Here is a 211,572-nt window from a genome sequence, read left to right as displayed (position 1 = left end):
TATCCTCGCCTCTGTCTGCACACAACGACAATAATCTTTTCGCCAGCTTAAGGATTAACACCTTTTCCGGCACGAGCTGAAACCACGTCTTAACGTGGTTCGTACTAAAATTATGAATGATTTTCCAATTTAGTACAGCTTAGCTTCCTCCGGTTTAGGCTAGAGCCTCTGTCAGCTTTGTACTGTTAGAGGGCCAGAATTTGGCTTAGTGTTCATATCCCATAATATACTAGTACTTTGTAGATATTCTGGGAATGGATTCAAATCACCTTCAGTTGGCGAGTTCTCTGTTCTAACTTTTCGGGGGGGAGGGCGGTCCTCATGATACCAACCAGCCTAGGAAAACATTGTAAGACTGTTTCAGTCGCAAACATGACACGTGGGTGACTGATCAGTATGTATTGAACTTTAGGGCCCAGTGAATAGTTGCAGACCCTCCCCTCTTGAAGGCCTCTAGTAGTTATGTCATGAATTTGTTTTTGCGTATCTGTTAACCGACTTAATTAACTGATTATTAGCGAATTGCTGTGTCATGTCTGTCATCGTGTAGGCCTATTTGAAGTTTTGGACGGAACTTGGCTCAGTGATTTGGAACTAATTACCAGATAACCACCGCTTTTTAGACTACTCATTCTGACAGTTTATATCCATAGTTATTAATGTAGTGAACGATTAATCAAAAGATATGACGTATTCAGTACTTAGTGTGATTGGCTTTATGATTGAAGGTTACGCCCTAGAGTCTTTTTACTGCTTTGTAATTGGTTAGAGTTTTGAAAATGAATAAAGAGAGTTTGAGTTGGTCTTGGCGAATACTCCACGATAGACGCAGTCGAAAGTCGAGGGAGCAGTCGAGTCGAGAGTCCACTCCAGGGGCGAGCCTTGAGGCAGTCCAGTCTTGGGCGAGTCTTGGTTCAGCCTTGTGAGAGTCTTGGGGACTTTTCCCCAGGGCGCTGTGTCTTATAGAGTGCTCCAAAAGATCGACTAAGACGAGAGCTGAAACGTATTTCGTTGTGTGTGCCTTATTTGACTGTAAAGTATAAGTGACTTTCCCGATCCCGTACCTCAAGGGGACGCGATAGAGAGACGAGACGAGTTTCCCCCCTGACAAGTGTGGAGAACCCCAGAGAGAGAGAATTTCCCCCTGATAGTTACCTGCGGCCACACATGAAGGGATTCCATGATGACAAATTACAACAGGTTAATCTAGAACAAAAACTACCCAATAATATACAATAGAGTTTTTGTATATACCGGTAAATTCTTACAAACAAAACAGACAGATCAATAATATCCCAAAAAATGTGAATTTATGGAAAGAATTTATTTGAACCGAAATAAAGGAAACCGAGAACTAAAATTAAAAGAAATTAAAAACAGTCTATAGATAGATACATAACATTCCAGATTAAATGAGCTAGACTCTATAAAAAGAAATATTAATATACGAAATTTGGAATTAGCGACCATAATTTGGAAATACGAAAATATAGACACACAGAAAAAAGACTTTAGTAAAGACAGAATATGCCAAAATATAATGAAATTAAAACTTGATTGGGAACGAGGAACACTTTCTGATGACTTGTCAGAAATATAGTACTGAAAGAAAATATCCTTTAGAAAAATTAAAGTTCTATTACATGGCACATATATTTTGTGTTGACACTGATAGCACCAATTATAGGTCGACTTGTTGTACAAGCACGACATTTTCCATTTAATAACTCTTAACTCATGCGTTACAAGTAAACCTTAGAATGACCTGTGGTCATTATTTTAATTAATGCTTGTTCAGAGCAATATTTCTGGAACAACAAGGACAAGTACTCGTTTGACGACCAGATACAAGATGACTGAATGTCAATCATTTTAATGGTAAAAAACACCATAATCAAGCATCAACTTCTGGATTCATATCTCTGACATGTTTGTGTTCCAACTATATTACTATAAACAACACTATATATCTTAAATTTGATAATGGGTACTGTGCCATGCATGACTTGTTTTATTATGTATTAATCTTCATTTTCTTCGGATCCTGTAAGTGTGATTCTGGCGTGGTTCTTGTCCTGCATGTGAAAAGAGGTTGAATAGAGAGGACTATGTCCCGTTATCTCTGTCAGATTGTTCACTATACTGATTTTACATGTGTATTACACAATATGCCCATTATTAAACATTTTCCAATCGTAACTTGCACAGTATCATTAAGTAATGAAATATCACCACGAATGAATACTTTAGAATTAATACCTATTCATATTATATTGTAATATTATTACTTCTCAACTTAACTCGAATTTTATTATTATGAATGAATGAACTTTATTGTTCCCGTGTAAAAAAAAGAGTAGGTTACATAGGGTGTTTGCAACAATAAAGATTTTTTGTTAACAAGACAATATTTTGAAAATAACTAGAATGAATGTACTTAAAATTCGCAAATAAATAAATAAATATGTATAAAAAAATAACACAAATAAATTATTAAAGAAATCTAATTTTGGTCGCAGCTGAAATAAAGTTTGATATCTCTTGTTGAACTAATTTATCTTGATGTGAAAGTAAATATGTGAAACAAGAAATGTTATTGTCAGCCGGAACTTTAATTTTATGTAACAGTTGAGATCTCTGCTGTTCATATTTTTGACAATCTAAAAGGAAATGGATCTCATCTTCAATGCAGTTATTACAAAATTGACAAAGTCTGCTAACCCTGAATTTAGTGAACATTTTTCACCATTCAAATTAGGTAAATAAGGCTCCAAATTGTACTTTGTTTTAAATTTTGAATATGTTCTGAATTTAGAATTTTCATTTGATATAGCAGTTCTCCAATATTATTGTGTGATATCATGTATAACAACACTTAATATGGGAGAGTCCTAAACGATTGTAATATCTACATACATTTTACTTTATTTTAGTTTACTAAAGGCATCAACCTTTTAGGACAAATATATTTTAATATACCGGCGTGACATTTCCAGTGTGTCGAACTACAAAACACATTTCACCCAACTTTCCACTTTTTAATCGACGGTATTTTCAGACCGGAAATCGACTACATTATTATCGTTGTTTCCTCTCGCTCGCTCATTGAACAGGAGCGGATCTAGGATTCTGGAATGGGGGGGGGGGGATAAGTTGGCCTAAGGCAAAGTTCGCGAGCGCCGAAGCCCTGTGGGTTGTTAAAAATAGGGGGCGCGCCCCCCTCGGCCCCCATCTAAATCCGCCAATGTTGAAAACACCGTCCGCTCGCCCAAACACTGATCACTGGCACAGAAGTGGTCGAAATGGTGGTTTTAATGATACAGTTTGGGAATACAACGAGTATCAACTATTATTAAATTCTGAACGACTCTACAAATCTATACCAATTTGTATCGTTCGCGAACGCAACTTCATCTGTGTCCAATACTAGTATTAGAGCCGGTCCAATATTGTCTCAGCCATATCGCTATTGTATAAACGTACCTATTCTATTCTGGTTTGCACAAACGTTGAATAGCCGTCAACAATTCAAATATATTTAGTTTTAGCTATAATTATATGCACGCAATTTGACCCTTTGACCTAGATTTGATTGGGATGGAATATTTTATTTTAAACAATATTCTGACGTTACTTTTACTGTCCCAAAACGTTTCAACACAATTACGGCCATACCCCTGTTTAACTTTCACTGCCAGTGTTCATGGTTTGATTTATGCCAGTCATGAAGGAAATATTTCACAAAAGTCACTAACACTCTGTGTTGTAGAACAACCTAGAAATTTTCCATTTTCACTGATTTAGGAAATAAACAAAAATGTGTCTCTCTCAAAGTTAAAATGACTTACAGTATTCTTTACTTGAATATTAAAAGGCAGTCGTTATGCGTGATATATGGGTTTCATATGAACAAAGATTGTGACTTTGACCAACAAGTACAAACTGAGATGTTACCAAGTTTTAATTATGTATTTTTTTAATGGAAGGCATTGAAGGAGTCACTTGCAGTAATTAGTGTATGTCAAGCCCAGGTCAAAATTCATACTCATGATTTCATTAAAATAGCGTGTTGGATTATGGGAAAATCAAGGTTTATTAACACATAATGTTGCACATGATGATCACCATTCTTTAAAATAAACACAGTATAACAACATTTGCTAATTTTTTTGTACAACATTGATACTTCTATTTTCTTTAATATAATCAATTATTAAAAACGCATTACAATTTGTAGAACATAATGAAAATTTACTTATTATGGTATGTGTTACCGTACTGGTGAATATCCAACTCAATGAGGATATATATATATATTGTATATATGCTGGGGTAGGTATTATTAACAATTATCATTTTTATACTACATGTTATATATCAATATCAGTCCCTTATAGAATAACAAAACATAAATTGCATAAAAGTTCCTATATAGGATTTTGGTGGAAAATACACTTATGATACAATAATGATTTATATAAAAAAATGAAAACACATCTTGCTACTATACTAACTAACAGACATGGAGAGAATAGCTGATACATTGTATATATATATATGCTTGTTGCGGCAACAATGACAACAGATAAAATAAACAACCCTTCATGCACCTTTCATTCATCTAATGATACATGCATGGTAAAATAAAAAGTGTTTGTTATCTACATTGCATCTAATTACACTTGTGTTTGTTTTATTTCACCACTCAGAAACAGACATCTGTCACATTCTTCAATTATATACTACTCCGGCACACCAGACACACTTTCATCAATATCTCCCATGCTACATCAAACTTAAACTGCATGAATTGTATAATATGAGGTTATTATGAGGATACTGCAAAGTATGCACAAAGACAGTACAACGGAAGTATCGACCGACGTGCAGCAGAGGTCGATGCGATGGCGTACTGTCTGAGTGCATAGTTTGCGGTATCTTCGTAATAACCTTATTATTATACATCTTTTCCTTCCAAGGATACATCATAGAAATACCAAAATACGAAAAGATTAGAACAGTATCAACGAACTTCTTCGTTTGGAGTCCGGTCAAACCCTGGAGGCAGCCATGTTTGTTTTTATTATTAGAGGCTGTTTATGCACGTAATTATTCTATATTTGGGATTGTTTATGCACGTAATTATTCTATATTTGGGATTCCCATTTCCTTATATGGTAGGATGAAAATACCCTGTAAAATACCGCATAATTACGGCACGCTGTAACTTATGGTGTTACGGTGAAAGATGTATAATAATAATAATAATAATAATAATCTTTATTGCATAATCGTATCTTTATTTGGATATTGACTCAGAAAAAATAAAATTAAAATAAAGATACAAACTTAGGAAGTAACAAAACGGAAGTGTCGAAATAGAAAAATAAATAGCTGGTAGTTTTTTGAAATAATTTTCTATGGCACTGAAACAATTATAGATGTAGCTTGCTAGTCATTTGTTATTTTTTGGCTGTTATTGCTTGTTAGCATTGTAATCAATTTATTGGTATTTGTGTTGTTACAATGTATTAAATTTATTTCCTTCAACATTTCAGATCTCTCATTTTCATACAGCTTGCATTCAAGTATATCAGTATTGTATACATTGATTGATAATATTTCAGAGTAAAAGGAAAAACTGAACAAAAAGGTATGGCCATAAGAAAGTGTTAATGATGACAAGAACATCATAGCCCCAATACCTCACCACTTACGGGTAAAGTAAAAACAATCATAATCACCTCATCTGTATCTGTAAAACTAGTTGGTCCCTCTAGCAATGTTAGACCAATTAGTAAAATACTCTTTCAGCAGTTTTGTAAAAAATACACCAAAGCAGAGGCAGTAAACTAAACATGCTGCCCCCATGCCCCACAGGTTAGAAAGGTTCACATACTTTCCATATTATGTTTAAACACTGAATTGGCATGGCAATTTGTAAGAGAAGTGAGCAAGTATTAAAATAAGAAAAGTAAACCAGCTGATAAGAAATGGAGGAATATTTCCTCTGCAAGCAATTATAGGAAGAAAATGCATTCAAGATTGATCAGTGTTTTTTTTACTGCAAATTCAACTTATAACTATGAATAATGGCTAATGGAAACTGAAACATTTTTATCCTGAAATTTAAAAAATAATGTTTTTGAATCCCTTATTAATTTTCTGTACAGCGCAGAGACGTATCAGACTACAAATTTTTACATCACAAAGATTCAGTTGTCATGGAAACAATATATCTAGATAAAAAAAATTAATAGTATGAAATTACTCATTTAAATATTTACAATGATTGATGATATTTTTAAATATTAGTTTTAATTTTAATGTAATAGAGAGGTAGAAATAAAGTGAACACAAGTATAATAGTGTAATATCGTTGATAGAAGCTAGAACCGATAAATTGGGTACTATAATATGATACTGTTCAATTTCAGCTTCAAAGTATAAATTATTAACACTGATAACCTGTAACAGAGAGCCTTCATTCAGTTTCAGTACTGGTTACCTGTAACAGAGAATCTTCATTCAGTTCCAGTACTGGTTACCTGTAACAGTGAGTCTTCATGCAGGTTCAGTACTGGTTACCTGTAACAGTGAGTCTTCATGCAGGTTCAGTACTGGTTACCTGTAACAGAGAGCCTTCATTCAGTTTCAGTACTGGTTACCTGTAACAGTGAGTCTTCATGCAGGTTCAGTACTGGTTACCTGTAACAGAGAGCCTTCATTCAGTTCCAGTACTGGTTACCTGTAACAGTGAGTCTTCATTCAGTTTCAGTACTGGTTACCTGTAACAGTGAGTCTTCATGCAGGTTCAGTACTGGTCATTCAGTTCCAGTACTGGTTACCTGTAACAGTGAGTCTCCATGCAGGTTCAGTACTGGTTACCTGTAACAGAGAGCCTTCATTCAGTTCCAGTACTGGTTACCTGTAACAGTGAGTCTACCTGCAGGTCCAGTACTGGTTACCTGTAACAGACAACCTTTATTCAGTTCCAGTACTGGTGACCTGTAACAGAAAGCTTTCATTCAGGACCAGTACTGGTTACCTGTAACAGACAACCTTCATTCAGTTCCAGTACTGGTGACCTGTAACAGAGAGCCTTCATTCAGTTCCAGTACTGGTGACCTGTAACAGAGAGCCTTCATTCAGGTCCAGTACTGGTTACCTGTAACAGACAACCTTCATTCAGTTCCAGTACTGGTTACCAGTAACAGAGTTATCATTCAGGTGCAGTACTGGTTACCTGTAACAGAAAGCCTCCATTCAGGTCCAGTACTGGTTACCAGTAACAGAGTTATCATTCAGGTCCAGTACTGGTTACCTGTAACAGAGTTATCATTCAGGTCCAGTACTGGTTACCTGTAACAGACAACCTTCATTCAGTTCCAGTACTGGTGACCTGTAACAGAAAGCCTCCATTCAGGTCCAGTACTGGTTACCAGTAACAGAGTTATCATTCAGGTCCTGCAGGTCCAGTACTGGTAACCTGTAACAGACAACCTTCATTCAGTTCCAGTACTGGTGACCTGTAACAGAAAGCCTCCATTCAGGTCCAGTACTGGTTACCAGTAACAGAGTTATCATTCAGGTCCAGTACTGGTTACCTGTAACAGAGTTATCATTCAGGTCCAGTACTGGTTACCTGTAACAGAGTTATCATTCAGGTCCTGCAGGTCCAGTACTGGTAACCTGTAACAGACAACCTTCATTCAGTTCCAGTACTGGTGACCTGTAACAGAAAGCCTCCATTCAGGTCCAGTACTGGTTACCAGTAACAGAGTTATCATTCAGGTCCAGTACTGGTTACCTGTAACAGAGTTATCATTCAGGTCCAGTACCAGAGTTATCATTCAGGTCCTGCAGGTCCAGTACTGGTAACCTGTAACAGACAACCTTCATTCAGTTCCAGTACTGGTGACCTGTAACAGAGAGCCTTCATTCAGGTCCAGTACTGGTTACCTGTAACATACAACCTTCATTCAGTTTCAGTACTGGTTACCAGTAACAGAGTTATCATTCAGGTCCAGTACTGGTTACCTGTAACAGAGAGCCTTCATTCAGGTCCAGTACTGGTTACCTGTAACAGACATCCTTCATTCAGTTTCAGTACTGGTTACCTGTAACAGAGAGCCTCCATTCAGGTCCAGTACTAGTAACCTGTAACAGAGAGCCTCCATTCAGGTCCAGTACTAGTAATCTGTAACAGAGGGCCTCCATTCAGGTCCAGTACTGGTAACCTGTAACAGAGAGCTTTCATTCAGTTTCAGTACTGGTAACCTGTAACAGAGAGCCTTCATTCAGGCCCAGGTTACATGTAACAGAGAGCCTTCATTTTGGTCCTGTACTGGTTACCTGTAACAGAGAGCCTTCATTCAGGTCAGTACTGGTTACCTGCAACAGACAACCTTCATTCAGTTCCAGTACTGGTGACCTGTAACAAAGTTATCATTCAGATCCAGGGTTACCTGTAACAGAGCGCCTCCATTCAGGTCCAGTATTGGTTACCAGTAACAAAGTTATCATTCAGGTCCAGTACTGGTAACCTGTAACAGAGAGCCTCCATTCTGGTCTAGTACTTGTTACTTGTAACAGAGAGCATTCTTACAGTTCCAGTACTGGTTACCAGTAACAGAGAGCCTTCTTACAGTTCCAGTACTGGTAACCTGTAACAGAGAACCTCCACTCTGGTCCAATACTGGTGACCTGTAACAGAGAGTTATCATTCAGGTCCAGTACTGGTAACCTGTAACAGAGAGCCTCCATTCTGGTCTAGTACTTGTTACTTGTAACAGAGAGCATTCTTACAGTTCCAGTACTGGTTACCAGTAACAGAGAGCCTTCTTACAGTTCCAGTACTGGTAACCTGTAACAGAGAACCTCCACTCTGGTCCAATACTGGTGACCTGTAACAGAGAGTTATCATTCAGGTCCAGTACTGGTTACCTGTAACAAAGAGCCTCCATTCTGGTTTGGTACTTGCCTGTAACAGTGAGCCTCCACCTGCAAGTTAGTAATTCAAGTAAATCTTACCAAACCTGTGCAAATCATTAAATAATTTGGGAATTAAATCAAATGTTTTTACGTTCAGCGGTTTTGTATTCAAATATTTTTCTTTTTCTGAAATGGGACTCCAAGCGAAAAGACTCATCATAAGCAGATGCTCTCCAGTAAAGGAACATTGGGTGAAGGTTTAGAAGCCCTGTAACAAGTTGATGGATCACAATTTTAAATTATTGTACAAACCTTTGAAATTAGTGGTCATAACATGGTCATCACTCGAATGGGATTTCAAAAATGCTGTAAGGAAACTTTGTGAAATAAAGCAAGAAAGAAAAACACCTAGCGTACAATCTGTATTACATGCCACATCCCTAATAGAAGTTGCATCCATTTGTTTTTAAATAATTGAGAACCCAAAATTCATCATTTCTCATATGTGTACATGCTCTAATAGAAGACGCATCCCCTCTGTTGCATTGAGCCATTTTAATAGAAGCCGCGGCTTTTAAGGTAGAGATGCAGTTTACCTGACAGGTATTTTAATTAGTTAATTAGGAAACCAAGATGACCTCCCTTGTCCACAAAACTATATATTTTCGGAAAGCCTATTGTATAAATTTAAAAATCTTGTTAGTATTTCTTTTTTCATGGACACTGTAGTTTGAAATATGCACAAAAATGTGCTTTTTTGGTCAAAAGTGATTTAAAAAATTAGCTTCTAAACCATGCTCCTGTCAAAATTGGTTTATGGGTACATCTGTTTACTATGAAGAAAGTGCCATCTTGAAAACTGTCTACCAGTTGTCAATTTTACTGGGCAGCAGCTCAAATTTCAATACTTCAAGTTTATGCATAAATTAACACCCAGGCTAGTTGTCTGTACGCTTGTTGTGACACTGTTCAACCAAAAACAATGCCCCAACGGCGTTTTGAAGATAAACACAAAGTCAATCATTTGTGAAAATTTCAAAACAAAAGGTCAAAGCATCTAGGAGGTATTTTTGTTAAAGTTCTGGGATGTGCACTAAAAAGAAGCTGAGATATTTGCTAATTTGCATAACAATTCACTCAGTAAGAAGTTTACTAATGCTCATAATTAAAATGGCTGTAACAGTTCCAAATTGAAATGTATTATCGTATTGTTAAAAGTTAAATATAGTGCAAAATATGGAGATCCCGTCATTTCTTTTTTTCACCATGTTTCTTTTTTATTATTTATGTACAGCCTTGCTAAATCTTGCTAAGCATTCAAAGGAGAGAATGTTTGCACCTGTTATTTATATTTTAAAATCGTTTTTTGAGTATGTTTCACTATTCACAATTCTACAAAATGTTAACAGTCTATAGCCAAGACTGTTTGGATAATAAAAAGCAAAAAAAAAATTTCACTCCCAAGTGCCCACAAACCTGCATCTCTACCTTAATACAGACTTTACAGTACATATCTATCTTGCAATGATGATACAAAATCCTGTTTTATCCCATATTTTTATGCATTCTTTAAAGAAGCAAACACTAACAAATACTTTGTTAAAATCACAATTAATTTTATTTCATCTTCAAAAGCAAAACATTTACAAAACTACAAATACACTTAAATATATCATCTACCATGTGTTAAAGTTTGATCTATGAGGGCGCTGTTATAACTGTCAACATTTAACACTAGGTGGCGCAATTTCATGTTATCACAAAATTATTTTCAAAATTACATTACTGAAAATCAGTTATCCTGAAGTGGTAGTACAGCTGGCTAAACACTTGACAAAACTGTTTTGCTAATTTTAGTACAATAAATCTTCAATTATGAAGCAATTGAAGTGCAAGCAAACAGTGCAACAGCATTTGAATTTCAGGTTATATTTTTAAAGATGTACTCTGAAATATGACCCATAATGTCCATGATCTCACAAAAAATATATTTTAAGACAGTTCAAATATGTATGCATTTACCGGGTGTTCGATACGTATAAATGTCATTAGTTTCTAGCTTTCATCAAATTTGTACAAGAATTTATTAGAACAATCACGTATCATTGTTTGTGTCTGCACAAGATAATATTTGTCACCACGGTCAAAGTGGCAGTCACAATCTCTTCAATTAAAAGTTAATAAAATCATGTGGTTTCACACCATGAAACTGCAATACGTTTCCATATTATTGAAGTCTCTGTGACAATTACGAAGACAGAATGACCTACTTCCTATACCGAGAGGAATCCACATGGAATCCTCCATTTGTATAAATCGGGACCAGAAAAAAAACTAATTTAATCTAAATCTGAATTTCTGCCCAACCCTTTGAGCGCCAAATTCACCATTCACAAATTTCAAACCAATAACAATTTTTTATAATGTTCCAAAATTGTTATCAAGACTTGTTTGTAGCCAATGTCCATTTGTCAAAAATGTTTTTAGAAAATACATAAAAACAGACAAGTTGTTGCAATAAAAATGATGGCGCTCAAAGGTTGTATTGTCTACTATGTTAGTGAAATACTATAATAGATGATGTAACTAGGACCATGAACTAAATTGGGAAAAATGGTGGCAAAATGCTACCATTATTCATCTTTGGTAATTTAGCAAATATGTGTAATGGTCATAGATTGCTCGGATGCAGTGACATCTTTTCAAATATACCAATCTAAAAAGTAAAATACCAGACTGAATTATGTATGAATCAAAGGAAATGATGACATGCCACCTCATGGTATATGGGGCAAGTATGGGGCAAATCTCTGGATACCGATGTTCAGCGATGCCAGAAGGGGTCTGGAAATAATAATTTTGGGATAGGATGTACAACATTTTTGTGATATCCCATGAGATGGAACATATTATATTCATATTATATTTAACTGCTTCAGTGACTTTTTGGACACCACATATCCCAAGTATTACTTCTCGATCCAATCACGTATAGTGGACAATATACAAACATTTTCAGTAATCTACATTCCTATAAAATACACACACATTTTCGGGAAACGCATATATTAATTAATTTAAATATCTTGGAGAAAATGTTTCATGAAGATTAACAAAATCTGTATCCTTACAAAGTAATCAGTTTCCCTGAGTTTATTAAACCAGATAGAAAACATGTTCATTCCAAGGTAGCGTCACACTTCTGAAGTAAAATACACAATGGAACTGGTTACAATTATACTATATTAATAAATACTGATAGTTGGTTTGTTATTTACATTAATAAGTCATTTTAATGACAAAAATCATTAATTAATTATTAAATATTTTACAAAATGCTATACAAGATTAGTGTCTACATGTCTAAAAAAAAGGCTGCAAATACAGGAACATCCAAACTGCCATACATACTAGTATGTCTGACCAATGACTAAAAATAAATGGATTGTTTCAGTGTTGGCCAATCACAGTTGAGAATGCATTTGGGAGCATAGCGATTCTGAGCCATCAAAGATATGATTACCAGGCTAGTTCTGGCCCATCACAGATACAATGCAAATATACCGGGCTAGTTCTGGACCATTACAGATTAAGATAGTCAGACTAGTTCTGGGCCATCACATAAAGGGTACCAGACTAGTTCTGGATAATCACATATAAGGATACCAGGCTATATCTGGACCATCACAGATAAGGTTACGAGGCTATTTCAGGACCATCACTAATGAGGGTACTACCGGTAGGCTGGTTCTGGACCATCACTGATGCAAGGCTGGTTCTGGATGTTCAAAGATAAGGGTACCAGCCAGTACTGTACCGCCAAAAAGGTCCAGGCAAGTTCTGGACCATCACATAAGGATACCAGACTAGTTCTGGACCATCACATAAGGATTTCTGACTAGTTCTGGACCATCACTTAAGGATACCAGACTAGTTCTGGACCATCACATATAAGGGTTTCTGACGAGTTCTGGACCATCACATATAAGGGTTTCTGACTAGTTCTGGACCATCACATAAGGATACCAGACTAGTTCTGGACCATCACAGATAAGGATTTCTGACTAGTTCTGGACCATCACATATAAGGGTTTCTGACGAGTTCTGGACCATCACATAAGGATACCAGACTAGTTCTGGACCATCACATATAAGGGTTTCTGACTAGTTCTGGACCATCACATAAGGATACCAGACTAGTTCTGGACCATCACAGATAAGGATTTCTGACTAGTTCTGGACCATCACATAAGGATACCAGACTAGTTCTGGACCATCACATATAATGGTTTCTGACGAGTTCTGGACCATCACATAAGGATACCAGACTAGTTCTGGACCATCACATATAAGGATTTCTGACTAGTTCTGGACCATCACATAAGGATACCAGACTAGTTCTGGACCATCACAGATAAGGATTTCTGACTAGTTCTGGACCATCACATAAGGATACCAGACTAGTTCTGGACTATCACATATAAGGATTTCTGACTAGTTCTGGACCATCACATAAGGATACCAGACTAGTTCTGGACCATCACATATAAGGGTTTCTGACTAGTTCTGGACCATCACATAAGGATACCAGACTAGTTCTGGACCATCACATATAAGGATTTCTGACTAGTTCTGGACCATCACATATAAGGGTTTCTGACTAGTTCTGGACCATCACATAAGGATACCAGACTAGTTCTGGACCATCACAGATAAGGATTTCTGACTAGTTCTGGACCATCACATAAGGATACCAGACTAGTTCTGGACCATCACATATAAGGATTTCTGACTAGTTCTGGACCATCACATAAGGATATCAGACTAGTTCTGGACCATCACAGATAATGATTTCTGACTAGTTCTGGACCATCACATAAGGATACCAGACTAGTTCTGGTCCATCACAGATAAGGATTTCTGACTAGTTCTGGACCATCACAAAAGGATACCAGACTAGTTCTGGACCATCACATATAAGGATTTCTGACTAGTTCTGGACCATCACACAAGGATACCAGACTAGTTCTGGACCATCACATATAAGGGTTTCTGACTAGTTCTGGACCATCACATAAGGATACCAGACTAGTTCTGGTCCATCACAGATAAGGATTTCTGACTAGTTCTGGACCATCACAAAAGGATACCAGACTAGTTCTGGACTAACAGAGTGACCTAAATGTATTATAGAGACATAGTTTAATCCTAAGCAGACTGGCAAACCAGTATATAATGTAAGTTTCAAATAAGTTTGCTCTCAAAGTATTTGCAAGTTCAATTATAATGTATTTGACCTAAACAAAAATGTAATTAATCATTTATTAACCTGTAATCAAGACATAACTATTTAAACCCAAATATGATCAATACTTGTCAGAACTTTTCCATAGAGTTCTTCTTCAAACTTAGACAGCTGGCATAGAAAGCCTCGGTTTGGGGAAATGCACTGCCTACACTCTTTTAGATAGCGAAGAGCACCCTCTAGAGTCCAAGCATGGTATTTCATGAGGTAGGCGATAGTGACCGTGGAACTACGACTGGCACCAAGCACACAGTGAACAAACACCCGACCACCATTGGCAATCGACTCTGCAATGAAATCTGCTGCTGCTGACAGTTTTGTAAGAATCTTCGACGAGATTTCATCAGTGACTTGAATGTTGAAGTAGACAACATGTTCAGGAAAAGCATTTGGCACTTCAACGCTGATATTGACAACATGTGTGATTTTAAGATTGATGAACACCTCGTTATCAATAGCATGCTCTCCATTTCCTTGAAAGAGAAAATCATCAAAAACTATTGCTGGATAGTTTTTCAGAAGCCTTCGTCTATCTGGCTCTGTATTGATGATTTTATCTGTACAGAGGAAAGGAAACTTGCTGCTGAATTGCTGAATCCCACCAAGTAGAATCTCAACATCATGGCCCTGCTCTCGTATTTCTTTATAGGTCTTCATCAACTGTGAATTTTCCACATTAACACCACTGCCGTCATAGTCGTAAATTACAATAAAAGAATACGCATCCAATTTGCCTAAGTCAAGGAGGCATTCGAAAACAATGTGGATATCTGTGTGCATCCGAGCAGTGGCAATATGGCATTCTAAGTACTCACAGTTTGTTCTTGAATCCAGAATTAGGAGATATTGGTCATCAAGAATAAAAGGATAGCCAAGCTCACCATTCAAATAATTGTAGAATTCAACTGCAGTCACAAAGCCTGGTGGCGCGAGCACCTTCTTGGGAACAACAGGAATGAGGTAGCCATCTTTGTCTTTCTCTGGTTTGTGGAATTGTTTGGCATTCATGATGGGGGAGGGAAGATGACCTGTTGCCATGATTACCAAAAGTCACTTCACTGATGGTTCTGCAAGCAACAAAACTATTTCTTTCTAGTCTTGTGATCTCAGCCACCATAATCAATGGTCCTGCGAAGAAAACAATGTATTTAGTTCAATTCATGAAAAGTCACAGCAAAAGGACATAAAAAGGATCAGATGTACAGAACACAGGAAATTGTGAGATATTATAAAAACAACAATTTTTTTTGAAATAGTTATACAATAAAGTGATTCTATATTGTTAGGCTCAGGTTGTTTTTTTCAAGTACCAAAAAACCCATGCGTCTTTGCGGGGTTTCTACAATCCTTGACCGATTTACTGCCATGAACGAAAATAATAGATCCCATCAAATTTGTTCAAAGTGCTTGAAATTACAATGACTGATTTACTAGAATAAATTTAGATAAATGCAGGTACAAGAAGTACTATTATTGTCAAGTACAGAATGTTAAAATTGTAAAAGCAAGTCAGTGTCAAAGGACCTTTCCTTTCAAAGTTTACTGAACACTGACTGACCACTATACGATAAGTATTCATTTAAATATTTGTGCACCAAATCTAATATCTAAATCTAATAACATTTATCCCTTCACAGTCAAATCATTCCAATATGGGGAGGTGTCTAGGACACATATGATATGGGTCACATTTCACAGTTCACGGTTATGAGGGCATATCCTTATCACATTGATAGTGATAGTAGAGGGACTGTCTCCTAACCAAGAGCGTTATAAATGTCTGTGGTCACAGGGTCACATCTGAGTTTGACCCTTTAAACAAACATTTGGATTAAATCGAAAAAATTACATTGAACATCATCTTGCCAATGTATTGCAAAATAGACAAATTATCGTCATTATTAATCGTATGTCCAGTGTGTAAGCATCACTCGAAATATACAAGGGGAGCGTTCTTTCCCGAATTCGATCTGCGTTTGGGTGTCTGGTGTTCACGTAACCTGAACCCCTCCAGTTCCAGGGTTCCCGCAATACATTGTCTATAAGCGCAACGTCAGCAATTGCGTTATTATTTTAAAATGTATATGCACAAAAAATAACCACAAACCTGCCACGTATGTCACATATACGATCTCCAACCGGAAAATAGGCGACTTTGTTTCACCACTATGGACTCATTTCAGGTGCAGACGACCTTTGACCCCGATAATGCTTGGATGATTGCGCATGATCAGAAAGGTTCGTGATTCACTCTCACACTCGACCCCACAATCCCGCACATATTACATTCTTTCTTCCGCAATCCCGAGAACCGTTGTCGATAAAATCATATACTGATTTTCGAGGTAAGTTTTGTCGTCAGTGGTGGGAGCAATTTATTCTACATGATCTTACGTGACAAATGATAAGAGAATCATTATACTTCTTCCACTAATCGCCAAGTTACTTTGCTGTGACCACATCTCCGAACTAGCAATCCGGAAGCTCCGTTGATGTTTATTTAGGTCAATAGCACCCACAACATCTCCATACACGTACACACAAAAACCGCACCTACATGGTTTACAACTAACCATAATTATGCGAACACTCAAATACCTTATACAAAATGGCTGCACACAGTATTTATAGTACAATATTGTAATGTAAATATGGGCGGAGCCCTGTAACTAAACGTAATCTCATGTTCAAGGTTTAACCACAGTCCCTCTATCTATGATAGAGGGACTGTGGTTTAACTTACATAATCATATTTTGCACACTTCGCTATTTGTGATTTTAAAAACACAGCTTGATGAATTTGTGTCAGTATATAATAGTTGTGAACTCACTGTTCATGAATGAATGCCGGAAGTGTGGCTTATCTTGTATTTACAGTGTAAGTAAATAGTGACTATAATGTACATAGTAAACTACTACAAATGTTATTCATTCACAATGTTTAATTTCACAAATTTAAAATTTCAATTCAATTTAAAAGCAACAAAATAATGCAATTAGGTTTAAATCCTTCTGTATATCAGTGAAACATCAACAATTAGGATGGTGCTCTACTTATAATGGTGGGCATGGCTGAAGTGAAAATAAACAGGGAAGTACGGTGGAGTCCCCCCCCCCCCCCAAGATGTCCAATTCATTGTGAAAGTCACTGTCTTACACTGTCTAATAACATTGTCAAGACATCTTCTATGGTTTGGCTTGAACAACAAGAATAGAGCTATAAATGAAAAACCTGTTTGTTTTAAATGATTTTATTGTAAACATTGCATTGTGTGATTACCGGTAATTATTCATTATGTTGTTTGATTTAAACAAAAAATTGAGTAAACAAAACTAAAATAGCAACTTTAGCAGTGTTCTCACTGGACGAAATAAGCCGTTGTCACAACACCTTTTATTTGAGAACTTTGTTAAAATGTGTGTTTGAACAGAATATGCAGTTGTGTTGTCGGCGTTTTTGACACCGTCATAAAAGGGGTGGACCAGATCCTAAACACCGCTGTCACACCGGCTCTTGCACAACGCAATGTGCTGTGTGAACACAATACAACGCCCTCTATGTAGTATATGTAGTAAAAGGGCATGAAGTTAAATTTGTTGAACCTGTTTTAATGCTAATAGTGAATCATTTGCATGTTGTTTTCCCACCAGTTATTTCCGCGTTGTCAAGTCCAAATTGCTTGGGTTGCTGGGTCTATTGTTGCGTTATTCCATAGACGTACATCCATGGTTATTCATACACACGAATAGCGTGAACATGAACCAATCATTTCTCGGTCTTGTTCGACCTAACAAGTTGGCGATTACTTGCTCTTCGAAATCTCGATAAATCGTTTGTCATTGTCTTCTTCTTGAGCGTAAAAACACACGGAAAAACAGGAACAAAGCAAATGCGTTTACCAGAGGGGACGCCATTTCGTCAATTATTTTCACCGTAATAGAGATATTCCTTAAAACACAACAGTTGTCTATAAAATTAACTCTAAATTGTTTGAAAACATTAATAAAACGTGTAGGAAATAAAAGCAAACAGATATTTCTATTTATAATTTCTGAGGATACAAAACCTCAGATGAACAAAATGATTTTATTCCTAGGAAGTCCAACTGAACAAAACCTAGCTAAGGTGTTATTTGAACCAACATTTAATTATAATTTATCTACATCTATAATTGTTTGTGGTTGACAGGGACTATGCATTGACAATAACTGTTTTTTTTCAAAAAAAATTTATCAAAACTTGTAACCAATGTGAAATTGTGTCCATTTGGTTTCAAAATTAATTAAGAAATTATAAAAAATGCAAAAAAAATTGCAAAATGCTTTTCAAAAAACTTTTGTGAGAAAAAATATGGCATTCAAAGAGTTGGACTCCTTTGCAGGGGTGGACATTTATAATAATTACATTCAGCTATTCATTGTACTCATGACAACAACTCTTTGATATACTGCAATTACCCACCATAGACTCCGGTCAGTCAAAATGACTATTTTGAACTGTAGGCATTAATCAGCGATTCTGCCGGTGACGGAGAGATAGAATCTAGGTCAGGGGAAGCCCCATGACCTCAAGATTCTTTTACCCCTTACGTCACGAACCCACGTGACCGAGGCCACCTGGCAGCGCCACAGGTAGCCGTCCTTCACTCTTAATTTCTCTCCGCCTCGAGTGGAGATGAAATTTTGCGAGCTCTGCTGGATCGCCTGCTTTTTTTCCTGTCCGGATTTATAGCTTGGGTTGTTGCCGCTGCTCGGCATCCGACATGGTAGCTGGTAGGATAAGTTTTCCTTGTTTTTTTTACCCTCGTGTCGTTTTCCCCTTTGTGTGTAGTATTTTTCACAGCAAAAAAATCAAAATCCGGCGCCACTACGTAGTCACATGTTGATTTCATGGCGGCACCTTTTACAACTGTAATTCGTTTCCCTCATGCATGTCGTCTTTTATTTTTAATGTATTTAGCAATATATCAATGTAATGACAGCTCCAAGGCTCGCTGCCTTTTTCTTCCGGTCTCCTCATCTTTCGAGCCGACCGTACAGTGGTTTATTCAGGATCTACCAGCATAGAACCCGCATCCGAGATGCTTTGTCGTGGCTACGGGTGGGTTTCGGGGTTTTTTGCGTGAAAGCGTGTTTTATTCACTGGAGTTCTGAGGCCGGAGATTTTCTTTCAGAGCCATAAAAATCACTGACACTGACCGCGTCACAGCAACAAATCGGTTAAAGTGAGTTGCGTGTTTTGCATGAGTGGAAAGTCCTCACGCTCGGCTACCGGTACTTCATGTACCGGGACGTCGAGTAAGAGGCCCGACGGCGGAGGTACCGATATTTCCTTGGTTTCCCCCGCTGATCGGAGGGCATCCTCACAGTCTGTTTTTTCAGGCGGTGTTTTACCCGATTTTACCGGCTGCAGCGAGGCTGTGCCCCTGGAGGCTTTCCTCCTATGGGGCCCGTTGCGGGTCTCTTCGTGGACCCTTCTCCGCACGGCGCCGAGTTTGCCTCTGAGTTGAGTGCTTTGGTCGAAGGACTGTCGGGGCAATTGCGTCCCTGGCAGGCCGGGTAGATCAGAAGCAGTCCGAGCGAGCTGTCTCCACTGTGTCCCCTCGGTGGGCAAGCAGGAAGAGACACGAAAGCATGTTTGCATTCAAACACGTCTCTTCCGGGGAACCCCTGTTCCCAGGCACGGCTCTCCCACTATTTTGGGGGGTGACCGAGGCCCAGGCTAATTGCCCCGGTCCTTCTCGGGATCCTCGGGCACTGAATGCCAACGGGGTGCTGGCAGCCAAGTCTCCGATCTCGGGGCAGGGCTTTCAGGGCAGGGCACACGTTGACCCCCCCTACTTTCAGCCAGCTAGGGTTCGTCACGCGGTGACGGTACAATGGTAACGAGTTTTTCCTTGTGTCCGGTCCCCGCTGTGGGTTTTGACTCCTTTCTTACCGACCCACGGGCGTCCCCAAAGGGAACCGACCCTGTCATGAGACGCACAGTCGAACACGCTCCCTCTCACATATTAAAGTGAAAGGAGATGCAGTTCGCTCGCGTCGGATACAGCCGGTACTCCGGGCGTTCCCTCAGAGTCATCCATCTGTATGACTCGGTGAGCCACGCTTTTGGGGTGAGGCGGAGTATCATCGATTCCAGTGATATGATGTATATACCCCCACCCTTGATCCTAAAGCAACCACCTAAGGTTGCTTCAACGCTTATGGGATCACGGGCGTCGGGATCCAAAGCAACCCCGTTGGCAAGTCTCTCCCTGTCCGCCTGAGTGCAGAGTGGGGCGCAGAGCATGCAAACGGTGTTGATGGGCGGCGTTGGTCAGCCGTGGAGGATGTAATGCTTAAGGCCCCCGAGTGGGGATAACATAAGGCAACACTTCCCACTGGACCAAACGCTACCTGGTCGGTGTGGTTTCGGGATCAGACCCCATAGCGTGGGATGAGACCAAAACGCCCCCAACCAGATTCCAAGGCTCCTTCCCCAGACCCCGGTACCACGAATTTGGCAAACTGGGCAAAGGGAGATAGCCGCGTTCCATGGGTGTCCTTTCCAATTGAAGACGACCCATCTAGCCCTGAGGGCAGATTTGCTTGAGCACATTATGCGTGCCCAGCACTCTGGAGACCTTGGAGGCAGAACGCACCAGCCTCCTAGACCAGGCGACATTTTTACTGGTGGGCCACCGCACATCTACATGCGACACCCCCTAGTGTCGCCTGGCTCTCTTGGCCAGGGCCACTACCGTGCTACGAGACGCGACCTTAAATGCACGTGTTTTCGCCAACAAGCTGAGCCGGGGTACGTCCCCGCCTCAGTGACGCAGACTGGACTTCCTCCACCCTCTTTGTTCAGGGAATGGTGGGTACAGTCTCGGAGCTTTGGAGTGCAATGAACCGGAGGGTTCAGTTTGAATCCGCTAGCCAGTTGGTCCTACCATGGGCAATCGGAGGGCACCCCAAGCACAGAAAACACAACGCCCTAGGGCGTTGTCCGCTAGCTGGAGTCGGCCAGGAGGCAAGCGCTTATACCCTTCCATGGGAGGGGAGGGTAGTGGCGTGCCCCCAGGGAGGTAAGAGCCAGGTAGTGGCTCCTCACCCTCCCTGGGCGGACGTCTACCCGGCAGCAGGGGAGGCATGTTTGACGCTCACCTCTGCAACGGGGGGGGGGGACAGGCACGTGTTCGGTGAATGGCCAGGTCACAACTTAGTGACTACTTCAGGCCTTGGGGACTCACCTCATGGGGGAAGGAAGCACACACCCCCTCGCAACTGGCGAACACGTGGCCACATATCCCTGTCAACACAGATTGCGCCGGTGTAGTCTGGTTTGGAGACAACGGGTGACCGATCCCTGGACCTTTCCAGGTGGTAACATCAGTTTACGGGATACCGCTGAAATCTCCTTTTCCCCCCATCAGTGTCTCCCCTGTTGGGCACTGCCAGGGGACTCCCGCAAGGCGGAAGCAATCAGACAGGAAGTAGCAGTTTGCTGGGGCGCCATACACAGGGTACATCAGCCGGGGCTAAGGCCAGGCTTCTACCCAAATGGGTTTGTAGTACCAAATCTACAAATGGCAGGCGTCCAGTTTTGGACCTAGGCAGACTGAATCAGTACGTGCTCCTCGATCGGTTCCACGTGGAGACACCATTCAGGGTTCTTCTCTCCATCCACAGTTTTGACTGGCTAGCCCCGTTAGACTTAAGCGGGGCCTACCTGCACGTACCGATGCACCCAGCGAGTTGCCATCTCCTTCGAATCGCCCAGCTGGGCCAAGTATTCGAATCTCGAGTGTCTCCCCGTTCGGGTTAGGCACAGCGCCCTACGTGTTCACCAGAGTGATGAAACAGGTAGTGCTGCTGCTTCACCAGATGTCGGTACACCTCAATCCGTACCCAAACTTCCGGTTACCAACAACCCGGGCAAGGGGTAATAGCCGAACGTGTCAGGCTAACACAGGATTTACTTCACCAGTTGGGCTCATTGGTAAATCGACATGTCCCACCTCGACCCAACGTGCAGTTGGTGTCCCTGGGCATGGAGTTTTGACACAGAGGTATGCTTGGCTTAGCTATTTCAAGCGTATTGCTTAGCGCTAGGCAGCCTAGCCGAATGCCTAGTCAGCGTTCCCTCTGTGTCCCTCCGCGAACTAACACGGATCATCGAAATGATGACCTCGGTTCGAAGGGTCGTTCCCCAGGCCGCACTACGCAGCCGCCCGGTATAACACTTGTTATAGCGCCGAGCTCTCCTATGGGAACTAGATAGGTGGGTTTCGATCTCGGACCAAGTGAAGGAAGCCCTGCCCTGGTGGTCGTCACTGGCCAACCTCGGACAGAGGAGCCCCTTGGGCCCGCTCGCCGCAGGTATGACTCTGGTAACAGATACCTCCCCCTAGGGTTGGGGAGCGCATCTATTGGGCCAATAAGCCTGAGGATATGGCCCCGCATTAGTTTCGGGACTACCATATCAACCGGCTCGAACTGAGAGCAGTGTACTTAGCACTACCACGCTTTCTACCCGTAGTTCAAGACCACAGAGTCCTGCTCCGCACAGGCAACGCAGCGGTGGTCTCCTTCAAGAAGGAGGAGGGGAACGCGTTCCCCATCGTTGTCAGTCCCAGCGGAGCAAAATCCTCCTTTGGTACCTGGAATACAATGTGGAGCTAACCGCACACCACCTTCCAGGGGTGAGGAACAGTCTGGCGACGCCCTTTCAGGGCGGCTCCGTCTCCAGAACACGGAGTAGCTGATACCCCAGTGGGTAGCCTCTAGGCTGTTTTCGGCCGTGGGACGGCCCAAGGTTGGACCGTTTTGCCGCACTCCGGAACGCCAAGCTCCCGACGTACGTAACACTCCTGCTGACTCCAGGAGCCTGGGCCAGGGTCACTTTGCTAGCCCCGTGTAGTTGTGTACGCCTTTCCTCCCTTCCCCCTAGTTCACCGGGCACCGGAGAAAAGCTTCAACAGGTGCACACCCGCATATTATCATGGGTTGCACCCAATTGGCCAAGCAAGGCCTAGTTTCCACTTCTGTTGGGAAGGCTAGTCGAAGCGCCAGCAGTGCTTCCGGACTTACCGGACCTGCCGTCCCAACCAGACGGCGCACTACCAACGAGCCCAGCAGATATCACTTACACGCATAGAGGCTCTCAGTAGACCCGCACATATGAAAGCCTTATCTGAGCGGGTTGCCAACGTCCTGGCCAGGGCGAACAGGGATCCCACCTACGCGGCCTACATTTCTAGGCTGCAAGCATACACTGATTGGTGTAGCAGAAGGGAGATTGATCCATACCATCCCTCTATTGGCTAGGTAGCAGGCTCCTTCGTCCACCTGTTTGACGAAGCGGGTTTGTTCTACGCAGCGAGCATTGGCTACAGGTTGGTCTTGTCCCCCACCACTCGGAACATACGGGAACAAGACTAGCCGATTGTCTTATTTTTAGGAGACTATTTACTGCTTTCCAGACGCCAAGACCACATACAAGGGAGCCGCCCAACTGGGACTCGTCGGCTGTGTTGTCTGTTCTAAGCAGACTGCCTTTTGAGCCTCTCCAATCAGCACCACTCAATTTTTTGATGTGGAAAATAGTCTTCCTACTGGCCCTCGCCTCAGGTAGGCGCCGGTCAAAGCTAGGCGCGCACTATCCTTTGCGGACGGTTGTGCCGCTTTTATGGGCGATCAAGTTGTACTAAGACACGAATCGGGTTCTCGCCAAGAACCAAATCCCAGGACACGATCCTCAACCGATCGTCATCCCCCGGCTGGCAAATATTGTCAGTCCGGAGGATCAGAAGGAATTGCTTCTCTGCCCGGTCCGAGCGCTGAGTTGCTACGAGAACCGTACCAGGTTTTCTAGATGGGGAACCAAACACATGTTTTTGTGTTACGGCCCTGACAAGCGGGATAAGCCGGTTTCCCAGACTTCCATCCCCAGGTGGATTACTGCGACTGTACTGGAGGTCTATAATACACTATCCTCCTCAACACAGATCTTGCAGAGACACCAAGTACAAGAACATGAGGTCCGTGCGATTGCTAACTCACTAGCGCTAGCGTCAGGCGCCCCCCTCAAACACATTCTGAGGGCAGGCTTCTGGAGAACGCAGAACGTCTTCATCAACTACTACCTAGGAGACACCCAATCTATTGAGCAGGGTCTCTTCAGGTTAGGCCCCGTCGTAGCGGGTCAGGCCTTGTTTGCTGACCCAGCCCGAACGACTGCAGGGGCCTCTGCGCATAGGCGATAAGTCAGTCTCTGCATTTTTGCGGGCAGATTGTCTGTTCCACTAGCATTTCCTGGAAGCTCCCAGGTTTCGCTTCTGTCGACCTACGCCCTCATGCGAACTGTTTCGGTCCTACTTCAAGCTATCACCCCCGAGTTCGGCTTGGGTCTAGCTTTCTCGGGCACACCGAACCCTGTCACCACAGCAGCATTGGCTTCTTGCTTCTGGGACAGCACAGGCAAGGTAAGACACCACCCTTCTTGGGTCTTAACTTAGGTTTTTGGGTTTGTTTTTCATCCCGGACTGGGGGAAAGTCTTTCATCATTCTCCTTTTTTTTTCTGTTTGCTCGGAAAAACCCGCCACCTATCGGTGTCTGACTCTGCCTACAGTTCAAAATAGTCATTTTGACTGACCGGAGTCTATGGTGGGTAATTGAACGTAGTGAATTTAGGCGAGGGTTCTCCGAACCCGCCTATTCACATAGTTCATACCCACCATAGACTCCGGGTCCCCCCCAACCTCCCCACTCTTTCCGTCGCGTTGGTCTAAGTCCTCGAGGCGGAGAGAAAGGAACCAGAGTGAAGGATGGCTACCTGTGGCGCTGCCAGGTGGCCTCGGTCACGTGGGTTCGTGGCTTCCCCTGACCTAGATTCTATCTCTCCGTCACCGGCAGAATCGCTGATTAATGCCTACAGTTCAAAATAGTCATTTTGACTGACCGGAGTCTATGGTGGGTATGAACTATGTGAATAGGCGGGTTCGGAGAACCCTCGCCTAAATTCACAGTAACCATAGCAACAAAGTGTTTTAATCAAAACAAACAATCTGCAAAAATAGCGAGTTCTTGTTGATATAAAATATCAAAATAAAGATGTTTTGAGGTTATTTGGTTGTTAAAAGTGTTGTGAAAAATTTGTTGATGCTAAGAAATTACCTAGTTTATAAATCACCAGTGCTGACCTGAGACTGCAATTTGACATGTTATTGACACATACATACATGTACCTATCACACAGACATAAATAGTGAATTTTTTTCAGAAAATCATGCATAATGAAATAATGATCCATTTAATAATGGCCTAGAAATCAAACATCTGAAGCTCAATAAAAACAAAATGTACCATAACACTGCAAGGTACATGTATTCTTATAACTTATAAAAATACTGTAAATACATTAATTATTCACTGGGTTTTAATTTCACTATTTTCGCTAATAAAATCTGCTAAATGAAATCTACTGTACGTAAACATGTAAAATAACAATAAAATTCATTGTTTCCTTGACAATTTCATGAAAATAAAACACAGGGAATATGCTCAAAACATCAGAATAGTGAAAATAAATTTTCTCCTGAAATGTTTTTTCTGCATAACAAAATGCATGAAAAGTTTCTCAAAAGACAAAATTTCACTGAGAAACTACAATTGAATCTGAGAAAATTGAGCGAAAATAAGGCTTCGAGGGAACACTGGTTCTGATAACTACGGATTGGTTCATTTTGGCGAGCTATGTGGTTATTATCAAAATTGTTATTCTGTGCCTCAAAATAATGGGTTTAATTTAAATAATTCCATCGGCAAATTGCCACACAGTGTACGCAAGGCATTCGCATGAAATAGAACACCAAATTTGAATACAGGGTGCACGCAATGATATTCATTTGTATTTGTAATTCTTGTTACATGTATTACAACTTTCAACACTGTGCAAAAATGCATGTAATAGATATATGGCTTCTAGAAGCCACAAAAGAATGTTATTTTTATTAGATACATGTAGTATTTAGAAACACATCTCTAATGCATTTGCTCTGAACTGAATCATTAAAATAGCACTTATTTTTACCATACAAACACAAATAAAGCAAATACATTACATACAATTGTTTCTGTAAAATGGTTTTATTGTGTCTCGATCACCTCACTCGGTGCAATAGAGGTGTACGCACATGTCATGGGCACCCACTTATAAATAGACATGTGCTATTTTAGCAGTATACCAAACATATGTACACTGTACATGTAGTATTTGTTTCAGGATTTTTGTACTATCACACTTTTCACATTGTATACATGTATATGTATATTGACAGAGCCTCTTAAGAATCAAGGACAATGAGCTACCCTCCTTACGGCGGTGGTGGAGGCTATCCCCCACAAGGTGGTGGGTACCCTCCTGCTGGTGGTTACCCTCCCCAACAACAGCAGTATCCCATGGGGCAGCAGCCATACCCAGGAGGAGGAGCAGGAGGGTATCCACCAACCACAGGTTACCCGGTGAGTAGCTTTAAATGAATCCCAGTTATACATGTAGTACTGGATTTTAGGCTGTATTCTAGTAAATATATTTCCTAGTGTGTCAAGATGTTATTTTATATCCTCCTACATATACACTGTAATAACAAATCATATTAGCATTTTTTTTGAAGATATTTTATTGGGTATCCAGCAAAAAGTTGCATTGCATTTCTCTTCTATTGTTACACTTCTGCATTAAGATACCAAATGTACAGTGGTTATGATCAGAAACTATTTTTTCAATTGGAATTCAGATTTTTTGTTTTGTTCGTCAATAAAATTCTCACATTGATGTTGAACTGAACTCATTTTGCAAAAATTTAATGTGTTTTCTAAGTTGGCTAACAATGGTTCCTGTGGGTCTGAAATAATTCACACATTTTGTTTGGTGGTGATAGAACTTTAACTCATCCCAAAGGGCTACAGACTTTTTACAGTCATAGAATGCATAATAGGTGCTCTAGACATAATTTTCATACTGCAGATCTTGAGCACAGTGAAATTAACAATTTGATAACTCAAAAGATGCCAAAAAAAATGTTAATAATATGTTTCTTGAATTGTTTGCAGTTTTAGTATCCTTGCAAGTGTTAATATTTTGGGATGTTTCAGATATCTGCTAAAATGTTTTTTTTTACTCATTTACAGACTCAACCATTTCTAGTTCTCCCAACATTGACTTGATAGTTCATCTTCACCCCCCCCCCCTTTCCAATGTTCATTTCTTGTAGATCATGTACAAGTTGCTGACTGGATTCCTTCAATGTTAACTCATAGGCAATAATAAGTAAATAGGAGAAAACGACATGAATTGTTAAGTGAAAATTATACCAATGTGTCTATGAAATTATGTAATCTGTATTGTTTTCATCATTTATTGCAGCAAGCGCCAGCACCTGGAATGCCACAACCTTACCCTGGGGCAGGTGGTGGTGGTTATCCGGCACCTCAACCAGGATATGGTGTAAGTACATGCTGACAACATATTAACTGAGTAATAATAATACCGTATTTGCTCCAATAGAAACTCGTCTCAAAGAGACGTGTACATAAACCAAAAAATAGAGTTATTTTATGATGAATCATACTGATCATAGACTGTCATTTATGTAAGCACATGTGCTACTAATAGAACAAATATGGTCAAACTGATTTATTGGGGAAAATAGTTCTGTTCCACACAATCATAAAGTAAGCAATCACTGAATTTCTAGTTCTCATTTTAATGCTTGTATCACAAATTGTTGGCTGTGCATACATACATAGAGAAGTATAATACCTCTTCCAAAGTGTTGAGACATATTTACTATCGGTAACTTCCTGGGTTTGTTTCCAAAATGAATGGGTTTGATTTTGTGACCAGTGTTATGAGGTTATCGTATTAATGACTGGATTCTATTTCTATTGCACACCAAGGTAACCAAAGTGTTTTAATGAGATGACAATAACATGGAACGGATCTGGTGACATTTTTACGGAACAGCAAATTCAATTATTTTCAGTGCTAGATGTATAATAATTAAATAATAACACATGCTTGTGAGGGTAATATCATGATTTGTTGCCTACCCAAGGGATGGTGGTCATGACCATAATATTGATGCCAGAGCTGAAGCCAACAGCCCGAGGGCAGACAACAAATTGTGATATTGCCCGAATAACCAGGTGTTATTTATTTTATCACATCGAACAGACATCAACCATGCACAATCACATCTACCATACATCACTCACACCCGCTCTCCCACAAAATAATAACACTTATATTTGAAGTATACAATATTTTATTTTATCTATTATAACAAGTTTCACATTACTCAATAGCATACATACATTGTTTGCTGAAAAAAAAACTGTGAAATACACTCAGTAAATGTTACTCTTTTTAGTAACCGTGATTCATCAGCCTGAGTGTAAATCACTCAATTTATCGAGAATAACATTTTTGAAATGAATTGAGAAAGTTATTTGATCCATAATAATAAAAATGCTAGAGTGCCGTGGAAGTGACTGAAATTACTTTCGCACCAAAGTACCACACCTTCTACACACAGTCACACAGCTTTAGATCGTTTTCGGTTAGCATCGGTGTGGAATGCGTAGAAATGCTCACAGTGTAGAATGCGCTGAAGCGACCCGGCTGCGACGGCTTTGTCGTACATTTTTGCTTCATATAAAAATACCCTAAAAATCAAAACAGAGTATCTTACTTAATATTCATTTTGGTACGTTCGTTGTCTATTGTCTATGGATAAAGTTCCTTCAAAACCTTGAAAGCAACCCCGAAAACTACAGCGGCCGGGCAGCACCAATGCAGCAAACAACAATTTGTTATGCGCAGTATCGTTGCGCAGTAGTTTCAGTGACATCATCCATGTGATATACCCATGTAATATACCACGTAATATACCACGTGATATCCATTTTTATTCAATGTCATGTGACCAAGTCTCAACTAATCACAGCATGCGTAAGAGCAGTTAGATGTGATAATGCATTTTATATTACCTCTTGCAAAGATGTGTGGTGAAGGTGTGTAAATATGTGTATCATTGAGCAAAATATATGTGGATCCAGGGTTTAAACTACCAAAACCCAAAACTATTTTGTATACCAATTAGGTGACAGTCTGACCACAGCAAGAACACGATTGGCTGATTTAAATTCCACATGATATTGTAACCAAACCTGTCATGTGATGTATTTAATTCATGTCAATGAATGTGGTTATTTAGTCATTTTAATGTTATCTTTTGAAGAAAAAAAGTACAAAGTTGTAGTAGTTATTTTATTTTGTGAAGGAGCCATCTTTTCTCTTTACATAATTACATATCTTTTTGTTTTTCAATTTGATTCAAAAAGTTTTTACCCAATTACCGGTTTACATATATTCAGAACATACAATGTTTTTGTTGAGTTTCCATCAGCTATTTTCATTCTAAATAACTCAAAATCAGCCGCGTCTCACCAATATTTTTCATTGCAGGCTCCATCAGTCACACAGCCTCCTGCTTACGGGGGAATGCCGACACCAGAATCAGCTCAGGCTGCTGCTGCTGCCTCTTCTGCACCTGGTTATTCCAGTTATGGTGCTCCTGCCCCTGCTCCAGGTGGTTACCCATCAACTTACCCTAGCCAGCCACCAGTCCCTCCACCACAGGTGAGATATTTTTACTGCCAATTGTAGATTTATTGTTGCAGGCTTCATATAAAGGTCATGGTTATTACCATAGTTTAATGTTTATGAATATTCATGACTTCCTTTAGTTAATTTGTTGCTATTTTTATTTCCTCTATACAGCCTTCCATACCTGAGTAACTAGTGTACAGTGTAGTTGTCCTACATCATCTCAAATCAGTCAAATTTTTGGTTAAACAAGCTCTTTTCAGAAACCAACATGCAGATTACTTTGTATGTTGGTCTGCAGACACCTTTGGAGGAACTGTCACATTTGTTCTCACTAAACATATTTACATATCTTCTAATTAAAACTGGTCGGGAACTATTTCAATATCTTCTATACTGGTGAAATCACCACTTTTAGAAGCATGCATACAATCAATGTATGTACCATATTTGCTCTGTTAGAAGTGCACATAAACCAATAAAACCACTAACGGTTTGAATAAGTATATTTATATATCAAATAAAATATGCATTTTTACACACAATAAAAACAAAAAATTGGAATTGTCATGCAAGATTGAATAAAAACGGCAGTCTGAATGTAACAGTTGAAAAACGATTGAATTCTCTATGGAGTAAACGCAAGATCATGAATATTCATGAAGTAATAGAAAACAGCGAATGTCAATAATGCATGTGTCCACTTCTTCCCTGGATGACTTCTTTGGGCTGTTATACTCGTGTATAAATTCTTGATGTTAGTGACTGGTCGGGAATGCACCTCTAAGTCGCTCAACTCCCAAACGTCCTCAATAGGGTTCAAATCTCGAGACTGTGCAGGCCAATTCAAAGTGGTAAAGTTGCTGAAAAGATATTCATAGCCTTGTGGATTATTTAGAAAATCCTGTTGGAAATGGAAATTGGATTCAACGAGTCTTAGTGTCGACGGTATCATTCCGTTTTGCAGGATGTCCAAATATTTCCATCGATTCATGGTCATCAGTACATGGACTAGTGATCCTAAGCCGGTAGCCGAAAAACATTCCCACACCATGACGCTTCCACCACCAAATTTTATTGTAGGTTTAACTTGTACTCTTCACCTGGAGCCTTCAGAAATTCCCAGTCTTCTTGCTATTCCCCTGTTAGGAACTCCTTCTGTATACAGTGCTTCAATGTTCCCTTTGGTAAATTCTGACAATTCCCTAACTTTCGGCATGGCTCATTGTTTGTAAATAAAAATTACGTATCTGACACTATGACCTCCATAGGAATATTCATGAACTACAATTGACAGGTATTCCCTCCCAGAAGCACGTGTTGAAATAATTTCAGCTTCCTGGTTAGTTCAAATTTGCATGAGAAAGGATACAACTATCTCACATGTTTTATGGGACGAAATTTAATTAGATGCAAATGATATGCAAATGAGCGCGCTCCCATAGAGTTAACCATGGCGATTTTCGCCCACTGAAAAAACGTCTACATACATAAAACTAAACACAAATAAACCATTTTATTTTGCCTAAAATGCACTAGTTAAATTTAGTATATTTTAAAGACAACACATAATGTTACATAGAATTGTTATTTTTAATTACGAAAACTATCAAATGACAGGTGCGTAAATACTTTCTGGCGGTCTGTATATATATATATATAAATAAAATAAAATATATGTCATTTACCTAAGTGCCACTAGTAGAACAAATACAATATTAAAAAAAGTTGTTATACTTTTAAATACATGAATACATGTCCAATGCTGTGTAAATTTTATTTAGGTTTGAGTATCAATATTTTTATTCATTTCTGTTATTGCTTGGCCTAAAGAACTGGACTTTTACTGCACTGTGAGGAACAGACTATATCTGCTGCCCTCTATGTTGTCATAGTGACTGCTAGTTGTCAAATTCTTTTTTACACAAGTTAAAAAGTTTTAATTTTATACCTCCCATTTTTAGTATTCTTCTGGTCCCGGACAAAATATGCCCTACCCCAGCAATCCATCAATGCCTCCCAGTGTTGCAGGGGTAAGTCATGTGTGATCACTAACAGACAATGTGTAGTTCTCTGAGGTTGTCTATTCCGTATTTGTCCTCAAACGCTTTCTTTCAAAATACCGACCTTAGACGTAAAAGGCTGCTGAGGTCTTGTTGAGAGCGAGAATACAACAAGTTTTGTTCTTTTCTCTCACATCATCACTTTTAATGTTGCCATAGTTACATTGGTCCAGGGAATGTTGGACAGTAGGAGAAAATGGAACACATTTAAGGATCAGAAACAAGTCTCTCCCTCAATGAGATCTTGGCGGTCACTGCGTTTAAGGAATTGTTTTAATTTGACATATTGTTTTGAATATTGCTAGTCAAAGACAACTGGGAAATTTTGTAGCCATGATCATTTCACTGTGGTCATTAAGATGTGAAGTCACATTGATGAACATGCAATGGTTCACATTTTATCTTTTTGTTCCATTCTGGTTTTATCATTGACAAAAATTTAAGAATTTCTTGTTGTTGGTATGAAAGTGTTTGAAATTAAAAGCGAATACAATTTTAATTTGTTTGTCTAAAACAAAATTAATATGGTGTGTATAATTCACTAAATGTGTCTTGAAATATTATAGAAATACTAACAAATATTGCTCTGTGGATATATTGCATGTTACCATAGCAACTTGAATGTGTTAATTTGTTTGTTGTCACTTGGGTTCTTTTTTTCAAAATACTGTAAAAGCATTTTTCTTGTATTTTAATTATACATGTTTATGAAAAAGCTAGCAATGCACGCGTTAATTATGGAAAATCGCAAGGACTATGGGTTGGTTCGTGGAAAGGGCGCATCGATGCGCCAATGAATATACAATGGAACAGCACCGGTCTCAAAATACTTGGAGTATATATTGGAAACACCACAGCTTACAATAACCAAAACTGGGATGAAGCAGTGAGAATAGTGAAATCTAAAGTAGAATGGTGGGGCCGCTATGCACGTGCAATCTCCTATCAAGGACGCGTCATCATAGTAAATCAACTGGCAGCAACAAAACTTTTCCATCGTCTCTTCTGCTTCAGTCCTTCAGTTCATGTTATCAAAGAGATTGAAACGCTTTTTCTTAACTTCCTATGGCAAGGGCGGCACTGGAAATCGGAAACATTGGTATATGCGCCACTAAAATATGGTGGACAAGGATTGGTTCACATCACGAGTCGTATCAGGGCATTTCGCCTCCAATATATTCAAAGGTACCTGTACTCTCACTCAGATCACCCATGTTTTGCCTTCACAAACCATTTTCTGCAAGAAACCAATGATTTCAACTATGATAAACAACTCTTTGTTATAAATCTAACTTCGACTTGTTTGTACAGCAACCACGATTTCTATCGTGAGCTTCTTGTGACCTGGTCTGCAAACAAGACACTCAGAAAGGATAGACCCTCTTCAGTTGAATCTATTTTGATTGAACCACTTTTTAACAATAATTTGGTGTTACACTCTGTTCGCAAAGAGCCTTTCATTCTCACACATTTTGTAGAGGGTGGCATATCCACCATTGGTGATCTAGTCAACTTGGCCGAGAAACGCTGGTTCAACATAACAGAAATCAATGAAAAGGTGCCTATCTATTCTCTGCGCGTTCTAGAAAAAGCTTTCTCCATATTACACCAGTCAATTCCACTGCCACTTGTGGAAAAAGTCAACACATTTCTTGCAAGTGGTAATCCTGCACAATTACAGACATGGCAGTATTCATTGGAAATAGTTTTTGAAAAGGATGAAACAATTTTAAACTGTCCTTTGTACAAAATTGAAAAGGGCGCCATCTATAGGTTTCTTATACTGTCACAAATGTATGCAACCATTCCCAATTATGTTGATACAGTTTGGCGGGATTTACTCTCTCTCCCTGATACAATTAGACCAGTCTACAAATATTGCTACTTACCTCCTACTACTAAAAGAGAGGGAGATCTCCAATGGCGAATTTTGCATGGTGCATATCCAACTGGCGGTTTCCTGCATGCTGCCCGCTATCGCCCCAATTCTGAGTGTGTTTTTTGTCATGAAGAAGATGATCTCATGCATGTTTTTTTCCAATGCCCTCGACTCCCACCTTTGTTTGAGCTTATTGGAAAAATAAGTCACAAACTAATCAATGATGACTTTATTCTTCCACATTGGTGGTTTATTCTGGGTCCACCATCCTTCGGGGGAGCCCAGAAGAAGGCTTTAGCATTGTTTAACTATATTTTGATATCGGCAAAACTGGCCATTCAAATCACACGTCATAACGCCCTCAACGACGAAACACTTACTGATGTTGTGCAAGTATTCAAGACAAGACTGCGCTCAAGAATCCATGGAGAATACTACTTCTACAGTAGCACAGAATATGGAGTAAACAATTTTAACAAAATATGGAGTATTAACGAAGCCATCGCTATAGCAGAAAATGGTCAACTGTATATTTCAGATGAATTAAAGTGATTTTTAATGTAATTCTAAATAATTTTTTACTGTAATACTCATTTATGTATATATACTCAAAATTGTAAATATGAGTGACACACTATGTATTATGCTGTAAATGCCATATAATTTTAAATCGTAACTTTTATAGCAATTTCGTAACTTTTTAGAGCAAACCAGATTATAGTGTATTTAATTGTCTCAACTTGTAAAGTTGTTAATAAATGAGCATTCTAAAATCTTAAAAAGAAAAAAAAAAAAAAAAAAAAAAAAAAAAAAAAAAAAAAATTATACATGTACTATATCTATACTACCGGGGGGTAGTCTTATTCACTATTCTAATGTAATGACAGAACGTGCAGTTCCATTTTATTTTATATCATGTATACCATCGTCTTATAAAACTATTCAAAATAGTTAAATGTTTCGAGCAATGACTCTCTATCAAAAGCATTGAAGAAAATATATATGTATAGGTACACGCACAGCAACTATGAAATGTATACACGCACCAGGTAGTACAGGGGATAAGTTCAAGTTTGTTTCCTGTGTTTCTTCAATTCCAAGGTTCCAAGTTCCCTCTTGTTCAGCAACTGATCTCCAAGTTGAGAAAGATTCTATACCATTGTCACAATAATTTGTAATAATGAATTGAAATAATCCTCCTTTCTACTTTCTTGACTACCGGTATCTACATAATAGTATGTGATGTATTCCAATGTGAAATGTCTATCATTATCTAGAGCTTTGTCAATCCAGAAATTGCTAGTTTTCAGTTAGGCTGGTGGAAATTTATTTTTTCTGCATTAGTATAGACCCATACTACTGCACGATTCCAAATGTACAGTTTTTTTTTTGTAATAAAGTAGAGAGACTGACATCTATATTACTAATATTAAGCAACACTTGTATTCCATATTTGTTTTATGAGATATGTACATGTTCCAAAACGACTAACATCGTGCAGGCCAAGGTTCGTGCTTATCTGATAAAAGTAAAACAACTACTTCTATCTTAGGCATACTTGTACCTCTATTGAACATCTCTTCTAATACAACAAATATGGGTTATCTTTTGTTTTTACAACATTGTGTTTAAAATTGTAAAATTCCTCACAAGAATGTTGTGGTCCATCCTAATGTGCAAACTGTTTACTTATCCATTGTGCTTCCATTCATTGCAGACTGCTTATCAAACTCAGGCACCCTATGGAAGCCAGCCTTATGGAAATGTACCTCCACCTGCCTCAGTAAGTGCTCTTTTGCATCACATAATTAATATTGCACCATAAACTACTCATTTGTTAGGTACAGTATGGCTCTGCACAACCTGTTATTCATATCACATTGGGGTTGTGTATTCATCACATTGGTATTTATCCATATTGTGTCTCAGTGGTTTGCATACATGTAACATGTATTGATGTCACATATTTTAACCACTGGTGGAGTGATCTCAACATTGTATTATGGAATAAGTTCTAGGATTGCCCATGTCTATGAGTTATTCCTTTAAAGAAAATTAACAAGGCTGACCAAGTCTATTCGATTCAGAGTGTACTATGGTAAAATGTGTAATAAATGAATGTGCAAATATAATATAATGTGATAAATGTGTGATGCAAATGTGATAAATGTGTGATGCGATTGTGATAAATGTGTGATGCAAATGTGATAAATGTGTGATGCAAATGTGATAAATGTGTGGTGCAAATGTGATAAATGTGTGATGCAAATGTGATAAATGTGTGATGCAAATGTGATAAATGTGTGATGTAAATGTGATAAATGTGTGATGCAAATGTGATAAATGTGTGATGCGAATGTGACAAATGTGTGATGCGATTGTGAATATGTGATGTGATAAGTGAGTGATGCAAATGTGATTAATGTGTGATGCGATTGTGATGAATGTGTGATGTGATAAGTGAGTGATGCAAATGTGATAAATGTGCGATGCGAATGTGACAAATGTGTGATGCGATTGTGAATATGTGATGTGATAAGTGAGTGATGCAAATGTGATTAATGTGTGATGCGATTGTGATGAATGTGTGATGCGATTGTGATGAATGTGTGATGTGATAAGTGAGTGATGCAATTGTGATAAATGTGTGATGCAAATGTGATAAATGTGCAATGCGATAAATGTGCGATGTAAATGTGATAAATGTGTGATCCAAATGTGATAAATGTGCGATGCATTTGTGATAAATGTGTGATGCAAATGTGATAAATGTGTTATGCGATTGTGATAAATGTGCGATGCGAATTTTGATGAATGTGTGATGTGACAAATGTGCGATGCACTGTGACAAATGTGTGAATGTGATTGATGAATGTGTGATGCAAATGCGATAAATATGTGATGCAAATGTGCGATGCAAATGTGATAAATATGTGATGCGATTGTGATAAATGTGTGTTGCGATTGTGATAAATGTGTGTTGCGATTGTGCTAAATGTGTGGTGTGATAAGTGAGTGATGCAAATGTGATAAATGTGCGATGCAAATGTGATAAATGTGTGATGCAACTGTGATAAATGTGTGATGTGATTGTGATGAATGTGTGATGTGATAAGTGAGTGATGCAAATGTGATAAATGTGTGATGCAAATGTGATAAATGTGTGATGTGATTGTGATAAATGTGTGATGTGATTGTGATGAATGTGTGATGTGATAAGGGAGTGATGCGATTGTGATGTGATTGTGATAAATGTGTGATGTGATTGTGATGAATGTGTGATGTGATGTGATAAGTGAGTGATGCAAATGTGATAAATGTGTGATGCAATGTGATAAATGTGTGATGTGATTGTGATAAATGTGTGATGTGATTGTGATGAATGTGTGATGTGATAAGGGAGTGATGCGATTGTGATAAATGTGTGATGTGATTGTGATAAATGTGTGATGTGATTGTGATGAATGTGTGATGTGATAAGTGAGTGATGCAAATGTGATAAATGTGTGATGCAATGTGATAAATGTGTAATGTGATTGTGATAAATGTGTGATGTGATTGTGATGAATGTGTGATGTGATGTGATAAGTGAGTGATGCAAATGTGATAAATGTGTGATGCAATGTGATAAATGTGTGATGTGATTGTGATAAATGTGTGATGTGATTGTGATGAATGTGTGATGTGATAAGGGAGTGATGTGATTGTGATAAATGTGTGATGTGATTGTGATAAATGTGTGATGTGATTGTGATGAATGTGTGATGTGATAAGTGAGTGATGCAAATGTGATAAATGTGTGATGCAATGTGATAAATGTGTGATGTGATTGTGATAAATGTGTGATGTGATTGTGATGAATGTGTGATGTGATAAGGGAGTGATGCGATTGTGATAAATGTGTGATGTGATTGTGATAAATGTGTGATGTGATTGTGATAAATGTGTGATGTGATTGTGATGAATGTGTGATGTGTTAAGTGAGTGATGCAAATGTGACAAATGTGTGATGCGATAAGTGAGTGATGCAAATGTGATAAATGTGCGATGCGAATGTGTCAAATGTGTGATGCGATTGTGATAAATGTGTGATGTGATAAGTGAGTGATGCAAATGTGATAAATGTGTGATGCGAATGTGATAAATGTGCGATGCGAATGTGACAAATGTGTGTTGCAAAAGTGATAAATATGTCGTGTGATTGTGTGACAGGTTGGACAAGAGCCATACTATACCTCATAACATATTTCTGCTTTAGACATCTAAGTCTATTTCTAATACCGTAACCCATACAACTTACATGGTACATGGCACATACCATAATTCTTCTATTCATTCAACCCCCTATTATTACCAATAATTGTTGTTTTTCCTCTTTCAGTTCGGCCCCCCGCCAGGAAATGGAACGTTTAGATAACTATCATTCCCAGTAGTTTGTTTTTACATTCAATAGCAATAAAACATGTTTAATATGTTTGTCTTTTTGTGCTTTGTTCCTCACCCTACAAAACATTGACTGAATGAAGACAACCTTTGAATGAACAAAGACAACAAACTAATGTCATATGATTGGTTAAGACTTGATGATTTTTGTCATGTGCTAATCACCAACCCCTGTGATTGTTGATTGGTTAAGACTTGATGATTTTTGTCTTATGCTAATCACCAACCACTGTAATTGAGATTTTTGATTGGCTGGGACTCAATGATTTCTGACATGCTGACCAGGAAAAAAAGATAGTTAAACCAGGGGAGTGTCACCTGTGCATAAGGTAGACGGCGTGGGCGTAAGCGTGGGTTGTTTTCGGCCATTTGGACCCAATTAACACACGTACACAGGTGACATCTATTGTTCTTTGATCAGTCATGTAGCCATATTTCCCTGTGACTACAGCCCAGAGTAAAAATTGTATGAAGTGCTTTACCTGAAGATGGCAAATTAATATTGACCGGTTTACATGTATGACAATCTGACTGAAAACAATCAATTGTTTAGCTTGTCTGTCTTAAGACTTCACTCAAACCAAAATTACTGTGAAATAAAAACTGTTTAGTAGTGTCTGTCTGCCTGCAATGTTAACAGTATATGTATGCATTATGGTCTTGGGTTACTGTCTCAGACATGACGTTTATAGTAAATGGGAATATAACACTTTCAGGGCCAACAAATCATCCAAAAAAAGAATGTTTAGGTGAGTGTGAGTGTGCATTATTTTTTTAATTGCCAATCACAAACATTCCTATTTCAGCACACGCAGCAGTGTCAAGTTAAACTGATACATTGACAGACTTCTTTCTTACTAGGTGGTACATGGAGCACCATCATCACTTGAATAAACTTCTTGAAATCACTCTTAGATTTTGGTTTCCAATCCCGCAGTACGATTGCCAGAGTAGATTGACCACTTAAAATATCATTTCTGTTTTTCTGATAAATATATTTTCATGGTTGAATTAATAGAAGGATTATGGTAACATATTTCTACCCATTTGTACCCACTTTTACATATTTCTACAATAGACAACCCATTTGTACCCACTCATTCTACATAACATATTTTCTACCATAAACAACCCATTTGTGCCGACTCATTCTACATAACATATTTCTACCATAAACAACCCATTAGTGCCCACTCATTCTACATAACATATTTTCTACCATAAACAACCCATTTGTGCCCACTCATTCTACATAACATATTTCTACCATGAACAACCCATTTGTACCCAATCCTTTCTACATAACATATTTCTACCATAAACAACCCATTTGTATCCACTCATTGTATGTAACATATTTCTACCATAAACAACCCATTTGTATCCACTCATTGTATGTAACATATTTCTACCATAAACAACCCATTTGTACCCACTCATTGTACATAAAATATTCTACCATAAACAACCCATTTGTACCCACTCATTCTACATAACATATTTCTACCATAAACAACCCATTTGTACCCACTCATTGTACATAACATATTTCTACCATGAACAACACATTTGTATCCACTGACTCATTCTACATAACATATTTCTACCATAAACAACACATTTGTACTCACTCATTGTACATAAAATATTCTACCATAAACAACCCATTTGTACCCACTCATTGTACGCAACATATTTCTACAATAAACAACCCATTTGTGCCCACGCATTGTATGTAACATATTTCTACCATAAACAACCCATTTGTACCCACTCATTGTACGCAACATATTTCTACCATAAACAACCCATTTGTGCCGACTCATTCTACATAACATATTTCTACCATAAACAACCCATTAGTGCCCACTCATTCTACATAACATATTTTCTACCATAAACAACACATTTGTACTCACTCATTGTACGCAACATATTTCTACCATAAACAACCCATTTGTACCCACTCATTGTACATAACACATTTTCTCCATAAACTATTCTCTACACAATGTACCAACTCTTTTGTGCCACTATTCAAATCCACACAATATACCTAATACATTTCTGTTGTATTCAACAAATTTGTGCCATACACAACCTATTTGTACCCAATGTTCCTAACAAATTACAACTATACACAACCCATTTGTACCCAATGTTCTTAACAAATTTCAACCATACACAACCTATTAGTACCCAATGGTCTTAACAAATTTCAATCATACACAACCCATTTGTACCCAATGGTCCTAACAAATTTCAATCATACACAACCCATTTGTACCCAATGTTCCTAACAAATTTATACCATACACAACCCATTTGTACCCAGTGGTCCTAACAAATTTCAAACATACACAACCCATTTGTACAAATGGTCCTAACAAATTTCAACCATACACAACCCATTTGTACCCAATGTTCTTAACAAATTTCAATCATACACAACCCATTTGTACCCAGTGTTCCTAACAAATGTTTACCATATACAACCCATTTGTACCCAATGTTCTTAACAAATTTATACCATACACAACCCATTTGTACCCAGTGGTCTTAACAAATTTCAATCATACACAACCCATTTGTACCCAATGGTCCTAACAAATTTCAATCATACACAACCCATTTGTACCCAATGTTCCTGACAAATTTATACCATACACAACCCATTTGTACCCAGTGGTCCTAACAAATTTCAAACATACACAACCCATTTGTACAAATGGTCCTAACAAATTTCAACCATACACAACCTATTAGTACCCAATGGTCTTAACAATTTTCAATCATACACAACCCATTTGTACCCAATGTTCCTTACAAATTTATACCATACACATCCCATTTGTACCCAATGTTCTTAACAAATTTCAATCATACACAACCCATTTGTACCCAGTGTTCCCTAACGCATTCCAACCATACACAACCCATTTGTACCCAGTGTTCCCTAACACATTTCAACCATATACAACCTATTTGTACCCAGTGGTCCTAACACATTTCAAACATACACAACCCATTTGTACAAATGGTCCTAACAAATTTCAACCATACACAACCCATTTGTACCCAATGTTCCTAACAAATGTTTACCATATACAACCCATTTGTACCCAGTGGTCCTAACAAATTTCAAACATACACAACCCATTTGTACCCAATGTTCCTAACAAATGTTTACCATATACAACCCATTTGTATCCAAACAATGTACCTGTTTTTGTCAATACTCTTGTCAACGACTAAATTATGGCCATTTTTGTCATAGATGCATTTTTTTTTACTTGTAGTTAATATTATTGTATTGCTCATTCGAACATGTTGGATGTTCCAGTGAAACAATGAGTTCATTTTCATTCAAATTTTTTTTTTTTCCATTTGATATGAGAGATTCAGGTCATGCAAACCTCTCAGATGCATGAATTTATTCTGGTTCATTGTGTTTATGAGGCTCTTGTACAATAATTGTAACTGACATTGTATGCCCTTAGAACCTTGTTTTTATGCAGGAGTTGATATGACTCTGAAGTAGTGTGCATGAAAAACAAGTTTTGATCTTTACTGCATTTTACTTATTGAATACCTCTTGTAATATAGCAATAATTTTTATTTTTATGTTCATTCCTTGCAGTATGCTCCACCTCCAGGGGGGCATTCCCTCCCTCCACCGCAGGCTGCGCCACCCCGTACTTACAGCCCAGGTGGTCAGTACCCAGGTGCACAGTATCCGGCCGCTGCTGGTACAGCACAAATGACCTCACAGATGGGGCACATGTCACTCCAACAAAAGGTAAAGACATTTTTTTGAATTTGTATTTTTCTCATTTAACTTTGCATCGTAGGATGTGCTTCGTTTTTAGTGCAAGTTTGTTTCCTTGTGTTGTTTGAAGGAGGAGGTGTACCATTTTTTTTTTTTGAAAGTTACGTGCAGACATTCCTAAAATAGGTTATGTAACAATGCCAAAAGAGTCTGTATGCAACGAGGCCAATAAGTTCTAGAACTAGACAATTTATCAGATATTTCACTTTACCAGTGTCAACGTACATAAGAGTCATTTATATTCATATTTTGCATTTAATATTTCATTACTCATCCACAATTTCAACATTTTATCATATCTATAGTAACCAGAGACACAGATTTGCAAAGTGTGAATGCAACTTTAAATCATACTGTTATTTTCTGATTGTTTGCCACTGGGGGCGCTGTCCAAATTAAAACACAGTGGCTTGTTTAGGAACAGTTTTTGGATACCATGTTCACTAATAGCATCTTAATGTAGGACATTTGTGTACAATTCTGAGAAACATGCTTTTCTGAAAGTGTTAGCTTTTTGTGATCTGGTTAAAAATGTAATTTACAAAGTCAACTCAATAAATCACAAAAAACAGAAAGATGTCATACACTCAATGTGCAAGTTCTAATCTACCAGTTTGTGTATTAACAAAATCTGCTATGGGGGAGTGAACAATACATATAGCAAAATATTGACAAATTCAAGATATTGTACACAATTTTTGTTGCTATGACATTGTTATTCATCAGTTTATATAATACCAAACTAGTTTTTATTTTTTGTATTGGAAAAAAAAAAGTGATTTTGTCAATATTGATTGATAGTGGCCAATCTGATTATTTTTATATATATGTATATGCATTACAAAGGTTGAAGTATGGTTTGCAATTTTTGGTACAAATTCTTACATATTTCATTAGCTCATTTACATTTTTACTGAGTCATTTCCACTTCAAGTCATCTGATTCCAAAAACAAATTCTGATCTCAAATAGTTGAGGACAATTGCAAGATCTGGTTTTCGGGAGTGAATTCATGCATATTTAATTAGCTCATTTACATTTTTACTGAGTCATTTTCATTTCAAGTCAGCTGATTCAAAAGACATTCTGATCTCAAATAGTTTAGGACAATTGTAAACCCTGGTTTTGGTATGTGAGTTCATGTATGCATATTTGTTTACATAAATTACAAAGATATTTCTACAGTCAAATTTTAATGATTCAGTATACAACCAATGGGATTGTTGGTATATATGCACTTCTATTAAAGATGCACTTCTCAGGGATAGCCTTTGCATCTTAATTACAGTTTAATAGTAAATGTATGTCTGGTTTTACATTAGATTCTTTTATTCTTTGTATGTTCCAGTGTGACTTTATTTAGGCTATTGCTTTTTTGATGTTCAATCGCACATACTGGTAGCACTTAATCGCAGGAACTTCACCTTATAGGATCAAATCAACAACAAAAATAGGAAAAATGGGGTATTACTTAGAACCTCGTTATCAATTTTCACAAAATATACCCAAGACTTTTTTCCCGATTTTTTTTTTTTAGCAAAAAAATGTTAATCAATAATGTACCAATGAGAAATTAATTCTATTTTGTTCCAAATTTTTACTCAGAACTTACAGACATCATTTCAGATAGAGTTTAAAATATTAATAATGGGAATCATAAAAAAAAAATGATGTGTATATTTGGAATACTCCAATGTCAACAGAATTGATTAAACAAAATTGTTCATGTCTGCATTCTCTCAATGATTAATAAATTTTAATAATTAATCTTAATATTGCTAATAAATATTCATATTTTAAATAGCATGATTAACAGCTGTGCTATTTGCTGCAAAACATATCTCAGTAAATTTCCGTTGACCAGGAAACCAAATAATTCCCATAAAAGAAAGTTTAAAAGTTTTTTTGAAATTATTTCTGTAAAAAATGTAGTGCTTATATTTATCCAAATTTGAAAATAAAAAGAATGAAAAAATAATTTTTTTAAAAATGTCCTTCTATTATCATGCACAAAAATTATTTGTCTAATGACAGATTTTTAAAAATTGTTAAGGAAAAGGTTTTTAAGTGACCATTTCATTCATTGATCATGTGTTTTTAAATTATCTATATTCACAGCTCATTGAAGAAAATAACCTAAAAAGGTTTTCTATAAAGTAAACTAAAATAGGCATTCTCTGTGTTTATTGTTTAGGGTTTAAAAATGGTACAAAATGTTACGTCCAAGTTGAGCCATTATAAACGTAAATAAAATTGGTACTGGTATTTACTTGTGCTGTGTGTAGGGAAGCAGAACTTTGCTGCGCGTGTCACCACTCAAGTTTATAATGGCATAACCTGCCTATATACTATAAGAGGAGGCAATACACTATAATACCATAAATGTATATATGTTTGATTTAAAGAATTGCGGTCGTCATGCAGTGGGTGTTTGAATGTTATGTATTTTACATGTGTTGTGTACGTCGCTTTGATTCCCATATAAACACAGTGTGATGACCACTGCCCTTTAACTACTTGAGTGTGACGACCACTACCCTTTAACTACTTGAGTGCCATCATTTTTCCTTGCAAAAGTTTGACTTATACTTTTGCCTGCCTTTATATACTTTTCTAGAATTTTTTTAATAATTTTTGGTCAAGATGGACATAATTTTTTATTGGCTAAAAGTCTTGATCAATTTTTTTTTTTAAATGTGAAAAAATTGTGATGTTTTAAAATTTGAAAATGTTGACAAAAGTTGACATTGGTGCTAAAAGTGGTCAATGCTTTTCTTGTTTAAGAGTTTGTTGTATTATAGAGTGTATTACACAACTGAAATTGCCCCACCCACTTACTCAGGTCTACTACAAATGACATATAAATACCAAGGTTGGTGTGATTTTCTTTTGCTAGACAGTGCCATTTTATTACTTTCATTTTTTATTATTTATTTAAATTAAGTGTGTCTTTATTAACAGTTTGTGAACACTTTGAAAAATAAAAAAATAATAGAATGAAAATAGAAGTGTTGATTTGTTTATATTGATATGCAAATAGATTGTGACCTATGACCTGTAATTGACATGCCAGTTCCACCCTGAAAATTCTAGCAAATATTTGAAGACAAACAAAAATGGCAAGTAATTTTGATTTATTTTGTCAATATTGATAGTAATTAACATATGCGAGATTATATAAAGGTCCCAGATACGATAGAAATCCATATTTCTTATTACATGATTAATAAGTAGACACGCCCACTTTTCCTGCATGGGTAATTGGTGCAGCGACAGTTTTGATTTACCATTCAGAATGGCAACGTCTATGGAGGTAAGCTAGCAGCTATTTTCCACGATAACTGGCATTACCCCCGGTATATCGTTAGCGTTTTAACATTCAGTGGTGCTTTGTATCACAGCCATGCTGAATATTTGTTTACTTTCATTGTAAATTGAGGCAACTCTCTTGATCTATGTGTTTTTGTGTGCGACTAGAATTTCCTTCTTGAAATGAGGTCATTGCACTCAATTGCCATTTTCATTGCTTGCTACTTTGCATACCCTTTTGTGCTTTAAATGTTTGTTCTTACAAGGCTGAATTTTTATAAAAAGACATTTTGAACTAAATTTACAGCACATGAAATTTGTGACATGTATAGTAGTGAGAAACAGTCTCTGTTCTGTAAACACACTGTGTGTGAAGTGCATGTCATACTGACAGGTGGTAATGAACCACAATTAAACTCTAAAATTACTGATCTCCTCCCAGTTAATACACTCTACTAGATTTGAATTGCAGTATAATAGGATATTCTGTTCTTTACAAATCTAATTAGTATTATATGTATTGTAGATAGAATAGATTAGAGATATGTACTGACTTAAAACACAGTATATGTTGTAGGTATTAACAATGTATAAACTATTGTTTTAAAGTACTGGGCTACCATTACAATAGGTAATTGGATTTCTTTGTTTTTTCCAATGAAATTTAATGCTGCTGTTTGCAAAGCTCACATAAAAAATATGTGAAAGGAACTACATGTTCTTCATCCACAAACAAATTGGTAAAACATCCATGCAAATGGAGATTGCTGACTCCTTTACTATTATGGTACCGTAGTACCTACAGCAAAAAAGTCTCAAAATTTCTGTTACTTATAGCATGAAAATAGTCCCAGGGAAGTAACTGGTACCCATGCTGAAGTATAGCTTTTCAAAAAAGCCTCTAAACGCATACTTATTTTTGTGAAATTATACCCCTTTTCAAGTGCAGAAACGTAAAATAGATACCCTATATACCCAGTACATACTAAAATAGATACCCTATATACCCAGTACATACTAAAATAGATACCCTATATACCCAGTACATACTAAAATAGATACCCTATATACCCAGTACATACTAAAATAGATACCCTATATACCCAGTACATACTAAAATAGATACCCTATATACCCAGTACATACTAAAATCATACTGTTTCCAAGTTGAGGTAACATGAATTTTAATACTTTATTCTATGTTACATCCGGTACACACGTATATGCGTCAAATAACTGAATAATATTCCTTTTACACGTTTTTTTACTTCAGAAAACCTCTCCCTGGGAAAATAGTACAGTTATAAGATGAGTTCTTATGGTTGTTACAACTATCAGGAAATTCTGATAGTTCTTAATTATTTTTCATGAAGTACTAATATTGCTTTTACAATAAAACTCCCATATTTTGTATTTTTCTGGACAGTTTTTTCTCAAAATAAAATAATTTATGCTGTGTTTGAATCAATAATTATGTGACAATTATGATGCGAAAAATTGTTATATAACCTTAAAATGGGATTGAAATTATGCTGGTAATGATATCGTTTATAATGAGTACGTTATAGCATTCAAGCAGACATCTGTTCAGTATTATAAATATAATTAATTTTATAGTGTGCTATGATATACTTATCTGCTCTGTAATACTGTGTTAAGGTTAGCAACAGGTGTAAAAACATATTTAAAAATAGAACTATAATTCAGACATTCTCTAAAAGTTACTAAGCATTGTACTATAACAACCTATATATTTTTTTGTAAGTTTAGATATAGTCGAATATGGTAATGCATGTGCTGTACCAATGTTTGGCCTAAAGAGTAGACGACCAATTGCGTGATTGCGCTTTTTTTAGTATCCAGTCTATTGAAAACAAGTTTTTATTTTTTTTAACACTTTCAGCCATGCAAATGACATGTGGATTGCACATAATGTTCTGAACGTTATAGGCAAGATGGTTGCTTCTTGGTTTATTTGTTATATGCCTTTGTTTTCTAGCTACTGTAAATTGACTATTTTTCACTGGGTTTAAATTTCGCTGATTTACCGTTTCAGGCATATTCAGTGGGTTTCAAATTCACGGCTTTGTCATTTAGATAATGTGTTCTATAACAAATTTGATATGTTCACTGGGTCCACTGTGGTACCCTGATATATAGACCATAAAATGTTGAGATTTGGGATGATGGAAAACGAGAAATTAACTGCAGAATATGAATCTTGTAGATTTGTAAGCATTAACACTAACTTACGGGGCTTTGTCTGTTTTTGAAGGTCAGAGACATTTTAGGTATGTTTGTCTGAAAAATAAAAACCACCAGTAGAAGGCAAAGCAGGATGTCTTGGTATTTTAGCAAAAAACATCATTTTTTAAACATTTTATGTTCATAGTTCATGAATTACCTTTGGGTCATATAACATGTGGTGCTGATTTAACAACATTTGTCTTCTATACATGGCATAATCTGGTTGCATTTGTATTCCTTGTAAAACAAGTTACATTGGTTGAGTCATGGTTACAGTTTGTGATGTATTACTACATTCATATTCTTTGTAAAACAAGTTACATTGGTTGAGTCATGGTTACAGTTTGTGATGTATTACTACATTCATATTCTTTGTAAAACAAGTTACATTGGTTGAGTCATGGTTACAGTTTGTGATGCATTACTGCATTCATATTCCTTGTAAAACAAGTTACATTGGTTGAGTCATGGTTACAGTTTGTGATGTATTACTACATTCATATTCCTTGTAAAACAAGTTACATTGGTTGAGTCATAGTTACAGTTTGTGATGCATTACTACATTCATATTCCTTGTAAAACAAGTTACATTGGTTGAGTCATGGTTACAGTTTGTGATGCATTACTGCATTCATATTCCTTGTAAAACAAGTTACATTGTTTGAGTCAAGGTTACAGTTTGTGATGCATTACTGCATTCATATTCCTTGTAAAACAAGTTACATTGGTTGAGTCATGGTTACAGTTTGTGATGTATTACTACATTCATATTCCTTGTAAAACAAGTTACATTGGTTGAGTCATGGTTACAGTTTGTGATGTATTACTACATTCATATTCCTTGTAAAACAAGTTACATTGGTTGAATCATGGTTACAGTTTGTGATGTATTACTACATTCATATTCCTTGTAAAACAAGTTACATTGGTTGAGTCATGGTTACAGTTTGTGATGTATTACTACATTCATATTCCTTGTAAAACAAGTTACATTGGTTGAGTCATGGTTACAGTTTGTGATGTATTACTACATTCACATCCATGTAAAACAAGTTACATTGGTTGAGTCATGGTTACAGTTTGTGATGTATTACTGCATTCATATTCCTTGTAAAACAAGTTACATTGGTTGAGTCATGGTTACAGTTTGTGATGTATTACTACATTCATATTCCTTGTAAAACAAGTTACATTGGTTGAGTCATGGTTACAGTTTGTGATGCATTACTGCATTCATATTCCTTGTAAAACAAGTTACATTGGTTGAGTCATGGTTAGTTTGTGATGCATTACTACATTCATATTCCTTGTAAAACAAGTTTACATTGGTTGAGTCATGGTTACAGTTTGTGATGCATTACTGCATTCATATTCCTTGTAAAACAAGTTACATTGGTTGAGTCATGGTTACAGTTTGTGATGCATTACTGCATTCATATTCCTTGTAAAACAAGTTACATTGTTTGAGTCAAGGTTACAGTTTGTGATGCATTACTGCATTCATATTCCTTGTAAAACAAGTTACATTGGTTGAGTCATGGTTACAGTTTGTGATGTATTACTACATTCATATTCCTTGTAAAACAAGTTACATTGGTTGAATCATGGTTACAGTTTGTGATGTATTACTACATTCATATTCCTTGTAAAACAAGTTACATTGGTTGAGTCATGGTTACAGTTTGTGATGTATTACTACATTCATATTCCTTGTAAAACAAGTTACATTGGTTGAGTCATGGTTACAGTTTGTGATGTATTACTACATTCACATCCATGTAAAACAAGTTACATTGGTTGAGTCATGGTTACAGTTTGTGATGTATTACTGCATTCATATTCCTTGTAAAACAAGTTACATTGGTTGAGTCATGGTTACAGTTTGTGATGTATTACTACATTCATATTCCTTGTAAAACAAGTTACATTGGTTGAGTCATGGTTACAGTTTGTGATGTATTACTACATTCATATTCCTTGTAAAACAAGTTACATTGGTTGAGTCAAGGTTACAGTTTGTGATGTATTACTACATTCATATTCCTTGTAAAACAAGTTTACATTGGTTGAGTCATGGTTACAGTTTGTGATGCATTACTGCATTCATATTCCTTGTAAAACAAGTTACATTGGTTGAGTCATGGTTACAGTTTGTGATGTATTACTACATTCATATTCCTTGTAAAACAAGTTACATTGGTTGAGTCATGGTTACAGTTTGTGATGCATTACTGCATTCATATTCCTTGTAAAACAAGTTACATTGGTTGAGTCATGGTTACAGTTTGTGATGTATTACTACATTCATATTCCTTGTAAAACAAGTTACATTGGTTGAGTCATGGTTAGTTTGTGATGCATTACTACATTCATATTCCTTGTAAAACAAGTTTACATTGGTTGAGTCATGGTTACAGTTTGTGATGCATTACTGCATTCATATTCCTTGTAAAACAAGTTACATTGGTTGAGTCATGGTTACAGTTTGTGATGTATTACTACATTCATATTCCTTGTAAAACAAGTTACATTGGTTGAGTCATGGTTAGTTTGTGATGCATTACTACATTCATATTCCTTGTAAAACAAGTTTACATTGGTTGAGTCATGGTTACAGTTTGTGATGCATTACTGCATTCATATTCCTTGTAAAACAAGTTACATTGGTTGAGTCATGGTTACAGTTTGTGATGCATTACTGCATTCATATTCCTTGTAAAACAAGTTACATTGGTTGAGTCATGGTTAGTTTGTGATGCATTACTACATTCATATTCCTTGTAAAACAAGTTTACATTGGTTGAGTCATGGTTACAGTTTGTGATGCATTACTACATTCATATTCCTTGTAAAACAAGTTACATTGTTTGAGTCATGGTTACAGTTTGTGATGTATTACTACATTCATATTCCTTGTAAAACAAGTTACATTGGTTGAGTCAAGGTTACAGTTTGTGATGTATTACTACATTCATATTCCTTGTAAAACAAGTTACATTGGTTGAGTCATGGTTACAGTTTGTGATGTATTACTACATTCATATTCCTTGTAAAACAAGTTACATTGGTTGAGTCAAGGTTACAGTTTGTGATGCATTACTGCATTCATATTCCTTGTAAAACAAGTTACATTGGTTGGGTCATGGTTACAGTTTGTGATGTATTACTACATTCATATTCCTTGTAAAACAAGTTACATTGGTTGAGTCATGGTTACAGTTTGTGATGTATTACTACATTCATATTCCTTGTAAAACAAGTTACATTGGTTGAGTCATGGTTACAGTTTGTGATGTATTACTACATTCACATCCATGTAAAACAAGTTACATTGGTTGAGTCATGGTTACAGTTTGTGATGCATTACTGCATTCATATTCCTTGTAAAACAAGTTACATTGGTTGAGTCATGGTTACAGTTTGTGATGCATTACTACATTCATATTCCTTGTAAAACAAGTTACATTGGTTGAGTCAAGGTTACAGTTTGTGATGCATTACTGCATTCATATTCCTTGTAAAACAAGTTACATTGGTTGAGTCATGGTTACAGTTTGTGATGTATTACTGCATTCATATTCCTTGTAAAACAAGTTACATTGGTTGAATCAAGGTTACAGTTTGTGATGCATTACTGCATTCATATTCCTTGTAAAACAAGTTTACATTGGTTGAGTCAAGGTTACAGTTTGTGATGTATTACTGCATTCATATTCCTTGTAAAACAAGTTACATTGGTTGAGTCATGGTTACAGTTTGTGATGTATTACTACATTCATATTCCTTGTAAAACAAGTTACATTGGTTGAGTCATGGTTACAGTTTGTGATGTATTACTACATTCATATTCCTTGTAAAACAAGTTACATTGGTTGAGTCATGGTTACAGTTTGTGATGCATTACTACATTTATATTCCTTGTAAAACAAGTTACATTGGTTGAGTCATGGTTACAGTTTGTGATGCATTACTACATTCATATTCCTTGTAAAACAAGTTACATTGGTTGAGTCATGGTTACAGTTTGTGATGCATTACTGCATTCATATTCCTTGTAAAACAAGTTACATTGGTTGAGTCATGGTTACAGTTTGTGATGTATTACTACATTCATATTCCTTGTAAAACAAGTTACATTGGTTGAGTCATGGTTACAGTTTGTGATGCATTACTGCATTCATATTCCTTGTAAAACAAGTTACATTGGTTGAGTCATGGTTACAGTTTGTGATGCATTACTACATTCATATTCCTTGTAAAACAAGTTACATTGGTTGAGTCATGGTTACAGTTTGAGATACATTAGTATTTCTTGCTTTTCAGCAGAAATTTATGAAATCACAATATGTGCAATGTGTTGAAAATGAATTCTAGCTAAAATAATCAGATACAGAATTTGTCCATTAAATGCATGTTTACGTAAATATCAGAGGTGTATCTTTGGTTAAAATAAGTCTTAAATCTTCTATTGGAGATATGCTTCTAACAAATACAATACTGTAAATGTGAAGTAAAATGGTCAAACAAACTGAGTCTTAGTAAAGATTGGATTATAAGTTTGATGACAAGATGGCATGAATTGAGTTGTTGTATTTTAGGTGCAGTACAAGTAGAGTTAGCTTATATCGTCAGTGGACCACACCTTAACATGAGGTGTTAGTATTGGTTATATGCACATAGTTTTTGAAGCTGTTCGTCTCCTAAGCAACTAAGCTAATAGCATTGAAACAGCTAAATTATATATCAAAATTTTATTTTATTCGAATATGCATCTTTTATAGTGCTAACAAATTATTGTTTTTTTGTTTTTTTTTGTGCACCATAACTTGTCAAACGTTTTATTTGATAATTTTGAATCAGATGTACATGCCCAACGTTTAAAAAAAAATTATATATAAAAAAAGTAATTATGCAGTTTTTATTTTGTAAAAGGTAAAAAGTTGACTTTACCGTTAAGGTTGTTCCTATTATATGAAAGCAAAAAAAAATATCTTATTTTTTTTTTTTGAAAGTCATACATGTGTGTAGATTCAGCCTAGTTTTGTTTGCTATTTTACCCTGTGCAAAATATTTTTTAAAAGAAAAACTTTTTGAGAACTATTATCATAGGAATTCATGTTAAACAATTATTTCATAAAAATTAAATGGTATTTGTCAGAATTTCCAAATAATAACATTCTTTGGTTTGGTAAAGTAAATAGGAAAGAGGTCTTAAATTTTGTGGACAAATCTTACTTATGAATTTTTATAACTATTCTCTGTATAGAAAAAGAAGAAGAAAAAAGACAAGAAACATAGGTCATCTTCCTCCTCCTCCTCCTCATCATCATCTTCTTCTTCTTCTTCATCCTCATCCTCCTCTTCCTCACCAAAATCCTATAGAAAAGATAAAAAGAAAAAGCAAAAAAAACACAAAATAAAGGGGGACAAAGTCAAAATGGTTCATGCTGTTCCACTCATGTCTTCACCATCACAATACACTGTCACTTCATCTGGTGGCTCTCCATATACCGGTGCTGTTGCCGGGCAACCAGCTATGTACCCTTACTCCCATGATGTCTATGGTGGTGGAGGAGTGACCGCTAGTGGCTATACATCATATATTCAACAGGTACCACAGCCTTGAGTATTCAGTCTGTATTTCATGCAAACATTTTTTTTATTTGAATGTGTGCTTGGACAGTTTTTTTTTGTCCTATTCCATCTATCTAATTTTCATTTGTTCTTATAAACGCAAACCCAACAGATGTGATGTAAAGAGCAACCAGCCTGAAACAAATTTGCCTAGCTCCACTAGAATCTAGTTAATTTGCCTAACTTTTTTGATATTGCCTAACTTCACTCTAATCACCACTTAATTTGACCTGTTAGTTTGGCATGTCCTACTCTGCATACTAACAGAAACTAGAGGTTGCTATGTTCTTATCTCGTTGCCACTCTTTACATCTTTCTTTCAGTGTTTACACTTCTACGACACACAATTTAACTGATTTTGAAATATAATCTGTATTTCTCAGAAATAAAGAACAAAAATTCGTTTAACATATCAAAATTTCCCACCTGCTGTTATTTTGTCATTATTTGCATACACTGATTTTACTTTCAGTACATGTATTTTTCAATTTGTAAAACTTAAATTTGAAGAATATATTGAATTCATTTTAAAATAAAATAAAAAAGTACAATTTCTTATAAATTGTCAAGAATAAATTTTATTTAATATTTTTAATAGCGAGATAGTATTTTAATGAACTAAACTTGTGGAGGTCAACACTGATTTATTTGTGGGTGTAACAGTAATGGTGCTCTTTTCTTTTTATCCTAATATTAACACCTTTCATTTAATAATCCATATTTAAGTCCAGGCACACATTCTTTTTTTTTCTCTGCTAGCCCAAATAATTTTTTTTTGTTTTTGTTTTTTTAAATTATTGATATACATTTTTTGGCTGTACTTTTAAAAAAAACTGATTGTATTACAAGTTTGCAATTTTAGGCTTGCAGAATGCATGAAATGTGTGTCTGGATATTCACATGATTGTGGTATAGTTTAGAAATTCTTCTTGTACTTTTATTTTATTTGTATAGATTTATGGGTGTGGGAGTTGGCAGGCATGTGTTAACACATTTGTACTGACTCACAGAAGTGGCTGTCACATTATTGTGACTCAGCTCACTGAGGTCTAAGCATATTGCTTTATAATACAGTGTTATTGAATGATGACAATATCATTAGTGCTGATACAAGTGAAATAAAAGTAACAGAAAATTAGTTTCATGTTTTAATCATGTGATGCTAAAGTAAAAACAATAGTTATGAGTATTTTTGTAAAGTGAGGGCAGTATTTAAAAAGATTCTTATGTTCAATATGAGTGCCTCAATATTAGTATTTTTGATAGAGGGCAGTATTCAAGTTGTCACATTACTATGTATAAACAGTCTAAAAAACCAACTTCATATATCTTTTGTACAATAATGAAATATCGCTAAAATATGTTGATGTGATCTTTAAAAGATACCCCTGTCTTTTCTGTAATTACAATTATTCTTTCCAAGTCATATACGGTTTATTTGCATCATGTGTGGTACAACATATTCTGAGTATATTTCTTTCACTGCAGTGATATGATGATTATTAATGTGTTTTGAAAGGAAACAGCAGATATCTCTAACTGATAGGAATGCATTTACACATATTTGCGCTATTAGATGCATGTGTGCAATATATGCACATGTAAACCAATATGTGCTTGTATCATAAGTTGAATCATTAAAATATAGCTTATATTGCCCATAGACACACCTCTATCAGTTACACACTAGTCAGGGAATGTTTTACTATTAGAGCAAATACATGATTACTTGGACAAAACTCTGATTCTCTGCAGGGGTTACGTTTTGCAACCAAAACTCTGATTCTCTGCAGGGGTTACGTTTTGCAAACAAAACTCTGATTCTATGCAGGGGTTACGTTTTGCAACCAAAACTCTGATTCTCTGCAGGGGTTACGTTTTGCAACCAAAACTCTGATTCTCTGCAGGGATTACGTTTTGCAACCAAAACTCTGATTCTCTGCAGGGGTTACGTTTTGCAACCAAAACTCTGATTCTCTGCAGGGGTTACGTTTTGCAACCAAAACTCTGATTCTCTGCAGGGATTACGTTTTGCAACCAAAACTCTGATTCTCTGCAGGGGTTACGTTTTGCAACCAAAACTCTAATTCTCTGCAGGGGTTACGTTTTGCAACCAAAACTCTGATTCTCTGCAGGGGTTACGTTATGCAACCAAAACTCTGATTCTCTGCAGGGGTTACGTTTTGCAACCAAAACTCTGATTCTCTGCAGGGGTTACGTTTTGCAACCAAAACTCTGATTCTCTGCAGGGGTTACGTTATGCAACCAAAACTCTGATTCTCTGCAGGGGTTACGTTTTGCAACCAAAACTCTGATTCTCTGCAGGGGTTACGTTTTGCAACCAAAACTCTGATTCTCTGCAGGGGTTACGTTTTGCAACCAAAACTCTGATTCTCTGCAGGGGTTACGTTTTGCAACCAAAACTCTGATTCTCTGCAGGGATTACGTTTTGCAACCAAAACTCTGATTCTCTGCAGGGGTTACGTTTTGCAACCAAAACTCTAATTCTCTGCAGGGGTTACGTTTTGCAACCAAAACTCTGATTCTCTGCAGGGATTACGTTTTGCAACCAAAACTCTGATACTCTGCAGGGGTTACGTTATGCAACCAAAACTCTGATTCTCTGCAGGGGTTACGTTTTGCAACCAAAACTCTGATTCTCTGCAGGGGTTACGTTTTGCAACCAAAACTCTGATTCTCTGCAGGGGTTACGTTTTGCAACCAAAACTCTAATTCTCTGCAGGGGTTACGTTTTGCAACCAAAACTCTGATTCTCTGCAGGGGTTACGTTTTGCAACCAAAACTCTGATTCTCTGCAGGGGTTACGTTTTGCAACCAAAACTCTGATTCTCTGCAGGGGTTACGTTTTGCAACCAAAACTCTGATTCTCTGCAGGGGTTACGTTTTGCAACCAAAACTCTGATTCTCTGCAGGGGTTACGTTTTGCAACCAAAACTCTGATTCTCTGCAGGGGTTACGTTTTGCAACCAAAACTCTGATTCTCTGCAGGGGTCACGTTTTGCAACCAAACTCTGATTCTCTGCAGGGGTTACGTTTTGCAACCAAAACTCTGATTCTCTGCAGGGGTTACGTTTTGCAACCAAAACTCTGATTCTCTGCAGGGGTTACGTTTTGCAACCAAAACTCTGATTCTCTGCAGGGGTTACGTTTTGCAACCAAAACTCTGATTCTCTGCAGGGGTTACGTTTTGCAACCAAAACTCTGATTCTCTGCAGGGGTTACGTTTTGCAACCAAAACTCTGATTCTCTGCAGGGGTTACGTTTTGCAACCAAACTCTGATTCTCTGCAGGGGTTACGTTTTGCAACCAAAACTCTGATTCTCTGCAGGGGTTACGTTTTGCAACCAAAACTCTGATTCTCTGCAGGGGTTATGTTTTGCAACCAAAACTCTTTAGTTCAAGGCAATTTTGTAGCTGAGGAAATTTTGCTACGATTCTAGAACACAGTGTCAGTCACTTTTATGAAATTATTTTATCACAAATGCCATTTATCAGTTTACATTAGATTGTGATTGGGATAATTAGTCATGTAAATATGTGGCTGTCTTGTCACATGCTATAAAAATAATAATCCCATTATCTATACACGTGGATTTTAACTACACATACATGTATTCTGTGTGAAGTACATGTACATTACATTTTTATGATTTGTTGTCATTGGTTACAGTTCTATATCACACAAATGTGTCAACACATGCTTTGTAGATTTCCATAGGAAAATAATGTAGGTTTATAAATTATATAAATAGAATTTATGATTTCCTCTTCCAGGCAATAATATTTTTGTTTTTTTTCATTGACAGGAAGAAGGTACCATCAAGCCAAAGCCCAATTTCAATGGACAGAATGAGGCAGAAATCCTCAGAAAGGCTATGAAAGGGTTGGGTAAGCGAACACAGTGTATTTTACAAAACTTGTTTTTATAGATTTGTCCCAGGGTGAAATATTTGAAAGTATAAATTGTTCAAATTTCAATTCCTATTTGACTCTTTATTTGAATTTCATGCTTTTGGAAGCTCTTTTGTTTTGCATGAATTTACAACGATCTGTTTCTATTGGATAAACTACTTAGAAACTAAGATGAATCTGATTGTAAATTTAAACGTCATAGCTTTCACTATTGTACTGTAAAATGTACAGCAAAACCATTTAATTTTACCGGCATTTAATTTCACTATTTTGATGTTTTGACCAATTTCACTGAGTTTTAAGTTTGTGAACTTGGCACAAAAACTATGAGTTTTATTGTTATTTCACATGTTCATACATGGATTTAATTTAACGAATTTAACTTATAACAAAAATAGTGAAATTAAAACCAAGTGAATAATTAATGCACTTATAGGGCAGCGTGTGTACATCAACAGCACTTTGTCACTAGAGGGCGATATTTATCAGAAATGAGTAGTAACTCTTGTCGCTTTTACAAAATCAAAAGTCTGTATGATCTAAATATTTTATCAGAAATCTAAATAGTGAAATACATTTGTATACTGTCTTTTGAAAAGTATTGTATTTTCCTACATTGCAATGAGCATGTTGAGTAAAATGATTTGTATTTATTTTAGGTACGGATGAAAAAGCTATCATACATGTGGTAACATCATGCAGTAATGCACAACGCCAGCAGATATTATTGGACTACAAGACCATGTTTGGAAGAGTAGGTTTAGTAATCAATCACTTCCTTTTCATTAAATGATTCATTCTGTGATGGAGCATGTCTGAAAAAACTTCAGTGCATAGTGATAACATTTTGATTTTTGTGTGTTAGGATTTGGTGAAGGATTTCAAGAGTGAATTGGGTGGTAAGTTGGAGAAGATTGTACTTGCACTGATGGTACCAACCGCACTATTTGATGCAAAAGAATTAAAGAGGGCTATGAAGGTAATATGAAACTTTGTGTTTTTTCTCTAGCATGCATATTCAGCATCAAATGAACAAAACTCTGTAGAAGTAAAAATGTCTGTAATTAGACAGTGGGAATTATCTCAAGAAGATATAATAGCATTTGTGAGTCGCCAGCAGTAATTTATATCTACTGTATTGCGCCCTCAGTGATAACTTCTTTTGTTTTTATGTAAATGAAAAGGGTATTGGTACTGATGAGGAATGCTTGATTGAAATCATGTGTACGCGATCCAATGCAGAAATACAGGCTGCTAAAGTAGCCTACAAGAAAGGTGAGAAGCTTTTTATGTTTTTAATTGAAATACTGTACATTATATTGTTATGTCGTGTATTTGCATCTAATCACTATATGGGCATGTTCACTACAGGTCATTGTAAGCTGATTTGGTTATGTCAGTTAGTATGGGTGAGTGGTTAGCATGCAGTGTGGGGGCGCTATGCTCTGTGCTTCAGATTGAATCACTTTTTGCATGTTATGTAAATGTTTGCCTGCTGGTATTTGTCTAATTTACCATCTGCATGCAATCAAGTTCACACTCATCATTTTGAAATAATTTGATTTGTATGACAGTTTTACAGTTCCAAACAAAAGAACTTTCTCTTCATTGTCTTCAATTGTTCATTACACTGCTTTATTTTTGATAAATCTTCCAATAAATTGTCAAGATACCAACAGATGAGAGAATATCTCCCAACCAGGAGGCTGTAACCTATTTTTATCTTTATGAAAAAACAATGAAAGATTCATTTATTCATTTTTGAACATTGAAAACCAACCCACAAAGTGAATGAAGAATTTGATGTTGGACATTTGCAAATACGCACCAGCCTCATAAATTATGCATCTTTGGTTTGTCAAAAAAATTTCTATATCACGACTTGTCTCCGGGTCTGATCATGAACATGATTAAGAGTTGGTCATCACTTTGGGTTAAAGTGCCTCACTGTCTATGTGAGATTCCCACTATTATTCATACATGTTATGTGTTTTCCTCAGAATTTGGTAAAGATTTAGAGCATGATTTGCGACATGATACATCAGGTCATTTCCAGAGACTAATGATCTCTATGTCTGTTGGTGGACGTGATGAAAACCCTAACGTAGATCTCGCCAAAGCTCAAGCTGATGCCAGGGTACTGTACATTTCTTTTTACATTGCCGCATTAGTAAGACATTCATTTCAATGTTTTGAGATTTTTGAGTTTCGAGTATATATAAAATATTTTGTTCTTGTTACAGGCTTTGTATGATGCAGGTGAGAAAAAATGGGGCACAGACGAATCTCGTTTCAACGTCATTCTGTGCTCGCGTAGCTTCCCACAGCTACGAGCCACGTTTGACGAGTATGGTAAAATAGCAAAGCGAGACATTGAGAAGTCCATTAAAAGTGAAATGTCCGGTGATCTTGAAAGGGGAATGCTAACCATTGGTAAGTTAAATGGTCTTAAGTTTGTTAGTCCTCGTTCGGACGCAGTCCGAAAACGGGGACTTATGTTTTGCCCTGTGTGCGTCCGTTCGTCCGTCCGTCCGTCCGTCCGTTCGTCCGTGCGTCCGTGATCACCTGTATCTCGAACATGCATGGACCGATTAAGTTCAAACTTCACTCATACATCACACATTATATGGGACATATGCGCATGCATTTTTTTCATGATCCGATTAACGATAGCCGAATAGCGGCCATTTTAAGGCCGAAAATGCATCAAAATCGCACATTTTCACCATTCCGGACCCGGATCTCAGTTATGCATGGACGGATTTTGTTCAAATTTGGTACATACATTAAACATAATAGGACCTTGATGCACGTCTTTTTTTTTTTTGGATCGGGTTCGAAATGGCCGACTGGCGGCCATTTTGTTTTAAAGAATTCAGTTCTGGATCCGTATCTGAGACATGCTTGGATTGATCGAGTTCAAACTTCACACACACAAGGTACATCATGTCACAAATATGTATGTGCATTTGTTTCATGATCTCATTAACGATAGCGAAATGGCGGCCGCTTTAAGGCCGAAAATGCATTGAAATCGCACATTTTCACCATTCCGGACCCGGATCTCAGTTATGCATGGACGGATTTCATTCAAATTTGGTACTTACATTAAACATAATAGGACCTTGATGCACGTCATTTTTTTTTCGGATCAAGTTCGAAATAGCCGACTGGCGGCCATTTTGTTTTAAAGAATTCAGTTCTGGATCCGTATCCGAGACATGTCTGGATTGATCAAGTTCAAACTTCACACACACAAGGTACATCATGTCACAAATATATATGTGCATTTGTTTCATGATCTCATTAACGATAGCCAAATGGCGGCCGCTTTAAGGCCGAAAATGCATTGAAATCGCACATTTTCACCATTCCGGACCCGGATCTCAGTTATGCATGGACGGATTTCATTCAAATTTGGTACATACATTAAACATAATAGGACCTTGATGCACGTCATTTTTTTTTCGGATCAAGTTCGAAATAGCCGACTGGCGGCCATTTTGTTTTAAAGAATTCAGTTCTGGATCCGTATCCGAGACATGCTTGGATTGATCGAGTTCAAACTTCACACACACAAGGTACATCATGTCACAAATATGTATGTGCATTTGTTTCATGATCTCATTAACGCTAGCCAAATGGCGGCCGCTTTAAGGCCGAAAATGCATTGAAATCGCACATTTTCACCATTCCGGACCCGTATCTCAGTTATGCATGGATGGATTTTGTTCAAATTTGGTACATACATTAAACATAATAGGACCTTGATGCACGTCTTTTTTTTTTTCGGATCAAGTTCGAAATGGCTGACTGGCGGCCATTTTGTTAAAGAATTCAGTTCTGGATCCGTATCCAAGACATGTCTGGATTGATCAAGTTCAAACTTCACACACACATGGTACATCATGTCACAAATAGATATGTGCCTTTGTTTCATGATCTGCTTAACAATAGCGGAATGATGGCCATTTTAAGGCCGAAAATGCATCAAAATCACGTATTTTCACAATTCCAGAACTGGATCTCAGTCATGCATGGATGGATTTTGTTCAGATTTAGCACAATGTGTTGTACATATGCAGGTGCATTTCGGTCATGATCTGCTTTGAATGTATATGTCACTCAAATATGAACGGAACGGGGGCGTGTCATTGACAATGACTTGTTTTAACAGGACAGCTAGGGGTGCAAGTGAATACTGTACCCAATATATATATGTATATAGAAATTTATGATATAAACACCAATAAATCAAACCACAACACATTTATGAAAACTTGAATACATATAATAAACAAGCAGCCTCTCGGCTGAGATAGCTCCGCTGTTAGCAATGCACATTTCAATTAAAGAAGAGAAAGTATCATTAAAAAATGAACAATATGTATAGTATCAAAACAATCAGACTTGCGGTTTTCAACAAGATGTGGAAAATATCACTTTTTACCAAAAATTACAAAAATATTCATCAAAATTAGAGAATTAAAGATATCATCATGAAATGAACAAATCTGAGTTAGAACCACATGTAGTACCTTTATATGTAACATCAAAGCAATTGGACTTGAGGTTTTTAACAAGAAGTCGAAAATATCATTTTTTACCAAAAATTACAAAAATATCTACCAAAATTAGAGAATTGAAGATATCATCATGAAATGAACAAATCTGAGAGAGGTCTACCCAAGGTACATATACACTAAGTATCAAAGCATTCAGGCTTGTAGTTTTCAAGAAGAAGTCGAAAAAGTAAAACATTGACACGAACAATGACGGACAATCACTCATATGATAAGCTCCGCTCGACAAAGTCGACAGCGGAGCTAAAAAGGAAATGTGATTGCTTTTTTTGCACAAAAAACCTTGTTGAAATTATTACGTCTAAAAATCAACCTATTTTCACTATAATTTGCTCATTGCTTTTTCATTATTTCCTCATGCAGTGAAAGTTGTTCGTAACAAAGCACTTTATTTTGCTGAGCAGTTGTACAAATCTATGAAGGTAAGACATCATTCTTGATCTCTATAGATAACAAATATTTGTCAATTCATGGCGTGAGACAAAGTCTGAAAATGGGAATTTACAGATTGACATACATGTGGCCATTTATTCCCACCTGTATCTTTCATACATCTTGGGAGACATATGCACATCTGTTTATTTCTTGATCCAATTCAAGTTGGCCGATTGACGGCCATTTCATGCTTCAAACCTATTTGTGCAATTCTGGAACTAACAACTCTGTCATGTATGAATGGAATTCATTCAAACTTTGTACAAATATTGGGCATTATAGGACTTTGATGGATATCATTTTGTTTTTTCAGACCAAATTCAAAATTACCGACTTGCAGCCATTTTCTTTTAATGGATGCTGTTCAAAAGCCATATCCATGACTTCTTCGATCTTGTTCAAACTTTATGTATACAGCATATATCATGTCATATACATGCACATGCATGCATGCCACATTCCAATTCAAAATTGCCGAATGTCGACCATTTTATTGGTATAAATTCTATAATTATGTTATTCCACATTTGTAGTGAAATTGTTTTCCCAGGCATGACTGTGTTTAAAATTTCTCGTGTATAAAACTGAGTTTACTACAGTGAACAATAATCTATTTCTAATTACAGGGTCTTGGAACTGATGATCCGACATTGATCCGTGTGATGGTGTCTCGTTGTGAGAAAGATATGGTACAAATAAAGAACGAGTTCAAGCGAACATATCAGCAAGGTCTCGGCAAATACATTTCCGTAAGTTTCTTGAAAACTGATCAATAGTATGATAGTATGATAGCTCACCAAGTTGTATGGTCTTCTTCAAATAATTACACAAGCAGGTATCATAAGATTAACCTATAACATAAGGGGGGTTCAGTAAAAAGCAATTTTCATTCCAATGTGCACTTTGTGGAAATAATCTAAGAATAAAGTTAAACCTGTGTTAGTGTCCACCTCTATATAAAGACCACCTGACTGAAGTGACCTTCATTGGACAGTTAAACCTGTGTTAGTGTCCACCTCTATATAAAGACCACCTGACTGAAGTGACCTTCATTGGACAGTTAAACCTGTGTTAGTGTCCACCTCTATATAAAGACCACCTGACTGAAGTGACCTTCATTGGACAGTTAAACCTGTGTTAGTGTCCACCTCTATATAAAGACCACCTGACTGAAGTGACCTTCATTGGACAGTTAAACCTGTGTTAGTGTCCACCTCTATATAAAGACCACCTGACTGAAGTGACCTTCATTGGACAGTTAAACCTGTGTTAGTGTCCACCTCTATATAAAGACCACCTGACTGAAGTGACCTTCATTGGACAGTTAAACCTGTGTTAGTGTCCACCTCTATATAAAGACCACCTGACTGAAGTGACCTTCATTGGACAGTTAAACCTGTGTTAGTGTCCACCTCTATATAAAGACCACCTGACTGAAGTGACCATTTTTAGGCAGTCCCAAGGCATAATGTTTGAGCAGCTAATCTATGAAAGATCTTCCATCTTATATGACTACTCTTTATCAATAGTTTCCTCAATTAAAACTTGTTTGTTTTTATTTACTTTAATCAACTGAAATAAATGTGTTATGTTGCAATAGAACCATCTCATTACTTTGTAGACAAATAATATAATGTTAAATGTATTTGGCACGTTGGTGATCCCAAAAAAAATATTCCAACCTCAATATAAAGACCACCTGCCTATAAACACCAAGTCCCTTTGATGGTCGATATATACATTTTTGACTTTATTTTTTTCAAAACAAGGACAATTATTTGGTTTTGTTTATCTAATGCAATTTAGTTCAACCATGGGTTGGTGTTTAGTCATTGAATATTTTTGATGTGTTTTTTTAATAATTTTGTTTTGTTTCTTTATAGGGTGACACATCTGGAGACTACAAGAAAATACTTCTTGCAATTTGTGGTGGTGAAAACTAAGCTACTCACCCCTATTATATTGCTATAATGGTTTAACCAAGATATTTATACTACTAAGACTACTTCATTTTTTAAGCTCAATGGGTGTGTAGGCAGGCACAGTAATGTAGATATTTAGAAAACAATGTAAACTAGCTACATGCTCTCCTCAAATGTACTTCAGTACTTGGACTTAGACAAAATTTGCCCTTCTCACTATTTCATATCATTGTTGACCATCCTATGGTAATAGCTTAGACACACCTTTTGAATTTAAACATTCCTTGTCTAAGCAATGCAATCACTGATACCACTGTATTAGTCCTTATTGTCCATTTCAGGTGATGCACCAAATAATTACCATACATACTAATACATACTAATTAGTGGGAGACAAGTATCTGTAATGGACCCCGCAAGAGTTAGTAGGCTATTCCAAAAAAATTAAGTCAAATAAAAAAAAATTAATGGAGCCTGGGGGATTTTCTAAAACTTAAATTTATTTTCACTAATTATTAGTAGCAATACTTTTTGGATCAAAATTTGTGTTTCCTTGTCAACTGCACATATAAATGATTATTCATGAGAATTTTCATTATTATATAAATCTCACTGGTTTTATACTTATATATATATCTATTAATGTATTCTGCCTATTTAACTGCATCTGACACTTATCGTAGCCATCTTAGTACGACTCTATTTGATTCTTGAGGACTGGCTGTCTTATTTGGTTAAGATTCCCTGTTTGCGGTCCTCTTTGCATGTGCCTTCATGTAAAACATGATTACAATATTCCTAATTCAGAGCGGAAGTAATTCTGTACCATGGCTACACACTGTATATGTGATACCGGCACACACCTGATATCATTCATAACAGAATCATCATTTAAAGATAACAACTGGTACCATTCTAGCATGTACTGGTACCATTCTAGCATGTACTGGTACCATTCTAGCATGTACTGGTACCATTCTAGCATCTACCGGTACCATTCTAGCATCTACCGGTACCATTCTAGCATCTACCTGTACCATTCTAGCATCTACCGGTACTATTCTAGCATCTACCTGTACCATTCTAGCATCTACCTGTAACATTCTAGCATCTACCTGTACCATTCTAGCATCTACCTGTACCATTCTAGCATCTACCGGTACTATTCTAGCATCTACCTGTACCATTCTAGCATCTACCGGTACTATTCTAGCATCTACCTGTACCATTCTAGCATCTACCTGTACCATTCTAGCATCTACCTGTACCATTCTAGCATCTACCTGTACCATTCTAGCATCTACCTGTACCATTCTAGCATCTACCTGTACTATTCTAGCATCTACCTGTACCATTCTAGCATCTACCTGTACCATTCTAGCATCTACCGGTACCATTCTAGCATCTACCTGTACCATTCTAGCATCTACCGGTACCATTCTAGCATCTACCTGTACCATTCTAGCATCTACCGGTACTATTCTAGCATCTACCTGTACCATTCTAGCATCTACCGTACCATTCTAGCATCTATCTGTACCATTCTAGCATCTACCTGTACCATTCTAGCATCTACCTGTACCATTCTAGCATCTACCTGTACCATTCTAGCATCTACCTGTACCATTCTAGCATCTACCTGTACTATTCTAGCATCTACCTGTACCATTCTAGCATCTACCGGTACTATTCTAGCATCTACCGGTACTATTCTAGCATTTACCGGTACCATTTTAGTATCTACCGGTACCATTCTAGCATCTACCTGTACCATTCTAGCATCTACCGGTATCATTCTAGCATCTACCGGTACCTCCAATGTTATCAGCTTTCAATATAGCCAGGTTTTGATCTGACATTTGTACCATCAATTTATTAGTTACCATATTCCTGTTATCAGAAAAACACATGCTTCCCCAATTATAGATTTGACGTTTGATTGACAAAGTTATGAACACTGTCAATGTTTTGTACTGTGTGTCATCACAGAAATCCTCCCCACATGTGCACATTCCTGTTGTGTGGGACTCACCACTGGTATCCATGCAGTTATGGCAACACCATCTTCTCTATAAAATACTGTATCTGTAATACTTGAGTAGAAATGTACTTTTAATGGGAAATACGATATGGTGCAATCAATTTAAAATAATGAATATTACATCTGGAATCACACTTTGTAATCACTGTAACAAACGAACATAATAAATAAATTCAACTGAAAATAGTTTATGTTGTTTTTTTGTAGTAGACTGCTTTAATTTTGCAGAAGACAAATTGTCATGGGTCGGTAAAAATTATGAAATATTGTATCAGTCTGGTCCTACAACACAAAATCTAATTGAATATGACACTGCTACATTGTGTTTGCAAGTCGTTTGTATTGAATTGCATATTAAGCACATGCATGCATGCAGTGCTAAAAATTATTGCTGAAATAATCCAAATGTTCCTTGGATCAGCAGTTTTATAGTGACAACTGAGTCTTCTAATGAATTAAAAAAACAATGACAATCTTTGTAGACGATTCTAGCCCTTCAAAGCAAATTCCATAACTTTGCAAATTTTACAAGGTTACAGATACAACTTCCAAAGCAACTTTCCTGCCTTGCAAAGTAGCTTGTATGACTTTGTAGATTGCCGTAGTATTTTGCATCTCAATACAACTTTACAGATGAGTTTCTCACCTTTGCAACTTTACCAATTTTGCAGTTGACTTTTCTACCTTCCAAAGCAACTTTTCTGATTTTGTAGATTAGTTTTCTGCATTTCGAAGCAACTTTTCTGACTTTGTAGATTAGCTTTCTGCATTTCGAAGCAACTTTGCAGATAAATTGCTTGCCTTGCAAAGCAACTTTCCCAAATTTGCAGATGACTTTCTAGTTATTCAAACCAACTTTAGAGATGACATTCCTTTCTTCCAAAACAACTTTTGAATGCAATGAGTCTTTGCAGTCTGTGTGTCTGTTTGATGAAACTTGATGCATAAATGCCTTGAGGTACTGCGCAGATTTCATTGGGTTTTGGTTGAAATTCATGCACAGAATTACATAATGATGCTTTACTTCTTAGCTACTTTTCTTCAAGCAACTTTTTTAACTTTAGGATGTTTTTCAGGGCAACTCTTGTTACTTTGCTGTTGGATTATGTCGCATTCCAACGTAATTTATGTGCAGGTAGTTTTTCTGCATTCCAAAGTCATTTTCTCAACTTTGTAGATGAGTTCAGATGTAGATAATTTTTCAATTTTGGAGATGACTTTCTAGCCTTTCAAAATCTTTCATAACGAGCTACCAGTCCTCCAATACCATTTCCCCAGACTTCAGACTTCGGACTTTCAAACGAAATTACTAAAATCAGAGGTACATTACTTGGGGTTTGCAACTACGCTGACATGATACCAAGATCCCGTTTCAATCTCGCTCTCGCATAAGCGTTCCAACTCAGAAAAATGCTAATGCGCATGCCCAAGGTAACTAGGTTACCAGGTGGATCAAAATAGCTGCTCATGATATGACGGATTACGATAACTATATTTTCTTTACATTTTCAATGTATTATATTTATTCACTATGAATGTAGTAATACATGTTTTATTACAAACCGCCTATATCATGTCAGAAGGTCGTAGCATCAGTCTCGCTATCTACGAGATGAGCCTTGAATGGGATCTTGACATGATGTTACCGTACAGTACTATGCGAGTTGAAAACCCCAAGTAATGTACCTCTGCTACAATCTATAAGCAACTTTCCTTACTTTGTAGAATACTATAGCAGTTTGCAAAGCAATTTTGCAAACGATTTTTTTTCCAAAGCATCTATATTATCTTTAAAAACGAATATAAGACCTTCTGATGAAACCTTGCAGATGTTTTCCCACTTTTGAAACTTCTCAATTGTGTATGTAACTTGCAAACGACTGTCCTGTCTTTTAAAACAACTTTGCAGATGACTTTCCCGCCTTTCAATGCTTGTTCGATTTTATTGTGTGATTTTCTAATTCGACCGAATTTGAGGAATTGGTGGCTATTTTGTTTAAAACCTTAAATCATAGTTTATGAACATGTCCAGGGTCGTTTCTCAGAAATAAAGAGGGCGTATGAAGATCATGCATATCGAGTTACGGGTGTACGTCATTTTTTGAGATTTAAGAAAATGGCCGACTGTCCATGCTGATTCCTCACTAATATATTTCTGGTTCATTTGAAGTTTACATACAAGTACTGCATACTCTTAGATAATACAGTAGGCTGTGTTATTTTGTGATTTGACCAAATTTGTCGAGTTGATGGCCATTTTGTCTAAAAACGTTAAAGGGTGATGGTCGTCACAAAGTGGCTGTTCGAATGTCATTTAAACAAACAATTCATCTTACACGCGTTGTATATGTAGCTATTAGTTCCATAACAAACATTGCGCAGCGCGACGACCACTGCCCTTTAAATCGTTGTTAATTGATGGTGATTTTAAATTGTATATGAAACTTGATTAGATGAGTGAAAGCAGCATTTGATAAAGGAATATAAAGAACATAAAATTAACTAATACTATTTTGTGTGATACCGGTACGCTAAAAGTTCTGGAAGTGAAATATAATGCTCTAGAGTGGATTATAAAAGGAATAGATACAGGTATAGTTACTCGTAGTACTAAATCATTATAGAAGAAAGAAAAAAAACTCCTGAAAAGGCATTAAGCAGTAAAAAAATGACAAAGGTTCCCACTATTATTGTTACCAGTGCAGTCGAAAATCCCACCAATATGTACACTAAGGATCAATATGAAGATATGAAAAAAGATTGTAAAGGGAAAGCTACTAAATCCAACTACAAGGAGCCAGCTTCTAAAAGTACTGGTGATAGCAATATCTTGTTGGTCGGTGACTCATTAATTAAACACAATGAACCAGACAAACTAAGCAATCAGAGTGCTGTGATGAAATTGTTTACGCGTATCTGTTAATTGACTTAATTAGTTGATTACGAGTTAATAGCTGTGTTATGTCTGTCATCGTTTAGGCCTATGCAAGGTCCAGCACGGAAATTGGTTCAGTGATTTGGAACTAATTACGAGATAACTGTCGCTATTCGGTCTACTATTTCTGACAGTTAGTATTCGCAGTTATTAATATAGTGAACGATTAATCAAAAGATATGACGTATCCAGTACTTAGTGTGATTGGCTGTATGATTGAAAGTTACGCCCTAGAGTCTTTTTACTGCTTTGTAATTGGTTAAGGTTTTGAAAGTGAATAAAGAGTTTTTAGTTGGTCTTGGCGAGTACACGAAGAGAGACGCAGTCCTGGAGAGTCTTGGGGCGAGTCTTGACGCAGTCTTGAGAGAGAGTCTTGGGTCAGCCTTGCGATAGTCTTGGGGACTTTTCCCCAGGGCGCTGTCTCTTATAGAGTGTTTGACTGACTGACTAACACGAGAGTTGAAACGTATTTCGTTGTGTGTGTCTTATTTGACTGTAAAGTTAAAGTGACTTCCCAATCCTGTACCTCAAGGGGACGCGATAGAGAGACGAGACGAGATTCCCCCCCCCCCCTTACACGTGTGGAGAACCCTAGAGGAGAAGAATCCCTCCCTGATAGTGCCACGAAAGATCGATTATAACAGTAAACATTATCTACAGTTAGGGGTAAATCTAACTCCACAGAACTCAAAACTAAATTCAAACAAATTTACTGTAATAAAGTATGGTTGCCAGTTGTAATTAAAACATAAGAAAATAAACTACGTACTAAATGTAGCACCAACAAATACAACAATATACTAGTATACTAATTAAACGTTTCATTACGTTTTTCCTGATATTGACTAGATGACGTCAGGTGTTTTGAGGAATGGGAACATTCTAATCCTTATGTAGCAACTGACGTATATCATTCTGCGCCATAATAAACTCCATGGTTGGAAAGAGTGGGATATTGCTGAAAGTTTTTTGATAAATTTATAGTGACATTTCATGATTCTGTTTTTCAACCATGAATTGTATATGTTTTATGAAACCATACCCCAATACTATATCTCTCTAAGTATCACCGTTTGACAACTATTTACTGTAGCTTATTGGAAAATCGTCCTAATGCCGTTGGCTATGATAATCATGTAAATATTGAAGTTTCTATATTTAAATTCTCGAATACAGCGTGTCTGTTTGATTCGACATTCAGTCAGTCAAAACAAATTGTCATAAAAATACCAAAATATTCCCAGTATGATACATGTAGTCGATTTGAATTATTCTTGTTCACGCACGCCGGCAAAACAAGGGAGTTGCTATTCAATCATGGCGTCACGATTGCCAGCAAAAGCCAGGCCACCGCGCCAGTCGATGTTTTGCTAACGTACATAATCAGTCAAGATTTCTAGTAATGTTAAAGGACTCTAGTCGTCGCGCCACGCATGCGCGAGATATATGGGTCTCACATAAACAAAGATGGCGACTTTGACAGTACAAACTGAGACGGTACCAAGCTCTAATTAGGTATTTTTTAGGTGACTTGAAGGTATCGACTCACCGGCGGTAATCAGTGCAAGTTGCACCCAGGTCAAACATCATACTTGTGATTTCCATTAGATGAGCGCATTGGATTGTGGGAAAATCAATTATTATGAACACAGATGTCGCACATGCGTTACGCGACGACTATCGCCCTTTAAATGTAAAATACGTTCATATAAGTCGTTATAACAATTCACGATTAATTATTTATTTAATTTTTTGTTTTGCAAAAAAACCTGACTAAAGTTTGTTTAGATTACTGTATTTCATAACGATTTTTCAAAACCAGCACATAAAAATTACGTACTATTGTACGCTAATATAATGAGGATTTGGTAATTTGGCACTCGACCGTCAGCTACGAATGCCACAAGTGGAAGCGCGCGTAACTCATCGGTGGCGGCGCTGTTAAATATTTTTTTTACAACTCTCATGTGCGCCGCTGCTGATAACTTCCGGCTTTCTCAATTTATTCAATACGAGTCAAATTGGTAAGGAAATTAAATATAGATATAATGGCGCAGTATCTAGTTTGTGTGTATATTTAATATGCATATTATTCTACATGTATTAATTATCATTTTACTAATAGCTAGTTACCCTTGGAACCCGTGGCGTGTATCTTCGCTAGCCAAGGTATAAGTTCATTCGGCCAATAGGTCGAAGACACGGGACCTTGCGATCATAATTAGGACGATGGTGGCGGCGTGTAACTAGTACGTATACCCCTACATTACATTACATTATTCCATCAACCTTTCAAAGCAGAATGTATCATTGATCCAACACTTTTTCGTAACGACCTTGGTCACACAGCAGCGATTATTGAAGTTCGTGGATTTTACAGCAAACATTCGATATAGAGCCCAGATTAATGAATTCAAAAACCGAGATTTTATTCGGAATATTGACGTAAAAAAATGGGGCTCACCAGCCTAATTAACGAGAAAATGATGGTTGTATTTTAGTGGATGGTGGCCATTTTGCCAGTACTATGAGTGCATTAAGCATAGGTTTCTATGGCAGAGATATTATGCCATATCTCAAATTGTAGGCTGGTGACATAGGCTGAAAAAATATATACTAGTATTATGAATGATGGGGTACTTTTTGTTGTCCTCAATTATTTCAAAAATCTGGGTTTTATAAAGTGCCAAAAAACACAATTTGTATTTAATATTGTACTATATGGTATTGTTCTGAAAATAACCATTTTTGAAAAATATTAGGTAAGGTTTCTCAAAATACGTCACTAACACACAAACGAATGCTATTTTATGGTGCCATGAAACAATAGCTTCATGATTTTACATAATAAACCAGTGATCATTGTCATGCGATGTATGACCAACTTTCTCAAAAATTATGAGTAGGCTTCTACGTTAAAGCGGGGGAGTCGTCACCCGCGTGGCCATAGCGTGTCATTGTTTACAAACAAGCATCTACCCACTAGCCTTTACGTTTTTAGCGTGTGTTGTTATCGTTGCTTGGGACTCGCTTGCGCCGGTGACGACCCTCCCTATTTTAAAACACAGAAAATCACACACAGACGCACAACCTTTGTAAGAACGAAACTGATATACCACAAATTAATTATTGACCGCATTTGATAAGTCACTAACAATCGGACCGTATCCGAATTTTCTACCAGTGACCGACCATGTCCAGAGATCGAAGACTCGGTCTCACGTACAAACGGACGTTTCCCCTAAGTGAATGGAACGGTCCAAGTCATTTCCGGGGATATGGCGGAGGCAAGTTGATTACACGTTGAAGTTGCGACGTTATGTGTACGAAATTCACATACACAACCCGACTAGCAGTCTGTGATTTGACGATCAACTCATGCTGAAATAGGTAAGTACATTTGTCACATTTAATTCACAATGATGTTTATTTCCATGACTAAGTATACAGACGAGAGTGTGCATTACTCTTCGGTTGGATATTTCATTGATTTTTATCTTTTACTTGCATTTCTTGGAGTTAGAGTTCAACAGTGGCCGTGACGATTGCGGTTTTAACTCGCGATAGAGAGTTTATGGCTCAAACTCAAGTTGGATTCATTCTGTCATATGGTATGTCACAGTCAACATCATCAAAGAATGCCAAATAGTACTGAAGGCAGATTTTCTTTACTAAAATATTCTCTCGCCATCAACAATATGATTCAACGTAATGTATGTTGTAATGTAATGTAATGAAAGTGTAATTTGAGGAACAATTTTTATTGACTTGTCAGTATTATGATACTGAAGTAAACTCAAAATTAAAGACAGTAAAATAAAGACATTATTATGAATTTAACTGACTATACATGTATATGTACAACAGAGAGGCTCTCAAAATAATAATATTAATAATTTATTTTTATATTATTTTTAATGCATTGTGTATATATTGTAGCAATGTAGCACTCTCCCATTCTCTAGACCAAAGACATTAACTTGGTGGTAACAATAATAAACATGCTTTACATACAAATTTAAATAAATGCATGCAGCCAAGGGTAATTGAATTCAGTGTCAATGTAATGAATACATGTATGTACATGTGGTTTTGTTTAGATACATTGTATCTACATATTCAGTTCTGTCATAGAAGTGACTTAATGCATAATTCAACATTAACTCTTTTCATACAATTTCATTCAATCCAGTTTTAGACTTCTACATGTACTTGTATTGCCTTGTAACCATGAGAAACCTGATGAGCTAGTCGTGCAATAATTTTTCCGTATCATGCCCAGTTTGACCATAATTGGACAAACATGTTCCCTTTATAGATTTAGATTGGTGTTCACTTCTAACTAGTTTCAGCCATTTATGAGTACATAGCTTTGCTGCAGATGATTTTGTTGTTGTGTTGTGGGGCTTGCTTTTATAAAAAAGATGATCACATTAGCTACAACTGGCTGTCGAACACAGGTAGATATTTATGGCTGAAATTTTCGAATTACACGTTCTCATCAGGATTCAACAAATTTGTGAGTGTGATCGAATGTTAGATGGTTTGTGTGTCTTGTTGGCATTGTTACGTCAGTCACAGGAATATCACTCAATACTGTAAAAGTTTTAATAAATGTTAGAAATAAGATTAATAACGGAAATAAATGTAACACCAGCAGCCCAAAACAATTGCATTTACTTTTACAGGCTTCATGCAAACCTTAGCTGTTTGTCAGCTCGGTGGTGTTACCGCTATTATGACCTTGGTCCCGCTATTATGACCTTGGTCCGTAAAAGCAATAATCCAGTCTATAAATAATATTATGATAACTGGTCAGTGCTTGAGGTCAATGTATGAAAATACAAACAAAATTGTATGTGCGATTCGTCCATGTTCAATATTTTCTCACATTTTGTATGGACAGTTTAAACAACAAACCCTCAATAATTTGGTCAGCTTAAGAAATCCTGGTCATTATCATTTCCGAATTAACCTAATTGTGTTTTTTGCATGTCGCCTGCTCTGCAATTTCTATATGTAACTGAGATACAGGTGTTCACAACACACTAACCACACTGTCTATTTCTTTCTTTCAATTTTCCAGCAGTCCATGGTATTATAATTGAAATAAAGTACTTCATACTGCCCATTAGTGCATGGTAACCACTCTTAGAATTATAGTTTTAGGTAAACCTCTATTCACAAGAGAATTTATTTCACCAATGAATCTATAAGTTCTTCTCATCCAATATGGTTATATGATGGATTCATTATTGTGTCAATGTCTCACTTAAGTTATTGAAGACACTCCTTTTCTGCTTTGTTATCACACAACTATTTGTGTTGTGCTTTATTCCTCAAGTATTAGTCATAAAAGGCACTTTATAAGCTTTGTCGCAACCCCTTTCAGTTTGGTTTCAAAATATAAAAACCAGCTGTCAATATTGCCAGTCATCATGTAATAATCATTTTTCAACCATATTTTCTGATAGCAACTGATTTTAATCGGAGTGATTCTTTTCTATCTGTAAAAACAATTAATGAGCGTGATGATGTAACTGACAAATGTCTGTGTTTCACTCTGCTTTCATATAGGTGTCTATCTGTCTTTGAGTGGACCTCTGTCAGATTTGTTCAATTCATGACAGTATTAATTTTTTTGTATATTTGGCAAATATTATATTTTTGACTTCTTTTTGAAAACTGCTAGTCCTAATACTTGACAGATTTGTTTTTTTGGCGACAATAATCATGATTCTTTTTCTTTTTTAGCTGTGATTTTGAGCATATTTGTGTTGAAATATAGAAACACATGATATTAAAGTTATAATGATTTTAGTGTGGAAGTTAAGGGAGCATCTTCCATAACAATCATGTAACTCAATTTTCTTATCAGTAAAAATAGCAAGATTAATTAAAACCTAGTGAAAAATTAATGCCTTTACAGTATTTGAATTTAGTGTGAACAGTAGGAGGTTGTGCTTATTTACTTGCACATGGACGGTCGTACCATGAATTAAAATAATGATATACACTGTAGTTTGCAGTATACTACTTATGGACAACGTTGTCACACATCAACGTTTTTCAACAAACTTTTGCATGCTGGTTGACATCAGAAGAATTTATGTTTATAAAATGTATTGAAAAATTGAATATTTTGTTTGATTTTGTAATTCAAACACAATATTTGGATTGCTATTTATCATAAATTAAAACACTCATTTTATTTTCTTCATGGAATAATGAAGTGCCATAAAACACACTTGTACATTATAATAAAAACAAATTGAATATAAATTTGCATAAAGCATTATTTCATTATTTTAGCTCTGAAAAAGTGTTGTGGTCCCTGATTTCCTTCGTTATATCTTGCTATAGTACAATGTTTTTCAAGATCACTATATCCATGTTAGTACATGTTAGCCTTGCATTAACACAAGCAGCTCATTAAATTTGATAGCAATTGCATGCAAATGGTGAAAACAATAAAGCTGTACATGTGTGGTAAAAAAATCTTTCAAAATAAAGACTTCTAGATGGTTTTGTAACAAGTTACGTTCTCAAAATAAACTTAAAAATGTCACGCTTCAACTCATAAGTTTTGTAAATTGCGCTTCCAATCATAGTATTAATTTTAGTAACTGTTGAGGTGGTATCTATTCGTGATAAAATTATTTGAATAACCACTGATTCTCAGCATTGATTTTGGCATACGTTCAGGAAAAATACATGCATGTTTCATCAACTGACTAATATTGTTTTTAATATTGTGCCATGTGTATATTTTCTTGAACTAATTTTCATTATAAATTGAATATTTGCATTGATTGTGGACCAAGAGAAACACACTGTGTGTGTGCCCAACAAAGTGCACAATTTTATTATGCCCAGTATTTTTTCAAAATAAATATTATAAAGTATACACATATATTTACAAGACATAATAGCAATAAATCGCATTTGCTGGTAGTTGTGTGTCTCTACACTGTTATAAATGTTTTGTGTAACAAATCTTACATTGTATATTGTAGCGACATATTGAATCAAGAAATCATGTCTGTAAATATTTGTATTTCAATATAAAAAAATTATGTGTGAACAAGACTCAGATTGAGCTGGTATATCGTTTTAAACGTCATCAAATAACAGCCTATGGTGACGAGCACTTCTGTCATTAGAATTCGTTATATTGATTGTATATATGAATATGTAAAAGGTAATCTGAATGTCATCTGAATGGGGGGGGGGGGGGTTAAAAGCAAAATAGTTAAAAATGTTTAGATTTTTAGTCATGAATTATGCTTGGAGCACAGTTCCTCTGTACATGTAGACCGGCCTCAAATGCACAAATTTTCTGTCAAACGGTAGCCAAACAATTACATACAATTGTATCATTAAGAGTACACATAACACAGAAAACGACAAAAGACAGGAAAGGAAAAGTTAGATGATGAAATGTTAAAACAAATATAGAGTTTCAATTGTCCTCCTAATCTTCAAAGCGACTTCAAGCTATCCAAACACTGAATTAGGGAATTTTACTTTGATAAAAGAAAAATGTGTGACATTTTGTTGTCTGTGGAATGACCTTCTTACCCTCTGTGCTACTATTGTCTGTTTTTAGACCAACTTATAGAGAGATTGTGCATGGAGCTTAGATTTTATGTTCCCATGGTACACATCTTAGGGGGGAGGGGTGGCAGGGACGGACAAAGAGAGGGATGATGACAACCATTTCTAATACACATGGTAGACAAAGTGTATTTTATATTGGGGAGGTGAACAAAACTAGGCACAGTGGAGAAATGAAACAAACGAATAAAGTTGGGAGTATGCAAATGAGTAATTAACAATTTTTAACTGCTTACAAAATATAACCTTTTTAATCAGCCTTGATGCAGATGTGTGTTGTCTATCATCATAGCAACAGCACACCACAGTCTTGCTTTGATACGAGTAGTGTGACATTGCACTGTGTTATTTACATATGCAACACAGATACATGTACAGACATTTTAAAATATCCTTACATGTAGTGGGAATTGTAATGTTGATGTGCTTTCACTGTGAACACTAAGTTTTAATAATTAGTGGGCATACTTCTATTTATTATTAAATAACATAATGAGAAACGTATCATACTTTTGTGTACTTATTTTGGTTAACATTTGTGCTTTATGAGGTATTTATTATTACATGTTAATTCCGGCTGTTTTAAAGTAAATGACTCTGTGACAGTTTTGCATAACAATTGGTTTGGAACAATACTGTAAAATACTTTATTTAAGCTGGATCAAGGATGGCCGATTGACAGCCATCTGACTTTTTGGCCTTATTACTATATTTCCAAGATTTATGTACCATTTTTATTCGTATTTGGCACATACATCATACATGTCAGTTTGTCTCGTAATCAGATTAAAGATGGCCGAATAACGGCTGTTTTTATTTTTGGCCATATTACTATATCTCTGTTACCCATGTATCATTTTCATTGATATTTAGCATGTCATAAATGGATACATGTACATGTCAGTTCAATTTGCAAATTGATCAAATTTGGCTGACTGGCGGCCATCTTGTTTGTTTAAAATGTGATAACTTGGACATGCTTTCACTTGTAATCTATGTTTTTCTTTGCTATGTCTTAATCCAGAGGGGTCGTCACGCAACACATGTTCAAATTTGATGTGAATAAACAATCTGTTGTATACGCCACTTGGGACTCAAGCTTCAAGGACATGCTCTCCAACCGCTCCACTTTAATATGACGAGCACAAAGAGAACTTTCAAAAATTTACAGAAATGTTTACAGTAATAAAATATTCAGTCACCAATCAAAGATTTAATATCATATTTGCTCTGTTAGTACTTAAATTACAGAAATTTTTCTATGATCAAATAATTAATATTTCAATGATATAGTTGCATATGCACTATTGTATGAGAATTTAAGTACAATTCCCGTTCTAGTACTTTTATTCAATTATATACAATGTATATGCAAATATCTTGTTTTTCATCTTGCATCTATACCAAATGTCTTTTGGACAATAACGAACGAACACCTCATTACTCATCCTATTCCATGTGTGTTTTTGACAAAAAAAAAACAAAAAAAATTATAAATGTTGGTATGGTCCACCAATTTTAATATTAAAATATTTTTTTATTTTTGTTCCAGAATGTAAGATTCAACACACTACATATTGCATCTACAGTTATCAGACAAAGACAGTTTTGTGGTGAAATCAAAATGAGGATGAGGACATTCTTCCCTAACCAGAACACACTACGTATTCTACTTGTGTTTATGGTTATGTTTTTATTGGCTTTGTTTTATTTTGGAAGTTGTTCTAAAAGGAGGGTTGTCATCCCACCAACTAAAGGATTACAAGGTCATGATGTAGAGGTTGTCTACCAGATCCATGAAGAAATGCCTATGAAAGAGTTCTATTTAGGACAGCTTGCTGAGAAAGATGAACAGCACAGAGCAGAGGTTGAAACATTAAAACAACAAATTACAGACTTGAAGGCGGAGATAATACGACAAGCTGGGGCCTACCAACAAGTGGAAGAGAATGGAAAACAGGGGGTGGAGTTGCAGGAAAACAAAGCCATAGCTAAGATTGACACAAATTATCATGCTTTGAATGACTACATGCAACAGCAAATCAAAAAAGCAAATACCCACCAACCAATGAAAGACGAGTATGAATTAAATATCTTTAACAGTTTCACAGCAAAACTTGTTTATCATATTGACGGTGGGCTTGCTCACCGCCCATCTGAAAAACCTAAAGCAGATAAGAAGGATGACTTAGTGGAAGCTGTGTATTCTGCCCTAGAAATGCTGAACTCAGAAATTGAGGACCATCCAGTTTTCAGTGTGGATAATTTTCTAGAAGGACTGTATCGTACTGACCAGACTGTTGGTTCACTGTATGATTTACTTTTTAAAAGTGACCATGATGGGCGCTATCATAGAATTGAACTGCTGAGACCATTCGCTCCGATACAAAAACTCAGAACAAGTGTTATAGAGCCACAAAAACAGACGATAAACATGATTATTCCTTTGTCTGGCAGGCTGGAAAAGTTTTATAACTTTATGGAAAGATTTGAGGAAATTTGTATCAAGACAGACAAAAATGTGTTTTTAACAATTGTGTATTTTGGCCAAGAAGGACTTGATGAAATCCACACCACTCTTCAAGGTATTTCTATTAAAAACAATTACAAGCAATTTAAACTGATAAATCTGGAAGGAGATTTCTCCAGAGGTCGTGGGCTTGAAGAAGGTGTGAAAAGCTGGCATGGTGAAAATGTACTTCTATTTTTTTGTGATGTTGATATTGCCTTTTCCTCTGATTTCTTAGAGCGTTGTCGCATACATTCCCAACCTGGTAAAAAAATTTACTATCCAATTGTCTTCAGTCTTTACAACCCTACAATTGTGTATGAAGACCAAGTGGTAATTCCGCTGGAAGAAGACCAGCTTCGTATTCACAAAGATACTGGATTTTGGCGTGATTTTGGCTATGGAATGACGTGCCAGTTTCGATCAGATTTTGTCAACATTAAAGGGTTTGATATGGATATAAAAGGCTGGGGTATGGAAGATGTTCATCTTTATCGAAAATACTTGCATTCCAATCTTTCGATCATTCGTGTTCCAGACCGTGGTATTTTTCATTTGTATCATATTAAGAACTGCGATCCTGAGTTGACAACTGAACAGTACAAGGCATGCATTGGGTCCAAGGCATTAAATGAAGCATCACACACTCAGCTGGGCATGCTGGCATTTAAAGCTGAACTACAGGCACAATTAGAGCAATCAAAGGCCAAACAAGTAGCTCAACAAAAATAAACACATTTCATCCACTTCTTTCAGCTTTTTCTCTGGTTGTTATCTGTTACTCGCATGAAAGTAGTTCATCAGGTGTCACACTACATCACATCTCTTTATGTGTATTTGAGTTACATCATTGTTACGTTCACGTAAAGAGATCTCTGCATCTGCTGAAATTTTTAATCCCACTTGGGACCGACTCTGCTCGTGCGGAAATCATGCCCTCATTCTTCAATCTATTATTTGATCAAAACATAAAAAACGATAAACATATTGCTGTTATGGTATTTATATTACGAGTCATCGTGCACATGAACAACAAAGAAGTTTCGAAAAACAATTATTTTTTCACGTCTATGTAGCTTTGCAAAAAAAAAAAACGGGTTGCAGCAGCACATAAATATTCTGCATTCATTTAATTCATTACTACAGCATCCTACCATATATAGCTCACTTCCCTCCATTGTCATGTCATACTAGTATGAATCAGTATATGTTCTCTTAAATTCACCACCGAGGGCGTGATTTCAACCAATGTTCAAGCAGCAAATCTCGGCACATGCTGAGTTTCATCTTGAATTTTCAAGGTGAATGTTCCGGCGAAGCACTCCACTATCACCTTGAAGTATTTCATTAGGAATATGTGTATGTGACAATGCCCTCACAGTTTGGAATCAGTTTACCAACAGCCAATCATATTGCTTCTTTCATCAACGCGCTTGACCAAGCTATCAACATTGTCGGGGCGGAGCTAAGTCACAAGACGCTATTAAAGACGCGCACCACTCTACCATGTATTTGAAAATAGCTAAAATCGAAAAAACAGCACAAACTTAACTTTAAAGAAATCCTAAACAACCAAATTTAAATATGTTGCATACGCAGGGTAATCTTGTTACACGGTTCAGGGGGTCTCAACAACCATCCCAAAGTACCATTTTCTGAGAGTTGTTGGCCTTTGTTTTCACCATGATGGTTGCCAGGCGGTGAAAATGCTCGCACAGTGGAAGCTGTGTTGGCTTGCAGTGGATGTCGAGGCAATACAATATTCGGACAAAAGCCGTCCAGAGTACTTAGTTCCGAGTCTGATGTGTTCGTTTTTAGTCGCACTGGAAATGGTAAACCATTATGCTTTACCAACCTTGCGACCATCAAGCGTGGTAATAGTGTTGTCGCCACTATTGAGTATTATAGAAGAGTATACCTCAAAGCTCATTGTGTCACTGCAACATATATTGACAGAAATGAAGCCGAAGATGTAGTCTGGTTCCCTGCCAAAGTTTTCACCTCAGCGTTGAAATGGGGCAGGGAACCAGACTAGCCGAAGATGAAGACATCAGAAATGCAAAGCCCCAAGCGCTTTTTGGTAGTCATTGTAACAAAGCTTTCTATTGGTCGGTAAACTTTCTATCGCACAACCACGTGACATACACGGTTATGAATAGAATTACCGCACGGTGTTGTGGAGGGAGGAATGTTCGAACGGAGCATCACCGTGCAGGCGGACGATGGCTAAGTTTCGGCCTCAGGCATCTATTGGGGCCGAGATCAAGTTTTTTTTGGCACGTGCCGACTTGGTCTTGATCATTCATATACCTGTTTCTCAGCATGTGCGAAGATCTCTAACGTGAATGCCACTTATGTCTGTTGTGGTTACATCTATACTTAATGTATTGATGTTCACAACACTTTGTTTGATTACATCATCACATTATATGTATTGCGGTTACATCAACACTTTATGTATTGTGATTACATCAGCACTATATGTGTATGAAGTTGTGGTTGATAAACCCAAACCTTGTCAGCTTTAAAAAATAAATATTTATAAAATATATTGACCATTTCAGTATTGTCATATTAAATCTTATTTATTTGACAATGATTAGATAGGAATCATATAAGACAAATGATTGATTTACAAATATCATGTACATCCATGCAGCTCAATAACCCAGTTATTCAGCTTATCATCAGTGAACGTTTTTTTCGCTCACTCCAAGAACGAACATAATACTTTTTTGGGCAAAAAAAAAATGGTCACTGCTGTGGAATATTATAATATCTCGACCTTCCAAATAAAATAAATATAATTTAATATGACAAAGATATTATTTATACTTGTCTTCATTTACTTTTATTCTTAGACAACTTGAACTTCCAGGTTAAAATTTCAGTATCAACACTTTTTTCTGTTTTGTTTTAATTTGTATTAAGTTTGGGTGATCACAAAGAAGTAATATTGTCTGGAAATTTGTGTTCTTTTAAAAAAAATATTCTCCAATTAAGGATCATACTGTCATCTGTTACCAGATTTGCATTCTGGGAGTGTTTTTATAGCATTATTGAGGTAGTGAAACTATCGTAAAATATTTGAATATGGTATGAATATGTGCAAAGTATTTTTCCACATTCACTTGTCCAAATTCAGAGCATTATACATTTCACTTAATAGTCCCATGAACTGGATTAACTTAATAATTTAATAATGGATCTATTTGAACATCCATTTTCTATTTTTATCAAAACTGAATTTTCTATAATTAAAGAGCGGTGGTCATCGCGCAGCATTTAATTAAAGTTACACGTAAGCAATGTATTTTACATGCGTTTGTTTGTCGCTATGAGTCCCACATTGAACAGGACACAGTGCAACGACCTCTGCCCTTTAGGAGAGTGCCTCACATTAACCGTGTCGTATCATGTTTTATAAATTTTGTCATTTAATTGAATGACATGTTGTGAAAAATATCTGCTTTCCCTTAATGTTCATTGTAAAAATCATTTATAATATTGATCCACTTTGCACTGAACTGTACAATAAGATCACTCCATCTCATCTCATCTCACCTCACAGTTGTCATATATTTTGTTTGTGGGTGCCTATGAATTTCTACATACAGCAAAATGTATGCATGCTAATAAAATAATATAAATCAATTTTTGCTGAGAAGAATGTTACCAAATTTGTTTTTGTGACTTACAAAAATACATCTTCAGAAATTAAAGCATTTTACAGTACTTCTAAAATTGAAAGATACTCTATTATCTGTTGTGTTGTAAAATCAAAGACGTGTATAAAATTTGCTATCTTTTTAAAATTAATAATATATATTAATGCATGTTACATTAAGTAGTTCAATAGCTAGTTCTATACGGGGAGAGGTTGCAATAGTCAATTTGTGAGAGATGGAAATTATTTGAAAAAAAGAATATAAAAATGCATGGATTTATAAGGGTATATAACTTTGATATGTACGTTGATATTTGATGAAGATCCAAATCTACAAGAAAGTCAATTGAATCTATTTCTAATCAATGGCATGGCATCGCATAAAGCAGTAAATGCTTGGAAAGAATTGACTGCATAAATAGAAATGAGCAAGATTTCACTGTATTTCAAGAGACAAATGAACTCTTTGTGAACAAGCAAGGAGCAAAAACTGCCAGGGACTATCACTATTAAGTTCTTTTACAGATTCGTTTTTATTACTGGTTTTGTGATTTTGTGTTCATCTTGCATCTCATCTTATAAATCCTTAGAATATGCTAGTTAATGCATACATAATGTAATTTTTCAAAGAATATTGATGCCCCATTGGTTGATCCTGATCATGTGACTTGTCATGAAAGGTTGTGTTCGGATTGTGCTAAGGTTTATATACTGCAATGCAAAGCATTTTAAAGTTTATTTTTAAAAGTACGTCTTATTCCATATTTTATTCATAGATATATCTATATGATAATTTGCAGCAATTAAAGTATTTGTTAATATATATACTGTCAATCTTTAGTAATTCAATCTAGGTATCCAACACTTCCACCCTGTGTACTCACTGACCAGGTATCCAACACTTCCACCCTGTGTACTCACTGACCAGGTATCCAACACTTCCATCCTGTGTACTCACTGACCAGGTATCCAACACTTCCACCCTGTGTACTCACTGACCAGGTATCCAACACTTCCACCCTGTGTATTCACTGACCAGGTATCCAACACGTCCACCCTGTGTACTCACTGACCAGGTATCCAACACTTCCACCCTGTGTACTCACTGACCAGGTATCCAACACTTCCACCCTGTGTACTCACTGACCAGGTATCCAACACGTCCACCCTGTGTACTCACTGACCAGGTATCCAACACTTCCACCCTGTGTACTCACTGACCAGGTATCCAACACTTCCACCCTGTGTACTCACTGACCAGGTATCCAACACTTCCACCCTGTGTACTCACTGACCAGGTATCCAACACGTCCACCCTGTGTACTCACTGACCAGGTATCCAACACTTCCACCCTGTGTACTCACTGACCAGGTATCCAACACTTCCACCCTGTGTACTCACTGACCAGGTATCCAACACTTCCACCCTGTGTACTCACTGACCAGGTATCCAACACTTCCACCCTGTGTACTCACTGACCAGGTATCCAACACTTCCACCCTGTGTACTCACTGACCAGGTATCCAACACTTCCACCCTGTGTACTCACTGACCAGGTATCCAACACGTCCACCCTGTGTACTCACTGACCAGGTATCCAACACTTCCACCCTGTGTATTCACTGACCAGGTATCCAACACTTCCACCCTGTGTGCTCACTGACCAGGTATCAAACACTTCCATCCTGTGTACTCACTGACCAGGTATCCAACACTTCCACCCTGTGTACTCACTGACCAGGTATCCAACACGTCCACCCTGTGTACTCACTGACCAGGTATCCAACACTTCCACCCTGTGTACTCACTGACCAGGTATCCAACACTTCCACCCTGTGTATTCACTGACCAGGTATCCAACACTTCCACCCTGTGTGCTCACTGACCAGGTATCAAACACTTCCATCCTGTGTACTCACTGACCAGGTATCCAACACTTCCACCCTGTGTACTCACTGACCAGGTATCCAACACGTCCACCCTGTGTACTCACTGACCAGGTATCCAACACTTCCACCCTGTGTACTCACTGACCAGGTATCCAACACTTCCACCCTGTGTATTCACTGACCAGGTATCCAACACTTCCACCCTGTGTGCTCACTGACCAGGTATCAAACACTTCCATTCTGTGTACTCACTGACCAGGTATCCAACACGTCCACCCTGTGTACTCACTGACCAGGTATCCAACACTTCCACCCTGTGTACTCACTGACAAGGTATCCAACACTTCCATCCTGTGTACTCACTTGACCAGGTATCCAACACTTCCATCCTGTGTACTCACTGACCAGGTATTCAACACTTCCACCCTGTGTACTCACTAACCAGGTATTCAACACTTCCACCCTGTGTATTCATTGACCAGGTATCCAACACTTCCACCCTGTGTACTCACTGACCAGGTATCCAACACTTCCACCTTGTGTACTCACTGACCAGGTATCCAACACTTCCATCCTGTGTACTCACTGACCAGGTATCCAACACTTCCACCCTGTGTACTCACTGACCAGGTATTCAACACTTCCACCCTGTGTACTCACTGACCAGGTATCCAAGACTTCCACCCTGTGTACTCACTGACCAGGTATCCAAGACTTCCACCCTGTGTACTCACTAACTAGGTACCCAACCCTCAGTAAGCACTTTTAATTCTTAACAATTCAGTGAATTGACTATCCTGGTATCTAATACGCCCACTCTGTGTACCACTGCATATCTTCAGCAATTAAACAGCAAACTGTTCAACACTTCCAACACTGCCAGGTATCCAGTCCTGTGTAATCAGATATACAACCCTCCCACTTATCAGCCAGGTGTACAACTCCTCACACAGTGTCACCACGGTATATGATTATTTATTTATTCATTCATTTATTATACATGATTTATTTATCATATACCGGGAATTCATAATAATATTAATTTTAATGTATGGCTGAAAAGTCAAGTCTGCATTCAATTCTTTTGAAACAACATTTCTTACCAATTTGTGCCAGTATGGAGCCCTCTGGTGTTGAAATTAGTAAAACCTTTCAACTCAGAATTGTGACCATCAAGTGAGCTCAGGGGAAGTCGTCACCTATGCATGCGTCAGATGGCCATATCGTGTCATTGTTTACAAACAAGCGTCTACCCATGAGTGTTGTCATCGTTTAGAACTCAATTCCTGCGCGTGCGCTGGTGACGACCCTCTCACTTTAAAACATAGGCAAGTACATTAAAGAACGGAAGTCATCGCTTCGTGCCATGCACGTGCGACAATTGTGTTGATAAACATTGATTTTTTTCATAATACAATGCGCTCTTCCAATGAAATCAGGAGTACGAGTTTTGTCCTGGGCTCCTCTTGCACTAATTACTGCCAGAGACTCCTTCTAAACACAAAAAAAATATCTAATTACAGCTTGGTACCTCACAGTTTGCACTAATGAACGGTAGTTGGTGTGTGCAACAGTCAAATCGCCATTTTTGGTTATATGAACCCTTATCTTGTATGTGCGGCACGATGACTACTGCCCATTAAGCTACAGAAGCTAATATGGAATGTTCAGACTTCCTATATTTAAGCTTTATATGCTCAATAATACCTACCATGTGACATAACCTTCCTGAATAAACAAGTCATTGTCAATGACACGTCCCCGTTCCGTTCATATTTGAGTGACATATACATTCAAAGCAGATCATGACCGAAATGCACCTGCATATGTACAACACATTGTACTAAATCTGAACAAAATCCATGCATGCATGACTGAGATCCGGTTCTGGAATTGTGAAAATACGTGATTTTAATGCATTTTCGGCCTTAAAATGGCCATCATTCAGCTATTGCTAAGCGGATCATGAAACAAATGCACATATCTATTTGTGACATGATGCACCATGTGTGTGTGAAGTTTGAACTTGATCAATCCAGACATGTCTTGGATACGGATCCAGAACTGAATTCTTTAAGAAAATGGCCGCCAGTCGGCCATTTCGAACTTGATCCGGAAAAAAAAATGACGTGCATCAAGGTCCTATTATGTTTAATGTAAGTACCGAATTTGAACAAAATCCGTCCATGCATAACTGAGATCCGGGTTCGGAATGGTGAAAATGTGCGATTTCAATGCATTTTCGGCCTTAAAGCGGCCGCCATTTGGCTATCGTTAATGGGATCATGAAACAAATGCACATACATATTTGTGACATGATGTACCTTGTGTGTGTGAAGTTTGAACTTGATCAATCAAGACATGTCTCGGATACGGATCCAGAACTGAATTCTTTAAAACAAAATGGCCGCCAGTCGGCCATTTCGAACTTGATCTGAAAAAAAAAATGACGTGCATCAAGGTCCTATTATGTTTAATGTATGTACCAAATTTGAATGAAATCCGTCCATGCATAACTGAGATCTGGGTCCGGAATGGTGAAAATGTGCGATTTCAATGCATTTTCGGCCTTAAAGCGGCCGCCATTTGGCTATCGTTAATGGGATCATGAAACAAATGCACATACATATTTGTGACATGATGTACCTTGTGTGTGTGAAGTTTGAACTTGATCAATCCAGACATGTCTCGGATACGGATCCAGAACTGAATTCTTTAAAACAAAATGGCCGCCAGTCGGCCATTTCGAACTTGATCTGAAAAAAAAAATGACGTGCATCAAGGTCCTATTATGTTTAATGTATGTACCAAATTTGAATGAAATCCGTCCATGCATAACTGAGATCTGGGTCCGGAATGGTGAAAATGTGCGATTTCAATGCATTTTCGGCCTTAAAGCGGCCGCCATTTGGCTATCGTTAATGGGATCATGAAACAAATGCACATACATATTTGTGACATGATGTACCTTGTGTGTGTGAAGTTTGAACTTGATCAATCCAGACATGTCTCTGATACGGATCCAGAACTGAATTCTTTAAAACAAAATGGCCGCCAGTCGGCCATTTCGAACTTGATCCGGAAAAAAAAATGACGTGCATCAAGGTCCTATTATGTTTAATGTATGTACCAAATTTGAACGAAATCCGTCCATGCATAACTAAGATCCGGGTCCGGAATGGTGAAAATGTGCCATTTTGATGCATTTTCGGCCTTAAAATGGCCGCTATTCGGCTATCGTTAATCGGATCATGAAAAAAATGCATGTGCATATGTCCCATATAATGTGTGATGTATGAGTGAAGTTTGAACATAATCGGTCCATGCATGTTCGAGATACAGGTGATCACGGACGCACGGACGCACACAGGGCAAAACATAAGTCCCCGTTTTCGGACTCCGTCCGAACGGGGACTAATTAATTTGTTACATGGCAGTGAAAGAAACTGATAACATTTCCCTGCTGCCTGTCACAGTTAATATCTTGAGAAGTTTGTTGCCAGTTCCTGATACTTTGGATTGGAAACCCTAAGGGCAGCTATAGTATTTTACATGGTGAAGTCACCGAGACTCCATAGCTATGCTGCAACTTATTTGTCAAACCATCAACATTAAATAGTGTTGTACAAGTACATCGAACACAGTGTATGGAACTGGGTCAATTACATGAGCTTAAGAGCTTAAGTTATTGGCATTACTCCATTCCTCGTTTATGGTACAGTGACTGATGTTAACAGGTAGTCTACAACGAACGTTATTTGTTACATTAACCATGGTTATATGCACTTCATTATTAATGTTTACTTTACTCATTTATGGTCAAATATTTTGATTTGCATTACAAGTATTATTTGAGATTGACATGAACTTGTTTTTAAGTGCGTGTGGGTTTGTTACAGATGTGCACGTTTTCTCCCAAAGTTCTACCCTGGCATTACTGTGTATGAATATATATTAATACCAATACATTGTGTATTTTGGGGTAAAGAACCGAACCACTAGGTCTGTGACAGTACTTTATTTTGACTGTTGTATTACGTTTAGTGACATCAAACCCCTTTATTTTTGTATCTAGTTTCACTCTACTGAAGAATTCACAAATTTCCTTTGTGCTAATAAGTCCAGCAAGCTTTCTTGCTAAAATTATACCATAAGAACTGCTGACTGAGCATTTCAGCATGAAGACAAAAATAAATGAAACATCAAATGCTTTCACAAAATAGCACAATTTATTCACTGTACAATATTCATCTAAAGAACAATTAAGTTAAAATCTTTGGTGATTAAATCAGTTACCAATAGCGTCCTAGTGTTGTGGGTGTCAGAACCAACATCTAGAGAGCTTTTTTCATTAAAAACCAGAATACAGATAAGACTGGTGGAAATGTTCAGAAATAGAAATTCCATACAAGGACTATGTACCAAGCTGTGTATAGGACTCACACAAACCCAAATCAGTGATTGAATCGGTGCATGATAAATATTACATTGTTGACATATTGCAAATACTAAAGTTAAATAAATAAATAAATGAAAGTTGTATTCTTTATTGTTGCATTTTTATTTTATCCCTTTGGACACCAGATTTTTATATTGTAAAATACTTTATTTTTACTTGGAATTAATTTTCGCTGAAGGAATGATTCAGTGAAAATAAAATCCAGCAAATATACTTTTTTCCTATATTTTATATTCAACTCGTCAGAAATCGGTAAAAATAAATTCCACCCAAAAAGTCTTTTCAGCGAAAATTAATTCCAGCTAAGTATATTACAGTAATCATAATTTCTCTTAATTGAAGACAGTGACATCTTGGAACCAGCACACTTGTACTTTCCAAGTACATGGAAGAAATCTCTTCTGGTCATTGCATGTACCAATACAGTATTTCCCATAAACATACATGAGGGCACACACAAAGCCTGAGTATGTATGCAATACAAGGTATGGTGGTCAAAGAGTTAAAATATTTGAGGTATTTTTTTTTATGATTGCACAATATTGGTTTTGTCGTCAAAACTGGATACTTTGATAGAGTTCAAGCTGAATTAAAAATTGTCATTACTTGTAATATATGCAATGCATTATGGGATAGAACAATGGTGTATCATTGTCGCACTAAAAACTCGCCAAAATTATGTAAATAATAGTATTTTACAGTAACCTGTTTAGTGAATTATGCAATTTCAAAGTTACTCTACAAGTCTTTAAGGACAGTGGTCATCACACAACAGGTGTTCAAATTTCACGTATATAAACAATTTACTATGACCACCACCCTTCAATTATTTGTTGGGTTTCTTTTACACTTATTTCATCCACAATTGAATTCAAGTTTATCATAAAATGTATTGTTACAAAACAATGAATTTGAAAAATAGTGCCTATAAAAGTTATCTATTTCAAGATTGTTTAGATTTTGAAACCAAAGACTGCTCTCTCAACCAATGAAATAAGTGAATTTCAAACCCAATTGATAGATCAAAACTTGTATGTACGATCTAAATACACTGATTGGCCAGATTGGATCACATGGTATGCAATAAAGCATTGATATAGAACAGGTCAGACAACTTTTGAAATACCTCAACCGGGGAATCCTCAAATTTGACTCTTATCTAATAAAATTATAATTAGATTTCAGATAATTTATGTTATATATGTTATATCTATTCTACATTCCATCCTCAATATTGTGTAAATTAACTATCAAGGGTAAATACAACCAAGGGCTTGTGCTTACCCATACCACTGAAACTGAGATAATCTGCACACATTAGTAATTAAATACAATTTGGAAAAACCTCCTGAGTGCTTGTGCAGAATATCACTTATTTGAAAAATTGTTAACCTTGGATGCTATACATATATAGTGTAACGAGGAAAAAAATGTATACAATGATTTATGCATAATTCTCACTGCATATATTTCATCACACACAACAGTTAAGGGAATATTAAGTATTGGTGCTGCTTTGGTGAAAACAGGAATACAGAAATGCATAATTGTGATACTTTTAGGATTTTACAATATGGTTTTCTCCAAAAGATGCACAACCCAATGTTATTTTGGCTTTTTAGCATCAAAATGAGTTGAACATTTGCTTTAACGTCAAAAGAGTAGAAGTATATAATTAAATAAATGTTTATGTGGGAAATGCCAACAGAATCATACTCTTCAAAGAACAGCTCTTTTCATTGATGCTTCCAACAGTTGTGTATTCCTGTAGCACTGTGGCTATTTCAAAAACCAAAGCAAACACTAAGTATATTTATACATTAGCATAAGTAATATATGTAAATGTTTTTGAGTGCAGGGTAAAAAGACGTGATGATATGTTTCTCCATAACAGCTATTGTGTATAACAAAGATCACCTTTTTTATTCTGAGAATTAGCAGTGGACTTGAATCACGCATTGACAATGATTGAAAGGACAAGCTAAATCAGTAATTTTAATGGATGTTCTGGACTATTTACATATAGCAATTCAGTCAAGACAATATTAGAGAGAGAGAGAGAGAGAGAGAGGGGGGGTGAATGGTAGTTGGCCACGTAGTTGTATTTAACACTGATTTAGATTTGACTAAAAGAATAATAGAATATTTAGTTGTCAGTAAGTAGTGTAAAATAATCTTGACACAAATTATAACATATTTATTATGCCATAATACTGTCTGAAAACAATAAGCCATTATAACTAAACCAAGGGAATGTAAACATGCCACTTGCATGCTTTTCAGAATTACAAGGTGATTTTACCAATCACAATAGCTGGAGTAAAATATAAACAAAACATATTCACTTTAAACACAATAATAATATGTGCATAATGATTGACATTTGTATAATGTAAATATTGGTAGAGAAGGACATTAACAAGATATGTTATTATGACTTAAGTGTACTATAGACTCACTGGTGTTCAAAATTACAATAGATTTTTCCACAAGTTGTAGTTTGTGAAATCAATATAAACTCATCTATAGTAGCTGAATATCATAACTTATGGTAAATTTATTTCATTTTTATATGAAGTTTACCTTATCAAGTACAATCAATGATGTCATTATGAAATTGATATTCAGCAATATGTGATGATAACATACCCAGAGGTAAAATAAATAGGACATATTTTTTTCACACTGTAACAATTTGTTTAAATCTTATCCCATCTCCACCTTATGAGGGCGCACTTTATACGGTGGAGATTTTATCATTAAGACATACATGAAGTGTAGTGCCCTCATACAGTGCTGAAACAAATGACCTAAACACATACCGTATTTGCTCTATTAGAAGCATATCTCACCAACAGTTACATGTATTGTATACTGTATCATTTACTCTGGTAATTCATTCAAGTAATTGTATGACCTACTAATAAAGTAAATACAGTATTTGGCAGTGTAACCTGAAAAAAGGATTACCAAAACTAACACAGACAAAAATACAAACTTCAAAAATATATCATCTTTTCAGTTGTTCTTTTTTAAATTCTGAAAATTGGCTTGCAAGATTGTTTAAATAGAAAATTAAAAATAAAATATATTTGTTGAATATGAAAAATCTAAGGAGACTGGGTTCTTGAAGACTGTATCCCTTTTTGTGTAATAATCAGATGTAATGAATGCACTCTCAAAACATTTTTGTAATTTATCATACTTCATATTTGGGGACATTCACCTACCTTGGACCATATTATATATTAAAAGTACATTTTATAATTTCTTGTAAATTCAAAAATATAATTTTAAGTTCTTGTACATCTTTTGTAGGTTTAATCTTTGGCACAATAGTTGCATGGAAATAGTTTAAAAAAAAAACAGTATGTAAATTTTATTGTAAAAGTTAAAACAAAGATGAGTTTTCAAGCTTGCAAGCCAATTTTGTTTGGGTCTATCTCTCTTCAGAGAGGTTTGAAGGATCTTTGTTAAGACTTACATACCCAAGATAATACTAAAAGTTCGGCAAATCATTACCATCTGCCAGAGCAAAGTTGCATATAGTAGCAGTAGAATCGTCATCTACCCAGCATGGTTTTTCAGTTGATTTGTAACCTTCAGCACTAGCAGTAACCATGTATGGACCAGGTACCAGTAACCGCCAATAGTCACCCATTGCCGCTAGTGAAAGATAAGAAATCAACAAGTTTTAGAACAGAAACTTGTAAATGTTTGTAATGCAGTATTTCTGATTTTTTTCTTGTAAAAATGTATTGCTATTTTTGTAGGAAAGAAAAACAGTATTAAGTTCCCTGTTGCTTGGCTACACAAAAAAGAAGCAGTATAGCATTTTATTTAATAATACATATTTTTTTGTAAAAATATTTCACGACACGCACTGCTGCTGTAAACTGCTTTAGGAGCTAGAAATTCAGGAGATCATGCAATTTCAACTTGCCCTAAAAGTTGAAAGGAACCATAGTGTTTACCTTTTCAAACATTTACAATCAGAACAACAAATCTTTGTATCTTTTAATCTTTTCTGTATCTTTTTATATGAAAATTTACCTGTAGTGACATCATGTTCAATTGGAATGACATCTTCAATTTTGTCATTTCGATCCAGAACCACAGTTTTCACACTGATAACTGCATTCGCAATACCTTCACCGTTGCTGTCAACTACCACACCTTTTATTCCAACATGTACCTACAAAAGTGGATGAAAGTTTAGGTGACGAAGTATCAATATCATGTGTGGTATATGGTGACATATGTGTGGTATGTGGTGACACTGTCAATATCATGTGTGGTATATGGTGACATGGTGTCAATATCATGTGTGGTATATGGTGACGAAGTATCAATATCATGTGTGGTATATGGTGACATATGTGTGGTATGTGGTGACACTGTCAATATCATGTGTGGTATATGGTGACATGGTGTCAATATCATGTGTGGTATATGGTGACATGGTGTCAATATCATGTGTGGTATATGGTGACATATGTGTGGTATGTGGTGACAACTGTCAATATCATGTGTGGTATATGGTGACTGTCAATATCATGTGTGGTATATGGTGACATATGTGTGGTATATGGTGACATATGTGTGGTATATGGTGACATATGTGTGGTATGTGGTGACACTGTCAATATCATGTGTGGTATGTGGTGACGAAGTATCAGTATCATGTGTGGTATATGGTGACATATGTGTGGTATGTGGTGACACTGTCAATATCATGTGTGGTATATGGTGACATGGTGTCAATATCATGTGTGGTATATGGTGACGAAGTATCAATATCATGTGTGGTATATGGTGACATATGTGTGGTATGTGGTGACACTGTCAATATCATGTGTGGTATATGGTGACATGGTGTCAATATCATGTGTGGTATATGGTGACATGGTGTCAATATCATGTGTGGTATATGGTGACATATGTGTGGTATGTGGTGACACTGTCAATATCATGTGTGGTATGTGGTGACACTGTCAATATCATGTGTGGTATGTGGTGACACTGTCAATATCATGTGTGGTATATGGTGACACTGTCAATATCATGTGTGGTATATGGTGACACTGTCAATATCATGTGTGGTATATGGTGACATGGTGTCAATATCATGTGTGGTATATGGTGACGAAGTATCAATATCATGTGTGGTATATGGTGACATATGTGTGGTATATGGTGACATGGTGTCAATATCATGTGTGGTATATGGTGACACTCAATATCATGTGTGGTGTATGGTGACATGGTGTCAATATCATGTGTGGTATATGGTGACATGGTGTCAATATTATGTGTGGTATATGGTGACAAGGTGTCAATATCATGTGTGGTATATGGTGACATATGTGTGGTATATGGTGACAAGGTGTCGATATCATGTGTGGTATATCAGTGTTCTCCACAATCCAAAATAGCTGGTGGGCGGCCTAATTAGCATAAATTTGCATATTAATTTGCATATCATTTACATACATCATTCGAGCATTTATGTCATGAACTGCCATACACACTAAGTTATTTACTATTCTCTTTTTAATTTAATTGAAACATGTTACATTTTTTTGAAATACGAACAGATTGGTCACTATCAATATTTACAAAATGCAAAAAAATCGGTGATTTATACGTTCGCAAATTATTTTGCGTTCATGAAATGCAATTCGAGTAACCAAGAGCAAGTACAAAACATAATTGAGTTATAATGTAGAAAATATACGAGGTGATTTGTCCCCGAAGCCAAAACGGACGATTTGTCAAAACAAAACCCATAACATTTTTATTTGTGGCATCAGTACTCACCCGTGCCGACGGACGGTAAGACTAAGATGCATTTACGGTCATGATACGTTGCGTTTTCACACGTTGTTTTGGAATTCATGAAAAAATGCTGGCAATCGGCAAAATAAAAGAATCTGCTATGTTCTCGAAAGATTAGACATAAAAAATGGATAAATTGAAAAAAGTATGTGGAAAAGATAATTAAAATATTAATACAAATACTCGCGGTAAACTAATCCGGCAGCCATGTTTGATGTTTATTACCGCTTTCCGAATTCAGTACACGAACACCCAGAATGCGCTGTTCCCCTATGCAACTTAGATACTTAATCGTTACAGCGCCAACAGCGGTGGGTCGCCGACAGTCGTTGAATGGGGTAAGCCAAGAAGGTCACAGTTTGCCTTTTCCATGCTGTTTCACGATGAAAATCGAGCGAACGTTGTAAATACGGCTAGAATTTTAATTTTTGTTCGAGTTTACATGCAATCTGCTAATATATTTTCTGTGCATACACATTTCGTTCGTATTTACTTCTTTCTTTCGTGATCGGAAGACGATTATTAAAAATACAGCTGTAAGTTGAAACCACTGTAGTTGCGTATCGTGAGCAATATAAAGTGGCAACAATGTCGGGGGCGACAAAGAATTCAGGCGATTGACACATTGCCATAAATACACTTGATAACTGCTTGCAGACTTCCAGTGGTCATTGTTTATGTTTGAAGTCTTGAAATAATAGCAAAATCAAGGGTTGGACAACTACTCTTTTGTTTAGGCTTGGAAAGAACAATGCAAGCTTTTTACAAATAATTTCAGCTGGATGTACGTTGGTGGGCAGGTGTTGAGAGTTACTGGGCGGCCGTAAAACTTGATGGGCGGGCCGCCCGCCTAAAACCCCTTGTGGAGAACACTGTATATGGTGACAAGGTGTCAATATCAAGTGTGGTATATGGTGACAAGGTGTCAATATCAAGTGTGGTATATGGTGACACTCAATATCATGTGTGGTATATGGTGACAAGGTGTCGATATCATGTGTGGCATATGGTGACAAGGTGTCAATATCACGTGTGGTATATGGTGACATGTGTCAATATCATGTGTGGTATATGGTGACAAGGTGTCGATATCATGTGTGGTATATTGCAACACAGTGTCAATATCATGTGTGGCATATGGCAACACAGTGTCAATATCATGTGTGGTATATGGTGACAAGGTGTCAATATCATGTGTGGTATATGGTGAGAAGGTGTCAATATCATGTGTGGTATATGGTGACATGTGTGGTATATGGTGACAAGGTGTTGATATCATGTGTGGTATATGGTGACAAGGTGTTGATATCATGTGTGGTATATGGTGACATGGTGTCAATATCATGTGTGCTATATGGTGACAAGGTGTTGATATGTGTGGTATATGGTGACAAGGTGTCAATATCATGTGTGGTATATGGTGACATATGTGTGGTATACGGTGACTAGGTGTCAATATCATGTGTGGTATATGGTGACAAGGTGTCATTATCATGTGTGGTATATGGTGACACACTGTCGATATGTGTGGTAAATGGTGACAGTGTCGATATCATGTGTGGTATATTGCAACACAGTGTCAATATCATGTGTGATATATGGCAACACAGTGTCAATATCATGTGTATATATGGCAACACAGTGTCAATATCATGTGTATATATGGCAACACAGTGTTAATATCATGTGTGGTATATGGCAACACAGTGTTAATATCATGTGTGGTATATGGCAACACAGTGTCAATATCATGTGTGGCATATTGCAACAGTGTCAATATCATGTGTGGCATATGGCAACACTGTCAATATCATGTGTGGCATATGGCAACACAGTGTCAATATCATGTGTGATATATGGCAACACAGTGTTAATATGTGTGGTATATGGTGACAAGGTGTCAATATCATGTGTGGTATATGGTGACAAGGTGTCAATATCATGTGTGGTATATGGTGACATGTGTGGTATATGGTGACATATGTGTGGTATATGGTGACATATGTGTGGTATATGGTGACAAGGTGTCGATATCATGTGTGGTATATGGTGACATGGTGTCAATATCATGTGTGGTATATGGTGACAAGGTGTCGATATCATGTGTGGTATATAGTGACAAGGTTTCAATATCATGTGTGGTATATGGTGACATGTGTGGTATATGGTGACAAGGTGTTGATATCATGTGTGGTATATGGTGACAAGGTGTTGATATCATGTGTGGTATATGGCAACACTGTCAATATCATGTGTGGCATATGGCAACACAGTGTCAATATCATGTGTGATGTATGGCAACACAGTGTTAATATCATGTGTGGTATATGGCAACACAGTGTCAATATCATGTGTGGTATATGGCAACACAGTGTCAATATCATGTGTGGTATATAGCAACAGTGTCAATATCATGTGTGGCATGTGGCAACACAGTGTCAATATCATGTGTGGTATATGGGTGGCACTGTGCCAATGTGTGCGATATATGGGTGGCACTGTGCCAATGTGTGCGATATATGGGTGGCACTGTGCCAATGTGTGTGATATATGGGTGGCACTGTGCCAATGTGTGTGATATATGGGTGGCACTGTGCCAATGTGTGTGATATATGGGTGGCACTGTGCCAATGTGGGGATATATGTGTGGCACTGTGCCAATGTGTGTGATATATGGGTGGCACTGTGCCAATGTGTGTGATATATGGTGGCACTGTGCCAATGTGTGTGATATATGGGTGGCACTGTGCCAATGTGGGGATATATGGGTGGCACTGTGCCAATGTGGGAATATATGGGTGGCACTGTGCCAATGTGGGGATATATGGGTGGCACTGTGCCAATGTGTGTGATATATGGGTGGCACTGTGCCAATGTGTGTGATATATGGGTGGCACTGTGCCAATATGTGTGATATATGGGTGGCACTGTGCCAATGTGTGTGATATATGGGTGGCACTGTGCCAATGTGGGGATATATGGGTGGCACTGTGCCAATGTGTGTGATATATGGGTGACACTGTGCCAATGTGTGTGATATATGGGTGACACTGTGCCAATGTGTGTGATATATGGGTGACACTGTGCCAATGTGTGTGATATATGGGTGACACTGTGCCAATGTGTGATATATGGGTGACACTGTGCCAATGTGTGTGATATATGTGTGGCACTGTGCCAATGTGGGGATATATGTGTGGCACTGTGCCAATGTGTGTGTTATATGTGTGGCACTGTGCCAATGTGTGTGATATATGGGTGGCACTGTGCCAATGTGTGTGATATATGGGTGGCACTGTGCCAATGTGGGGATATATGGGTGGCACTGTGCCAATGTGGGGATATATGGGTGGCACTGTGCCAATGTGGGAATATATGGTGGCACTGTGCCAATGTGGGGATATATGGGTGGCACTGTGCCAATGTGGGGATATATGGGTGACACTGTGCCAATGTGGGGATATATGGGTGACACTGTGCCAATGTGGGGATATATGGGTGACACTGTGCCAATGTGTGTGATATATGGGTGACACTGTGCCAATGTGTGTGATATATGGGTGACACTGTGCCAATGTGTGTGATATATGGGTGACACTGTGCCAATGTATGTGATATATGGGTGGCACTGTGCCAATGTGGGGATATATGGGTGACACTGTGCCAATGTGTGTAATATATGGGTGACACTGTGCCAATGTGTGTGATATATGGGTGACACTGTGCCAATGTGTGTGATATATGGGTGACACTGTGCCAATGTGTGTGATATATGGGTGACACTGTGCCAATGTGTGTGATATATGGCTGACACTGTGCCAATGTGTGTGATATATGGGCGACACTGTGCCAATGTGTGTGATATATGGGTGACACTGTGCCAATGTGTGTGATATATGGGTGACACTGTGCCAATGTGTGTGATATATGGCTGACACTGTGCCAATGTGTGTGATATATGGGCGACACTGTGCCAATGTGTGTGATATATGGGTGACACTGTGCCAATGTGTGTGATATATGGGCGACACTGTGCCAATGTGTGTGATATATGGGCGACACTGCCAATGTGTGTCAGGGATTGCATTAGTGTTCGATAATGTGGAGTCCCTGGGACCCACCCCTTATAAAATGTGTGGGTCCCTTAAAAATATGTGGGGTCCCTGCCGCTACCGCACTTTATTTTTCTAAAATAGTTTTTTGCACGAACTATTACACAATAAACATAAACAGGCATTAATCACATTTATATTGTACTTTATTTACATGTTCATTCCAGCCTTTACATGTCAGCAATCTGCATTATTTACATGGTTTACTTCTATTTTTACTGTTATTAAAATGTAATGCTGCTTGTAAAAATTTTAAATCATTACTGGGTTTACCTTCAAGTTCTTCATAAGCCAAGATAAATGAGCTGGTGTCAGACTTAACTTAGACTTAATACGATTCTGACAAGAAAAGGCATTGCCACATGGAACCTGCCGGGGTGGCGATCTTGCAAATAACGAATCGATCCATGGCTTCTAGAAAAGTGATTATTTTTTTCCCAAAGTCACTTGTGTTATATAATTAAATAGTTCATTGTTTCGATTAATATTGCCCCCAGAAAACAATACACCCAAAATTTGTACATACTAGTACTCAGTAGTACCAGATTCTGCAGTAAATTCGCATCTGGGCAGTTATGGTTTTAAAAAAAAATTAAATGGGACCAAGAAATCGGCGACTTTTCGGCAGATTTTATTTAATATTTGTTATTTAAATATTTTGCCGTCATTTTTCGTACATTTCAATCTTTCCTGACGCCTAAAATAGAGTTTAAGTTTTTATTCAATTTCAAGAGTACGTTTTTTGTGACTAGCGTGAGTGCGCAAACTTCGTTTCGGTTCGAGTTGTTGTCACTGTAAATTATGTTAAATTAGTCTTCAAACGCTTAGTTTATCTTTTGAAAACAACTATTTTTTGATTTGAAAAAAAAAATCATGCAGTTTTCCCGTAAAAATCCAAGCCAAATGATCGTACTACAACATCGGCAAATCTCTTCCGCGTTGTGTTAAATAACATTAACATATTTAAATGAGCTATGGTAATTTGAACACGTTGGCGTTATCCAGCATTTTTATTGGTTAATTGGAGATTTGACCTACTAGTATTAGGTCAACCATGCAAGACAAGGAACATGTCGGATACTCGACAGCATCGAGCGTTAATTTGCGACCGGAATTATTTGCTTACGACGAAACGAAGTTGAATTTTATTTGCATTTCATTACAATTCAACAAATTTGTTTTTTTTAAACGTTATTATAATCACTACTGAGTAATAATCAACAATTGTGAAACTCAGCATGACTGGATTGCGCAACCGTGATCATTTGTTGCTCCGCAGTTGTGATCGTTTTTACTTTGTTTAGAATATAATTTCGTTACCAATTAAATTAGGAAAATAAAGTTTATTTCACGTACCAGGTTCGTTAAAGTAATTTTTTGGAGAAAAATTACCCTGGGTGACATTGTAAGTTTTAGGCGGTTAAATTAGCAGGTCTCAGTATTGACTGTCTCGCCGTACTTCAGACGGGACTTCACACTTTCCATTGTGAAATGTAGATGCTAATAGGTGTTTTTGAAGACAATGGCACAGTGTTTTACGTGAATTTACAAGCTCTATGAACTTTGTATGCGGGACAATGGCATCGCAAACGCACACAATGCCTTTAGACCTATCATAATACGACCGAGACGTGTGCTCACCGGATGCGTCCCAGGGACTCACCAGTTGAAAAATTCATGCGTTCCACAGAAAAACTATGCTTCCCAGACGCGTAATTCCGCATTAACGCAATCCCTGGTGTGTGATATATGGGCGACACTGTGCCAATGTGTGTGATATATGGGTGACACTGTGCCAATGTGTGTGATATATGGGTGACACTGTGCCAATGTGTGTGATATATGGGTGACACTGTGCCAATGTGTGATATATGGGTGACACTGTGCCAATGTGTGTGATATATGAGTGACACTGTGCCAATGTGTGTGATATATGGGTGGCACTGTGCCAATGTGTGTGATATATGGGTGGCACTGTGCCAATGTGTGTGATATATGGGTGACACTGTGCCAATGTGGGGATATATGGGTGACACTGTGCCAATGTGGGGATATATGGGTGACACTGTGCCAATGTGGGGATATATGGGTGACACTGTGCCAATGTGTGTGATATATGGGCGACACTGTGCCAATGTGTGTGATATATGGGTGACACTGTGCCAATGTGTGTGATATATGGGTGGCACTGTGCCAATGTGTGTGATATATGGGTGACACTGTGCCAATGTGGGGATATATGGGTGACACTGTGCCAATGTGGGGATATATGGGTGACACTGTGCCAATGTGTGTGATATATGGGCGACACTGTGCCAATGTGTGTGATATATGGGCGACACTGCCAATGTGTGTGACATATGGGCGACACTGCCAGTGTGATATATGGGCGACACTGTGCCAATGTGTGTGATATATGGGTGACACTGTGCCAATGTGTGTGATATATGGGCGACACTGTGCCAATGTGTGTGATATATGGGCGACACTGTGCCAATGTGTGTGATATATGGGCGACACTGTGCCAATGTGTGTGATATATGGGTGACACTGTGCCAATGTGTGTGATATATGGGTGGCACTGTGCCAATGTGTGTGATATATGGGTGACACTGTGCCAATGTGTGTGATATATGGGTTACATGATAATTTACATAACAATTCTTACCATAGCCATGTAGTTCAAGAGTGCAGGCAAATTGTCCTTCCAGTAACCTTGCAACTCTGATGCCTGGGGGAATTTATCACAACCAAGTTCCAGAGTGATCTCAAAACAGTTGGAAGATAAATAGTTGTAATCCTGCATACCTAGAGGTAAAAGCAGATTGTCTTATATGTGGTATATTACAAGTCATAGCATGCTTACACAAAAATGAAAAAACTCTCACTCAAGTCAATATTTTGACATTTTGCTTTGTAATTCAAGAACTTTCCAGTGAATTCTATTGTATTTTTACATATTTTGACTAGCTATAGAATACATTTCTTTGGGAATTAAAGCTCGATGAAAATGTATTTACAGATCCATATTTCCTCTACATTTAGTTGTTGTATACATTAATGAGGACAGATGACACTCCACTTGCACCACAAATTGCAATTTCTATAAAAATACATTGGCTTCATGCATTATACTGTAACTCCACACAGCTGAGCTCCCATGGTGCATTACAACAACATGAGTGTCATTTTCCTCATCTTCTTTCCATATCAAAGAAATCAGGGTGATGTTTTTAAAAAATTGAAAATGGCATTTTTTATTAAAAATATTAATTACAAGAATATATTTAATAATACTGAAGAATTGTCACAATATAAATCAATCTAATATTGGCCTATCCAAAGCACATACCAAATATCAAAGTAATCAGGCTAGTCGTTTCCACAGAGAAGTTAAAAACAATTCTTAACAAGACAATCAATATCTGTCACAGACAGACAAAAATATTCACAGAGTAAATCAACTGGTAGTCAAAAAATAGAGAATTGCACATACTGGTATTATCACAAACAGACAATAAAGAACAATGTTTTTGAGCCACAAAAGTAAACAAGCAGCCAGTCGGCTGAGATAGCTCCACTGTTAGCAATGCACATTTCAATTAAATTAAATTAGAAAATGAACAATATATATAGTTTAAAGCAATCGGACTTGCTGTTTTTAACAAGAATTTGAAAATATCATGTTTTACCAAAAATGACAAAAATATTCACCAAAATTAGAGAATTAAAGATATCATGAAATGAAAAAGAGAGAGGTCTAAATGTAGTACCTATATATATAATATCAAAGCAATCAGACTTGCTGTTTTAACAAGAATTGAAGATATGATCACAAAATGAACAAATCTGGGAGAGATCTACCCAAGGTACATATACTAAGTATCAAAGCATTCAGACTTGTAGTTTTCAAGAAGAAGTCAAAAAAGTAAAAAGTTGCAGCGAACGACAGACGATCACTCATATGATAAGCTCTGCTTGACAAAGTGAACAGCAAAGTGAAAACATTAAAATGAACTTCACATACCTCCTGGAACTGGATACCAGTCGGCTCCATTAGTGATACCATTTTCAAATTCATCATCAGATGTTGTATCACATGATTCACGATCTGGATCTGACATGTGCGCATGCACGGTAGAATACGCCATCGCTAATTCACGAAATATTGCATCATCTGGGCTTTTTTGATAATGTACCTTACCATCAAAACTTGAATCATAGGGATAATTAGCAACTAGGTCACCGCCATGGAGATTGGCAGAAACAACAAATGGATTCTCATCAATCCATCTCATCATCACTTTTGTTTCAGGTTGAAGCTGGAAGAAGAAAAATTATTTATGTTATTTATTTCTTGTAATCTGTATATTATTAATTAATTTCATAGCTACATGTACAATATTTTGTTTTTTATTTCAAAGCGATCTGTACAATATTATACTATTTATTTCACAACAACCTAATATTATGGCTTTTGCAGCCTGTGTAAGCTGTATGACCTAGGGCAGCTAAAGCTGTATACAGTCCATAAAGGTTTTATATACCATATACCTTATAAGTGTAATTACAATTTTACCACAGGGAGACCTCAAACACATGATGTAATTTAGAATAAAGCATTTTGTTTTGATTGATGAAAGCCGAGTGTGCTCTGCCAGGCATGGTACGAGAAATTATTGCCTTGATGTGAGGGCGCACTTCCCATAGTATATGATAATGTGATTTATTGTACAGCAACCTTCAATATATTATAATATTTATTTCATAGCTACCTGTACTACACAGTGGCCCCTCACTAACTCGCGCCTCAATAACTCACGGGTATCACCATGGGTTCCAAAATCATAGTACACAATGTATTGTTTTTGATGTCCATTTTTTTCTTTGTGCACGAGTCTGTTCGTTTTTATTTATAAATGTGAACATAACAATGGCTAGGTGTGAAAGTGTGATCGGCTTTCAGTCAAGAAATAAACACCATTTTCGGGTTTACTTTGATGAACACGTTTAAAAACTCACTGAAACAGCCACTGGTTTCATTCTGATCTCAAGTTTCCAACTGAGCAGCATGTCTAAACGAAAGTTAACAAGCGTTTCCGTAAGAGATAAACTTGCAGCGATCGTCCGAGTAAGGAAAGGTGAAACCAAGACGAAGACTGCACGTGATCTCGGCGTAGGTGAATCCACTATATGCAGTGAAAGACGAAACTAAGCTGAGGAAGTTTATTTTTGATGTGGACCAGGAATCTGGACTCGAACGAAAACGAGCTAAACTGGCAGACAATGAAGACATTGATTAAGCTGTATATGTATGGTTTAATCAAGAAAGATCTGCAGGAACGCCACTGTCTGGTCCCATCATACAGGAGAAGGCACGCATCCTGACGTTGGCAAAATAGACGCGCTGTCTATGAAATTTCTGTACAAGGGGAGGCTAGATCAACGAATCTTGAGGCTGCAAGAAACTTTCCTAGAAAATTGAAAGAAATTATCAAAGCTGGTGGTTACTCGGAGGAACAAATTTATAATGCTGACAAAGCAGGTTTATTTTGAAAAATGTTGCCATCCAAGACACAAGCATCGGCCTAACCCACAGTAACACGAGATGGGCAATTTAAAGCATTGTTTTTGCCGAAAAACACAACCAGTAAAATTCAGCCAATAGATCAAGACATTATCCAATCATTCAAAGCAAATTATCGTCGCGAACTACTGTGGCAACTTTTGCTGTATCCAGAGTATTCATCACTGAACACAAGCTTGAAATGGTACACTATCAAAGACACGTGTTACATAACTGCAAAGGCATGGAGACAAGTTAAATTGGAGTCAATTAAGAAGTGCTGGATGAAAAGACTTGGACCTGCTTTTAGCATAGAACCGTCCACCAGTAACGAGATCGTCAATAACCCCGAACAGGAATCTGTTTCTCAGCTGATCGACACTGCCGCTTCAAATGGTTTGGCCATGGACTATATCGAGAATACATCAATGGATAGGATTACTGCTGACGACGATATTCCCACGTTTGAACTTTTATCTGATGGGAGCATTGCAGCTCTGATCAGTGGCTGTGAAACACCTATACCGTCCGACGATGAAGATGAAGAGGAATCAGACAAGGAAAACATGGAACCTCCCCCAACTTCAACAGACGCAATAAAAGGACTAGAAACTACATTAGAGTTTTTTTAATCAGTGACTGGTAATGACATTGATGGTTTGAAGTTGATGCAGTTAAATGGACTTATTGATTGTTGTAAAACAATCCAAAGAAGGAAACAACGGCAGGCAAGCATAACCCAATTTTTTAAGTAACTGTTGCTCGGTTTAATAGATGAACGAACAATGAATATTTAATGTAAACACTGATAACAGTTTTCATTGAAGTCGCCATTTTGCACCTTTTTATTCACAATTACATGTATATGATCAATGACAACCTTTTAATAAAAACTCCTTTTCTGTGTTATATAACGTGTTGATTGTTTTTATTCTGCCCCTTTGTTTGAATAAATAGCCACTTTTCCAGGAACCTCGCTAAGTCGAGGCCTTCGACAAGTCACGGTTTTTGCTTGGACCCCAACACCTGCGACTTAGCGAGGGGCAACTGTAATACAAATGAAACACATGCGCACACGGAGGTCAAAACATAAGTTCTCATTTTCGGACTGCATCCGAACAGGGACAACTGTTTAACATACCTGATGTCCAATTTTATTCAATGCCATGGAAATATGGTTGTTATTTTCAGGATTTTCAAATTCCACTGTATCCAAATCTGGGAAATCACGATTCAGATCAATTCCATTTGCATTTGCTCGTCCATTCACCCACTGATTCCTACCCGTCTCATCAAACTGAAAGTAAAAATCAAAGAAAGCTTAGAAAGAACTCCCGTGTGCTGAGAGTATTGAAGACACATTAAAAATTAATTCAAAATTACTTGTACATGCGATATTGATAGAAAAGCTGAAAACTAATTATGTACATCAGGTAACTAAATGAACAGAACAGAACAAAAAAATTATGAATTATTATGCTAATTAGAGAATTAATATGAACAAATTTTAACCCAAAATTAATCAGGCCTGTCTATTGTCCTAGAGCATTTATATACCAAATTTTATTCAAATGTGATGATCAGTAATTGAGATATCAGTGTTAATTAATTATGTTAATTAGGAGATTAATAAGCATAAATATTTACCAAAAACTAATTGGGTTTCTGCATAGTTCTCTTTAAAAGTTTCATTAAAATCCAATTTGTGGTTCTTTATATATCAGTGGAACATTATGCAAATTAGGTAATTGATATCCAATTAAAACTAATTGGGTCTCTGCATAATCCTAGAAGATCTATGTAGCCAGTCTCATTGAAATGTGATTACTACTTGAAATATCAGAAGCTGAAAATTAATTAATTATGCAAATTAGGTAATTAATATGTACTCGTATTACCTTAAAAACTATCAGGTCTGTGCAGTGTCCTATGACATCTATGTACCAAGTGTCATTGAAATGTGATGATTACTACTTGAAATATCAAAAGCTGAAAATTAATTAATTATGCAAATTAGCTAATTAATATATACTGATATTAGCCTAAAACTATCAGGTCTGTGCAGTGTCCTATGATGTCTATGTACCAAATTTCATTGAAATGTGATGATTACTACTTGAAATATCAGAAGCTGAAAATTAATTAATTATGCAAATTAGGTAATTAATATGTACTCGTATTACCTTAAAAACTATCAGGTCTGTGCAGTGTCCTATGACATCTATGTACCAAATTTCATTGAAATGTGATGATTACTACTTGAAATATCAAAAGCTGAAATATAATTAATTATGCTAATTAGGTAATTAATATGTACTCGTATTACCCTAAAAACTATCAGGTCTGTGCAATGTCCTATGACATCTATTTACCAAGTTTTATTGAAATGTGATGATTAGTACTTGAGATATCAGTGGAAAAGCCGAAAATTGATTAATCATTATGCAAATTAGGTAATTAATATTGCACAGATTTTTACCCAAAACTAATCAAATCTGCGCATTAGTTTGGAGCATCTGTGTGCCAAGTTTTATCAAAATCCAATGAGTGGTTCTTTAGATATCAGTGGAACAGTCATGAAACAGCCAAAAATCAGCTAATTATCATGCAAATTAGTTAATTAATATGCATGGATTTTTACCAAACCTAATCAAATCTGCGCATTGGCCCAGAGCATCTATGCACCAAGTTTCATCAAAAACTGATGTATGGTTCTTGAGATATCAGTGGAACAGACGGACACACATACACACACACATACACACATACAGACACACTAACTGCAAAGACTCCCTTTTTGTGCTTCGCACACGGGAGTCAATCACAAACATGATTATTAAAACTAGTTAATTTCAATAATACAAGCCATGTAGTTCCTTTTTCTGGAGTTTATGTGAAATATACAAAATACATTAGTATTATATTTCTCATTTTGTGGATGCGCTTATGAAAATTACGGTTGATGTAAGACATAATTTAATAAACTTTTAATAAAGCAAAAACAATCAGGTTCTCTCCAGAGCATTATAGGAGTAGAGAACCAAGTCAGGTCCTGGCAATTTCTGATGTTATTTTATTCCCAACTCTCCCAGGTAAACTTTATTTTAACTTCAATGACAACTCAGGTGAAAAATTCTCATTGTATAGTAAACTTAAAGAGAATGAGAACAATTACTGAACTCTCATACCAACATTTTCGAAATCCATCACAATAAAACGGAAAGAACAAGCCATGAATGGCACAGTTCCCGTTAGTTATCAAATTTTGGATATATAGTTTTGTTTATAGTAATTTAGCTGGAATATAACCATGTCAGGAATATGATTATGATGATTGTTTAACATTAAAATGATTGACATTTGTATCTGATCATCAAACGAGTACTTGTCCACATTGAGAGATAATGCTCTGGAACAGCTTTAATTAAAACAAAATCAGCCATTTTGCATACATGTATATATCTATAACAATGTATAATGAATATATATAATTTGAACATAATCAGTCAAAGCATGTAAGAGATGGCTCTAGAAGCCCATTCATTAAAACAAAATGGTCGCCAGTCAGCCATTTTGAATCAGATCTGAAAAATAAAATGACATGCATCAGGAACTCGTGATGTCTAATGTATGTAATAAGTTTGAACGAAATCCATCCATAAATGCCAGAAATGCTTGATATTTGATGATTTTTTAGCACAAAAATGGCCAGCATTCGGCGATTTTTAATAGGATCGTCAAACCAATATATCTGTATATCTATGACATGATGTATAATGAATATTTAAAATTTGAACATAATCAAAGCAAGTCAGAGATATGGCACTAGAACCACATTCATTAAAACAAAATGGACACCAGTCAGCCATTTTGAATCTTATCTGTAAAAAAAAAATGATGTGCATCAAGGTCCTATATAATGTCCAATGTATATACCAAGTTTGAACAAAATCCATCTGTAAACAGCCGAGAAATGCTTAATTTTGATGATTTTCAGTACAAAAATGGCCGCTACTCAAAACATAAGTCTCTGTTTTCGGACTGTGTCCGAACGGGGACTAATAAAAATGTTACCTCTTTTCTACCAATGGCATATCCATCAGGGTTCATTGTAGGCATAATATGAATTCTGGTATTTTCAACCAACCACACGATGGCTTCATTTCCATTCAGATATTCTTCACATATAAAGGGTATGAATACAAGCAGTAACTCCCGTCCCACCACTTCATTACCATGCATATTACCAACATACTTAAACTCAGGCTCACCTAAAAATAGAATACAATAATTACATTACGCACAGAACAAATATTTGGTTTCTGGTTATCACTAACTTTTTATCAGTTAAAAAAAATTGTTTAATGATAATTATAAAAAAAAGTACTGTAAAATCTGTATAATAAACTGTAGGTTCTACTAAAATGGTACAATCCTAACAGAAGGAATGCAGTTTCTATTAGAAATGATGAATTTTTGGTCTCAATTATTCAAAAAGAATGGGATGCAGCTTCTAATAAAGATTTAATGGTACCGTAAATACAATTTTTTACTGATTTTTTTTTCTCCTGTTCCTCATACTTATAGTGAAAATTTGTGGATTTTTGATAAGTGTCTTTTAAACGTTGTAGAACATTAGAAAAATTAAAACATGTTACAACATGTACATTTATAGGTGCAGAAATAATTCAGGAAATAACCATTTAAATTCATCTTTCTTTCAGTTTGTTGCAAGTCACTGCATGTAGAAATAATTACTTCCACATATTATTACTATATAAATAATAATTATATTTCATAATGAGCTTATTAAATACATTACACACTGTCAATAACGTGCTGTAATTTTTATTATTCTGACACAAGAACTGTTTTAGCCTGTATCCATATGTCAGATTTTTTTCTAAATAGCATTAGTCACAAATTAGATTATTTGAAATGTCTGAACGCTTGCTACCCATCATACAATGAGTCCAAAAGGTCCCAGTAAATAGACAAAAATTTTGCATGGTTTCTACAGTTAAAATATATATTATTAATTCAAATCTTAATACTGTTAAACATTTCATAAAATTGACATTTGTAACTAAGTATTCCGGTGTGATAATTGCTTTTTATTATATGAAATTGTTCTCTCCCATAATGCATTGCACACACACACATGTGCAGTTACATGATCAGTAGTACAACATTTGAATTTGATGTGAACAGGGTTTGGCAAAACGATTATACCACATTACAGTGATATAAATTACTTGAAAACAACCAATAAAACAGATGATGATGTAACTGAGCTCTTTCTGGAGCGCTACATACTAGACCGTTTTGTACTTACATGTAGGAATGCAAGGAATGGATAAATAATAAATAATATACATCTGTCATCGTAACGCCATAGTTACAGCGTGCCATAATTTTGCGGTATTTTAATCCTACCATACAAGGAAATGCAAATTCCAAATATGGAATGATTACACACGTAAGCGTTCTCTAATTAAAAAACAAAGGTTTGACCAGACTCCACACAAAGAAGTTAGCCGTTTCTGTTCTAAGGTTATTACAAGGATACCTCATGTATGCACTCAGTACATCATCGCATTGACCTCTGCTGCGCGTCAGTCGACAGTATGGCTGTACTGTCTTTTGTGCATATCCTCATAATAACCTCATAATATACATCAAATATGGATTAATACAATAAATAAATTTGGGTGCTAACAATTAGGTGTTCTGCCATTACAGCTGTGTCTTTGGAAAAAAGTTTTTGTCAATGATATAATCCCTGTTTTTAATTGGCTGAATTAAAATGTGACAAGAAATTTTAGCTAAAAAAAAAAATCACAGAATTTCATATTTGACTTCTAGAATTTCGTTTTTTGTTCTCCAAAATGTCCATCTCAGATTTTTCTTCTTAGACTAATTGCTTTGAGTCTAATTTAGGATTTAATTAATAAAAATTGAAACCATTGAACTGCATGATGATGCCTGGTGTTAAGAACACTAAAGAAATATTAACACTTGCTATAAAATTTAGAACACTCAACTGATTCTGGTACAAATGTTGAAATCTGCCATGTTTTTTGATCTACCATCATGACCTTGACCTGACAGGTCAAGAATGCCATTAACCAATCAGAATACTGTGTCAGAATACAACTCACTGCTGAAGTGAAATTCATTATTATCGAAATTGCAGTATGATTTGTTTGCATTAATTTCGCTGCCTGTTTCTTAATGTAAGTTAAGTAATTAGCACTTTAAATGAGCACTGAAATAGTTTTACCAGCTTTTATGATTATGTTAAACAGATGAGATATATTGCACCCATTCACACAATAAATCTACCAGACTTTTTTTAAATTGTAATCGTAATCACAAATCAGTTTTTTTTTGTGGCCATGAGAGTGATTGCCAAAACAAGAGTTTTCAACGGATATGACAACTAATGATGAACCATGTATGCCATATAATGTCTAAGTATGATGTATGCAATTTTGTCTTCTGTTCCACATACAATGACATACACATAACACAGTGGATTCACCATACTTTCCACAATCACATACACTCATATAAGCACATAACACAATGGATTTACCATACTTTCCCCACATGATGACACAACACAATGGATTCTCCACACTTTCCCCACATGACACACATAACAATGGATTCACCATAGTTTCCCCATACAATCACATGTACAATTAACAATGGATTTACCATATTTTCCCACATACAATGACATACATATACAACACAATTAGATTCATCATACTTTCCACCTACTATCTACAACCAAAGAAAATTAAAAGCAACAATTAAAACACCACACTAATCATTCAAAGCACATTCAAATTTGGCGTAAATGAGCAACGTATTTTACACAAGTCGCATGGGACCATATCATGGAACACAAATATATCATGAAAATATATTGATTATGATTATCCCCCCCCCAAAAAAAACTACTCTACAATTATAATAATTACAATATACGTATCTTTCGCGATGTAAGCAGTTGTCATAGCAACTATGAATCTCCAGTGAGCAATTAGCGTCAGTGAATAGCATTTTCAAAGATACATATTGTACATGTACAGATTATTAATGAGATATCAACTTACTTACAGACTAAATGAGACATTAAGGCTTTATAATTATTAATTTCAATTCATTTTCAGAATTTTATAATGCATAATTAAATATAAAGCCAGAATTTGTACAGTATTGATATCAAGTTTATTTGTGAATAAAGAGATGTACCAGAGTAAGAGGCTTTTAAAATTCAACGCACATATTCTAGATATTTTAATCAATAACTGTGCCCACCCACTCGTCTCCAAGAAAATATTTGATAGAATTAATTTCAATAATATTTTTATGCCAAGTGACCACTTCATTTGCCTTGATGGTTATTTCTATTTTTCAGTAAAGCAAAGAAAACTGTACATATATAAACTGTGCTTTAAATTTAAGGGAATTTGTTTCATATTTAAAAAATTACAGGTGAAATTATGCCCTATTAGTCTATTCTATTTAAGAAATTGTAACAGCCACAGGACAGATAACATTGAGTCAAGTCAGTTACTAATGAATTCAGTAATTGAAGTTAATGACAGTGAAAAAACAAGATAAAAATAAATTTTTGAACATTATTGCATTTTTAATTTATTATTGATTCAAATTTACCGTGAGTGATGCATTTGATGCATAATTTCAGTTTATTTTCAAAAATCCATTTGTGGTTAAACATTCCAAAATACATTTACACCACACTAAGAAGAAGACCTAAAGACAATAAAATTAATTTGCATATTTATTGAAGCTGTTTCACATTAAAGGGGAGCAGAGGTGTGGCTTTTGACACTCTGTACATGAAATTTGAGATCTATGAATGAATTCTGTCGATAAAAATAACTTGTATGTGCTGCGAAATGCCCTAAATATCGGGTATAAAACGGGCTGTGAAGCAGACGACAAACGTCCGCTTTTCCTGGCGTCATTTCGCCTCTAGAGGGCCAGTCAAATGACGTCATCAGTGAACACTGATAATAGAACCCATTCATGCTAGTACGTCAATCCCATAGAAATGCTACTATGAAAGACCTTGTTAACTGACTACTTAAAAGTTGAAACATGGCCAGGTGTTCTGTTATGAATGCTATAACGATTCATGTTACATGTATGTTTCTCGACATCCCAAATAAAAAATCATGTTGTTGGTTGCGAGAAATCGGCGGAAGAACTAACCTGAAAGTGAAGACAGTACAGCGTTATGGCTATAGTAAACAGTGAGTGAATAAATATTGTACGAGTTAAAACTAAATGAGAAATATGCTAATATCACTTGAACCACAGTACTCATTTTGCCCAACTTCCCACTTTTAATCGAACGCTTATCGCTTAATTTACAACCGCACTGTATTTTCCGACCGGAAAAAGTCAAACAGATCTCAAATTTCATGTACAGAGTGTCAAAAGCCACACCTCCGCTCCCCTTTAAAGGTCTTGAATAAAAATTATTGCATGATGCGCCATCTTGTTTATACAGCATTTACTGTTTGTCAATTGCTGGGAGACAGTCTATTACTATTTTGCAGAATAACAATCAATACAGATATCTACAGACACAAATGGAATACATTTGATAATAAAATAGTCCTGTTTATAGTCTGCAATTTCCTTCAGAAGAATAGGACAAAAATAGACAATGTTTTTGAGTAAAAACTGAAAATTGACTCCGATTTTTTCTGTAGGCTCCAAAATTAGAGTTCAAATCCAGAAATATTGAAGAATTTGGGCGAGAAAATCTGTTTGGGAAAAGATTAAACTGTTACCCGTACTAATTCCCTCTATGTTGCTGTGTGTAAAATCTATTTTAAATTTTTTATCACTATACATATATTCTATAGCATGGAATATTTCAAGCCATCAAATCCATCCATACATGCATGCATGCATGCATGCATTGCTAGATACCTGTATGCAAATATCAAAATCATACTTTGGTTGATAAGCTAGTTACTGTAAAATTTTCCCCTGAAATGCATTTTCACTGATTTTTTTATTTTCACTGAATCATTTTATCAGCGAAAATAACAAAAATAAATTCCAAGCGAAAAAAAAAAAAAAGTATTTACAGAATTACATGTAAATATTTTCCCTGCTCTCAATTTGTACAAACTTTCATCACTGCAAATGATTTATTTTTATATTTGTATACAATACATAGCAAACAGTTGATGAATTGGTAAAGCCTACCCAGATGTGTTACAATTGTAATTAGTGCTGGCAAGTGACAAGCAGCTGTGCTATAATCCTAATTAGTGTACAGATCTGTGAGCATTCCCAAATGGGCAATATAAAATAATAACCACTGTCTATAATACATTCATAATTAGACAAATAATAATACACATATCAAACATGGTTAGAAATATAACATATGGTAACAGTTTTTCTATCATGATACCTTTAAAGAACTCTGATATGGTCAAGTTACAGTATCTAGGAGTCCTAAGGACATTGGGCATTAGAAGAAGGAGGAGGAGGACGAGGAGGAGGGGGGGGGCACCTTCAAGGTGAGAGAAAATCAAATGATAACTCATCTATATTGACGAGAACGAATCCCAAACTGAAAAGTTCATAAATTGTTAGAAAACATAATTAAACATCATTCAAATGCAGCAGCTTTTCTAGCGTGAAACCAAAAAACGTAAATTAACAAGCCAAATAAATCAATTAACACATCTTCTATATGTAAATTAACGATGGTTTTTGATCATTTTTCTAGTGAGAATACATGTTCGTATATGCGACTAAATTCACAGTATTGACAATAAATCACACGATTGAAGAGCACTCAACATTTCAATAATTATAGTGCTGTGAATGTATCTACATTAAGGTAGCTGTGAATATTAGATTGAGGTGATATTAATCAGTAATTACAGACAATATATCACGACAGAAAGGGTCACTGAATAAACCCACACACCGAATGAATTGTGACATTTCCTCAGTACCAGCAGCTTTCCTTGAAATTTTAAGTTAAGCTTACAGCACATACTATTCTAAAAATATAGATTTACATGGAGGTACACATGTGCAGACGCACATAAAACAAAAATTTCACTATCCTTTAGAAGCGTACACCTTTAGTCATTGTCGTGTAACGGTAGTATAAAAGTACCGGTAATTAAATGCAATTTCTATACACCACTATTGTAGTCTAACATATGTTTCAACACAGTTATTTATATATTACGCTCATTATATAGCTATCCTCGACAATCTTTTTTGCAAAACCAATTTACAACATGAATAACATATGGACAACATAAAACGTGTATATTGAGAATTACCAAATGGTCATAGATGACTTGTAGACACCTGCTTGTCAATGTGTACACGTATGATAAGCTCCGCACAATTTTGCAGACAGCGAAGCTAAAAAGGTCAAAATCTTTGGAGGGAAAAATGATTATGTTTTAACCTTTTCACTACCAGATTGTTTTTCAATATGTTCGATATGAACCCTAATTTTTGAGCCAACTGACAAAATTTAGTAAATTTTCAGTTTTTATTCAAAAGATTTTGCTATTTTTGTCCCAATCTTCCGAAGGAAAGTGCAGACTAAAAACAGGACTGATTTGTGAATTTGTGATGAAAAGAGGGAACTCGTTGAACATGTAGCAGTCAATTCATTCTTGTTTAGAAATAATACATGTTATTTAATGTGACCTTTCTGTTTTGAAACCTACAAGGTAATTATTCTGAATATGGCCACTCAATCAACAGGGTTAGTTTGAGAGAAGAAACAATATCGTAAATTCATTATATATCTGCTGGGTTTTATTTCACTATTTTCGCTAACAAGTAAAATCTGCGAATATGTAAAATGACAATGAGCTTATGTTTCACTGGAAAAATATCAAAATAATAAAATTAAATGCATAATTAAATGATTCTACAGTATGTTTTTGCTGAGTACTGTAAAATACTTTATTTTAGCTGGAATTCATTTACGCAAACAAAATGCCAAATCTAGGCCATTCTTTGATATACAGTAAAAGTATATAAAAGTATACAGTAAAGTAAAATTGTAGTATTTAAAAGAAGATACTTGAGAAATACTGAAAAATTTACATATCAAGGTCAAAATATTAGTTGTGTATTTTCATACAACTACCTTGGAGTATCATTACAGTCGAATGGTAAATTCAGCGACACAAGAAATAATTTTGCAGACAAAGCCACAAGAGCTTTATATGCAATGATGACTTCTGTGCCAAAAGAAACTGACTGCAAAACAATGTTACACCTATTCAAAACATGTATAAGACCAATACTATTATATGGATCAGATGTATGGGGCTTCGAAATTCAAAAAAATAATAAATGGGACATTACACCAATCGAGAAAACCCATCTGAAATTTAGTAAAAGAATGCTTGGATTGAATAAATTTTCATCAAATCTAGTTTGTAGAGCAGAAATAGGTGAACTACCATTACTAGTAGACATCAAAATAAATCTTATAAAGTATTTGGCACGGATCAAAGAACTTCCAGAATGTAATTTAACAAAACAGGCATACCATGAACAGATAAACTGCAAACTCCCATGGATTATGTCAATTTACAAAGAGTTAAATAAGGAAGATAACACATTAGATATAAAGAATATCAATGACAAATTGAATGCAACAAAACAAAATATAAAGAGAATAGGAAACAATATTAAACAAAAATATATTGAATTCTGGAAGGAGACAATTATGGATAAACCTAAGTTGAGAACATATACTCAATTCAAAACAAACTACAACTTTGAAAGTTACTTAATTATACTGAATCTAAAACATAGAATTTCTGTCTCTAGATTCCGAACAAGTAATCACAGCCTAGCAATAGAAAAGGGTAGACATACCCAACCTAAAATTTCTTTGGAAAACAGGATTTGTAAACAATGTACTTTAGCAGACATAGAAGATGAAATGCATCTCCTCATCAAATGCCCAAAATATCACACACTGCGAATGGATATATTCTCAAATATACAGTTTCCTGATGAAACAAAAACTGACCAACAGAAATTTACATACTTAATGAAAAATTCTAACACAAATGTAATCAAACTTGTTGGAGAATTTATACACAGCTCGTTCTTAATGAGAAACGAGAAAGATACTTAACAAAAACACTAAAATCTATCATTTATTATTTGCTATTTATTATTTGCTATTTATTAATTTTGTTGGTATGTCACAAGAATGTCCAATAACACATACAAATTATTTAAGAAGTTGTAACTTTAAAGGGCAGTGGTAGTCACTATGTGGCATGTTAAATATGGGTCCACGCGATATATACAACATGCGTATTGCACCCTGATACAAATGTACATGTCAGTAAAGTTGTCTATCATCTCTAAGCTTGAATCATTATGTATAGCTATCTTTTTATACAGTAGTTGAAGCTTTAGCTACTTTTTTTATATTACATTACAGATAAGACTAGGAAATCTGGTCTCGCTTTGATTGCTACTACCACACTGGTTGGCGTTTGTACACACCAGTGTCATATTACTTGAAACACTTAAATGTTAAGCTACAGTGTGTAATGTAAGCTTCAGTCATCAACACTTGTTTTTCTAATTCCAGTTTATCCAATGTTACAATACAGATCCGATTTTTCCACATTGTGTTACCCGAATTTTGACATTTGTCGGTTTAAATTTATTCCAATTTTGAGCATACATGTAAACATAGTGGTTAGTTTGAACTAATTGCACTGACCTTTTCAGCTTAGATTACGATAAACCACAAATGTAAGGATAGTTTTACAATTCACATAAATACACTAGACTTTAAATGGGTAAATAGACACATGTACACATTTGTTAAAATCCTCCAAGCACAAAATACTGCCTAATGGCAAAATGCTTTACATACAAGTCGTAACTACTAAGGGAGCATGGGCCACCAATGCAATGGTAATAAAAACATGGCTTCAGAAGTGGCAAATGCCGACGAATAAACACTTCAGATTAATATTATTACAGAATACAGAACCTCTTGAAAGTATCAATTTGATACAATGGATGGCTTGTCTGTAGAAAATGTGAATCGTTCGGCAGTGAAACTCGCCATCATGTACCCAGACACGTTGAACGCTGGAAGTTTTACTTTTGTCAGCTGCTAGGGTAAAAATGCATTTGTTCATAATAATTTGCTTGCTGACGATGGGAACTACACTGGCTATTAAAGTAAGAGTCAATAAATAAATATTTTGTATGCAGTGAGGTTGAAAATGTACTATCTGATTTATATTTGCTTGGTACTGGATGATAGGGAGTTTTGGGATGCAGAATAAATATGTCTGTTAATTTGAGCAGTCTTGCATCTACTTTAAAAACATGTCAAGCTTGTTTTCTCCGTTAAGTACGTATTTTGTGGTGATGTGAAAAAGAATCACACACACCAATTAAGACTACGGCTCATGCGAGACAAAAAATTCTATACTTGTGTGAGAAATGTCATCTGAGGTCCTGGTCCTTGGAGTGCAAGATTCTATTACTCTGCACTGACTAGCACTTAAACATGCATATACTTTATGCTTTTATCATACACAATTAGTTTAACATTCCCTTCCATTGGACATGGTGGTCTGCATGAACACAACTGAAATGATACATTCCTACAACCATACATGGCCAGTGAAGCAGACACAATAAATGTCTCTATATGGCACTAAATGCATAACATTTTGACCTTTTCAATAAAATAATGACCCATAACAACCAAAGTCTGACATTACTGATCGGGGCAATTAGGCAAACTGGAAAAAAAATACATGCCCATTGGCAACAGAAATTATAAATAAATTCGAATTCGGATTTTATAATGGCAGTGTTTTTCAGACATATACACTTTTTTTGAAACAATTCTTTGTTCAGTTGAGACAAATGTTGTATTTAAAATCAATTCCCTGAAATCAAAATCGCTATGAATTCCATGACAACTTATGAGGTAAAATTCTAATGAGTAACTAAGAAGATAACACACTTGCAGAAATCAAAGAATTCTGTTTGAAAGATCATCATCATCATCATATACTGTAACACAAATTGATGTTTTAATATTTTAAAGTTGGTGAAAGCTGCGAGGACCGATAAATATATTAGAAAATGTTGGTAGTTACCGTATTTGCTCTATTAGTAGTGCATGCACTTCTACACGTTATAGAAGTGTTATCAAAATAAGTCATATTTTAATGATATGCTCATCTATTGGAGATGTTCTTCTAATAGAGAAAATATGGTAATCGGATTCTTTGTAATTATTAATATTGATCATTGAAAGACTAATATTTTCTAGTTATGAAATTTTAATAAATGCATTTCAGTTATTTTGCCAGCAGGTTTAAATTCCCTGTAAAATACATTATTTTCAATAGTAATTTATTTTTCACTGAAGGGGTGATTCAGTGAAAATAAAATCCATACAAAAAAGTCTTTTCATCGAAAATTAATTCCAGCAAAAATAAATTATTTCACAGTACTTGTGTATACGTGGCATGGTGTAAGGATATTGCGATGACAGTGGTGCTATAGAACAGTAATATTTTCACAAAAATTAAGATGTTATTCTAAGGATAAGGCACCATTTAAAATGTTAAAATGGAATGTAACAAATTCAATGTTTTCAAATTCCACGTAAGCATTAAACACTGACTTTTCAGTATTGACACTGGCTGCAAATGCCAACGAATCTGAAAATCTTGTGAAATATGTAATATTTATTATCTTAAAAAGTAAAATGTATTATTTTCAGATTAAACTATAGTCTCAATCCATTGTAGGGTTTTTAGTTCACTCAGTACATTGTATACTGTCTGTTGTTCAATTAGCAAGAAAATTTAAAGGTCTGTAACTGAGAGCATAGCCATCAACCTAATTGTTTATTTGGTTAGCAAGAACACACTGCACATAAGAACCAAATAAATTACATTCATGGTTTCAACACACATGAATGTATAGAGTAATGCCAGGCCTTTCTTTTTTTAGAACATAATGCTGATTGTCTCAAACGAGTTATTACTCTACATTCTCATGTGTTCTATTATTGGTTAAGACAACATGAATAATTTGGTTGAAAATAAAAAACATAATATTCATACCGGTAAATTAAAAGACTAGTTTTTGAGAGAGACAGCAACACGGCGATTCCAGTCAACAAGACCGTAAAGCTATGTCTCCACAAGCAGTTGAAATTTATTCAAGGAAGTGCAGATTGTCACTGACATAGAATAATTTGGATGAAAATATAGAACATAATATCTGTAAATTGAAAAATTGACTAGTTTTTGAGAGACACAGCAACTCCCATCAGCACCATGGAGACACAGCGATTCTAGTCAACGAGACCGCAAAACTATATCTTGCCATGCAGTTACGAAAGAAAGCAGTCAAAGTTCATTTAAGAAAGTGCAGATTGGTCACACTGTAATTTGGAATGTCCACCTGCTGTGTGTGGTACTGCCAATTTCACTGCATGCATAACAGATACAATTACACTGGTGCTAGAGCTACTCTAAAAACACACAGTAGCAACATATAAATCATTTACATCATTCAAATAACCATCATTCATTGTATGTTTGGGAGTTTATACATATTTTTTCATGCTGCATGTTCAACCTTTAATGCGTTTTGGACAAAAATCTAAATTGTCAAATAAGTAGTGCATTTGCTCTATTAGTAACATGTACGTTTACATAAAATTACAGCAATGTTTCTCAAGTCAAAATAAGTTATATAAAATTAGTCTACAACAAATGCCATTATTGGTTTACAAGTATATGTGTTTCTATAAAGCTAATATGCCACTAACTGACTGTAAAATAAAGATAAAACAAAAAATAGAAAAGGACAAAAAATTAATATTGTGACTGATTCAACATTTTAATTCATTTTTTTAAACTACATGAATATGTATGTTTAAAATATTAGCAAAAATGAGTGACTTTTTTGAGCAATGTGGAATTAACAATATACTGCCATTTTTAACATTTTAAATAGTATTGCTTGCTTACGATGTGATTCAAGTGGAATTCAAATTTCAGCGTACTGTGTAAAATTGCTAACATGAAGTACCTTACTACTGGTCCCTTTTTGCACTGAAATTAAAGTCAAACTACTAGTACATTGGACATCTTACCTTGAAAACAGACAAGTGTAGCAACCAATTAGGTTAGCTAGGTTAGCTTGGTTAGTTACACTCTGGATATTTTGACTTCAAAAATACTGTATGAAAGCACACATGTCATGGTCACTCCTGATGTAACCAGTTCCATGAAGTAACTGACCAGCCTGGGTATAGGTGGGAGGGTTTTGTTTATTGATTAAATGTTGCGTAATCGTCTTAAATATGGGGCACCTTGCTACCAGTTACATTACATTACTGGTATTGGAAAACATTCTACTAGCAATAGATTATTAAATCTGGAGTGATACAACCTCATAAATGAACCACTTATTCCTTAGGCCATGCTTAGACGCAATGAACCCCTTATTCCTTAGACGCTCCGTTATTTGTATACGAGTGAACGATTTCTTTCAATTCAATTTATCCTATATTGGTGCATTGATAGTGTTCAATAATTGGTAGCATTATAGTAGTACTGGTATTATAAAATGTTTAAATGTTACAGTCTTACGATAATATTAATATTTAATTTAATAGTGGAGACTCGTTTTTTAACCTCGCGAACTGATTTGAAACAGTGCCGGGGCAGACTAACCGCGAGGAACGAATATAGATATTGTTAACTATGAAGTAATTGTAGAAAAGGAAAATACTGTGGGTATATGATTGAACAGTCATGCCGATGTATTCACTCAATATGATGTTGGGGGGGGGGGGGGGGGGCTTAAACTCAAAGAAAACACAAGACGTACACAATCTTTGTCGCAACTGAATGATACATAACATGGCAACACATACGACGAAAAACATGCCTACCCAGTTCATGTTGGCCTGGTTTATCGGATATTTCGATCGTCCACAGTTCTCTTTTCTCGACGCTTTGTCCGGGGCTATAAATACGAGTGATATCTGGGCATTTGGCTGCAGTGTCGTCCAAAACCTTCTTTAGTTCTTCGTGATTATGGTGTTGCCAAACGTAATCACTGTCGGGAAACGCATATTCTGGAAATTCGACGCTGGCAAATATCGGCAGAAAAGCCACTAATAAAATTAAAAGCCGCATGACGTAGATATGTACCGTTCTTGCGAACGAGATATTTGTAAAAAACGGTAAATTGGAATTGTTTCGAAGATACAAATGGAAGAAGTCTTTTCCCTGCGAACAAAACACGTTAAACGCAGACTCAGGTGAAAGCAGAAAGACGGCAAAGATGGCCGCTTTTTGTCATTAATAGGGTGAAACCATTTTGGAATAGGGGTGGTAGCATCACAGCTTTTTATAACTCAATAATAATTTACATTTATTTTCACATTTTTTACTGTGTAACGTTAGTGTACAGTTATGTAATCTCAAACGTATTATTTATTCCGCCAACATTTGAATTGTTGACATTTACATTGCAAAGTCTAAGATGTGTTTACCTTCCACCAATGGACTCTTCTAAGCTTACAAATGTACCTTTTTCGGAGATTGACGTCACGAGTGTTTTTAACGAAAGATGAATAAATAATGTATACGTCATTCACTTTGAATGTTTCTTAAATCAATACTGAACCTACACTGACAGAATTTAAATATTCATAACAGAATTTAAATAAAAGCAATTACAATTTTGGCGACTTTACACTTAATTTTTATTTCATCCGTTAACAAGACGGGCATTGAACAGATAATATGGAAAGCCGGAGAAGAGATTTCCGACTTAAAACGTATTTACCCATCGTGCATCATCGCATCTATACTGTGAGCTCAAAATAGAATACTAATAATAAAATGTCGCATTACGTTGGATTGTTTTTACATGAATACCGTTCGCCCTAATTTCAGGTTCGTTGTCGACATACGATACGCTGTGGTAAATGATATTCTGATTTTCAAATACGTATGATCGTTATATCGCATGAGAAATATATGGTACTGAAACATATTTATCATGTATTTTCAGTTAACAACTGACGCTGGGGGTTACTGGAATCATGTCAATAATATGTTCAAAATCCCCCCCCCCCAAAAAGAAAACCTACTCATGAATAACCAGAATTTATTCATTTTCCAATAAATTATACTTCCGGGTAATGCAAGAACTTAATGGTTAATCGAGAAAATGGTAGCAGTATTATAATGCGTATAAGTTCCTATGACATATTATGCCAACAATATCTCAAATTGTACTGAGTCTGGTGGCATAGGCTGACAAAAATATATATTGTGAATGATGAGATACTTTTTGCTGTCCTCCATTATTTCAAAAATCTGGATTTTAAACAGTGTCAAAAATGCAATTTTTCTAAAATAGCAATTTTTGAATAATATTAGGACAAGTTTAGGACAATATAGCCTGTATTATTATTTCTTTATTCCGCACTATATGGCCACCGGCCTAAAGTAATGTTACATTTCAAAACTTAAATTGCACACGGTCGCTTTAAAATTACAAGATACATATACTTCAAATCATACTTACATTTCAGTTTCTCTGTAATGAAAACTCTTAAACAAATATTTACCGTGTATACAGATTAAATTCAACTTATAACATAGATGTTTAGAAATTGGGTTAACCTGGTGGTATTTAGGATTAATATTTCTTAAGTCGATTCAATTATTTTTTTATAAAAAGGAGCAAATATGATGACCACGTAAATATATCACTCTAAAGTCATGTGTTCAGTGTCAGAACACATATTAGAACACTTAATTGTAACACTTTTTGAACGCAGTGTATGTGTTCAGTAAGAAAAGTAGAACGCATGTGTTCAGATTTAGAACATATAGTGTCTTTATTTTTGAACGCATAACATATGTTTAAAAACATAAAAAAATAGAACACTGTTGATACATCTGCACACTGTAACACTTTTTGAACACAAAGTAAGTGTTCAGAGCAAGTAAAACAGAACACGTGTGTTCTGGAAACCAGACTATCGCCACACAATGGGCGTATAGCAAATTACAAGCACAAATTCAAAATTTATAATAGTTAAAAAACATCTTATCAACTCTTTCAACAGGTTGTGAAAGAGTTAATATAGTCAAACACAATTGTATAAAATTGTAGCTGGTGCATGCAGATGATCGTAAAAATTACCAACTTGCCACTGAATAATAAACCTAAAACTTATCAGACTGCAATCAAACAATCCTTCATCAAAATGCTGCTATAAAGTCATAAATTTGTTCAACCTGCACCGGAATATTAAAATTGATAAAATAGCTGGTAATTTAGCAACTTACAATAAAAAAGTGAATATTGTAAAATACTTTATTTTCACTGGAATTTATATTTGCAGAAAACAGATTTCAGGCATTATGTTGGGATCTAATTTTCACTGTGTAGTCACTATATTTAGGCGTTGTTTTTGTCATTTCTTGAAGCTAGGTGAGAATCAATATTTACAAAATAATCATTGCAGATCTCAGTTTAGCGCCCCCTACGTCGATTTTCAGCTTGACTTGGGTGCTTATTATGTCAAATAATCGATAATTCCATGTATTATTCGAATCGCTGTTCTTCGTGGTAGCTTTTTTTTCTCATTTTTAAGAACAGTTATAAGCACACTCCAGACCTATATTTTCCGTATTTATTAGTCTCTGTTTGGCCATATTTGGATGACAAAACCTGTTTACCTGTATGTAATTATGTTTGGTTTTAATAAATGTTTGGTTTGCTGACGTAATCCAAGAATTAAAAACTCGTTCAATATTATTTTTTTGTTACTAGAAACATGGCATGCATGTTACATATTTCATTGAATTTTGGAAAAAATATATTTATAAGAAATATTAACATCATCGCATATCATCAAATGGCAGACTCATTAAATCCTCATAAAATGCATCTAAATTGAAATTTCTATAGTCTCTACAAAAGACTTTTACTTGATGCAGAGTAGTTAGGGAGAAACTATTTTCAAATATAGCATATGTTGAAAAATGATCTGAAATGTCGGTAGTAATAACACCAGCGTGGGCACCACATGAATTACTATTGGAATAAATATAGTCAATATTGGTGATAATCGTGCTCGTTTCATGAGTTGCCATATTGATGTGCTGTTGTAAAGACATACCCTGGAAACTTGGGACGAATTTGTTGGTTTAATAATCATTTTTGCACTATGAATATTAATAAGTTTAAAACTCTTTGAATAATAATACATGTGTAGTTACATCGTCGTAAAGGGGCATAAATACATGATGGCGATGGCAACACGGGCGATTATTCGCAAATTTAAGTTTATCTTATTTCACACAAGTTTATGTGTATGATTATTATAGTGACATTTTACATGACCCGATTGCAATAGCTTACAACTTCTGTGTTCAACTAAACATTGCCTATCTACGAGTCAGCGCTAGTGTGCGCATTACCATCGCCTTCCGTATGTACGCTTCTTATAATAATTGCTGGTGTGAGCGCAAGCTAACGAGATCAGGCTAAGTTGGTAACTTACTGGGCGAAACTTACGTCGACGTTTTCCAGTGAGAACACAGTATAGGCGACTTTCGAATTCATTCAGATCAGTATAAGGTTTTCGATAAATTATGCCAATAAACAACGGAAATCTGGGACTATACAATTTTAACATGTTGTAATTTGTGGTCAATAATATCATGATAGTATAGCGAGGAATCTACGTACGCACCACTACTTACTCTCTCTGCCAATTGTTCTACAATTCGAGGGAGTATTCCGGAATTATAAATGAATAAAGATCACCTGCTGTCCAGAGACTTCGATTTCTTTAAATTGTCCACAGGCTATTAAAAGTTAAAACTAATAAAAATTGTTGAATATTTACATGAGAAATTACACAGTAAATCATCTTAAGTGCTTTCTGAATTCATTTAACAACTTGAACTTGAACACATGTAATTATAAGTCTTATTTATCACGAAAGGATTCATTGTCACGAATAACGTTAAATAATTTAGACGAATAAAATACTATATACCCTTTCAGGTATTTGGGTGACTAGGGGCTCCGGAGTAAAGTGTCTTGCCCAAATACGCAGCATCATGCTCTCCTTGATTTTGAACTGTGCACAACGATATCGGAGCGTCTTTTGAATCATCAATTGGCTTTTTTTTGTGCTAAAAGTACCCACATTTTGGTAAAATTATGGTCGACAATTTTTAAATTGGTGTTCAGAAAGACCGGCAGAGCATCAGAAACAGGGGTCAAAGGCATGCGAGTGTCACATGGTAGGAACTAGGTTTGTTCGCCTGTTGAGGCTTTCTTTAAAAGTCACGTTAGAGCATGGGTACACACTCTTCAATTTGAGTGCCCCGGGTGAACCGGTGTAATGAAAAATTATGCCTGGAGAGGGAGCTCGTTATTTGTTTTATCTGCGTGTAACGTGGTCATACGCTAGACACGCAGTGAAATAATCAATACAAGTCAATAATGTTAATAAATAGTACCTCCATTATCGGATTTAAAAATCAAGAAAAAAAAAAGAGAAAAAGGAGATTTCGAGTAAAGCTGAAACTAATTTTACAACTTTCGTCGCTGGTGGCGCCCTGCTACATTGCATATTGTTCAAAATTACATGTAATTAATTAATGTGAAATTGGGATTTGCAAGGAGTGGGCAAACATACATACAAGTGGCCCTCTCGTACATAGAGCAGCAGTTATTTGAAAAACCAATAACACTTTCGTACGATTGAAAGTATCATATAAACACCTACATAAATTATAAAGGACAGTATAAAAATACAGAATTTATTCAAGATTCAGATAGTAAATGTGTTAGCACAGTAGAACGAATATTATAACAAAAATCGACCATACATATATACAAAATAGTTTAAAATTTTAGTTTGTAAGTTTCACATGAAATAAAAAAATACGAGAGTAAAATGTATCACTGAAATATTATAAAAATAAAATTCACCACTGAGATATTATAATATAGTTTCCCTGATGTCCCCGATTCATATATCGTTTACACGACAAGCTTATAATTATACAAATAGACAATTAGACAACACCATAAATATATAAAATGACAGAGTTGGCTTGGTATGTATAAGGTGTACTATATGCTAGCACACTTGTACTCCAGCATTTCGCCACATTTAAACTTGGTAGAGTACAACAACATACAACGAAAGCTTTCTTCATAAAAGCGCAACGCAATTTGCGAAGCAAGACGACACGGATATGATAATTCATCGTAAAGTTGGTCAAGGCTAGCATTGGTTACACTGCCAGCATCAGTACAATTCATCCATCAGTTTAACTTGGCATACATATCGGCAATTTGGTCAGCGAAATGTTTTTTCATTACAGATCTTTTAGATTTAAGGGTTGGCGTCAAAAGCTCGTTTTCTACCGAGAACATCTCACTTGTCAGAAATATATCCTTAACCTGGCAAAAAACACATACATTGTAAGTTATTCAAAGATGCATGGAAACGAAACTAGGCAAAGAATACTAATAAATACTTTGCAGCTATCTGTGAAATTAAAGAGGACAGACCGTAACACTGTGGCGTCATATGTTTACAATTATGCATATTCAGCATTGCCTGATAACATTGTCAGAAAACGCTCGCTGACCAGAAAACGCTCACTGACCAGAACACGCTCGCTTACCAGAAAACGCTCACTATTTACAGTGAAAAAGTTGACCACAAGTGGTTTTATTAACAGAAATATACACAAGTATATTTAAACACAACATGTGAACAACGCTCAGGCTGTTTCTTTTCATTTTTCAGTCGCAAACAACCGGCTCTTGCCAACCACTCGTCTTGCACGTGAACATTCGCAAAACGTAAACATGTGCAGTGGCCTAGAGGAATATAATATTTTAAGAGTAGTAATATAAAACTGTGATAAAATGTTTTATTCTACCATCGTATGTACACAGCTGTGTTTTTACGTAATATCAAAGTAAATAAAAGTGAGCAACCGATCCGCGAATACGAGATTTTTACTAATATATAATCTTTGATTACGTGACTTCACATTTGATGATAACATTAAAACAATTGTCATACTACAAACGTTTTGTGGAACAGTTGACAAAATGACGGCGGAGAATGGAGTACTATTTGATGGGCAAAACAAGTCTCGTGGCTCTCGCGCCCAACGAGATCTCGGCGTCCATTTACGTCGTAATTAATTCAGAAATATAATAACTATGATAGCAAATACAAGTAATCAATGATTATACATACCTGTTCAAAAGATTTAAGGCCACTCTCTTTGCCAATATCTACCATACTCGCCAAAATGCCTTGTTTCACTACCTGGTGGTAACGAAATTAACAAGAACTTTTAATATGCAAGACTGATTCAGGTAAAGTCCAATACTCAGTCGTAGCGTCCTCAATCTCCGCATAGAGGGCGCTTATCTTGTGAACTCACGATGCAAAGGTGAAACTGTATTCGGAGGTTATATAACATATTCACGCGAACATTGGAGCTGTTAAGTGACAGCCAGTATTTAACACTCTTGGTAATAATGTAAGTACCTAACTAAAGCTGTGTATTACGACAAACTTCGGCAAAACATATATCGTATTAGGAAGGTAATTCAAACGGAATTAACGGTGTCGATATATATATTATTTCAGACTATTTCACGGAATTTGACTAGTTAGAAAACAGAACACGGGTAGGTATCATGAATATACATACCCCATTCGTACACAATGTCTCAAAAGATCCCGTGATACCACGCGACTCCGCCCATCGAGGCATGGTTTCAGCATCAGGTACAACGATTCCAACTAAGCACGACTGGAATTAAAACATATCGTGTGTTAGTACTTCTGGGAGAATTTTCGATTTATGCAATGAATATTAATAATTCTACAAGTATTATTAAAGGACTGTGGCCGTCGCTCCACGCATACGCGAGATATGGGTCTCATATAAGCAAAGATGGCGACTCCGACTGTTGCGCAGATCGAAGAGTACAAACGGAGACGTTACCAAAGCTTTAATGAGGTATTTTTTTTTAGATGATTGGAAGGTATTGAAGGAGTAACCGGCGGCAATTAGTGCAAGTCGCGCCCAGGTAAAACCTCATACTTGTCTCAATATTTTGTTTGGAAATAGCTATGGAAAGAAACTCATCTACTCGTATTTTATAATTTTTATGACATCCGTTTTGCATATAAATGATGATATTGTGTGCAAAAGAAACTGGGGAAAATGTATGTTGTATTTCGTAATACTGTTTATAACCCACAAACATGAAATGTAATGTATGAGAGCACTTTGCCATCTCGCACCAAGGCAACAGCCTTGAGGCTGTTTTCACATACTAATAGTCCCTTGACGCTCTCTCTGCGGACAAATACTAGTATCTATCCAGCAATCTATCTCACCTACCTTAAGGCTCTCTCCATGGACAAAAACCTGTCCAACTAACTGGCTTCTTATGTAGACATTCTCTATTTTCTCTGGAGCGATGTACTCTCCCTGGGCTAGTTTGAAAATATGTTTCTTTCTGTCTATGACTTTAAGCTCGCCACGCTGTAAATAAAGATTACAAAACAAATCAAGTACATGTATACTGTTATTAGTTACAGTTTCCATGTAATGGATACGTAATGGAAGGTATCGAAGTCACAGGCGGCAAGTCACGCCCAGGTTAAAACTCGTACTTGTGATTTCCATTAGAAGAGCGCATTGGATTGTGGGAAAATGTTTATCGGCACACATGTCGCACACGCGCAGCGCGAAGACCACCGCCCTTTAAGCCTGATCACCTGGTATAATTTTGATTTGGAATTTAGAATTACAATCTTACTTCTTAGGAATTTAGCTATTACTAGTATTTAACAGGTATTGAAAAGACGTAGCACGGGGAAAATGTACACTTTGGCAAGTGATTGCAAAGTGCAATTCTCAATACGTCTTCTACACTGATATGAACATTTCTTATACATCTAACTGACAGATCTTGGAAAGCATAATATTAACATCTGGTTCCCATTATCAGCAGTATAAATGTCTCCATCCTATGCAATTATTCCCCTATTTAAGATGGTTTTGACATATTTTGAAAAATGTACATAAAATACATACGAAAATAAAACTTCGCGAAATCCAACACCGGTTAATAAAATGTCCAATTTCGAAAAAGATTGGATAAAAACTATTTGAGTAATTGTAACAAAAATGATGTTTACGACGAAGTCAACAACAACCACCACGACAGACATGCTCCACCCCGCCGTGTTTACCTGTCCCTTCGTCTCTGTTATATGGTAAAATAAAAATACATTCTTGGGTGTATTCGAAATGGTGAGAGCCGAGGCAACTACTCACGCCACCCTCACAGTCAGCTGGCGCACACGTGATAATAAAATAAATGCGATATTTACTATATAATATAATATAATATATTTCTGTGAAAGATTGTTTTATGTCCTGATTTGTAGGAATCTGAAAAACGCGTTTCACAAGTTGTCTCTTATTTAGTTTTGTGCCGCATTCAAGATGGCGGCCCCCATATAGTAAATATCGCATTTATTTTACGGTATTATCACGTGCGCACCAGCTGACTGTGGCCACCCTGTCTGCCACATTCATCCACTCACTCGTGCATAGTTTAGCCACCGTGTACAATGAAGTATATTTTTTATACTGTGTGCTGATGAACACATTTTGATTATGATGCGTGATAAACAAATTCAACATTACGATGTCTTTGCACCACAGAAGTTTTCTAATATTGGTCCGTATGGATTTTATTGCTACGTAAAATAACATTCCCTGCACGTGCTTAACTACATAGTTGTGTTCTGCGAATGAAACATTTTTAGATTGCCATAAATCATATCCCAATTTGAACTTCAACATGTTTATATTGTACCGGAAGCTCACATTCAAACCTACCACAAGCCCACAATCCAACCTACCGAAAGCCATTGTCCAATATCTCCAGAGTGCAGCCAGCCATTTTTGTCAATTGTTTCGGCAGTCTTAGCGGGATCTTTGTAGTACCCTTTGAATACGCCAGGGCCCCTCATGCATATCTGCAAATAATCAATCACTATATATTAATCAATCAATCAATCAATCAAATAAAACTAATACATAAATGCGGTAGATAGGATGAAAGTAACTCGAGGAGCATATTGTAATATGTTTGTTGGTGGTTTCTTACCTCTCCCTGGTTCTTTGCAGCAAAATATTCCATTTCTGGGACATCTTCCAACTTGACCTCAAAACAAGGGACGATACAACCCACGTGACCAGCAGAAGTATCAGTGGGCAGTGAAATCGATGTAACACAGGTACATTCTGTCTGTCCATACCCTTCCATTATCTGAGCAAAGAAAACAATATTACATGCCTTATCGATCAAATCCTCCATGGATGTACATAAACAGAACATGGAGGTAACTTGACACGTTTGAAGAAAACTTTCAAGAAGGATCGATACAAGAGCACAGTGTGTGGATAAATACACGTATAATGACAGTCGTACTCACAATACAGCCGAACACAGCTCGACAAAATGTCATTATTTGGGGTGAAATTGGTGCTGCTCCGGAAGTGATAGTTTTTACGCGTCCACCAAGACTTTGCTGAAAAACAAACAAAAGAAAACAAGATAATGTTGTTCAGTAATTAAGTTAACTATCGAGGCCATGTATGGCGGTTGAATTCACGTGATCAATAATGTTAGCTGGCATGCGACGAACTCCATTTATCGCGTTTTTAATAATGTCAGTATATTGAAGAAAGTAGTTTTCTGTGTGTTACTAGTATTTGCTTACATCGCTTGCAACATTCGGTTTTCAACGAAGCAAGCGTACATGTTGAGACAATAAAAGAAAGTATTACCCGCATTTTTTTAAAAAAGGAATCCCAGATGCCGTTATTTCGGATAATTCCTCTATAATAAAAACAAACAATTAAGTAATTATTATAATATCTAAGAAACGTTAAAATGCCAAAAATACTTAAATCTTATGATATAACAGAGAAACATGTACTTACTTTTGTAGTTCCATTTCTTTTCTTTTTAAGGCAAAGAAAAATAGTCGTCTTACTAACCAGCTTTTAGCAGCAACGCCACTCATAATCTTTAATTATCGAGAGATAAAACAATGTCAATTGAGTCTTGGTATAATAATGGTATAATGCATAGCATAGGAATTATGGGTATTGAGGCGCATTGTACTACGATCGGAGAAGTGATATCTCTGAACTTGTGGTGTGACCATTCATAACCCTTAAAAAACACCGAGGTCTAAGAAACATTCGACCACCATAGCCACTACGATACATCGGTATGCTCGCGGCATCGACAACTTAATGGGCGGTTGTCGTCGCGCCGCGTCCTGTTCGATCTTGGATCCTACTCGTGCTGAATAATTTGGGCGAGAAAGTCTGGTGGTGAAAAGGTTAAAGCATGCGTTGGTTATCTTACCTTGTCGTATATTCTGTTCATCAACCTTGGCACCAGACATAAAAACGTCGGTCTTAACTCTTTTATGTCATCCATCAAAGTTTTAACATCTCCTCGAAAATAACCAATTTTACAGCCATGTAAGAACAGAACTGCCTACATAAAATATACAACCATTAATTTGGGTTACGCGACCTAATCACACACGTTACAATTTAATTGAGCAAAATTGAATACATAATTATACCATTTCGTGTCACAATTTTTAATTATTTATTTGGACGCAGATGTATTCCCTTGATAGCATGGAATCACAGTCACTCTCCTAGTAGAGTGACTGTGATGGAATGGTTTCAAGAGGCAGTCATGGTCGAATTCTGAGTAAACAACCAATGCAATGTACGCGTTTTGCATACGTCGCAAAGGACCCACGTCGAGCACATTGCGTCATGATGAAAACCACCAGCGTTTAAGGGTGCACATGTCTAATTAGTAACCAATGTAGAAATTTCTATAAGTGTTACAAATTGCCTAGTGAAAGTTTCCGCCAGTAAAATAAAAACATGCAAATAAAAATCAAGTGATCTGAATTTGTTTCCATAGAAAATAATTTTGCGAACTTTCAGAATTTTAAACGGCCCATCACAGAGAGTTTCAAGAAATCCCACTATTGAATTACGTAAAAAAGTTGCCAATGTCTTATGTATCTAGATTGATCTGAATGGATTGACCAACAAACCCTAGTGTTCTAATTCAGCGTAAATTCTTCAAATAGATAAACACACAAATTACAAGTCATTGAAAATGACACAGTCCCCGTTAAGTTCTCTTTGTGCTCGTCATATTAAAGCGGAGGGGTTGTCGCGAGCGTGTCCTTGAAACTTGAGTTCCAAGTGGCGTATACAACAGATTGTTTATTTACATCAAAACACGTGTTTCGTGTCATAGTAATATAGCCAAAATAAAAACAGCCGTTATTCAGCCATCTTTGATCTGATTATGAAACACACTGATATGTATGATGTATGTGCCAAATAAATTGTGGAAATATAGTAGTAAGGCCAAAAAGTCAGATGGCTGTCAATCGGCCATCCTTGACCAGATTTTGAAACAAATTGTCATGGACATGCATCCTAACATGTATAAAGGACATGTATGTGCCAAATTTGAATGAAAACTGACAGAGCACGTCCAAGATACCGCATAAAAAACAAGATGCCTGCCAGTCGACCATATTTGATCCAATTGCGAAATAAATCGTCATGGACATGTATCCTAACATGTATGATCTATGTACCAAGTTTGAATGACAACGCATGTCCAAAATACAACATTTTCAAAAAACAAGATGGCTGCCAGTCGGCCATTTTAAATCGAATCGCTAAACCACTGCATGTACATATGTCCCACATAAGGTACTAGGCACATGCAAAGAATGAACGGAATCGGCCCACAGGATTCTGAAATATGACGTTGGATAGACTGACGCACGAACAGACGGACACACGGACGGTCGGACGGACAGACTCAGGAACTCACAGATGGTCGGGGACATGTATCCTAACATGTATGATCTATGTACTAAATTTGAATGAAAACTGACAAAGCATGTCCAAAATACAACATTTTCAAAAAACAAGATGGCTGCCAGTCGGCCATTTTGAATCGAATCACTAAACCACTGCATGTGCATATGTCCCACACAAAGTACTAGGCACATGCAAAGAATGAACGGAATCGGTCCAAGGGATTCTGAGATATGACTCCGGACGGACACACGGACGCACGGAGACCGAATAATAAGTCCCCGTTTTCGGACTTCGTCCGAACGGGGACTAAAAATGACAAAATATACGGCTAAATCAATGACTGCGCGCGCATTCGCAACAAATTGTTATGGTTTACCTGGACAAAACGTTCATAGACGTGTGCTAACGGAAGGTACGAAATGTAGACATCACTGGGCGAATAAACCACGTCCACCTAGAACAGTGCAATAAACATATTTTGTTATTAGTTTGTTTACTGTGAAGGTAGACTTGATTTTCAGTTTCGCGTACGAGGCTGTTCGGTATACACAGGGACTCTGGGCGCAATCGGCTCGCCGAGTACACTCGAGGCTGAGTCACAGTATCATAGTAAAAAAGGCAGTCAATATACACTGTAATGTTTTGTTCAAACACATGTAAACGATTTTTCGAATTGTGAAGAATAACTGTAGGTACACACCAGGTAAAAATAGAATAAACGTCCCGCTGGTTTTGTAATTGTTAACCAACTCACCCCTTTCATTGTCATCCACGCAGAAATCACGGCCAAATAATTACTGTGAGTTAGGATAGCACCCTTAGGTAGGCCTGTCGTACCACTAGTGTAACATATAGTAGCAGTATCTTCTGGCGATGGGCACTGTTTATTGAAAGGAAAATGAAACATGTCAAATTTCTCGTGAATTTGTTATTTTTAAAACTGGCATCACGGTCACTAGAGGGCGTACTGAAAATAGTAATGCATATTACTTGCATAAGACAATCAGGCAGTAATCGAATAATATGTCCATTGCCGTCACCATTGCCATATTCACCATTTTCGGATATTTTATATCCAGGCATATAGTTCATAAAAGTTATCATAAAACAGTTCATATAATAAATTCCAATAAATTTATGTGAATGAGTTCGGAGTGCAACTTTCATACTAGTATAACATTTACCCCAGACCATTCGTCCCGGTCCCAGTCAAGGGTAAAAGTACTACTTCCCCGATCTTAGAAATATAACAAGGATTTTGATTTTGATGACAAGGACATCGACTACTGTATTTTTTTTAGAATGTACACATTGGTTGCCTCACCTTCAAATCATGTGGATTGTTTTCTCCCTGTATCTGAAAATAATAACATAATACTTACATACGTTATTTGAGCATTATTATTAAGAAATATTAACAATCCAAAAAAAGCGTGCTTAACCCCCTAGCTTCACGCATGCGCAGTTGTACATTGTAGATTAACAATGCCAGCCTGTGATGCATGCTCATCCCTGGCGTTAATAACGGAATGAGATGCATGCTTGATTACAATAACAAAGGTACTAGTATTGCAATCACAGCGAGCCATATCAATGACGTAATCCTACATACCTCAACATCGCGAAAAGCCAGCAGTTCAACCTGTTTCTGTTTTGCGGCCTGTACATCCTCGTCGGAGAACCTGTCCATGACCACTATGCGTTTTAACGAAGGCGTCTTATCCACAACATCCAGCAGTGTGTGTGCCTTCTTAACAACGTCACAAATAACAGTTGTCATCTCGCCTAGAGTAAACAAATAACAGTTGTCATAAATAGCTGTAATATCGCTTAGAGTAAACAAATAATAGTTGTCATCTCGCCTAGAGTAAACAAATAACCGAGAATACAACTTGTATTTTTCAGAAGAACATACAAAATATAAAATGTGGTTATGATGCCTTGTTATGAGCTTTCCACGTCCGAGTAATAAGAATGGCGTGTTAGAAATTTCTTTATGAAACGCAAAATACACTATAGTGAATTATTCCACATATTCGCGATTCAAACCATATAAATTTAAAACATTACGTTAAAGGGCGGTAGTCGTCGTGCCGCGCATGTGGAGCATTTGTGTTGAAAAACATTGATTTTCCCACAAACCAATGCGCTCTTCTAATAGAAATTACAAGTATGAGTTTTGACCTGGCGCTACGTTAACTAATTACCGCCAATGACTTCTCGATTCCTTCCAATCACCGAATAAATTACGTTGGTAAAGCTTGGTAACGCCCCACTTTATACTCGTTTGTTCGCGCAACAGTCAAAGTCGCCATCTTTGCTCATATACGAGACCCATATCTCGCGCATGCGTTGCGCGACGACACCACCTTTTAATAACAAATCAAAGATGAACTTACACTGATTGATTATATGAGTGCATGCCTCGATTCCAAGAGTGTCATACAGTGCTACAGTTACCATAGAATACATATAGCAGGCCTGTTCCGTTATGTTCCACTGAAACAGCAAGTATTTGAAATGAACATGATACATTACGACAACAAGGTGACATGATACTACTCTCCTTGTAGGTGTTACTGGGCTTCTCTCTGACTTAGCTGTAGATGTTATTTATTGACCTACATAACTTACTGATGATGCATTATTTTAATTCAGGTTTGGTCTTGGAACGAGTTGAAAGAGTTAATCTATTTATGTTTGATCCTAGAGCAGATTGAAAGAGGATAACAACTGGTTATGTTAGGTCCTGCGACGGGTTGAAATAGGTTAACAAATATTTATGTATGATTCAGGGAGGGGATTGAACTTAATATGAGGTATACTAATAGAACACTCACGCCGATTCTGTTCTGTGAATAAATCCCAATGTGTGAGTTCTGTCCTACGGGGCATCCCGTGGAAATTAACCCTGCTCCAAACCTCTTTGCTCTGTCATAAACCTGAAATATAGAATATAAAATTAATATACCGTAGTTGGATTGAACGATATAAATTAGTAGTAGCGACATCTTTAAAACAAAAATTGTCCAGGTGGAATCCAATTCCAAAAGCACAACTACCCCGTCGTTGATACCCACAATTTTCATTCGTCTAATTTTGTTTCGGAGTTAGGAAGTTGATTTGTAATTTACGCCGCGTAATGGCGCCAGTCCATGTAGATATAGATATGTCGCACTGTTGGAGCTCTCAACTCGCTGTTTTAAAAGGTAGCAGGATAGTTTTTTTTGCATGAAAAATGTAAACACTTATAATCCGAATAAATTTTACAAGAAACCATACAATCTATATATGTTTGGAAAGCTCTTGACTTGTATTTTCCTATTATTAATATTTTGTGAACATTGTGTTTGTTTTAGCGTCACGTGATTCTGAAAATCAGCGGGGCTGATAATTTAACTAACGTGAATTAAATTTTAATTGTCATCTCTACAGTCATTCATGCGATCAAAAACTTTACACTGTTTTGAAGCAAAGGTCATGAAGTTTAAATCCGTATTTCTATTTTTTGCATTAAGTTTTTTTTTTCTTTCCGAAAATCACAAATTTCAAGCACGTTTTTTGGTGTTAAAGTTAGAGTATACCGGTGGTTTGCGTGAGGTTTGTGAAAAAACGCAATAGAATTTTGCAAATATGTAAATACGGATATGAAGCCAACATATCCAAGAGTAAGAAAAGCTAAACGGGGACATCGTAGCGCTATTCACTGAAACGCCATTTAAAATTAGGTCAACGGTAATTGGCAAAAACCGAACACCGAGAAATCGGCACTTTTATGATTTCAAACTTCAATCAACGTTAACTCCCGTTTTAGCAGCAAAATTTACATGGGCTAATTGTAAATGAAACAACTTTTGAAAGTTGTTTTCGAGAAAAATCATGAACCGACATTTATATCTGTGAAAAACTTTGTTTTTTGGCCGTTTTCTTTCACGCTATGGAGTTTTGTATGGTCTGTGCTGATAACGAACGGTGACGTCATTCATTAAAGCTTGGATTATGCAAAGTGGGCGGTTCTGTTTGCGAGTAACAAACAATACAGACACTACACTTGGCAGTTGAAGTGTTTTCGCAAATACAGTGTATTTATTTTTGGGCCGTTGTGTTTGTAAACTTATTAGTTCAAGCATGCCACGAGTTTCGGAGTCTCCTGGAGGCAGCTCGTACATACTGGCGATAGGGTGGACCCGTTACTGGTTGAGGTAACCCCCGAGGTAACCCCTAATAGCTTGACAGTTTCACCAGAGCGCGCCGTCCCTTTCCAATCGCTCGCATTCCAATGGCAGCTTTTCTATTTATTTCGAAAACTGCTCCCTTTTTTCGGGATGACGGGAAGCTAGGCTGGCTCAGTTTTGATCGAATACAATCAATCTCCTTGCGTGCAAAGAAATTCAAACTGACTGCCTAGACCGTGACGCCTGCGCTCCACTATTGAGATATTGCCTACTTTGCAAAATTGACAAATCTCTTTTTCTAGGGCGCCATTCAACAGTGACATGTCAACGAGTCGAATCTCGCCGTCTTCAAACGATCGGCCGTGACATTCACTCTCACTTTCTTCTTCTACGTCGGAAGGTAACAATATTTTCCTGCGAGATACAGACATCTCTCGAACGTTTTGTACAGGAGTATCACCCACTATATCGAAGTCTGATTCATCGGACTCTCAGTGTCACGGTAACACTTTCTTCGCCCACTTCATGGCTGACACTGGTTTCGACGGGGAAATCCGTTCTGTACGAACCCAGCATCGTCTCTTTCAACATCTTTTTTGACAAGAGTGATCATTCTTTTGACGTTTTTCTTCTTTCTTCCTCGCTTTCTTTTTCTTGAAAATTTTCGCGTGCTTACTATCTCGTCCATAATTAGTGAATGACAACTAAACTAAAGAATTACTGATAACCCTCTCCTTCTTTGCATATTTTGCACATTAATGAAGGAAGCTGCCCTGTTTTTTAATTGGTGTGAATAGAATAATCACAGGGAGCCCAGGAACTATAATCAACTGTAAAACGCAGTCTCTATGAGCGGGGGGGGGGGGGGGTATCGGCTGGTATCTAGTGTAAGAAATAGACAAGGGATGAAGGCTCCAGCCAGCTCACATTTTTTAAACTCGAAAAAACAGACGAAAAAAATAAAAAATAAAATCTAAAAAAAATACCAGGTTGAAGAATATTAGTTGCTCCTTCGAATTTCGCCAAAGCCTTACCTACATTTTACCGATATCTGCAGAATAAATCAAGAAAACTACACAAATTTACTCCATTTAGGAATTCCTAACGGTTAGTCCGAACGCACGACATCGTTGGAGGCGTGGCCTGTTCAGCATTTGTCAACAACCAATCACAAGACAGGTTACGAACCAGTTGAGCAAGGCTAACTGAGTCGTGACCTCTATTTCTTACACTAGATACCAGCCGATACCCCCCCCCCCGCTCATAGAGACTCCGTATTACAGTTGATTATAGTTCCTGGGCTCCCTGTGATAATTACATTGAAGTGGTACATTCATGTACTTTTTTGTTTATTCAAAATTTGTTGTTTCAAAAGCGATTGTTTTGTCTTTGCTGTACTTCCTGTCTAGAAAGGCAGCAGTGCACATGTCTTATCAGCTGTGTGTAAACTACAAACAGATATCTTATCAGTTGTTTGTAAATAGCAAATAAAGAAAGTGGCCCAACTTAAAACTATTTACCCTCAGTTCAGTTATGTTTGTAAACCATGCATATTAATGAGATGCACTAGTTTGGTGTACACTGGGATAAACAAAAACTTGGCCATTTGTTTGCACACAAGAAAAAAATCAGTTTACTTGTACAAGATATTTTTTTTTCAATAAAATAAAAACACCAATGTATGTAGCATGCCTTAGGGAGCTATTCGTGTGATTTTCAAAAAAAAATGTGAAAAGTGCCCAAAAAACTATTCTGCTACCTTAAGGTAGCGAGACTATTATTTGTGATGAAAATTACAATTTTCACATTTATTTATTAATTGATGAAATGCACTATAAACTTTCACATGATAAAATCAACATAACATAGAATGTCATGTGAGTTGGTTAAAATGTAGATTTTCTGAAGGGAAGCAAGGCAGCCTCAGTAGTGTTTTCCAGAATCAATAACACAGGTTTAATCTGTGTGCCTATAAGTTTCAAAGATAAACTCAAGACAAAGCAATGTTAGGATTTGTTATCAGTAGCTATCTGACACACAATGAGTGTTTCCAAACATTTGAGTGGTTTGTCTCCGCCCCTGTTTGTTTCACAGATTAGTCATTTGCATATGAATGTGTCAGACATAAGGTCACACAGCCACTGAAAAAAAATCATTTATTTTGGTGTTTTCATATGCGAATTTATCCAATTATAGCTATCCCATTCCTTTATTTTTTTGGTTTCCAATAGCCTTACACATTTGGATGTCCCTACACATGTTAAAACCGCCCTTGATGGGAAAACAAATTGATTGTGGCGATAAACAAGCTTGAAAATCTTTGCTGTTACTTCATGGACGTTTTCTAGGAGTTTATGTTTTTCAAAATACAAGGTCTTTAACAAAAAATAACGTATACTTATTGTCGTCGGATTAACACCAAATTTTCACAGCTTTAAGGTGACAGTGAGAGGAACTTGAATGTGTCCAGACAAACTATTTCATTGATTATTTACCAACGAGTTGTGGTTTGAGTTGGGGGCAATGCGACTAAAACAGTAATTGAAATTCAGCACACTATTTTTTAAAACGCGTTGCTTGAATAAAACTGACCAGACACATTCAATTTACCAGACTATTGAACAACTAGGAAAAGTGAAAAAAAATACTTCTTATCGCCAGCATAAATGCGTAATTATTTTTTTCACCTTGGATTGAGTAACGCGTTGTAGAATGCAGATACGGGCATGCAAAATACACTTGTGAAAAGCTTGAAGTCTGGCGATTCTAAAAATATATACTTTCCTGGGTCTATTTGTAGTTATTTAGTCACAATTAGAAGATGAAAACAAGTATGCAAATAATAGTCCCGCTACCTTAAATGTTAGGAGAAATGTATAGAAATCAAACAAAGAATAGACTTACGTGTTCATACGTAACCCAGTAATAAGGCTGGGTTCCACTTGGCCTATATCCAAGACATGGACCATTATCTGAAGACAATCAGAGACATACGTCATCATCGATTCTGTTTTGCAAACATGTGCCAGTTTCAAAAATTAATTACGTGGAATATAAATGTGTAGTATTATCTGGTTAGTTTCATAACCACTTCACTAATATTATAACTATGTATTTTAGTTAACGATTCCGTTACTAACCTGACAGTTTGATGCCATGTTTGAATACATCGTGTAAATTGTTGACGCCAGGAAAGAAGGATTCCACCAAGGGTTTCCCCTTCACCATTGGGTTGACATGGATACGCTCATTGCCCTTAGAGAAAAGTGATGACACAATAAAGTGATATAATTTATAAATGCTTTTTGACACTTTATATAGTCGATATTTTTTTACTATAGTAGAAGTAATAGAAACAACTACAAAATTAATCCTTGGAAAGGTTAATTGGCCACCCGCGTTCTTGTTTCAAGGAGAGCGAGTATTTTTGTAAGGTCCCTTAAATTTCAGATTACAGGTGCAGAATAAAAGTAGTTGTGTTTTCATGTCTTTCTTTGTACACTTTCTTTGTACATAAGATACTTTACACTATCCCCTCCCAGACTTTCAAAACAGACTGAGGGTGTTTGCCCTTAAATTTTATTCCAGATTTAAGCATAAATATTTCATCTTCAATTTCCAGAGAAAATACGTTTTAATCAAAAATCAGTAACTAACGTGGTTACCGATTTACCCAGAGAGTGTCACCACCGATGCTGGTCAACACTCGTATGTCCAGTATTGCTTTACGTAGAGACCAGAATCACTCACCGGTAACTGGACTGATTGCAGTCGTACATTTATCTTTGATGGCAAACCGAGCACCTTGCGTAGGTGCGCCTCTTCTGGTGTCACCTTCGTATTATTTGACGGCATATTTATAACTCGCAACTATAATGGTAGAAAATATACATTGTTTTTTTTTGCATTCGTAGCGACAATTCTAAAAGATGGTATACTCTGACTTGTCAGTGTCGTACTACACTACACATTCACTATAAGAAGAGTACTAGTATACTGTAAAACACGTCTTTTTAGCTAACATGTCATTTTAGCTGATTTAGCTAACTTGTAATTTCGCTAATTCAAGATGTCGCTAATGTAGATTAAAGTATATTCTCGCAATGAGATTGTTGGCATTTTAGCTAAATTAAGATTTTGTTAATTCATGTATTGAGTCAAATTCGCAAAAATGGCATGTATCTATTACAATGTGTTTTACAGTAGGTGGGCGGGGTGGTCTCGTAACACCATCTAACGTTGATCACCAAATTGTAGATGGTGTAAGCCCAGGATAAGAACTACGGAGATTGAGAAATGCTATTGAGGGTGAAAGGCCATTGGGTGTAAACAAACGCGGTACCAGTTTAGCAACATGTTTGACAGGACAATGGCCATCGAATAGAAATAATTATCATCGAGCGATGTAAGGAGAACTGCTTCAACAAGTATGTTGTCAATTGTGCATATACACCGATGCTCATTTTTGACGAGGTATGACATTTAAAGGGCGGTGTCACACGCAACGTAATATTACCGTAATTGGTATAGTACAGGTGTGATGGTTCAAATACCAAAATGGCAACAGTAACAGAAAGACTTCCCTGGCGGCGATGATAACATATGAGGTTTCAACTGGTACTGGTATTATTTTGGTATTTGAACCATCACACCTGTACTATACCAATTACGGTAATATTACGTTGCGTGTGACAGGCGGTAGTTGTCGTGCAACGCGTGTTCGAATTTCATGTAAATATGCAACGTATTTTACACGCGTTGTGTACGTTGCTATGGGTCCCAAATCAAAGAGAACGCAGTGGTGATGACCACCGCACCATAAGAACTTGAAGGGCGGTAGTCGTCGCGCCACGCATGCGCGAGATATATGTTGCACAAACTGAGACATTTCCAAACTCTAATTAGATAATTTTTAGATGATTGGAAGGTATCGAAGGAGTCACCGACGGTATTCAGTGCAGGTCGCACCCGGGTCAAACCTCATATTTAGGATTTCCATTTGAAGAGCGCATTGGATTGTGGGGAAAACAATGTTTATCAACACAAATGTCGCACATGCGCAGAGCACAGCATATAGTAAACAGTACCAGCCATGTAAGGGTTTGGTCATGCGCTTGAGTAAACTCGGTCAATGGTATCGTGTCAAAATGTGTTACATCCGGGTTTTACTGGCAACAACATTTTGAAACTTGAAAATAAGAAAAATATTTACATACTCTGTTTTGAAATCACAGGGGGTGTCTGATGAAAGAATTGTTTAAAAATGCGAGCTAGACACCGAGAGAGAGAGAGAGAGAGAGAGGGGGGTGGGGTGTTGGCACATTTAAATGTACATGTAAGACACCGTGTACAGAAAATTGCACTTGTTATGCTCTTTCACCCCCATGGTCGCAAATGGTTGAACCCAAACACCCTTCTCCTTAAAAATGTGGCATACCTTGTTGAGCATAAAATGCTTCCGCCATTCCTACTATTAAAGGAAAGATCGTTACTGTGACATGTAGTATAACTCACTCTTGTGGAACTTGCCATAAAGTGCTTTAAATGACAAGTTTGATTTTGTTCAAGAAAATGTTTGTAACACACAGTGAGTAAATGTAACGGTACACAGTAACAGCGATCCACTAAACTAAACCCGGAAGTAGTACACCCACTTAAAAACTGTATGTACGAAATTTGTGGGTATATAGGTGTGGATATGGGTTACTTGGCCGTTGTGTGTAGTAGATTGTGTATAGTTGACTTACGGAGACTGAGGTATAAACATGGAGGTATAAAGATACCTCCATGAATTGACCATTGACGTGTATGCGTGCATCAGTATGATGTATGCATATCTACTGGGACAGGTGATGGGACAAAACAGTTACAAATATCTTAAAATATACTAGTATCCAAGCACCAATATGTAGGAGTGATTTAATGTTATATCAAGGACCTACTTAATGGTTGGTTCATGGTCATATTAACCCCATTGCAACATATTGTCATTATCACGTCGAAGGTAACACAATGCATGACCACTGACACTACAAGGGGAAGATTACACTGTCCGCAAACAAAAAAATAACGATTAGTGAGCAGGTGGTGGGGGTTGTCGAAAACAGCACTCAAACTGAAATTATCGAAATCAACTCAAAAACGCGATGTTCGTTTGGTAGATATATTCCCACGCATGTGAATGGTTGACCGCCCGGCCATTATGTGAGCTACCCAAGTCACTGACACTTACATGCACACCTTGCGAAAACAACTAAATGGTAAGCCAAACTTATAATAGCCCACAACTTTGTTTCTGGGAGCTATATTGATTAACAGGTCAAAACAAAATCCAGTTACCTTATCCGTATCCAATGCGTACGATGTTTGATCGCCGTATGTGCCGCACCCCTTTCGTCGTCTTCTAACACCTCAAGGAGACAATACACTCTCACTCATTTGCATTACAAAGTCGACCTTGCATTCTTTCATAGCAGCTGTGGTAGAATAGGGTTGGGCCAATCGAATTAATGTCGCCGGGGTAAGGCAACTGAGTATAGCAACTGCGGAGATTGAGAAATCTGGTGATATGGGCGAAGATATCTTCCAGTGTACGGGAATTACGGAGGTTGAAAAATATGGTGATATGGACGAGGGTACCCCCAGGGCAAGGGAATTACGGTGATTGAGAAATATGGTGACATGGACGAGGGTACTCCCAGGGTAAGGGAATTACGTGGATTGAGAAATATGGTGACATGGGCGAGGGTACTCACAGGGTAAGGGAATAACGGAGATTGAGAAATATGGTGACATGGGCGAGGTTATTCACAGGGTAAGGGAATAACGGAGATTGCGAAATATGGTGACATGGGCGAGGTTACTCACAGGGTAAGGGAATAACGGAGATTGAGAAATATGGTGACATTGGCGAGGTTACTCCTAGGGTAAGGAAATTACGGGGATTGAGAAATATGGTGACATGGGCAAGGTTACTCACAGGGTAAGGGAATAACGGAGATTGAGAAATATGGTGACATGGGCGAGGTTACTCACAGTGTAAGGGAATTACGGATATTGAGAAATATGGTGACACGGGCGAGGGTACTCCCAGGGTAAGAGAATAACGGAGATTGAGAAATATGGTGACATGGGCGAGGTTACTCACAGGGTAAGGGAATAACGGATATTGAGAAATATGGTGACATGGGCGAGGTTATTCACAGGGTAAGGGAATAACGGAGATTGAGAAATATGGTGACATGGGCGAGGTTACTCACAGGGTAAGGGAATAACGGAGATTGAGAAATATGGTGACATGGGCGAGGTTACTCACAGGGTAAGGGAATTACGGATATTGAGAAATATGGTGACATGGGCGAGGTTACTCACAGGGTAAGGGAATAACGGAGATTGAGAAATATGGTGACATGGGCGAGGTTACTCACAGGGTAAGGGAATAACGGAGATTGAGAAATATGGTGACATGGGCGAGGTTACTCACAGGGTAAGGGAATAACGGAGATTGAGAAATATGGTGACATGGGCGAGGTTATTCACAGGGCAAGGGAATAACGGAGATTGAGAAATATGGTGACATGGGCGAGGTTACTCCCAGGGTAAGAGAATAACGAGATTGAGAAATATGGTGACATGGGCAAGGTTACTCACAGGGTAAGGGAATAACGGAGATTGAGAAATATGGTGACATGGGCAAGGTTACTCACAGGGTAAGGGAATAACGGAGATTGAGAAATATGGTGACATGGGCAAGGTTACTCACAGGGTAAGGGAATAACGGAGATTGAGAAATATGGTGACATGGGCAAGGTTACTCACAGGGTAAGGGAATAACGGAGATTGAGGAATATGGTGACATGGGCGAGGTTATTCACAGAGTAAGGGAAAAACGGATATTGAGAAATATGGTGACATGGGCAAGGTTACTCACAGGGTAAGGGAATAACGGAGATTGAGAAATATGGTGACATGGGCGAGATTACTCCCAGGGTAAGGGAATAACGGAGATTGAGAAATATGGTGACATGGGCGAGGTTACTCCAAAGTAAGGGAATTACGGAGATTGAGAAATGTGGTGACATGGGCGAGATTACTCCCAGGGTAAGGGAATAACGGAGATTGAGAAATATGGTGACATGGGCGAGGTTACTCCAAGGTAAGGGAATTACGGAGATTGAGAAATATGGTGACATGGGCGAGATTACTCCCAGGGTAAGGGAATAACGGAGATTGAGAAATGTGGTGATACGGGCGAGGGTATCCCTAGGGTAAAAGGGGCTATGGAAAAAATAAGAAATGTGGTTACATTGCCGGGAACATCTGTATAACCATTATTCTCCTTTGTTTTGGATTTTTATGACTGCTATTTACTCAAATTGCCACTACCACTTTGTAAATCTGTTATATACCGTTTTGAAACAAACATAAACACCATCAAATGTTGAGATTGCGGATGAATAACAACAGACTATGCATTTAATGAGCAAATAAGAATTTGAGCGGACTCTTAAATTAAGTCACGTTTGTAAACGCACTCTCTAAGTTAGAAGGTTTTGTTTGTCAGTTACATTGTAAGTCAGTTTGCTTGACAACGTCGGGTCAGTTGCGCCCTCACCGTTCAGCCGCCACTCACGCCTACATGTCAGACTAAGGGGTAAGCAGCCCCATTACTTTCAAAATAAAATATGGTAGAGTGTGAGGACAGGATATCAACTTTAACTATATCATTTTGTTGAAACAAACCCATTTTAACATATTTTAGTTTTTAGCCCATACTCACGAAATTAAGTCTAGTTAGAGCCAACCGTTAATGACGGACATGTTGTGAAGGGACTTGATATACAGATATCACGTGAAAAAATAAGTTTACCTATTTGTATCATAACACTCTCTCACGATAAAATATCTTGAAAAATTAAATAAACAAATTATGGAAAATATATATGCAAACTCAGAATTAGTGATCACAATCTAATCATAGAGAAAGGTCGGCATACAGCTTGAAGACCAACAGTTATGTGAAAGGTGCGATACTGATAAACTTCCTGGTTGACTGCCCACAACATAAAGAAGCACGAATATTTAAGTCAATACAAACCTCATATCCACAGTTTAATTTGTTCTCTGGAAATATTCTTTCAATGTCATTATTTTTGGAGCTTTCCAGGCCGAAACTGCCATTTAACTCGCTAGGCATTTTGGGTAATTGTGTTGAAGGTTGTCCAAAGGTCATCCGGGTTCAAAGTGTCTGATAACACAGTTGTTTTTTATGGCGTTAAATTGCGATGATAAGGTGGCTGTATAGCCACTGTTGTCGGTGAAACAAGTCCAATCCACATGGGGATGTCGTCATTCGTGATTTTTAGGTTACTGTTTTCGCTGTTGGTGCCAGTATACGGACTGAATCCAGAATTTGCCGAAGTCAAAACATGGTGGTCAAAACAGATCACAACCGATTACTACACTGCTGGGAGGCTGTCTACACGCCAGGTCAAATACGCCGGAGAAGTCGGATTCAAGTCATTGTTTGCTGTCGTTAACCATACCACTCCCGGTCACATGGGGACGGAAGCCCTACCCATTACATCGAAAATTAAAACAACGGCATTGCAATTTGCGGAGGTTGATTTCGACATACTTCCGATGTCGAACTGGCGAAGTATGAATGCCGTATTGTATTTCAACGAGATGGCTCAGACTATGACAAAACCACTGCTAGTCTATTGTACCGCTGCTTATTCTAGTACCGCAATTGTTCTACTAAACTTGCTCTATATGACCAAACAAGATCCACGTTTCGAGCCTAAAGTTCACGCAGATGACTTCTTTCGCATTGCACGCGTCCATGGCTTTGATTTTGGCATGGACGTAGAATTAATCGAATTAGTCTCGCATATTACAGGCGAGACTCCTATAAAGCTGAGACCTAAACCTAACAATAAACTTGCTAACTGGGGCACATACTGGCATTCAAAATTCGTTTCATCAGACTGGTTTGCCGCCGGACAGATGAGAGAAGGACACCTCCCTGCCATTATTGATGCCGGGTTTAACGCTGTGATAAATATCAGGCGTGGGCTGACCCAGCCTCCCCTGAATATACCATCACAAGAAGAAGTGACACTTTTGAATATTGAGGATTTCACCGGTACCTATAAACGCGGCGGACGTCAAAATGTAACACGGTTACTGGAAACGCGTCTCGACCCAGATAAACCAAACAAGTATATTACGCCTACATCGGAAATTAATTACGAATTGCGAAATGAGGGTGAATTTGGTGACGACATCGGATACAACGAAGAAATTGAACGTGACACATATGCTGAAATAAACATATCATATTTTCACCTTCCTGTTGGTACGAATCATTTAAAATGAATTATTTGAAAATGAAATTTTCTATAATTTTGCTATGAACACCGGTTTAGGATTTGTAATTACAAAAAACAAAACAAAAACCGCTTACATATAATGTGTGTGTTGGGTATATGTTTGAGAAATACGAGGATCTAAATATAAGAAAAAAAAAATACTTTATACTACCAACGCCCACCTTACGATGTATTTTAGTGCTTTCCATGTCTGTTTCATAATCTATGTTTCTTTTTTGCAGCGCACACAACCGCTGACCTGTTCTATCAGTATCTTGATGCTTTCCGAATAGCTGCCGAAATGGGTCATGTGTTGGTACATTGTAGGAGTGGTTATAGAGCAGGTAAGTCTCGGATTCGTGTATTTTATTAGTCAAATTGTGTTTCTTTTTCTTGGAAATTTAGATATAAATACAATATAGTAGATTTACCACTATTATAGTAACTGTTATGCTTAATAGGACGCCCGCCGTCGATCGCTCTTCACATGCGATGTAGTTCCACTACTTTGATTGTAGAAATCACCGCACACAAAAAGGGACATTACCAAGCATTTTTGCTCGTCATTGGTAAAGCGCATTTGATTGTGCAAAAAACATGGTTTTGCTAGTGAACACAAATCTCGCACAAATCTTGCTAGTATATCACAGTCAAAATGGCCTCACAATAAACACTTATATCGTTTCATTTTCTAGCTGTGTGGACCCTGCTGGCAGAAGGATACTTCAATTGTAGAAGTAGTGATTGGGCCTTGAAACAAGCCGGTATCATGGGATATCATTTTACACGCGACAGTGACACGTATGGCGTATTTACAGAAGTGCTTGATTCTGATCGGGAAGAATGTCGTCAGAAACCTACACATATTCCAAAAAACAACATATTGACAAATTTAAGGAAATTCGCCATATTTTCATTTTTTGCCCACATGTTTGGTCTGTAATAGCGAGCTGTGATGGTATCTTATTGAAGATATGTATCCAGCATGTCAATATCTGAACAAACAATTCAAGTCATTTACAACTCAAAAACCAACTTACTAAATCTCAGATCAGTAGTGAGGGTATATATTCACTGGTATTTAAAGGTGGTTGATCGTCGCACAGTGCGTGTTCGAATCTCATCTAAACGTACAATGTATTGTAAACGCCTTGTATGCATTGCTATGAGGCAAAACCACCCTTTAAAGAGCGGTAGTCGTCACCCATGCATGCGCAAGATACATATACGAGTCTCATAAACAGATGACAACTTTACAAACTGAGACGTTACCAAGCTTTAATTAGGTATTTTTTAGGTGATTATCGAAAGTATCACCGGCAGTATTAAGTGTAAGTCGATGGAATTTAATATCATACTGTCTCAGAAAAGAAGGATGAATATAATGCATATACATTCTGTTATTTCTTTGCTTTGATACTTGGTATGTATGTACATCTAAGTTTGGTGAATCTCTGTCAGATTTTTACGCCATATTTCAAAATACACTAATTGTTGAATAAGCTAGATGCATGTACTAAGTTTCAATACATTGGGGCAAACTGTTATGATTCAGAATAAACAAGATAAAAACAGTTAATTAGTATGCAAATTAGCTAATTAATATGTACATATTGATCAGAAGCTGTTGTCAGATGCGTGTGAGAGACGTCAGTGGCTAGTATCACCATAACAACGACATGCGTATTAGAGAATGTCATCGTTTAATCGAACGAATATTCACCCACGTGCTACAAAATTAGCTTTTTATGATTCTATCATTCTATCATGACGCGAAGACTCGATTCCACTGAACATCAACATTTCCGATGTGTGGAAATCCCTTTGAGTGAAATTTGTATTTAATGTTTCCCCCGACTCTATACGTTAATACATTTTGTGGTTGTACAACGTTGTTTCATTTCCCAGTCTTAGTGTATCGCGTGCGCCATTTTACTACAATGAAATTACCAGTACTTTGCACAACGTAGTCCGCGATAGCATTGTCCTGTATTTCCGTTTTCACAGAAGTCAGAAGCCTAGGTAGAAGCCTACTCATATTTGTTGAGAAAGTTGGTCATAAATCACATGACAATGTTCATTGGTTTATTATGTAAAATCATGTAGCTATTGTCCCATGGCACCATGAAATAGCATTCTTTTGTGTGTTACAGTGATGTATTTTGAGAAACTTGTACTAATTATTTTCAAAAATAGCTATTTTTAGAACAATTCCATAGAGCGCAATGTTAAACAAAAATTGCATTTTTCAACACTTTTTAAAACCCAGATTTTTGAAAAAATTCAGGAAAACAAAAAGTAGGCTATCATTAACAATATATTATTTTTTCAGCCTATGTCACCAGCCTACAATTTGAGATATGGCATAATATATCTGCCATAGAAACCTATGGTAAAAGCACTATAATACTGCCAAAATGGCCGCTATCCACTAAAATACAACCATGATTTTCTCGAAAATTAACCTGGTGACCCCCATTTTTTTCAAAGTCAATATTCTTATATTGCCTGGAAGTACAATATATTAAAAAAATAAGAAATTCGGGGCTTTTGAAATCATGAGTAGGCATCTACCTTAATAAATAGTTCGGTTGTAACATATACTTAGGCACGTATGAGCTTTCTCAACCCAATGATAGAGGGCGCTATCACACACATATCGTCAGTGTAGCCCTAACTGTTACCAGTGAGTCAACCGGTGGACAGATCATTTGATTGTCTGCTCAGATCAGTCATAAAAATATTGAATAATGTAGAGGATATAATCTCACTTTCAGGTTGGCAAACCCATTTTTTCCCCTGTTTTTGTGTTACAGGTGCAGGTAAAACAACTGTCGAAAAATGGGCGAGGTGAATGACAACGAAATTAAGAGATGCCGAATTGTTCGGTTTACGATCATCTTGTCACGAACTTTGTTTATGTTGAACGTCCACGTTTAGTAACTGAAACAGTTAACCGAACTTCGATTTACTGGAAACATAAAACGTTAAAGAAAACAGAAACAAAACATGTTTAAAGTTTGAGTTACTAAATATGAACGTTCAACAAAAACAAAGATGTATGTCGTAAGTTTTGTTAACTGTTAATTGAACGTCGAGTTACGTAACAATTCAGCATCTTCAATTTGGACATGATTTCGCGTGGTTTCTAAAATATCGGTGTGGTCATCTACGTAACTGTTTTGGACAATAACACAAACGATTAATTTTAACAGTTATTTCAACAGTCATTTTATCCCTAAAAATTGTTAATTCTGTCAGACAAACGGTTCATGCCCGGTGTATTCGTTGTTATTTACACAACGATCCAGGCCACACACCGCACCAGACATATCATTCGAGAAGGCGCTCAAGTCAACGCCCTCTAGTGGTTCGTGTTTGTATCTAGGCAACGCGCTCGGAAAAGTTCGAAATATTGTCACGTGCCGGAGTTGTTCCATGTTTCGATGCTTTTACGCTCTTAGCAACCAAGCAAACCACATCTATATTGTGAATCTTTAAGTATTTACGCTAAATATCACACATTTTACGGAAAATCAAAACTACTATTCTTTCTACGTAATGGGCCAGTGTTGCAGTAAGACGGGTGCGAACTTTTCCGGAATTGGTAGGCAATTTCGGAAACGATTTAGGTGAGTTTATGTTCTGCTTAGTGAACCGATCTCTTCATATAATATTGTGATGACGATGACATCATCGCCGCTGACTTGTCATGTCATATATGTACTACTAGTTTCTTATATAGCCTTATTATCATGTTTTTACGCATAAATATCACCACGGGTGTTTGCAGAGAAGACTGCAGCTGCGACAAACCACAACCGTCAAGTTGTTATTATTCCCGTATTCATAGACACGAAATTAATGAACACTTTGCTTGATAAAAAAAGAGAACAGAAACTCCCAAATAGTCCACATAATTGCCGTGTTCTTATTATTCTCAGTATTATTGTATTTTTATATTGGCTATTTCAGGAAAAATATTAGTAAATCAGAAGTCGTGGCCATTGATATTCGAAATGAAAGAGAATATATTCGAAGCCCTGAGGTAAGTATAAGTCGACTGGTCAGTAACAGTACGGTAACTGACATCGATACACTGCCCGGATCAGTGAGTGACAATTCTATGTTAAGTACAGATCAGGTAAATGATTCAACTGATGAAATGAACCGCGATATTATCTCACTTCAAAGATCAGTAAGTAAAATATATAAAGAGTACAATAGTTCAGCAAAAATACTTATTGAAGATATCGACCGTGATTACAATGTTCAGGATGATGCCAAATTACAGACAGATAATATAAAATTATCAGAGAAAAATCACGACTTAAATTCACAAATCAGTCACGGTAGACCGAATACGTCAATAGATGGCGATAGCGTAACTGAAGGCCAGTTTATTGGAACTACGCCCAGAGCAATATTTGACATGAGTTTTGACGCCGGTGCAGAATTTGCACGCGAATTTGAAAGATATCGTAATTCAGACGAGTATAAAGAAAAAAGACGGCGCCCTCAAACAAAACCTAGTGTAAATGGATTTGTAGATAAATTTTCTGCAATTGTAGAGCAGGTTTAACATATTGTAATTTGTTTTGCTGACAAAATCAGATACATTTTGATGATTTTCGATGTACTTACATTTACAACAGTACTATTTCCAATCAAGAAGACTTTCGCTATCCCAAATTTAAAATAATCGCTAAAACGCGTTTTTTCAATTAATACAACATCAACTCAAATTATAGTATTATGACGTTGAAATACGGCGTATTTTTATCTTTTACATTCCCATGAGTTCGTTCAAATGTTATATCCGTAGAAAATCCTTTCAAAATAAGAAAAACGGCAAATAAAATGTTACAGTATTTCGTTTGATTCACATATGTGTCACTCATAAATAAACGGCAACTTTACATATTGAAGACGAAAAAAGTTTTTTTTGTTCTGCCTAGTATTCGTGGAAATTGCACTGTTGTGGGAGCACGCCCTCCCATCGGTAATAACACATAGCCAGGAAATTATTTTGTCGGCTTTGTTGGCAGGTTTTTTTCCAGTTAGCTTTTGGTGTTATCACAGTTTACTTGAATAGTTCACAGTTACCCACGTTTAAGTCTAATGTAAACGTTTAATTGACTGAACGCATTAACAACACAGACTGATATGACATGACGTCAGCAATGTGTCGATATTTCTATTACTTTTTATGTACTTCACTCATCATACTCTAATATATTTGTAAACTTTTTATTTTGCATGATAATTTTTGTATTGCATTTTATTTTTTTTACAATTACTTAATTGAGTAAGACTTGTATTAATTGTTTACATACTCAACCGTCATGTTTTATTTTGTTTGTAAAACTATATTACTGGTACATTAAATGATATTTATTTTTACTTTTTGTTTTGCTTTTTTTTATCATATCTTAATTACGTATGTTTTAAAACTTTTTTATGTACATAATTATCATGTTTTATTTTTTTGTATAAACTTTAATTTAGATGTTATTTATTGACTTGATCACAGTTACTTAATTATTATATTTTGTATTATTGTTATGTACTTTTTATCATCATTTTATTTCATTTGTCTTTTTTTAAGACTTATGGACTTGTATTGCTTTTATTCTTTTTACAAATATTTAATTGAGTATGTTTCTTTATCTAATGCACTCAGTCATCATGTTTTATTTTATTTTTTAAAACGTGTCTGGACCGATCATGTTCAAACTTCAAACATTATATCGGACCCATGCATTTGTTTTCCATGATCTGATTTAAGATGCCAAAAATAATAATACGATAATTGCTTTGCTTAGGTTCACAGGCATATTCCACTGACCACAATATAATCCTAGCCTATTTGGTAATTATTGTAAACCAATAATCGAATCTAAAGACAATGCTACACCAACAAAAAACAACAGATATAAAAGTTCAACTACATCTGAGTATAACTTTGCTACTATGGCAACATAAATTTTCCTACTCGACTATCAACTCATTTATAAGAACCCCAATTCAAAGTACTCTGCATTGTTATTTAACTTCACACGCACACGTGATTTAATAATGAACAGTATTTTGAACATTTAACTAAAATGTACCAAAATCATAATAACAAAAGTAGTTCTAGTATTTATTTAATAAACAACGCGTCGATAATGACATTCCGTTCCGACGTTGTGAAATTCTTTCGTTTTTATGGTGGAAAATACAGTATTGTTACCAGATCAAATCATATCTATATTTATTAAAGTCATTTTTCATACATGAATTTTTGACATATTTTGTAATATGATTTCAATCAGCTTTTTTATAATTCAAGTCAAATGAAATGCAAAAATATCTAGAATACAATAACAATTTATAATTTTGTAATGCTCGTGTAATTGTTAATATGTACATTTCGTTGAATATCCTTAACAGATTTCTAAATTCACTTGTCAAAATACAAAACAAGTTGTTTTCAGGTTGATTTTTTCAAAGAAAACACACACACAATGTCGAAAACGGAAAATCTTTATCGTAGTGTTTAAAAATGACATGTATTTTTTTTTTTACAAATAACTGCTAAATACAGTACAAATCATTATAAAATAAAGGTATATTATTCAACAAACAAACACGAGTAATACTATTAATTACAGAATTAGGCAAGTGCATTAAATCAGTAGTATAATACATCCATTAGTAAATCCTACACATAAACATATAAAGTATGTTGCGTTCTTTTGAGGCGCGCGATATAAATTTAGTCGAAGATCTTGGGTTACACTTCAACACAAAATTTAAATTTCATTGAAGATTGTGATCCAAAAAATCGGACACATATTACTAACACGTTCAATTGTTTACGGATAGCTACAGAAGGCAGTAAACGTGAAATAGAAATATTTCGAAACCAGTTCTCAATAGTGTGTAATTGTGCCTAACGTTTCACTAAGACCACATTAGCATGAACTCTTCAATTTGAAGACTGCGAAATAGATAAAACATTTCAGAAGACTAATTGCCACAGTAAAGTTGGTTATCCCGCGACTGTTAAAATAGATCCCACTGCGTCTATTTAATATATTGGAGCGGTACGCACGTACAAATAGCTGCCAAAAACAATTGTTTTTCCCTGGTAAACATACATTTAGCCATACTACAAATTATAGTTCACTATGTGGGGTCAAATGAAACATGGAATGCGTTTTATCACCAATGAAAGCAATATCTGGCTTCATTATTTAACTGACGCAGTTTTTCCTAGGCTTCGAGCACCAACATCCTTTATAAATGCACCTATCAATTCCGGAGTTCGATGCACCTTTATAAAACTCTATTGCAGTATATTGCAACTGTAGTTCTAGTTCTGACATATTTTACATCTCCACAGACGCAACGCGCCCTGTTTGAAATGGGCCCAATGCTGCGTATACAGTGCCTTTAAAAATAGGTTCTTACTCCGATTACTAAATATCGAACCCAGTTCCCAGACTACATCTGGTATTTTATCAGTAGAAAGTCTATTCTATTCGCCATATCAGCTAATTTTGGTAAAACACTCATAATACCCTGATACGTTTTTATCTCTGCCTCGTCGTCAAACAATTCATGATGATCCTCAACAGAAGAGTGTTCAATCTTTGATAGGTCGTAATCACGTGAGGTCAAAGTGGACCAGGTGTTCAGCATAACTTCCAGCTCATCGTAAGTGCGTTTTTGAACACTGTTCATTAGTTCTTCTGGGAAGTTCTTCATAGTGAGGTAAATATTCATCTTAATCTGTTGTCGAAATATCCTAAAATTATGAATATTTTGTAAGAAAGCGTCAATGATTATGTAAGTGTTCGTCATTTCCGGATCGTCTGTGCATTCCTTGAGTTTCTCCTCGACGTATCGCAGCGTTGGGATAATGTCTACGTCATCAGTGCGGATTGATCTCAAAGCTATGATAAAGAGCTTCGTAGCCTTTTCGAACTTACTGAGTGACACGAGACATGAATTCAGTTGCTGAGAATAGTGTGCGTGCAATTTCTTTGTGAGCACTAAATGATGTTTCTTCTTTTCTTCCGTTTCTGGAAAAAATAATAAAACATAAATACGTTAAACTACTATCAACTATACAATGAAAATGTGGAATAAAGTTTTAAAAAGCCCTCTTACCCAAAATTTATGATTGTAGTATAACGTGTATTCCCGGATGCAATGGTCTTTAGCCACAGCCAATATTTACTATTGGTGTAGCCAGGTGACTCAAGTGGATCGAACCAACTACGTTTTTGTATAAACGAAGGTTTTTTTTACCTATACTGTATTACCTGTATGAACGCAGCTTTCTCTATACTAAGACATGTACGAATTGAAACTAGTGACCCCCCTTACTTTGTATATGAACACAGCTTTCTCTATAGTAAGAAATGTACGGAGTGCAAACAGTTCGTGTATGAATGCGGTGTTCTCTATACCTGTACAAAGTGCAACCAGTGACCCTCTTACTTTGTGTATGAACGCAGCTTTCTCTATACTAAGACATGTACGGAGTGCAAACAGTTCGTGTATGAATGCCGTGTTCTCTATACCTGTACGAAGTGCAACCAGAGATCCCCCTTACTTTGTGTATGAACGCAGCTTTCTCTATAGTAAGACATGTACGGAGTGCAAACAGTTCGTGTATGAATGCAATGTTCTCTATACCTGTACGAAATGCAACCAGAGATCCCCCTTACTTTGTGTATGAACGCAGCTTTCTCTATAGTAAGACATGTACGGAGTGCAAACAGTTCGTGTATGAATGCAGTGTTCTCTATACCTGTACGGAGTGCAACCAGAGATCCCCCTTACTTTGTGTATGAACGCAGCTTACTCCATACTAAGACATGTACGGAGTGCAAACAGTTACCTCAACGTTTGTGTATGAACGCAGTGTTCTCTATACTCGTACGGAGTTTAAACAGTGACCTCAACGTTTGTGTATGAACGCAGCTTTCTCTATAGTAAGACATGTACGGAGTTTAAACAGTAATCCATACGCATGTGTATGAACGCAAGTCTCTCTATACCTGTACGGAGTGACGTACATTCATTTCAATGGTGAGTTGCATGTATACACAAACGTAGAATAAGGACCTCTGTCAGTTTCCTTTCCCTTTTTAATTTATATTGCAACCAACGAACATAACTACTCAACTGTTGACACAAGGCTTATTGACAATTGTCTTGACACAGGTGACTCCAGGTTGCCACACTAGTAGAATAGACAGCATTGTGTTTTGATGAGAACTCGACATGCACTTATGTGATCCCAATAACAGGGACACTCACAAATATACTCACATATTTGCTTACTCTTTTCGTATGCACTGACATGTTCAGATCGGTGTTATATGAACCTGTTGAGTTTATACACGACTTTTGTGTTTATTGCTTCATCGATTTATACATTCCTACCTACAATGTTGTCACTCACGGATGTCAAATCTGTCACAAAGCGTGAACGACACACGGAGTATAATAACAATAGCGTATGACAGATTATAAATACTGTAGTAATAAAAATAGTTTTCATGTCATCTATCAAGTTGACTGCCTGTAGACCACGGTGACCTGATAATAGTTTATTTACAAGATTTTTAAGTATTAGTCAACATCTTATATTTTGTTGTTTGGCCACGTGTTTTTGTTTCTATAGTTGAACCGATTCGCCAACATTCTTTGTCACACAACGAAGTAACAAAAATAATAAAAATCGCGGTTTGGATTAGGATTGTATTTTAATAGATTATTTAATTAAAGCCATAACAATTGCTAACATTGGTCGAGCATAACTGAATAGACGCTCTCCAATCAAAAGAAATACTGACACAAACACAATTGTCTGGTACTAAACATGTATTTAAACTTGTCGTACGCATGGCTTGCTTCATTGGACGCGTTGTAAATGGTTATAATCAGTCATCATAAAACACCCAGCATGTCGCCTTTGGTCGTGGATTCACTTCAATACCAGTGATGTGACCAACCGACGACTGGGTACAGTCACGCTTAAAGTGAATTTCACAGTGCTTGGTGCGAAAAACCGTTGTCATGTACGGTCGCCATTGTTTCTACACATATGCCCGTTATATGCTACACATACCAACACGCGATGTGAAATGAACACTGTCTCATTGTTTACGTTTTACAAATGTCCCTGGCAATGGATATACTGAGGAAACTTGAGTTTTTCACATAAAAAAGTCAAATATCTTCGTCGAAATTACGTTTTTCCCACATGAATGCTCCCGAGTATGTAACTACTAGACAGCCACACCTATGGTATAGTGTGACAATACAGCTAGCGCGCCATGTTACCCGGGACAGTCTCAATAACTACATACCGCATTCAAATAAACACGCCCCAACATGTGTTTGAATTAGACGATGTTTTTAATACGTCGTCAAATATGTCGTACACAGGATGTAGTAACTCGTCTTTGTATATCAAGAACTGCGTAAATATTAAACGAACGACCACAAACAGGTGAATTCATTGCCACCATTCTGTGTGTACCAATACTCGTTATCGGTTAACATATACATAACTATATATCATACATTCACGCACCATGTAAAATGTCACAACGTTTTGAAAAGACATCCGTTTGTTGTGGTGTTTCGCATTTCTTTAATACATTGTTCGAGATCCGTTAAAAAAGCGATCATTTACTTCAAACATCAACAATTTATACTAACGCTCTTGTTCACCTTCATTGAGGACACAACGACATTTACAAATGTCTTGAAAAATAGTCAGAGAACGATGTAGAATTGCATACAAGATCCGAATATATGAAGTACAAATGGTTGTTATTACATGACTAATAGCTATATATGATTTTGAGTGTGTTTACTAACCGGGATCGGTACCGTAATCGACAACGCCATTATCGTTACCACTAGCAACTGCGGTATCCATATCACACGTACTTGGCTGTTATCAAGACCAATCCAAGTATAGTAATCACTCTCAAATACACCGCGGTCGTCACAAGTTGGGACGATGTCCTAGTTAGACACTTCCCAACGACGGTCACGTCTGCCGTTGTTAAGTCTTCGTCAAACAGCTCGGACTTTAGATGTGTCAGCTAGAATGTGGTGTTTGTGTGTGTACCCGTGCTTTGCATGTAACTGCGCTTCAACAAAATACAATGGACTGAGATATCAGTAACACACACCCGTGTATATAAGAAACAACCCCTAACGTGACCCAAGCTTACCTCAGAAAAAAAAAACATTTTTCTCTAGTTTGATTACCATTTAATACTGAGAAATACCAAAAAACTGATCCGCACTCATATAGTATTTAAGAATAGTGAGAATTCTTATATTCAAATAAACTTTGACTTGCCGGCATCGCCACCAACGGACCAACATGTGACCTTGCGCCATCACCGTATAAAACCCTAAAATAGGACTGTTTTTGTCTATCAGCGCTAGTGAGATCACCGGAGACCGTCTCGGGTGAAACCTTGGCAGCCAAACACGAGAAATGATTTTCAATATCATTTCACGTGTTTTTGAATGTAAATGAACACTACCTTTGCGTATACATTTGAATTTATAAAACGAGTATTTGAGGACGCACCATCTCAAAGAAGAATCCGAGGAAAGATAGATTTTGCAGGTTTATTGATTGCAGAATTCACTTCAAGTGTAGAAATCACAAAAATATTGAACCACTACTACACATTTTCGTTATGTCACGATTAAACCCAACGCGTTCGCCTTGCATGGGGTATTGTCTTTACACGGCAATGCAGACAGTTCGACGACGGCGGCGCCACCACGAGTCGAACTGCAATGATCGCAACGATCTGAAATTTTCTATTCAAAAAACATTTACAACTCTGACATTGTTACCATGGCTACATATCTGTTGACAGACTTTATATTATAATAACGTACCGCTAAGGTTAACCTGACTGACAATCTGAGATTAAGTTAATCCTAACACAAAGACCTATTCAGTCTATCACTTGATACCAATGAATTGATGTACACCGTTATATTGACTTAGTGACGCCGAATAACCAAGATATCAAACAATCAGCACATCTATATGCATTCCAACACTGTTGTACGGTATCTCTCTTTAAAAAGAACTGGGCGGCAGACAACGTGACTGAAAAACATATTGTCCTAACCGAGCACTGTGTTCATCATTATTTGCCAGACGGAGTATTCTTGTCGAGATTCTAGAGATAAAACGTGTCAGCTGATATTAAGATATACCTTCACCTGGTAATCACAGCGCCCTAAATACCCGATAACATGCTGACTATGTATTATGTATTGTGACCCCATATCCGCTGTGATGGGAACGCCAGATAATTTCATCAAACATTTCGGTCAATTGATAATGTTCGACCGATATTTGAACATAAACAGCAGAGCTATATTTATCAAGATTGTAAAATGCATAAAGTTTCTGGTAAACTCTAGAGTATTCACGGTAACTGTATTAATACAAGTTCTAAATATGGTCCCCAAATTACAGGGTCTTTGGAACGTGCACGTGTCTGCCGTATATATGTACACACTTTATTGGTGTGTCCGCATACCGAACTTTCACCAAATTACAACTATGGTTACCTTCATCTAGTATCGCCACAATCTACAATCTGCTTGTCTCCATTACACAGTGACCAGGTACTACTTAGGCTATTTCAAATAACAACCCATGGTTTCCTTAGAGTAACACAACAATTTGCATTGCTACAAGCACACATTACAACACATTAATTTGCATTGCTACAAGCACTCATTGCAACACAACAATTTGCATTGCTACCAGCACACATTGCAACACATTAATTTGCATTGCTACAAGCACACATTGCAACACAATAATTTGCATTGCTACAAGCACACATTGCAACACATTGATTTGCATTGCAACAAGCACACATTGCAACACAATAATTTGCATTGCCAGGAGCACACATTGCAACACAATAATTTGCATTGCTACCAGCACACATTGCAACACAATAATTTGCATTGCTACCAGCACACATTGCAACACAATAATTTGCATTGCTACCAGCACACATTGCAACACAATAATTTGCATTGCTACCAGCACACATTGCAACACAATAATTTGCATTGCTACCAGCACACATTGCAACACAATAATTTGCATTGCTACCAGCACACATTTCAACACAATAATTTACATTGCTACCAGCACACATTGCAACACAATAATTTGCATTGCTACAAGCACACATTGCAACACAATAATTTGCATTGCTACCAGCACACATTGCGACACAACAATTTGCATTGCTACCAGGACACATTGCTACACAATAATTTGCATTGCTACCAGCACACATTGCAACACAATAGTTTTCATTGCTACAAGCAAACATTGCAACACAATAATTTGCATTGCTACAAACACACATTGCAACACAATAGTTTTCATTGCTACACGCACACACTGCAACACAATAATTTGCATTATTACCAGCACACATTGCGACACAATAGTTCTCATTTCTACAGGCACACATTGCAACACAATTATTTGCACTGCTACCAGCACACATTGCAACACATTAATTTGCATTGCTACAAGCACACATTGCAACACAATAATTTGCATTGCTACCAGCACACATTGCAACACAATTATTTGCACTGCTACCAGCACACATTGCAACACATTAATTTGCATTGCTAAAAGCACACACTGCAGCACAATAATTTGCATTGCTACCAGCACACATTGCAACACAATAATTTGCATTGCTACCAGTACACACTGCAACACAATAATTTGCATTGCTACCAACACACATTGCAGCACAATAATTTGCATTGCTACCAGCACACATTGCAACACATTAATTTGCATTGCTACCAGCACACATTGCAACACAATAATTTGCATTGCTACCAGCACACATTGCAACACATTAATTTGCATTGCTACCAGCACACATTGCAACACAATAATTTGCATTGCTACCAGCACACATTGCGACACAACAATTTGCATTGCTACCAGGACACATTGCTACACAATAATTTGCATTGCTACCAGCACACATTGCAACACAATAGTTTTCATTGCTACAAGCAAACATTGCAACACAATAATTTGCATTGCTACAAACACACATTGCAACACAATAGTTTTCATTGCTACACGCACACACTGCAACACAATAATTTGCATTATTACCAGCACACATTGCGACACAATAGTTCTCATTTCTACAGGCACACATTGCAACACAATTATTTGCACTGCTACCAGCACACATTGCAACACATTAATTTGCATTGCTACAAGCACACATTGCAACACAATAATTTGCATTGCTACCAGCACACATTGCAACACAATTATTTGCACTGCTACCAGCACACATTGCAACACATTAATTTGCATTGCTAAAAGCACACACTGCAGCACAATAATTTGCATTGCTACCAGCACACATTGCAACACAATAATTTGCATTGCTACCAGTACACACTGCAACACAATAATTTGCATTGCTACCAACACACATTGCAGCACAATAATTTGCATTGCTACCAGCACACATTGCAACACATTAATTTGCATTGCTACCAGCACACATTGCAACACAATAATTTGCATTGCTACCAGCACACATTGCAACACATTAATTTGCATTGCTACCAGCACACATTGCAACACATTAATTTGCATTGCTACCAGCACACATTGCAACACATTAATTTGCATTGCTACCAGCACACATTGCAACACAATAATTTGCATTGCTACCAGCACACATTGCAACACAATAATTTGCATTGCTACCAGCACACATTGCAACACATTAATTTGCATTGCTACCAGCACACATTGCAACACATTAATTTGCATTGCTACCAACACACATTGCAGCACAATAATTTGCATTGCTACCAGCACACATTGCAACACAATAATTTGCATTGCTACCAGTACACACTGCAACACAATAATTTGCATTGCTACCAACACACATTGCAGCACAATAATTTGCATTGCTACCAGCACACATTGCAACACATTAATTTGCATTGCTACCAGCACACATTGCAACACAATAATTTGCATTGCTACCAGCACACATTGCAACACATTAATTTGCATTGCTACCAGCACACATTGCAACACAATAATTTGCATTGCTACCAGCACACATTGCGACACAACAATTTGCATTGCTACCAGGACACATTGCTACACAATAATTTGCATTGCTACAAGCACACATTGTAGCACAATAATTTGCATTGCTACCAGCACACATTGTAACACAATAGTTTTCATTGCTACAAGCACACATTGCAGCACAATGGTTTTCATTGCTACAAGCACACACTGCAACACAATAATTTTCATTGCTACCAGCACACATTGCGACACAATAGTTCTCATTTCTACCAGCACACATTGCAACACAATCATTTGCATTGCTACCAGCACACATTGCAACACAATAATTTGCATTGCTACCAGCACACATTGCAATACAATAATTTGCATTGCTACCAGCACTCATTGCAACACAATTGTTTTCATTGCTACAAGCACACATTGCAACACAATAATTTGCATTGCTACAAACACATATTTCAACACAATAATTTGCATTGCAACAGCACACATTGCAACACAATAGTTTTCATTGATACAAGCACACATTGCAACACAATAATTTGCATTGCTACAAGCACATATTACAACACTATAATTTACATTGCTAAAAGCACACATTGCAACACAATACTTTGCATTGCTACAAGCACACATTGCAACACAATAATTTGCATTGCTACCAGCACACATTGCGACACAAGAGTTCTCATTTCTACCAGCACACATTGCAACACAATCATTTGCATTGCTACCAGCACACATTGCAACACAATAATTTGCATTGCTACCAGCACACATTGCAACACAATAATTTGCATTGCTACCAGCACTCATTGCAACACAATAGTTTTCATTGCTACAAGCACACATTGCAGCACAATAATTTGCATTGCTTCCAGCACACATTGCAACACAATAATTTGCATTGCTACCAGCACACATTGCAACACAATGGTTTTCATTGCTACAAGCACACATTGCAACACAATAGTTTTCATTGCTACAAGCACACACTGCAACACAATAATTTCCATTGCTACCAGCACACATTGCGACACAATAGTTCTCATTTCTACCAGCACACATTGCAACACAATCATTTGCATTGCTACCAGCACACATTGCAACACAATAATTTGCATTGCTACCAGCACACATTGCAGCACAATAATTTGCATTGCTACCAACACTCATTGCAACACAATAGTTTTCATTGCTACAAGCACACATTGCAACACAATAATTTGCATTGCTACAAGCACACATTTCAACACAACAATTTGCATTGCAACAGCACACATTGCAACACAATACTTTGCATTGCTACAAGCACTCATTGCAACATAATAATTTGCATTGCTACAAGCACACATTGCAACACAATAATTTGCATTGCTACCAGTACACACTGCAACACAATAGATTTCATTGCTACAAGCACAAGTTGCAACACAATAATTGCATTGCTACCAGCACACATTGCAACACAATTATTGCATTGCTACAAGTACACATTGCAGCACAATAATGTGCATTGCTACCAGCACACATTGCAACACAATAATTTCTATTTCTCCGAGCACTCAATGCAACACAATAATTTGCATTGCTACCAACACTCATTACAACACAATAATTAGCATTGCTACTAGCACACATTGCAACACAATAATTTGCATGCTACCAGCACTCATTGCAACACCATAGTTTTCATTGCTACAAGCACACATTGCAACACAATAATTTGCATTGCTACAAGCACACATTGCAACACAATAATTTGCATTGCTACCAGCACACATTGCAACACAATAATTTGCATTGCTACCAGCACACATTGCAACACAATAATTTGCATTGCTACAAGCACTCATTGCAACACAATAGTTTTCATTGCTACAAGCACACATTGCAGCACAATAATTTGCATTGCTTCCAGCACACATTGCAACACAATAATTTGCATTTCTACCAGCACACATTGCAACACAATCATTTGCAATGCTACCAGCACACATTGCAACACAATAATTTGTATTGCTACCAGCACACATTGCAACACAATAATTTGCATTGCTACCAGCACTCATTGCAACACAATAGTTTTCATTGCTACAAGCACACATTGCAGCACAATAATTTGCATTGCTTCCAGCACACATTGCAACACAATAATTTGCATTGCTACCAGCACACATTGCAACACAATGGTTTTCATTGCTACAAGCACACATTGCAACACAATAGTTTTCATTGCTACAAGCACACACTGCAACACAATAATTTCCATTGCTACCAGCACACATTGCGACACAATAGTTCTCATTTCTACCAGCACACATTGCAACACAATCATTTGCATTGCTACCAGCACACATTGCAACACAATAATTTGCATTGCTACCAGCACACATTGCAACACAATAATTTGCATTGCTACCAACACTCATTGCAACACAATAGTTTTCATTGCTACAAGCACACATTGCAACACAATAATTTGCATTGCTACAAGCACACATTTCAACACAACAATTTGCATTGCAACAGCACACATTGCAACACAATACTTTGCATTGCTACAAGCACTCATTGCAACATAATAATTTGCATTGCTACAAGCACACATTGCAACACAATAATTTGCATTGCTACCAGTACACACTGCAACACAATAGATTTCATTGCTACAAGCGCAAGTTGCAACACAATAATTGCATTGCTACCAGCACACATTGCAACACAATTATTGCATTGCTACAAGTACACATTGCAGCACAATAATGTGCATTGCTACCAGCACACATTGCAACACAATAATTTCTATTTCTCCCAGCACTCAATGCAACACAATAATTTGCATTGCTACCAACACTCATTACAACACAATAATTAGCATTGCTACTAGCACACATTGCAACACAATAATTTGCATTGCTACAAGCACACATTGCAACACAGTAATTTACATTGCTACACGCACACATTGCAACACAATACTTTGCATTGCTACAAGCACACATTGCAACACAATAATTTGCATTGCTACCAGCACACATTGCAACATAATATTTTTTATTGCTACAAGCACACATTGCAACACAATAGTTTTCATTGCTACAAGCACACACTGCAACACAATAATTGTCATTGCTACCAGCACATATTGCGACACAATAGTTCTAATTTCTACCAGCACACATTGCAACACAATCATTTGCATTGCTACCAGCACACATTGCAACACAATAATTTGCATTGCTACCAACACACATTGCAACACAATAATTTGCATGCTACCAGCACTCATTGCAACACCATAGTTTTCATTGCTACAAGCACACATTGCAACACAATAATTTGCATTGCTACAAGCACACATTGCAACACAATAATTTGCATTGCTACAAACATACATTTCAACACAATAATTTGCATTGCAACAGCACACATTGCAACACAATAGTTTTCATTGCTACAAGCACACATTGCAACACAATAATTTGCATTGCTACCAACACACATTGCAACACAATAATTTGCATGCTACCAGCACTCATTGCAACACCATAGATTTCATTGCTACAAGCACACATTGCAACACAATAATTTGCATTGCTACAAGCACACATTGCAACACAATAATTTGCATTGCTACAAACATACATTTCAACACAATAATTTGCATTGCAACAGCACACATTGCAACACAATAGTTTTCATTGCTACAAGCACACATTGCAACACAATAATTTGCATTGCTACAAGCACATATTACAACACAATAATTTACATTGCTAAAAGCACACATTGCAACACAATACTTTGCATTGCTACAAGCACACATTGCAACACAATAATTTGCATTGCTACTAGCACACATTGCAACACAATAATTTGCATTGCTACAAGCACTCATTGCAACACAGTAATTTACATTGCTACACGCACACATTGCAACACAATACTTTGCATTGCCAGAAGCACACATTGCAACACAATAGTTTTCATTGCTACAAGCACACATTGCAACACAATAATTTGCATTGCTACAAGCAGACATTGCAACACAATAATTTGCATTGCTACAAGCACACATTACAACACAATAATTTACATTGCTAAAAGCACACATTGCAACACAATACTTTGCATTGCTACAAGCACACATTGCAACACAATAATTTGCATTGCTACTAGCACACATTGCAACACAATAATTTGCATTGATACAAGCACACATTGCAACACAATACTTTGCATTGCCAGAAGCACACATTGCAACACAATAGTTTTCATTGCTACAAGCACACATTGCAACACAATAATTTGCATTGCTACCAGCACACATTGCAACACAATGGTTTTCATTGCTACAAGCACACATTGCAACACAATAATTTACATTGCTTCCAGCACACATTGCAACACAAACGTTTTCATTGCTACAAGCACACATTGCAACACAATAATTAACATTGCTTCCAGCACACATTGCAACACAAAAGTTTTCATTGCTACAAGCACACATTGCAACACAATAATTTGCATTGCCACCAGCACACATTGCAACACAATGGTTTTCATTGCTACAAGCACACATTGCAACACAATAGTTTTCATTGCTACAAGCACACACTGCAACACAATAATTTCCATTGCTACCAGCACACATTGCGACACAATAGTTCTCATTTCTACCAGCACACATTGCAACACAATCATTTGCATTGCTACCAGCACACATTGCAACACAATAATTTGCATTGCTACCAGCACACATTGCAACACAATAATTTGCATTGCTACCAGCACTCATTGCAACACAATAGTTTTCATTGCTACAAGCACACATTGCAACACAATAATTTGCATTGCTACAAGCATACATTTCAACACAACAATTTGCATTGCAACAGCACACATTGCAACACAATACTTTGCATTGCTACAAGCACTCATTGCAACATAATAATTTGCATTGCTACAAGCACACATTGCAACACAATAATTTGCATTGCTACCAGTACACACTGCAACACAATAGATTTCATTGCTACAAGCACAAGTTGCAACACAATAATTGCATTGCTACCAGCACACATTGCAACACAATTATTGCATTGCTACAAGCACACATTGCAGCACAATAATTTGCATTGCTACCAGCACACATTGCAACACAATAGTTTTCATTGCTACAAGCACACATTGCAACACAATGGTTTTCATTGCTACAAGCACACACTGCAACACAATAATTTTCATTGCTACCAGCACACATTGCGACACAATAGTTCTCATTTCTACCAGCACACATTGCAACACAATCATTTGCATTGCTACCAGCACACATTGCAACACAATAATTTGCATTGCTACCAGCACACATTGCAATACAATAATTTGCATTGCTACCAGCACTCATTGCAACACAATTGTTTTCATTGCTACAAGCACACATTGCAACACAATAATTTTCATTGCTACAAACACACATTTCAACACAATAATTTGCATTGCAACAGCACACATTGCAACACAATAGTTTTCATTGCTACAAGCACACATTGCAACACAATAATTTGCATTGCTACAAGCACATATTACAACACTATAATTTACATTGCTAAAAGCACACATTGCAACACAATACTTTGCATTGCTACAAGCACACATTGCAACACAATGGTTTTCATTGCTACAAGCACACACTGCAACACAATAATTTTCATTGCTACCAGCACACATTGCGACACAATAGTTCTCATTTCTACCAGCACACATTGCAACACAATCATTTGCTTTGCTACCAGCACACATTGCAACACAATAATTTGCATTGCTACCAACACACATTGCAACACAATAATTTGCATGCTACCAGCACTCATTGCAACACCATAGTTTTCATTGCTACAAGCACACATTGCAACACAATAATTTGCATTGCTACAAGCACACATTGCAACACAATAATTTGCATTGCTACAAACATACATTTCAACACAATAATTTGCATTGCAACAGCACACATTGCAACACAATAGTTTTCATTGCTACAAGCACACATTGCAACACAATAATTTGCATTGCTACAAGCACATATTACAACACAATAATTTACATTGCTAAAAGCACACATTGCAACACAATACTTTGCATTGCTACAAGCACACATTGCAACACAATAATTTGCATTGCTACTAGCACACATTGCAACACAATAATTTGCATTGCTACAAGCACTCATTGCAACACAGTAATTTACATTGCTACACGCACACATTGCAACACAATAGTTTTCATTGCTACAAGCACACATTGCAACACAATAGTTTTCGTTGCTACAAGCACACATTGCAACACAATAATTTGCATTGCTACAAGCAGACATTGCAACACAATAATTTGCATTGCTACAAGCACACATTACAACACAATAATTTACATTGCTAAAAGCACACATTGCAACACAATACTTTGCATTGCTACAAGCACACATTGCAACACAATAATTTGCATTGCTACTAGCACACATTGCAACACAATAATTTGCATTGATTCAAGCACACATTGCAACACAATACTTTGCATTGCCAGAAGCACACACTGCAACACAATAGTTTTCATTGCTACAAGCACACATTGCAACACAATAATTTGCATTGCTACCAGCACACATTGCAACACAATGGTTTTCATTGCTACAAGCACACATTGCAACACAATAATTTACATTGCTTCCAGCACACATTGCAACACAAAAGTTTTCATTGCTACAAGCACACATTGCAACACAATAATTTGCATTGCCACCAGCACACATTGCAACACAATGGTTTTCATTGCTACAAGCACACATTGCAACACAATAGTTTTCATTGCTACAAGCACACACTGCAACACAATAATTTCCATTGCTACCAGCACACATTGCGACACAATAGTTCTCATTTCTACCAGCACACATTGCAACACAATCATTTGCATTGCTACCAGCACACATTGCAACACAATAATTTGCATTGCTACCAGCACACATTGCAACACAATAATTTGCATTGCTACCAGCACTCATTGCAACACAATAGTTTTCATTGCTACAAGCACACATTGCAACACAATAATTTGCATTGCTACAAGCATACATTTCAACACAACAATTTGCATTGCAACAGCACACATTGCAACACAATACTTTGCATTGCTACAAGCACTCATTGCAACATAATAATTTGCAATGCTACAAGCACACATTGCAACACAATAGTTTTCATTGCTACAAGCACACATTGCAACACAATGGTTTTCATTGCTACAAGCACACACTGCAACACAATAATTTTCATTGCTACCAGCACACATTGCGACACAATAGTTCTCATTTCTACCAGCACACATTGCAACACAATCATTTGCATTGCTACCAGCACACATTGCAACACAATAATTTGCATTGCTACCAGCACACATTGCAATACAATAATTTGCATTGCTACCAGCACTCATTGCAACACAATTGTTTTCATTGCTACAAGCACACATTGCAACACAATAATTTGCATTGCTACAAACACACATTTCAACACAATAATTTGCATTGCAACAGCACACATTGCAACACAATAGTTTTCATTGCTACAAGCACACATTGCAACACAATAATTTGCATTGCTACAAGCACATATTACAACACTATAATTTACATTGCTAAAAGCACACATTGCAACACAATACTTTGCATTGCTACAAGCACACATTGCAACACAATGGTTTTCATTGCTACAAGCACACACTGCAACACAATAATTTTCATTGCTACCAGCACACATTGCGACACAATAGTTCTCATTTCTACCAGCACACATTGCAACACAATCATTTGCTTTGCTACCAGCACACATTGCAACACAATAATTTGCATTGCTACCAACACACATTGCAACACAATAATTTGCATGCTACCAGCACTCATTGCAACACCATAGTTTTCATTGCTACAAGCACACATTGCAACACAATAATTTGCATTGCTACAAGCACACATTGCAACACAATAATTTGCATTGCTACAAACATACATTTCAACACAATAATTTGCATTGCAACAGCACACATTGCAACACAATAGTTTTCATTGCTACAAGCACACATTGCAACACAATAATTTGCATTGCTACAAGCACATATTACAACACAATAATTTACATTGCTAAAAGCACACATTGCAACACAATACTTTGCATTGCTACAAGCACACATTGCAACACAATAATTTGCATTGCTACTAGCACACATTGCAACACAATAATTTGCATTGCTACAAGCACTCATTGCAACACAGTAATTTACATTGCTACACGCACACATTGCAACACAATACTTTGCATTGCCAGAAGCACACATTGCAACACAATAGTTTTCGTTGCTACAAGCACACATTGCAACACAATAATTTGCATTGCTACAAGCAGACATTGCAACACAATAATTTGCATTGCTACAAGCACACATTACAACACAATAATTTACATTGCTAAAAGCACACATTGCAACACAATACTTTGCATTGCTACAAGCACACATTGCAACACAATAATTTGCATTGCTACTAGCACACATTGCAACACAATAATTTGCATTGATACAAGCACACATTGCAACACAATACTTTGCATTGCCAGAAGCACACACTGCAACACAATAGTTTTCATTGCTACAAGCACACATTGCAACACAATAATTTGCATTGCTACCAGCACACATTGCAACACAATGGTTTTCATTGCTACAAGCACACATTGCAACACAATAATTTACATTGCTTCCAGCACACATTGCAACACAAACGTTTTCATTGCTACAAGCACACATTGCAACACAATAATTTACATTGCTTCCAGCACACATTGCAACACAAAAGTTTTCATTGCTACAAGCACACATTGCAACACAATAATTTGCATTGCCACCAGCACACATTGCAACACAATGGTTTTCATTGCTACAAGCACACATTGCAACACAATAGTTTTCATTGCTACAAGCACACACTGCAACACAATAATTTCCATTGCTACCAGCACACATTGCGACTCAATAGTTCTCATTTCTACCAGCACACATTGCAACACAATCATTTGCATTGCTACCAGCACACATTGCAACACAATAATTTGCATTGCTACAGCACACATTGCAACACAATAATTTGCATTGCTACCAGCACTCATTGCAACACAATAGTTTTCATTGCTACAAGCACACATTGCAACACAATAATTTGCATTGCTACAAGCATACATTTCAACACAACAATTTGCATTGCAACAGCACACATTGCAACACAATACTTTGCATTGCTACAAGCACTCATTGCAACATAATAATTTGCATTGCTACAAGCACACATTGCAACACAATAATTTGCATTGCTACCAGTACACACTGCAACACAATAGATTTCATTGCTACAAGCACAAGTTGCAACACAATAATTGCATTGCTACCAGCACACATTGCAACACAATTATTGCATTGCTACAAGCACACATTGCAGCACAATAATTTGCATTGCTACCAGCACACATTGCAACACAATAGTTTTCATTGCTACAAGCACACATTGCAACACAATGGTTTTCATTGCTACAAGCACACACTGCAACACAATAATTTTCATTGCTACCAGCACACATTGCGACACAATAGTTCTCATTTCTACCAGCACACATTGCAACACAATCATTTGCATTGCTACCAGCCCACATTGCAACACAATAATTTGCATTGCTACCAGCACACATTGCAATACAATAATTTGCATTGCTACCAGCACTCATTGCAACACAATTGTTTTCATTGCTACAAGCACACATTGCAACACAATAATTTGCATTGCTACAAACACACATTTCAACACAATAATTTGCATTGCAACAGCACACATTGCAACACAATAGTTTTCATTGCTACAAGCACACATTGCAACACAATAATTTGCATTGCTACAAGCACATATTACAACACTATAATTTACATTGCTAAAAGCACACATTGCAACACAATACTTTGCATTGCTACAAGCACACATTGCAACACAATGGTTTTCATTGCTACAAGCACACACTGCAACACAATAATTTTCATTGCTACCAGCACACATTGCGACACAATAGTTCTCATTTCTACCAGCACACATTGCAACACAATCATTTGCTTTGCTACCAGCACACATTGCAACACAATAATTTGCATTGCTACCAGCACACATTGCAACACAATAATTTGCATTGCTACCAGCACTCATTGCAACACAATAGTTTTCATTGCTACAAGCACACATTGCAACACAATAATTTGCATTGCTACAAGCATACATTTCAACACAACAATTTGCATTGCAACAGCACACATTGCAACACAATACTTTGCATTGCTACAAGCACTCATTGCAACATAATAATTTGCATTGCTACAAGCACACATTGCAACACAATAATTTGCATTGCTACCAGTACACACTGCAACACAATAGATTTCATTGCTACAAGCACAAGTTGCAACACAATAATTGCATTGCTACCAGCACACATTGCAACACAATTATTGCATTGCTACAAGCACACATTGTAGCACAATAATTTGCATTGCTACCAGCACACATTGCAACACAATAATTTCTATTTCTCCCAGCACTCAATGCAACACAATAATTTGCATTGCTACTAGCACACATTGCAACACAATAATTTGCATTGCTACAAGCACACATTGCAACACAGTAATTTACATTGCTACACGCACACATTGCAACACAATAGTTTTCATTGCTACAAGCACACATTGCAACACAATAATTTGCATTGCTACAAGCACACATTCCAACACAATAATTTGCATTGCTACCAGCACACATTGCAACACTATAGTTTTCATTGCTACAAGCACACATTGCAACACAATACTTTGCATTGCTACAAGCACACATTGCAACACAATAATTTGCATTGCTACCAGCACACATTGCGACACAATAGTTCTCATTTCTACCAGCACACATTGCAACACAATCATTTGCATTGCTACCAGCACACATTGCAACACAATAATTTGCATTGCTACCAGCACACATTGCAACACAATAATTTGCATTGCTACCAGCACTCATTGCAACACAATAGTTTTCATTGCTACAAGCACACATTGCAACACAATAATTTGCATTGCAACAAGCACACATTTCAACACAACAATTTGCATTGCAAAAGCACACATTGCAACACAATAGTTTTCATTGCTACAAGCACACATTGCAACACAATAATTTGAATTGCTACAAGCACACATTACAACACAATAATTTACATTGCTAAAAGCACACATTGCAACACAATACTTTGCATTGCTACAAGCACACATTGCAACACAACAATTTGCATTGCTACAAGCACACATTGCAACACAATAATTTGCTTTGCTACCAGTACACACTGCAACACAATAGATTTCATTGCTACAAGCACAAGTTGCAACACAATAATTGCATTGCTACAAGCACACATTGCAACACAAAAATTTGCATTGCTACAAGCACACATTGCAACACAATAGTTTTCATTGCTACAAGCACACATTGCAACACAATAATTTGCATTGCTACAAGCACACATTGCAACACAATAATTTACATTGCTACAGGCACACATTGCAACACAATACTTTGCATTGCTACAAGCACACATTGCAACACAATTGTTTTCATTGCTACAAGCACACATTACAACACAATAATTTGCATTGCTACAAGCACACATTGCAACACAATAGTTTTCATTGCTACAAGCACACATTGCAACACAATAATTTGCATTGCTACAAGCACACATTCCAACACAATAATTTACATTGCTACAAGCATACATTGCAACACAATACATTTCATTGCTACAAGCACACATTGCAACACAATAATTGCATTGCTACTAGCACACATTGCGACACAATAGTTCTCATTTCTACCAGCACACATTGCAACACAATCATTTGCATTGCTACCAGCACACATTGCAACACAATAATTTGCATTGCTACCAGCACACATTGCAACACAATAATTTGCATTGCTACCAGCACTCATTGCAACACAATACTTTTCATTGCTACAAGCACACATTGCAACACAATAATTTGCATTGCTTCCAGCACACATTGCAACACAATAATTTGCATTGCTACTAGCACACATTGCAACACAATGGTTTTCATTGCTACAAGCACACATTGCAACACAATAGTTTTCATTGCTACAAGCACACACTGCAACACAATAATTTCCATTGCTACCAGCACACATTGCGACACAATAGTTCTCATTTCTACCAGCACACATTGCAACACAATAATTTGCATTGCTACCAGCACACATTGCGACACAATTGTTCTCATTTCTACCAGCACACATTGCAACACAATCATTTGCATTGCTACCAGCACACATTGCAACACAATAATTTGCATTGCTACCAGCACACATTGCAACACAATAATTTGCATTGCTACCAGCACTCATTGCAACACAATAGTTTTCATTGCTACAAGCACACATTGCAACACAATAATTTGCATTGCTACAAGCACACATTTCAACACAACAATTTGCATTGCAAAAGCACACATTGCAACACAATAGTTTTCATTGCTACAAGCACACATTGCAACACAATAATTTGAATTGCTACAAGCACACATTACAACACAATAATTTACATTGCTAAAAGCACACATTGCAACACAATACTTTGCATTGCTACAAGCACACATTGCAACACAACAATTTGCATTGCTACAAGCACACATTGCAACACAATAATTTGCTTTGCTACCAGTACACACTGCAACACAATAGATTTCATTGCTACAAGCACAAGTTGCAACACAATAATTGCATTGCTACAAGCACACATTGCAACACAATAATTTGCATTGCTACAAGCACACATTGCAACACAATAGTTTTCATTGCTACAAGCACACATTGCAACACAATAATTTGCATTGCTACAAGCACACATTGCAACACAATAATTTACATTGCTACAGGCACACATTGCAACACAATGCTTTGCATTGCTACAAGCACACATTGCAACACAATTGTTTTCATTGCTACAAGCACACATTACAACACAATAATTTGCATTGCTACAAGCACACATTGCAACACAATAGTTTTCATTGCTACAAGCACACATTGCAACACAATAATTTGCATTGCTACAAGCACACATTCCAACACAATAATTTACATTGCTACAAGCATACATTGCAACACAATACATTTCATTGCTACAAGCACACATTGCAACACAATAATTGCATTGCTACTAGCACACATTGCGACACAATAGTTCTCATTTCTACCAGCACACATTGCAACACAATCATTTGCATTGCTACCAGCACACATTGCAACACAATAATTTGCATTGCTACCAGCACACATTGCAACACAATAATTTGCATTGCTACCAGCACTCATTGCAACACAATACTTTTCATTGCTACAAGCACACATTGCAACACAATAATTTGCATTGCTTCCAGCACACATTGCAACACAATAATTTGCATTGCTACTAGCACACATTGCAACACAATGGTTTTCATTGCTACAAGCACACATTGCAACACAATAGTTTTCATTGCTACAAGCACACACTGCAACACAATAATTTCCATTGCTACCAGCACACATTGCGACACAATAGTTCTCATTTCTACCAGCACACATTGCAACACAATAATTTGCATTGCTACCAGCACACATTGCAACACAATAATTTGCATTGCTACCAGCACACATTGCAACACAATAATTTGCATTGCTACCATCACTCATTGCAACACAATAGTTTTCATTGCTACAAGCACACATTGCAACACAATAATTTGCATTGCTACAAGCACACATTTCAAGACAACAATTTGCATTGCAACAGCACACATTGCAACACAATACTTTGCATTGCTACAAGCACTCATTGCAACATAATAATTTGCATTGCTACAAGCACACATTGCAACACAATAATTTGCATTGCTACCAGTACACACTGCAACACAATAGATTTCATTGCTACAAGCACAAGTTGCAACACAATAATTGCATTGCTACCAGCACACATTGCAACACAATTATTGCATTGCTACAAGTACACATTGCAGCACAATAATTTGCATTGCTACCAGCACACATTGCAACACAATAATTTCTATTTCTCCCAGCACTCAATGCAACACAATAATTTGCATTGCTACCAACACTCATTACAACACAATAATTAGCATTGCTACTAGCACACATTGCAACACAATAATTTGCATTGCCACAAGCACACATTGCAACACAGTAATTTACATTGCTACACGCACACATTGCAACACAATACTTTGCATTGCTACAAGCACACATTGCAACACAATAATTTGCATTGCTACCAGCACACATTGCAACATAATATTTTTTATTGCTACAAGCACACATTGCAACACAATAGTTTTCATTGCTACAAGCACACACTGCAACACAATAATTTTCATTGCTACCAGCACACATTGCGACACAATAGTTCTAATTTCTACCAGCACACATTGCAACACAATCATTTGCATTGCTACCAACACACATTGCAACACAATAATTTGCATGCTACCAGCACTCATTGCAACACCATAGTTTTCATTGCTACAAGCACACATTGCAACACAATAATTTGCATTGCTACAAGCACACATTGCAACACAATAATTTGCATTGCTACAAACATACATTTCAACACAATAATTTGCATTGCAACAGCACACATTGCAACACAATATTTTTCATTGCTACAAGCACACATTGCAACACAATAATTTGCATTGCTACCAACACACATTGCAACACAATAATTTGCATGCTACCAGCACTCATTGCAACACCATAGATTTCATTGCTACAAGCACACATTGCAACACAATAATTTGCATTGCTACAAGCACACATTGCAACACAATAATTTGCATTGCTACAAACATACATTTCAACACAATAATTTGCATTGCAACAGCACACATTGCAACACAATAGTTTTAATTGCTACAAGCACACATTGCAACACAATAATTTGCATTGCTACAAGCACATATTACAACACAATAATTTACATTGCTAAAAGCACACATTGCAACACAATACTTTGCATTGCTACAAGCACACATTGCAACACAATAATTTGCATTGCTACTAGCACACATTGCAACACAATAATTTGCATTGCTACAAGCACTCATTGCAACACAGTAATTTACATTACTACACGCACACATTGCAACACAATACTTTGCATTGCCAGAAGCACACATTGCAACACAATAGTTTTCATTGTTACAAGCACACATTGCAACACAATAATTTGCATTGCTACAAGCAGACATTGCAACACAATAGTTTTCATTGCTACAAGCACACATTGCAACACAATAATTTGCATTGCTACAAGCACACATTGCAACACAATAATTTACATTGCTACAGGCACACATTGCAACACAATACTTTGCATTGCTACAAGCACACATTGCAACACAATTGTTTTCATTGCTACAAGCACACATTACAACACAATAATTTGCATTGCTACAAGCACACATTGCAACACAATAGTTTTCATTGCTACAAGCACACATTGCAACACAATAATTTGCATTGCTACAAGCACACAATCCAACACAATAATTTACATTGCTACAAGCATACATTGCAACACAATACATTTCATTGCTACAAGCACACATTGCAACACAATAATTGCATTGCTACAAGCACACATTGCAACACAATTATTTGCATTGCTACCAGCACACATTGCAACACAATAATTTGCATTGCTACCAGCACACATTGCAACACAATAATTTGCATTGCTACCAGCCCACATTGCAACACAATTATTTGCACTGCTACCAGCACACATTGCAACACGATAGTTTTCATTGCTACAAGCACACATTGCAACACAATAATTGCATTGCTACCAGCACACATTGCAACACAATAATTTGCATTGCTACAAGCCCACATTGCAACACAATTATTTTCACTGCTACCAGAACGCATTGCAACACAATAATTTGCATTGCTACAAGCCCACATTGCAACACAATTATTTGCATTGCTACCAACACACATTGCAACACAATAATTTGCATTGCTACCAGCACACATTGCAACACAATAATTTGCATTGCTACCAACACACTGCAACAAAATAATTTTATTGCTACCATCACACTGCAACACAATAATAACATTGCTAGCAGGACACTGCAATACAAAAATTGTATTGCTACCAGGACACTGCAACACAATAATTGCATTGCCACCAGCACACATTGCAACACAATAATTTGCATTGCTACCAGGACACATTGCAACACAATAATTTGCATTGCTACCAGCGCACATTGCAACACAATAGTTTTCATTGCTACAAGCACACATTGCAACACAATAATTGCATTGCTACAAGCACACATTGCAACACAATAATTTGCATTGCTACAAGCACACATTGCAACACAATAGTTTTCATTGCTACAAGCACACATTGCAACACAATAATTTGCATTGCTACAAGCACACATTGCAACACAATAATTTACATTGCTACCAGCGCACATTGCAACACAATAGTTTTCATTGCTACAAGCACACATTGCAACACAATAATTGCATTGCTACAAGCACACATTGCAACACAATAGTTTTCATTGCTACAAGCACACATTGCAACACAATAATTTGCATTGCTACAAGCACACATTGCAACATAATAATTTACATTGCTATAAGCACACATTTCAACACAATAATTGCATTGCCACCAGCACACATTGCAACACAATAATTTGCATTGCTACAAGCCCACATTGCAACACAATTATTTGCACTGCTACCAGAACACATTGCAACACAATAATGTGCATTGCTACCAGCCCACATTGCAACACAATAATTTGCATTGCTACCAACACACATTGCAACACAATAATTTGCATTGCTACCAGCACACATTGCAACACAATAATTTGCATTGCTACCAGCACACTGCAACAAAACAATTTTATTGCTACCATCACACTGCAACACAATAATAACATTGCTAGCAAGACACTGCAATACAAAAATTGTATCGCTACCAGGACACTGCAACACAATAATTGCATTGCCACCAGCACACATTGCAACACAATAATTGCATTGCTACAAGCACACATTGCAACACAATAATTTGCATTGCTACTAGCGCACGTTGCAACACAATAGTTTTCATTGCTACAAGCACAAATTGCAACACAATAATTTGCATTGCTACAAGCACACATTGCAACACAATAATTTAAATTGCTACAAGCACACATTGCAACACAATAATTTAAATTGCTATAAGCACACACTATAATACAATAATTGTATCGCTACTAGGACACTGCAAGACAATAATTGTGTCGCTACATTACACTGCAACACAATAATTGCATTGCTACCAGCACACATTTGAACACAATTATTTGCATTGCTACCAGCACACATTGCAACACAATAATTTGCATTGCTATAAGCACACATTGCAACACAATAATTTGCATTGCTACAAGCACACATTGCAACACAATAATTTGCATTGCTACAAGCACACATTGCAACACAATAATTTGCATTGCTACAAGCACACATTGCAACACAATAATTTAAATTGCTATAAGCACACACTATAATACAACAATTGTATCCCTACTAGGACACTGCAAGACAATAATTGTGTCGCTACATTACACTGCAACACAATAATTGCATTGCTACCAGCACACATTGCAACACAATTATTTGCATTGCTACCAGCACACGATGCAACACAATAATTTGCATTGCTACCAGCACACATTGCAACACAATAATTTGTATTGCTACAAGCACACATTGCAACACAATTATTTGCATTGCTACCAGCACACATTGCAACACAATAATTTGCATTGCTACCAGCCCACATTGCAACACAATTATTTGCACTGCTAGCAGCACACATTGCAACACAATAGTTTTCATTGCTACAAGCACACATTGCAACACAATAATTGCATTGCTACCAGCACACATTGCAACACAATAATTTGCATTGCTACAAGCCCACATTGCAACACAATTATTTGCACTGCTACCAGATCACATTGCAACACAATAATTTGCATTGCTACCAGCCCACATTGCAACACAATAATTTGCATTGCTACTAACACACATTGCAACACAATAATTTGCATTGCTACCAGCACACATTGCAACACAATAATTGCATTGCTACAAGCACACATTGCAACACAATAATTTGCATTGCTACAAGCCCACATTGCAACACAATTATTTGCACTGCTACCAGAACACATTGCAACACAATAATGTGCATTGCTACCAGCCCACATTGCAACACAATAATTTGCATTGCTACCAACACACATTGCAACACAATAATTTGCATTGCTACCAGCACACATTGCAACACAATAATTTGCATTGCTACCAGCACACTGCAACAAAACAATTTTATTGCCACCATCACACTGCAACACAATAATAACATTGCTAGCAGGACACTGCAATACAAAAATTGTATCGCTACCAGGACACTGCAACACAATAATTGCATTGCCACCAGCACACATTGCAACACAATAATTGCATTGCTACAAGCACACATTGCAACACAATAATTTGCATTGCTACTAGCACACGTTGCAACACAATAGTTTTCGTTGCTACAAGCACAAATTGCAACACAATAATTTGCATTGCTACAAGCACACATTGCAACACAATAATTTAAATTGCTACAAGCACACATTGCAACACAATAATTTAAATTGCTATAAGCACACACTATAATACAATAATTGTATCGCTACTAGGACACTGCAAGACAATAATTGTGTCGCTATATTACACTGCAACACAATAATTGCATTGCTACCAGCACACATTGCAACACAATTATTTGCATTGCTACCAGCACACATTGCAACACAATAATTTGCATTGCTACAAGCACACATTGCAACACAATAATTTGCATTGCTACAAGCACACATTGCAACACAATAATTTGCATTGCTACAAGCACACATTGCAACACAATAATTTGCATTGCTACAAGCACACATTGCAACACAATAATTTAAATTGCTATAAGCACACACTATAATACAACAATTGTATCGCTACTAGGACACTGCAAGACATTAATTGTGTCGCTACATTACACTGCAACACAATAATTGCATTGCTACCAGCACACATTGCAACTCAATTATTTGCATTGCTACCAGCACACATTGCAACACAATAATTTGCATTGCTACCAGCACACATTGCAACACAATAATTTGGATTGCTACAAGCACACATTGCAACACAATTATTTGCATTGCTACCAGCACACATTGCAACACAACAATTTGTATTGCTACCAGCCCACATTGCAACACAATTATTTGCACTGCTAGCAGCACACATTGCAACACAATAGTTTTCATTGCTACAAGCACACATTGCAACACAATAATTGCATTGCTACCAGCACACATTGCAACACAATAATTTGCATTGCTACAAGCCCACATTGCAACACAATTATTTGCACTGCTACCAGATCACATTGCAACACAATAATTTGCATTGCTACCAGCCCACATTGCAACACAATAATTTGCATTGCTACTAACACACATTGCAACACAATAATTTGCATTGCTACCAGCACACATTGCAACACAATAATTTCATTGCTACAAGCACACATTGCAACACAATAATTTGCATTGCTACAAGCACACATTGCAACACAATAGTTTTCATTGCTACAAGCACACATTGCAACACAATAATTTGCATTGCTACAAGCACACATTGCAACACAATAATTTACATTGCTATAAGCACACATTTTAACACAATAATTGCATTGCCACCAGCACACATTGCAACACAATAATTTGCATTGCTACCAGAACACATTGCAACACAATAATGTGCATTGCTACCAGCCCACATTGCAACACAATAATTTGCATTGCTACCAACACACATTGCAACACAATAATTTGCATTGCTACCAGCACACATTGCAACACAATAGTTTGCATTGCTACCAGCACACTGCAACAAAACAATTGTATTGCTACCAGGACACTGCAACACAATAATTACATTGCCACCAGCACACATTGCAACACAATAATTTGCATTGCTACCAGGACACATTGAAACACAATAATTTGCATTGCTACCAGCGCACATTGCAACACAATAGTTTTCATTGCTACAAGCACACATTGCAACACAATAATTGCATTGCTACTAGCACACGTTGCAACACAATAGTTTTCATTGCTATAAGCACACACTATAATACAATAATTGTATCGCTACTAGGACACTGCAAGACAATAATTGTGTCGCTACATTACACTGCAACACAATATTTGCATTGCTACCATCACACTGCAGCACAATAATAGCATTGCTAACAGAACACTGCAACACAATAATTGTATTGCTACCATCACACTGCAACACAATAATAACATTGCTAGCAGGACACTGAAACACAATACTTGTATCGCTACCAGGACACTGCAATACAATAATTAGCATTGCTACTATCACACTGCAGTACAATAATTGTATCGCTACCAGGACATTGCAACACAATAATTGCATTGCTACCATCACACTGCAACACAATAATAACATTGCTAGCAGGACACTGAAACACAATACTTGTATCGCTACCAGGACACTGCAATACAATAATTAGCATTGCTACTATCACACTGCAGTACAATAATTGTATCGCTACCAGGACATTGCAACACAATAATTGCATTGCTACCATCACACTGCAACACAATAATAACATTGCTAACAGAGCACTGCAACACAATAATAACATTGCTAGCAGGACACTGCAATACAAAAATTGTATCGCTACCAGGACACTGCAACACAATAATTGCATTGCCACCAGCACACATTGCAACACAATAATTTGCATTGCTACCAGGACACATTGCAACACAATAATTTGCATTGCTACCAGCGCACATTGCAACACAATAGTTTTCATGGCTACAAGCACACATTGCAACACAATAATTGCATTGCTACAAGCACACATTGCAACACAATAATTTTCATTGCTACAAGCACACATTGCAACACAATAATTTAAATTGCTATAAGCACACACTATAATACAATAATTGTATCGCTACTAGGACACTGCAAGACAATAATTGTGTCACTACATTACACTGCAACACAATATTTGCATTGCTACCATCACACTGCAGCACAATAATAGCATTGCTAACAGAACACTGCAACACAATAATTGTATTGCTACCATCACACTGCAACACAATAATAACATTGCTAGCAGGACACTGAAACACAATACTTGTATCGCTACCTGGACACTGCAATACAATAATTAGCATTGCTACTATCACACTGCAGTACAATAATTGTATCGCTACCAGGACATTGCATCACAATAATTGCATTGCTACCATCACACTGCAACACAATAATAACATTGCTAGCAGGACACTGAAACACAATACTTGTATCGCTACCAGGACACTGCAATACAATAATTAGCATTGCTACTATCACACTGCAGTACAATAATTGTATCGCTACCAGCACACTACATTTCAATAATTGTATCGCTACTAGGACACTGCAACACAATAATTGTGTCGCTACCATTACACTGCAACACAATAATAGCACTGCTAACAGAGCACTGCAACACAATAATAACATTGCTAGCAGGACACTGCATTACAAAAATTGTATCGCTACCAGGACACTGCAACACAATAATTGCATTGCCACCAGCACACATTGCAACACAATAATTTGCATTGCTACCAGGACACATTGCAACACAATAATTTGCATTGCTACCAGCGCACATTGCAACACAATAGTTTTCATTGCTACAAGCACACATTGCAACACAATAATTGCATTGCTACAAGCACACATTGCAACACAATAATTTGCATTGCTACAAGCACACATTGCAACACAATAATTTAAATTGCTATAAGCACACACTATAATACAATAATTGTATCGCTACTTGGACACAGCAAGACAATAATTGTGTCACTACATTACACTGCAACACAATATTTGCATTGCTACCATAACACTGCAGCACAATAATAGCATTGCTAACAGAACACTGCAACACAATAATTGTATTGCTACCATCACACTGCAACACAATAATAACATTGCTAGCAGGACACTGAAACACAATACTTGTATCGCTACCTGGACACTGCAATACAATAATTAGCATTGCTACTATCACACTGCAGTACAATAATTGTATCGCTACCAGGACATTGCATCACAATAATTGCATTGCTACCATCACACTGCAACACAATAATAACATTGCTAGCAGGACACTGAAACACAATACTTGTATCGCTACCTGGACACTGCAATACAATAATTAGCATTGCTACTATCACACTGCAGTACAATAATTGTATCGCTACCAGCACACTACATTTCAATAATTGTATCGCTACTAGGACACTGCAACACAATAATTGTGTCGCTACCATTACACTGCAACACAATAATAGCATTGCTAACAGAGCACTGCAACATAATAATTGCGTTGCCACCATTACACTGCAACACAATAATTGTATCGCTACCATCACACTGCAACACAATAATTGCATTGCCACCAGGACACTGCAACACAATAATTGTGTCGCTACCATTACACTGCAACACAATATTTGCATTGCTAACATTACACTGGAACACAATATTTGCATTGCAATCATTACACTGCAACACAATATTTTCATTGCTACCATTACACTGGAACACAATAATTGTATTGCTACCATAACAGTGCAGCATAATAATAGCATTGCTAGCAGGACACTGCAACACAATAATTGTATCACTACCATCACATTGCAACACAATAATTGCATTGCCACTGGGACACTGCAATATAATAATTGTATCGCTACCAGGGCACTGCAACACAATAATGTTATCGCTACCACCACACTGCAACACAATAATTGTATCGCTACCATCACAGTGCAACACAATATATGCATTGCTACCAGCACACTGCAACACAATAATTGTATCACTACCACCACACCGCAACACAATAATTGTATCATTACCACCACACTGCAACACAATAATTGTATCGCTACCATCACACTGCAACACAATCTTTGCATTGCTACCGGCACACTGCAACACAATAATTGCATTGCCACCAGCACACTGCAATACAATAATTGTATTGCCTCCACAACACTGCAACACAATAATGTTATCGCTACCATCACACTGAAACACAATGATTGTGTCGATACCATTACACTGCAACAGAATATTTGCATTGCTACCACCACACTGCAACACAATAACTGTATCGCTACCACCACACTGCAACACAATAATTGTATCACTACCATCACACTGCAATACAATAATTGTATCGCTACCAGGACAATGCAACACAATATTTGCATTGCAACCATTAACTGCAACACAATAATTGTATTGCTACCGTAACAGTGCAGCACAGTAATAGCATTGCTAACAGGACACTGCAACACAATAATTGCATTGCCACCATTACACTGCAATACAATAATTTGCATTGCCACCAGGACACTGCAACACAATATTTGCATTGCTACCATTACACTGCAAAACAACATTTGCATTGCTACCATCACACTGCAACACAATATTTGCATTGCTACCATTACACTGCAACACAATAATTGTATCGCTACCATAACAGTGCAGCACAATAATAGCATTGCTACCATTGCACTGTAGTACAATAATTTGCATTGCCACCAGGACACTGCAACACAATATTTGCATTGCTACCATTACACTGCAACACAATATTTGCATTGCTACCATCACACTGCAACACAATAATTGAATCGCTACCATAACAGTGCACCACAATAATAGCAATGCTAACAGGACACTGTAACACAATAATTGCATTGCCACCAGGACACTGCAACACAATATTTGCAATGCAACCATTACACTGCGACACAATATTTGCATTGCAAACATCACACTGCAACACAATAATTGTATCGCTACCATTACACGGCAACACAATAATTGTATCGCTACCATAACAGTGCAGTATAATAATAGCATTGCTAGCAGAACACGGCAACACAATAATTATATCGCTAAACATAACAGTGCAGCACAATAATAGCATTGCTAACAGGACACTGCAACACAATATTTGCATTGCTACCATCAGACTGTAACACAATAATGTTATCGCTACCATCACATTATAACACAATAATTGTTTTGCTACCACAACACTGCAACATCCTCTTTCTCCCATATTGAACTTTTTGGTAGCCGGTGATTTGCCCAACCTACTTTGAATTTACCCCCCCCCCCCCCATAGTGGAAAAAAGGTAGTTAAGTGATCACTGGTTCATTGCCCAAGTGAAAGAAATATGCAGTCTTGAACATGTGGGGTCTGGCAGCACCCCTGGGTCAGGGATATCATATATCCTGCAGCCAACCATGTTAGCATATAGAGGTGACTCAAGGGAATATTTTTCACTAATCCTGTTTATTTGGTGCATTCCTGAGGATAAAACAGGACGTGTTTTTGTCAGCTCTCCCGTTGAATTTTGTCTACTTTGAATTGCAAGAAACCTGTACACAGCTCATGCTGAGAACTGGTAAGTACAGTTCAGCCAAGGCTAACTACATAAAATACTGTAATGGATACACGAGGCTACAGTTTCATACCGCGGAGCATAGCCTAAGTGCTGATCAGTCAAGGCTAACTACATAAAATACCGTAATGGATACATGAGGCTACTGTTTCATACCACTGAGCATTGCCAGAGTGCATGCCAGTTCAACTATGCTGGTAGAAAGTACACATATAAACTCCTTGGTTCACCCACACTTTAAAATATCCATACTGGGGCGGTATGAAAAATTGGTAACTACATGTTGGCTCTGCTAGAATACAAATATTTTTGATATGCACTACTGTCATTTCTGTGTGATTCCTTTGCATGGCGTTTATTTTATGGTGTCCAGGAGAGTTGCAGGAGGACACGCTGATTTCTCTATCCAAGTGCCCTTCCTTCCGCACCCTCCCTTATATGCATGGAAACTTGTTTCCTGTCAGTAACAGTGGGTTCTCATTCATTGTTATTACAGGAATTGGTCCAACTGTGAGCCACTTGCATGAAGCATGTCCTCCTTGCAGCTTACTGATGCAGAAAAGCTTCTCCTTACAAGCCTTCAACAACCAGGTCTGGGAAAGTGCGACAAAAACAGCAGAAAAAAGGGGATATTGAAAAAGATGCAATTGTTAGTGACATTGAAAATGAGGAAATGATGGATACAAGCAATGACACATCTGCAGAAAGTGTAGACCCACCGCCACCAGAAAATATAGACCCACCACCATCAGAAAGTAGGGAGCAACCACTACCAGAAATGCAAGGGATAATTGTAAGCCATGCCCTGGTACATGACAGTACTTCTGACGATGATGATGGTTCATACATGTCCTCACCATCCCCACCACCTCCAGTAGATTCCTCATCAGGGAGTGAAATAGGTGGTTTTTCATCTGAAGATGATGAGATGGCACGGTTAAGATTACGTAACCACAATGCCAAATTTATAGAAAACACCTGGAAAACAGTATATACTGAACCAGCACACTACTCTGAGTCTGAAGACGACAGTAGTAGGATAGATGATGATGGATGGAGTACAATGCTAAAAAAACGCCATACACAGCCCTTCACTGGTAACACACCTGGACCAAGCATTGATTTGGATGAGGGTGCAAAACCCATTGATGCTTTCTATTCCATCTTTCCAAGATCTCTGGTGAAAAGATTATGGAAAGAAACCAACAGTTATGCAACCTGGTGCATCACTAAGAATGGAGGGAATAGATTCTGGTCTCCACCTAACAGTGAAGAAATAAGTGCACTGATTGGAATAATTGCCATCATGGGTGTTGATTCAAAACCAGAGATAGCAGACTACTGGTCCACCTACCAAGCTATAAGAAATGACTACATTGCCAATGCTATGAGCCGCAACAGGTACCAAAAACTGATGCAGTATTTTCACTGTAACAACCCAGAAACTGACCCAATGAATATAGTCAATGATGAAGAACGCAGAGAAAGGAGAAAAGAAGCGCCTCTGTATAAAGTACAGCCAGTACTGGATGCTGTCTTCACCAATTCCCGGGAATGTTACAACATGCATCGCCAGGTTTGCATAGATGAATCTATTGTTGGCTACAAGGGTCGTTATGGAGGAGTACCTACAGTTTTTATCCAGGGAAAACCCCATGCTAAGGGATTCAAAATATATGCCTTGGCTGATAGCAAATCAGGCTACAACTACAGGATTGAGATCATGTCAATGACTGGTAGTCATGAGAAGTATAGAAGGGATGTGTCCAGAACAAGAGATCTGTGTGAAAGGCGTATCGTTGATATTAGGGGATGCCATCATGTCCTGTACACAGTTATTATACCAGTGTAGATATGGTGAGTTACCTGCTAGAAAATCATGAAATATATGTGGTTGGCAGCGTTAGGCAAGATAGAATGGGATTTCCAAATGCCCTCCGTACCAACCCCAAGAAAAATTCTGTCAGAACCATTGTGAAACTACATGGTACATGGGGCAGGCAAATATGATATATTTGTAGTATCAGTTATCTGAAAGTTGTCCCATGGTAGTTACAGCCAGCCAAACAGCATATTTTAGTAGTTGGTGAAAACCCCTCATGCATCCTATGGTATTCACGGTCAGCCAAGTAGTTTATTTAAGTAGTTGTCAAACACTCACAGCTACCCAAGCTGCAATTTATGGTAGTACAGGCTATCCAGATGTAGCACTACAGTAGTTAGGGGCAACCAAGTGTAATGCTCCTGTAGTATCAGTTTACCACAGGTAATTAAAAAGCAATTAATCCTTGTCACCGAAGCTGCATTTTTATGTCGGGCAGGAGCCTGCAAAACCACTCGGGCATATCACGGAGTCCTACAGAGATACCCCTTGGGAGAAAGAGCAATTCAGTTATTGTATTGCAGTGTATACTGGCAGCGATTCAATTATTGTATTGCAGTGTATACTGGCAGCGATTCAATTATTGTGTTGCAGTGTATACTGGAAGCGATTCAATTATTGTGTTGCAGTGTATACTGGCAGCGATTCAATTACTGTGTTGCAGTGTATACTGGCAGCGATTCAATTATTGTGTTGCAGTATATACTGGCAGCGATTCAATTATTGTGTTGCAGTGTATACTGGCAGCGATTCAATTATTGTGTTGCAGTGTATACTGTAGCGATTCAATTATTGTGTTGCAGTGTATACTGGTAGCGATTCAATTATTGTGTTGCAGTGTATACTGGCAGCGATTCAATTACTGTGTTGCAGTGTATACTGGTAGCGATTCAATTATTGTGTTGCAGTGTATACTGGTAGTGATTCAATTATTGTGTTGCAGTGTATACTGGTAGCGATTCAATTATTGTGTTGCAGTGTATACTGGCAGCGATTCAATTACTGTGTTGCAGTGTATACTGGCAGCGATTCAATTATTGTGTTGCAGTGTATACTGGCAGCGATTCAATTACTGTGTTGCAGTGTATACTGGTAGCGATTCAATTATTGTGTTGCAGTGTATACTGGCAGCGATTCAATTACCGAGTTGCAGTGTATACTGGCAGCGATTCAATTATTGTGTTGCAGTGTATACTGGCAGCGATTCAATTATTGTATTGCAGTGTGATGGCAGCGATTCAATTATTGTATTGCAGTGTATACTGGCAGCGATTCAATTACTGTGTTGCAGTGTATACTGGCAGCGATTCAATTACTGTGTTGCAGTGTATACTGGTAGTGATTCAATTATTGTGTTGCAGTGTATACTGGTAGCGATTCAATTATTGTATTGCAGTGTATACTGGTAGCGATTCAATTATTGTGTTGCAGTGTATACTGGCAGCGATTCAATTATTGTATTGCAGTGTATACTGGTAGCGATTCAATTATTCTATTGCAGTGTATACTGGCAGCAATTCAATTATTGTGTTGCAGTGTATACTGACAGCGATTCAATTATTGTATTGCAGTGTATACTGGTAGCGATTCAATTATTGTATTGCAGTGTATACTGGTAGTGATTCAATTATTGTGTTGCAGTGTATACTGGCAGCGATTCAATTATTGTGTTGCAGTGTATACTGGCAGCGATTCAATTACTGTGTTGCAGTGTATACTGGCAGCGATTCAATTACTGTGTTGCAGTGTATACTGGTAGTGATTCAATTATTGTGTTGCAGTGTATACTTGGAGTGATTCAATTATTGTGTTGCAGTGTATACTGGCAGCGATTCAATTATTGTGTTGCAGTGTATACTGGTAGTGATTCAATTACTGTGTTGCAGTGTATACTGGCAGTGATTCAATTATTGTGTTGCAGTGTATACTGGTAGTGATTCAATTATTGTGTTGCAGTGTATACTGGTAGTGATTCAATTACTGTGTTGCAGTGTATACTGGCAGCGATTCAATTATTGTGTTGCAGTGTATACTGGTAGTGATTCAATTACTGTGTTGCAGTGTATACTGGCAGTGATTCAATTATTGTGTTGCAGTGTATACTGGTAGTGATTCAATTATTGTGTTGCAGTGTATACTGGTAGTGATTCAATTACTGTGTTGCAGTGTATACTGGCAGCGATTCAATTATTGTGTTGCAGTGTATACTGGTAGTGATTCAATTACTGTGTTGCAGTGTATACTGGCAGTGATTCAATTATTGTGTTGCAGTGTATACTGGCAGCGATTCAATTATTGTGTTGCAGTGTATACTGGTAGCGATTCAATTATTGTATTGCAGTGTATACTGGCAGCGATTCAATTATTGTGTTGCAGTGTATACTGGCAGCGATTCAATTATTGTGTTGCAGTGTATACTGGCAGCGATTCAATTATTGTGTTGCAGTGTATACTGGCAGCGATTCAATTATTGTATTTCAGTGTATACTGGTAGTGATTCAATTATTGTGTTGCAGTGTATACTGTTAGCGATTCAATTATTGTGTTGCAGTGTATACTGGTAGCGATTCAATTATTGTATTGCAGTGTATACTGGTAGTGATTCAATTATTGTGTTGCAGTGTATACTGGTAGCGATTCAATTATTGTATTGCAGTGTATACTGGTAGTGATTCAATTATTGTGTTGCAGTGTATACTGGTAGCGATTCAATTATTGTATTGCAGTGTATACTGGTAGCAATTCAATTATTGTGTTGCAGTGTATACTGGTAGCGATTCAATTATTGTGTTGCAGTGTATGCTGGTAGCGATTCAATTATTGTGTTGCAGTGTATACTGGTAGTGATTCAATTATTGTGTTGCAGTGTAAACTGGCAGCGATTTAATTATTGTGTTGCAGTGTATACTGGCAGCGATTCAATTATTGTGTTGCAGTGTATACTGGCAGCGATTCCATTATTGTGTTGCAGTGTATACTGGCAGCGATTCAATTACTGTGTTGCAGTGTATACTGGCAGCGATTCAATTACTGTGTTGCAGTGTATACTGGTAGTGATTCAATTATTGTGTTGCAGTGTATACTTGTAGTGATTCAATTATTGTGTTGCAGTGTATACGGGCAGCGATTCAATTATTGTGTTGCAGTGTATACTGGTAGTGATTCAATTACTGTGTTGCAGTGTATACTGGCAGTGATTCAATTATTGTGTTGCAGTGTATACTGGTAGTGATTCAATTATTGTGTTGCAGTGTATACTGGTAGTGATTCAATTACTGTGTTACAGTGTATACTGGCAGCGATTCAATTATTGTGTTGCAGTGTATAGTGGTAGTGATTCAATTACTGTGTTGCAGTGTATACTGGCAGTGATTCAATTATTGTGTTGCAGTTTATACTGGCAGCGATTCAATTATTGTGTTGCAGTGTATACTGGTAGCGATTCAATTATTGTATTGCAGTGTATACTGGTAGCGATTCAATTATTGTGTTGCAGTGTATACTGGCAGCGATTCAATTACTGTGTTGCAGTGTATACTGGCAGCGATTCAATTATTGTGTTGCAGTGTATACTGGCAGCGATTCAATTATTGTATTGCAGTGTGATGGCAGCGATTCAATTATTGTATTGCAGTGTATACTGGCAGCGATTCAATTAATGTGTTGCAGTGTATACTGGCAGCGATTCAATTACTGTGTTGCAGTGTATACTGGTAGCGATTCAATTATTGTATTGCAGTGTATACTGGTAGCGATTCAATTATTGTGTTGCAGTGTATACTGGCAGCGATTCAATTATTGTATTGCAGTGTATACTGGTAGCGATTCAATTATTCTATTGCAGTGTATACTGGCAGCGATTCAATTATTGTGTTGCAGTGTATACTGGCAGCGATTCAATTATTGTGTTGCAGTGCATACTGGCAGCGATTCAATTACTGTGTTGCAGTGTATACTGGCAGCGATTCAATTACTGTGTTGCAGTGTATACTGGTAGTGATTCAATTATTGTGTTGCAGTGTATACTTGTAGTGATTCAATTATTGTGTTGCAGTGTATACTGGCAGCGATTCAATTATTGTGTTGCAGTGTATACTGGCAGCGATTCAATTATTGTGTTGCAGTGTATACTGGCAGCGATTCAATTTTTGTATTGCAGTGTATACTGGTAGTGATTCAATTATTGTGTTGCAGTGTATACTGTTAGCGATTCAATTATTGTGTTGCAGTGTATACTGGTAGCGATTCAATTCTTGTATTGCAGTGTTTACTGGTAGTGATTCAATTATTGTGTTGCAGTGTATACTGGTAGCGATTCAATTATTGTATTGCAGTGTATACTGGTAGTGATTCAATTATTGTGTTGCAGTGTATACTGGTAGCGATTCAATTATTGTATTGCAGTGTATACTGGTAGCGATTCAATTATTGTGTTGCAGTGTATACTGGTAGCAATTCAATTATTGTGTTGCAGTGTATGCTGGTAGCGATTCAATTATTGTGTTGCAGTGTATACTGGTAGTGATTCAATTATTGTGTTGCAGTGTAAACTGGCAGCGATTTAATTATTGTGTTGCAGTGTATACTGGCAGCGATTCAATTATTGTGTTGCAGTGTATACTGGCAGCGATTCAATTATTGTGTTGCAGTGTATACTGGCAGCGATTCAATTACTGTGTTGCAGTGTATACTGGCAGCGATTCAATTACTGTGTTGCAGTGTATACTGGTAGTGATTCAATTATTGTGTTGCAGTGTATACTTGTAGTGATTCAATTATTGTGTTGCAGTGTATACTGGCAGCGATTCAATTATTGTGTTGCAGTGTAAACTGGTAGTGATTCAATTACTGTGTTGCAGTGTATACTGGCAGTGATTCAATTATTGTGTTGCAGTGTATACTGGTAGTGATTCAATTATTGTGTTGCAGTGTATACTGGCAGCAATTCAATTATTGTGTTACAGTGTATACTGGTAGTGATTCAATTACTGTGTTGCAATGTATACTGGCAGTGATTCAATTATTGTGTTGCAGTGTATACTGGCAGCGATTCAATTATTGTGTTGCAGTGTATACTGGTAGCGATTCAATTATTGTATTGCAGTGTATACTGGCAGCGATTCAATTATTGTGTTGCAGTGTATACTAGCAGCGATTCAATTATTGTGTTGCAGTGTATACTGGCAGCGATTCAATTATTGTGTTGCAGTGTATACTGGCAGCGATTCAATTATTGTATAGCAGTGTATACTGGTAGTGATTCAATTATTGTGTTGCAGTGTATACTGTTGGCGATTCAATTATTGTGTTGCAGTGTATACTGGTAGCGATTCAATTATTGTATTGCAGTGTGATGGCAGCGATACAATTACTGTGTTGCAGTGTATACTGGCAGCGATTCAATTATTGTGTTGCAGTGTATACTGGTAGTGATTCAATTATTGTGTTGCAGTGTATACTGGTAGCGATTCAATTATTGTATTGCAGTGTATACTGGTAGTGATTCAATTATTGTGTTGCAGTGTATACTGGTAGCGATTCAATTATTGTATTGCAGTGTATACTGGTAGCGATTCAATTATTGTGTTGCAGTGTATACTGGTAGCGATTCAATTATTGTGTTGCACTGTATACTGGTAGCGATTCAATTATTGTGCTGCAGTGTATACTGGTAGTGATTCAATTATTGTGTTGCAGTGTAAACTGGCGGCGATTTAATTATTGTGTTGCAGTGTATACTGGCAGCGATTCAATTATTGTGTTGCAGTGTATACTGGTAGCGATTCAATTACTGCTTTGCAGTGTATACTGGCAGTGATTCAATTATTGTGTTGCAGTGTATACTGGCAGCGATTCAATTACTGTGTTGCAGTGTATACTGGCAGTGATTCAATTATTGTGTTGCAGTGTATACTGGTAGTGATTCAATTATTGTGTTGCAATGTATACTGGGAGCGATTCAATTATTGTGTTGCAGTGTATACTGGCAGTGATTCAATTATTGTGTTGCAGTGTATACTGGCAGCGATTCAATTATTGTGTTGCAGTGTATACTGGCAGTGATTCAATTATTGTGTTGCAGTGTATACTGGCAGTGATTCAATTATTGTGTTGCAGTGTATACTGGCAGCGATTCAATTATTTTGTTGCAGTGTATACTGGCAGCGATTCAATTACTGTGTTGCAGTGTATACTGGCAGTGATTCAATTATTGTGTTGCAGTGTATACTGGTAGTGATTCAATTATTGTGTTGCAGTGTATACTGGCAGCGATTCAATTATTGTGCTGCAGTGTATACTGGCAGCGATTCAATTATTGTATTGCAGTGTATACTGGTAGTGATTCAATTATTGTATTGCAGTGTATACTGGCAGCGATTCAATTATTGTGTTGCAGTGTATACTGGCAGTGATTCAATTATTGTGTTGCAGTGTATACTGGCAGCGATTCAATTATTGTGTTGCAGTGTGTACTGGCAGCGATTCAATTTCTGTGTTGCAATGTATACTGGCAGTGATTCAATTATTGTGTTGCAGTGTATACTGGTAGTGATTCAATTATTGTGTTGCAGTGTATACTGGCAGCAATTCAATTACTTTGTTGCAGTGTATACTGGCAGCGATTCAATTATTGTGTTGCAGTGTATACTGGCAGCGATTCAATTATTTTGTTGCAGTGTATACTGGCAGCGATTCAATTACTGTGTTGCAGTGTATACTGGCAGTGATTCAATTATTGTGTTGCAGTGTATACTGGTAGTGATTCAATTATTGTGTTGCAGTGTATACTGGCAGCGATTCAATTATTGTGCTGCAGTGTATACTGGCAGCGATTCAATTATTGTATTGCAGTGTATACTGGTAGTGATTCAATTATTGTATTGCAGTGTATACTGGCAGCGATTCAATTATTGTGTTGCAGTGTATACTGGCAGTGATTCAATTATTGTGTTGCAGTGTATACTGGCAGCGATTCAATTATTGTGTTGCAGTGTATACTGGCAGCGATTCAATTACTGTGTTGCAATGTATACTGGCAGTGATTCAATTATTGTGTTGCAGTGTATACTGGTAGTGATTCAATTATTGTGTTGCAGTGTATACTGGCAGCAATTCAATTACTTTGTTGCAGTGTATACTGGCAGCGATTCAATTATTGTGTTGCAGTGTATACTGGTAGTGATTCAATTATTGTGTTGCAGTGTATACTGGCAGCGATTCAATTATTGTGTTGCAGTGTATACTGGCAGTGATTTAATTATTGTATTGCAGTGTATACTGGTAGTGATTCAATTACTGTGTTGCAGTGTATACTGGCAGTGATTCAATTATTGTGTTGCAGTGTATACTGGTAGTGATTCAATTATTGTATTGCAGTGTGATGGCAGCGATACAATTACTGTGTTGCAGTGTATACTGGCAGCGATTCAATTATTGGGTTGCAGTGTATACTAGTAGCGATTCAATTATTGTGTTGCAGTGTATACTGGCAGTGATTAAATTATTGTGTTGCAGTGTATACTGGTAGTGATTCAATTACTGTGTTGCAGTGTATACTGGCAGCGATTCAATTATTGTGTTGCAGTGTATACTGGTAGTGATTCAATTATTGTATTGCAGTGTGATGGCAGCGATACAATTACTGTGTTGCAGTGTATACTGGCAGTGATTCAATTACTGTGTTGCAGTGTATACTGGCAGCGACTCAATTATTGTGTTGCAGTTTATACTGGTAGTGATTCAATTATTGTATTGCAGTGTGATGGCAGCGATTCAATTATTGTGTTGCAGTGTATACTGGTAGTGATTCAAGTATTGTATTGCAGTGTATACTGGTAGCGATTCAATTATTGTATTGCAGTGTGATGGCAGCGATTCAATTATTGTGTTGCAGTGTATACTTGTAGTGATTCAATTATTGTATTGCAGTGTGATGGCAGCGATTCAATTATTGTGTTGCAGTGTACACTGGCAGTGATTCAATTATTGTGTTGCAGTTTATACTGGCAGCGATACAATTATTGTGTTGCAGTGTATACTGGTAGTGATTCAATTATTGTATTGCAGTGTGATGGCAGCGATTCAATTATTGTGTTGCAGTGTATACTGGTAGCGATTCAATTATTGTGTTGCAGTGTATACTGGTAGCGATTCAATTATTGTGTTGCAGTGTATTTTGGTAGCGATTCAATTATTGTGTTGCAGTGTATACTGGTAGCGATTCAATTATTGTATTGCAGTGTGATAATAGAGATTCAATAATTGAATCGCTACCAGTATACACTGCAATACAATAATTGAATCACTACCAGTATACACTGCAACACAATAATTGAATCGCTGCCAGTATACACTGCAACACAATAATTGAATCTCTACCAGTATACACTGCAATACAATAATTGAATCGCTACCAGTATACACTGCAACACAATAATTGAATCGCTACCAGTATACACTGCAATACAATAATTGAATCGCTGCCAGTATACACTGCAACATAATAATTGAATCACTACCAGTATACACTGCAACACAATAATTGAATCGCTGCCAGTATACACTGCAACACAATAATTGAATCTCTACCAGTATACACTGCAATACAATAATTGAATCGCTACCAGTATACACTGCAACACAATAATTGAATCGCTACCAGTATACACTGCAATACAATAATTGAATCGCTGCCAGTATACACTGCAACACAATAATTGTATCGCTACCAGTATACACTGCAACACAATAATTGAATCGCTACCAGTATACACTGCAACACAATAATTGAATCACTACCAGTATACAGTGCAATACAATAATTGAATCGCTGCCAGTATACACTGCAAAACAATAATTGAATCACTACCAGTATACACTGCAATATAATAATTGAATCGCTGCCAGTATACACTGCAACACAATAATTGTATCGCTACCAGTATACTCTGCAATACAATAATTGAATCGCTGCCAGTATACACTGCAACACAATAATTGAATCGCTACCAGTGTACACTGCAACACAATAATTGAATCAATACCAGTATACAGTGCAATACAATAATTGAATCGCTGCCAGTATACACTGCAACACAATAATTGAATCGCTGCCAGTATACACTGCAACACAATAATTGAATCGCTACCAGTATACACTGCAACACAATAATTGAATCGCTGCCAGTATACACTGCAACACAATAATTGAATCGCTGCCAGTATACACTGCAACACAATAATTGAATCGCTACCAGTATACACTGCAACACAATAATTGAATCGCTGCCAGTATGCACTGCAACACAATAATTGAATCGCTGCCAGTATACACTGCAACACAGTAATTGAATCACTACAAGTATACACTGCAATACAATAATTGAATCGCTGCCAGTATACACTGCAACACAATAATTGAATCGCTACCAGTATACACTGCAATACAATAATTGAATCACTACAAGTATACACTGCAACACAATAATTGAATCGCTACCAGTATACACTGCAACACAATAATTGAATCACTGCCAGTATACACTGCAACACAATAATTGAATCGCTACCAGTATACACTGCAATACAATAATTGAATCACTACAAGTATACACTGCAATACAATAATTGAATCGCTGCCAGTATACACTGCAACACAATAATTGAATCGCTACCAGTATACACTGTAACATAGTAATTGAATCGCTGCCAGTATACACTGCAACACAATAATTGAATCACTACAAGTATACACTGCAATACAATAATTGAATCGCTGCCAGTATACACTGCAACACAATAATTGAATCGCTGCCAGTATACACTGCAACACAATAATTGAATCGCTGCCAGTATACACTGCAACACAATAATTGAATCGCTGCCAGTATACACTGCAACACAATAATTGAATCGCTACCAGTATACACTGCAACCCAATAATTGAATCGCTGCCAGTATACACTGCAACACAATAATTGAATCTCTATATTGCTTGAAATTAAAGTAAACAAATTGGTGTGCGAATGACGCTTACAAAACACACTTCAGAAACCACAAAGCACGCTAGGTAACAAAATCGATAGTTTACCTTGGCAGTAAGAGGGTTTCTTTCATTGCTTGAATTGTTAGGAAATCGATCGCTTCCTTTCAGTGTTAGGTTGGATTTAACACAGATTACAAAATACAAAATAATTAGTGGTTTATTTTTTGCGCTTCGCAACGAATGATTGCACAGAGTAACCGAACATACTATTATTTTCAGATCCTATTTTTACACCCCATTTTATTTTTAAGGTTACGAGATTTACATGTAACATCTTAAAGTACATTTTTGAAAGTTGCCGGTTTTGCAAATATTTAACACCGGGACAATTTTAATTAGCCAAAAATCGTCAGGAGAAGTGGAGAGGTACATCGTTTCGTTAGGCGTGTGTTGGGTTTGGAGCGGTTTTGTCTGGCTCGTGTAAACGTAACAATGAACCATTTCCGTTCACTGCGAAATCCCGTATTATGCGTGAAATCAAATGTCAACAAATCGCACGAGATTTGACAACCGCGAAACTATTTGGGCGTTACCAAGCATACTAATTTGCTAAACATAATTTTACAGAAGTAAGTGTATGTGAACGCCATACCCCCTTGAAGGTCTGAATTTTGACATTGAACTATAAAAAAGAAATTCAAGTTCAAAATTAAATCATTCGATTTTTGCAGTAGACGTTCGGTTCGCCCTATTAACGCATTATGCGAGATCTCGCATTAAATGGAAAGTCGCTTATTGCTTACTGCCATCCACGTGACTGCCATCCTTAGTACGAAAGATAGGAGTTTGAATCGACAACAAAACTATTTGCATATGTCATTTAATCTGATTGACGTCACGTTAGGTTGGCATTTATCATCATAAACCAACTGTGGTGTTACCACACTCACGGTGTTATTGACAGATAACAGCCCAGTGCAGTTCAAAGGTCATTGACCCTTTTATCGGCCTGTCAATATTTAGTTTACAGAAACATTATAAAACATTTAAATGTCCAATTTGGGGTCACCTACTAGTAAATCAATATTTTCTTTGCTGGTTGTTATTTTTACAGTGTCCACGCCTGTTTCTTTATGTTACTTTACTTCAACGTAACGTACAAGAAAAACAAATGTGAACATGTTACGCCTAAATAAAGGGGTTTAGAAATGGCGGAATTGAGTTTTAATCCCTTTAGGGCCGGCGTAAATATTACGTAATAGTTGTACCGGTGTAAGAAAAGATGATAACACATAAAGGAGGAGACAACACAGTCAACTGCCACAGTTAACTTTATTTAAGTTTATCTTATTCCAGAATAGACAGTTGGCAGTTGTATCGTATTGATCTGTATAAGACCGGTTCCAACATAAAGCTAACAAGAGATTACTCTGGGTTCCAACAAGTTTTTATATGTATGTATATTATTATGACATTCTACACGACCCGGAACTGTCAACTATTATTACTCGATTGACAAAAGACAGAAATATGTGTTCAACTAAACATTGCCTATCTTCGAGTCAGCGCTAGTGTGCGCATTATCATCGCCCTCCGTATGTACGCCTCTCGTAAGAATAGCTGGTGTATTTTTCTCTATAGTCACAACACGGTACTTATCAATGTTATTTGCTCAATGGCAGTGCCAGTGATTTTACTATTTCACAAATTTCGGGAATTTACCACCACACTTACTGTAGAACCAGTCTAACCAAATTTCTCAGTTTCGTTGTATAGTCACGAAACATTCCCTATATGTAGAGTACATGCATGGAGCTGAAAAGTATAATAAACCTAGTAGCGTGACGTCACTAGAAACACTTACAGTGAAAGTCTAATCAAACATGGCGGTGGATTACTTTCTCAAGTGCAGCGGTAACCAAGGTGTTGCCATGAAGTTGCATGTCGACACTGGACACGTGTTGAGGAAATTACAATGCACCATTCAATTAAACACGTCTTGGAAGAAAATAAACTTTGTAACTGAGCTTTGAATTCAGCGGTATCGCTAATCTTGGCGTTATTACAATTGTCTAATTGAAACCTTCTGTTAAGCATACAAGAAAAGACCGTTGTAATTATAAATACGCTTATAGATACGAAGGCTGTGTATTCAAACTCCGTATTTCCAGGTCACAGCAACAAACAGGTAGAAAAGTGAAAATAGTATTCAACGAAAATAAACAAAAACCATTTATATTCAACCAAATTATTGTCTTTCCACTAATTTTGCACAACATTCCAAAATGCTACCATTTAGTATCCCTAGAGAAACATTGCCGGGAAAATTAGCGTGCGTAAATTGACATTCCATTACGGATGTCTCCACATCACGTCGAAAGTAAATTGATTTAGAAAGTAAACTAAATTACTGAAACGCATCTAAATGTAAATAATATTAACCATTGAGAGTAGGGTCATTTTTTTTTCTTTGGCGCCATTAAGGCAGAATGTACTTGTACGCCGGGTTGCTAGGCAACGATTGATTGCTTGTTGCTGAAGCAGATTTCCACTATTTGTGAAATTACCTGCGATAATGATCGCCAAGCTGTGAATACATTACCACACTAACTTTACAGGTATACGGTGACGAGATCCCAGCAGATCATACGGTACGCGTAAACGAAAAGACTCGCACACTGTCCGGTATGTTGGTAAATATCCCAAATTCATACAGATCTGGGCACAAAAAAACATGATGTAGAAGAAAAGATAGCCCAGACACAAATTTGTCGCATATATAATGACGTCAGCACAACGTTTTAGGGTTCAGTGTTATAAAACTAATAGAAAACTTGATAAACTGAACCTCACGCGTTGCCATACTCTCACAGATATATTCTGGCTGAGTTCATTACACCCTGATACCTGGCGCCGTGAATACTACTGAAACAGTGCTTCAAATATATTTTCAAAATAATAAAATCAATGTAAATAAGTAAGTTAGATAGAGCAAAGGTTAAATACGTTCATTCTACAAGAGAAACTAATTAATCGATTTTATGCTTATGTGGTAGTGATTGTACCAAGCGTTTTATTCTTTCCTTCCAATTATTAAAGAGACGTCACTTAAGCTCATTAAGGAAATATCGCTTCTCTTGTCATTTTATTTCTGTCAAAGTTTGTTTATATACTGTACCATCGTAGCTACGAAGGCCGGTATATATGTACAGTGATAGCGACGGACCCTCATCGGCCTCGTTGCACGTTGCCCGGCAAGGAAGACCGCACCTGTATAACACTATTGGAAGACCCAAGGACCCACTTCAGTCAGTACGCAGTAGTGAGCATGGTCATTTAATTTATATTGAAAACAACGTCGCACAAACACAACTTTCGAATTCATCTTGGCAACGACCTAATGATACGTAGTGATAACGGCGATATGAAATTGTATGCAATATAGTGAAAACTTTACTTCAGTCTTTTAACTAACTCCTCCAAAGGTTTATCTATCAGCCGATATCGATACTTTTGAAATTGATAAACATACAAACGAAATTGTTATAGAAAGAAACTAATTCTCTATTGATTGATTACACACATATCTGTAATACCATTCATCAAATTTCAATAACAATTAAATATATTTCTTATAAATGCACACCCAAATTGTTATCTCAAGAAGCACTAAACATAATAGGTGGTTTGAAACACCTCACAGACGTGATGAGTTTATTGTTAAAATCCTGCCTTATTTATTAGACTACTGGAACTTTCACAAAACAAAGAACATGTTTAATTTGGGGCAAATAAAACGATCACTGAATTCATCAAATGCTGTTTGACTAACGATTTCATCAGAACGTTGCAAAAATTAGCCTAATCAACATCCGATCAACGCACCCTTCTCTCATAATGGACGTCGATGACTAAATTCAGGATCGCAAATTTCACAATAATCGTCCTAAATTGGCGGCAAATAGGATTGTAATTACTCAGTAATATCGTATGTAGTTTCCAACTCAATTGACAAATTCATTTAGCGACTGATTCTCGTCGTGTAATTGACGGTTTGCCGGGCATGCTGACTCGTACAGCGGGCTACTTCATCATTATTTAACCGATGCATTCGTCTTTCCCTACATCGAGTCTCGCATCGAATATTTCTACCCTCATTTGTTTGTAGAAAATCAAACCTTGTTAACAGAAGCGAATCAGGTAAATCTCAAACTAAACAATTTTATAATCGTAATTAATTGATGATAAATATGCTAGAGCACTGTGTGTAAAACCAGCGAATTCACTGAAACTATAACACAAATTGTTTTCAGATGTAGTATAAACAATCCCAAAATAAAACAAGAATACAAATGACAACAAATACAAATTTGAAATGTTCTAAAAGAACTCACTTTGCCGATGCTGTTGATCGTTCTCAATCTGTCTTTGGCGCTTTTTTCTTTTTGTTGGATCCATCGTTGAAACAAATCGAAGTAATGGTAATGCTAAAACGCCCGTACAATTACTGAAATACCACTTGAAAACATGTAAGCCCCCGATGACTGCTACAACTTAGTGTGTAACACTCAATGGCAGTGAACTAAATTCCATCGGCGATCAACACTTTCTCAGTTGGATTAGCTGGCACACCTCAAGGTAAATGGTATGTTCCAGTTATGGGCGTATTTACATTGTGTGTACTGTTCTTATACATTGACGCAACTTCAGTTCAAATCGATAACAAGTGTATTGACTGTTCGGGTGCTTGATGTCGTAGTTTCCATTTGTATAAATAATATTGAACCGACAAATAATTAGCGGGTTTGAACAAACACGCCCGATAATACAAATGCCGAATTGTTTCCATGGCAACTTTCAAAGAATGAAGCAGAATTTCTAAAGTAGTAAACTCATCGTACGCTATAGAGGGCAGGCTATTGTTCCACGGGCCAATTGGAGATTATTGTGCGCAAGGGATGTGGAATTGATTAAGACGCCGCTTAAATACATGTGTATCATATCGATAGAGGGCAGTGGGTTTGAGTAATAAACAAAATACTAAATACGTGTAGAGGATGTAGAAGATCTGGGTTGTTCAGCAGCGTTTTCAAGTTGACGATTAACGCGTACAGTGTAACGATAGATGAGAACGATTTTTGTACTCCCTTACACTGATAATCGTTTGTTTAGCTTACCAGGTTTCCAATACTCCGCTTGATTATCATTGTGATATTACTAAGCAATTGTGTGCATGGAAAGTAAATATCCGATATACTTTATAACTCTCCGTACCATATGTACAAATATACACTACAATTATCACTCTTTTCATATCGCCGGGGTAATTAACTTGAATTTTAAAACAACATCTTTGCACGTGGCGACTCGTGTTACAAGAACAACTGGCTCTTTCACATTTAAGGGGTGTGATAATCTACATAGCAGTCAGCTACGATGTCAGCACCACCGTTACCGTGGCTTGATTTTGAAGGCATGAACACTGTGCCCGATAAACCTGAATGTTCATTTGTGTACATAATTCTGATGAGGAACTTCCTGCTCTAGGACTCCATTCCACTCATAAGAAGCCACATTAACACAAAACCATTGACAGCCTATTAGAATGCACTCTCGTCGTCTTCGTTTCAAATAATTGCGCTATACTGAGTCCGCTTATGACCACAACACACAAATGACATTATCTCCATCAGTGGCGGCGGCACGGGGCGGTGGGGTGGGAAATATATCTGAATTGCAGAAAATAGCATTTCAGAGGGTATAGATTTACAAATGTTTAAGGGGGAGCATGCCCCGGACTCCGTAGTAAGACCCTGTCTTCGGTGCAAGGTTGGTGACGTAGTAAGACCCTGTCTTCGGTGCAAGGTTGGTGATCTCGCCCTCCATGCACAATTTCGTGCCGCTGCCTCTGCCCATTGACAAAACCAAATGACTGGTACTAACAACCCAGATACAAGCTTGGAAACTGCATTGGATGCATTTATCAACGCCACTCAATTAGAAAATTGCATGCATGCACCCATCCATAACTTCGATTACATTTTAGCCAAACGTCAAACAGTCTTTAAACAATATAAGGTCAGCTTTGGTGGTGATGGACACTGACCCAAGGCCGTAGGAAGCAAACATTAGTTGGTCCGGCCATCCGAGTCCATCAAGGGCCGTAGGCCTGAGGCGTATGATGACGTGGGCCGAAGGACCACGGCTGCTAGGGGGCACGTGCAGAAGTGGTCCGGCCATAGCCGGTATGGCCGGTACGGTTCCTACGGCCTTGCTGACAACTACCTGCCCAAGGCCAATGCACTCATGTCGAATACTACAAGCAACTAAGTCTTGTAAGAGTTTACTCACAGTCTGAAGACCACTTCCCATCCTAACCTAACCAGTGAATCCCAGACATAAATATGCCCCACGAATATCAGCCTTTATTCCAAGCCTTTATTCCCATAACCATCCCCTGGCGGCCTTTTCAGACGGGGTCCCACTCTGGGCGACATTCTAAGCACAATGTCATATAAATCATTATCGGATAATTATCGTCTAATACAGTCTAATGAAATTCTGGCAGAGATGTCTAACTTAGACATTGTTAGACGATATTATCGATAATTTTGGAGAAAACGAACTGTCCCAATAGTTGCACAGACAGACCTGTCTAACTTAGACATTTTTAGACATTGTTAGACGACATTATCGATAACTTATCGGAGAAAAACGAACTGTCCCAATAGTTGCCCAGACAGACCTGTCTAACTTAGAGATTTTTAGACGATAATATCGGATAACGTTAAAAAGTGCAATGTCGCGCCTTTCTCCTCACATCTTAGTCCAAATCACAGAGAGACTGTGTCCAAATATATGATTTTCAGTAAGCTGCAATAATAACTGCACAAAAAGTCCGGTGACAGTGTTAACGTTTGAGTGGCAGGCGGTATAACATCCATGATTATCACATCTCACTGCTGTTAAGCCTGCTATGATTGGTTAAAACTCGGTCACATGACATATTATTAACAAACGCTTCAGCGTGGTATTTGTTTTCAGGGGTGGATGATACCAAGGTGGAAAATGAATGCACATATGGTGGTAATTCCTGGAATTGCAATAGAGAGGGTTCAGGTCGAAATACAATATATAGTGTTTATATTTATATAGTGATATTTCTGTGGTATTCTAGTGCTGTAACTAATGCAAGATTTGTTCTGAAATTTAGTGTATTGTGTGCACTTCAGTGTTATTCTTATTTTGCTGAAAACACCCCTATTTTTTAATGACAGAGTCGAGTTAGTTTCACCCCCACTGGGAAATCGGCATTGTTGCTTGAATGACAGCTGATTAAACACATTTTCCAGACCAGCGAAAGAGTATGTAACAGCCAATTTTAACAGCCTATCACGTGATTTTACTCAAAATGTCAACATGGGAAAGAGGCTATTCCATTTTACGCAGGAATAATTGGGAGTAGAATATGTGAGGAATTGTATAAACAGAGATGTGTATACTGAAAAGTAATATCTATCCTTCTTTTTGCATCGCTGAGCATTTCTGTTTTAGTATACTGATTTGAAAATGCTGAATTTGCATGATTTGCGATTTTTTCTCACAGAAACTCCTCTATTAAACAAATACCGGGTTTGAAGGAGAACGGCACACCACGTGATTCGTTTGAATACAATGGTGAAGGCAAACATGCTGGTTGTCGCTGAGCTGCACGCTACAACTTCGCTTGTTATGTTGCTTCAATTTGTTAGCCGTGGATTGAATGAATCTTGATTACCGGTTAAAATGTTGCTCATTTGGCGTTGGTAATCTTTATTTGGAACTGAGTAACGTCACCAGCAGAAACCTCTTGATACTTTGATGTTGATGATTGCGCCTCCATGCATGGTTAACTAGTAACCGTGCTCCATGGCAATCGTATTTTACTGAGGGTGGATCTTCAAAGAGCCCTTCGGGGTTTATAAAACTCAGTCAACATAAATTAAGTTCTCTCAATCTTAGTATTCCATGTGATGTACACCTAATATGCCAAAAATGTTGCTGAAGGACTTTGCCAATGAAAACAGACTTGTTGGCGATCCGCTCCACTAAAAAAACAAGCAATATGTTTTTCGGCTGTTTTCATGATAGGACTTGAACGTGAAGCTAACGTCGGGTTATAACTAAAACTGGGCACCGTATACGAAGTTCGTAAAAAAAACAACCAGTCATTAGAAGCATGGTAATTTGAACACTGCTATTACAAGTATCAGGGGAAAATTCTTCTCTTCTGGTCTCGGGGTTCTCGTGTCAGGGGGAAATTCTATCTGGTCTCTATATCTCGCCTGCTTGAGGTGCCGGACCGGGAACGTCACTTAAAATGTACAGTCAAATACGTATCAACTCTCGTATTTAGTCGGTCAGTCGAGCACTCTATAAGACACAGCGCCCTGGGGAAAAGTCCCCAAGACTATCGTAAGGCTGAACCAGGACTGCGTCTCTCGTGGTGTTCTCGCCAAGACCAACTAAAACTCCTTTATTCACTTTCAAAACCTTAACCAATTACAAAGAAGTTTAAAGACTCTAAGGCATGGCCTTCACACATACAGCTAATCACACTAAGTACTGGACACGTCATAAGTACTGATTGATCGTTCACTATATTACTAACTGCGAATACCAACTGTCAGAAATAGCGGTCCGGATGGCGACGGTTATATCGTAATTAGTTCCAAATCACTCAGTCAAGTTCCGTCCAGGACCTGGCATGAGCCTAAATGATGACAGACATAACACAGCCATTCACTAGTAATCAACTAAACAAGTCGGTCAACAAATACGCGAAAACTAATTTATGACACAAGACTAGTGGGAGGTAATAAATTTGGGGCAAAAGTGTTAAAAAAACAGTTTTTGACTGTTGCCATGGCCAAGCCAACAAAATTCTCAGAGGAGTTAAAAGCCGTTGCTGGTGAAAAGTTACCCCAATGTTGGGTTTAATTTTTCCCGTAATGAAAATAGACATAAAAACAGTAAATTGTTGCCCACACTCAAGCTAAGTAGAATGAGCTACGTCCGTGCTTTTTAATCATAGAAATGTAGGCTGTGATACATTTAGCGAGAAGCTATTCAAAAATCAGTTTTTGGCTGTTGTCATGAAAACGGTGGACACATTTTTCCTAATAACTAGAGTGAAGGTGTTACCTACCTGCTAAGTTTGAGCGAAATCGGACAAGCCAAAAAAATCACCGAAAACACTGGAAATCACAACACACACAAACAAAAGTGATTTTAAGGGCAATCCTAGTGAAGCGGATCGCCAATACCATTTTCATTTGCATATTGACCGTGATACCGAAAACATTATTGCATGGGTGATATGCAAATTAGTGAAATAAGTGACTGCCTAGAAGTACCATTGTTATTGTTCAAATTTCAAGTATATTCATGTACCCAAGGGTAAAATATCGCACTTCTAAATATTGTCTATTTCTGCTATGTTTCGAAAAAAGCTACTCTTGAAAGGACTACTTTGTTTGCTTTCAGACCTCATTTGCATATTTGGTGTGGAAATACCGATTTTGATTTCAGGGACGAATTCAAATAAACTGCAGTACATATGTAATAATGTGAATACTTCATTTTCACTGTAAACATTTTTTCGCTGAAATAAATTCCAGTGAAAATGCCATTTCCCTCATACTCTATTGATACTTGACACAGCACAGTGAAAATTGGGATCACACGTAATGCTTGAAAACTTTTCATCGAAAATAAATTAAATGAAATTCGATGTGACTTCATGAGAGTTGGAAATGAACAAATTATATGACACCCAACGCTACCACTCCATACACAATGTAAACTACACCCCCAAAACATCCTTTCACCAGTGTATTCTATTTGACTTCAGGAGAAATTGAAATAAACAAATTATATGACAACGAACTATATTATATTATTATAATTTCAGCCTCTAGTTCAGCACCGATTAAATAAACTACCTCGTCTTTATACCAACTTGAATTTATTCATTGCCTACACCAGTGACTTCAATATCTATGTTTCAATCCCAGGAATTTTACTTGCTATTAATTGCATGGGAGTGCCAGTCTTTAATGAATTTCTATTGTCATGTCAATTTCTTGCGATTACCCGGAACATGAAGTTGTGACATGAGCTGTGTAAGTATATTCAATCCTATAGATTTCTTATTTTTTGGTAACTATTTGCTGCAAATGCAACACAAATCAATATAAAAATATTACCCACACAGCATTCTACAGTTTACTTGTATGGTATATTGTCCGCCAAGTGCATATTACATTGGTATATCACATGGATGACGTCAATGAAACTACTGCGCAACGATACTGCGCATAACAAATTGTCGTCCGCTGCACTGGTGCTGCCCCGACCGCTGTTGCTTTCGGGTTTGCCTTCAACCGCGATGGTTTTGATTGAACCTTAGCAATTCGAAATAGTCAGCGAACGTGCCAGAATGAATATTAATAATTTTAATTAAGTAAGATACTCTGTTTTGATATTTAGGGTATTCATTATATGAAGCAAAAATATACGGCAAAGCCGCCACTGACACGTCGCTGCCGGGACCGTTGCGGTGCGATCTAAGATTCTTGCTTGAAACACAAATTAAAAACACAGCAGCCGAACCTAGCTGCAGTTCTGTAGCTCACTTGGTTTCGCTGTCGGTTATTTTGTTCGTCGTGGTGTTAACGCGAAACCAGGGAGCTACAGGTCCATTTTATGCGAGTTACCATATTTTACCGAACTGAATTCAGGTCGGGCCGTAAACAGCCGTTTTTTTTATTATTTTCGCCCAAAGTTTCTACCTTTCTACTGTCGATGGGTCCCGAAACTATTTTACCAATTATTCTGAGAACGATTGTCCGAAATTGGTCGATTTCAAGACGAAAACCGCGTAAAACTAAAGCGAAATCCCTGATTTTGCCGCCATCTTGAATAAGTTATCATGACGTCACAAGGCGTCACAGTTTTCCCATTTCACGCGGTTTTCGTCGTGAAATCGACCAATTTCGGACTAACAGCGAAAAGTTAAAAAAAAGCACCTTACAGTAGACCGAAACAAGAATCTGCTATTATTATCTGTTGAGTTTCTAGCCATAACCCTATCCTATAGAGGGC

General features: G+C 36.9%; 7 protein-coding genes and 1 long non-coding RNA gene across 13 annotated transcripts; 3 read left to right on the top strand and 5 right to left on the bottom strand.

Moving 5' to 3' along the window:
• Nucleotides 1-14,202: 14,202 nt before the first annotated feature.
• On the bottom strand, nucleotides 14,203-15,348 carry LOC100366389 (putative rhodanese domain-containing dual specificity protein phosphatase). The gene has a single exon (XM_002730475.3). The coding sequence runs from the start codon at nucleotides 15,275-15,277 to the stop codon at nucleotides 14,285-14,287; it is 993 nt and encodes a 330-aa protein (XP_002730521.1). The 5' UTR covers nucleotides 15,278-15,348; the 3' UTR covers nucleotides 14,203-14,284.
• Nucleotides 15,349-16,480: 1,132 nt separating this feature from the next.
• LOC100367736 (annexin A4-like) lies at nucleotides 16,481-64,341 on the top strand. Of its 5 annotated transcripts, XM_085493650.1 has the most exons (17): nucleotides 16,481-16,584; nucleotides 26,564-26,747; nucleotides 27,652-27,732; nucleotides 29,755-29,928; nucleotides 31,860-31,928; nucleotides 35,555-35,620; nucleotides 41,921-42,079; nucleotides 52,931-53,275; nucleotides 57,126-57,207; nucleotides 57,891-57,985; nucleotides 58,097-58,210; nucleotides 58,416-58,506; nucleotides 59,232-59,368; nucleotides 59,475-59,664; nucleotides 62,178-62,236; nucleotides 62,876-62,998; nucleotides 64,133-64,341. In XM_085493650.1, exons 2-17 carry the CDS (start codon nucleotides 26,586-26,588, stop codon nucleotides 64,190-64,192), a joined length of 2,007 nt encoding a protein of 668 aa, XP_085349776.1. In that variant the 5' UTR covers nucleotides 16,481-16,584; nucleotides 26,564-26,585; the 3' UTR covers nucleotides 64,193-64,341. The 5 variants fall into 5 exon arrangements, with proteins under 5 accessions (XP_085349776.1, XP_085349777.1, XP_085349778.1 ...); XM_085493651.1 differs by lacking the exon at nucleotides 31,860-31,928; XM_085493652.1 differs by lacking the exon at nucleotides 52,931-53,275.
• An 8,078-nt stretch (nucleotides 64,342-72,419) lies between these two features.
• LOC100368195 (chondroitin sulfate N-acetylgalactosaminyltransferase 1-like) lies at nucleotides 72,420-83,763 on the top strand. Its single transcript, XM_002737988.4, has 2 exons — nucleotides 72,420-72,537; nucleotides 78,317-83,763. Exon 2 carries the CDS (start codon nucleotides 78,389-78,391, stop codon nucleotides 80,003-80,005), a length of 1,617 nt encoding a protein of 538 aa, XP_002738034.2. The 5' UTR covers nucleotides 72,420-72,537; nucleotides 78,317-78,388; the 3' UTR covers nucleotides 80,006-83,763.
• A 5,274-nt stretch (nucleotides 83,764-89,037) lies between these two features.
• On the bottom strand, nucleotides 89,038-122,221 carry LOC100368040 (carboxypeptidase E-like). The gene is made up of 7 exons (XM_002737987.4): nucleotides 121,835-122,221; nucleotides 108,880-109,076; nucleotides 105,947-106,102; nucleotides 103,267-103,561; nucleotides 101,908-102,047; nucleotides 93,343-93,484; nucleotides 89,038-92,955 (listed from the first exon to the last, which is right to left on the bottom strand). Exons 1-7 carry the CDS (start codon nucleotides 122,079-122,081, stop codon nucleotides 92,789-92,791), a joined length of 1,344 nt encoding a protein of 447 aa, XP_002738033.1. The 5' UTR covers nucleotides 122,082-122,221; the 3' UTR covers nucleotides 89,038-92,788.
• Nucleotides 122,222-126,717: 4,496 nt separating this feature from the next.
• LOC100367889 (long-chain-fatty-acid--CoA ligase 1-like) lies at nucleotides 126,718-147,472 on the bottom strand. 2 transcript variants are annotated; one of them, XM_085493809.1, is made up of 20 exons: nucleotides 147,207-147,472; nucleotides 141,860-141,979; nucleotides 141,250-141,364; nucleotides 141,014-141,081; nucleotides 136,775-136,876; nucleotides 136,334-136,433; nucleotides 135,547-135,719; nucleotides 135,259-135,291; nucleotides 134,689-134,814; nucleotides 134,311-134,388; nucleotides 132,427-132,561; nucleotides 131,994-132,079; nucleotides 131,838-131,889; nucleotides 131,483-131,578; nucleotides 131,155-131,316; nucleotides 130,907-131,023; nucleotides 129,372-129,515; nucleotides 128,673-128,774; nucleotides 128,210-128,281; nucleotides 126,718-127,395 (listed from the first exon to the last, which is right to left on the bottom strand). In XM_085493809.1, the coding sequence occupies exons 1-20, from the start codon at nucleotides 147,339-147,341 to the stop codon at nucleotides 127,258-127,260; spliced, it is 2,154 nt and encodes a 717-aa protein (XP_085349935.1). In that variant the 5' UTR covers nucleotides 147,342-147,472; the 3' UTR covers nucleotides 126,718-127,257. The 2 variants fall into 2 exon arrangements, with proteins under 2 accessions (XP_085349935.1, XP_085349936.1); XM_085493810.1 differs by lacking the exon at nucleotides 147,207-147,472 and adding an exon at nucleotides 144,449-144,548.
• On the top strand, nucleotides 147,446-150,061 carry LOC102805735 (uncharacterized). The gene is made up of 3 exons (XM_006820110.3): nucleotides 147,446-148,469; nucleotides 148,725-148,826; nucleotides 149,178-150,061. Exons 1-3 carry the CDS (start codon nucleotides 147,446-147,448, stop codon nucleotides 149,423-149,425), a joined length of 1,374 nt encoding a protein of 457 aa, XP_006820173.2. The 3' UTR covers nucleotides 149,426-150,061.
• Nucleotides 150,062-154,615: 4,554 nt separating this feature from the next.
• On the bottom strand, nucleotides 154,616-159,688 carry LOC146730242 (uncharacterized). The gene is made up of 2 exons (XM_085493597.1): nucleotides 159,373-159,688; nucleotides 154,616-156,554 (listed from the first exon to the last, which is right to left on the bottom strand). The coding sequence occupies exons 1-2, from the start codon at nucleotides 159,431-159,433 to the stop codon at nucleotides 155,974-155,976; spliced, it is 642 nt and encodes a 213-aa protein (XP_085349723.1). The 5' UTR covers nucleotides 159,434-159,688; the 3' UTR covers nucleotides 154,616-155,973.
• Nucleotides 159,689-203,038: 43,350 nt separating this feature from the next.
• LOC144355673 (uncharacterized) lies at nucleotides 203,039-205,064 on the bottom strand. The gene is made up of 2 exons (XR_013421263.2): nucleotides 204,822-205,064; nucleotides 203,039-203,145 (listed from the first exon to the last, which is right to left on the bottom strand). It is a non-coding gene; the product is annotated as an uncharacterized LOC144355673 (long non-coding RNA).
• Nucleotides 205,065-211,572: the final 6,508 nt, after the last annotated feature.

This window comes from Saccoglossus kowalevskii, chromosome 19, assembly GCF_978046115.1.
Source record: "Saccoglossus kowalevskii chromosome 19, keSacKowa6.1, whole genome shotgun sequence".
NCBI lineage: Eukaryota > Metazoa > Hemichordata > Enteropneusta > Harrimaniidae > Saccoglossus > Saccoglossus kowalevskii.
The sequence above is the reverse complement of the archived record's forward strand: the minus strand, read 5'-3'. Positions and strand labels throughout refer to the sequence as shown.

What these genes read in the sequence shown, in the direction of transcription:
- LOC102805735 (XM_006820110.3), top strand. Translation starts at nt 147,446, where the DNA reads ATGGGGATGTCGTCATTCGTGATTTTTAGGTTACTGTTTTCGCTGTTG. An exon ending in ATATTTTCACCTTCCTGTTG is followed by an intron (nt 148,470 to 148,724) that starts GTACGAATCATT and finishes TCTTTTTTGCAG; the next exon opens with CGCACACAACCGCTGACCTG. An exon ending in TAGGAGTGGTTATAGAGCAG is followed by an intron (nt 148,827 to 149,177) that starts GTAAGTCTCGGA and finishes TTCATTTTCTAG; the next exon opens with CTGTGTGGACCCTGCTGGCA.
- LOC100368195 (XM_002737988.4), top strand. Translation starts at nt 78,389, where the DNA reads ATGAGGATGAGGACATTCTTCCCTAACCAGAACACACTACGTATTCTA.
- LOC100367736 (XM_085493650.1), top strand. Translation starts at nt 26,586, where the DNA reads ATGAGCTACCCTCCTTACGGCGGTGGTGGAGGCTATCCCCCACAAGGT. An exon ending in AAAGGCTATGAAAGGGTTGG is followed by an intron (nt 57,208 to 57,890) that starts GTAAGCGAACAC and finishes TATTTATTTTAG; the next exon opens with GTACGGATGAAAAAGCTATC. An exon ending in GTCTCGGCAAATACATTTCC is followed by an intron (nt 62,999 to 64,132) that starts GTAAGTTTCTTG and finishes GTTTCTTTATAG; the next exon opens with GGTGACACATCTGGAGACTA.
- LOC146730242 (XM_085493597.1), bottom strand. Translation starts at nt 159,433, where the DNA reads ATGGATACCGCAGTTGCTAGTGGTAACGATAATGGCGTTGTCGATTAC. An exon ending in CGATTACGGTACCGATCCCG is followed by an intron (nt 156,555 to 159,372) that starts GTTAGTAAACAC and finishes TATTTTTTCCAG; the next exon opens with AAACGGAAGAAAAGAAGAAA.
- LOC100367889 (XM_085493809.1), bottom strand. Translation starts at nt 147,341, where the DNA reads ATGACCTTTGGACAACCTTCAACACAATTACCCAAAATGCCTAGCGAG. An exon ending in AAAGAAATGGAACTACAAAA is followed by an intron (nt 131,890 to 131,993) that starts GTAAGTACATGT and finishes TTTTTATTATAG; the next exon opens with AGGAATTATCCGAAATAACG. An exon ending in CTGCAAAGAACCAGGGAGAG is followed by an intron (nt 131,024 to 131,154) that starts GTAAGAAACCAC and finishes GATTATTTGCAG; the next exon opens with ATATGCATGAGGGGCCCTGG.
- LOC100368040 (XM_002737987.4), bottom strand. Translation starts at nt 122,081, where the DNA reads ATGCGGCTTTTAATTTTATTAGTGGCTTTTCTGCCGATATTTGCCAGC. An exon ending in TGAATAAAATTGGACATCAG is followed by an intron (nt 103,562 to 105,946) that starts GTATGTTAAACA and finishes TTCTTCTTCCAG; the next exon opens with CTTCAACCTGAAACAAAAGT. An exon ending in TGAACATGATGTCACTACAG is followed by an intron (nt 92,956 to 93,342) that starts GTAAATTTTCAT and finishes ATCTTTCACTAG; the next exon opens with CGGCAATGGGTGACTATTGG.
- LOC100366389 (XM_002730475.3), bottom strand. Translation starts at nt 15,277, where the DNA reads ATGGCAACAGGTCATCTTCCCTCCCCCATCATGAATGCCAAACAATTC.